The following is a 283,220-nucleotide window of genomic DNA, read 5'->3' on the forward strand; positions in this document are numbered from 1 at the left end:
GATGTGGAGCTATTTGTTGTATGTACTTTTATTCAAGTTCTTAGGGATTAAATGTGATATTATGTGTATGAAATACGAATTTATTTTGATGATATTACCTTCTTGTTGTGAATATTGGGTAGGTTATACCAAAATTTTTTAATAAATTTGGGACTTGGTATAATCGTGTGGTTTGGTAAGACTCCATTATGTTATTCTTTTTATCAAGGCAAATTTTGCTACATGACATCGCGACTTCGTGGTATTAGATATGGGACACCGCACAAAGTCACTTTTAGGGAAGACACTCTTAAAATGTGGTAATTTGCTAGCGGACACCGCACACATTAAAATAATAATTTCCGGTAGAAGGGGAGAGAGAAATCATGTGAAATGTTAGAAATACCCTGGGCCCACTTGTCATATTATTCCCCCAACTCCCTCTCACACTCCTGCATATCCTCCGGTCGCCGACGTCATGGACGGCGCCTCTTTTCCATCAAGCAGCTCAACTCGTTCGGCGCCACGGCCGTGCTCGTCTTCTCCAGCATCCAGCTCCGCGCTGCCGTCGGGGAGAAGGCGTCGTCGCCGTCACCCCATCTCCACCCCCACTGAACCGTTGCTCCGCTCGGCGCTTGCCAGAGCCGAGCCGCGCCGCTGCCTTCCCCACCGCCAGCCGCCTCCCCTCGACGGTCGCCGCGGCGGCCATGGCGGCGACGGACAGCGTCATGCCGGCACCGATGCGCTGCAGCTCGGTCAGCCCCCTCTCGTTGCCGGTGAGCCGCCGCGCCGCGGGCACTACTGCGGCGTCGTAGAGCGGCACGAGGATGAGCCTGGCGGCGGCGTAGACGGAGTTGAGCGACACCGCCGGGACGGCAAACGCGCCAGCTCCGAACCCGAGGCGGCGGCACATGGCGCGGCCCTGCACCGTGAAGAGCGGCTGCTGGACGAGCACCATGCAGTAGACAATCCCGTGAGGCAGCACGACGTTCCTCTTCCTGATGGCGTCGACGACGACCTGGCAAGCTCGCACCACAGGGCTGCCACGAGGCTGGTGCCTGGTGGTACTGTACATGGCGGAGCCGAGGAGGAAGCTGGCCATGGCGAGGACGGTGCAGAGAGCCGGGACGCCGAAGCCGACGAGCCAGCCGAAATTTTCCTGCAGCCACACCATGGCGGAGCCAGAGACGAGGGCGCCGACGAGGGAGCGAAGGCGGCGAGGAGGAGGAAGCAGGCCACGGCCAGCACCGCCGCGACGGACTTGCCGCGGCACCTGCTATGGTTGGGTGAGAGAGAAGAGATGGGAGAGCTGACAAGTGGGCCTAGGGGTATTTCTGACATTTCACATGATTTCTCTCTCCCCTTCTACCGGAAATTATTATTTTAATAGATGCGGTGTCCGCTAGCAAATTACCACATTTTGAGAGAGTGTATTCCCCAAAAGTGACTTTGTAAAGTGACTTTGTGCGGCGTTCTACAGCAAAGTCACAGTGTCCTGTAGCAAAATTTGCCTTTTATCAAACTATATGATGTGTAGCTATTTGTTGTATGTACTTTTTTTCAAGTTTTTAGGGATTGAATATGATATTATGTGTATGAAATACAAATTTATTCTAATAACATTACCTTCTTGTTGTGAATACTGGATAGGTTATGCCAAAATTATTTAATAAATTTGGGACTTGGTATAATCGTGTGATTTGGTAAGACTCCATTATGTTATTCTTTTTATCAAACTAGTTAGCGTGCACAAGGCACATCGAATTATATCTAATGGAGTACACCATGTTGGTTTTTTACACTAACAATGAAGAGGAGAAATATCAATTCAAAAAAAAAAAACACATTGCTTGAACCAATCGAGATACAATTTATGTTGTCAGTCATGTTCAAAGGACGTGCGGAAGCATTAGGAACACAGAGCCACCTAGGAGCGTCCAACCCTAGCACGTTCGGTGGTTAGTACATGGTGGTAGTACATACTCACTAAAATTAATGCAGTGGTAGTACATACGTACTCACTAAAATTAAGAAAATGTTTCTAATTTTACATGTGTCGTGGTCTGTCAAGTTGTATGTATATATGTAATACATACACACTAAAATTAATTTTACTATGTATTTTACTATCCACATTTTCTTGTGGCAAAATGTGGCACTGACCAAACAGGCCCTTATAAACAACCCCAAATGAGAGAGAAAGACACTGTGAGAGAGAAGATAACGAGAGGATAGTCTCTGATATTTTGCATGTACATGGTTGTACTATACTTTCTCCGTCAAAAAAAAATAATAAACCTTAACCTGTGACCCTTCTAGTTCAGGTTCATTAATATTATTCTAGAAGAGGTTGATTTTTTTTAACGGTGGGAGTATGTACTATCCACCACGTTTAACAATTAAAAGTATCTAGTGAGTATGCAGGTTGGTGAGAGTCTGAAAAATCTTTGTTTCTCAATTTCATTTAAAAATTAATAAATACATGTAAAATCAACTAATATCAGAGACTATCACATACTATGTTTTAAAACTAATATCAACTAATCTTTTACCGGAGTACATACTATGTTTTAAAACTAATGTAAATTAATAAATTAATAAAAATTTCATTTAAAAATCTTTGTTTCAGTGGTAGTACAAAATATCAGAGACTATCCTCTCGTTATCTTCTCTCTCACAGTGTCTTTCTCTCTCATTTGGGGTTGTTTATAAGGGCCTGTTTGGTTAGTGCCACATTTTGCCACAAGAAAATGTGGATAGTAAAATACATAGTAAAATTAATTTTAGTGAGTATGTATGTACTAAAATTAGTACATACATACAACCTGACAGACCACGACACATAGTAAAATTAGCACGTCTGAAAAATTAATGCAGTGGTAGTACATACATACAACCTGACAGACCACGACACATGTAAAATCAACTAATCAACCAGTGTACATGCATGTACTATACTCCCTCCGTCAAAAAAACTAATAATAAACCTTAACCTGTGACCCCTTCTAGTTCAGGTTCATTAATATTATTCTAGGAGAGGTTGATTTTTTTTAACGGTGGGAGTATGTACTATCCACCATGTTTAACAAATTAAAAGTATCTAGTGAGTATGCAGGTTGGTGAGAGTCTGAAAAATTTTTGTTATCCAAAAAGCTGATCAAGGAAACATGTACACTTCGGCACATTAATTAATTGAATGACAAATTAATTTCATTCGATATAATACCCAGCAACAAGCAGTTGACAAAACAAATATTTGCAAACTATAAATATATTATGATTTTACCTCGGAAAGGTTCCCAACCAACTTGTGTTCACTATTGTGTGGCGTCACAACGCTCCATATTTAAGGTTAGTGGGGGTGTGGCGTCACAACGCTCCATATTTAAATTGATAGCGTCTATTCATCTTCTAGATATAAAAAAAAAACAATTCCTAAGTATTTATTCAACTAAAAAAACACATGAAGAAAATGTGGACGATGATTGCGGCGTCCGGAGGAGTTATCTAGGCTAACAGTATCACCTAGGCTAACTGTGGTGTTGTTCAAGGCCACCAGCATCATTGAGGCCCCTGGACTGGCAGCGGCAGCGAGAGGTCTCAGCGGCCTAGGGTTGAGTGAGGATTGATGTGCATAGATGTAAATCCAAACGATATCGTTTCAATGACAATGTGAGAATAAAAAATAAAATAAATAGAATATATAGATTACTTGACAAAGCAGAGATAACCGTTCTTTCGTTTACAACTATGCCGTAGGTCGTCTTCAATATGAAATGATCATTCTAGAGCTGCGCTGTTTTAAAGCTAAACAGGTTGAATAGAGAATTGACAAGCATAGCAAGTCATAATAGTGTCAGTAGTCAGTTACAAAAATTGTCATATATCATGAACTGAACATACAGGAAGCAAACACATTCTGTCAGTTAGAAAAAAATGAAAAGTTATCACAAAAAACTTTCATTGATTTTCAGCCTACAAATCATAAGAACTCTCATTGATTTTAGCGATTCCAGTTTTCAATTGTTTCAATCAATCTCTAGATCTTGATGGTACTAACAACCCATTCAATATAACTTGATTGTTTCTAGGAAGGAATGATCATGGACGTAAGTAATACATACACTTGATTGTGAATCAATGAGAGTTTCTTTTGTTGAACGACTGAAAAATTTCTACTGCACTTTTGAGTGAAATGATGGCGAAAAGAACACAGTGAAATCAAGAACAGCCTGCTGCTCACCGAGTCAAGGAGGATATTGGATGCCTTGAAGACGCTAGATGACCGGTGTGTCGGCGTAGTGAAGGAAGGCGAGCCCCTTCACCGCACCAATGGCAGTCTACATCCTCCTCATCCATGGTACAGGACTATCGAGACCTTCACACAATTACAGTTCAGGTCAGCTTCTACAAGTCTTTCCGGAATTGACACAGAGGTGGTGGTGACAAACTGACGGTGAAGGTCGCTTTTGTAGCGTGAGGTTCAGAATGAATAAATGACATTGCAGACTATTACTTCATGAACATTAATATACTGATGGAAAACATTGCAAGATGTGTCTAGACAATGAACTCAGGAGATAACGATAAACTCCAGAGCAAAACATGGCTGTCCAAGGTTATGAAAGATTACAACGTAGCCCATATTAATTTGGTAAATGTTCAGAATTAGGATTATAAATTTAGATACGTTATATGAACTATAATCCATTGTTTTCCATAACAGAACAAAGATACAAGTCCAACGTAGCCCATATTAATTTGGTAAATGTTCAGAATTAGGATTATGAATTTAGATACATTATATGAACTATAATCCATTGTTTTCCATAACAATACAGTAATTCACAATCCAAAATGCAGATTCAAGTTTAGTTTATGGACTGAAAAAAATAATGTATGACAAGGTTCAGAATCATTTAATCAATAATAAATACTGTCAAATTTTCAAAATAATCAATTCACGTTCAGTTTCATCAAAACAGTACATGTAAAAATGCAACATTCAAATAATGCTGTACAAGCATCAATTGCATCGTTCCCTCGGCCTCTGCCAAGTGCCAAGTGACCAACATGGCTAAAGAGATCAATCATACAGCATTAATGTTTCATTGTTGGCCTGATACCGTAATGATACAACATGAAATATTCATGAAGTGAAAATTTTCTCAAAGATATAAAATAAAAAGGAATTTAGTCCATCTAAAGGCACTCTTAGTTTTATATGCAGAGCATGCTCAAAACCAGGAATGACATGGCAAGCTCGATGTTTACATAAAAATCTCTAGAAAGTTTAGAATGCGAATATACTTAAACAAACTTCAAAGTTTTAATACCAAAATATATTAAATGAAGGGATTTTGTGAATCTAAAGGAAAAGGTATCATCAAGCAGAGTAGCAAGTCATATATATGGGATTAGCATCATTTACCTCTCTCCTGAACCCCAGTTGTTCTCTTATTTGCTGCTGGACCAATGCATTCCATTCATTCCAGTTATTGCATCAACTTCTGCTACAGGATCACTAACAAATTTCACAATTCCATAAACCTATTAACACACCCTTAACTGAAAGGCAATGGACCCTAAATGCCTCTTGTAGCATGTAGTCTGCAATATCTGCAGCCAGATCCCAACTACAATGGCCCAATTCAATCGAAAGACCATCTCAACATTCAGCATCATTTGTGCAGTGTCCACTATATGTCTGATGAAGAACTTGATCAGCAGCTGCCTGCAACGCTTGTAATCTCAACAAAGTCATAACCCTGAAGTTGTCCACTTTGTTTATCCCAGATAAGCTTCACAGATTGAACCTGCAAATCAATGCAAACATCACAATATGGTCAGGCAAAAACACAAAGTTGACAGCAGTAGTTGTCGTCATTCATCCATTATCACTGGAGCAAAAAAACCAAGTCACATATAGCAGCTATGTAACTGTTATATGGTCTGCAAACTTAGCACCCATGTGGAAACATGTGGAAACAATAGATAAGTAGAAACAATCAAACAAAACCTTCCAAAGCCCATAAATTAGAGGAAGTAACCTGTTCATATTTCATGGGCACAGCTCTAGAAAAAAATAATCAGAGATCAGATTGAACAAATGTCTGCTGCTGCTAACAGGTCAACATCTATCTAGCCAAAAGCAAAAGGGTTGCAATAAAGTTAAGTGGAACCTGTATCATAAAGATTATTTATTCTTTGTTAAGCAAAATATAAAATGCAACTATTGAATTGCAGTGTGATAAGACACTGCGCATGTTATGAATAAATTAGACTTTGTACACCTTTGCAATCAGTATTATTATGATCAAATCCTTTCCAAATTGCTCTAAAAAAATTGTATCTCATCAGTATTGCTCCGATAGAAATATATTTCCAATCAGCATTGCTCCTATCAAAATTAATTGAGATACATGCCCTGAAAAAGTATATAATCACATCCAAAGTTTAATTACAACGATAATATAATCATGTGTTTGCAGAAACCTCGAAAATATGGATTATACATAAATTGAGCTGTAAGAAGCATGCATGAACTAAAAGTAAAAATATAGTTAGAATATGTATGCCTATTGCAAACTAAAATGCAATCTTAAAAATAAAATCATGTTTACCTTGAAGCCAATGTCACATGGATTGAAATTCAATCTTTAAGTTCAAAATAGGGTGGTAGGCTGAGGCGAGGAGATGATTGACCTAAATACCTACAGGCGCACAACTCAAATAACTCCCACCTTAGTACCTGATAATATCACTGGCTTATTTGGAGCAGCACACATCTGTTCTACTTCCTCCGTTTCACAATGTAAGTCATTCTAACATTTCCCACATTCATATTAATGTTAATAAATCTAGATAGATATATATGTCTAGATTCATTATCATCAATATGAATGTGAGAAATGCTAGAATGACTTACATTATGAAACGGAGGGAGTAACTTCTAAATCACCTTGCGGTGGCAGTCATTAATCAACCCAGTAATATTACCCTCCACTTTAAGTGTTTACTTCCAGAGGCTCACATGAAGTAGTCACATTCAAAAATAAATATAAACATTACTTAACTGAACCTAACAAACACGTTCACATATTTTACTGTTCACCAAAAGAAAATGCAATTATTTTGCCTGGTGATGTTACAAAGAGTGCAGAAGACAAGGAAAAATCTGAAACTAAATAAGCAAATATCTGCTACTGCTACTAACATGTGACATCAATTCACTCAAAAGGAAAAGATTAGACATTAAGTGGGATTGGAAATTTTTACTACATGTGTTTGTAGCGATTTAAATGCCAATACTGAAAATTAAACTTTGATGAAAAAACTTGAAAATTAAGTTTTAAAATTTAAATTTTGGCAGCGGCTGATTTTGTATAGAGGAAACGAGGGGAGAGTGTTCGGATCACCTTTTGGTTTTACTTTTATTGGGACTTGCATGTTGTTCTGGAACTGAATTTGGCAAGGGCACTACTTGGGTCAGATATATGAACCTGAAACAATGCACATGTGAATTTTCAAGGCTGAAAACTCTTACCTTGGTATATTTTGATTCCATGGTATAATAATATGTGAGAATGTACCAAAATTAGATAAAGCCTTTATCTCAGCATGACACGACAATGAATCAACAGCTTCGCAGTCCTGGCCGGGAGCAACTCAATGAGACCCTGCTCCTACCTACCCGCTGGCAGACTTACTGCTCCACAAGCTTCATACTGCAGGCCAAACAATTGTCCGGCTGGAACTCAACATAAATTCACCTTTGTCTTAGACAGGAGCAGCGAGGGAGACGTGATCCGGATGAGTTTGCGTAGGGGGGGCAGCGAGGAATCGCAGTGGCGGCGCAGTGGACACCGGACATCGAGGGATCGACGGCGACCGGACAGCAGGAGATCCGGTGCCGGCGCGAGGCTGATGCGGGGATCGACGATGGCCGGACTGCGTGGGATCGACGGCGAGGTGCGATGCAGACACAAGGGCGAAGCGGCTCGACGGAGACTAGATGACGATATATCGACGGCGCCCTGACAGCGGGGATCCGGCAACGGCGCGAGGCGGCGAGGGAGAGGCAGCGGGGTGGTGCTGGGAGGATCCAACACTTCGTATAAGCCGTTGGATGAATATATCTAAGTATCAGAAAATATATATAGGTGTTTGATGAACTCGTACTTTTTATATTATTACTAGCAATAGTGCCCGTGCGTTGCAACGGGAAAAACACCGTTTGATAGTGTGACACCTTGAAAACCTCAAATTTGTAAAAATCAAGTCTAATTTGATATATATTAATAAATAGGTAGAACCGAGTCTAATTTGATCAATTAGCATAGGATTTAGGATTTAGTTTTAGATTTATTTTTCGAGCCTACTTAAGAGTTTATCCGACGGACTTTAATTTGAAAAATGTGAGCCACATTGTTTGATCAAATTTGCTTTTGGCCCAGGTCTTCCTAAGCCGGCCCAAACTTGGGCTGGCCCATCTTCGGCGAGTTGAGTCAATTCGACGGCCCTTAAGCTGAGCAGCTGAGCGCGGCCCACATATGCGGGGACAGTCTGATACACTTCCGCGGCCCATTGGGCGCAGCGTAATCAACGGCGGTGACGGCCCGACGCTGGGCAAATCTGAGCCATCCAATCTAATGGACGGCTCCAATCGTCCCTGCGCCGGATGAAGCGCCGACCGGGGAGAGGGGCAAAACCCTAGCTCCCAAATCCTTCTCTCCTGATTCCATTTCTCTCCGGCGACGAGCAAGCGGAACGACGGTGGTCCGGCAAGCTGGTGCGCGCGTGCAGCGACGACCGCTGAGCGGCTCCTGCTTCACCGGCTTGGGGGTGCACCCGAGGGCGACGCAAAGCCGTGCCACGACGTCGGCGGTCCGGCTAGGTGGGCGTGCAAACGGCGACGAGCGCCGAGCGGCCTGGACCTCGTCGGCGGTAGGGGCGACGCCAAGCCCACGCTTCCCGTCTTCGGCGAAGGACGGTGGAGGGGTGCTCCAGGACAGTGCGTGCGCAGGGACACGACTGCGATGAGGTGAAGGTGCGGCGGTGCCGCTTCCCGGAAAGCTCCGGTGAGCTCAGGGGCTTCAAGTCCGGTAAGTAACCCAAACCCTCAGCTTAATTGATTTGGATTTGACTCTTATGGTTATTACCCGAAATTAGGGTTCTTCGAATTTAGAGAATTTTGTCGGGAAATTTCAATATATTTTATTCCCTCTTTTCGAGTTAGGAGAGTTTCATTATCGTTTATCCTCTTTTAATTTTGGTAACTTCAATCTAGTTTATCCCTTTGCTCAATTTTGTTTTTTTTTTTTTGCTTTGGCTGACGTTTCATTGCGCGGACGGGGACGGAGGGCGCCGCTCGTCCCCTTGGAAAGATTGAGATTAAGATAAGATTTTCATGGACAACAGAAGTAAATTGAATCGAACTTTCTTTTTTTTTTAATGTTTTTTCGCCCTTTTTTCGTTATTACGGACAACGGAGACGTTTTTATTTTTTTAAGTAGTAGAGATAGAGAAGATAGAGATATATAGTACCGTGTCAAATATAATAGGATTCGATTTTTTTTACCGTGTCACATATAATTCTTTTTTTTAATCCGACAGATTTGTTTTTTTAATTTTTTTTGCTCTTTTTTTACCACGTCCACGCGGATTCGTTTTTTTCTGGCCGATCTTTTTTTTTTCACTTGGTTTTTTTCGCCCTTTTTTAGGAATCGGACATATTCCTTTTTTATTTCTTTCGCCTTTTTTTGACCGTGGAATGGGATTCGTTTTTCTTTTCTCTTTTTTCACCCGGTTTTTTTTCGTTCGGTTTTTTCCTGTTTTGGTTTGGATCGGACAGATTTTTTTTGCCTGGTTTTGTTGACGGACGACGGAAGCACCTCTTATTTTTTAATTTATATATATATATATATATATATATATATAAGTAGTAGAGATAGAGAAGATAGAGATATATAGTACCGTGTCAAATATAATATGATTCGATTTTTTTTACCGCGTCACATATAATTCTTTTTTTTTAATCCGATAGATTTGTTTTTTTAATTTTTTTTCTCTTTTTTTACCATGTCCACGCGGATTCGTTTTTTTCTCGCCGATCTTTTTTTTCACCTGTTTTTTTTTGCGCCCGTTTTTTAGGAATCGGACAGATTCCTTTTTTATTTCTTTCGCCCTTTTTTTACCGTGGAATCGGATTCCTTTTTCTTTTCCCTTTTTTTTTGCCCGTTTTTTGATCGGACGTTCTTTTCTTTTTTTGCCCGGTTATTTTCGTTCGGTTTTTTTCCTGTTTTGTTTTGGATCGGACAGATTTTTTCGCCCGGTTTTTTTCGACGGACGAGTGAAGCAACTCTTATTTTTTTTAAGTAGTAGAGAATAGAGATTAATGTCAATATAAAAAAAAACTACATACTACATCTCATCCATTTGGTATAGACCCAAACTGATTCGATGTAAGCTGCATAAATCATCTATTCACCGATTTCACTCGTTTAACAGGTGCCAAATTCTGGTGCCTGGAACATGATGCAGAGAAGTGTGCTCACTGCTCTGTTTTATCGTCAAGGTAGGTAGCAAGTTATTAAATCTGTCAAATCCCCTTTGAACATTATATGAATATAGTATATCAAGTTATCAAATGTACATTACTTCAAAATTGTTAGTGGAGAAAAAAATACAGCAGGGCTGGTCTGCTAGCAGTAACAGGTAACTGGGTCCTCTTATTTGTCAAAAAAAAAAAAACTCCTAATATTGCCGTGTCACAGGTATAGCGGTTCTTTTCCACTGGATCTTTCATTAGAAAATCAAACAATCCTAGGACAAGTTGATTGAAAAGATTTATGGGTACCGCAAGATGCCTCTAGTAGTCTAGTAGTTAATTGGTTAGATGCGACCAACGTGCACAGGTTTCTATAACTTTCAGCTTATATGGTTTCATTTCACATGTTGTAAAGAACTACTCTCAGATTCTTTGGAGATATCGAAATACATTTATCAATAAAAATGTTACTTATGTGTATCCTCTTGAACTCCCATGGTATGATTCCTCCTCTCCACAGACCACTTTACCATTGTACACCTAACATAGTAAGTTGATTAGAAAATACACCCATGACTGTACATTGATGTGATTTGCTAAATTGTTCTCAGCAAACCTGTAGCACCTAAATAGTTTCCAGATGTGAATGTTTGATTGGATCGCTTGAACGTTCAAACTTTAGCTATTAGGGAAAAAAAGATTGCTTTAAAATTCAAACTTTAGCTATGACAAAAAAGAATAAACTGAAATAGATGGGGTTGGCAATTTTTTCTTATTAGCCAATTAAAACCTTATAATTGACAACATGCTGGCGAACAAGCCAGACTAACTAAAAGTAAAAGTAGCACAGTAGTATCAGATTCAGAAATGCTACACAATCATGTCTTGGTTGCTCCTTTGATGTGAATAAATCAAACGTTGAGAACAACAGGAAAATATTATGGTCCCCTTAATCAAGATCAACCACTCATCCCCCCTAATCAAACGCCATACACCACCAACAGCAGGTAAAAATTGGTTAGAGAAGAGGAGGAAACAGGAGGGGAACCACCACACCTGGACTCCTAGAGACGAGAAAATGGACATTTCGCCATGTTCAAAACGCGGTTTCGCTAGAATGCCATCTCAAAAACATGATTCGATAAAATGCCAATATAGAGCGTGCGTCTACCGCCACTTTGCCATTTTCGCCATTTTATTCATTTTCGAAAAGATTTTCTCTCCTCTACTAGGTGATGAGACAAAATTGCCCCTTATCAACTTAGAGAACACGGTGAAAGAGGAGACAGAATAGGCAAGGAGACAGAGAGAAGGGGCGGCGACGCCGTTGCTGCCCACAACTACTCTGCCGGCCGGTGCGCCACCTCTCCCCATTCCTCAACCTCGCCGCTCCCCGCCACACCCCACGCCGCCGCCACCTGTGCTCGCCGCCAACTGAACAGCCACCCCGCCGACAACTGCCACCAACTGTCATCGTCGTCGGTCGCGCCGGGACCTGCGGCAGCGGCGGTGAGGACCGCATCAGCAACCTCCTGGACGACCAGTTGTGTCTCGTCCTACGCTAGCTCGACACCCGCACTGCGGTCGCCACGGGGGCGCTTCTCTTTTCTTCTCCTCTTCCTCTCGGTTTCTCTTCCTGTTCCCCTTTTCTCTCTTCCTTCTTAGCTAGCGAGGAGGCGCAGCTGGTGCAGTGGCGAGGCTGGGTGCGGCGGCACGGCCGACGACCCGGCCAAGGCGATGGCGGTTGGCCCAGCGCGGGGGCAGCCTAAGGGCGGCTAGGCGGCGTCGGGTGGATGGGGAGAGAAGGCCGGTGCGGCGAGGAGGTGCCGGGGCGGCACCGGTTAGAGGAGGCAGAGGTGGAGGTGCTGGGTGGTCACGGAGGCAGAGGCGGCGTGCAAGGAGGCGGTGCTCCACACGGCGCGGCGGTGTCCCAGCGCCCATGAAGATGGCCATGGGGGCGCTCGCGTTGCTTGGCCGCCAAGCTCGGTCTTGCCCCATCTCACACCACCGTCGACGCCCTCGTCAGCAACGGTGACCACCTTGCCGTGCTCAATCTCGATCCCCTTTCAACCGACAAGGAGGGGCGATTTAGTCTCATCAAGCCGAATTCCAGTGAAAATGGATTTGAAAATGATGAAAATGGAGAAAATGGTAAAGTGGCCGTGATCGCGCGCTTCATATTGGCATTTTAGCGAAATATGTTTTCGGAATAGCATTCCAGCGAAATCGCTTTTTGAAAGTGGCCAAATGTCCATTTCTCCCTGGAGACGGCAAGGTCATCCATCGTGTAGATGAAGTCAAAGCCCTGGATCTTCTATCGGTCGGCACTGTCACCACGAGGAGAGCGGGCGGGGCCATGGGGGCGTCCAAGCAGCGCACCGCCACTGCCGCCCTTGCGTTCGCGCGAATCACCAGCACCTCCTACACCCGATGCAGCGGCGCGCACCGTGGGAGTCGAGCTCAATGGCGGTGCTTGAGGTGCCGAGGGGTGGCCCTGGTTCCTCCTCCTGATGCGACGCGCAATGTGGGGGTGGCTGCGACTGCAGCTGTGCACCGAAACCGGTCCTCTCCACCGTCGGCTCGGCTGCCTCCCTAAGCAGTCCGTCGCCACGTTTTTCCTGATGTCCGCCATCGCCAGAGCTCCATCCCTCCGTGGCTGTCAAGGAATGTGGCTGGACACGGTCACGGAGAAGGGGAACCGAAGATGGGAGGCCGCCCTGGGATGGGAGTGGTGGGAGGACGGGATTTAGGGGGTGGATGGAGACGGGAGGTGAGGCAGTGGATCGGCGGCGAGGGTGAGGTGGCATGGGAGGGCGAGGTCGGGCACGACGATTGGGGCGAACACGTGATGGACGAGGAGCGGGAGTGCGGGCACGATGGCGTTCTGGCGGGGGAGATCGTTGGCAACATGTGAAACGACGAGAGGGAGAGAGGATTAGGGTGGCGTGGAGGTGGAGGAGACGCAGGGTGGGGTGGTGGGGTTGAGATCTGAGCGAAGGGCGTGGGGCGGTGGGCGGAGGAGCGAGGCCATGAGGGGCGTGAAGGGATCGATGTGGAGCACTGGATGTCGCGATCGTATGATTAATATCACGCGTGTCTATCACGTTAGTGTCACCAATACCACTATAAATTTTTTAAGTAGTAATAACTAATATCTCTATTTCTATCTCTATCTCTATCTCTACTACTCCCTCTGTCTACTTTTGATAGGCATATTTCATCTTGGCACAATAACCAAGGATAAGTAATTCTACTTATCATCCATTTAAACATGCTACTCTCTCCGTCTACTTTTGATAGACATATTTCCAAATCTAAAAAAATTACTTTTGATAGACATATTTCAATCGAACCACTTATCATCTTAATGACTTTCTCGGATTTAATGCGTGACTTTCCATTCTTCCACACAAGATTGGCTACATGGGCATCGAGAAATATAAATATTAATGAATTATTTTTTTACGAGGAATAACTAATGACATGTTTAAATGGATGATAAGTAGAATTACTTATCCTTGTTCATTGTGCCAAGATAAAATATGTCTATCAAAAGTAGACGGAGGGGTACTAGTTATTTCTCGTAAACAAACGATTCATTAATATTTACACGATGCCCATGTAGCCAATCTTGCATGGAAGAATGGAGAGTCACACATTAAATCCGAGAAAGTCATTAAGATTATATGCGGTTGGATTCAAATATGCCTATCAAAAGTAAATTTTTTAGATTTAGAAATATGCATATCAAAAGTAAACGGGGGGAGTAGCATCTATAGGGATGGTAATGGGTCAAGATCCATGAGTTCTTTCACAATCTTATCTTATCTAATCCTAGATCAAATATATATATATAGAATAAGTATGTAATTGGCCTAAGGAAGCTGCAGTATTTTTTTAAAAAAAAGAGAGATGCTTTGAGTTGACTGGCCACGAACCCCCCGGCGTCTCCCAACCACCGCGTACGCCCTACTTCTTTGTCCCCCTACTCTTTCTCCCATCTGCAGATCTGCTTCTCTTCTTCAAGAACTCGGTATCGTCGCCGGAGACTGCAATCCTAGCGAACCGGCTGTCCGTGAAGAAGTAGTACTAACCTACAGGTACATAGGCTACTTCACTACTCTCTTCTACTACCTTGTTGTTGCAGCTTGATTTTTGATGTATTAGCAGTTTTGCATGATGACGGAAGAGCGAGATCATGTTAATTTCTTTAGAGAACTAGATCATGCTATTTTTTGCATGATGGAATGGCGCATTACAATGATTAAGATAAGATGTAGTACCACAGGCGCATGGAAATTCGCACAATCACTGCAGGTTGCCAGGGTTCGATTTCAGTTCAATTTCCCCACCATTTGGTTTTGCGAAAACACGATAGAGTACAATGTCCAATGTGGATGCGTCTGGAGCTTTAGGAAACGCTCAGTCTTGAGGTTGAACTGATTGTTGAAATTTGAAAGAGAACTGATGCTATTTCGAAGACTACATAATAAAGCCATACGAGCATTTTTACGGCCCTTGAGGAGGTAACATTTTTTCTATTGTAAATTTGTTACCTCTTGATACCTAATTTGGTACCTCATGATATCTCCTCAAGAACCATAAAATTACTCTAAATCTGAAATCCGCGCCCCAAATCTCTTTTTTTTTTTCTAAGAACTACTCCAGCACATCAAAATTGAAGGAAAAGAAAAATCTGAAATCCCTCTCTTTACATCAGAAACGTTTCTAGCATAACAATGCGAATGGATGAAAACAACTATGCACTGTCCCATTAGCATGCCCAACACTCCACCAAAAAGAACTTGTTATCAAATACTCCCTCCGTCCTAAAATATTTGACGCCATTGACTTTTTTAATCATGTTTGACCGTTCATCTTATTTAAAAAATTTAAGTATTTTTTAATTATTTTCCTATCATTTGATTCATTGTTAAATATACTTTTATGTATACATATAGTTTTATATATTTTATAAAAAAAATTTAAATAAGACGAACAGTCAAACATATTTAAAAAAATCAACGACGTCGAATATTTAGTGACGGAGGGAGTACTGTTTCCTTGCAGCTCAGCAGTATAGAGCACTAGTACGCTTGTGAGTAACTATATCCATCCTCCAAACCGTTACCCTCCAAGTATTATCTTTTGATTCAGGAGTCCAGCAGATTCAGGTTCCACTACTCTGTTTCTGTGATGATCAATCAGATTTTGCACCTCCCTTTGCGTATCCTTGTTTTTTTTCCTTCATCTTGATGTCCAGTGCTGTTTCGGGACCGTTCTCGCATGTTTTCAAAAGCAAGAAAATTTGGTTTACAAGAACATGAAAAATATATGCCATGTGCATACGTATAATTATTGGGAGAATAATGAAAAAGGGTACTACAATCCTAAAACAGAGGCCAACCGTGCGAGGAATGTTTAGGGTGAATAGCTAGTTTAGTCCTTTAACTTTTGCTCAAAGGTCGAATTAGTTCTTGATGTTTTATAATGTCCAAACAAGTCCCTAAAGATTATCATGCAGCTTAATATAGTCCTTGGACCCACTTAAAATGCCACATGGATATGCCACATCATTCATGCTTGTAAAGTTAACATTTAAATGTCCATTTTAACCTTACATTTTTTTTTAAAAAAAACAAAGGAAAAACAAGAAGAAGCAATCATAAAACAAAGGAAAATGCCAAATTTTTTTAATTACCAATGCTACATCTTTTTGCTAATGGCCAAAACCTTTTTTTTTGTTTTTTCTCAATAGTTTTTCTTTATTTCCTATGAAAATGTAAGGGTAGAATGGACATTTAAATATTGAATTTGCATGTATAGATGATGTGGCATGTACATATGGCATTTTTAGAGGGTCTAAGGACTATTTTAAATCACACAATGGACTTTAGGGACTTGTTTGGACAATACAAAATGTCAAGGACTAAATTGATCCTTAAGCGAAAGTTTAAGGATCATGTTGGTTATTCACCCGAATGTTTATGCATATAAAGTCATCATTCTTTCATATATAAGGAATTTTTTAGATGTGTACTGCCATAAATAATTTCTAACGTATATATTTTTGTGACAACATGCTAAGATTAGCTATCTTGCGACATTTGTTTCTTCAAATTAACATTGAATTGTTGTTGTTATCTTAATTTTCAGTAAAATTAAGATAAGCTGTAGATTGTACACATGACTTCCTCAGAAAAGTATTTCATGCATTTTATTGGCTTTGCACATTATAAAGTACAGACAAATAATAAATACAGTGCTTTGAATAATGCACCATCTTCACCAATTTGCAGGCACAAATATAATCACATCTTCTGTGTCACTGATATGGGAGATTGGTATGATAAACTTTCACAATCTTTTAGGGATACTGCAAAGGAAGTATTGGCAAAGACAGATATTGATCCAAATGTTAGGTGCTTCCCAAAAAGACAGATGAAGCGCATCACCAACAACTACAGCACTACCCTAGGAAGAGGAGGGTTTTCTGTGGTGTACAAGGGTAGGCTCGACGATGGTCGTTCAGTGGCAGTGAAACAATATAATTGGAGAACACAGAAGGAGTTCACAAAAGAGGTGATCATACAGTCTCAGTGTAGCCATAAGAACATTGTTAGGCTATTGGGCTGTTGTGTAGAGGCCACTGCTCCGATATTGGTCACCGAGTTTGTCCCCAACGGAAACCTTTCTGACCTTCTACACGGCAACAGTGGACTGCTTCCTGTCACGTTAGAGACACGCTTACAGATTGCGCTGGATGTAGCAGAAGCACTTGTATATATGCATTGCTCCCAAAGTTATCCAATCCTTCATGGAGATGTCAAACCGTCAAACATTCTTCTGGGTGACAAGGGTGTAGCGAAACTGTGTGACTTTGGAATATCAAGGCTGCTCTCTATGGATAGTGATGAATACACAGGATTTGTTATCGGAAGTAAAGGTTATGTGGATCCTGTTTTCTGCCAGACTGGGCGATTAAGCCAAAAATGCGATGTCTACAGCTTTGGGGTGGTTCTTTTAGAACTCTTCACCAGAAAGAAAGGAATTGATGACATGAAAGTGTGTCTTGCAGAAATTTTTGCTTGTGCCAGTAGGAAAGGTGATGAACATAAACTATTTGACATGGACATCGTAACCAATGAGAATATGGAGTTTCTTCAAGGAATTGGCAGGGTCGCACTCGAATGTATAAAGTTTGAAGTAGAGGAACGGCCAGAGATGAGGCTAGTTTTAGAGCAGCTTTTGAGTCTCAAAAGATCCCGAGATAAGAGCATTCATGAGATGCTGGTTGTACGTAAAGAGATTGAGGTATTTTTGAGAGGATGTGGTTTTGGAAGATTTATATTGAGTAAAGAGAGTGTGGATGACTTGATATGCAACTTGAAAATTGTTCTGAAGGAATGTGCGTTAGGCAAGGCTTACATAGGGAAATCTCGCGGCACACCACTGATGGCGATAAAGATGTCAACTGCAGTTACAGAGAAATGGAAAGACATGCTTGGGAATGAAATAGCTGTCCAATCTAGAATTAAGCACATGAATGTTGCCAAGCTTATCGGTTACTGCTTAGATCATTCGGATGGTACAGTGCTTATATACGAGTACGGTGCAATTAGCTTGTATGATGTTCTTTTTGGTGATGCGGGGAAGATATATCGTCCCTTCACTTGTGACCTGCGCCTGAAGATTGCGATTGGTGCTGCAGAGGGCATTGCTCACCTGCATTCACTTGGCGTCGTGCATGGCGATGTCAGCATTAACGACATACTGCTGGATCATGTCTCTTCGTCCCTGGTAAAGATTGCTGGCTATGGGACATCAGGGCTCCCTGACATCGACAAGGCTCTGGATTCGCTTGAAACCGGTCATGGGAAGAAGGAGCATGATGTGTACAGTTTTGGGCTTGTTCTCCTAACCCTCTTCACGTGGAAGAAGGTGTCACTGCCACATGATCTCAAGTCCGAGCCTGACAAACCTGTGCTACTGCACCAGGAAGCCATACGTGGGCGTAGATGCAATCATCTTGAGATGATCAAGGGCTTGGCTTCACGGTGTCTGACGTCCGAGGCGACGAAGAGACCATCCATGGTGGAAGTAGCAAAACATCTCAACTTCATACTTATTTTTCCTGAAAGGAGGAAAACTTGCCATGACCTGGCGATTTATCAATCTCGAATGCTTTCGGACTAGGCTAGGCTGCAAGAACTAGCAGTCGTACATGGGTTTTTTTTTTTTTAGTAAAGGTGCCGTATACGTTGTAGATGCTATATATAATTCAAGCAACACGTGTATTTTATATCCTTACAAAAAAAAAAAAACAATGACTCTTGCTTCTTCTCAGGTTTGGTGGCTCTTTCTTGTTTCTAATTCTTATTCAGTGCATTTGTCTTTTTTTTTTAAGATAATGGAGTATAATTCAGTGCATTTGTCTACATCTGGCCCTTTGGCCTTTCTTTCTTGTGGCCGATTTTGCTCGGTCAAATTTTTGTGTAACAGAAGAAATTAAGCCGCATCAGTTTACTTTGGATGTTGCTTGGATTGGTACTATTTCTTGTTTTCATGTTTTTTTGTGAAACTTTTTGTAGGATCGAACACAAGTAACCAAGCCTATCAGAGGGGGGTGAATGGTAGGAAAAACCAAAAATCCAAAAACTTTTAGCGGAAATAAAAGTTACCCTCAAATCGATGGAAATCTCGATGTAATCCTGTCGCCGCCGGTCGGACTGCTCGTACGCCGCTGGTCTAACCGCCGCCTTGTCGCCGGTTGAACCGTCGGTATGTCACCAGTTAGACCACCGAACCCGATGAAACACAAATCGAAGAACTCTTAAAGTAGATGAAAACTTTATTGCTTCTCTCTGTATTTACAAAGTGCAACAACAGCACTCCTTACAAAAATCTCGACTAAACTCGAAACCCTAACTAAACTATCAACTCCACGCTCTGAAAAGCGATACAGGAAACCTCACGCTCCCTCTCTATTTATACCAAAAAACCTCTACTCAAAGTAGGTGTAGAACTCCTATACACAATAGGACTCAATAGCTCAATTTCCTTTTTCTCCAAAATCCGCAGCCGCACCCTAAGTCAGACTCCTCCTTCCCTAGCTGCTGCTGCTGCTTGCCGCCTGAGCCGAGTCGGCTTGTCACCACCGAGCCCAACTCGGTCGCCCAGGCCAGACCAATTGCTGCTGCTTTTGGACCACGTGCACAGCACCTGCGCACACCCAAGCCCATATGCATGACAGCCTTCCATCCAATCGGCCACACACACGTGCCCAACCAATCTCAGCACATACACACACATGCATGTACTGATCACACATGTACAACACACGTACATGTATCCTACACGCTACAGTACATCAAGTACTGTAGCAACCATGCACTCCACCATACATGAACATCTCTATCTTCTCTCATTCCTCCTCGCGAACACCAACGCTTGCACGCACACCTCGTGAAGCCCGTTGCGAAGATCTCTCCCACACGGTGTCCATCCATCGTGTGCAATCTCGTATTCAACTTCGTCACCCGGTATCCCTGACCGTCTGGACCTCAACTCCTCCCTGAGTTTAGTCCCGATCCCCACCGTTGACTGAAATTGACCTCCAAAAATCCTGACTCTAGTCACCTTCTCACATGGTATCCCGACCGCACTAGACCTCTATTCCTCCCTGAACATAGTCCCGGTCCTCACCATTGACCAAGGCTGACCTCAAGTCACCTGCACACAATCAGATAAAACAACCGTTTCTGAGCATAGATATCACAACCTGACCCACATTAGTTACATGCACTCACACCAACATCCACACATCTTTTCAAACCAATTCATTGATTAAATCATTTGCATAGCCAATTGTTCATCACAAATATTAATCATGACAATGATTTCACACTTTCCAGTTTTTACCTCTCTTGTGGGCTTCAGGTGGATGTGTGTTTTGGCCAAAAAAAAAAAAAGATCTTCTGAAAGGTTCTGCCTTAAAAGAGTTTCCAATTTTCATTTCCAAATGTGGAGGGATGATGGTCCTGATTGTAAATTTGTTATTGGTGCACATAATTTGCTATCCGTACAATGGCACCGTTGCAACTTGCAATCTAAAGAGAATTGGCTTTCCTACGCAGATGATGTTGAAACAGCACAAAACAAGTATCACAATGCACAGAGGGGAAACAGAAATGAAAAAAGTTCAGACGCGCCAGCACAGTCTTCTTCTTCATCTTCAGATCTCCAGCCTCTTAACGTTGGGTCTCCAGCCAAACCTTGATTGATAAACTTCACTTGCAACTCGCATTATGAGCCTGGCCCCCAGTAGCAAGTTTCTTCGGCTTGTTTCCTGTTTCTGCAAAGTTGTCCAGGTTTCAACCCAATAACAAGCGAGAAAGATCAGATCAGTAGGATCATCTGGAAGTTTTTTTTTCAAAACAAGCTTTATTTCTAATCTTCCAAATAGCCCAGATCATAGCAGCAAGGCCAACCACAACCAGATTCCCAGTCAATCTGTCAATTTTGTTTAGCCATTGTCCAAACAAGTGCTGAAAATTAAGGATAGGTTTTATGTTGAGAGCACAACAAACAACATTCCGTAACAATTTAGCCACAGGACATTCAAAAAACAAATGTTGTACAGTTTCTTCCAAATGACAGAATTGGCATTTTTTATCACCCTTCCTCCAACCTTTTTTAAACAAGTTATCTTTAGTCAGAATCTTGTTCTTAGCAAACAACCAAATAAAAATCTTAATTTTCAAAGGTATTTTGAATTTCCAGACTTTCTTAAAAGGGAACACCACCTGTTTCATTTTGAGAGCTTTATAAAAAGTTCTCACACTGAACTTGCCATCTTTACTAATACTAAGTTCCCACCAAACTTTATCTCTACAATGTGCATTGATAACCAGGGAGTCCCAACCAGCCTTGATTTTGTTCCAGTCCCTAAGTTTTTCACTATGCTAATGCTATCAATCCCCTTTTGGTTAATATTTGCAATTGTCACCATTTTTTTTTCACAACTATATTATAAGAGCAATTTTATGGTCCTTGAGGAGGTACTATGAAGTACCATTTTTTCTATTATAAATTTGATACCTCATGGTATCTAAGTACGATGAGGTACCAAAATTTACACTAAAATTTTGGTACCTCATGGTACCTACTCAAGGACCGTAGAATTGCTCATATTATAAAGGTCAGGAAATTGGTCACACAAAGGTCTACTCCTATCCAGCTGTCCTCCCAGAAGAGAGTATCTTTCCCATTGCCCACAATTTTTGTAACATGTTTGTAAAACAGATCTTTAATCTCCATGATGCCCTGCCAAAAATGTGAGATACCAGGTTTCTTTTTTACTGCAGATAAAGGTTTTCCTTTCAGGTATTTCTCTCTTAGAATATCTTGCCACCACACATCCTCATTTTCAATTCTCCACACCCATTTTCCTAACATGGCTTTATTCATTATATCTAGATCCAGTACCCCCAGACCCCCCCGATCTCTAGGTGAGCAAACCAGAAGCCACTGAACAAGGTGAAAATTTCTAATACCCTAATCTTCTTGCCACGAGAGCCTCCTTTTAAAATAGTCCATCCTATCCCCAACACCCTGTGGAAGTCTGTAGAAAGAGATCATATACAAAGGGACATTGGTTAGGCTTGAATTGATTAGCACCAGTCTCCCCCCAATAGACTGGATTTTGCCTTGCCAACATCCTAAGTTGTGTTCCATTTTATTTTCAGCCATCTTCCAGTCTTTGTTCAGAATTCTTTTTTTTGTCAATGGGGATACCTAAATAGGTCATGGGAAGCTCTCGACCTTTACAGGTGAAAATCTAACTGTACAGGGATTGCTTCTCCTTAGCCTCCCCGAAACAAAACACTTCACTTTTGTTGAAATTTATTTTGAGACCAGAGAGCTGTTCAAACAGACACAGCTAGTATTTAAGATGTTTAGCTTGTTCAAGATCATCTGACAGCAAGAAAATCGTGTCATCAGTGTATTGCAAAATTGCAACCTTGTTATCATCATTTATCCCCAACCCCTCTATCAACTCATTATTCACAGCTCTCTGAACCAGCACTGTCAAAGCTTCAGCAGCTAGATTGAAAAGCAAAGGGGATAAAGGATCCCCTTGTCTCAATCCTTTATGTGTCTTGAAATAAGGCCTAATTTGATCATTAACCTTAACAGCCACTTACCCTCCTGTGATCACTTTCATGGTCCAATCACACCATTTATCATGAAATCCCTTAGCATGAAGCATTCTATAAATGAAGGTCCAATTCACCTTGTCATATGCTTTTCAAAGTCTACTTTGAATAAAATCCCAATTTGTTTGTTTTGATGCACTGAGTTAAGAATCTCATGTAAAATAACAACACCCTTCATGATGAAACGACTCTTCAAGAAGGCAGTTTGATATTTGGAGATGATGTAAGCCATAATGTCATTGATCCTATTCATCATCACTTTTGTTATGATTTTAAAACTGACATTCAAAAGGCATATTGGTCTATACTTAACGCATGTGGCTATTACGGTAGCTCCTTTATTCTGAGTATCTTACACTCGAATTGCACAAAAAAATGCCGAGATAGGAGCAATTCAAGAAATTCTAATCTGCACGCAATAAACTGGTGCGCGCTATTTAACCTTTTCTTCTGCAAGGGACACAATGGAACACTATATACTCCTCATGTATAGACATTAACACCGCAACAGCCGTGCAAAAGGGTGCTAGATCCTGACATATTGGATGCTTTACGGTTAGGATCTGTTGGTTTTCCAAGTGTACAAGCAAAGAAAGTTCAAACCGCCATGGCAGCGACCGTTAGACTCTTAGAGTCCAGGGATTGCTTCAAGATTGTACTTCTCTGATGATGTCAGTGTTAGTGATATGCCCAATCATAGAGATGATTGTATCACATACTATGTTTACATATTTATCCGACATTGTTCCTTGAAATAGATAACTCATTATTGGTTAATGAATATGTGATTCTTTCATGAGACTCTTTATGTTGTTTGTTACTATTTCTAAAGGATCCCTGATCAAATAACATATGTGGAACAAATATGTTTATATGATTAGCACATGTATTAATTGATGATCATGTCTCATGAATCATGGTATAGAGATACCAAATTAATAATGTGGACACATGTTGGTGAACATGTTGTTGGATAGACCCAACATGAGACACTGTAAGAGCCATATGTGTTGTGTCATCAGTGATCTCATTTAGTATTGGTGTTGAATCCTTAGACCTGATATTATCATGGTTCCCAACATGTGTAGTAGCTTACTTAGGGACTGCTAAACGCTACTCCGTAATTGCGTAGTTATAAAAGTAGTTTTCGGGTATGCTATGAAACATGTAGTGGGATTGCATACATATTGGATTTAGCCGATGGCAATAAAGGTTTTACTGCTTAATCTAATCTTGTGGATTTTATGACATCGGACCTCCAGCCGATGTATGCTTTAACCTTCGGATTAGTGTTTCTTTTATTATATTATATTGCTAGCCAATTGGTTTATACTGGATTATATTATTGTTATATTGATTATCATCAGCCGATCGCCTTTATATCATTATCTGCATTGGACATATAGCCGACTGATCAAAACCTTATCGACATCAGCTGGTATCGGCATCGGCTAGAATTACTCCATCAGCTTGTCAGCCGATCGGCTCATTGATCTTCAATTTGTATATCTTGTCAGTTGCATGGTCAAACTGACTAGCACGCCCGTATCTCATCAAGATTTGGACCTGCACTGAAGCTAAGCAGATCTCCTAGACCAGTGTGTGTTTTTCGCATCAACAGGGCCCACCTTAAGGACAACTTGGGCCATATACATTGCTCATGCCCTTAGAGATGCCAAATGTCAATCCGTTGTGCCTGCTCCACTGGCCACCGCCGCAGCCGCTGGCTGCCCAACGTCCGCGAGGAAGGCCATTCCTACAGTGTCCGCATCCCTGCCGACAGCGCCAACCCTTCCTACAACCTACAGTATGAGAAGCCCCCGACAAACGATAGCGCCTCCATCTCCTCCCATGGCGGGGCTGGATGCGCAAGTGCTGCCGGATGAAGGAGGAGAGCTTGTCTAGGGAGCCTGCATTGCATTGTCACGGCCCCAACATCAAAGAAGACTACCGTGTGTTCTTCCAGCATGTGTGCCCCATTGGAAATGGCGGCTTTGTGCTGGAGCATGAGGGCAAGGTGATCAGGTACTATGCTTCGGGCGCAGCAGTCAGCTGGGATGAGTCTCCCGGTGAGTCCGTGTCTCCGTAATGGGTGCTCCGGAGCCCAATCCACATCGAGTTCATTCTACTTTCCATCTTGTTTAGTGTTGTTGTGCGTGTCTCTAACATACATGTTTGCTCCTAGGCGAAAATTGTGCAGGAGGATCAGGAGGAGGAGGATATGAAGAATGAGGCATGCTGAACCTGAAGAGATATTGCGTCATAATGAAAGAGATATTGCATCATGCTGAAAGTTGTGGCCTTTATTAGTTATGGGCTTAAATACTAATGAGAAGATTACAACATACAGGCTAAGGAAGCAGCCCATGGTCGCTCTTCGTACCTATTTCATAACAAATTTGTTCGTACGTATAGAGTTTTCCACCGCAAAACCAAGCCTCATATCGCTTTTGTAAGAATTTATTATGTTATGTGTGACGCCCCGCAAATAATTAGAGGAAAAAGAAAAATAGCAAAGCAGCAGCCCGGTACTGTGCTGCACTGTAACATCGCGGTACTGTAGAAAATTTAGACCCACCTCGCTAGTTCAGCTAGAGCAGCACTAGCTTATAAATATGGGAGCCTCAGGACTATTAACTCCGGTTCGAACCTTTTTGTGAAGCGAGGATGAAAACGTGAGAGAGTTAATAGTGTAGGTGTGGTTTAACTGGATAAGTTGAACCAGTACCTTTTTGGGTCTTGGGCGTTATATTATGCTTATCGGTTTCACTAATATGCTCTGTTGGACAATAGCTAAGGATTGTATCACTACTAAAAAAAGGTTTTTTATGGCGGCCAAAACAGGTTTTCACTGGTGGTCCAAAGGCCCGCCAGAGATTAAAGGCCAATAAAGATGCAGCCTCTTCGCTTCATAGGTGTTGGTTGGCATGGAGTTGGGCTCCGGAAACAATTCTTTCAACAGGACCAATAAATTGTTAAAACTATTGTCGGACCAACCGTTTCTGGCTTTCAATCTTAGGTTCAAGCATTGTATGCAATAATGTGAAATCATTGCCACAACCCTTTGCCTCATCGTGCAAAAGTTTCTTCGCTGCCTTTTGTAATACATCGAAATTATCCAAACCACGAGCAGACCCAGCCACAACTTCAGGTTCAGCATGACGCAATATCTCTTCCATCGGCATCATCTACCGTGACATGACCATCATCGACATCATCAATTGTGTGATGACCATCGTCGCCCCAACATCATCATCCAACTCATTATCAACGGATTCTTCTACTACCACGAAATTCCAACCCTCGAACACTTCATCGTGTGTCTCTTGATTGGGAACTCGTGTGGCAGCTTGGGATCTCTCCATGGTGTGACCAATTTTTGTAGCCAACAACAAATCCACGCATCACCAAGTGTGTCTCGATTACAGAAATGCTAGTTACCAATGAACATTGCAATGTAAATCTTTTGGATGGAATGTTCTTTGGCTGTCTACTGTGTATACGATTAAGCCATGCTGCTTTTGTCCAGGCTCTCCATCCGCATAAATTCCAGGAACCTCCGAGATGCTGAGATCTAGTTAGAATGCCAGATCTTGCAGCATCTTTTAGAAAAACGATTTAAATTTACAACAAGTTCCAACCAATTGTTGGGTATTTGGTCATAATTGGGCATATTTTAATCCAAAATAAGAAGATAATAAACATGACATTCACAAATAGTAAGTGATCTAGTGGTGGTGCTTAACAGAAATATGGGCATGCTTTTTATAACATAAGCATCATCAACATTCACATAGGATTGTAATCCTAAGGATAGCATGATCAATATGTAAATAACAAGAAGAACATCAATTAGAGATAGAACCATATACCCAAAAAACGGTGCAGTGGAGGTTAAGGCATTTGTATTGCCTTCATTGTTGTTGTCTCCTGTAGCGCCGCCGTTCCCTCCTCCAGGAGTGGCACTGTTCCCTCCAGGCTCCAGCTCCTAGTGCGCCATTGCCAATGGAAGCCATCGCGATGCAGAAGAATAAAAGCAAAGCAGGCACGCTCCCCAAAAACTTGATAGTCCGCCTACCCGTGCAGGTACACAAGCGGACGGAGTTCCGGAGGCCTGCTCATCCTGTCACCTGTGCACGCAGGTGGACAGAACCGGGGAATCAATAGCTAGCATAGGAACAGAGGCACAAGGAGTTTCCAAGGAAGATCTGAGGAAGATCTGAGTGCGAGAGGAGGAGAGCAGAGGCCAGCAAGCTGTGTCTTCTGTCTGCCTTGGTGGTCGCCTTTTATAGCGTACGGGAGGGAGAATCGTTACTGCAGTAACAACGGAATCAATCCGATTTAAGTCGAGATTGATTTGTTTGTTATAGGAGTAATCACGCCCGTATTGAAATCGTATCAATTGTGCTGGATTCAATTCTCGTCCATTGCAAAATTTACGAGTTACAGGAGTAATCACACCCGTATTGAAATCGTATCAATTGCGCTGGATTCAATTCTCGTCCGTTGCAAAATTTACAAGAGTCCATTGCAAAATTTACGAGTTACAGGAGTAATCACGCATGTATTGAAATCGTATCAATTGATTGAAATAGTATCAATTGCGATGGACTCAATTCTCGTCCGTTGCAGAATTTACGAGTTACAGGAGTAATCGCACCCGTATTGATATCGTATCAATTGCTCTGGATTCAATTCTCCTCCATTGCAAAATTTATGAGAGAGAGAAGCAGCCTACCTCGGCCTAGCCAGCTCGGAGCGCGCGCGCATGCGTGTGGCTGTCCGCCCACCATCTCAACCGGTGAATAGAGACTCTCTACTAGCTCCATCTCAACCGGTCAACAGAGCCTCTCTATTACTTTAGATTTTCAAGGTGGTATTATTACCCATTGCATTAAATGTGGGCCATTGGAATTTATTAGGATTTAATTGGGCCTAGCCCATTAATCTAACACCAAATTTGTACTGCATGCGCAGTAACAAATTCTAGTTGAGATTCTGCGCAATAATACTGCAAGTTGTACTTCAGAATCTATGGCATACTCTTCCTGGCTATTTATTTAATTTATCCCTCCGGTCTATTATTTGTAGTTTCAACCGAGATGTAGATGTGCAATTGCAAATGGTTTTATTTGCATGATTTTCAATCTCACGCTCGTGCTAAGTAAATTTAGATGCACGCATGACACATCCAATCCACACGCTAACTAGCTTGCTAAACACTTTACTATGACTCGCAGTCTTATTCACCAGTTGAAAAAAGGTTGCGTAATACAACGAAAGCAAGTTAAATAACCAACTGGTACTATATATGAATTAAATTGGTGCAAGTCATGAACCGCCAAGAACACAAACATGAAATGTTATGAGCACTGGCAAGGGAACGGATTGGATATGAATGGGTCACTGGAGGGCGAGGCTTCGGCAGCCTCTTTACCCTGCCCATGACGGCGAGTGGGAAGAACAGAGGAAGAGAGCAGAGAAAATAGGATGAGAAGTGTAGATTGAATCTTGCTTAGATTAACCATAAATTCGTGGCTCTAAATAGCCTTACATTGAACTAATCTTGCTAAAACAAAGGGATAACAAAACAGCAAAACAAACTGAAACCAATCGCTAGCAATTCGCGCGGTACTATTTCTCATCCGACACGCTGCTCGTCCTTCTTCGCCGCGCGCCGTCTGCGCTCATACGTGATGCCGACCATGACATCTCTCCCCTCCTTCGCAAACAGCTCGTCCTCGAGCTGGAACGCAGGATACATGTGCCTGAATTCTGCCTCGTCTTCCCATGTCGCGTCTGCAGCCGGCTTGCCTTCCTACTGGATGAGAACCTGACGCACACCGCGTGCCAAATGAGCACGAACAGCTTTCGCCGGCATTGGCAAAACACCGCCATTGGACAATGCAAGCAGAGCAGGCGGTTGGTCCGGCGGTGTAGCCTTGAATTCCTTGAGCAGGCCAACGTGGAAGACGTCGTGGATCCGTGCGCCGGCCGGTAGCTTGAGACAATAAGCCACATCGCCTATGCGGTCGCTGACCTGGTACGGCCCGTAATATTTTAGCGCCAGCTTGCCACGACGGAACCCGGGCAGGGACGCAACCTGACGGTGAAGAAGGCGCACCCACGCCCAGTCGCCAACCTGGAACGCGAGGTCCCGATGCTTGTCGTCGTAGTATAGCTTGGAGTAGTCTTGTGCTTGGAGTAGACGCTCCCTGATTTCCCCCAAAAATTCATCACGCTCGATGAGGGCTTGGTCGACTGCACGGACGCGTGCCGAGCCTCGGTCATATTCCCGTAGCGCTGGAGGCGGCCTGCCATAGACAACCTGGAACGGCGTCGAACGCAGGGAACTCTGGAATGCCATGTTGAAGCAATATTCCGCCCAGGGCAGCCAACGTAGCCAATGCCGGGGACGATCACCGGTCAAGCACAGTAGATACATGCCGACGACGCGGTTGGCCGCCTCCGACTGGCCGTCGCTCTGGGGTGGAAGGCTGAGCTCAAGTTGAGCTTGACATTCGCCAGGCGGAAGAGCTCCATCCAGAATGAGCTGGTGAAGACCGGGTCGCGATCGCTGACGATTGAGCTTGGGATGCCATGGAGGCGGACCACCTCATCGAAGAAGGCACGCACCACAGTCGTCGCTGTGTAGGGGTGCCCGAGCGGAATGAAATGGGCGTACTTGGAGAGGCGGTCGACGACGGTGAAGATCACAGTCTTGCCGTGCACGCGAGGAAGACCTTCGATAAAATCCATGGCGATGTCTTCCCAGACATGCGTCGACACCGGAAGCGACTGGAGTAGGACCGCCGGGTGCAGGTGTTCGGTCTTGTTCCGCTGGCAAGTGGCGCACGTGCGTACGAACTCCTGGACAGCTTGCTTAGCGTGGGGCGTGAAGAAGTCCGCCCGGAATCGGTGGAGTGTGCATTCGACTCCTTCGTGGTCGGTGTGGGCATGAGCGAGCAATGCCGGCAGTGTCGGGGAAGACGCGACGTAGACGCGGTCGTCCCGGAGGATGAGGCCATCGCGGAGTGCCCAAGGTGCGCTCAGCTTGCCGCTGGTGATGTCGGCGGCGATCTTGATGAGGTCGCCGTCGGTAGCCACCTCATTCCGAAGGTCGTCGAATACCGAGAATGTTGGGCCGGAGAGCGCCAGGGCGGCGAGTTCGGCGTCTTCTGTGCGACACGATAGGGCGTCGGCCACAACGTTCATGCGCCCTGGGCGATATTCCACAGTGAAATCAAAGCCAATCAACTTGCTTACCCATCGATGTTGTGGAATTGTCGAGAGGCGCTGATCCAGGAGAAATTTCAAGCTGTAGTGGTCGGTGCGGACGAGGAACGCCCTCTCCCACAGGTACGCGCGCCAATGGCGGATCGCTTGGACGAGGCCAATCAGTTCCCGCTCGTAGGCAGCGAGTCCGGCGTGGCATGGCGCGAGTGCCCGGCTGAAGAAAGCGAGCGGACCCGCCCCCTGGTGCAGAACGGCGCCGATGCCGGACCCCGACGCGTCGCATTTGATGACGAACGACAGGGCGAAGTCCGGCAGTTGCAGTACGGGCGCGTCGATAGGGCTTGCTTGAGCTCGGTGAAGGCGCGGGCTGCATCCGGCGTCCACTGGAATGCGTCGCGCTTGAGGAGGGCCGTCAGAGGAGCCGCGATCGTGCCATAGTTACGGATGAACTTGCGGTAGTATGCGACGAGGCCGAGAAACCCGCGTATGGCGCGAACAGAACGCGGATGCGGCCAGTCGGCCACCGTGCAAACCTTCTACGCGTCCATGGCCACTCCGTCGGCAGAGACGACGTGACCCAAGTAGCTGATCTGGCGTTCACTGAAGTGGCACTTCGAGCACTTGAGGACAAGGTTGTTGGCACGGACGATGGTGAGCACTACCCGGATGTGCTGAAGGTGTTCGGCCCATGTCCTGCTGTAAATTAGAATGTCGTCGAAAAACACAAGGATGAACCTTCGTAAGAACGGCGCGAGGACAGTGTTCGTTAGGGCCTGGAACGTCGCGGGTTCGTTCGTTAGGCCGAATGGCATGACCAAGAACTCAAAGTGGCCCTGGTGACTGCGGAACACCGTCTTGTGGACATCATCGGCGTGCATGAGGACTTGATGGTACCCCGAACGAAGGTCCAACTTGGAGAAGAAGTGCGCGCCGTGGAGCTCGTTGAGTAACTCGTCGATGACCGGAATGGGAAATTTGTCCTTGGCGGTGACCGTGTTGAGCGCGCAGTAGTCCACGCAGAAGCGCCAAGAACCGTCGTGCTTGCGGACGAGTAGGACTGGCGACGAGAACGGGGATGTGTTGGGACAGATGATGCCCTGGGCCAGCATCTCAGCACATTGCTTCTCCAGCTCGTCCTTCTGTAGCTGGGGATAGCGGTATGGCCGAACCGCGACAGGGGACACACCAGTCTTGAGGTGAATGCGGTGGTCGACGGTTCGGGCCGGCGGAAAACCGGTTGGAAGCGCGAAGAGGTCGTCGAATTCCGCCAATAGGGACGGAAGGAGATCGTCGGCGTGGATCGCAGCGCAAGTGGACGCGGGGCGTTCGTCGAGGACGCCGTATAGCATGACCTCCCGGCAGCCGCGCCAAATTGCCATCCGCATGTTGATGAAGTCCCACAGTATCGGTCCAAGAGTGCGTAACCACTGTGTGCCCAGGATGATGTTTACGCATCCAAGGTGGAGCGCGTAGCAGTCGACGTCGAATACCTCGTCGGCAACACGCAGGTGCAGGCCATGCGCAATGCCGGGGCTGGTGAGGCGATCTCCGTTTGCCACCACCACACGGACACCATCGCGGACCAGCGACAGCGGAATGCCGAGGCGGAACGCAAGGTCAGCGTGGATGAAGTTGTGGGTGGAGCCGGAGTCGACGAGGGCCACCACCTGTTCATCCGCGAGGCAGGTTGCCAAGCGCATTGTGTTGGCGCCATCAACACCCGAGATCGCGTTCAGCGATATGTGTGGCTCGGTGTCCTCATCTTTGTCGGACGAGTCGTCATCGGGATCATCCGCCGTGTCGTCGTACTCGATGTAGAAGAGCCGTGCGCACCGGTTGCCGCGGACGAATTTCTCGTCACAGTTGTAACAGAGCCCTTGTTTGCGGCGCTCTGCGAGTTCCGCCGGTGTCAGACGACGAAACTGGCGAGAGTTCACGTCGGGCACGGCGGCCACTGCTGTCGGAGCCGGGGAGGCGCTAGCGGCCGGACACGACGCAGCTGTGCGCGCAAACTGCTTGCTGACGGTGCGCGATGGGCTGAAGTTGGCTTTGTGTTCATACGCACGTGCCAACCCCATGGCTTCCTGAAGATCTTCAGGCTGATGGAGCTCCACGTCGATGCAGATGTCATCACGGAGGCCCGCCGTGAACAGTTGGACTTGCTGCCGTTCGGTGAGGAGATCCGTCACACGGCTGGACAAGGCGAGGAAGCGCTGCTGGTAGGTGGCCATCGTGGTCGACTGTGAGAGGCGCTTGAGTTCACCCAGCAGGTTGTTGCGGATTGGTGGACCATATTGGGCGTAGCATAGCTCCTTGAACGTGTCCCAATCAGGCGGCCCTTTGTGTTGCTCGTAGTGGAAATACCACTCCTGAGCGGCACCGGTGAGATGGTATGTGGCCAACCAAACCCGATCCCCATCCGGCGAACGCTGTGCACGAAAGAACTGTTCACAGTGATTAAGCCAATTGAGATGATCGTCGGAGCCATCGAACTTTGGAAATTCAAGCTTGTAAATGCGAGGAACTGCGTTGCCGGAGTTGGCGTCGTGCTGTGCGCCGTGTCTAGCATGCGGCGGCGGAGGTGGTTGTGGGGGTGGTGGGGGAGGTGGTGGTGGTGGTGGTGGTGGTGGTGGTGATTTAAGGAGGCCACCGCTGGTCAGACGTGGACCAGAGGAAGTGGAGGAGGACTGCTCCAAGGCGGTGATGCGGGAGGTTGCGACAGCGACAGAACGACTGAGATCGGCGAGGTCACTTTTGGAGGCCAAAAGCGAAATGCCGCTCAACACCGTCGCCATGGATTCCTGAAGCTTTGCCAGTGCGTCGGCATCAGTGGATGGCTGCGTGGAGGAGGAGGATTGATCTGGTGATGGCTGCGTGGAGGAGGAGGATTGATCTGGTGCCATGGTCTCTGATACCAAGTTGTTATGAGCACCGGCAAGGGAACAGATTGGATATGAATGGGTCACTGGAGGGCGAGGCTTCGGCAACCTCTTTACCCTGCCCGTGACGGCGAGTGGGAAGAACAGAGGAAGGGAGCAGAGAAAATGGGATGAGAAGTGTAGATTGAATCTTGCTTAGATTAACCATAAATTCGTGGCTCTAAATAGCCTTACATTGAACTAATCTTGCTAAAACAAAGGGATAACAAAACAGCAAAACAACTGAAACCAATCTCTAGCAATTCACGCGGTACTGTTTCTCATCCGACACGCTGCTAGTCCTTCTTCGCCGCGCGCCGTCTGCGCTCATACGTGATGCCGACCATGACATCAAAAAACAAATTTAGTCCACCAATAATCATTGAATACTCTCATGTATGATTGTCGATTTATGATACTCGAGGAAAAAAATAATTTGGATAAACTAAAAATTAATGTAAGTTCGAAAGGTAGGGAAACATGATAAATTGTGTAACTACACCTCAACGAACACTGAGAGCCATCTTGTTGACGTGGTAACTTCCCATTTTAACAGTTCGATCAGTCTAAGGCTCAAAAGGTGGAACCAAATAAGCCTTGTACACTCAACATAAACCCTTGTAGAAATGATCGACAGTAGCACTAAATAAGCTATAACAGTATAATTAACCATTATATTCCTAAGACTAACTAAAATGCACTCTCTCAATCTTATTTGCTTTGTGCTGCCATATAAAATTACAGGCATGTTGAGTTACATGTAGCAAGCACTCCATGACATTTAACTAGGTGAGCATGACATATACGCCGTTCATAAAAAACATACAACAACGGAGTCGAACTAAATGAAGTGATGATAAAAAGAACCTACAATGCAACGGAGTAAGTTACTCCCTCTATTTCATATTACTAGCCAAATACTCCTGCTTTGCAATAGATTAAAACAAATTAACAGTGATATTTTTGGGATAATTTTGTACCCATGTGTGTTATATTGTACAGGTGAAATATGATAGAATCATATATTTAGAGGAATTATTTTATAACATTAAAGTACATGGATAGTTGGTAGAAAATATGATGAAGTAGGTGGTAAATAAAAAAAACAACTATACTTGGTGAGTGGTGACAGATTCACTGCTACCATCGTTGTCTTCTTCTAATATAAAAAGAGTATGATAAGTCGTTTAGTCAAAATTTTAAGTTTGACACTATACTGTGCATAAAGCTTTCATCTGCGCAAAAACCGAAATTGGGAGAGGAGAGCGGCGAGGGTAAACAAGGTTTTGCCTTTACCTCAAAGGCAGCAATGGCGGTCGTCGGGTGATTGTGGCTGCGGCGCGGGCGAGCGCCAGTTGCGGCTGTGATCCTGCCAGCACGCGCATGCCTTGGGGGATCTCTCTGAAGCAGCCGCCGGCGGCCGGCCGGGGATCGGATCAGGCGGTCTGTTGCCCATCATTACCGTAGTGGGCGAGGGATCCCTCATCAAGAAAATGGACATTTACCCATCTTCAAAACACGGTTTCGCTAGAATGCCATCTTCAAAACGTGATCCGATAAAATGCCAATATCAAGGCCACGCAACTCGCCGGATTGCCATTTTCTCATTTTCTCTTAATTCCGAAATCATTTTGCCTCTTCTTTATGGTGATTAGACAGAAATGCCCTTAGGGCCAATGGAAGGTCCATCTCTTCTCTTTCTTTCTCTCCTTCGTTTTGTGCCGCCGGTGGAGATGGTCGAGCGCAGCGAGGTGGTCATCGTCGTTGCTGATAAGGGCGTCGACCTGTCGGGGATGCAGTGGAACAAGTTGGCGACGACGGTGTGGGACAGGGCGAGGCCGAGCAAAGGCCATGGGGCTTGGTTGATGGCAGCGATCAAGAAAATGTCTCAGTGGCGGCTCCGAGCTTCGGCGAGATGACGCCAACTCATTCCATTCAATGTGAAGCCATGCATGTGCATCCATGAGGTTGGTTAGGTCCCAGGGATGGTGCATGCGCAAAGAATCAACGAGGGGGTCACCGGAGCGGAGGGAATCGAAGATTGACGCCGGTAGCCAAAGTTGGAGAAGACAATGTCGATCTCCCTCCTTGATGCTCCAATCTTCTCGGTTCTTGAGGGGTTTTAAAGAGGACCTCAAGGAGGAGCTGATGGCGCGGTGGCTTGCTCCAGGATGGGTGAGGAACCGGACATCGACGCTGCTGAAGCGGCGGCACTCCAGAGCACGCTCCAGGACGACGATGGCACGGCGGTGTTCCCGTTGCTACAATGGATCAAACGCGATGGCGTCAAAAGAAAATTTGTTCGGCAAGATGAGTTGAGTATGGAACGCAAAAGGGACAAGGACGACCGTGGCTTGGTGGTGAATATGATCATCGTCTTCATCTCGGCCAGCGATGGGATTGAGACCAAAGAGGCAGCCCATGCTTGTTCTCTCGATGTGGTCGGCAGTAGGGTGGAGAGTGAGATGGGGCGACGGAGTTGGGAGAAGACCATAGCTGCCGACGCTGCCGCCACTCAATACGCCGGCGAGGCCATGGCGTTTTGTCCCGTGCTCGCCGCGCTCATGAGGAAGGGCAATTTCATCTCATCATCCGGTGGAGGAGAGAAAATGATTTCGAAAATGCACAAAATGGCCAAAATGGCAAAGTGGTGGTGAGTGCGTGTTTCATATTGGTATTTTAGCGAAACGTATTTTCGGAATAGTATTATAGCAAAATCGTGTTTTGAAAGTGGCTAAATGTCCCTTTTCCCTCCCTCGTCCCCGCGCGCCGGAGATTGCTTGCCCCCGGGACACGTGCCGTTCGACGGCGCATCGACAAAGGCAGGAAGGTAGCACCAGCGCGACGGCCCCGAGCGGCCGCCGGCGGCCGGAGCGGCCCTGCTCCCTCCCGCCGCCGATTGCGGCTTCCTGGAAAAAAATGTACGGCCAAGCCTCAGCCCTCAGAAAGCTGCAGATGTTGATTTTTCAATATATTTTTTTAGAAAGGGAAATGCTTTGGGTTGACCTGATGGTTGACTAGTCGGCTCCCCCCAACCACCACGTGCGCCCTACTTCTTTGTCCGCCCACTCTTTCTCCCGTCATCAGATCTGCCTGGTTCTCTTCTTCAAGAACACGGTTTCTTCAATCCTGGCGAACCGACTGTCCGTGAAGTACTAAGCTACAGCTACAGGTGCACAGGCTATTTCACTCTCTTCTACCTTCTTGTTGCAGCTTGATTTTTGATTTATTTGCACATTTTGCATGACAGAAGAGCGAGATCATGTTAATTTCTTTAGGAACTAGATCATATGCTTCTTCTTCTTCTTACATAATGGAATGGCGCATTACAAGGATTTAAGATGTAGCACCATGCGCATGGAAATTCACACAGTCACTCCAGGTTGCGAGGGTTCGATTTCAGTTCAATTTCCCCACCATTTGTTTTGCAAAAACACGACAGAGTACAAATGTACAATGTCCAATGTGTGTGCGTCTGTAGCTTTAGGACACGCTTAATCTTGAAGTTGAACAGGTTGTTGAAACTTGAAAGAGAACTGATGCTATTCGAAGACTACATCTTCTCCAAACTTGTTACTACCAACAGACTAGTATCTTAATTCATTGAGGTTTGTTATGCTCCAGAAGGTGGTACCTCTAGCTACTGCCATACTGGTACCACCAAGTATGAAATGAGATCCAACCGTTCAATCAACAAGGGCACGGTTGGAAAAGATGTGAAACAATACTGGAGACTGGAGAGGGCTTACGATGAACAGCACGCTTGTCTATCAACGCCGCAATCTCTTTCCATGTAGTCAAATCCTTGATCTATTCTTTACATGAAGTTACCTTTTTAGCCTTTGTGTGGTTATACCCTCCACCTGTGACTTCCTGTTAGGAGCTGTACCGGCAAGTACCTGGGTCTTTCCATCTTAATGGACATACGAGATACTAGGTACGTACCAGGAGGTACAAAGGACCGTAAAAAAACTCTAATTCATTATTCAGAACTAGCACATTGAGGAGACTCTTGGGGTCTAGTGGCTAGCAACACGGGTGGTGTGCTAGCCCGCCCACATTCGAATCCTCCCTTGTACAAAAATATTTTGGGGCTATCTTCTCCTCAACTCTCTCTCTTTCTTTAGAATTAGCACATCAAAACTAAAGGAAGGATAGAAAAAATCTGAGATCCGCCGGTTCCACCTCATGAGTCAACTTTTCTTTTTAGAAAGAATCCAATTGCTTTTTTCTGTAAGTAGCTAAGACTAATATAGGTTGATCTTGTTCATTAATTGAAAGATTTTTTTTTGGGGGAGGGGGCACATGAAGCTACGCTAAATGGATGGCCTTATATAAAGTGGTGGACCCAATAATTTCGACCATTAGATGAAAACAAAATCCCCTGTCACCCTTCATCCTGGACCCACATCATTTCTTTTCCTTCATCTTGATGTCCAGTGCTGTATCGGAACCATTCTCACATATTTTCAAAAGTAATAAAATTTGGTTTAAGAGAACGTGAAAAATATTTGCCATGCATATACGTATAATGATTAGGAGAAGAATGAAAAAAAGGTACTATGATCTTAAAACAGAGGCCAACTGTGAGAGGAATGTTTATGCATACAAGGCCATCATTCTTTCATATATATAAGGATTTTTTTAGATCTGTACTGCCATAAATAATTTCTAACATATAGTATATTTTTGAGACAACATGCTAAGATTAGCTGTCTTGACACATTTGTATCTTCAAAATAGCATTGAATTGTTGTTGCTCCAGTAGGGCTTTCAACTACTATTTTCGATAAAATTCAGAGTAAACTGGAAATCGTACACATGATCTCCTCAGAAAAGTATTCCATGCGTTTTATTGGCTCTGCATACTATAAATTACAGAAAAACAATGAATATGTTGCTTTGACTAATCTACCATCTTCATGAATCTGCAGGCACAATATAACAACATATTCTGTGCCACTCATATGGGAGACTGGTATGAGAAACTTTCACAATCTTTTAGGGATACTGCAAATGAAGTATTGGCAAAAGCAGATATTGATCCAAATGTTAGGTGCTTCACAAGAAGGCAGATGAAGCACATCACAAACAACTACGGCACTGTCCTGGGAAAAGGAGGTTTTTCTGTGGTGTACAAGGGAAAACTTGATAATGGCCGTTCAGTGGCAGTGAAACAATATAATTGGAGAACACAGAAAAAGGAGTTCACAAAAGAAGTGATCATACAGTCCCAGTGTAGCCATAGGAACATTGTTAGGTTATTGGGTGGAGGCAGATGCTCCAATGCTGGTCACTGAGTTTGTCCCCAATGGGAACCTTTCTGAACTTCTGCATGGGAAGAGTGGCCAGCTTCCTGTCTCATTAGAGACACGCTTCCAGATTGCATTGGATGTAGCAGAAGCACTTGTATATATGCATTGCTCCCAAAATCATCCAATCCTTCATGGAGACATCAAACCATCAAACATACTTCTAGGTGACAAGCATGTGGCGAAGCTATGTGACTTTGGAATATCTAGGCTTCTCTGTATGGACAATGATGAACACACGGGCTTTGTTATAGGAAGTAAAGGATACATGGATCCAGTGTACTGTGAGACTGGACGACTAAGCCCAAAATGTGATGTCTACAGTTTTGGGGTTGTTCTTTTGGAGCTCATCACCAGAAAGAAAGGGATTGATGACCAGAGCAGAAATCTAGCGGGAATGTTTGCTCGCTCAAGTAGAGATAAAAGACATGAACTATTTGACAAGGAAATTGCAGCCGATGAGAATATAGACTTTATAGAGGAAATTGCAAATCTTGCACTTGATTGTTTAAAGTCTGAAATAGAAGATCGGCCGCAAATGAAAGAAGTTTTGAAACAGCTTTGGAGTATCAAAAGGTCAGAGATATTGAGACAGGAGAGAAGGCTTGCAGAGTTGAGAGAGAGAAGGATCATGACATTAAGGGAAATAGAGGTCATGTTGCGTGGATCTGGCTTTGAAAGATTTGTTACAAAAGCGGACATAGATTCCATCATAGGTGACCCAGAACAGGAATCAACCTCAGAGACATTTTCAGGAAAAAGTGATGTTGCCATGGGCAAGGTTTACATGGGACGTTTGAAAAACACTCCATTGATTGTGATAAAGATGTCTGTGGAAGTTGATGAGGATTGGAAACAGACATTTTTTTATGAGATGATCATGCAATCTAGAATTAAGCATTGGAATGTTGCCAAGCTTTTCGGCTGCTGCCTAGATCATGTCGATGCCCCAGTATTAGTCTATGAGTATGGTGAGATGGGCTTGCATGACGCTCTTTTTGGTAAGGCGTGGCAGAGTATTGAACATCCTTTCACTTCCTATGTACGTCTACAAATTGCTACTGATGCTGCAGAAGGCCTTGCTCACCTTCACTCATTTGACATGGTTCATGGCGATGTCAGAACTGCCAATGTAATAGTGGATGGTTTTTCTGGATCTAAGCTCGAAATGCCTTGAATTAGTACATTTCCGGCAAAGATTGCTGGTCTTGGAACAACAAAGCTCCTTTCCTTGGACAAGGCTCAGTATGCAAGATTTCTAACAGAGAACATACATTACAAGGATCCACACTTCCTAATAACTGGGCTCATGACTAAGGAACACGATGTGTATGGTTTTGGAGGGGTTCTTGTGGAGCTCTTCACAGGAAACAAGATTCAAATGCACGACATAAATACGGTAATTAAATATTTTGATAGCGTATTTGCTATATGCCATCATCTTGTGGAAATTAAGGAACTAGCTTCGTGGTGTGTTGCACCCGAGGTTACAGAAAGGCCAACCATGGCCAAGGTAGTACGATGCCTCCACGATATCTTGAAAGATCAGCGACGGCCTTGCCCTTGCCCCTGCAAGTCAATGCATTAGGCCCTTTGTTTCGGCTTAGGCTTTAGAACAGCCAAATTATTAATGAGATAAAACAAACAAAAAGGACCTTAGTTTGCAATGTAATTTCAGGCTGACAAGTGGCTCATAACTCCAGAATTGTGATATCGGAAGTCACTCCAAGTTGCCAGTAACTGTGACTTAAATGTTACAGTATATTATATGTTTGCCAGTCAACTTAGACAGTGATAATATTGTTGCTGCGGTTTTCTACTACGATTCGCGCAAGTCTTGGAGGCACAGTTCGAATGCACTATGATACTAATATAAAAGCTGTTCGAAGTGCTTTGGACGATCATCCAGCTTTTGTCCAAGATTATGTTTTGGTGTAGTACTGATATCCAGTTTTACCCCCGTGTCAAAAATAATAATATAAAAAAACAGTTTTACCCAACACAAACAACCCTCGCGACCTTGGAGAGACCTTGGTTCTTGTTTTCTGGAATGTTATCCGGTTTGGCAATTGCAACGTTTCGAGATATTGCGCCAGATGGTAACTGTGATACTGAGTTCTGATGTAGAGACCGTATTTTCGTGAACTGCACTGTCGATTGTAAATGATTTATCAATTGTACAAACTTAGACGCTGAGTATTGTCTCACATCTTTTATGCTGCTTTAGATGTCTATCGAGAGCAAATTAGCAACGAATGCCTGTGTTTATTACGATAGCTCCTTTTGTTGCGAGTATCTTACACTCAACATGCACAAAAACGCCTAGATAAGAGCAATTCAAGAACTAATCATTCCGCACCCAACAAATTGGTGCGCTCTATTTAACCTTTTCTTCTGCAAGGGACACAATAGAACACTATATACTCCTTGTGTATAGATATTAACACCACACCAGCCGTGCAAAAGGATGCTAAATCCTGACATATTGGATGCTTTACGGTTAGGATTTGTTGGTTCTCAAAGTGTACAAGCAAAGAAAGCTCAAACTGCCACGAATGCGACGTCTCTACTCAAAGTCCGGGAATTGCTTCCAGGTTGTACTTCTCTGATGATGTCAGGCCATTCTCTGGGCCCTGCTGTGTTCTTGGTTGTTCCAGCGCGTTCAGCTTCTGAAGGTAGGAGTAGGAGGCATTGGGATTCGGCGGTGGGATCGGGTTGCTTATTTTGCTTGCCAGGAACCGTCTGATGAGTCCTCTGAGGAATGGAGCCATGGTATCTGGCTCATACTCCAGGAAGTACATGATTCCCCCCATGCACATGCAGAAAAGAGCCACCTGCAATGTTTTCCGGGTAACTGTCAGCGGATCTGCAAAATATGATCATCTACTAACCAAGGGGCACACTGACTTCAAACATGATCCCTTCCAGTTATCAAGGCAATAGGCAAATTGTGTAGAATTAAGAACTTAGGACTAATGTTGGTTTACACTGCTCTTCGACACCAGATTACTTTGAAATAAGCTAGAGTATTGCAAGTAATCCTCATGTAGTTTTTGTCCAAAGTAGAAAAACAAACTGAACAATGAAGAAAAATACCTCAGCGTTTTTAATATTTGGGAGCAGATGGCGGTTGATTAATATATACCACAAAGAATCCCCTGCGCGGGGAAGTACATAGAGAGCTAGCTCAGCTCTTCTGGCTTTCTTTTCCAAAAGAATAGAAAGACCAGACATCAGACCAGCAAACCAGTACACAAGTTTGTGGTCTTTGGTTGCAACTTTACGATGCAAACAGATGGCAGCCTAGCAATGAAACCAGACGGATATTATGATCATGAAACATTTACTAGTATTTGTTAAGGACTGTCCTCGACAATTACCTGGAAGAATGTAACAAAAGCAGACAAAAAGAGCGTACCTGGAAGAATGTAACAAAAGCAGACAAAAAGGTCGTAGAGCGAACTGCACCCACAAGAGCTCGCCAACAAGTTGCAGCTGGTGATTCCAAGAACTGATATTTTTGATACAGAGATTCCATCATTAGGTAATTAACATAGAAGATGGATATGTATGAACTACAGGATAATGAAAAAGTAAGAAGATTCATTGTGCTAATCTTGTTGAGTGCTCGGGATGTTGCTCAATATTTTGTTTCACTGGCAACATATATAACTAAAAAGCAATGCATGCATTTTGCATTAAGCAAAATTAAAGTGTCTGTGCACTGTGCATGAAGAGTACAAAGATAGAGATGTGCTATAATTTGAAGGCTTGTACAATTGGCTTATACTTGAGGCATCAAATTTTATTTGAAAGAAAAATATTTCGATCAAGCAATAGCATAAGTGGGAAACAAGATTAGAAAGTTACCTTTTGAAGGCGTAGAACAACAAATGGGACAAATGTCAATGAGAAATACAGAGGGAATGTTTTCTTGAACGTTGATGAAGAGACACTGACATTATGAGCCAAGCACGATGCTCTGTCAGGATGTATCACAGAACATGGAATAATGGGTGGACTTTTTGTTAAATTTATCAAATTTGAATTCTTCTTGTTAGCTAAATAGGCTGAGAGACCAATGAGATCCACATGACCACCTCTGCAGCAATCTCTTACAGCCTTGTAAACAGGTTCTGCAACTGGTCCAGTCTTTTGGATGAAGTCTTGGTACGATTTAGGTAAGCTTTCAGGCCTCATAACGAAAGAATACATAACCTGGAAGGATATTTCATATGATTATATAGATCTTATCTCCATAACAGGATAATAATCCCAAAGCAAATCGGTCAACTTCATCTTGTTACCTGGGCAGACGCAAGTGAAAAAAGTAATGCATCTCCATGCCTCCAATGGCTTCCCCAAAAGTGAAATCTGTTCTTAGACTTTGCAGAATTATATGCACACTGTAAAAACCAAGCATCAATACATGAGGAAAAGGGCCATACATGCATCTTCACCATATAAAATGCAACAGTTTAGCAGTTGGTGACCTGGGCAAGCCTTGCCAGAAGATATAGAGAAAGGGTGCGCCTCCTACTTGAATCATCTAGCGCTACTATCGCCAAGCCTGCCACCGAACCTGCTAATATTCTGCTCCATCACGCCTTCAGTTGAGTCCATGAACATTATTCGAGGTAATCTTATAATAAAAAATTAACATGCTTTGGACCTATCTACTTTTTAGGGACCATCCCAGATTCAAGAACTGGTTAGAGGTACACATGCGTTGCAGATGTGTTGTAGTGAATCAGACAAGATAAATAGACACAAAACAGCATAAGCATAGAGTTACTTACGCATTAAATGGTGTTTCCTTTTTCCGAAATCTCCGAAGGAAACATCGAAGTGCATGATATGATCCAGTGAATCCTCCAAAAAGTAATCCTACCCGGCAAGCTTCCTCCCTCACTATTAGATCTTTCTCCGAAACCAGTTGCTGCAAATTAGAAAAGAAAGTTATATCAATGACATCTTATTTGAACTTTGTAGTATACTAGTAGTAGAACAGTAAATATTTGTCAGAAAGGGAAGTTTGGGAACTGGACCAATTATTTTATTTTTTAACCTTTTCTTAGTAATATTTTAAAAATAAACCATCCAGTATTTTGTTTTAAATGAACCTTTCGGCCATGTCACGCCTGATGGCAAGGCAAAACAGTGAAAACACATGCTACACCATATGCTATTATCTCGGTGTGGCAGAGGTTATTTTTCAAACATTATTAACAAAAGGTTCAAAACTTTTTTTAAGAAAAAAAAATCACACTGGATAGCCTCACAACAGGGATCGAACCATTTAATGCATAGCAAGAAACATCCCTCCAACAGGTTATTTGATGTGCTTCAAACACTACCAGCTGGTCCTACACAAGTACTACTAGTACCAGCTCATTACCAGTTCACCACTAACTATTCAAGTAAATGAACATAGAGCAATAGATGTAACATCACAATCAAGACCAGCATAATATGTGACCCTGTCCTTTGCTAACACATTTGCACGCCCTAATGTGCGTGTGTCCAAGCTCCAACAGTTAAGCACCAAAACCCCCAATTCCACTCCAATTAGCCAACCGAAACAAGATGAAGTAAATTCGCACAGCCGAATCCCAGTTCCCGGCCAAATTCTCCGAATAATTCCGTCCAAACTAAACTAATCTAATATGGGGCGCAGTTGAGCACTAACCGAAAGAAATTTGCAAATTCAGGTAGGAGGAGAGGAGCAAGGAGGACCTTGAGGTCGAGGAGGGAGGAGTAGGATCTGCGGCGGGCGAGCTTGAAGGCGCGGAGGAGGATGCCGATGCCGACCCGGACGCCGTAGGAGAGCAGGAAGCTCTGGCACAGGTTCCCCGCCGCGTGCGCCGCGCACGACTCCCCCTCGTGCCCGCAACCCCACCCACCACCACCACCACCACCGCCGCCCTCCTCATCTCCATCCACCCCCTTCCCGTCCCCATCCCCATCCCCTCCTCCCCCGTGCTGGTGGCGGTGGAGCTCCTGGATGGCCTCCCGCAGCCGCTCCTCCGCCTCCCGCAGCCTCCGCGCCGCCGCCTCCGACGCCGGCGCGGCCTGCTGCGGGGTCGGCGGGTGAGCGGCGTCAGGGGGAGGAGGGGGAGAGCGCGGGCCGAGGGTGGGCTCGGCGCCGGCGGAGAGGTCGAACGACGGCGTCGAGAGGAACGGCATGGCCGGCGCCGCGGCGGGGTGGGCCCCGCCTGGGATTCCTCCGCTTCGGTGGCTGGCGTCGTCGTCGTGCTTCCTCCCGCCGCTGCTGGCTCGTGTCGCGACTTCCCGCGGGGTTGGATTATTAAGCGATGATAATAATAAGATTGGAGGTGGTTACGGGTGGGCACTGGGGCGGGTGACGCGTCGTGCGTGCGACGGACGGCTTTGCACCTGCACATTTGCACGGAACGGAATGTACTACTAGGCGCCTACTACAAGTGCAAGAGATGGGATCATGGGAAAGGTATGGATAACCTCGGCCTATTTACATCCCACCCAAAATTTTACACCTTAGTCACATAGAATATTTAACACTTGCATAAAATATTAAATTTATGCTAAAAATAACTAATTACACAGATTGCGACTATTTTGTAAGACGGATCTTTTAATTCTAATTACGCCATAATTTGACAATGTGGTGCTACAATAAACATGTGCTAACAACGGATTAATTAGGTTTAATAAATTCGTGTCGTAGTTTACTGACGGATACTGTAATTAGTTTTTTTTATTAGTACCCAAACAGCCCATAAGACACACCCTATATAATACTCGATGTGATACGTCAAAAATTTACACCCTAAATCTAAACACCCCCTATATAGGAACCTCTTCTTTCTTCTAACCATACTACTCCATTAGGTTTCATCATTTTTAACGTTTTATTACATAATACCTTCTTTCTTCTAATCACGGTTCTACACGTCATTTTTTGTCTAGACTTGGCTCAGCATGATCTAATTACTTGAACTAGACGATTTGACCCTATAGACAAAAAAAAATGGTCTAGGGCACAGTTTAGGCCCTAAACGAGACGAAAACCTGCGGTCTCACATCTAGACGCGGTCTAGACAGTCTAGACCATCGTCTAGGCGAACACTGATTTATTTTGACAAATTTGCAACTCGATTCAACGGTTAGTTTAAGAGATATCGAGTTTTTACAGAAGCGTTGTCAAGTTGTTTTTGTCGGATTGTCATACCAATAATTGTACTTCGATCAGACTAGCTCTAAGTCCCGTACAGGTCCGGTCAGACTGTCAAAAGTGTGTTCCATTGGCTTTCAAGGTTGGGGTGTGTTTTGATCTATTAAAGTTCAATTTTTTTACTTTCCCTGATCGTAATTCACCCCCTTTGGTAAGTTTGGTTACTTGTGTTCAATCTTACAGAAATTTAGATTTTGGAATAATTAGACTTGACGAACTACTTGGTAAAGTAGTTAAAATTTAAAAATACTTCAAACACATCATCAAATTGTTATGCGTTCTTTTCGACAACTCCAAACTACAATTTAGGCGTTTTCCGTTAACATGCTTCCCAAACTGCTAAATGGTGTGTTTTGCGCAAAAAAAAAATTCTATATGAAAGATTCTGAAAAGGTCAAATAAATATATTTTTCAACTTTGTAATAATTAATACTCGATTAATCATACGCTAGTGAGTCACCTCGTTTTGTGTGTCGCTAATATGCTACTCCAATATGAATACTACGGTTCATACAGAACCCTTGCCTTTTCTTTAGCTTAGATTTCTATACGCATTTAAAAGAAAGCAATGGTGGTGCCCACCAACTCTATTATATTTTCTTTACCAACTACCTTTGTGTACTTCAATATTATAAAAGTCTTTCACATATTGTTAATATCTTTTTTTCATCTCTATTTAAGTTTCATGCAAAGACATATACAAGGATGAAATTGTTTCAAAAGCCATACAATTAATTGTTCCAAACAATGTTAGCACATGTATAATACATTTTTGTCCACTGCAAAACACAGTTGTTTTGCTAGTTTAACAAAATTTTACTCTATCTATATTTTACCGGTTTTCAAACGATTTTACGGAAATCAACAAAATCATTCGGGAGTGATTTTCGATCGGGTTTCGTTAATCCTGCGTTCCTAGCTTCCTACTCTAGCCTCTAGAAAAGAGCATAATACTCTCTTCATTCAAGTTTGATGGTCATATTCTGGCTACGCACCAAGACCAAACACGCTTATAATATTCCTACTAATCTAGTACTCTAGGCCAACACACCCGTGGCAACCCTTTGGCACCAACACAACCAAATTGTTGTTGCCACATCATAAAACGCTTGATCGTATGCTTCTTACCCGTAGCGCTTGTGATCACACGCGAAATTTAACTGTTTTACTATGCCTTGCAGCTATTTTTGCCTACTAAAGATGAAAATTAGTAATTAGCCATTGCCCATGCAACCTAAACCAAAACAAAATTGAAAGAGCAGATCAAATAGCCCTATTTAAATAGCACTTGGTTGAAGAAAGGACTTAAGTTTTCAATTCTTTTCCTCCCTACCTAGCTGCCTCTACCACCGAACAATGGAAGCAACAAATGATCTACTATGTAAATTATCACGGTGAGCAGACAGGAGCGATGGCAAAGAAGAGTTTGTCGTGGATGCGTTGCTACACATGGTGGATTAGAAAATGAGTGATAGAGGACTTATCGGTATGATCTATAGTGAATTGCAAATATGATTACTTTCGCATGCATGCATATGCAACGGGCTTTTGCGAAGTACTCCCTCCGTCCCTAAAAAACTTAATCATGTGTTTAAATTTGAATATATATTATGTCCATATTTAAATCTAGGATTTGGTCTAGTACTCATAAAACGTCCACATGGTGGTTAATTAATTTCGTGTGCCAACTAAAACGACTAATCCGACAAGACTCAACGGGCTATCAAATGAAAATCCAGATTCTTTTATACAAGTGTGAATGATCAATCGTGAATGGAGAGAACAGAGGTGGAGGGGGAGCCGGGCAGGTGGGCAATGGCATCCGAGTCACCAAGTGGGGCCCACCTACCAACCACCGTCCACGAGTGTGCCGCCGCCGCCGCCTCACATCCACTCCACTCTCTCTCTCCTCTCCCCCGCAAATCCCCCCCCCCAAAAAAAAAAAACCCCGCCACCGCGAGCACGCCGCGCGCCTGCTTCCTCCACCGGCGCCGGGCGAGAAGATGATGCTCCCCCGGCTCCTCCTCCTCGTCGTTGCCTCCGCGCTGCCGCTCGCTTCCGTCGCTGCGGGCGCCGTCGGCGTCGGCGAGGGGTTCTGCTCGGCGGAGCCGTCGGCGGCGTCGGGCGGCTGCTCCGGCGTGCGGCCGCCGCTCTACTGGAAGGTCACCAACCCGACTCTGGCGCCCGCGCACCTCCAGGGTGAGTGAGCGTGAGGCGGAGCGATACGTCGCGAGTTGGATGGAATCTTAAAGATTATTGCATAAATAGGTGCTCTGGATTGCGTCACTGCAGTGTTTTTTTAGAACTGCAATATCGTGATATTGGTTCTGGATTTGGAGTTACTGTTGTGGAGTATGGATGTTGATGCTGGTTGAGACGCTCGGGATAGTGTTTAGTTCGTTCAGTTTCACGATGATACCATACTCTCTAGAAGGAATTTCTCTGTGAATGGTGTGGCTTGCTGTCGAGAATTAGGCTGTGAACTAGGTAGGTAGTAGTAGGTAGTCATGTGGGACTGAAATAGAATGGCATATGATATGCACGCTCGTCAGTTACTCCTTTTCGTCGAATTGGATTGGCCGAGAAGATTATCTTGTATTCCCTTGCTAAGCACACTTTAAAGATAATTTATGTTTTATGCTTCTGTTTTACTTATTACACGGTGAATGAGGATATCTTCTGAGCTATTTTATCGTTTACTCATGTAGGCTATCTGTGTTTCAGAAGAGGATGCGTTCCTTTTCCTGTTCCTGCTAATTTTGTTCCTTTTCTGTATCTCCAGATTTACCTGGCTTCACACGTAGTGTTTACAAAAGGGATCATTCTTTGATTACACCAGAGAGCCATGTATTCAGCCCTTTGCCTGACTGGTATTGGCCACCTTCTGTTGTACTTTCTCTTTGCTTTCCACAACTATGTAATATCATTTATTTACTCTTTTTTTTTCAGGATCAACACATTAGGAGCATATTTAATTAGTCCAGCTATCGGGGCACATTTCACAATGTACCTGGCAAAAATGCATGGTATGCAATTTCTCCCACCTACAAAGCATAGGTAGAAATGTAAATGATAGCAGAATATTCAACAAGTTCTCTTTGAGGTCCGAGTTTGGTTTCTATTCTAGGAATTCAGAATATTTTGTTTGCCACAGAACCATTGGATTAGCAAGAACATTTTTTTTTTGTGTGTGTGGATTCATTTCGGCCATTGGGCCAAGAATGCCTAGCTCCCAATTAAAAGCTTGTATTCTTATTATTGTACATCGGTACATGTTGTGTTCAATCTTATCAAACTAATCTGTTGACAAGATAGAGAGTTCTTATTTTATATGTTATATTTGCAGATGGATCAAAATCAGCCCTACCACCAAAAGGTGTTGAAAGGTTCAGTGCTTCTCACTTAGTTAGAATAGCAGCCATTCACACTTGTAATCATCACTGTTTCAAAGAACAGACTGATTGGGTCACTCCTAGTCCTAGCCAATAAATGTTGACTGTGATGCACATCCAATTAAGTAGCTCATTTGTCAGCATCCTATACTTGACTCGACTTGGTTTTTCACCATCCAGTTAATGGGTTTCCACTGGTCCATGGTAAACAATTTTCAGGCTTATCTTTGTAATCCAAGGAAGCATTCTATTGTCTGAGGAGAGTGGGAATACCCATACTCTGCTGGTAAGATTCGATCAAACTTAGTATCTGCTATTTTGTGAATATCTAGTTATTTTTTCACTATACTCTATGTTCGTCGTATTATGTAAGTGTTAATCCACTTTAAACATTTCTAATTCCATGACATAACTTGATGGGATCATACGACATAGTTTTCAAAGTTTAGAGGCAGCCTAAGCCAACTGCGGTTGACAATATTTTTAATTGCATGAAGATGATTTACAAAATGTGCATGGGCTTTTTAAGATCATTTCTAATCATTACTAAGGAATACCTGAAGAACAGTATCAACCATGTTCAGAAATTCCATTGTAGTTGAATGAGATTTTGCGACATGGTGTATCCGGATTTGTCTATTCCTGCTTCTGTTGTTATATTGGCATAACATGTTTGAACATAATGCAAATTAAACTTATGGATGATCAGTTGTTAAATTTGTAGGGTGATGTTATTAAAAATTTGTCAAAAGACAATAATATAAATATTATACATGATAAAAGGGTACTAAATATGGGATACTGATGTTTGTAAATTCAACAGAATTTCCATTGTTTGTCATAACTGAATGAATGGAACTCCCACTTGTTTCTTGCATACTCCTGCAGTAAATGGCTTAATTCTTTTCATGATCCTGATACTTGATTGTTTTAACTTGATCATCTTTTACCAGCTTTAGAGAAGTAAAGGTTGCCTAGCATTAATATGGTTTACTGATTGTGTAATTGCTGAGTGCAGGTGGACTCTTATGCCTATCTTCCTGCAAACATGAAACACTCTGTGATCTCAGATGAAGTAACTACCCTTGTAATCTTTGAGAGGAGGTACAATGGTTAAACGGCACACTTTCATGTAAATTTTGTTTGTTTTTTACCACTATTTTTTTTAGGGAATGCGCATAATCCATGCGCATCATTTGTTTTAAGAATTTTTACCACTATTATTGACCTAGCTGACTAGCTGAGTGATCTTATTGAATAGCTGAAGTTCTTCCCATTTTGGTAGGCTTTTAGTCTCTAAGACTGGATTAACTTTTGCAATATAAATGGATTGGCTTAAGGCCAATTAAGTGGTTGATGAACAGTATTTTTCCTTTGTCTTCTTTTTGTTGTGAATATGATCTGCACATCTCAGACAATTATTGTTTTCCGTCAATGATTTAGTTTTCTCAGTTTACATTTCTCATTATTTAATGAATATATTTGTTTAGGTACACAACCATTGAGGGTTACCATCCTGATCTCATTGTTGGATCAACTGATAAGCAGCCCCTTCTTGAAACCCCAGGAGAGGTACATTCTGGACCTGTGTGGTGGATACCGATTATTTGCAATCTCTAGGCATCTAGATAAATTGGTTTGCCTGCCATTTGAGTGGTACGCCTTTAATTCATACTATGCATTTTCAAGGGGGTTGAAATAAACTGGTTTCAGTTTTCAATTTATATCGTTTGGCCTTGTGTTGCCAATATTGTAGAGTTTTTACTGTGACATTCATATAGATAATTGCTGTTTTTTCCCCTGCTACAGACAATATTGTAGTACTGTTTTTTGCTGATATATATTCTGCAAGCACTTACATGAAATTCTTGCCTCTTTTTTCCAATAGGTATTTGAGTTGAGGAAGCTGCTACCCACTTCTCTGCCTTATGACTTTAATATCCATGTAAGTCTGATTAATTTGGGTTTATTGTTTAACTTGGTGTGTATAACATCATTCCACTGAATGTGAGTGCCCATAAATTTCGGCAAACCAAGCATTAGATTCAAGCTATTTGTTCTCCTAGTTATTCATTGAAATAAGTGTAATAAGCTATTGTGTTGTATAAGAACTCAAACTCTGAAACACTGGCAACCTGAGCTTGCAAAAGTCATTACTTATCAGAGTCTTAAACTTATTCGTAGGTTATTTCTAGACTACAAAGGAGCTAAACTTTTTCTGATATCCTTATTTCTCACTTGCAGATAATGGATTTTCAGCCTGGGGAATATCTTAATGTGAAGGTTTGTGAATATTTTAATATTTCTTAGGAGATTTCAGACCTAATGTGCTAGTACCATGTTTTAAACCGTGTTCATATTTTAATTGTCTATTAGATTAATTACAAAGGGGCTCCCACCAGAAAATCTGCAATGTGTGAACTACATTCTTGGTCATGTCACTAGTGACTAGCCACTATGCACCCATCACATTCTGAAGCTGCTTTTTTTTTGGGGTTAATTATAAACAGGAGGTTCATTACAATCAACATGGGTTGCTGCTTTTAGAGGGACAAGGAATATACCGATTGGGAGACAGCTGGTAAGGATGTGATCTAAAACATTTCCTTTTTTGTATTATTCTTTTTTTCCTTTTAGGCTTTATTTGGTTGTGCAACGTTCAGACTTCAGAGTCCCAGGTTCCCAGCCTTGTTTCCTCCTGGGACAAGCTGTTTAAGGAAGATATCATAATCTTATTTTAATATAAGTTCTAGAAGATGTGTACTGAGTACTGTATATAGATTAACGGCTCATTATTGAGCTTGACATTTACAAAATATGGGTGCGTATGAGCCTAATCTACTTCATGGCACTATTGTCATGACTCATGTGTTTCTGCTTCCATCCACTGTCCTCAACATTTTTTTAGAGGCCGCCCTTCACATCTAAGTATATGCTTTACTGACAGTTGTAACATTATAGACTATATTAGTCTCCTACTTAGCTGATTACTGAATATTTGTTCTGTTTGCTAATACAGGTACCCGGTGCAATCAGGGGACACCATTTGGATGGCACCGTTTGTGCCTCAATGGTTAGTATCTGTCAACATAGTGTTTATCATTCATGGAATTGCCTTTTGTAGGCAGCTCATCACCGTTGCCTTGCTGTTCCAGGTACGCTGCCCTTGGAAAAACCAAGACGAGGTACTTGCTGTATAAAGATGTCAATAGGGATCCACTGATATGAGGAATGCAACATTTCCTGACCGATGGTAATAGATCAAATTGGAGAGCTATTACGCTGGTCTTGAAGAGTCCCTGTGGAAGATGATCTCAGAAAAAAATAAATCTTCTTTCTCGCTGATGAACCCTTCAAAATGATGAATCGACGCAAGAATCTCAGATCTGTACATGGAATGGTCAAGCTACCCACTTGTTCTTATTGGTCAATATGAATTCAGAAAAAAAGTTGCTGTACTATTTTCTGGACAGAACTGGGCTATGCTGTGACTCTTCGGAAATCTGTATTGGCTAACCCCTTGAAATGTCGAAATAATGCGTCGCTGTAATGAAACCAGGTACCTGATTCAAATATTAGTGCCTTTTTTTTCCCTTTTAATTGCAGAGCATCAAATATGTGGCGACATGTCGAACATCAATGTTTGGGTATCTGAAGATGCCTTTTAAAAATGGAAATGAACTGCTTTAACAATATTTGCAAGAAGAAACATGATTACTCTTTGGCTTTATGAACTCCAAACTTATGAGCTATGATTGGTTTATGCCTTTATGTTAAGCTTGATCTCCGAACTATGAAAGGGCATTATTCGTGCTGTCAAGGGAAAAAACTAAGAAGGAAATGCAAGTTGTTGAAGAATAATTACATTATGCTTACTTTTACTCTCTTGAAATGCCGTGCCAATCTTTGCCAAAAGGAGATGATAGAAAACATAATATTCTTAATCATAAGGGGATATACATGCATGATGTGTTGATAACTGTGTCCCTGCCACATACTCCCTCCATCCAACAAATCCAACCTAATAAGAATGAGACATAAATAATTTAGTACAACGAATATGAATATAAACATGAGTATATAGGTTCCAGATTCTCCCTACTAGGTTATGTTCCATATTTGCCTGGTTGGATTTTTTTTTAAGGGAGAGAGTTATCCACTCCATTAAAAAAATCAACTTAAGACGGGATGAAATATAACCTAGTACAATGAATCTGAATAAGTACTAGGTTATATTTCATCCTTGTCTAGATTGGGTTTTTTTTGAATGGAGAGAGTGGTCCAGGAGAGGCAACTATATTTTTTTATTTTGTAAACTTTTTAAATAATACTCTCCGTCTCAAAATAAGTGCACTCCTCTAGTTCAATTTTAAAGAGTAAATTACACAAGCGGTCCTTAAACTTGTAATGAAGTTTCACTTAGGTCCATAAACTTGCAAAATGTGCATCGAGATCTCTAAACTTGGTTTAATGTATCATCCCGGTCTAAAGCTGCGTTTGACCATAGTCTTGCCTACGTGGCATGCTACGTGGACGATGATATGGAATTTTTTTCTCCCTTCTTCCTTCTTTTTTTCTCTCTTCTTCTCCCTTTTTTCCTCCACTTTGCCTCCTTCCTCTCCCTTCTGCCGCTGACAGATGAGACCCACCTGTCAACGCCCCGCGAGGCTGGCGAGGGGGTGGGGAGGCCGGCAGCAGCAACGACGTCATCGACGGGAAGGAAAAGGAGGGAAAGGGGAAGGCCCCCCACTCCAGCCTGCTGCGGCAGCTGCTCAAGTTCAACGAGCTCACCTCCTCTTTCGCGGGGCTCATTGTCGGGCCCTGCCGCCCCGCTGCCGCCATCGAGCTTGCGCCCGCCCTGCTCACGCTGAGCTCACCGACGCCTACCCCTGCACGCACGGTCGCGTTCGGCGACCCCTCCCCCCGGGGCGCGGCTGGCGACACTTCCCCTCGCGCGCGCCTCGATCGCTTCCGCATGAATGACGCGCCGCCGCCCAACGAAGTGCGCCCCCCCCTCTTCGCCCCCCTCCAGTGCTGCTTGCAAGGCCGCGCCACCCCCGCTCCTCACCATCGTTCTCGTCTTGGGCAGCGGCGGGAGAGGAAATAGAGGGAGAAATCATATGTCGCCGTTGGCGGTGGCCGCCTCTCCCTCTCCTCCCCCCTGGGCCTCCGTCTGCGGCTCCTCTCCTCCTGCCAGCCGGCGCCCGAACACGCGCGCCACTCCTCTCCTCACCGGCCACCACCCGCGCACGTGCGCTGCTTCTCTCCTCCCGCCGGCCAGTGCCCAAGAACGCACACTGACCGTCGCTGGAAACCTCGTCCACCACGCAAGGTGAGGAAGGAGAGAAAAGATGGGGAGAAAAAAGGGGAAAAGAAATTTAGCCATATCATCGTCCGCGTGGCATGCCACATAGGTAAGACCACGGTTAAACCAGGCTTTGGACTTGGATGATACATTAAACCAAGTTTAGGGATCTCAATGCGTATTTTTCAAGTTCGTGGACCTAAGTGAAACTTCGTTACAAGTTTAAGGACCGCTAGTGTAATTTACTTAATTTTAAACATAATTATGAAAAAGTATATTCGGATCATCATGTCATATTCATCGGAATGACAAGAAAATACCATCACGTTGGTTACGAAGGGTGTGATAAGGATTTAATCACGTAGCATGGCTAAAGGTTTATTTTTGCAAACATTTAATAATGTTAAAAAGCACATTTGATGGGTAGTAGTGTTTAAATTTTAGGTGGATTCACTTGCAGAAGTACGAAAAACGAAACATGATCTACTCCCTCCGTTTTTTTAATAAATAACGCCGTTGATTTTTTTCTCACATGTTTGACCATTCGTCTTATTCAAAAAATTTACGTAATTATAATTTATTTTGTTATGAGTTTTTTTATCACTTATAATACTTTAAGTGTGATTTATATCTTATACATTTGTATAAAATTTTTGAATAAGACGAATGGTCAAACATGTGAGAAAAAGTCAACGGCGTCATCTATTAAAAAACGGAGGTAGTATTAAACTGTGGTGTTATTTTCTCCTGAAGATGAAGATGAAGTTTTTTTTACGCAAAACGAGGTGGTATTACCGTATGATTGATTGAGTTTTAATTATTATAAACTTGAGAAATAGATTAATATGATATTCTAGAGCAACTTTTATATAGAAAGTTTTCGTACGAAATACACCGTTTAACAGTTTGAAAAAGTGCCACTAAAATTTTAATCTTAATTCAACTCTTGTTGAAAAAAAACGAGACCTAAGTAATATAGGAAACAAGTGCTTTGTGCTAGCAGCACGCATTGAGGATAGATATCAACTGTTAACCAAAGATAGTACATGACTATGATTTTTCTTTGTATTAAGCTGAGTTCTTTTTAATAACTTGAAACGGTTTAATTTTCTCTTTTTCGTTAGCACTTTTTTAGAAATGCTAAATGGTACATTGTATGTAAAAGTTTCTATATATATATATATATATATATATATATATATTTTAAAATATCTTCTTAAGTTTAAAATAATCGATACACTATTAAGTATGAGGTAATGACTCTTCGCATTTTCGTGCCCGGAAAATCAACGACCATCGAACATAATCAAAATAGCCGTTAGGCTATGTTCTTTCCCAACTCATTTCATTCTTTTTAGGCAAACTCTTTATGTCCGCACGCTTCTCAAACTGTTAAATGTGTGTTTTTTGAAAAAAAAATTATGTAAAAAAGTTGCTTTAAAAGTCATATTAATTCATTTTTCAAGCATTTTAGATTATTACTTCCTCTGTTTAATATTATAAGACTTTTTAGCATTGCCCACATTCATATATATGTTAATGAATCTAAATATATATATATATATATATATATATATATATATATATATATATATATATATATATATATATATATGCGCGCGCGCGCTTAGATTCATTAACATTTATACGAATGTTGGCAATGCTAGAAAGTTTTATAACCTGAAGCAAAGGTAGTAATTAATTAATCATGCGTCAATGAGTAACACCCTTTTTTCGTGCGGGAAGGTGGAGTTTAGCAAACTCAGCCTTAGTCGTTGTTTGCTGTATTAACATGCACTAAAATACTGTAGGAGACATTTTCACGCAAAATGTAGCCGGAGTTGGTTCTTTTCTTGAAACTGGTCACATGGCTAGCTTTTTTTATTTTCAAGCAGAATCAACATACTATTTTTCTTCTTTTAGTTGACAAGTTCAACCAGATGGTTTGATCGGAATTTTCGAAACCATAGATGTTATATTTTTAATGTGACACCGCTTACAAGAATACTATATCAATATATTATTACCATTCAAATTAGTTCCTTACCACCGTATCATTTCCATCCCTATAATAATCTAAGGTTGCGTTCGTTTGAGGGGTTGTTAAACAAAACGGAGCTGTAAATTAGTATATAACTAATTAAATATTATAAAAAACCTAATAAATAGATTAATATAATTTTTTAAAGCATTTTCCTACATAGATTTTTCAAAAAAAAACACACAGTTTAACTGTTTAGGAAACATCCACGTGAAAACCGAGAGAGTAGAAAATAGAAACATACAATCACATACACAGCATACACTAATTCAAACAATATTTCACTCATGATAATAAAAATTCAAATCACAAACTGCACTTCCCCTCAAATAATATCGAAATTGATGCTTGACCAGTCAACACTACTTAATCACACACACCACCCAGAGCCAAACCAGATTAAATCAAGGTCGGGGGTTGCCTTGCCTAAACCAATACAAACAAGCTGCTAATCCAAAATCAATGTCCCGTCCGATCGCGAGATCGCGATCGCAAACTGGCAAAATCGCACCCGCAAAAATATCTCGGCACGAGTCGACGCGACATTCCAATAGCAGCAGCAGCAAGCAGCATTCGCATTGGCCTCCGCGCGCTTTTGCGTTTACACCCCTCGCGCCCCCTCAAAATTGCAGACGCCCCCCTCCCCTCCCCTCTCGTGCTCTCCTCTCCTCTCCTCTTCCTCCTCGCCTCGCGTCGCCTCCTCCGCGGCGAACCCTAACCCTAGCCTCGCCTTCCCCCCAATGGCGCGTCACGCGTGAGGAGCCGCCGCCGGAGCAGCAGGAGCGGGAGCGGGAGGGAGGGAGGAGGAGATGTACAAGCAGGGGGGAGGAGGGGGAGGGGGAGGCGGAGGCGGCGCGGGGCTGGACCGGAAGCGAATCAGCGACGCGCTCGACAAGCACCTCGAGAAGGCGGTCGCGGCGGCGGCGGCGGCCGCGTCGCCCTCGACGTCGAGGGGGTCGGCGGGGGGGAGGGGCGGTGGTGACCACCAGCGCCTCGTCGTGCCGTCCTCCGCGTCGTCCATGCCCAAGGGACGGTGCTCCGAAGGTGACGTCACGCGCGACGCGACGCGACCGACTCGCCTTCCCCCTCCTCTTTTTTTTTTTTTATTGGCCGTCTCGCGTGGCGCGTCGTGCCTGAGATTGAGAAATCCGTCGTTTGCGTGGTGCGCTGATGCGGTTGCGGCCATGGGAGGGGATAGATTGCGCTGCGGCAGCAGGGAACTGGTTCTGGATTGGTATTCCGTTGTGTTTGATATGATTAGTGATTGCATATATTCGTCTTTATGGGGATTCAGGCGGCTGCGGTAGAAATTTATTGTTTGATTTTAAACGTTAGGATTAGGATGTCTGCGGAGCTTTCCTAAGAGGGAACCATTCGTCACATGTGGTGTTTGATCGATGGCATGAGCTTACGAACCTGTTTGGAACTATAGAACTTAACAGGGAATAACTAATTTGACGTAGGAATGTAATTGATTGTTGATTGTGGATTTTCATTAGCGGCGAAGTTGTTGGAGCGTTGGAGGTATTGTGACTGGTTTGCAATGATCTGTTTAATGTATCCTAAATGTGTTGAAGACTATGAAAGTTGATTTATTTGTTCTATATGTGTGTAGAGATGTCAGTTTAAGTTTTTTTGGAGGTGTTTCAGGGTTGTGTTAATTGGGCTGTTATTTTGATGATGTTTGAAGATGCTGATGTAGGATCTTATTGAGGAAGTGTTTGCTTGTTGTATCCGATTTACCATCTGCTTGTTTCAGGCATAGACGCATAGTTAATGTTGTGTAAAAGCACACAAATGCCTTAAATGGCCTTACCTCCCATTGGGCTTTCCATATGTGCACCGCAAAAAAGATTAACGGCATTGTCTAACATCACTTATCTTCATGATTTTATATGCAAATACAACGCGTGGCTTAATTACGTACAAGAATAACAAAAACAACTCCAAGGACAACAAAAATAAAAACAATCCTGAAATTTTTTGCATGTGTTGTTGATTTAAAGGTTAATTGAAATTACATTCCTGGAGTGGTCTCCGTTACCAAAACCAAAAATCAAGTGGCCCATACGATCAGTAATATCTTATTTTTATGCTTCATTGATTGCTTAAATTTGGTTCCATTGCCCAGTTCTTTGCATGAATGTTGCCAGTCGGGTTGAGGAGTCCATTAGTTTAATTCATCTATGCTATTGCGGGTCTAACTGGAGTATAACTTTTAAGTTTTTTGAGGTGTTGATTAAGCATGCTATGTTTTATTTCAGATTTGATACTGTGTTTACAGGTATGCTGCATTTGCATCATTGTTTGTAAAAGCCTTTGCATTGACAAGTCCATGCTTGACATTGCAGGGGAGTCTGAATCTGATAGTGAAGCATCAGATGTTAGTGGTTCTGACGGAGAGGATCACTCATGGATTTCATGGTACTGCAGTCTAAGAGGGAATGAATTCTTCTGTGAGGTTGATGATGATTATATACAAGATGACTTCAACCTCTGTGGGCTTAGCAGTCAAGTTCCATATTATGATTATGCTCTTGATCTCATTTTAGATATCGAATCTTCTCACGGTAAATGTTCCCTGTATTTACGTATGCAAATGAAACAAATGGTGGATGTATTTGAGCAAAAAATGTTTCCTGTATTTCTTCCTTGATCTGCTTAATGGTTGAAACTGGTATCTTGTATTGATGATGTCCAAACAGAGGTCAACTTAGACTTTTTAAACAAAAGTACATACAATTCTTAGATATTTGTTCAACTCTTAAGCTAGATATTAGATATTGTGGAGTACCATGACTAATTTAAGGTACCTCTCCTAGAAAGAACACAAAACATAGATGTTCCTTTTTTTCTCCTCGAATTGATCTCTGTTATCAACTTCTATGATTATGAACAAATAACCAGTGCAGGTCAAAAGGCCTTTTCTTTTACTGTTAGTTATTGTGCTTTTGTATTCTGGATGACCGTCTCTTTTGCAACTCTGCATATGGCTGCACCATCATGCGTTACTTGTCATTTGCTCCTTGATAGTACCCATAGTACATGCTTAGAAACTTTCTGTTCTATTACATGGAAAATTAATTCTCACTATTATTAAACCTTGTGATTTTGTTTTGTTCTCAGTCACCTGTTTAGGTGCCCTAATGTTATTAAGAGTGATGTTGCTAATAGATTGCTTTAGGTTTCTGTGGCAGTAAATGGTGTGGTAGTAATTAGCAAGCATGGAGAGGATATGTGTGTTGTTTTGTCTGCTATTTTAAATGCCATAACCCATCAGTAATGTAACACAGCCTTCTTTATGGCATCATAATGCAGTAGCTCCCTTTAATCCATGTTCTCTTTTCTACTATTCTCATTCTTTTTGCTAATGTTTCTTGATTGTGTCAATATGTAGGTGACATGTTCACCGAAGAACAAAACGAGCTAGTGGAGTCAGCTGCAGAGATGTTATATGGGCTGATTCATGCACGATACATTTTGACCAGTAAAGGATTGGCTGCAATGGTACCTTTCTTTGGTATTTATATTGTTGTACTTCCGATTTATGATAAATTGACAGTTGTTAATATTTTTTGTCACAGCTGGAGAAGTACAAAAACTATGATTTTGGAAGATGCCCACGAGTTTATTGCTGTGGCCAACCCTGTTTACCAGTTGGACAATCAGATATACACCGATCTAGTACTGTGAAGATATACTGCCCCAAGTGTGAAGACATCTACTATCCACGGTCCAAGTACCAAGGCAGTATCCTAACCACTCTCTTATCATACTGTCTATATGAGCGTTCCTTTTTTGTTTTTCTCTGGAAGAAAATAGAATTCCTTTGGATTTCCAGCATTACTATATTCTAATAGTTTTGCCCTAATTCGCTGATAGGAGTGGTTGGCAAATGCTTTGACAAGTTTTAACAGGCAGACATATACAGTTGTTAGGACGACTAATATCAATACTAAGGACATAAACAATTCAGTAATCTTTAACGCATGGTCTTTTGCTTTCTTAATGTTCTCAGTGCCAATATATATTATCGCTTATTAGATGAAGTCCACACACTCTCATCTGTGTTACATTGATATCATAGTTACATAGAACTGCCATTTTGTTGTTATATTCTGCTGTTTTCTTGACCATGTTCAGACATCGACGGCGCATACTTTGGGACAACATTCCCGCACCTGTTTCTGATGACGTACGAGCACCTCAAGCCTCAGAAACCCTCGCAGCGCTACGTTCCTCGTGTATTTGGATTCAAGCTCCACAAGCCATGAGGCGGAGACTGGAGTTTTGCAGGGCTTGGAGACACCCTGGTGGACTACTGCAAGAGTGGGGGGCATTTGCCAGCGATGGTCTCTATCATGCCGCCACTGCCACCTCCACAGGCCTGCCGCATGCATGCACCTTGGCAGGCAGGCCCACTCCACATTCGAAGTGTAGCTATAAAAAGACATCAATCGATCAATGTTGTAACGTAATTCCAATTGTTCTTTAATTAGCGAATCTGTGGGATCCCGTAATTCTAAAGTACCCGATGTTGTTTGTGCCTTGATTAAAATGGTGTGCTGCCCCAGGCATTGGTTTAGTTTATCTTGTAAGTTGTAAGCAAGGTTCATGCCTGCAATTGGAAGGCGAGGGATGACAGGGGCAGGCCGGTATTCTGGTCCATATTGATCTCGTATTCTGTTGCTTGCTCGGAGTATCCACACAATTCATCATCATGGTGGATGGAAGTGATGTTCAGTGCTCGGTATTCTGGTAATTCTAGTAGAATTTTATTTTAGAATTATTGTAATGGTTTTAGGCGCCTTCCATTTTTCAATCCTCGGCCTTTTGAACTGCTAAAATAAGAGTAGAAGTGTTATAATCATTCATTTATTTACTTTGCTGCTGGTCATGAACCGTGGCTGTAAAAAGACTTCCAAATTCCAACAAGGCCTTGTTTAGTTGGGGAAAAAATTTTGGGTTTGGTTGTCACATCGGATATACGGACACATATTTGAAGTATTAAACATAGTCTAATAACAAAACAAATTACTGAAGAATTTAGGAAACTACGAGACGAATTTATTAAGCCTAATTAATCTGTTGTTAGAAAATGTTTACTGTAGCACCATATTATCAAATCATGACGCAATTAGGCTTAAAAGATTCGTCTTGCAATTTACACGTAATCTGTGTAATTGTTTTTTTCTACATTTAATATTCTATGTATGTGTTCAAACACTCGATGTCGATGTGACTGCGTAAAAATTATTTTTTGTTTTGAGGACTAGATAGGGCCTAGCGATAAGCGATTCTCCCAAGTCATCCAGGCCAAATTATTTGGTCTCATACAACTTTTCTTGATTAATAAAAATAAATTATTTGGTCTTGTACTGTACTACCAGATAGACTTTGTAAGGAGAGCCAGCCAGCAACTTTAGACTGTGACAGGGACTCGAAGACAGGGAGAATGGGAGGCTAGTGGCATGAATGGTTGCTTTCAGTCTGAGAGTCAGGTAAGCTCAAGCTGGAGGCAGTACCAGCTGGTCATAGCACAGTACAAAAAGTACCCTTTTTTTGTTTTTTTTCTCCCATCAGTTCGACTAGGCAAGCATATACTCCTACCAGGGAAACCTAGCAAACTACTCCCTCCGTCAAAAAAATAAAAAAATCTAAAACTGAATATTTATTTTTTGCGAGACGATGTTTGTTTTTTCGGGACAGAGGAAGTACTCCCTTCGCCGTAGAATTCGGTCTGCGCGTATACTTCCTGACTTGTTAAACAATGTCTTTTTTTAAAAGAGAAGTTCTACGAAAACGTTAAAAAATGCTTTTAAAAATTATATTAATCATTTTTAAGTTTGAAATACTTAATACTTAATTAATTATGTGCTAATGGCTCACATCGTTTTGTGTATCTTCTCAATCTTCTCCTTTCCCTCCTCTCAAACACTTCCTAAGGATGTGTTTAGATCCAGGGGGTAAAAAATTTTTGCCGTGTCACATCGGATATATGGACACACATTTGAAGTATTAAACATAGTCTAATAACAAAACAAATTACAAATTTCGCCTGTAAACTGCGAGACAAATTTATTAAGCTTAATCAATCTGTCATTAGCAAATATTTATTGTAGCACCACATTATCAAATCATGGAGCAATTAGGCTTAATAAATCCGTCTCACAATTTACACGCAATCTGTGTAATTAGTTTTTTTGTCTATATTTAATACTTCATGCATGTGTCCAAACATTCGATGTGATAGGATGAAAAAACTTGCCAGGGGATCTAAACAGGCTCTAAGATTTTTTTTGTCTTTCCCTATTGTCCCAAAATAAGTTATTTTTGAGCAACCATTGTACCGAAGTTTGTGAAAATAGGGGATAAATGTATTGGGAATAGATAGAGAGCAATAATTGCATTGGGGTTTGATAAAATGAGGATATTTTTGTCTTTTTTTTATATTGGTATATGTGGGATATGTGAAAAATAAACTTATTTGAGACATAACTACTACCTCCGTCTAAAATATAGTAATTTTTAGCTATATATCTGAATATGCTCTTATCCAGATAAAGATATATAGCTAGAAAGTTGTTATATTTGGGGAGTAGTACAATTTTCGACCAACAGAGACATTGGTGCATTGCTTGGACCCATATAATTAGGATGAGTCACATTGTTTACGATCGATGGGTAGCAGATAGGGATGGAAGGAGAATCAAGATCTAACAAGTCAATGGGGTAGGAGATAGGTATGGAAGGAGAATTGAGATCTAACAGCTTACAGCTAGTGGAAGGAGAGGAATGGAGACAACTCCGCTGTTAAGAGACGAGAACTAGCGACACATCCCTAATCTTACTAAAAACATGTCAAAAGTCTACTTACATGTGCATAATATTCGTATGCATGAAGATTTGAAGCTTGGTGGGTGAAGTCATGCACCCACGACTCTACCCGCCGGTGCTTCCACTTGGTGGGATAGTTTTTGCTATTCTAAGATCCTCAATACAATGTTTTTAAAAAAATCCTGAGTACAATGAACTTTAGAAAGCAAATCCTTCATATTTGCCTTAAAAAATATGATCCCTTATTCACTGCCTCAGATTTCAAGGAAGGAGACATTGAGGTAAATAATTAGATAAAATTTCAGGATATTTTTCCTTAAAATTTGTGCCAGTGAATAGACAATATCCCCTACGGTAATTTGAGACTAATGAAGAGGAGTAATTTCCTCTTACCAAAACTGAAGCTCCAAAGATGTGGGAGATGATAATACATGGAAAATATATCGAAGTCACATGAGGTTCTGGAGGTAGGATTGACTTTGCTTAATCATGCTTAACTTTAAAAAGAGCTGTTTGATGCTCTCATATCCCAAGATCAATTTACACCTTCACCTCTCGTGGGCATGCCAATTAGCATAGACTTAACCATTGTTTAGGATGAATACAAAAATACTACCTCTATTTTTATATAGATGATGCCATTGACTTTCAGTGTAACGTTTAACCATTCGTTTTATTTCAAATTTTAGTGTAAATATGAAAAAAAAAGTTATTTTAAAGTTATGTTAATGATAAAAGAAGCCACAAAAAAAATAAATGATACTTATATAGTTTTTAGTAAGAAAATGGTCAAACACTATGCCAAAAGTTAACGGCGTTATCTATTGAACAACAGAGTTAATATAAAGCTAAAACTCGTTGAGTCAAAGATAATGTTTAAGAAAGGAACTCTTAGTATTCACAAATTCAACACAGTTTATATTGCCGCAGCTTTGCTATCTGCAAATTTCCGATCCAGAAATATGTAACTCAACAGAGCAATATGTGTTTCGATCAGAGATCTGTTTGACTTACGAAAAAAGAAACTATTCCTAGCATTTAAGACGATGGGGAGACGTTTATAATGGATACCAGGTTCCAGTTTAAGCTGACATGTCAGTTCTTCAGCAGTTACTTCGGAAATAACAGAAAACAATAAACATGCAGTTCAATAGTGTCAGTGGCACAAAACAGGGCATCATTCCTCCATAGTCCTTAATATATGAGTTGAATTGATCTTTGGAGATTTTAAGGACAAAAATATTCACTAAAGAAGCATTTTACTTGGTGTCCTAAGAAGACTCCAACCAATATTGTAAGCCATGGACAGCTATGATCAGACCATGCTTTGCCATTCTTAATTCTAATTGTATACTTTTAGATCAATCTAATGAGCTGTAATGAAGGACAGCTAAGAAACTTTACATTGATACTAAGTTTCACATGTTGTTCTGAAACGAACTGCTTGATATCCATGTCCGTTGCTCTCACATTAGCATAATGTACATCAGAAGCAGAATCCTACCAGATTTTTTTTTTGTAATTCTTATCAAAATAAATTCATACTTAAGAGAGGGAGATCATGGAAAACAACGATTGCTGAATATCATTTAATCATGTATGAATTATTTCAACTAGTTATTTTTTCAAGATTATTAGTAAGTACTAACAAGGAGAAAAAGACATAATTTGCTAGACATGATTGATTAGTTTTGGAAATAGTATCATTTACGACATCAAAATGTGGAGATTATTCTAGTTCCACAAACTAATAACTAGATTGTAGATGTAAAACATGCCAAACCTTCAGTTACTACATGAAATAAACTGCATGGGCCAGATATGTAACAAGAAGCAGTCCATGTGATGTAATAATTTTAGTAACTAAATTGGCAGAAAACATTATGGAACTACTACATGCAACAGGTTTGCAAGTCCCAGCTCCCAAAGGTCAACCAAATTTACTGAAAATGAAAGCATCACAAGAGAATGATAGGGGTTGAAATCATCAGTGGGGTCAATAAGTCAAGAGGGTTGGTGTAACTTGTAAGGCTATGTATTTAGTGCTCTAGATTAGGTTAGTGAAAATACAATGCTAAGCTACTAGAGAAGAGACAGAGAAGACCAGTATTTCTTCCAGAGCTTACCATGAAATCACACTCCAGTCTCTCTCCAAGCTTCAGAACCAGACATCTCTCCTCTTCTGTGCAATGAGGTCTTCTAACTTTAGTGGTTGAATTTTGGCAGTCTCCATGCCTTCTTCACAAGATTATATATACATCAGTTTCACCGGTCAAAGTAAGCACAGCCTTCCTTGATTCTCTTTTGTGCGACTTTGTGATGCCTTCTTGCATTATATACACTACATATTAAAGTCACACATTCTTGGAGCAGAGCTATGTACCTAAATCATTCTTAGAAGTAACTAACCTTCTTCAACCCTTACTTTGTAACCATGGCTTTCTTTACTACTGAAATCTCTCTATGTAGCTCCATTGGACTTCTAGGAAAGGAGGTGGTCTTTACATCTTGAGCGTCCAGAACTGAGCTATTTGAACAGCCTTCTCTTGTTTGTTTTTCTTCTGGTGAAATATTGGCATCACCTTTCTTTGACAAAGTTGAACATTCATGAATTCTTCTTAACTTTTTTTTTATCCTCTCATTTTCCTGAGATCCTACTTCCAGCTCTTCAGTTGGTCTTGCAAGTTCATATGTTCCACTGCTTTCTTGCAAAGAATCCTTGCCTTGTTTACATGCCTAAGTTTGTTGCTAGCATCATTCTGCCTATACTTTGATTTTCTCTTGTTTTCTCTTCCTTCTTGCAATCGTGACAAGATTTACAGTTGTAATGCTCCACTCTGTTCTGAAAAAACTACCATACTTATCCAAATCATTCTAGCACAATCACAATGGGCTGCTTCTTCTACTCAAGAGAGAAGAACAAGAATAAGAACAAGAAGCAATCAAGGTCATCCCCTACACTAACCGTAGACAAAGATGACTTCAGAGATGAAATGTCCCAGAAGGCCAACAGATCATGCAGCCTGGTTGTTGCTTCATCACCACGGAGCATACTGGAGCTATACGAGGAGCGTGCGCATGAGCTCCGTGATTTTCGCCTCGCCGAGCTGAGAAGTGCTACCGGTAACTTCAGTAGAGAGCTCAAGATAGGGGAAGGAGGGTTTGGGAGTGTGTACAAGGGCTTCCTAAAAACTTCTTGCAGTCATTTGGGGCTCAGGAATGACAGTGGCAATGTGGTGGTGGCTGTCAAGAAGCTCAATCCTAATGGAATGCAGGTATTGATTGTCTTCGATAGACCTTATGAATGTTAGATGCTATAATCACGTTTCTATGTACACTGCAATTGTTAAATGGAGTTGAAGCATACCTTTTATTATGAAACAAAGGGATGCAGGGAGCCTGGGATCAAATTGCATAAGTAAATATACTGATTCTGCACATATTGGTTACTTTCGAATCGTGCCGAGTATATTATTTAATGTAGGATTCCAGGCTGTGTAACAATTTTTATACAAATCGCATTTAGTACTCTAAAAAGTTGGGCAGGATGGTTTGGTCAAAATTATTATCACTTATGGAATGGAATGTGAATGTTAGCCTCAGGATGACTGATGACAAGGATTTTAGCAAAATTATTCTCAAATGTAGACTACTGGTAAAATACATTTTTAGTTCATATTTTGCATTTCCCATGCATAATACTCAGCAAATATATAACTGTCAAATTATAGCTGCATGTTATAGAAAATTATGCCTCACGAATTTCTTGTGTCTTATATGCAAAAAAGGAAAATGAACCCCCCATGGCTTGTAAGTTTTAACATCTAGAATGCAGTAATTACAACATTTTGAGGAATCATGCACTTGGAGTAGCAATCTGAAAAAACAAATTCTTCCATTAAATTTGTTTAAATGTTATTTATACTTCTACAATTCTTCCAGTATGACCATCAATTCAAAAAGTTGATTTATTCCTCAATTACATCACTTTCAGGGTCATAAGCAGTGGCTGGCTGAAGTTCAGTTCCTTGCTGTTGTGGATCACCCAAATCTTGTCAAACTCATTGGCTACTGCGGGACTGACGACGGCGAACAAGGTCCTCAGAGACTTCTTGTGTATGAGTTCATGCCTAACAAGACCCTAGAATATCACTTGTTCAATAAAGCATACCCAACACTTCCATGGAAAACAAGGCTTAGCATAGCCTTGGGCGTTGCTAAGGGGCTGCAGTACTTGCATGAAGGGTTGGAAATTCAGGTATTGGTCTAACAACTTCGATAATCGATATATTGAGTATTGTCAGTTACAAGTTCAGAGAACAATGTAAATAGCAGTGCTCTTTTTTTCCTCCTCTTTTCTTCTGCTTTTTCTGCTGTTTTCTTTAATCCTTACTATTAGTTGTTATTAGAAGCTTAGGGCTCTAGAGCTATGTTACATTAGTAAACAAATAATACAGCTGTTTCCCATTAATGCTATCTCAAAACCCAAGTGCTCAGAGTTAAGTGACAACTCCCAGTTGTTCCAGTTTTGCAATGATAGTCTCATAGGGATATGTATCAGGAGCTATGATTCAGAAGGCTTTCTGATCTATAATTCTATACTTGTTAGCGCAAATTAACAGAGTTTTCCAGTGTTTATATTCTGAACTATTGATGCTTGTGTTCACATGTTGTAGAGTTGTAGACTTGTAGTTATGACACTCTTTATGTTACAGGTCATATATCGCGACTTAAAATCATCAAACGTGCTGTTAGATGAGGAATTCAGACCAAAACTTTCAGATTTTGGATTAGCAAGGGAGGGCCCAGTGGATGGACAAACTCACGTGTCCACAGCGGTAAGTCATTTGTCATCAGTACTAGCAAGATGGTTACCATTTACCTTAAGAACTACTTGCATTCAATCTGCACAAAAAAAAAGTAGAATTACAGTATTTTCTTGAATAATTTCATGGTTGGTTCAAATCGGGCATCAAAACGGTCTAGAAAGTTTGGTAGGCGGCCAAACCATCGTTTCAGGCATTTGTCCTGACATATAATCTGTTTTCACCTGGAGAGATGTGTTTTCACAAAAAGATTCATGCAGTTCAACGAATGCGAAACTTCCACCCTTTCAACAAAAATAAGCTAACCAATGCAACCCCTAGAAATTTAAGATCTGAGAGTTGGCGGTCCAATTTAGTTCAAAGTTCAAACTAATGGCTAAACTTTTGCAAAAAAAATAAAATAAAATTCGATCGGAGACTAATGGCTACTCCCTCCGTTTCATAATGTAAGTCATTCTAGCATTTCTCATATTCATAGTGATGTTAATGAATCTAGACATATACATCTATCTAGATTCATCAACATCAATATGAATGTGGGAAATGCTAGAATGACTTATATTGTGAAACGGAGGAAGTACAATTTTAACATTGGGTGTTATGGTTATCAAAAGATTGGTACATTAGAAATCAATTTTAGTGCGAAGTAGGACAGGAATAATAGGATTATTAAGTATTAATCTGAGCAATGCAAGCATGAACAATCAACAACAACGTGTGATGTGTATGAAACGGGCATAAAATCAAACAGGTGATGGGCACGTACGGGTACGCGGCGCCGGACTACGTGGAGACGGGCCGCCTCACGGCGAGGAGCGACGTCTGGAGCTTCGGCGTCGTGCTGCTCGAGCTCCTCACCGGCCACCGCGCCTTCGACCGGAGCCGGCCACGCCCCGACCAGAAGCTCGTCGACTGGGCGCGCCGCCACCCCGCGGGCACCCGGTGGTTCTCGAGGCTCCCCGACCCGCGACTCGCGGGGAGGTACTCGCACCGCGCCGCGCAGGACGTCGCGGCGCTCGCGTGGAGGTGCCTCACCGCGCCGGGGAGCGCCCGTCCATGGCGGAGGCGGCGCGGGCCCTGGAGCGCGCTGAGCGGCACGGCGAGCTGGATGGTCCCCCCGAGCCGCCGGAGGAGGGATCGCCCCCGCCTCCTCGCTGCCACGCCGGCTCCGGTTCCTCCTCCCCGGAGGCGAAGAAGGCAGCGACGGCGAAGCGGCGGCGAATGGCGCACCTGGCCAAGCTGGCGGCTGGCGCGAGCGCGGCGCCGGCGGCGCGGAGGCTGGTGCACATGAAGATGACGAAGGTAGCAGCTACATGCAACGCAGGCACGCAGCATGTTGAGACTTGAGACTTGAGACCTCCCTGTGTTCAAAGTTCAAACGCACTACTATTCTATCATGTAATCTACTCCTCCTATTCTATATTACTTTTTCTGTTTCACAACGTAAGTCATTCTAACATTTTTCACATTTATATTGATGTGCTAGAATTTCCCACATTCATATTGATGTGAAGCAGAGGGAGTATAAGTTATTTGATTTTCTTTTGTTAAATTTCTTTAAATTTGATCAATTTATAAAAATATATAGTAGTATTTACAAAACAAACATATTATCAAAATATATTCAATATTAGATTTAATGAAACTAATTTGATATATTAGATAAAAAATATTTCTATAACTTGGTCAAACTAAATAAAGTTTAACTAGAAAAAAATCAAACAATTTATAATACGAAATGAAATGGAAAGAGTACTAATTTTTGGGATAATTACGACCTGATTTTGTTTCGATGACTTGCTCTCGCCTGTTCTACTACCATTGCAAGCCTGTGCTGTGCATATCATTTTTTTTCAAAAAATAAGTGTTTTGGTTTCTCTTAAGTACGGCATTGGGATATTCTTCATTTGAAAAACAGCAGCAATTTCTGATTTCTTAACATCACCACATAGTTTGAACACAGGATGTGTACCGTACCAAAAGTGGATTTTAATCTTCCGACTACACTCTCCACATAAGAGAATTCATCAGAAGCTAGAAACAGAACGGCTTTTGTGTTTTGTCATTTGATCCAAGCGTAAACTCAGGATGGAAAACTGGAACCAGAAAACTTCGACTTTGTAGGCTCGGAGAAAAATATTCACTATTACAAAAATCCATGCAGGAGTCAAGTTAAAAGAAGAAACAGGGTTCTGTCTTTGAGATGGAGTATAATTTATTTAAGATCATTCCCTCCATCCCATCATCCATGAGTTTGCAAACTTCAGCTCACATTCTAAAAATGAAGATGCAAAAGAGAGAGAGGGACAGCAACTTAAAAACGTATTGATCAACCAGCCAAAGCGGCATTGAGCGCACTGTGAACATCCACTCCAATCTGAGCTTCGGCCTTCTCCAGTTCAGTTGAGGCCGATCCAAGCTTGGCGTTGAATTCCGCGAGACCCTGCTGGACCGCGGCTGGGTCGATCTGGTCCAGGGGGACAGCCTCAACAGCCACGATATCAGCGATGGAGTTTGCATGGACAAATGCAAAGCCACTGCTCACAAAGTACTTGGTGATATCGTTTCCCTCGTGTACCGAGAGAACACCAGGCTTGAGCTCTGCGATTGTGGAAACGTGGCCTGGCAAAACACCCATCTGACCAGTTGTTGCTGGTACAATTACCATGTCAACCTGAGTATAGACAAGCAAAGACATAAGCAAGGGAAAGCAACAGAAGACAATATTGATGATGGGGGAAGAATTAATTGGTACATTTAACAGTAGCATTGTTGAATCAAGCATTGACATACAAAATCTATGTGAATCAACTGATAGATGATTTGCCTATCATCTGTTGAAATGCAACAACACAAACATAGACAACCTTCGAACACCATCAACCAATTATATTTCATACACAATAGCAACAAAAGAACATGACGCTCAGCAACATACTTAAGGAAAAATTGATGATCTGAAACTTCTTAATAGTGCCATTAACCATTAAGTAAACAGTACCAAACCATCAAGGCCAACAAGCAAGCTAAAAGAAACAACATGAAACAAAGAAAATCGCCACAAAACTAAACAAGTAGTATTAGACTTGGTTATCACAGGGCAAATAACATATATCAAGGACAAAAGCTATAACTGGCGCACAGTCAAAAAAGAAGCTGCCTATGCAGCATAGTAAAATATAAGTGAATAGTAGGCTATATTAATATGCAGTTTTATTTATAGAACTTCAGAAGGAAAGATTTTCTCAACCAAAGAAATTTACATCAGGAACATTGACAGTGAATGTTCACACACAAACTCTAGTTAATGTAAACAAGAGAAACTGCAACTATACCGATAAATCCAGATAATGCATAAAGCCGCATAGCACTACAAACACTAGAGATAAACAGGTCCGAATACACTGTTGTAGTCAGAATTAAAACTTGGCCTGGCACACAGCAATCCTAGCAAGAGAAACTTGAAATCTATAAATAAGAAACACCCAAGGAGCAAACTGGAATCCTCAATCTGATTAACAAAATGTAACGGGGTTTCCAAAAGATACTTCACTAGACTACTACTACCTCTGTCCCCAAGGAGCGGACCGTGTTTATTGAAGATTTTGTTTGGTTGGTTGTATGAATCACGAATTTAGCCAGGTTCATAGCTAACTAAAAACACAGTCTTTTAAGGCGAGGAAATATCAATTTATGAATTCTCTATGCTCCTTGCAATTAAGGCACACAAGCACCCCAAACAAGAAAAAAGAAATGCAATTTGCTACCAACACTCAACAGCAATCAAATGTTGAGCAGAAATTCTATAGTCATATGACATCTAGCCACCTGGAGAATCACGCTACGTTATGTTTGTCCCATGAAAGAACAACATCTCCAACTCATAGCAACAAAACAAGGAAATACCTGGTATGATTCAACAGCCATGTACAACCGTAAACCCCCACACATTCGTGTTAATAGGATTGCAAATACGCACGCCCAACAAATGGCCACATCACAAACATTCTGGGCAAACGATAAACGGAGGATAGAAGCATTGACCATGATATATTCCTACGGATGAAGAGTCTGGATGCGAGACCTCTACCACACCAGCTCGACGAATCGGATCGCGCTGCCTTGACCCACCCAACCCCTATCCCTAATCGCACGACGCAAACCCCAGATCGCGCACATACCCGAAACCCTAGCGACGCCACACGCACAGATCTGGGGACCGAGGAGGACAGAGGAGAGGGGGAGGGGGGGGGGGGGCAAACACGGTCCGCGCGTACCTCCTTGTTGGCGATCTCGGACTTGTAGGGGAGGACGAAGTTGACGGTGAGCTTGGAGGGGATGGCCGCCGGCGTGGGGGGGCGGGGCTGCATGAGCGACATGGGCGTGGCGGGGGCCTCGATGTTGGGGGCCACCTTCTTCCACGCCTCCGCGAAGGCGGAGTCGGTGGCCGCCTCGGCCGGCACCTCCGCCGTCGAGAGCGCCCTGCTGCTGCGGCCGGCGGCGGCGGCGGCGCGGGTGGTGGCCAGGCGGCGGGCGGCGTGGCGCAGCATTTTTCTCTTTCTTCTTTTTCTCTCTCTCGTTTCTCCTCTCGTCGCTGCGGCTGCGCGTGGGTGGGTGGAATGGGGTTCCAGGGGTGTGGGCGATTTGGAGGGCGAGGTGAGGTGAGGAGTGTGGGTCAGTGGGAGTGGAGGCGAGTTTGGGCTGGGCCGTTTCTATATTTAGGCTAGGTCGCCTGCCTTCTTTTCATATCATTTAGGAATAAGTTCACTTGAGATCCCTTAACTGATCAACGAATCCGATTTTCGTCCTTCAACCAAAAAAATAGATATAACAGATCCCACAACTGTCAAAACCGGCGCAATATAGGTCCCATGGCGGTTTGGACGGTGGTTTTCGCTGCCATGTCGCTTACATGGCTAGTTTGACTCGGTCTTTATCTCACGTGGCATTGCCGTGACAATTTGATCTGGGAAATAATAAAAACCGTGGACCCATATGTCAGCTATAATAAAAATAATAATTAAAAATAGTGAGGCCCACGTGTCATTCTCACTCCCTCCTCTTCTCTCTCTTGGTCGTTCTTCTTCCTCCTCTATCATCTCTTCATCATGTGGAAAGAGAGAGAGAGAGAGGAGCGAATGAGAACTACATTCCCATAACAATTTGCCACTTAAGCGTCACGTGAATGCTATATAGGATAAAGATCAAGTCAAACTAGCCATGCCAGCTAAAACCACCGTCCAAACCGTTATGGGACCTATGTTGCACCGGGTATATGGTTTCCGGTTGAAAGGTGAAAATCAGATTCGTTAACAAGTTAAGGGATCTCAAGTGAACTTATTCATATTGTTTATTGGATTTTTTAAAATGGATTATTTACTCCGCGTTTCTAATAATATGCTTTCTAAAAAAAGAATTTTTATTGGATTGCTTAGAACACCTTGTTAAAGTTATTTATTAAAATGTTTAATTTATCCATATAATCAAGTAGATAATCCACAGCACACATAGTTCTTATATGTTAAATGGCTACTTTTTTTCATGCTTAATGGACGAAGCGTTTTGACAATTATTAGAGGATACAAACAAATGAATTATCTATTATCAACTCGAAAAATGGATTTAAAATGGTATTCTAGGAAGTTCATATATAAAAATATTTTACAAAAATTACATCGGAAAACATGCCACCGTTCCATTCTTCTCCTCTTCTAAATTTTTTTTAAAAAACTCATTTCTTCCTTAAACATTTTCTCATTTTTTTCCGGTAAAGAAATATATTTTTTTAATTTATTTATGGGTTATAATACAAAGCAGAGGTTTGCAATGAGGATGATCGCATTCTTTCTGAACCAGACTACACAAATAGCCACGTTTTGGATGGGAACAATCACAAGTTCATGGCAAAATGATAGTACACCCAGAAAGCATAGACACATCATAATTGATTATATTTAGCATAAGAGCAACCAAGCTAGGTATTTCGGAAAGACACGATCTACAGAATGCACTTGCTTACATCAACCTGGTACTAGATAAATACTGTGACATAGCCATAGTCCTGCATTTAACTAAAATTACAAAGAACCAACTGATCAATCCAACTATCCTTTGGGTTTTATAAACACAGCACCTGCAGAAATCCCCAACAATGATGTCAGCCCTAAAGTTAAGAAAGAAGCCAAACCAATTACCCGTGCTTCCAAAGAGGCACCGAATCAAATAATGAACACACCAACAGTAAAGAAATTGATATGTGGAAACTTAGCATCAGTTTTTAACGTGCAAAGTCAAATGCAATATATGCTTAAAGCCTAAAAACTATTAGAAGTAAAATATTTCTTGTAATTGAGCAGCTGATGGACAGCTATGCTCAACTAAAAGGAAAAACTTCCTAAAATTAGTATTCATAGCAATATGGCATCCTTCAACATGTGAGCGTTTTTAGGTAAAAGTTGGAATCATTAAGCACGAACATCAACTGTGTTATTGAAACATTTTTCCTGTTTTTGCTCTATTATCTGCACATATTTAGGAAATAGAGAGTTTCCAGGACTTATGTCATATGACTACATTAAAAAGAATATCACAATTAGAATATCTGCCTCAACTTCATAACTGTGTCCTCTAGAACCACAGCAACTAGTTAAGCATGCCAAGTTACTGTTCAAGTTCCTCTAAAAAAAAGTTACTGTTCAAGTAGTGTACCCCACATAGTAGTACTGGACAATTCTGGTATTAGTGATGGCAAACCTTAGTAGCCAGTAAGGTCTGGACTGCAAGTGCTCTATCAAACTCCCATCAGGCCTACAAGTTCATCAGTTTCATTAAAAACTTGAAATCGGTAATAAATGATTGTCAGAGATGTCAAAGTGTACAACTGTTTCAAAATAATAAATACCATTTGTGGTCTATGCAATTGATCTTGCTTGTGACGTAAGGTCAAGGAGTCGGTTTCCCACAAAAATAATTGCTTGACAACTTGAAGCAACAGCATGATCTTCTGTATCAGCATAGCCTCTTTGTAGAATATCACAAGAAAGAAACATTACTGTTGGTAAGACAGTAGTCTAAGATTGCCACAAGGCCAGTACTACAATAAGATTATCAATAAGATTATCAATGGTCAACATATTTAAATGTAAGAATTAGCAACCACCTGGAACCTGAAGAGGAAATATGTGCTGCTATGAGATTCATGATCCATGCCAAAACAGATGAAAGAAAAGACGGGCAATTTATAAAAAAAAAATCGATAGTTGAAGCCTTGAAAGTTGATTTAGAAGCCTTGAAAGTGGATTTAGAGGTCAAAGAAGAGAAAATCCATGCATGTAAGATGTTACAGTGAGTACTAAGGAATTAGAACTAACCATCAAGAATAAATGGAAAGACTTGAAAGGACAATACAGAATTATACAACAGATGCGGATGATGTTACATCGGAAGAATTCTGTACAGATGTGCATGCACAAGAAGAGTGTTCTCTAAATGCAAAAGGATTACAGTGCTGCAGTCATTTTACCTATTTGACGCCTGCCCAGGATCTGAAAGCTCTGACATCTTCTATTCTTTTACTCTGTTCTTCTGTTTTTTCATGCAGCAAATTCAAATTTCTATACAGATTCTTGTGTAGCTTTAGAAAAACTTGCTTGTATTTCCACTTGTCACAGTACATTTTACGGTTTGCCATGTAACTTAAAACCTCCATGACTCTTGCAAAATAGCCAGCGTTTAGGAAATTCAAAATCAAGCAGTCAAGCAAGTCTCTATCCACAGTTAGCTCTCCATATTCGAGTCTGCGCTTTATTTCTCCCCACAGCATGGCAATCTCCCTATGCATGCCTAGTGAAGAATATCCACACAGTATGTGGCAAAAGGTATGCAGACTGGGTTTTACATTCTGCTCTCTCATCCGCTTATATGTGCTCAAAGCATCGTCCATCATATTTGCCTTGCAGAAGAAAAGAATTGAATTATTGAACTCAAAAGTTAAGTGCTCTCGAGAGCTATAATGTTCTATTTCTTGAACCAAACTGGAAAGCAAAGACGAATTTCTGAGGGGCATCTCATCCTTGACTATTTTGGCAACATCCTTTATGGTAAAGGATGGATTGGTATGAAAATCAGCCATTGTATATGCTTTCTTTTGTATCTGTTGGAGAAACCTATCAACTTCTTCCGGTTTATTCTCCTTCTCATATGCTCTCAAAAGAGACATGTAAGTACAGATTAGAACAGGAATCTCAGCTGACTCTAAATCATCCAGGATATCATGAGCAGCATGCAACCATCCCATCAGAATGCATGCACTAATTACATCTGAATGAGATGGCCCCTTTAGATCTTCCTTGTGTAATGTAATAAGAAAGCTAGACAATGCACGCACTTTACTTGCTTTCAAACAGCCAACAATGAATTTAGCAAGAGCCTTCTCACTAGGACGAATATTTCCATCAATAACAGCAAGAAGGCCAAATTGACTTTCTGTATCTAAAACGAAACCTTTGTCCACTTTTATGGGGTCAAACATTATTCTGAATCCAGTTTTCAGGTTGCCAGAGCCTATCTGTATTACACCTTGTTTATGGACACTATCACCAACAAAAGCACGAGGCTTTTGTTGTCGATACAGATCAACCAAAAGCTGAGCAGCGGCATCCATGTCATTATATTTGAAATGCAGGTTCAGCAGACTTCCATAAAAATATAGATAGTGCTGAATGAACGGCAAAGATGCAAAAGAATCGATACTTCTTTTCATGTTCACCAATTCAACTCGCTGCCCAACCATCTCAAAGACAAGGCTAGCGATAGCCACTGTATTTACATCGGCCACAACCCCAACCAGCGACATAAGCTCCATTATTCTTTGGGCCTTGATCATGCATTTGAAATCGACACATGACTTCAAAACCATATTAAACAAGGTAACATTACTCTTTATTGGATCCAGTTTTTTCAGCTGCCTTCTATCTCCAATCTGCTCCAAGAAACACTCGCAGGTCTCACACAAAACATCAGCAGCAAGATAGGATCCTACTTGTGACTTCACCATATGCAAGTACACCATGGTCAGCATATCAACATCAGGAAGCTTGCCGCTCTCCAATATGATCCTCACCACTGTGGAGGCTGGAATCGGCATCTGATCTCTGGCAAGCGCCAGAGCTAGCTTCATCAGCGAGCCACAATTAAGAAGGTTGCCATTGCATTGGTAAACTGACAAGACCATGTCGAATGCCCTCTGAAGCCATCTCCTACTAGACGCATAGGACAGCGACACGATCATCCTGTCCAACACCCGTGGCTCAGGAAGGCCATGCAGGGTCTTGTAATTGGCAAATGCTTGCAGCACGTCGTCGACATTGCCGTCATCGAGAGCAGCATTGATTGTCCTCAGTAGGGTCTCACGAGACGGCGCTTCCCACGGCAGAATCTTGGCTGCAATCGTGCCCATGGGAAGGTGATGTATGGCCAGAGCGGATTGCCTCCTCCATGACCCGTAGCAATCAGCCTAATAACAAGAAACTATATGAACTAAAGGAGAACTATTTTCATTTTTTTTTACAGATTTTAGTAAAGGAAAATATATCCATTTATCTTATACTCCCTCTGTTTCATATTATAAGTTGATTTGTTTTTTTCTTAGTCAAACTTCTGTAGGTTTGACTAAGTTTATAAAAAAATTAGCAACATCTACAAAACCAAATTAGTTTCATTAAATATAACACGGAATATATTTTTATAATATATTTGTTTTATATTGGAAATGTTGTTATATTTTTCTACAAACTTGATCAAACTTAAAAGGAAAAGTTGAACTAAAAGAAACGGAGAGAGTAGATTTTAGGAAAGCAGCAAGAAGGCTGCGCCATACCTGCTTGGAGTTGGAGGGGAGGATGAAGAAGTCGACGGTGAGCTTGGAATCGGAGGTGGTGGTGGCCGGCGTGGGCGAGATGGCCATTGTCGCAGGGGCTTATGCCCATCTTCGACACCCCCCCCCCCCCCCCCCCCGCGCGCGCCTCTTCCAGCTCCACGCTCCCAAGCAGGTATGGTGCTGCCTTCCTAAAATCTACTCTCTCCGTTTCATGTTAATAAGTCACAAGCCACTTTGATTTTTCTTTAGTTACACTTAGTTTTTAAAGTTTGACCAAGTTTGTAGAAAAATATAACAACATTTCCAATATAAAACGAATATATTATCAAAATATATTCCGTGTTATATTTAATGAAACTAATTTGGTTGTCTAGATGTTACTAATTTTTTTATAAACTTGTGGATTCATTGCACTAAGATGTATCTCATCCAGTCCTAGGTTACAAGATTTTGGACCGGAGGGAGTATAACTGGTGCACGGTAAAAAAAAAAGCTTCTTATGCAGCATAGTAAAATATAAGTGAATAGTAGGCTATACTAATATGCAGTTTTATTCATAGAACTTGAGAAGGAAAGATTTTCTCAACCAAAGAAATTTACATCAGGAACATTGACACTGAATGTTCAGACACAAACTCTAGCTAATGTAGGGCAAAGGAGAGGGGGGCACACGGTCCGCGCATACCTCCTTGTTGGCGATCTCGGACTTGTAGGGGAGGACGAAGTTGACGATGAGCTTGGAGGGGATGGCCGCCGGCGTGGGGGGGCGGGGCTGCATGAGCGACATGGGCGTGGCGGGGGTCTCGATGTTGGGGGCCACCTTCTTCCACGCCTCCGCGAAGGCGGAGTCGGTGGCCGCCTCGGCCGGCACCTCCGCCGTCGAGAGCACCCTGCTGCTGCGGCCGGCGGCGGCGGCGGCGGCGGCGCGGGTGGTGGCCAGGCGGCGGGCGGCGTGGCGCAGCATTTTTCTTTTTCTTCTTTTTCTCTCTCTCTCGTTTCTCCTCTCCTCGCTGCGGCTGCGGGTGGGTGGAATGGGGTTCCAGAGGTGTGGGCGATTTGGAGGGCGAGGTGATGAGTGTGGTTCAGGTTTACGATTCCGATATGCCCTTCCGTTTCGAGCACCGGCGAAATTTGAAATTTCACGAAATCAAGTAGAAAACCGGTAACTTCCGAAGAAATTTCATAAACCAAAATTTGAATACAAATTCCCTGAGTTTAGCGATAATTTCTCGAAAACCGGTCGGTTTTGGTGAAATTTCGATCGAAATCATCGAAATTTCGATCAGTAATTGGGCCTATTTCATGCAATCTGGCTCATGTAAGTGTTTTTTTAATTTTTTATTCTATTCTTTCATGATGATAAATACACACAATACTTTATTTTTTTTGAAAATTTATATCCCAATAGGTTATATGAATATCATAGTATTTATAAGATTTTATTTGATTTTTTTTCTTTTTTATCAATTCAAATTTGAATTTGGATGAAACTCCTCGAAATCTCAGATGGTTTCTACTTTCGAGCCTTGTCGAAACGTCGAAATTTCACGAAATCCGACCGGATTTCGTCGGAATCGTAAACCCTGGTGTGGTAAGTGGGAGTGGAGGCGACTTTGGGCTGGGCCGTTTCTATATTTGGGCTAGGTCGCCTGCCTTCCTTTTGTATTATTTAGGAATAAGTTCACCGGAGGTTCCTCAACTTAACAGCGAGATTTTTTGAGGTCCCTCAACCACAAAACCAGAAATGTTCGCCCCTAAATTCATTCAAACCATTCATCATAGGTCCTTTGGCAGTATATGTGGGTGGTTTCGCTAACGTGGCATCCTAGTCAGCAAAAAAAAATTTAAAAAAAATCATGGGGCCCACATGTTAGCTGCATTTTTTTCTTCTCTTTTCTCTCCTCCTCCTCTCTTTCCTCTTCTCTCTCTTTGCCGACGGCGGGCGGCGATGGGTGAGCGCGCGGCCGGAGTAGGCGGAGGGGTAGTGTCGGCATGCGGCCAGAGCAGGCAGAGCGGCGGTGTCTCCGGGCGAGCGTGGCAGCGGCAGCGGCAAGCGGTGGGCGAGCACGGCGGCGGGCAAGTGGCGGCTCCGGGCGTGGGCAGTGCGCGGCTAGAGCAGGCGGAGCGGCGGCGTCTCCGAGCGCGGGCGGAGCAGAGGGGCGGGGGACGCGGGAGGCGCGGCGGGCGAGCGGTGGTGAGGAAAAACCATAGAAATTGTGTTGTTTGCTGCTTGGAACAACACCCCTTTGAGACTTTGCTGCAAAGCAAAGTGCTTTTTTCCCATGAGATTACAAAGTAGAATACCAAGCTGGAGAATTCAACAAGGTTCTGTTGAATATCAATATCAATAAGTAAACATTTATCTTAATCAAGTATACAATACTAAGGCTTGTGGTTTTCGTTACTGGTGATGCGACGGGAGGTATTTATTGGTGATCATTTAAATGATATTTTTATTGCAGATTGTTTGGGGGCCATTTGACATTCTATTACTGAGATAGGGGAGGCCTTTTTCACGATTAGATGTTGTAGATAGAGTTGAGTTTAGTGTATATCAAAGCTATGGCAGCATTGTACATTTCGTATCATTCTCTGCTTTGCATTTTTTTTTATAGAAAGTGTCTACGGAAGAGTTATTAAGATATTGCAATTTACACTACAATAATTCTTGAACTTTGGTTGTTTGCATGTTGAGTGTGATATATATTGTGGAAAATTTAGAATAATCTTTAGGTGATTTTACATGATTAGTGTAATATAATGTGGGAAACGTGCCTTGCACGTGTACGATTACTAGTCCGCAGAATAACCAGTAGTCACCCACAAACTTCTGACAAGGCATTGTTCCAAAATATTTTGAGGGTCTGTTTGGTTGTTGCCGTGTGCAACATGCCTCCCTGAGATTTTGATGGAATATGCCTGGTTGAGCTGTTTGGTTGGTGATGTGCCTCAGAACGGATAAAGTTGGATTATGTCTTATAAGTATTAATTGTAGGTATTGACCAAAATTTGCTAATTTTATCAACCATAACAGTAACCACTACCGTCACTTGGCTACCTGTGATTAATATAGTTTCACCTCCAACAAACGGTTCGTCATTTCGACTTCCCAATAAGGAGTAATGGACAAATCATCGAGGACTGCTCAGAAGCCAAACAGATGTGCGATTCCTCTCGGGAATTCACTTAGTATGACATTTGAGCTAGCCTATGTCCGGTAAACTTCTAAGACCTTTCATTCCCATCCAGGAGGGTTGTTCCTAGTATAAATGTCCCACATGTTTTATCATTTAGAAGACTTTTGACAATGAGAATATAAACCCCTTTTGTTTAGCTGCGTGCTAACAAATTTAGAGAGAGATCTCTACCCCTTTGTTCTTGTGGTTTCCTTGTGGGATTATAGAAGCGGCGTTCGACGCCCCCCAATTGGTGCTCCTAGTCCCTTTGAGGATTTTTCCTCGATTGATTCTAGGTTGTGTTGGTTGGTAACTTAGTGTGGTTGGGCGAATCCTCGATTTAGGTTGCCGTGTAGAGATGGTGGTTAGCTTCGAGTTCGATCGTCAGATTGCACTGTTATCTTGGCTACTTGCAGCTAGTTATCTTCGTCTCTTTGAGGCTAGTTATTGGTTCTTGATCCTACGCCGTGAAAATCGGGACATCACCCCTATTTGGGTCGTATCACTCTTCCTCTCTCTCTTACGGGTCGGCGACAGATGGTGGGTGGCGCCGCGGGACGCGCAGGTGGTGGCGGCGGCGGGGGACACGAAGGTGGCGGCGGCGCGGGACACAGAGGAGGGAGCGGCGAACTTCGGGAGGGAGCGGGAGGGAACTCTGGCGAACTCCCTCCGGCGCAGGAGGGTCTCCACCGCGCCGTGCATGCCGCCTACGTGTCCGTTGTCCACGCCCGCCCACTGCTTGCCCCCGCCTCCGTCCGTCCATCCCGCGCCGCCGCCGCCGCCTCATTCATAGTAAGAGAGAGAGATAGAGAGAGAAGGGAGAGTGGAAGAGGAGTATGATAGGTGGGCCCCATATTTTTTATCAATAAAATGTAGATTGGACTATCACGCGTACGCTATGTAGGTCAAAACTGCTCTGAATTGGGTCGAGGGGGATAATTTGTCTGATATTGAAAGTTCAGGGTGAACGATGTCTAGTTTTCGGGTTTAGGGGGGTAATTCGGTCGGCCACGATAGTTGGGGGGGTAATTCGTACTTTTTCTTATTTTATATTGTCTATATTTGATAAGCGTCTTCTATTCTTGTATATAAGATAAGATCTAAAAGTTTCATATCTATCTATACAGTCTTGCTTCACATAAATATTCCGTATGCATACATTTAGGGGAGCAAATCCTATATGTTATACAAGTATTTGATCCAAATTATTCACTTTCATTTAATTGGGATCTTTACATTTGAGCATACATTTGAGTATATGACACTTATGGTGTTGATTAATGCTCATCATTTATTCATATTCTTTTATACATGTGATGTTGGTCAACAAGTGAAGGTTGACAACCGAATCATTCGGACTAATAAATACATTGAGTTGAACAAGAAAAATAGGTCCCATGAATTGAAAAATGTGTTGATACTCGATAGAGATCATGACACCTAACGATATCAAGAATAACAAAGTGAAGTTATTGGAAAGTGGGGTACGAAGTGGCAAGACGGTGAAGGACAAGCGATGCTCGCCGTGATGAACCATGCGGTGGTGAAGGCAAGTAAGGAGCTTGGCACCGAAGGACCAAATCCAGTGGTGAAGGGCGAGTGACGACTATGTCTGATGGACCGTGCAAGGCCATTTGAAGCTACAAGGAGCACGCATCAATCTTTAAAGAATACTAGAATATACCCCACGCGATGTTGCGGGAGCACATGGTAATTTTTAGCTCAAGATGATTGTACTGCATGTGTGGCCACTACTGACATATGAAGTGAACATATGTATATACTATTATAGTATATGCACATCCATAAACATAGGCAATATTTTTCTTTTATTTTTTACATGACATAATAAGTTTTTTGTCTAGAATGTTGACCGATTTTTTATGTATAAGATAGTATTTTTCCTCTTGGAATAAAATAAGTAAGATGACACTTGTGACCGATCATAGGTGTAAGTTTTCCTTCAACATGCGGATCATTACTGGAATATTAAGTTTCAAAAGTATAAGAAGTGCCTAGCTTGCACCTAAAGTTGAAGCATGATTGGAATAGTTCGTGCCATGTATATAGTGCCCAAGAATTAAATTTGTTTAATTAAATATTGGTTTGTAAGATTAGAAACTGTACGCGTCTTGTTAGATTTTGCTTTTAACAAATGCACATCATGACCATTCTCTGTTCTATACAATGATTTTGTTTGAGGACAGTTTTTTTTGCCAGAACAAACGTGAAGAACATAATAAAATTTCAAGCAGGGGAAGGCCATTTTTAAGAAACGTGAAGAACATTCTCTATGAAGGGCATTTGAACGAACAAAGATGAATACTGCAACAATCACTTCAAGCAGGGAAAAGAATATAATAAAATTTCAATTATTTCAAGCTGTTAAATGTATTTTCCCCAGTCTTCTTGTGTCTTCACTGCAAACCTGTAACATGACAAAATTTACTGAAAGTGCTGAGGGAAAAACTTTCGTCAGTTTGATTCTAAGATGGAACATACCTGTACGATGTTTAATTCTTCCATGTTGGATTTGCAAGACCATAAGGATAAACTGTGGATGAATAACCAATTAAATCTGCAAGAACAAAGCTGATTGAATCTGAGCAAATTTGATTAGAACAAAGCTGATTGAATCTGAGCAAATCTGATTACCTGGAATCCTCGATACGGGCAGGAACACAACGGAGTTGAATACTCTGGATCCTCGAATAAACGTACAGGAATACAATGGAACTTATACAATCAGTTGTGAGGTCCGTCATGAAAAATCAACAAATTCCCTCCTCTTCAGATAGAAGATACGGATATGATACCTAACAAAACCAAGAGATGAGAGTCTAAGGCAAAATAAAATGTCATACTTACTGAGCGAGGAGGAGAACAGGGTGTGTTTAGTACAGATGGGAGATCCACCGAAAAGAAGCTGTCGTAAGACGATGAACCTTGTTAAGATTGAATCCAATTGCACCCAATAATCCTCGAGTACAGTGAAGGCTACTTATTCATGAATTTGCCAAAGAGATGATAGGTCAAATTGAAAAGGAAGCACATACGGATTGATCTTTCCTGAATGAAAATCCACAGGAGGCACAAAACAAATTCAGAAGGAAGGAGTAGGTACCACACCATCATTTCCTTCGGTAGATATGAAAGATTCAAAGGCATGAAAATAAAGCTACAAAACGATCACTGTAGTTTAAACCAATCCAATAATATGTACCTATGCAATGAAGATTCATATGAAACCAAGCAGTTCGTGGAGAACAACCAAGAACATACTTCTGCTTCTGCTTCTGTATGGACTGGAGAACTTCGTCGGTAATAAGCAAAGGCCCGCAATGATATCGCCATGGCTTTAATTAGAGGCGAATGAAATTAACGTGTTAATGGCAATCATAAGTCTGCTCTTAGTGGGCGGCGAAGGTTTCTCTTAGGATGGGGCGAGGAAGGCGATGTGGCTAGCACTGCGAGGGGGGAGGCGAAACAGACCTAGGGAGGGCCGTGCGGCATCGATGCGACGGGATTGGCAAAACGCAATGCGAGAGAGGAAGGGGATGCGGTGGGGTGCGAGAAATGCGGCGGGGAAGGTGGAGAAGTGCGATGCGGGGAGGGAGGGCATGCGATACGGCGAGAGACATGCGGTGGGGGCGGCAGTAGCGTGATGCGGGAGAGGGAGCCAATCTGGTGCAGGAGCGGCAGGCATGTGGGCTGGGCTGGGCCGAGTATTTGGGAGCCATCCATGAATAAAGAACTGAGGCAGGCTAAAAGCAATCTGATCGGTTGAAGTGGAGTGATCCAACGGATGGAAATCGATAGTGACGTGGCAAAGCGAGAGAGCAGGAACATAGAATTAGTGGGGATGACTTGTATAGGTATATAGGATACGGTGAAACGGTTTTAGCGTTGGTATCCCTTAAGACAAAGAAAGGAAGATGGCATAAAGGCATTCCTATTGGTATAGTTATTTTCCTATTTATATTTGAGTATAGGAATATCGTTGTGCTTGTGTATATCTCAGTGTTCAAAATAACCTATCCTAGTGCTACCTTGAGAGAAAGCCAAGCTTTAACCTATCCTTTGAGTGGTTTTAAACCTTGCTTCTGGTTGAGTTGGTAGTCCTCTAAGTGAGCTTTCCATAGAGTCCAAGATCATAAAAAAGGGACTCCCGAGAAAAAAGTTATGGTTGTTTTACTCTTTGGTGTTTTCGGAAATTCCAAAAATGATAGAAATTCTAGTTTTGCTCTCTCGTGTTTTTTGGATTTTGAAAAATTCCGAAAAAGACAGAAATCTCAGGTTTGCTCTCTAGTGTTTTTCGGATATTTTCGAAAATGCATTTCGAAAGTTCCGAAAAATGGAATATGTGCCTCAAACGGCTAGTTTTGATAGGCTCGGGTATATAAATGCCTCCATCCCCTCCTTGAGTGGCTGTTGTTCTCTTAGACATGAAATAGATATATCCAAAGCCAAATATCCCATCTCCAATCTCCAGCCTAAGTGGTAGATCTTTATGAGTGAGATTTGAGAAGAGAAGAGAGTTGGGAAGAGAGTTTGAGAGCTAGTGAGCTTTACTCTATACTTTGAGCATTGGAGTACATAGCAAGTAAATTTTCGATTGTGTTTGTTACTCTTGGGGACTAAGGTCGCCAATGAGCACCGAAGGTTGTGGTGTGCCACAAAAAGTTTGTGAAGGCTTCAATTTCGTCTCTGCAAGGGAAGAAATTAAGAGTGAAATCGAGGAGTGCATTTGTGCAATCTCATGTAGAAAAGGGATGAAAGAGACCCGGCCTTTGTGGCCCCTCAACGAAGACGTAATCCGTGGATCCAAACTTGGGAAACAAGTCACGCGTCTCCTCTCTTGGTTCGCTCGTTCTTGCCTTCTCTCGTGTTATGTTTGAGCTTGGTTTTACCTGATCTATTTGTATGCTTAATTGATATAGTTGGTGACCTTATATCTTGCTTGGATACCTTGTTTGTCACCTTTTGATCCATATATATTTTGTTTGTTCGAGCTATAAGTTCATAGCTAGTGTTTCATTTTGTTATTCTCCAAACTTTTTGATTGAGACCGGAACTTACAATCCCGTACCGGAAGTTTCAATTTGAACTGAAAGTTCCCATCATTCTAATATGCTATGAAGATATGATAATTTTTAGGAATGCCTATTTACCCCCCCCCCCCCCCCACTCTAGGCGACATCAAAGTCCTTTCACTTCAGGGCACCAACCAAACACCACTCAGACCAACATCAGGGATTGAGGCCTTTGTGCCTAGTGTAGTCACCTTGAGAGTTGAGACCTGTGGGAACGTGCCAAAGAGAAGATGATGTCATGCATCATCCATGGTTCTTTGCTTGGTTTAACTCTGTGGCCATGTTGTCCTATTTTTGTTTACTCAACTTTTACTTTTTGATGGCTTTTGTTTCGATTTATATAGCTTTAATATGATAGTCTAGTATTAGCTGGTCTGGTTTAACCTAACATAAATTGTAGGAAAACATTCTTTAATTTCAATATTAGTATTTTGGGTAAAGCAAGAAATAAAAAGGTAGTTTCGAGCGAAATGTAGGGCATCTCAAATGTCGATTCACTTCAAAGTGAGGAGGGGATCTACCAAAGGTAAGATTCGATTGATTTTTTTATGTCTTCTTTTGCCTCTATATTGCTTTTTCTTGTAAAGGACTCATCTTCCTCAGTTCTCCTCCTCAACTCAACCTATGGTATTATGATTCTCATTGCTATCTTATTTCTGAGATCTCCCTCACATTCGATTGTGTTGTCGTGGAGGCAATAAAAGATCTTCTTCAAGACTAGAATATAGTGGCAGGGAGCTCAGTCTCAAGGCTCAAGGCACAAAGGAGCTAAATTCATTAGCTTTGGACTTTGATGAAGTTTTCCATAGAAACCTTGATTTTCTTTCACTTTGAAAAAAATACTCTATGTTAGATTTGTTTCCCTGGACCTACTAATTACTTAGTGTGGAGTTCAGACAGTATGTTTGATATGGTTTGGAAAGTTATAAAGTGTTCCCAAACAGAGCATGGGTATTACCAATGATTTTGTTCTAATCCAAACCAATCACACTAACATTTAGCTCTCTTCTGAAATGCAGAATTGGGAAAGTAGATGGATATAAAAAAAACATGATTTTGACACGAATAAGAAGTACAACAAGCGATTGCAAAAGACAGGGATAAAAAGGAAAAACAAAAAGAGAGGAAATGACTGTTTGATTAGATCAAATGAATTTGAAGATAGATAAATATAAAGAAAACTTTACATAGGGTTAGACCTCATGTTGAATTTTCTCCAAAACAAACATAGAATGAGGCATTATATATGAATTCCATAAGATTCAACAATGTCTAGTCCTTTGAAATATCAAAGGGCCATTTGAAAAAAAAATCTATACAAATGAAATACTACAAAATTCCTATGCTTTTCATTTAAACTAGTAACCATGCACGTGCAACGCACGAAAAGGCTAAAATAAATTCAATCAAATATATTGCTCTGTAAATTTACAAACAGGATAGCATTAAACATCATTCATTTGAAGCTACGCAAATAGACAAACCATATTCTTTAATCAATCGTACAAAATGCAAATCTAGCTTATACAATGTACCTAACCAAATCAAGAAACCCACTTCGAGTGCAGATTCAGTACCAAATGTGCAAAATTTCAAGTACATGACCAATTCTTGTAGAGTATGAACATCCAATACCGAACTATAAAGTATAAGCAAATGCGGAGATAAAAAAAAAGTGGAAAAAGTGGAGACAGTCTAAACCGTCAAAAATCATGGTGGTGTCCAAGACACCATGGTCTCTATGGACCATGTGATCGTCAATGGGGGATGACCATCATTGATGGGTCAAGGTTGATTCCGCCGGCGCCTAGGATCTGAGCAGGCATTCAGATTATCACTTGGGAGCTTGATGCGTACATGGGGGACATGGTCATAGTGTTTCTTCCGTCCTGCCCTGATTCCCTTAAAGCAAAAGAAACCAGCAAAATGACATGTATACAGTCCAAACTGCTACCGTCAGAAAAAGAATTGAGATCCAAAAATTTAGAAATGATTGCAGCTTCAATACAGTAACAGGAAGATATCTGAAGTTCATCACCAAAGTTTATCAAAAAAACAAAACCCTAATTCATGTATGGCCCTAATATCACTATACCAGCAAAATGGCCAGTGGTTTCACTGGAGCACAAGCACCTTTTGATAAAATCAGAGTCTATAGATTTGGAAAGATCGAAATGTATGATGCAGCTAGAGATAAAAAATTTCACCAGAACTTACATGCTTACTGTATGACAAAAGGAACATAAGTAAGCCCGCAATCTAAGACAAGCAAATTAAACAGACCTCATCCACCATCCATTTGAAGAGAGGAGATCAAGGCTATGGCTATGGCAGGTCCCATCCTAAAGAAAACTGCCAAAGCCTGCACTCTCTGAAGTAGCCATATGCAGTATTCTTTCCAGAAAACAGACAAAAAAAAACAAACAAAAAGGCTTCCAAAAATAGACCTTTCATCGAATAGCTCAAAACTGAACATGACATGCACTGTGAATTTCAGTGGACAGATAGAGGACCATCCTGATCTTCTCAAGTACTCTTTCCAAGTGAAATTAATAACAACATTATAGCCCGCTTGCATAAGATTACTTGAAGCCACACTGAATATCTTTTTCTTGCCAAATCTGAAGGCAGAACTCCATGACTTAATATATGGCATGTGTCTCCTGTGTGTGCCTAATGTAATGCATATGCCCAGTACTGAATGGAATGGAATAGATTTAAAAGAAATAATCTATATATGAAAGAAGGTTGCTGATCTGGAAGTGATGAAGCACCTCTAAACTTGGAACAAATGAGCGAAATGCATGGGAACTGGGAGCAATTGACCATCTTACTCTAGCTCAATTTTAAAAAACATAAATATATTTATAGATGAAAGAGGGGAAAACATACATACAAGAACAAAAACTGACGAGATCTTCATGTAGTTGATATGGTTTTATCCAAGGAATTAGACAACTGGTGCTTATGTTGTGTGAACTACACAAATCAGCTACCTCTTCTTCAGGAAAGTATACTCATACATCAGCTGCAACACATGCAGTATCTGCAATCACGTTAATAAATGCATCACCGAGAAATCAGATGCCTGTAAAAAGAAATAAATGGTCAGCAAGGTCAAAATTTCTTATCAAGGCAAAACACTATAACGAACATATAGTGGGCAGACAATTGTACATGTTGGCCTACGCCTCCACACCATGCATACCGCCTCATATCAAAAAATGTATTCATTTGTAAGACAATTGTGCACTACATTTTTGGGAACATCAATAAGATATTAATATTACCCTCATTCAATTCATATCCATGCAAACAATAAATAATCTCTGCATCTCCATTTTAACAAAATGATTAGCTGCTTGCTCATCTTGTTCTTGTAAATAGATTATGAAATAGGATGAAAGCAAGACAACTGGAAGGTGATCAGACAACTGTTCTGAATTCTAATGCCAGCAATCGAATGAGATATCCTCGACCTTTGCAACCCTGCAGACACAAATGCAAGCAGATATAAGACAACTGCTGGGTGACATCTTTAGAGTTTTTACAATGGCGATAAATATAAAAGGAAATTCCTGCTGAGAATGAAACGACTTTATAGTGTAAATGAAAATGATGCTGAACAATTAATTATGCTTGTTCCTCACAGCATACTTATTTGCATGCAAAACTTGCTGACACATAAAAGTCATTGCATGATCAGTTTTTCTTGAGCTATCAGAAGGGTTCTCTGAAAACTAAGAGTACCACATACAACAGTAGTGGTGACCAATCATAATTTACAGGATCATTGACATGTAATTACAAGGGCTATAGACATGCTCTCTCATTTTCTCAAAAGCTTATGCCTGAAAGCTTTACAGATTATTCAGACCAACCATGTCCTTGCTCTGCAATGATTCTACCAGATCTGCGTGCGCAAGCATGTGTGCAAAATTTGCAGCGAATTGTAGAACCACTTAAAACTAAGCATTGACCATGAAAGAAATTCAATTTGTTCATTCAACTCATGGTGAAAGATAAAAAGAATTAAGGGTAAAGCACCCTGCTGAATAGACACTAACTGAAGCCTTGCTAAAATAATCAATCAACAGGTTTTATTGTAAAACAAAATCAAGTTTGAGAAAGAACCAAGTCTTGTGACTGACCATTTGGGAAACACGCACTGCTTCTGTGAATGCCTGGAAGAAAGAAATCCAAGAGTAGCAATATTTAATACTGAAACAGGTGGTCCTAGTAATATACAGGCAGAATAAATTAAAGAAAACCAACTACCATACATTACCTATAAGGCTTTCTTCGGATGTCCAAAATAACAGTGCAAGTTACCTAAGCAGAGCAAAGCACTCTCATACTTCCCAACTATAATATCTTGGAATGGAGAGGCGGTACGACTGAAAAGTCCTTGCATCCCTGCACTACATCATCCACATAAATTAACTATGTTAGAACATATTTACAAGAGCTTCCGTTTTCAACATAGCATAAGCAACATGTCACTATCACATATGCTTACAGGTTACTCTTGCTTGCCGACAAAAGATTCTTAAAAAATCATGGTGGGCTAGTGGTAGCATTGAGTAAATATAATAGATGTAGCAACAAGTCTAGACAGATATATCATGATTCCAAAACTTGCTGTATTATCCCATTCCAATTTTGATCCATCTTGATCATAGGGAAATAAAGACTGCAGCATTGCTGAATGCAGAAAGTAGAAACTGCTTTATAGACATCTGAAAACATGCTAGAGTATAGAGACTAACATGCCTTAATTCACAGAATACACCTACTGTATTAATTCACGGAATACCCCTACTATAATTGCCATTCATGTGTAGAGGCAATAACTAAAATACATGTGCCATCAATCATCGTAAATGGATAGAACAGGTAGTCAAAACATCAAGCTTTCTCCAGCAATACATTTGGTACTATATTACACAAACCACACAGCAGAGGGGGAGGAGGATGGCAGTGAGCTGAAGGGGAATCGTTTGGCAGTCAACAAAGAAAGACCATCAAATTGTATAATTGAATGATGAATCGAAGCTGCAAGATAGAGTCTGATTACCTAGGGTATAGGCACATTGGCCAAGTACAGCAGCATGACAGGAGATGAATGAAGAGTGGAGCTGCGGCGAGTGAGATGGGCTGAGGAGTGAGGCAGCAGAGACAACATCGACGATGGCGTCAAGAATAATTAATAAATGTTTGAATGTAAACAAACATGGTGCCTAAATTTTGTGAATCTAAAAAAATATGCAGCTGGAAAGCAAGCATAGCTTGTTTTGTTGTAAACAAACATGATGGCTAATAGAGTATATATCGAGAAATTTGTGGAAACAAACATGGTACTTATGTTGGTTCGTGGACTGGGCTGTGTGACTGTGGAAGCATCATTCTCCTTGTCAGGGGTTTCATTTTGTTGAGGATGGGCAGACTTTCCATGTGTTGATGGCGCCGGCCTCATTAGGGCGCCCAGCCTTGCAACGGCGGTCACGGCTGTTAATGGCCTAGGCGCATGTCAGTGAGGAATCATGTTGTCATACATAAATCAAACACAATATATCATTTGAATGACAGTGTGAGTATAAAAAGGCAATTAATAGAAGGTGTACAGCAAGACATGATAATGTAAATAACAGAAATTAGCAGTGAAAATATTATGTGCATATATGCGATCAAAGAAGGGAATTAGAAAGGTTAAAACATGAACTGATGAACCAGAGTGGGTGCTAATTTGTACACTGCTCATTGCCAAAACCTAACATTTGATTCAGATAACTTGACTACGCCCATGACCTTGCAATCCGAAAAAGAAAAAAAATCATGTCTAGCTGTATATACATGGAAATCAAGGAGTATTCCTGTACTGATCCAGAAGATAATTTCAGTTTGCACTATATGGAGACAACATCATTCAATCGGTTGTGCACAATACATTATGATAATACATTCAATCTGTTATACATAATACATTGTGAAGTACATTCTCAGATGGAAAAGGAATAGTCTCGTACCTGCACAGCCTCCGCCGGCGACGTCTCCGGCCCCTCAGCCTAGACGGCAGAACCGCAGAAGCGCTCCATGCTGGTCGCCGGAAGGAGGAGGAGGAGGAGGCGGGGCGGCGGAAGGCGCGCGACGGGGCGCCGGAAGGAGGAAGAGGAGGCGGGGCGGCGGAAGGCGGGGGAGGAGGCGCGGCGGGGCGCCGGAAAGAGGAAGAGGAGGCCGGGCGGCGGAAGGCGCGCGGCGGGGCGGCGGAAGGAGGAAGAGGAGACGCGGTGGCGGGGCGCCGGAAGGAGGAAGAGGAGGCGCGGCGGCAGAAGGCGGAGGCGGAGGAGGCGCGGGCGGTCTGGTGACCTTTTTTTTCGATTTTTTTTTTCCTGGCGACGGTTAAGCGCTAATTGGAGGGTTAAGCGCTAATTGCACCTGCTGTGTTAATTGCACTTAACAACTCGTGCTTTTTATATCTATATAAATATATAAATGAAATACTACAAAATTCCTATGCTTTTCATTTAAATAAAATGGGTGTTAATTTGCCAAATAATAAATAACATTTTTTTGTATCAATTGATCCAAAATGGCTCTTTCTAGCTTTCTAAAATACTAAACGGTGTTTTTAAAAAACATTATATATAGAAGTCTCTTAAGAAAATATCAAATAAATATATTTATCAATTTTTAATAGCTAATATTTAATTAATCATGTGCTATTGAGGAGTTTCAAATGGGTCCTTAGGCTGTGTTTGAGACAAGCACTAGGAAGATAAAAGTTTCTCATTTTTTGCCCACACGCTTCCCAAACCGTTAAACGGTGCATTTTCAAGTTTCTATAGAAATGTTGCTTTAAAAAAATCCTATTAATACACTTTTTAAGTTTGAAATAGTTAGTAAGGGGGTGTTTGGATGGGACTAAAACTTTTTAGTCCCTGTCACATCGGATGTTTGGACACTAATTAGAAGTATTAAACGTAAACTAATGACAAAACCCATTCCATAACTCTGGACTAATTCGCGAGAAGAATCTATTAAGCCTAATTAATACATGATTAGCCTATGTGATGCTACAGTAAATATTATCTAATTATGGATTAATTAGTCTTAAAATTTGTCTCGCGAATTAGCTCTCATTTATGTAATTAGTTTTGTAAGTAGTCTATGTTTAATACTCCAAATTAGTGTCCAAACATTCGATGTGATAGGGACTAAAGTTTAGTCTCTGAATCCAAGCACCACCTAAATCATGACTCATCTCGTTCTTTGTACCTTCTTAATCCTCTTCTTTTTCAATCTCCAAAACACATTCTTATAATTGAGAGGATAATGATAATTACTACTGTTTATTTCAGTTCTCCCTCTAAGTGGCCAACGAGCGGGCCCTATAAAAGCTACTATCAGCACGAACCCTACAATCATTCGCCTGTTTAGGGGAGTTTAAAATTATGAGAAGCAACTAGGTGATAGCTAGCTTGTGAGGATCTAGAAAACTTAGATTTTTTTAGCTTCTAATTTTTAGTTTTGTAGATTCACAGAATCTAAATAAAAATCTGAATTGATTGGGAAGTAGTAGAGACGAAAGAAGCTACTACTACTAATTTTTCAACTCCAGTTAAAATGGGAGCGGAGCTAGGTGGAGCGCTCTCTTAAAAGAACTAGCAAGGTAGAGCTAGGTTTAGGCAGTGCTCCACAGGTCCACTCCAGATCCAACTTCTAGAGCTAAATTTAGTGTCTGTTTGGTAGAGCTCAAACTCCTAAGTTTAGCTCTAGGAGCTGAGTTTAGAATAGAGTTGTGGAGCAGCCTAAACTCCGCTCCACCTCTCTAGTTAATTTTGTGAGAATGTTTCACCCAACTGCACTCTCATTTTAGATGAAACTGAATCTGTTTCGCTGAGCTCCAGCTTCAAAAAGGATGAAGTTGGAACTAGAGCTATGCCACATCTCTACTCTCTACTACTTAAAAAAATTGAAAACATTTCCGTTGTCCGTAATAACAGAGGTGAAAAAAACATTAAAACAAAAAAGGAAAGTCCGATTCAATTTGACGCAGAAAAAAATCTATAAAAAAAGCCGGTAAGAAAGGGCGATAAAAAACAAAAAAACCCCGTCAAGAGGGCGAAAAAAAAAGAAGAAGGATCGATACAAAATCCAATCGGACATAGAACGTAGAGGAAGAGAAAATGAACCGCACAAATCAGGATTTTCGTCCGTCTTAGTAGCGGACCTCCTCCCTCCGATTCATCTATCAATGCACCCACAACCAATCCCAAACCATCATAAATCTAACCCAAAAACTAAATCCCAATCCTAATCCAATCGAAATCATCCAGGATAGGAGACGATCCAATTAGAGAGAAGAGGTGGAAATCACAAAATAAATCACATCACAGAGGAGTAGAGAGGGAGGGGTGAGCGGACGCTTTTGCTGCTCCTTGCCCAACCTCCTCCTCGCCACCTCGCCGTCATGGAGGTCCCGAGCCGCCGCGCCGCCGGGGAGCCACCGAGCCGGGAGCTGTCGACCTATGCCCCTGTGCCGCTGCTAAACTAGGGAGATGCCGAGAGGGAGGGAGGAAGAAGGCGACGTCGAGGAGGCTGAGGAGGCACGGCCACGCATTGAGGTCCGGTGGCGGGAGGCAGATGTGGCAGGGGTAGGGGTGGTGGTGAGGAGGTGGGCAGCGCTGGGGTCGGGCGGGAGTCGTTCGACGGTGTGGGGTGGAGGTACCGAGGGAGGAAGAGGAGCGGGTGGTAGGTCGGTTGGGATTGTGGCGATAAGGATGGATGGCTAGGATTGTGGGGATAAGGTTGGTTGATTAGTAGGTCGGCTCTGACTAGTTTATTCTAATAGGGGTTGGTATCCGGTTTTTTAAATAGGTGTGAGTTTTTTCAAAGAACATTCATCTATAAGACTAATATAGATGATCAATATATGTGTTGGTTGTGAAAAACCGGGACCTATAAATATATTATAGGTGTTGGTTCTTTTTTTTTAAAAAAAAAACTAGCTTTTTTCTACTACTTAAAATTTTGAAAACGTTTCCGTTATCCGTCTTAAAATAAAAAAAGAGCGAACAAAAAATCTTCGCTCTGTCCGATTCCGCCACCACACGAAAATTGAATACAGACTCGATTTGGACTCAAAATCGGATGAAATTAACCCCGTAAATACAAAGGGTTCCATGACAATCCAATCGGGCTAGACTACTACTTAAAAAATTGTGAACGTTTCCGTCTTAAAATTAAAAAAGAGCGAAAATAATCTTTGCCCTGTCCGATTCCGCCACCACACGAAAATTGGATACAAACTTGATTTGGACTCAAAATCGGATGAAATTAACCCTATAAATACAAAGGATTCCACATGACAATCTAATCGGACAATCCAGCGATTGAGAAAAAGAACGGGAAGAAAAATAGAAACATCACCGTGAAGCCGCCAACGCCGTCGTCGCCACCGGATCTGTCCATGGGAAGCTGTCAGCGTCGTCTGTGAAGCCGGATCGACACGTCGCCGTTGTATCCGCTGCAGGAAGCCGCCGGCACTGAATCCGCTCGCGGGAAGCCACCGACGTCGCCGTCGCTGTCGACACCGACGTTGGGAGGGTACCGCCGGATCTTGAGGGTGGAGAGGGCGTCATCACCGACAGAAACAAAGAGGCCGAGAGGGAGGGACGGCCATTGAGGCCGACGGGGAGAGGGAGAGGGGGAGGGACAACCGTCACCGCTGTACCCCGCTGTCGCCGCACCGTGCCGGCGAGATGGGAGGGAGAGGGACAGAAGGAGCGGCGCCGCCGGAGGGAGAGGGGAGGGGAAACGGCGCCAGAGGGAAGGGGTGGGGGAGAGGCGGCGCCGGTGGGGGAGGAGGGGAGCGGTGTCGGGCGGGAGGAGGCAGCCGGCGATTGGGGGGTGGGGGAGGCGGAGAGGTGGCGTTGGGCAGCGGGAGGCAGGGAGAGGGAGGGGGAGAATGAATCTAGGGTTAGGGTTGCACCAGGGTTTTGATTGATTTGGAACTGATTTGAGCCGTCCATCGAAACGAACGGCTAACATCGATCGAGCGTCGGGCTGGCCTCCGTCACCGGACCGTGGCACTTGGCCGTACACGGGCCGGCGGTCCAACACAAACGTGGAAGTGAGACGAGGAGTATGGGGATGTTAGTTGGACTTTAGTCGCTTGCGGCCTAAGAAAAGTGGGTCGGCTCGGTTGCGGGCTGAAGAAGAAATTGGGCTGAAAATGGCCCATAGAGAAAGAATGATTTTTATTTAAATTAATGCTGAAATGATGTTTGTATTATTAAAATTAGCAATTAAGCACAGCAAATTTCAAGAAAGTTTTAAAGCTAACTACGGAGAATTTAATAAAAATTAAATCCAACCATATCATTTTACCTACCTACTTAAAAAATACCTAAATATAAAAAAATGTATTTCAATTAATTAGAATTTAATATGTTTTAGGGCTAGTATATCATAAGGCAAAATCTAAACCGAGAAGCCTCTCGGTTTAGTGTTAACCAGCGACCAATCAATTGTGAGAAGAAGTACTACTATACATGCATGCTTTATTTCTCTTAGACATGCATGTCTTTTTCTTCATTCTTATAAAGTTTTTTCTCAAATTACTTATTCGATCTACAATCCGATTACACCATTGTATTTGTTACAATTAAATTTTCACAACAAGATATTACATGATTATACTACGATGAAAAAATATTTATATTTGTAAATTACTTTTATTATATACGTAAGTTACTTTTATCATATATATAAGTTACTTTTAGATTTGACTAAATTATTTCTTAGACATATAAAAGTTAATTCAATACAATCTAAAAGTAATTTACATATATTATAAAAGTAACTTAAAACAAAACGGAAGTAATTTTGTCACGACATTAGAAGTAAATTCGTTGTAGGGTTAAAAACATGACTAGTTGTGTAGTCACGTCCAATGAAAAAAAGTCAAGCATTAAAGTTACTTTCCTTTTGTTATAAGTTACTTCTATAATATATGTAAATTACTTTTAGACTTTATTGAATTTACTTTTATATGTCTATGAGGTAATTTAGTGAAATCTAAAAGTAATTTAGATATTTGTAAAAGTAATTTATATTTTTTTCATCAAAATATATTTATGTGAGATCTTGTTATAAAGATTTAATTGTTACGAACACAATGGTGTAATCGAATCATAGATCGGATAAATAGTTTAAGAGAAAATTTTATTTAAAATATAGGTGGATAGAGTCTCTCGTATATGAAGTGATAGCGGGTTTGTCTAGTCACGTCCATATCATAAATTAGAGTTGTACCAAAGGTACGTACGTAAAAGCTCTCCAAACCTCTCCAAACCGGTCTCCACGGCTCCACCCTCCAAAAGTCCAAACTCCTCCTGCACGAGACGGCTGGACGCGAGGGGAGACGGTTTTAATCAAATCAAATCAAATCAAATCAACTTCTCCTCCACCACCTCACCTCTTCCTCTTCTCTCTCCCGTCTCTCCCCCTCCCCCGATTCGCCTCGTCTCTCCCCACTCCCCGAACCACAAAACCCTAACCCTAGGGAGGAGGTGGAGCCCTTCCCCTCGCCCCCATCCCCGTCCCGCCCGCTCCGATGGCGACGCAGACGCCCTCCTCCTCCGCCGCCGCCGACCTCTACGAGACGGCCTCGCAGCCCGACCCGCCCGCCTCGGCCGCCGGCGACGCCTACACCTTCCTCGAGTTCAACACCCAGGGCGACGACTTCGACTACCCGGACTTCCCGGAGCTCTCCCAGCCGGCCCGATCCGCGCCCCCCACGTCGGCTCCGGGGGTGCCTGGCTCCGCGGGCTCGCCGTCGCCGTCGTCCTCGTCGTGGCCGCCCCCGCCTCCCCCGCCGCCGGACGCCTCGCAGGACCCCGATCTCGCGCCGCGGGAGGCCACCACCCCGCCGGCCTCCTCGTCCTCGCCGTCGCCGCGCGCGTCGGCCAAGGCGAGGGCGTCCGCCGCGGCGGCGGACGGGCTCGCCTCCGGGGTCGCGGCGCTCAGCTTCGAGGAGCCGCTCGGCGCCGGCGCCGGGGAGGATGGGTTCGGCTACGGCAAGGGCGACTTCGTCGAGCACGCGTGCCGGTACTGCGGGATCCACAACCCCGCGTGCGTCGCGCGCTGCAACGTGCCGTCCTGCCGCAAGTGGTTCTGCAACTCGCGGGGGAACACGTCCGGCTCCCACATCGTTAACCACCTGGTGCGTGTCCCTGTCTTTTTCTCGTGCTAATTACGGTCATAACAGCTTAGGGTCATAACAGCTTAGTTTCTTTCAGTTTTAAGATCAATCCATCGATCATATGTGAATTCGGTAGGAGTTTGCCGCCAACCTAAGTAGGTGACAAGTTTGTCTCGCAGATGATGACAAGTTTGGCATTTTAGTGTAGAATACTCATGTTTAAAACTTGATAGCATGCCTTGTCCCATAAGGGCATTTATGTCATCAGGATGCCTTGTCCACTAAAATTATTTGTTCCTAATTTTGTTATCTGTGGTGCAATACAAAAATTTATGATAAATTGCAATCCTACATCTTTTCTTTTGAAATCAATTGTGCTACATGGCAATTTGCTATCATGTCTGCGGGTGGTTAGTAGAATTCAACTTTGGTTCAAAAAATCCAGGGTCTTCTATAGGGGATTTCTCAGGCGTTCCTGAATTACCTATGCTATTTTTTGCAGACCAGCTTAGGCTTTACAGACTACATAGAAATTTAATGGTAGAAATTATTGGTGTCACTTATTTTTAGCCTGTTACTGCTTTCATTCAGTTTATTTCATATTTTATGACTTAATTTTTACACCGCTGTGTATTTTACACAGGTTAGAGCAAAACATAAGGAAGTTTGCCTACACAAGGATAGTCCGTTGGGTGAAACAATTCTTGAGTGCTACAATTGTGGTTGTCGGAACGTATTCCTTCTTGGTTTTATCTCAGCAAAGGCAGAGAATGTCGTTGTTCTTCTGTGCAGAGAGCCCTGTTTGAGTGTTAATGCATTGAAGGATATGAATTGGGACCTCAGTCAGTGGTGTCCTCTTATTGATGACAGGTGTTTCTTATCATGGCTTGTCAAGGTTAATGCTTCCTCCCTTTAGTATTTTGGGTTGTGTGTGCAATTGTGCATTGAGTGTTGTCCTCTTATTTGTCTTTTCACAAATTTGCAATCTTTTGTTCTACCAGGTTCCCTCAGAACAGGAGCAGCTGAGGGCTCGTCAAATTAGTGCGCAACAAATTAACAAAGTGGAAGAGCTCTGGAAAACAAACCCTGATGCCTCTCTTGAAGATCTTGAAAAACCAGGTGTCGATGATGAGCCCCAACAAGTGGCTCTGAAGTATGAAGATGCTTACCAGGTTTGGAATGTTCATTGGTTCATTTGGGCATTTATTTCCTGAGCCTGTTTTTGATATCTTGCACCTTGATTCTATACTAACACTTTTAAAACACTCAAATCTTCCATGTTTTTCTATATTGTAACTAACACAGGTTTTCATTTTTTTTTTGCCAGTATCAAAATGTGTTTGCTCCACTGATAAAGCTTGAGGCTGATTATGACAAGGTACTATGTTCTGATAATATTTCCTGAATGTGCTGATAGTTCTTAAAACATTTTGTTCCTTGGAACCAGACTATGATATATGTATATGTACTGAAGTTTCTTGCCTCCTGTTATTTTTCTGTAGATGATGAAAGAGTCACAGAGCAAGGACAGCTTGACCGTGCGGTGGGATATTGGACTGAACAAGAAGCGCATAGCCTATTTCGTGTTTCCAAAGGTTAGCTTAAGAACTTGGAAGCACAAGATCTGATAACATAGGGCCTTGGAATCTTGTCAAAACTATTTTTCCCTTGCTCCTTGTAATTATCATGGACTTTTTATATCATTTAATACACCTACACTTTTTATCTTTCTAACATGTGGAATCAATTTTATATTTTAGGAAGACAATGAATTGAGACTTGTCCCAGGAGATGAGCTGCGGCTTCGATATTCTGGTGATTCTTCACACCCTGCATGGCAGTCTGTGGGTCATGTGGTATGTGCCCTAGAAACATGTTAATTGATAGCTCTACAATAACACCAACAGGGTCACTTCTACTTTAGTGCTAATGGTAAGGGCATTATTCCTTCAGATTAAACTTACGGCACAAGAGGAGGTAGCACTTGAACTTCGTGCTAGTCAGGTATGAGGAGTATAGCTCTCACTTGTTTTTCTTAGTAACCTTTTACTGCTCCCATTTTCCATCATAAACTTTCCTGATTTCAGGGAGTTCCTGTTGATTTGAACCATGGATTCAGTGTGGATTTTGTCTGGAAGAGTACTAGCTTTGATAGGATGCAGGGGGCAATGAAAACTTTTGCTGTGGATGAGACAAGTGTCAGTGGGTGAGTTAGACGCATCTATATCGTGTATACTTAGAATTTCTGGTCCTCTAGTCATATTTATACTGCTTTTACTATGATTACTGCTTAAGGATGAACACACATTTCTTTGCGATTGAACAAAGTGTTTAAGTAAAAAATGTATATTTTTAGCTATTTTTGAAGTTTATGGTTGTTGGTACCTTTTTTGGGGATATGGTTAAAGGTTGATAGGACCCTGATGAATTGGGAAGAACTCTCGCAAAATATCCCTAGTCTGTATTTGGATTCTTTGTTGGATAATCACAATCTTTTCAAATGTCTCATGAGGAAATTCTTACTCTTCTGTTGCTTCAACGTAGGTACATATACCATCACCTTTTGGGACATGAAGTTGAGCATCAAATAATACGTAATACACTACCGAGACGCTTTGGTGCACCAGGACTTCCAGAACTAAATGCTTCACAGGTATGTTTTTGTGCTTCTAGAAAAATGGGTCGATACATCAGTTTAGTGTTGTTTCTTATCTATTCCCTCCATCCCAAAATATAGCTACCTTTAGCATTCAAAATTTCTCCCAAAACATAGTTACTTCACCTACTCCTTCACCTCAACCAATCACAACCATCTCCCATTTAATTTCTCCATCTACATCCTCTTCTTCACCAATCATAATCTTTCCCCATTTAATTCCACCAACTTTCTTCATCTCCGTGCAAAACCTATTTTTTTTAATCTAACTTCAGGTGTTCAGCTATTATGCCATAGCTTCACTGAAGTAGAATTAAACACTATATGTTGATCTAATGTTCTATTCTGATCTTGTGGTGCATCTATTCAGGTCTTAGCAGTTAAAAGTGTTCTCCAGAAGCCAATTAGTTTGATTCAAGGTCCACCTGGCACAGGGAAAACTGTCACATCTGCTGCGATCGTGTATCACATGGCAAAACAAGGCCAAGGACAGGTATAAGAGTGCATGGCATTTGCTCTGCTGGCATAATTTGATGCTATTGTTAACCTTGTCTGATTTGAAATTTCAGGTCCTTGTATGTGCTCCAAGTAATGTAGCCGTTGATCAGTTGGCAGAGAAGATAAGCTCTACTGGTCTCAAGGTAAACAATAATTTATGGTTTATTTTAAGTATCAACTGTTTCCTGTGTTTTTGACTTGTCTGCTATCCCGTTTGACACAGTCCATTGAGTAGTAAAACCATTTTAAGATAGAAGTTTCAAATTACATGCTTGGCTTCTATCGACGTTGATATGAGCTTTTTTTGTATGCTCCTGTGGTTCGCAGGAGTAATTTTGCCATGTTGAATATATACGCGTTTTGAAACTGTTAAATTACTAGTACATCTCATACATTCTTTACTATTTACATTTCCAGTTAGTAACTGTGGTTGCATATTGCAGGTTGTCAGGCTATGTGCAAAATCTAGGGAAGCTGTTTCATCTCCTGTTGAGCATTTGACACTTCATTATCAGGTACATTCTTGATTCTTGGCTAGTTGTTTACCTAGGAAATAGCCATACGCTTGATGATGTCACTGATGTTCCTTTATGCATAAAACGTAGGTTCGGCACCTTGATACATCTGAAAAGAGTGAATTGCATAAGCTACAGCAACTCAAAGATGAACAAGGTCCTTAAACTCTCTCGGCCATTCTGTTTGGTTGAATTAGAAAATTTTCTTATATTCTATTTTTATAGGTGAATTGTCAAGCAGTGATGAGAAAAAGTACAAGGCATTAAAACGAGCTACTGAGAGAGAGATATTACAAAGTGCTGATGTGATTTGTTGCACTTGTGTTGGTGCTGGAGACCCTCGTTTAGCAAACTTCCGATTCCGTCAAGTAATACTTTCTTTCTAATAGCAGTTTAATTTTGATGTCTGCTCTTTATTGAGGTGATGGAGTTTCTTTCTTCTTTTTTTTTTATGTCAGGTTCTTATTGATGAATCTACACAGGCAACAGAGCCTGAATGTCTCATTCCATTGGTGCTTGGTGTAAAGCAGGTAACAAGTAATTAATTGGTGGTTTTTTGTTCTTTCCATTATGCTATATTTATACTCTTTCTTTAGGTTGTTCTTGTTGGAGATCATTGTCAACTGGGCCCAGTCATCATGTGCAAAAAGGCAGCTCGTGCAGGATTAGCACAATCGCTCTTTGAACGGCTTGTTATCCTTGGAGTCAAGCCTTTCAGGCTACAGGTAATTGTTGAATCTGGTGTTCTGTTTCTCCACATTATTACCATGGTGTGAGTATGCTTACCATGCCTTGTCCTGTGGCATTGATGTCAAAACTTTGGAAGCGGTGGATTTAAAGCCTAATACATTCTTTTTAAGTTATCCTGAGATTGCTCATAAATCATGTTACTTTTGTGAGGATTCTTTGAAAAATGGTTTCCCCCCGTATGTGTATGTCAGGTACAATTTAGTGCAGGCATTCTAATTTGAACAAACTGTCTTGCTTAATATTCGTTGTCATATCATTGGACAAAACTTTGAATTATTAAGAATAGTACATGTTCCAACATTACTTATCACTTTGCATTTTCTGGTTTTTCTTTAAGCTTTTTTTGGGGATGAATCATCAAATCTCTGTTGTTCATCCTGATATTGTCGTTGTTTTTACACAATCAATTCACCAAATTATACCCAAGTAACCATTGAAACGAGTTATATCCAAGTATTTTGCGTTCGAAAATTAACATTCCTTGGGAACAAAGCTAATAGTTCTAACATAATCATCTGTTATTACAGGTACAATATAGGATGCACCCTTGTCTTTCAGACTTCCCGTCCAACTGCTTCTATGAAGGCACACTGCAAAATGGAGTAACTGTAAACGAGAGACAGACACCTGGGATTGATTTTCCTTGGCCTGTTCCAAATCGGCCTATGTTCTTCTACGTGCAGGTACCTTCTTGGACCACCACCAATTGATCTTTGTTCTTCTGTACTTCCTAACTGCAAAAGCTCTTCTTGCTTATTTACACAAGAGACTCGTACTGATTTTCTGTAGATGGGACAAGAAGAGATCAGTGCCAGTGGGACATCATACCTCAATAGAACTGAAGCTGCAAATGTTGAAAAGATTGTAACTACATTTTTAAGGAGTGGTGTTGTACCAAGCCAGGTATGCAGTGATGATCCCTTTTTCATCTACTAGTAACATTTTGCAGCACTTGACTCTTTTATAAAAAAAGAAATCACATTTTGTGGAATGTATTGTAGATTGGAGTTATCACACCTTATGAAGGACAAAGGGCATATATTGTGAATTATATGTCAAGGAATGGCTCTCTTCGCCAACAACTATACAAAGAAATTGAGGTTAACCACAAATCATGTATACTGTTCCGTTAAACCTACCAAGGTGAAAGCTGCCTTGTCATATAAGATTTATACTTATTTCAGGTAGCAAGTGTTGATTCCTTCCAGGGAAGAGAAAAAGATTACATAATCCTGTCTTGTGTTAGAAGCAATGAGCACCAGGTAATCTTTGCTGTTTTACTTGGTTTGCAGCATAATATTCTTGACAGTATTTCACATTGACTTCTAGAGGGCGTTATAGATGTACTCTGACCTGGCCTTTTCTATTTAGTGAAAATTCTATTTATGTTTTCAAACTCATTGGCAATGACAGTTGAGGTTGGTAAGCCTGTCTTTGTAAATTCTTATGTTAAGCATCTAGGCAGTAGTTTAACTTGCAGACTGTTGTATATTTTGTGCAAGGATTGAACTGTGTTGTCTGTGCATATTCTAGCTTTTCCTGCTTGAAGAACAACCTTTTTGTTTCGCAAATTTGCGTTAACTGACATGATATTTTTTTTTCACCTTTCAGGGTATTGGGTTTCTTAATGATCCACGCAGGTTAAATGTCGCATTAACTCGTGCTCGGTACGGTATAGTTATTCTTGGGAACCCTAAAGTTCTAAGCAAGCAGCCACTCTGGAATAGTTTATTGACACATTATAAGGTATAAGCTTTCCTTCAGTACATAACAATGCTTTGCATACCCTGTTCAGGTTGCTTATTTTTGGGGTTTATGCCCAGATTGTTAGGTGTTTTTTGAACAGGTTATCTTTCCTGACAGTAGAATTGAATGCTTGTAGTGTTGACGGAACATGTGTATTTTCTACCTGCATGTGTTCAAGGTCTTTTACATTTGAGTATTTGACAAACGGATAAGTGGTTCCATTCCAATTGTCCTGTTTCAGTATTATTTCTTGCTTCTTTATATAACTAAAGGTGTGTTTGAGCTGGATGTTTGGCTGGGCTAATTTGTTTCATGCAAAACGAGACGGAGCATTTGCGAATGATTTTATTGATTTTTTTAAGAAACTTATACAATTTTTGCACCAAACTCAGCCTAAATTTTGTATATCTATAAGCACGTGATGCTTGGTACTATTTGAGAGATATTCCTGTTCATTGGATAAGCATATCTAATAGTAGATATTGAAAGTAAGGAGCTCTTCTGAGTTTTTGAATTTTCACTCGATAATCTCCATGTGTTTAGGAGCATGAGTGTTTGGTAGAAGGACCTTTGAACAACTTAAAGCAGAGTATGGTGCAATTTCAAAAGCCAAAAAAGGTGGGTGCCTTCTTCCACTCTTATAGATACTTGTTGGAAACATTATGGTTCCTTTTGTTTTATTAAATTAACAAAGTATATGCTTGAGTAGATCTACAATGATCGACGACTCTTCCTGGGTGGCGGTCAAGGTGTTATGCAAGGAGCTAGTTTTGGTGCTGCAGGCACAAACCCAGTGGCAGATAAGAGAAGTGGTAGGGGGAAAGGTAGATAGTTAATTTTGTTTGGTTCTGCTTCTAAGTAACTTTTGGCTAATTTTACCCTCTTTTCTCTTAACGCTCCTCTTCTTTTCTGAAATGCAGGGCATTCCTTTGTTCCATTTGGCCCACCAAATGGGGCTCATAAACCTGGTGTGCACCCATCTGGCTATCCTTTACCTCGTATGCCTTTCCCTCCATTTGCTGGGGCTCATTCTCAACCCTATGCTATTCCAACCCGGGGATCATTGCACGGACCGATTGGAGCTGTTCCACCTGTGCCTCAACCTGGAAACAGAAACTTTGGACCTCGTGGAAATACTGGTGGCCCTATTGGTGGGCACCTTGCTCACCAACAGAGTTCTCAGCAAGCTATGGGAGGCATGGGGTCAGCTTTTAACTTTCCTGGCCTGGAGAATCCGAGCAGTCAGCCTTCTGGTGGAGGTCCAATGTCCCAGACTGGATTGATGACACAGGTTTGTTTATTTCTATTAATATATGTCATACAAAAAAAAGTACCTGTCTAGTAATATTTGCCTTTTGCAATTAGATGCCTGTCCAAGGTCTCAGTCAAACATTCCGCGATGGGTTTTCCATTGGTGGGATGTCTCAGGTACTAGCAATTAATGATGCATGCATGTCATTTACTATCTTGTTCTATCCTTGATGACAAAATTTGGTTTTGTTGTTTTCTAGGACTTCTTTGGAGATGATTTCAAGAGCCAAGGATCTCATGTGGCATACAACATTGCTGATTTTTCCACTCAGGTACCCATTGTTTCAAATGTCTCTTGTATTTCTGTGCCAATTCATTTATTCAGTTAAATCTGATTTGTCAACCAATTGGAAAGTAAATTATGGCAATGCCGTAAAGTTTAAAGTTTGCGTTTACTCTGGGGAAGAGTTTTCTAATATAAGTTGTTCATATATAGGCTTCTCAAGGAGGCTATGGTGTTGACTACTCTCAAGGACCCCAATCTGGATATCCTGGGAATTATTTGAACCAAAATGCACACCCAGGGTATTCCCATATGGGTGCAGCAAATGACATTGTCTCTCAGGTCTGTTCTATCTCGGTCATAACTATTACGAAAAGTAACTGCCTTTTCAAGCCTTCTTTATGTGTATGTTCTCTGTGAGTAACCTTTTAGTGTTATCCAGGATCACATGGCCCATGGTTCACATGGAATGTTTACACAAGCGGGATACAATGACCCTTCACAAGATGAGTCATCACAGATGCATTTTGGAATGGCTGGTCCTGGTCTTCAGTCTCAGGTGGTTTATCCTTTTTCATTATCTGTTTAATTGTAACTTTATCTTTCTCAGGGAGTGTGTAGGTAACATGATATTTTGCAGCCCATGATGAACCCGCTCTACTCTCAGTCATATGCTCATTACAACACCCAACCGCAGTCTCTCCAACCTCCTCCCCAGTGATCAGGAAAGCTTGTGATATAATTGCTGAAGCCGCATTAAGTTTTGGAAGTTTGATGGGTTGTATCCTTGGCCCACAGCAGCTTGGTTGTGCCTTTCTGCACTGTAATGCAGAAACGATGGTGCATAGACATCAGTTGCAAGTATTGAGCACAAGCATATGTTGGAGCACTACATGGATATTTATTGAGGCAAGCTTGTACAAGATGGCTATGGCTGTCGACCATTGACCATTGCTGAGGAGCACAAGGATTGCAACACATCTCTTTCTTGTCATGGTAGTTCACAGTGGGGCTTGACAACAAGAGGTGGCAACTTGTGCACTGAGAGATGCTGACGACGCTACCCACATCGCTTCACCTGTATAGAAGGCAAAATGGAGCTTATAGTGGTACGATGTCAATACTTCAGGATTGGCTGGCGCTGTGAAGTCTAAGGTGCAGCCGCTATCGCCTGCCTCCATGGTACCACGAAAACGCTTGCAGATTGGCTTTGTATAGGGGTATAGATGGGGGGTGGCCAGCCCTTTCAGATCTCTCGCACATGGCCATTATATTTATCTGAACATTATGTATGCTTTCTTTATAGTTTTTGATATTTAGGTTCACAGAAATGATGTTTGGTGATCTTGCCTGAAAGAACGAATGCTAGAGCTTGTAGTCATTGATGGAGATCGCGTGATTTTCTTTTTTGGATCAGCTGTCATTTTATGGAGCTGGCTGGATGCTGGTAAACCCGTGATGGGTTTTCTGCGTGGTTGATTCCACAACCGTGAGAGCAAATGTTCTGTCACATGTTTTGATAATACTATATTTGGCCTGTGTTCTGCTGCGATTGTTTTTCATGTGTTTAGTACCAGATTGCAAGTGCCTATTTTATTTGTTCTCTGGATTGAAGGCTTAAGTTTTGTTGGGTATTTGGGTAGTCATGTAATCGTGCTCATGAATGGTGACATTTTGTTGAGGTGCAGGCTCTTGACTGAACGGTGGGAGCCGTATTGGTTACGTTTGGAAATCCTGTGAGTCACCAGCGTTTACAAAACCACGCGATCATCACATGTGGTAACCTTAGTTTTTGAATCCATGTTTAATTTTGTGGTAACCTTAAACATGTGGTAACCTTAAATTGTGGTAACCTTATGGTTTTCACGGTAGTCGTGTGGTTACCGTGGTAACCACATGGTTTATTACGCTTTATGGTGGGGGTGGTGGAAACTTCACCTAAAACGGTTTTGTGAACCCTGATTGTGGTGTGCTAGTAAGCTTTCTAAATGGTAAAATCTAAACCGAGAAGCCTCTCGGTTTAGTGTTAACCAGCGACGATCCAACTGTGAGAAGAATTACTGCTACATGTGCTGATGTGCGTGTTGTTTTTCCTAGACATGTGTGTCTTTTTCTTCCTTCTTATAAAGTTTTCTCTCAAATTACTTATCCGATTTACAATTCAATTACACCATTATGTTCGTTACAATTAAATCTTCACAACAAGATCTTACATGATTATATTACGATGAAAAAATATTTATATTTGTAAATTACTTTTATTATATACTAAGTTACTTTTATAATATATATAAGTTACTTTCAGATTTGACTAAATTACTTCTATACATTCATAATGCTCTAAATTGATTATTTTTATTATTGTTTTTAGTTAATTCTATATTTTGTGGACTTTATAAATCTTCTCTACACTTTACTTGCGAATTCACTCTACATAGTTTCTTGTTTCAGCTCACTCACAATATAATTATTTCTACTATAGAGAGTTACTCCCCCCGTTTCATAATGCAAGTCATTTTAGGATTGCCTATATTGATGTTAATGAATCTAGATATAGTTCTAAATTAAAGTTACTTTCTTTTTGTTATAAGTTACTTTTATAATATATATAAGTTACTTTCAGATTTGACTAAATTACTTCTATACATTCATAATGCTCTAAATTGATTATTTTTATTATTGTTTTTAGTTAATTCTATATTTTGTGGATTTTATAAATCTTCTCTACACTTTACTTGCGAATTCACTCTACATAGTTTCTTGTTTCAGCTCACTCACAATATAATTATTTCTACTATAGAGAGTTACTCCCCCCGTTTCATAATGCAAGTCATTTTAGTATTGCCTATATTGATGTTAATGAATCTAGATATAGTTCTAAATTAAAGTTACTTTCTTTTTGTTATAAGTTACTTTTATAATATATGTAAATTACTTTTAAGCTTTACTGAATTTACTTTTATATGTTTAATAAGTAACTTAGTGAAATCTAGAAGTAATTTAGACATATCATGAAAGTAATTGTGATTTTTCATCAAAATATAATCATGTGAGTTCTTGTTGTAAAGATTTAATTGTTACGAACACAACGGTGTAATCGGATTATAAATCGGATGAGTAATTTAAGAGAAACTTCTCTAAGAAGAAAAAAAATATATAGATATTGAGTGTACTAGTAGCTTTTTTTTTTTTTGGAAAGAATGGTGTCTCTCTTCAGCACTATCCAGCTAGCACTCTCGATGTAGGTTTGTCCTTTCTAAATGTTTGCTCCCTGTGAATAGGTCGTCTTTGAAGCACTGAAGTCACTCTAAAGTACCAATGTATTGACGCCTCAACTTTCTTACTTTGGCTAAAATAAAATGTTTCTTGGATCATTTGCAAATTTGGGGGTAAAATCTATCGATTGTCCTTCACTACACTAAGTTGGTTGGATGCCTCGGTTTACTGTCCTCAGCATGCCAATGTACTAACTTAGCTTGCTTAGGATTCACAAACAATTTGTTTTCATGCGGTTAGCAATTGGAAGATATCACACTATCTTTACGGAGCCACTCCTCTTTAACTGATGACCTTCATCTTCACTTATGTCTTGCTCATATCTAGAAGCCGTAATACTATTTGTAATACATATGTAATCGTTCTAACAAGTATGAATTCTTCTGACCTCAGACCCAATGGGCATAAGATTCGCTTTGCTTCGTGTGTCAATTTGTGGGATTTTCGTTCTCCTCTAGCAACAAGTCCTTCAACAACTCAAGAGGATTTTGTGAAATTCTTGTTTGGCCAACCATTACTTTCCTTAAGCTTCAGAGTTCCAACACAAATGATAAGTTGGTTTGCTTTGGTTTGCACCCAAGATACAAAGGTGCATCAGAATCTGCCACCAACCTACTAATTTTTTCAAAATCTCTCTTATCGTGATATGGGTCTTCAATATCACGAAATATTTCGGACAGAGTTTTAAGGTCAAAATTTATGGTATCTATACCAAATGAAGAATGAACAAACATGTCATCTCGATCTAGCTTATTCCCTACATCTACTTCATCAGCTACAACATCATGTGGCTCTTGTTCTTCATGCTTGCTCCAACAACTGTAATGCTTCATGAACCCTCTATGAATTAGATGAGAATGCACCCATGAACTATCAGAGAACATCCTCTAATATTCGCTCATCCTAATTATCCTATCATTATCTACAATTCTTAGGAATTCAGCGACCCCATCCCTATACTCTTGGGACCAACTATCAATACCGTACATCCAACTTTGGTGCATCTGCAAACAATAAGATGACAAGTATCAGACAAAATACATAATATTCGTCATCAAATAATTATCACACGTTTTCTTCCAACAAAAATTCAACCCCCCTTATTCTCTCGCCCAAAATGTGAACAGTGCGTAGGATTGGGATGAAAAACATATAGTGGTTGGGGGTATTTATAGACGACAAGACAACTCCAACGGGTTAGGGTTTAAGCCCGTTAGATATGAGTTATACTCACCTCAAACGAGACGTAATTGTGAGGCTCGTCACAGGTATTTGGTCACCTGTGACGGGCTTGCACTGGCACCTGACAGAGGTATCCTTTTGGTAGGTGTGGGTGCCGGCCCGTTACATGTGTCTAAATACCTGGGACGGGCCTCGGCCGGTGGCTTCACCTGTTACGATCTCTCAATGGATTCGTCAAAGCTGTGGACATCCTTGATGAGCACTTTGGCTCATAGTTTGTGGGCCGTCAGAGGTGGGCCCGTACTGAGAATTGTTGACATATTTCAGGCGAGTCACGCTATGTACCACAGTATCCTTCTTAGGATCTGCACGAACACGTTCATGTGCACAGCTATAGGCCTAAGTATCCGAGTTCATGCGGTGGCATCTTTTCTTTTTTGAGTCGTGGGTCTGCACGGCAAGTGCAGGACAGCAGGAGTTCAGTCGTGCGCGGCTCGCGCGCATTGCATGTAATTTCCTTTAAGTAGAGGGGATATATATAATGCATCAGAAAAGCAAGTTGTTACGCTGTAGCGTTTGTGTGAGGTTTGCAGTGGTGGCGGATGTAGAAAATCGATTTGTTAGTGTCATAACGTATCTATCGATGTCATAGTATACTAATTATGTTTAGACGGTACACTATACTGCCAGTATATACTGCTAATATAAATGATCCAATGTAGTAGATTCATTCTCCTCCCCACTTGATGAGATTCCAGTATAAAATTGTAAGGGCAAACCTGTCTTTGTCTTTATGTGTACACAGTCGGTTTTATGAACTTCCATGTTCATCTGCCGATCTGGTACTGAACGCAAGACAAGCCCAAGAGCACCAAATCAGTACCTGATTTATTTGCCTCACGTTGTCCGTACTAGCCAACAATTTTGAGTAGAATCTACATTGAACTAACAAGATCGCTCAATGTACACTATGAATCAGCTCGTCGCAGTTTCTTGCCGTGGCCGGTGAGGCTCAGCCGGAAGGCAGGCCACAGGCCACCGCGAATGCTTGGGGCCTGCGTCCAGCGTCTCCTCGGCTTCTCGCTGCTCATCAAACCATGCAGCCGCCACACGCGCCATAATCAAATCGCGCTCGCGATGCATGATGAGATCCAAGACCGATTACTCTCCATCAGGGGGCGGATATAGAAATAAAAAATTAAGAGTCAATTATACAGTTTTTTCAATCTCCAGCCATATAAGGACCTTTAATTTATCATTTATGGTGAAAAAATTGAAGGAGGTGCTCCAGATTTATTCATGGGTCTTGTGGGTGCAGGGGGGACTCGAACCCCCCTGCACCCACGTTGGATCCGCCCCTGCTCCCCATCAGATCTGACGAATTACTAAAAATCCCTTATTCAATTTTTTTTGTTAAGTTCCGAATATACCCTTTTATATATTGGTAGTATATACTGATAGTATATTGTACCGTAAAAATTCTCATAGATAAGTAATTTTGCTATAAGTTTTGTTGCCGTCGACGATTCTGCTATAAGGTCAACGATTCTTTCGTTGCTGCCGTCGACCCTTCCACAAGCTCCATTTCCACCTCGAGCCTGAGATTTCCTTCCGCCGGCAACTAGCGGAGGTAGGTAGCCTCCCCAACCTCCCTCGAATCGATCTGCAGTGGGGTGAAAAAGGTCAAGGAAATTCCCGATCGATCGAGCACCCCATTTTCATATAAAGGTTATCGTTTCCGACCGCAACATTATTGGCTATTTATATATTCTGATTTTCTAATTTCTTTCTACATCGTATTAATGGTGGTCCTGTATAGATAAATATGATTAATTATTTCCGACCGTTTTTACCCTCAGGACGGTGTGGTGCGCGCGCGCCACATAGGAGGAGCACGCGCGCTGGGCGGAATGCGGACGTCGGTGCCGCCGCCATGGTGGTCGACTGGTCGCCGTCGTTGCCGCCCCGCCCGCCGCCGGCGAACGTTGAACAGCCATGGCCGCCGCAGGACGCCAGGATCGATGATCAGCAGCTAGCACACGAGGCACTTCCCGGCCGCCTCTAGAGCACCACCGATCCATCATCCACGCAAGGACCATCTATGGCGAAACCGCTTGCCGACCGCTGATCACGGCTCGTCACGCGCACGCGTCGTCGCCGACCTGCTCGCAGCGTGCTCCGTCATCTAGCTGTTCCAGCGGCGTGCAATTGCACAGCGAAACACATCAATAAATTAAATAACTGATGAATTCGTACGATTTCTTCCCTGTATTGCATATCCCCATAATTAATTGCAAAAACCATGCTAGAAACCGTCAAAGGGGATAGTCTACACAGTATAGAAAGTTTGAGAGTGTAAAATATCATCTCCAGCAATAGCTCCTATTTTACAACCCCTAAAAGTATAATGGGGGCTTCCCCATTTTCTGAGTACCTAAAAAATACCTTTTAACTCCAACAACAGTCCCTTTTCTCACCCCTTATTTCATTTCATCTTCTATTTTAACATATACTTTAAAGTACTAATATATAGTTATATACTCTACGCTACTCCTAGTATAAAACCATAATAATCCAACCATATTTAAATTCACAATTCAAAACATCACAATTCAAATTCAATTTTTTTTAAAAAAAAATAAAATGGAAATACAAATCCTAGTAGCCTGTATTCATAGCTCGGGTGAAACGAGCTTCTGCTGCTGTCGCGCTTCCATGCAGTTTCTCACATGTGCTGATTTTTCCTGTCCTCTCATCCACCAATAGACCTGCTACTTCTCTCACGAAGCAACAACCAAGCAAAGCAACAAAAAAGCTGCATAGCACATCGCATGTATCACTTTCCCCATTCTTCTTTCGTCCCACAATCGCAGCTGCTAGTGCTACCCTGCTACTACTGTCTCAATTTCGCAGCCCGCAGCAGCACTTGGACCATCCAGTGCCTTGACGTCATCGCATGACTCGGTCACTGGGCCATGTTTTTCATCGAGTTCAGGCGGAGAGTGCAGGCTGGAGGAGACTCCAGGCACGGCAAACGCGTCGGCCGGGGAGGAGCGTCGGGCAGAGGAGGGCACCTGAAGGAGGACACGGTAGGCAGGGAGGAGCCGCACCGGCCGGGGATGAGCACTGCCGCACTGGGCAGGGGAGGTGCCGACGGACCAAGACCACATCTGGCGGCTCCCGCGCTTTTCCAACCGTGGATGGGGGCTGTGCAGTAGAGCCCCTGGGGGCTTGGAAAGGTTATTTGGGTGCCTGCCTAATTTAGGATCCTTGATTGGGGCTCTGCTGGATTGAGTTTTTTAAGCCTCAACACCCAAAATCTGTTTAGGGGCTATATTTAGGGTCCCTGCTAGAGATGCTCTGGTGTATTTTAATAGGGTTAATTGGAACCATGTCATTGCAACTTCAGCTATTTGGAAATATGCCATTACAATTAGTGAAATCGGTTGGGTGCCATCGCAATTTCTTCCAAATTGGAACCATGCCATTATGTACGTCTGAATCACCATCCATGCCATTTGTCCTCGTACGTATTTCTGTATGGACGCTTGTGCCCCTGGCTGAGACGATACAAGCCAGCCATCCTGGTCCGGCTCAACCATCTCTGCTCCCCATTCCCCATTCCCCATTCCCCATTGTCTGCAAACCCTAGCTCGCCGATAGCGATCTCGGCGGCGTTCGGTGCAGCGCCGGCGACAACGACGGGGGCTAGGGATACGGCGCCAGCGACGACGATGGGGGCTAGGGATACGGCGGCAGCTGTACCGATAGCTTCTCCCGGCACAGATAGATCAACGCGGCAATGAGGTTGGAGGCGGCGATGGAGGCGAGCTATACCAGTGGCGGTGGTCGCTCTGTTTCTATCGTGACATAAGCACCAACCCTAACCTCTACTGAAAACCAGTGCCTACCATGAAAGGAGAGAACATCAACTGAAAATCTACATGTAAATACGATGAAATACCCAATGCACTTCTACTTCAGCTATCCAAGGAGTATATTCGAGTTCAAATTACTCACGGTATCGACGAAATAGGAGGAATCGAGCCTCCCAGATCCATCCCCTCCATCGGCAATTTCGCTGCGCACGATGATGTCGTAGGGGAGCTTGCGATCTTCAGGGGAACTTCTACATCGTGGGTCGTCGTCGCCGGCGCTGCACCGGTCGCCGTCGAGATCGCCGTCGGCGAGCTAGGGTTTGCAGACAATGGGGAATGGGGAACAGAGATGGTTGAGCCGGACCGGGATGGCTGGCTTGTATCGTCTCAGCCAGGGGCACAAGTGTCCATACGGAAATATGTACGAGGACAAACGGCATGGATGGTGATTCAGACGTACATAATGGCATGGTTCCAATTTGGAAGAAATTGCGATGGCACCTAGCCAGTTTCGCTAATTATAATGGCATATTTCCAAATAGCTGAAGTTGCAATGGCATGGTTCCAATTAACCCTTTTAAGATAAAGCGAAGAGTTGAAGGGCGAAAAATGGACTTATCCCTAATTTTTATGGCCATGGCGCAATGTGTAAGTCATGTACCATGTGGCAACAAGCTGTGAAAGCATTCATTACCTTTTGCAATCAGTAAATATTCTCCAGTACCTGAGTGTATATATACACTTATTAAAATGGCACCTGAATCATGGGGTAAATCATTTTTAGTAGTTACTAATTTTGGTGAGAAACCTTAAAAACATCCAGTTTTTTTTTTACAGAAGAAGGATATGTGCTTATATTATTTTACTTGTATATTATCATGAAATATTTGTGATTGTATTATTTCACTAATATACTACTGCCAAGGTAATGGTATGGGTGAAAACGGGCGGGTTCGGTCGGATCACGATATTCCCATATCCTAACATATTTTTCTTCAAATTTGGAACCTGGTACGGACGGTGCCAGGTAACATGTCACTCATCTCGTATCTATCCCATATTATTCCTCAATCGGATTTAGGAACGGATATTTATTTGTATCTCTAATTCGTATATATTAAAAATAAGGAAACAATTAAAGTGTTAAAAGTGATACATCAAGAAAAAAAAAGTAATATTATTACGTGAGAAAATTACTCCTACAATGTCCTCGGCTTGTAAACAAGAAACCCAAACCTGATGGGTGTTTTTGACCATTCAATAGTAAGCCATCCACCAAACAGCTACTTTTAAAGCCAGGAAGAAAATAAGTCCTAACTAGAAAAGCCCAGCTAAACATAAGCCTAAACAAACAGGGCCTTAGGGTTGGCCCATCTGAGGGATTGAGATCCCGGGCAAGGGCCGCACCAGCAGATGGCGCAGCTCCTCTGGTGGTCACGACGGCGCGCGCAGCAAGCGCCCTCGATTGGAGGAAGGCGGCGAGGGGGAGGAGATCCGGAGCCGGAGCCAGAGCCAGAGCAGGAGCGAGTGCAATTTTGTGAGAATTTAGGGTCTGTTTGGTATAGCTCCAACTCCTAAATTTAGCTCCAGGAGTTGGGTCTGGAGTGGAGTTGTGGAGATGACTTAGTTTATTTTGTGAGAGAGCTCCACCCAACTCCACTCCTAGTTTTGGTGGAGTTGAAACTGTTTAACCGAGCTCCAGCTCCAGGAGGGGTGAAGCTAGAGCTGTGCCAATCAAGCCCTTAGACTTCACGTGGAACTCCTGTAAAATTTCTAGTTCTGATGTCTACTGTATGGATTGAGCTTACTTTTGGAATACATGATTACTGTAGCAAATATGAAATTTGCACAGATCCCACAAGAAGTCCTCCAAAGGAGGCCTAGAAAGCAAACATTTGAATGGTCAAAACAACCGGGATAACATATGGCTACTGCCATGTAGAGATTATTGTAAGCTTACAAAAATTCCAATATATGTTCGGTACACCATAGAAAACATTACTGAGGCTAACTGTGACAAGATGGGAGATGAAAATATATAGAGGATGAACTTAAAACAATCACTAACTTCTAAATACCCAACTCAAGAGATAGAAGTTCACAGTGCCAACCCAACTATACACTGTTGCTAGCTTTAGGCCACTGAGAAAATGGTAGAAACTCATAAAACGTTATCTTTTTCCAATGCAAATGGTTCGTTCGACCGAATCGAAGACTCGGTCGGATTCACTGGCATGAGACGACAATTTAACTCTCCTCCCCTCAGACAAGCAGTACTGATGCTTTTGGTGAAAGAGGCATGGGGGGCCTTGAGACCGCGAAGCAGTAAGTGTTAGGGGACTGAAGCTAACAACTGCATCCCCCAGCCTGTGCCTGAGACTGGGATGAGTTGGCGTTGCTTGACTTCAAGTTCACATCAACCATGTCTTCCTGCTTTGCTGATGAGAGGGTCTCCATTCCAGGAAGTGCAGCCGCAATCTTACGGAACAACGCCTGATCAGCATGAGAAAAAATGTCAGAACAAATTATCCCCATGTAACCCATAAATAATTCAGATTTCAGCATCTCCCAAATAAAAGAACACGATTTTGAACTTTCTGAAAATGTGCCAGATCTACACGCATGCTAATCTCCTGATGTAATACAAAGGATATGCAAGAAATTTATATTTTCCTAAGCACACCTTAATGTTAAAACCAGCTTTAGCACTGGTTTCAATGAACATCACACCGAGATCTTTCGCTTTGCCCTCTCCTTCCTCTATGGAGACTTGCCTGTTGCATGAGAAAGTACATGACTTAAAATTGACAGCAACACTCAACAATATATACATTTTACATAAAAATTTATGGAGATCGATGATATTTAATCTAATGAAGCTAAAGCAGGAAATGAGTCCACCAGCACAAAAGCAACAGCAAGAAATAAGTTATCACATAATATTTAAAATTAAACTGAGAGATTCAAAATGAATGTCAGCTTAAACTATCATGGAAAATAATATTAAAGAGCACAGAAGCTGCAGTCATGAAATATGAAGCTCTGGCCATACACATTTTATTCCAAAAATTCACACCAAAACAAGATTGGCTTTAAGAACTGGCACTGATGCCACAAATTGATATATCTTAATCGCCAATGCCACAACAAGTGGTGCCTAAAAAATGGAAATTGCCACGATAATTTGGAATTATAGCAAGGTCTGACTTTTTTAGGGACCTGACAGACATTTTCCTGAATCACACATGTTGTGGTTATCTGTTTAGCGATAAATGAAACAAGGAAATATCTAGAATTAAACAGACTTTTAGACACATGTGAGCCTACAGTTTGTAGTTCATAACAATGCCAATAACAAGTGGGCATAGGTCAACATTTTATCATACACTCACATTACATGGCATTGTTTTGAATCACAAACCTTGAGCTTGATCCAACTAAAATTATAAGGTAGTGAGTTTTGTGCTAAATTATCGTACTGTTCAATCATCGCGTAATAACTGCATATCAAAAGTAAATATACAGTTCTGTCTTACATAATAAGGTTGCATTGTTTGGTAAACACCATAAAATCAAAGACATCTAGAGAAATAAATTTGACATCATATAGAAATATTGGTTGGGAACCCAACTAAAAAAATTAAGGCAGCAGGTATTGCACTTAATTTTACACTACTAACCCTGGTAGAATGCATTTCTAGAAATCATAATTCAGTAATGTCTTACATGAGACAAATAAATGAAATGTTTGGTAAACACCAGTACACCACTAACAGTAACACATAAAGCATATGGTGAACAAAATCTGACATCATACAGAAACAAGGGCATTCAAATGAAACTGCTGCAAAATAAAATTCACCAAGTAAAATCCAGAAGGTAAAGAGGATCATTATTAACAGCAAAATCATCAGATAAGCAAGATAACAGGAAAGGGCTAAAGAAAACAAGAATTTTTTTGAACTCCACTCACCTCTTGTCAACAAGATCAGTTTTGTTCCCAACCAGCACAATGATAACATCACTGCCCCTCTCAGTTCTAACTTCCTCTATCCATTTTGAAGTGTTTAGGAAAGACTGTCTGCCTACAGCATGTAAAACAAATTTAAGGAAAAAGGAGGCAGGATAGGAAAGAGCTTTTATAATGCAAAACGAATTAAAAATGACATTGCTATTAAAAATCATAATTTGTTGACATGTGCCATCAAATTTGCTTGGCAATTCTCTGTTGGTCTGCTGCATTGTTGCTAGTATAAAAGCAGTTAGTGAGAACACACATGCCACCCATGTGCGCACATGGAGATGAGAGAACATACTTGCAACATCAAATACGATGACAGCAACGGAAGAGTCTCTGATATAGCTTGGAATCAAACTTCTGAATCGTTCCTGACCAGCTGTATCCCTGCAGAAAAAAAATACAAAATGCATAAGATAATGCCTGCCGATTCCCAAGTAGTAGAACAACTAACTGGAAATGCAGCAAAAGATGCCATCATACCAAAGTTGCAGTCTGACAGTCCTATCTTCAAGGTACATTGTCTTTGACAGGAAGTCAATACCGATTGTAGCCTGTTCGCAAAATAGAATAAATCATGAGAACATAACGACCAGATAAGATAAGTATTAAAACTGAAACATTTTAAGATAAGTATTAAAACTGAAACATTGCAGTGACATATAATGCTCAAAATAAGCGTGCAATAGTATAATGACAGCATCATCATTCCCACCATCATACAGAATAGAAATAGCCCTCGTGAGGAAGGACATCTTTTCGATGTATCAAAAGGCGTCCAGACACCATTCCGAATACGGAATGTCTCAATGTGGTACAATAATGTGAAAACAGATGATCCCCAATCTTGTCTACAGCATGGCATAAGTGCGCCAGTCACAAGGCATGTGCAATCTAGCAGAGAAAAATTGCAATCCCAGATCCCAAACGAATTCCACAATGCCCTGTAGCTGAAGAAAAACCACATTCACAAGGCTCATGTTCCCTGCTTTCCAATCCCAAGTTCAATATCCAAAGACCACATTCTGAATGCAGCAGCCCATTCTCGCTGAAATTGCCTACTGTTAAGCTCCCTGTAAATCTGTAAATTTGTATCATGGGGCTGCACTTGGATCCCGCCATGCCATCGATCGAGGCTTAATTGCTCGCTCTCCTCAAGGCCGCCGAGATCACGCCTTGCTTGACACCATCACATCACCCGCGCACACGAGATACTGCTGATTCAACTTCACTAGCAGAGAGGATCACGTCCAAATAATCAACAAGACCAAAACCACCACCGCCACGGGACCGAGTCAGCGGCCAACCCACGACACAGATCCAATCCCAACCGCCTCTCCTCCAGATCGGCCGGCCGGCCGGCCAGGGCGCCACCGCCGGATCTGGCCCCCGATCAGATCCAACCCCAACCCCCCCGAAGCGAGGCGAGCAGACGGCGAAACCGATAGAGAAGAAGAACGCACCTGGTAGGTGTTGTCGAACTTGTCGTACATGAAGCGGGTGATGATGCTGGTCTTGCCGACGGACTGGTCGCCGAGGAACACCAGCTTGTACTTGGCGAGCGCCGACACGGGGGCCATCTCGTGCCTCCTCTTCTTCTCCTTCTCCTTCCTCCCTTCTCCGGCCGGCGACGGCGACGGCGGCGGCGGCGAGGCGGGCTAGGTCGGATCGGATCGGGGCGGGGCGGGATCCGGCGGGGCGGATCGGGAGAGGGGGGGGCGGAGAGGGGATCTCGCGCGTTATGGGGGGGTGGTGGGTGCGTTTGTGCCCCGCGGACGGACGGAAGGAAGGAAGACCGAGCGATGCGCTCCGCTTCTCCTCTTCTCGTCTCGTCGTATGGGCGTTGTTTGGCTCCGAGATTGGTGCCTGACTGCCTGCCGGTTATTAGCACCGCCCGCCCCGCCAAGCAGAGAAGGAGGCCCCTTTTTTTTTTTAATCGGAGCGAAGCCTGCTTCGTTTGGAGTTTGGAGTTTGGACGTGGGTGGGCTGGAGGGAGCGCAAAATGTTCCAGCTGTTTCGCTTTCATTTTCAGAAAAAATAAAAATATATTTCATCTTACATAACCTTTATAAATAAAGTCATAGGCTCGCAGCCACGGTTGTGTTTGTTATGCCAGCCACAACAGTCGTAGCCACAGTAACTGTATCGGATCGCTTCCTACGAAGATGTAGTTAAACATTTCATCATAGATCATTTTTTCGGACTTGCACTTCCTACCACCAAAGCTAGCAATGCAGCTCTCTAGGCACTCTTTTAGATACAACTAGAGGTAGAAAAAGCGTATCTCGGGAGTGAGGGTTAGCAGTATTCGCGACAATAGGTGTGTCTCCAATCAAAACTGATTTGGATTTGTAACAGTGAAGGCAACTTGGTGTACCACTTATGGGTATTAGAGTTGCATGGACAGCATCGAGTATGCCTCATCTTCTCACCCATTGAGACATTGCTCCAATCAAACATCCTATATGATGACATCGTTGTCACTGCACGTCTTTCTTTAGTTGCATTTGAGGCAAGTGAGAGATGGAGCGTTGTTGGAAGTGAGAGATGGAGCGTTGTTGAAGGGATGTTAGGAAGACGATGGCTATCATAAAAATCAACAGAGGATCCCCAGGAAAGAATGGAGAATGCTGAGAAGACAATGGCATGTTGGTATATTTTGGCTTTTTAATGGCACACTTAGAAGCATAAACATCACACCGCCATATATCCAAACTACAATGTTTTATAGTGCAATGTATACTTTTTCTGTAACTGTTGCCATGAGCATGTGAAGTAAATAGTATGAGATAATACACACAAATTAATTATATGGGTTTCACATAATATAGTGATAATAATTAGGAATATGTATAGGTTTCCAAGTTGAATGGTAGAATAGATAGATATTGGTCTTGGTAGGATTCCTGCTTCCTACTAGTTTTGGTCATTGTCGTTGTGTGGCACGTGTTCCTTTTTTCTTTTTCTTGTGTTGCACCTTAATGCATCTTTCACCACTTCGCTCGATTGTTGACTGCTTAAGTTATGTAATTATTTTCCTTTTGATTCTAATGCTTTTTCATTGCATGCAGCTACCGATAGATTCGTTAAAACCTATTGTCGCTAACATGGTTCTCTTATGGTGCCTAACAAAGTGATAGATTTGAATGCATCATCAGCTATTTCTATTCTTGCTCGCTGAATGGCTTCTCAAGGATATATGCCACCCACCTCTTGTGTGTTGTGTTTCTTTGTTTGACTATACCCATGAACGTGTTGATCTCTTATTTCTTCTTTCTTCCTTTGCTGACAACCTGACACTTGGTTTTGTTATGCACGTAAGTGTTGTCTATTGGTCATGCTTTGCAGCTCGACAACACCAGTCACACACGATCACGAGTCCTTCCACCACGGCACCATTAGCCAGATTGTGGTGAACTCATTTCTCGCCACCAACAACCATGTCAGTTGTAAAAAATGCATTACCCTTATTTTATTGATATATTCATACATAAGCTTTACTTATTGTATTCTCGAGCATGGTTGCCCTAATAATTTATATACCTTTTCCCTTTAGGTGTGACTCAAACGTGCCTCTCACCATGATAACCCTTTGAAAAGACCAAGACAACTCTGGCCTATGTTGACAGCCCCTATCCAACTAGATCCATCTTTCGTAAATGTTAAGTAAAGGAAGAAAGATACTCTACAGACATAAGGGTAAAGACACTCCTATACGCAATAATAGTTAGATCTTTGAGGGAAGACACTTTCAAAATATGATAATTTGCTACCGATATTTGCAAATATTTAATTTTGGTTGACTAAGAGAGAGAAATAACACGAAAAGTCAAAACCACCATAGACCCACGCATATTCTTCCTCTTGCTCTCTATTTTTTCCTTTTCTCCTAGTGTGAACAATACTTGACTTGGGATGGGCGAGGGCTCGATTTCCACTGCTACACCAAGCTACGAGCACCTCCTCATGCCTATCAACTTCTTCCTAGTCAACAAGCTTGGCCTCGGCATCCGTGGTGTCACGCTCGGCATGGACGCACGGTCTACACTAACCTCCTCAACCGCTTGCAGCTTGCTGTTCATTTGCAGCATACGTGAGCCTCTTAGGAATGTATGGCCATGACGATGACAACAATAAAGCAAAGGGGCATTTGTGTCATCGAGGAGAAGGATGACGACGTCAAGGAGTGCTAGAACGCGTGCGCCCCATGGTGTGTGTCGTGTCGGCCTCAATACTGGCATGGTACAATAGCGCACGATCAGAGAAGGCGGCAAGGTAGTACCGATACGTGTGGTGTGGAGCAGGAACACAATGACCGAACAAGCCAAGACATGCAGAGGATTCCTCGCTGTTGTCACCTTTTGCTTTCTTTGTTGCCGCTAGCTATAGCTATGTGCACTCCACCTGTTTGTTGATTTTACTCCATGAAGAAGAGTTGCAGCCACTTGCCTCGATGCTTTACTTTATCTGCGCATCACCATTCACTGCATTTTGAAGCGGATGAAAGTCTCCGTAGTATGTTTGTCCTGAGGAGGAGGCAACCAAAATGCTAAGGGCATGAGTTTGGGCCCTGTGCATTTCTGTCTTTTGCCTTTTTTCTCTATGCTATTATATTGAAAATGAATATTAATACACGTTGTGTGGAACAAATATTCATATTTTGAAAGTGTCTTTTCTAAAGATCGACTTTTATCTTGTCCATAAAATATTGTAACAAAAGTAGCTTGTTTTCGTGATATATTTTGTTGTAAAAGTAAACTCACCTTCGATGGAATATCTTGATGATAGCCAAATTTAGCAAATATGTAATTAGGTTCTTAATTGTTGTTTTCCAAAAAAAAAGGAAAAGAAAAAAACAATGTTGTTTAGGGGGAATTTAACTATTTGCGACTATGAGGTTTGGCAAATTTCCTTATTAGGTTTGCACTTGCAAAATTTCCACTGGAGAAAGATGGTTTCTTAATTATTTACCACTTTTACCTACGTGGTGTGCCACTATGACTTGCCAGCATGGATCCCACGAGTCACCCCCTTCCTTCTCCTTCTTCTCCCCGGCCGGTGAAGGAGCCTGACTGCCTGAGCCGTCATTCGTCCTCCGATCCCGCACCGCCATCTGCGATCAATCTGTCCATCGACGATGCAGACGAAGTTGACTCAGAGCTGAACCTCATAATCGAATGAGACGGGTTGTTTTTACATAAGAATAGCTTGTCGGACTCCTTTATCCTCGCTAGGTGTGCCATCAGTAGAGTCGCCATGGGGACACAACGACGATGGAGGGAGAAGCAACTCGTGCTCCATCATTGGATGGCGGAGAAGAATAAAAAGGAAGAGGCTGACTCATGGGACCCACGCTGCTTTCTATGCGGGTAAGACACAGTGGTAAATAGTTATAAGAAATTATCTCTCACCAGTGATAATTTTATGGGTTAATTGGATCCATGCCACTGCAAATGTGGCAAATTAAAAAAATACCACTACTATTCATCATATTGGAGTACATGCCACTAGAATTTAAATAAATTAGAACCATGCCACTCCGTCACGATCTATGTCATCTCCGTCGCATCACCGTCTCCGTTCCCGTCCTCATCCCTATCCCTCAACCGTTGTCTCCCTCGTTGCTCCATTCTCCTCCCTCGCCGACGAGCTCAAGCTCACAGCAGCCGGCCTCGCTAGGGGATGCGAGCAACGAGGCGTGGCATTAGGCCCCTAGAGCTCCGCCGCCTTTCCTTGTAGCCGGTGGTGGTCTCCTTATCCCCTTCCCCTACCACCTCCTCTCTCTCTACCCCCTTCCTTGCCGACGAGCTTGAGCTCGCAGCAGCCGACCTCACAAGAGACGAGAGCACAACGAAACACGTATTATTGTATGATTAATTTAGTATTAACTAGTTCTTTTTGAAAAATAGATTAATATGTTTTTTAAACAATTTTTTATAGAATTTTTTTTAAAAAATATACTCCCTCTATCTACTTTTGATAGTCATATTTCCAAATCTAAAATTTTTATTTTTGATAGGCATATTTCAATCCAACAACTTATCCTCTTACTGACTTTCTCGGATTTAATGTGTGACTTTCTATTCTTCCACACAAGATTGGCTATATGGACATCGAAAAATGTAAATATTAATAAATCGCTTGTTTACGAGGAATGACTAGTAGCATGTTTAAATGGTTGATAAGTAGAATTACTTATCCTTGGTATGTATGCCAAGATGAAATATGATTATCAAAAGTAGATGGAGGAAGTACCGTTTAGAGCAAGTATAGTAGTAGGCTATAAGCCGGTTAAATGCTGAGGTGGAAGAGAGAAGAGAGGAGAGAAGAGAGAAGCGGGCTGGAAGCTTACAGCCAGCTTGGACACAAGAACCAAGAAATTCTGTGAGATAGACAAGTGGGCCATGTATTAATTGTGAAGAGCTAACTATTATATGGTAGGCTGAGAGAAAGCTATAAAGAATCTTATAGCCAACATGTCGGCTATATTATTAGTCTTGCTCTTATCAGCTTAAAAAACATGCGCATGAAGTACGTGAGAGGTTAGTTGGGTAAAGGAAGAACACAGTCTCAGACCGTGTCGCATATAATGGCAATGCATCGTACGGTTCGTGTCGCCCTCACCTATTTGCTGCCTCCTCCTCTCCTGCGTATGCACCACCCCCGTCTTATGGGCTAGCGAATTGCCGGCTAATGAATGCGCCATCTGAAGTGAGAAAAAAGAAGTCCACATTTGAACGAGTAATCCCGGCAGATCTCCGCCCCATCTCAGGCCACGCCTGGTCCCGGCCGCGACTGACTGACCTGGACCTGCCACCCACGCGCCGTACCAACGCAAAAGCTCAGATCAACCGAACCGGCACCGGAATAGTCGTCCGTCCCCGCGGGGAGAGTCGCACGCACGGCCCGGCCTCTCGCGTCGCGGTGTCGGCGCCTCGTCGCGCAGACCGCAACCGCGCAGCTAGAGCAGATCCCCCCGCCGCGCCGCGTCGTCTCGCTCTCATCTCCTCCCCCAAAAAGCCGGAAGAGAGAGAGAGAGAGAGAGAGAATAATTCCAACGCGGCATCGCGCTGGTGAGTGTGAGAGTGAGATCGATGGCGGCGGCGTCCATCTCGCGGAGCCTCCTCCGCCGATCCCGCTGCGGCGGCGGGGAGCACCACCTCCTCCTGCTGGCGCGCGGCTTCGTCACGGCGGAGTGCCACCGCCCCGTCGTGCTCCACAAGCGCGGCTCCGACATCCTCCACGACCCATGGTTCAACCGGGTACGCACGCTCTCCTCTCGCTCGCGTTCCGCCCTCGTGTTCTTCCCTCGCGGCGGCGCGAGAGCGTTCTGATGCGTGTGGGTGGTTTTGGCTGTGTGGCTTTCCTGCAGGGCACGGGGTTCTCGATGACGGAGAGGGACCGCCTCGGCCTCCGCGGCCTGCTCCCGCCCAACGTCGTCTCCTCCCAGCAGCAGATCGACCGATTCAGTACGCGGCACCCGCACCCCCCCCTCTCTCTCTCTCTCTCTCTCTCTCTCTTCCATCCTTAAATTTGTTTTGGATTTTTCGTTGCTGCTTGAATCGTCATGGGTCGAATCGAATTGGGATTGTTTTTTTTCTTTTTTCAGCTAGGAATTGTGCCTGATTGGCCACGTTCAAACTGTAAATTGACTAGGTGCCTAATTGAGCTTTAGAATGAGTTAGCTTACCTACCTATAATTGACAGCAGGCACTGGAGTAAGTGAGTGAGTGAATGACTGTGTGTCTGACTGTCTGTATGTGCGCATGCATCAATTGTAGAACCGTCAGATAGAATTTCTGTTTGATCTGTGCGATTGGACATGGTATAATCCAGCTTCTAGGAGAAAGTTTCAATCGTCATTTATTTAGTCACGTTTGATCTGGACTAAAAAAAGTCCCTTCACAAAAGGTGGATCGTCCTTTCTGGGCCAACCAACTTGAGTAGACAACTGCACATTTAGAATTATGCTCACAAACTTCAATCGGAAAAAGACTGCCCAAACATCCACACACTTGCACAGCACCAACTCTGAAGTATCAGTACAAGTTCCACTCAGAGATACAGCATATAGATGCAAAGGGTTTAGCACTAAATTACCTGAACATTTCACCAGCTATCTGTGAATCATCACAATACTGCGTGAATGCTGATGTGAGCGGTTCATTTACTTCTTTTTTTGTTTCACTTTTATAACAGTGCTTGACATGCAACGGCTGCAGAAATATGCGAGAGATGGCCCATCGGATACTTACCCGTTAGCAAAATGGCGTATCCTTAACAGGCTGCATGACAGAAATGAAACAATGTATTACAAGGTTTGTAACTTTACAACTCATACATTTGTGTGCAACCTTATTTCTATTGATCATGTATGCTCTCACCATTTAATACGCACAATTTGGACTGTTTACGGGACACTGTATGATTACACATGTTTGTTGCTAACTTCGTTTCTACTATAATCTCAATTGTTGTTAACTTTAGCAGGCTGAGGTGTGCCTTTTCAAAGTGGTTACCTGATTTCCATATTTTTTTCATCTTTTTAATAGGTCTTAATAGATAATATTGAGGAACATGCACCTATTGTTTACACGCCGACTGTTGGACTTGTTTGTCAAAACTATAGTGGTTTATTTAGACGGCCTCGGGGAATGTATTTTAGTGCAGAAGATCGTGGGGAAATGATGTCCATGGTGTACAACTGGCCAGCTGACCAGGTACTCATTTGTGTTCATCCAGTTACTGATTTTACATTTAGCAGCTGAGCTCTTTCATTGGTTTAATCTTTAGTGGTATAATTCAGTAACGCTATCTCAGAGCATAAGACAGTCTACCTTTTGCTTTTGATTTTTGAACATCTCTCAAGAAAAAAAATGTCATATAATCTCAAAGTAAATAAAATATGTCCGTTCCTTTGCAGGTTGACATGATAGTAGTGACTGATGGAAGCAGGATATTGGGCCTGGGTGATCTCGGGGTGCATGGTATTGGTATTGCCATTGGAAAGTTGGATCTATATGTTGCTGCTGCTGGAATAAATCCCCAGAGGGTAAAAACTTTTGGTTTATGGTACCTTAGAAGATTGTTAGACTCTTCCCTTTCTCCCTCTTCTAATTTTACATCTCCCGTGCTTTTTTGTAATGACTTTTGTTGCAGGAGTTAATCAGCTAAACTAAGAAAGTATAGTGAAGCTTGTTTGCTGAAGAGGTTAAAAAAACTATTAGTGGATGCTAAAAATACAGTTTCATATGTATCATCTATAGGGATTTCGTTTGATCAGTAATGATGGTCCTGCTACTTATGTGATAATGTGTCAGTTAGGCCCATTTTATTATAGATCGGGGAGATAAAATACCTGCTAGAGTTTTACTATCTCGACTCATTTCTGGACACAGCTAAAATGAAATATGTTACTAAAGTGTGAATTCATAGGGTCGGAAAAATAACAAAGCTTCAAATTAAGATACATTGACTTAAATTACTGTACCTTAGCAAAAGTGGTACCAATGCCTAGTGCTTAAATGTTATGGATTCTATAAGTACTCTACTGCTATTCATTTCTTGTTGTTTGCCTACTGCTCATGTGGCTAGCAGAATTTATATTTACCATTGATTTAAAACTGTCTTCACTTTTTTTCTAGGTTCTTCCGGTCATGATTGATGTGGGAACAAACAATGAGAAGCTCCTCAAGGATCCTCTGTGTAAGTTGTTCTTAAAACATTTCTGTGTTGTATAATTTGAAGTAGTTTAATTTGTAATTAAGCTTCTAATTATCACATATTTTTCATATCAAACACACAGTTAGCCTCTATTCTCTAAAGCAAATGAAGACACTTGTAATTTGTAAACATGTGTTTACTTGTAATATTTAACAGCCCGTGAGAATGGATAGCTTTTTCGCCCCTAAGAATTATTCTAGACAGTTTTTTATGTTAATCTTTTATAAACCATACAGATCTTGGGTTACAAGAACATCGTCTGGAGGGGGAAGAATATGTAGCGATTATCGATGAATTTATGGAAGCGGTTTTCGCTCGCTGGCCGAATGTTATTGTACAGGTTCTCTTCTGATTTTAGTGTTACTTTGGACTTGCCTTTGTTGTTACATGTGGCTTTAGCTAGAATATTTTTTTCTGATGCTTTTCTCTCTCTTTTTTTTTCATAGTTTGAAGATTTCCAGAGCAAGTGGGCCTTCAGGTTGTTGCAGCGTTACAGGAAGACTTATCGGATGTTTAATGATGACGTTCAGGTATTTTGTTTTTGAAAAGTTGCAGGTTTCTCATTATATTACTCTTCTACTATGATATTTATACATTTGCTTGCTATATCATATAATGACAACTCCACATGGCTCCTATTGTTCGTAGTATGTGACTTACAAATATCCATAGAAGTTCATTTGTTGGTTTTCCATGGATAACCTTTGAACGTGTATGAGATAATTTCCACATATGTCTGTTATGCATGCTGAGCACTAGTAACTTATACTGACTATGCTCACAGAAGACACATGCTGTGCCTTGCAATACCATCTCCAGTTATATTGTATTGGCAACATATCTTCATGTTTAAACACTTCCAGTGCAATACATGTCTGAGGTTTCGGCTTTTGAGCATTTACTGTGGATATAGGAAACTGTTCATCTAGGTAGTAATGTCCCCTTCATGAAATATCTATTAGCCAGAAATCTAGTTAGATGTATTGCCTTCACGAATTATATATATCATACTCCCTCCATTTCACAATTTAAGTCATTCTAGCATTTCCCACGTTCATATTGATGCTAATGAATCTAGACATATATATTTATCTAGATTCATTAGCATCAATATGAATGTGGGAAATGCTAGAATGACTTAAATTGTGAAACGGAGGAAGTAGTAAAAGTTGTCACCTTCAAAATGACCATTTTCTAATTTCTATGTACAAAGGGAACTGCTGGCGTTGCTATAGCTGGTCTCTTAGGAGCTGTAAGAGCACAAGGAAGGCCAATGTTAGATTTCCCAAAGCAAAAGATTGTTGTTGCAGGGGCTGGCAGGTTCGGAATATGTCCAATTCTTTTTAACTCAGTACAAAATTGAGTCATTATTATGTCTAGTAATGTGTGCTTCGGACTTTCAGTTCTAAAAGAATCTAGGAAGTGTGAGCAATGTCAGAATTACACTTTTGTGTACAACTGTATAGTTTGAACATGACACATGCTGAGTTATACTTTTTGAGATTTTACATCATTGCATGAACTATTCAGAACCTTTGTTGGCAGGTAGACCATTTTGTTTAATTGCTAACATTATTTTATGGGTTTGTTTTATTCTTGGTTGTTTGCTAACTCGTTGTGAAGAATTCCACGCATATCGTTCTGGTTTATTTTTTATCGGCTGTTTTGTTCCTAAAATCCTAGCAGTGTACTATCATGTACTAACCCTTGTATTACTGGAACTTGACTCTGGTCAATTACAGATCAACGCACTATCACTAGCTTTAACCAGGTCCGTTTCAAAAGCATGACTTTATTGCATTTCACATTTTGTAGTGCTGGGATTGGTGTTGTGAATGCTGCAAGCCGGACTATGGCAAGGATGCTGGGAAATAATGAGGTTGCTTTTGAGAGTGCCAGGAGTCAATTCTGGATAGTCGATGCCCATGTGAGTCATGCATCTAAGATTCTTGTGATACATTCTGGTAGTTTTTTGTAATATTTTTTGTCTTATCTTACTGTTTAACAGAGGGAGTTGGGGGCGATGGTAGAACTGTAGAATCATCTCCACTTTAGATATTTTGTGGCTGCAAATATGCATAGATATGTTTGTTATTTGTAAGATTTTTTTTTAGGTAAAATATTGCATCTTTGCATGCATACAATATATTTTGTTGGATTTGTTGCAATTTGCAGACATGATATTCTTTTTTCTTATAAAAAGTGGAACTGGGGGTGTCGGTAGGTTCTACACTTCTACAACACTCCTCACTCCGGAGGATTATCTATGGCTGTATATGCATAATCATGTATGCATCGTTTACAAGTTCTTTTTAAAAAAGAAAATGTCATTCTTTGCACATGTGGATATATAGATGTTTATTAAATGATTTCATGTGGTCATGCACAAAATAAATTGGAGGACAATATTATGATATTTTTATTATTAATCGCATAGCATGTTCTTCTTTCCTGCTTGGCCATACTCTTATCAAAACATGCTCATAATCTCGTCTGTGTTTTCGGTTCAGGGTCTAATAACAGAGGAGCGCACAAACATTGACCCAGATGCACGGCCTTTTGCTAGGAGAAAGAGTGAACTAGGTCACCAAGGCCTAAGTGAAGGGGCGAGCTTGGTTGAAGTGGTACGTGCCTGAACTTCTGTCCTTCCACAAAACATGGACTGTTATATACATGATACATTGTTGTAGTTTGTAATATGTGAAGGGACATGTCTCCGAAAAAATGTAAAATTGAGGCACCAAGTAGTTATCTTCTACAAATTACCAGGTTTAGGAAATACTTTCACATAACACCAGGTATATTGCAAATTTGTTGTGAAAAGCACTAGATTCTGCTTTTTTTATTGCACGTAACGGGGTTACTGCAAGCAGACCCCACATGTTGTGTTGGAGAGATTTGGTGGACAAATAATTGACTTTTAACTTAATCACTTATGACAAATTTCATTCTCAATTCATACAGCTAATTCTATTTATTGACATTTAATTACATTATTAATGTAAAATTCAGCTCAGGAAAGAATAAGATTAGACTTATGCTAAGCCTTTTTGTATTAAACCTTGCCTATTGACCAGGTTAAAAAGGTGAAGCCTGATGTCATACTTGGATTATCTGCTGTTGGTGGTTTGTTCTCAAAGGAGGTATGTGATCCTAAAATAACTATCCTGTATGGCAGTTTCAGTTCAGTGCTAATTCGAAACCATTTACCTTGAAGTCATCTTGTTATTGTTTTCTATATTATTTCATTCACTAGCATTGGCATTACAATTTGGTTAAATAAGGTAAATGAGCTACAGACCTACAGTACTACTAGACAGGCTCATCACAGTCACCAATTATTTATCTTTTGAAATAAGTTTCCCAGACAATCATTCCTATGGTGGTGTTACTAGTTAGTTTCAATGGGCTTTTTTGATCCTATTCTTTTCTCAAGATACCCGTGGATCATTACTAATCATGTTGCATGATTGCATCCGCCTTTTAAATTCTTGCGAAACTGTAGAAAAATGACACGTACACTAATTGTGGTTGCTCGTTTCTTCAGGTTTTAGAAGCATTAAAAGACTCATCCTCTTCAAGACCAGCAATTTTCGCGATGTCAAATCCAACTAAGAATGGTTTGTGCAGTTGTGTTTTACCACAAAGTTCATTATTTTCTGCATGCCATCTAATGGACTAATCATGTGTTGGTTCCATATTACAGCTGAATGTACACCTGAAGAAGCCTTTTCAATTCTTGGTGAAAAGATCATCTTTGCCAGTGGAAGCCCATTTAGTGATGTGGATCTTGGTATTTTGTTTACTCGTGTACAGTACAGCTGTGCATTTTTTTTTCTTTACACTTTTAAGCAGCTGAGACTTGCTTTCACTTCCTATTTCACCAGTTACTTGTGCTTGGCATCAGCTATAGAATGCAAATAATAAAATTCTGCAATAATTTACTGCAAATTTATGATTTGCAAAGTAATGAATTTGTAGAATGCTACTCAATATGCAGCTATTAATGTTTCGTTGCAGGTAATGGAAAGATTGGCCACTCAAATCAAGGGAATAACATGTATCTCTTTCCTGGGTTAGTTTTGTTACAGTTATACACTAAGCTATTGAATTTTGTTCTGAGGGCTGAGATTTTCGTTCAAATTATGATTTCATTCGACTTATTTCTCTATCGTACAGAATAGGGCTTGGAACCCTTCTATCTGGAGCACGGGTTATCTCAGACGGAATGCTTCAGGCTGCAGCTGAACGGTGTGTACCTTGACCTCTACTAACCATCATGTCTGTAAAGCACAATTGAACTATTTATTTTATCTTTAATTTATGATTTATCATGAAAATTTTTTTAGCTTGGCTTCGTATATGAAAGAAGAGGAAGTTCTCGAAGGGATAGTATACCCTCCAATCTCCAGGTTCTATTTCTAAATCAGAAGTTCAGTAGTATTTTGCTATATGTTATGCCTTCTGATATACAACTATATATGTAGAATACGTGATATCACCAAGGAGGTGGCAGCAGCAGTTGTGAAGGAAGCTGTTGCAGAGGATCTAGCTGAGGGATATCGTGACATGGATGCACGTGAACTTGCAAGACTCAGTGAGGTGGTTAATCTATTTACTATCTATAAACAAGGCTCATTGTTATGGTTTTTCTTTTGTTTGTAACTTTGAACTCTTTGTGTTACAGGAAGAAACAGTTGAGTATGTCCAGCAGAACATGTGGAGTCCAGTTTATCCAACAATAGTGTACAAGAAAGACTAGAGCTTTAATGTCCACGTATTCTATTGCTCATGCCCAATTCTCTGAAGGCTGCAGTTTGTATCTTTCAAAATACTGGCGCTTCTGTTATGAGAATCCAATATATTGTTTTCATGCAACGTCAAGTGTTAGTACACAATATTGTCTTGATTTTAAAATGGATCTAATACTGTTTGGAAGTGTATAGTAGGCTCCCTAGGTCGAATGTCGACTTTGCATTTTATATCCACAACTATTAGGTGCGCAACAATTGGGACCTGTGTGCCAATTCTACACAGATGACTATAACTTGTATTTATGTTTGAACACATCAATCAATAGAAGCCTCAGGTTTACTGGTGGCAGTCTGTTCTTGCTGCCGTCACTGTTATTTTCTTGTTGGTTAACTTATGTTTATGTTTGAACACATCATGTGATGGTTACCCCTTTATTGGCATATATTTTTCCCACGTCACTGTTATTTTTGTATTAGAACTTTACTTGCCTTTATTGTTTGTAAGATTTGAGGTACAAGTTCTAGCATATATTCACGGCCTGATCCTCACCAGCAGTTTAACCATATTCTCTCTTCAGTATTTTGCAATTTGCAGCTATGGCTACCTACTACAAGTGCCCATCCTTGTCCATGATGAATGGAGGCATAGCTTTACTTCTGATCATTGTTGCTCTCCTAATCGTGGAATTACATCTGCGCAACTGATGGCGTGAGATGCGGGTACTCCTTCCAAGTACGCTACTTTGCAGATCTTTTTCCTGTTCAAAATAGAAATCCTTCATGATATCCACTACAAGGGTGTAAGGCTCCTGGAAAGCTGAGAGTTAGTGCAATCCATGTCAGCTATGATGCGATCAACATGGAACCTTGTGGTTGTGGCCCAGTAGGTATATCTCCTTCCTGGTAGCAGCCAGCGTGGTATGTTGCCTACCTTAGTTCATAATATCAGTCTGCACATGTCAAAAATTATGATCTGGTTCAAACTTGGGTTGTTTTAGGTGAATTGAGACTCGGGGTCAAATTTTTACGCTTACGATTATCATTTCATTCATATGTAGTAGTAACCATTTACATGTTAATAATCCAGTCAAATGAATTGCCAACAGATTTAGCTGACCATCAGTTTCACATGAACTGGCAATTAGAGGAAAACTATCGTTTGTTACTGCTACATTCTGTGGCATTGAGGCTTTGGTCCCGGTTTCTTTAACATATCATTTATTCCCTTTTTTTTCTGAAAGATAAATCACACTCTAGTACTGTATAGCAGTGATAATATTCCATGTGATGGCACTGGATATTGCTTGTTAATGTCGTGACATGAACAGTGCTAGAAAAAGGTATTCCCCATTTCCCTCGTCTCTTTCAACATCTTGTTGGTAAGAAAGCACTCAGCCTTTTCAAAGGGGGCGATGGCTTGAACAATTTGCTGTTTAGTTCCTTCACTTCTCCAATCTTGGTCAATTTTCTTCCTCCATGTCTCCAGTTGAATCCTCCCTCGGTCCTCTCTTCATAATCCTTGAAATTTCTTGATTCTTCATTTTTTGTTGACAATGCCACTAATATATGTTAGGCAGCTGCAAGATGCAATTTTACGGTAGATTTACAGCATTGCAATTTTTGCTTAGCTGCTGCATTACTGATTGCAGGTACAGTGAAGTTTTTTTAGGCCCTTGTTTGGACCGCGGAAATTCTATAGGAATTAAATTGGCTAGTTGGTAGTCTTAAAAAAAATTTGGCTAGCTGGTTCACCTGTGGATTTGCAATTATGATGCTTCACAATTCGTCAATCATAGTACTCACTTTATTTATGCCACCCATCTATCTATGACTACGAGCGATCTATCCCTTTTTCTTATCCCAAAATTATCGAGGACTACAAATTCAAAATTTCATATGTATGGTCCCATGTAAAATACAACCTAACAACCGCGTACCGTGCTGAATTCTTTTGGGAATCCCTGTCAAACCAACGAGATTACAGCTATAAGCCACCCGGCTACAACTTACGGTAGCGACTGTCATTTTTTTGCCCTTTACCACGAAGGATTATGACGTTATGATCATGCGATCCAAATAAAAGATGCAGCACAAATATTAAAGCATTCCAATTTGTACGATGTATGTTTCAAAAAAACAATCAAACAAAAATACATATACATGCAGTATATTACATACATATAACACAGTCACATAACACTATCATATATACTTCCGTCCCAAAACGTAGCTACCTAGTACATGATGTGACATTATCTGTTACTATGATTCTGGACAGCAAATAATGTCACATCCTGTGCTAGGTAGCTACATTTTGTGACAAAGGAAGTACCCTATTAAGAAAATATTAGGAACGACTTATGAATGAATGTGACATGTATAACGAAAAAAAAATGTTACAAATTCATCTCAAATTATTAAGATGGTATGTGCCGAACAACTTTTGAAAGCTGGAATGAAATGGACTTTTGGAACAAATGGAGTGCCCGTCTATTTGAAGTGCGCAATTGTATGGAATCAATACATGCACAGCTGCACAAGACCAGCCTGTGTGTGTATAGGCGAAGATTCTCTCCCCAGGATGGAATCATGGAAACATGGAATGTAACGTGAATAACAAACACAAACTATTCCGGTACAGAGTTCTCGAAAAAATATATATCTATTACAGCAAGTAGCAATTTTTTTCTCAACAATTGTTAACTGCGAAATTCTAAAACTGCTACGCCTACCTTCAAATCAGTACGGCACTGTTACCAAAACAAGACGCTGAAAACTGAAATGGGAGGGAAAAGGGATATAACCAACTAGAACACAAACAGCAAGTTTCATACACACAAGTACACAACAACAATGTAAAAATGTTCTTGCAATTGAGAAAGCGAAAAAAGTGTAAACACACAACTTGGGGGAACATATTCATCAGAGAGAAGCATTGTCAACAACGGCATTGGCATTCAAAACCAAAAAATAAAAATAAAAATAAAAAATAAAAAAAATTCCAGCTCGTAAACCCATCAGCAACCTAAGGATAGCAAACAGCCAGGCAATATCAACACTATAAATACATAACAACCTCTGAGGCAAGATCAACATCAAATAGAACTACTTGGCTTGTTTCACCTCTCCTATTGCATGCACCGCATCTCTTAAGGCTTTGTACGCGTCTCCACGGTCCAAACCACCAATGGCTCAGCTGCTTCGTCGGCATCTCCCAGTCATACTTTCTCTCATCTTGTTCCTCTCTAAGGCTACTGCAGATGCAAACTTCACTGTGTCGAGAGCAGCATATTACCCCAACTCTGATATAAAAGGGACCGAAAGTAAGTACCTTTCAGATAAAATTACTTCAATTGGGTTAGCATACCTCACATGAACCCAAAAAAAGGAAGTTAAATTATACTTAAACTCGGAAATGCATAAAGTTTCTAAGCTAGCTCATAGAAATTGTACTTGTTTCTAATTGTACTTCTAGACGGTGCATGTGAGTATGGCGCATTTGGGGCAACACTCAACAATGGTGATGTTTCAGCTTCAGCAAGCCTCTACAGGGATGGGGTAGGCTGTGGTGCATGCTACCAGGTAATCCATCCGTATGACTAGGCTGTGTGAATCATTAAAAATAAACAATCCTTTCATTTTTACCAACAATGCCAATTACCAATAGGTGAGGTGCACGAATCCTTACTATTGCTCTCCAAATGGCGTCACAATTGTGATCACCGACTCTGGGGCAAGTGATGGCACTGATTTCATCCTCAGCCAGCATGCTTTCACCAGGATGGCGCAGAGTACAGATGCTGGTACAGCGCTGCTAACCCTTGGCGTGGTTGGGATCGAGTACAGGAGGTCTGCGCATATAATTAATCTGCCAAAATTCTTGATTGAACGGCATAACTATTTGTTTTCTTAGATGAAAAATAAAATGAAAACTACTATAGAAACAATATCTGCATAAGGAATTATGGACGCATGTGCTGTTACTGACATGTCATGGTTCTGGTTTCCTCTACACTACAGGGTTTCTTGTACCTACCCAAACAAGAATATCGTTTTCAAGATTACTGAGAGCAGCAATTTCCCCAACTATCTTGAATTTGAGATCTGGTACCAGCAAGGCAACCAGGACATCATTGCGGTCCAGCTTTGTGAGGTAAAGTGAAACACTATACAGTAAACAACATAAATTTGTAAATGTAGATGTACAGATCAAGCGCAAAAACATTCGTAGTACTAAATACCTGTTCATGACTTGATGCAGACTGTGAATTTGACATGCCAACTTCTGAGCCGGACTCATGGTGCAGTGTGGGCTGCTGTCTCTCCACCAAGTGGGCCTCTGTCTATAAGGATGTTATTTAGTAGCAGAGCTCCCCGTGGTGGTGACACATGGCTAGTTCCGACGAACATAGTACCCCAGAACTGGACGGCAGGGGCCACATATGATTCTGGGGTCCAAGTACAGCTGCAGTAGCTATATAAAATTAAAAGAAAAATTCTACCAATGCAAATGTATTCATAATATTTCATTATTCCCTTGTTTTCTGGTAATGTATATTCAAAGTATTTGTTGTAATTTGTGAGGCTGTGACTGCCTGCAGATATATCAATAAATTTGAACACGGAAGGATAAGTTGTCATGAGAAATTTATCATCCCTTGTCCCTTTCAATTGCAACGGTCATAAAAAAAACACTACTGCTCTTTTTTCTAATCCAGATAATTGAACAATCATAAAAGGCCATGGCAAAATGCTAAAGCACAGAGACATCAGGATTGGTTATATTTAGCAGAACAGCTACCAAAGTATAATTTGAGAAAGACAGGATCTACAGAATACACTTGCTTGCATCAACATGGTACCAGATAAATACTGTACATAGCCTAGCCATACTCCTGCATTTGACTAACACTACAAAGAACCCACTGGTCAATCCCAATTGTCTGCTGGATTTTACAAACTCATCAACCGTTGAAATCCCCAACAATGATGTCAGACCTAAAAGTTAAGAAACAAGCCAATTATCGGTACTTCCAAAGAAGTACTCATCAACAATAAGAAATTGACACATGGAAACTTAACATAAGCTCTAACATGCAAAAGTCAAGTGTAATAGCCGAAACACTCAGTAGTTTCAGAAGTGCAAACAAGCAACAATGTTAATCCGATATAACAGAAAGTACAAAAAGGAGTTAGCCAGAAAGCACAAAAATACTAAAACTAATAGAGTTAAATTTTCTTGTTGAGAAGAGTTTTTGGACAATTATGCCCAATTAAAAGGAAAAACTTCTCAAATAGTAATATAGCATCATTCCTATACGCATCAAACATCTGAGTGCCCACCATAAACCCATATATACTGGCATATATGTCAGTGGTTGGAGGCATCAGGTACAAATAGCATCTGTGTTATGCTGTTACCAAATCATTTTCCTGAAATAGAGAATTACCAAGACTTACTATTGATTGGACACATGGCATGGGAGTATGGGACTAGATCAGCAGATTAAAAAAAAAGAATTTTAATGCTTGAACCCCCAACTCCATAATTATGCCCTTCAGAACCACGAGTACTACTTAACATGTCAAGTTATGGTTCAAGTCATGTACAAATTGCTACATACCACAAAGTACAGTACATTTCTGGCATGTAAAAAGTAATCGAAAATAGCTACATCATACGTACCATAGTAGCCAGTATGGTCTGGACTGCAATTGCTCTGTCAAACCCCCATCAGGCCTACAAGGTCATCACTTCCGTTAAAAACTTGAAATCAGTAATAAATGATTTTGGCAGAAATGTTCAAATTTATACCATTTGTGGTCTGTGGAACTCCTCTAGCTTGTGATGTATGGTCAGGAAGTTGGTTTCCCACAAAAGAAATTGGTTGACTACTTGAAGCAACAACATGATTTCCTATATCAGGATAACCTGTTTGTAAAATATCATCTAGATGCTTCAGAAGAACACTTGATTGACTTTCGATATAAGACGTTGCCTCCTCAGATCTGGCAGCCCTTGAAGCTATCAAGCTAAGAAAACGGCACATAGTACTGAAGCGGACTTCTGAGGCTGAACGCATACTGCTAGATCCACCAGAAGGTTCTTCCCCTATTCTGACAGAACGAGCGTCTTTTCTCCATCTCCTCAAAATGTATTGTTCTGGGAGTTCCTTTATATTCTTGAGATCAAGTACCTTTAGTACATGACAGCACTGAATTCCAACAGATTCAAACTTCCTACAGCTGCACGTAGCTGATCCATCTAGTGCATCAAATTTCACAATGCTCTCTGATGGCTTCTCATCAAGTGTTATTTTATACTCCGAGATTGTGCCAAGTCCACCACATGGGAAGGACATGCAATTCATGTAAGCCTCAAACTCACCCTGGAACATCTTGAAAGCTTCGGGCGTGTATGCACTTGAAGCTTGCTTTAACATTCGCAAGGATGGGATTGGCAATGTCACCTGGCTTCCATCAACATCAGCCTGCAATTTCTTTGACCGATGCTCCTCAAGCATGGTCTCATAGCGCCTTAAGAACTGCAGAATATCTTCTTGCTCACTGAGCTCCCGTTTAATATCATTAATCATATTATCCTTCCTAAGAGTGGTGAGGATATCAGCAGAAAACAAGGCTCTCCAATAAGGCAAAGCCCATTTTTCTTTCTCCAGAAAAAGTTTGTTGAGCCACTCATTCTCACCTACATCATGCTTCTCAATTAGTTTTTCCCATGCTGACAAGAATTCCACCTCATCATCACATTCAAAGAGACAATGGCTTAAAGCATTGGCAAAACTCTTTGAGCCTTCAAATACCTGCTTCAAGTGCCTCTTTGAGTTATGGTAGATATGCCACACACTTGTGCAATGGCTACTTCTTGGCCAAACCTCTGCTGCTGCCATAGCACACTCAGGACGCTCATCAATCAAAACAGTGTCTGGCTGCTTACCACACATTGCATCAGCAAACGCCTTGAATACCCATTTCAATGATTCAATGCTCTCATCATAAAGCAGAGCAGCACCAAACACAAGCATCTGTTTGTGGTTGTCCACACCAACAAACAATGCAAATGGCCTTCCATACCCATTTAACTCATATGTTGTATCAAAGCAAACAACATCACCAAAGCTCCTATAGTCGATCATTGACTTTGCATCAGCCCAGAAGAAATTTGCAGCTGATTTTCCATCAGGCCCCATTCCTACCGCATAATACACTGAAGGGTTCCCTACCTGCAGCTCTTCCAAGTATTCCAGCACTGCTCCAGCATCCCCAAGTTGCACACCTTTCCCATGCTTTCTGCGATGCAGTTCCCCTGCCCCAAGCTCATGAGCTCGAGCCCTCATTTTGTGCGACCGCAGCTTGTGCACACTATCTGGATTGGCAAGTGGATGATTATGCTCCGGAACAAACTTTGCCACCCGGTACGTCCGGCATGGGGTGATCTTGATTACCATTCTTGCCTGGCACCCTGTCCGCGTCGGTGGAGGGCCTGGTCTAGGTGTGCCTGATGGCCCTGTGCTAGCATTGTTGCTGACAATGGCAATACTCTCGTGCTTGGCACGGTCACTAACTCCCTCGCGGGAACAAACAAAGATCCGGGACACGATCACCCCACGCTTTCGCTTCTTGTACGAGCGGCGGACACTGAAGCCCACATGCTCAGCGTACCGGTTGTAGAAAGCATACGCGTCGTCCTCCGTCTCAAAGTGCATATCGGTGCGTGGCCCATCCCTCGGGTCCGGCAGGCTCGCCACGGCAGCGATGGTGTGGTGGGACGAGCTCGGCGGCAGCAATGCCAGTGACACGGCGGGCGCGGCGGAGGCGAGCGGGTGGTTGTGCTCGGCGGCAAAGTCGGTGACTCGGAACGCGTTGGCCGACGGGAGGAGCTTGATGGTGAGCGACGCCAGGCACCCAGTGCGCCAGTCCGGGCACCGCGGAGGCGGGGGCGACGCCGCGGTGGCCTCGTCCTGAGGCGGCTTCTTGGGTTCTTGGCGGAATCCCTGCTTGGAGCAGACGAAGAGGCGGCGGGTGACGGTGTGGCGCGAGTTCTTGGACTTGTTGGACTTGCGGACGACGAAGCCGAGCCTGGCGGCGTACGCCTTGTAGAACTCGTACGCGTCCTCCTCCGTCTCGAAGTACATGCCAATGCGCGGCGAGGTTGGGACGGCTGCGGCGGCGTCGCCATCGCCGCCTGCACCGGAGCCCGAGGCGACGACTTGGTCGACGGGGGCGGGGTCGTCGGAGCCCCCAGCGGCGGCGGCGGAGGAGGACGGGGAGGAGGAGGATTCGGCGTCGCCGGAGGAGGTCGGGGAGGAGTCGCCGGAGAGGGAGGAGGGGTCCGCGGCGGTGGACATGAGAGCGTGAGCTAGGGTTTGGAGGAAGGGAGAAGTGGGGGGAGGGTTTGCGGGGATGGGGATCGGGTGCGGGCGCCGCGGCTGTGGGCGCGCGTGTGTGGGTTCGCAAGGGGAGGATGGTGATGAGTTGAGCAGTGATGCCATTGTTGGTGATGTGGTGATGTGATGGATGGGTGTTGCTTTGGTTGTAGCCTATCTACATCCATGTGTGTATGGTGAATTGGGGAGAGGGGAATAGAATTGGGGAGAGGGGAATAGATAGTTGAGGGTAAAATTTTTGAGGCTTTTAACTATTTGCCACTTTTAGATTTGGCAAATAACTATTTGCCACCCCTATCTCAATAACATGTGGGTCCACATGTGTCTATAACATGTGTGGCAAAAAGTTAATTGCCACATCTAAATGTGGCAAATGGTTAAATATCTAAAAATTCTGAGGTATTCTAAATTGTTTAGTTATTAAGATTTGATAACAAAGACTATGATATCCTTTATTAAATAGTGTATAGATAAAAGTGAGAGAGTGGTAGAGGGTAGAATAGAGAGAAATTTCAACAAAAAGTGATTAATGGGGTAATTAGTACTCTCATCCCAAAATATAACTTCTTCTTCACCAACATTCTCTTTTTCTCAACCAATAACAACTCTCCGGCATTTTATTTTCTCACATACCCCCATTTCTCAACCAATCACAACATTCTCCCATTTAGTTCTACCTACTTTCTTAATACCTGTGTCAAACCCTAAAAATTCTTATATTCTAGGACAGAGGGCGTACTCTATTACGATAATTATTTTGGGACACATTTGAATCCTAAAAATACAATTATTATGAGACGGAGGTAGTCGTAGATGTTCGATGGTAAAGGCTTATGGATTGTACCATGGCCGGTCTGGGTAGGCAATTTTTTAAGCCTTGTAAGGGATGGAGCTTTAGCCTATATGCGTAACAATAATATTCACCTAGTTTAATTTGATAGAAATTGGTAGTAACTAAAGAAAAAGACAAGTGGCCATGTTAGCCCATCGAACATGATGGCATCGTCTGGTGCAATCATGAAGGAGTCAGGATTAATGAGTGGAGTGTTGTTTCATCCTTTCCATCACACTCGTAGCACTTCCCATAGTGACGAATTGGCTTCCTTCGCTATTGCTAATTTGCCTTCTATTCCTTACTCATTCTCTCTTCTCTTAAGACGAGCTTTGACAACATCGTATATGCCTCCCTTTTGTTGCATGCAGAGATGAAGAGACTGATTTTATTGATCTCTAATCATCTTGACTTCAATTTGCGATGCTCTATTCAAAATCCACTAAATCTTTGTTACATCCATTGTATTTCCTTCTATTTGCTACTAAATACTTCTTCAAAGTTGAATCATCTAAGAGAATCAAGAGCTTAAGACTTAATGTAGCTTCCTTTTTGCCTCTCTTATATCTAGTTCAAGGCTTTAAATGATGGAAATTACAAGGGTGATTCTTATACACTGTAGTGTTAGTGTTGCTCATAGTTATTTCCAGAGAGAATCCATTATATGCCACTGAGTTTTTCACATGTCTACGATTTGCCACTGACTTTATCACATTCTATAATAAACCATCAACTTTTACTTAACTTCTATAATTACCATCATCATCCGGTTAGCCTTCTTTAGTACTGTATATTTTTTTGTCCAAATAACCAAAATACCATGTGTTGTCACCACCTGGCTTGCCTGCGCCAGTGCGTTAGCGGCGGCGCCTGCGCACCCCCACCAGCTCCGATGCGCAGCAGCACTGCTTGCTCCCGTGCGCTACCGCCGCCTGCTCCTGTGGGCTAGCGTCGACAGTAACCGCCCCGCCGCCAGCCGCCGCCACCGAGTGTACACAGGATAGCTAGTAGAACGATAGGGTTAGGGATTTGTGTGGCTAGGGTTTCTGAATATATATACTGATGTTGCATAAATGGGCCAAATAGGCTACTGGGCCATGAGGGGAGGCTAAACTATTGAAGGGCTAAACGATATATATGGGCTAAAATATTTTCGGGTCGAGCGCGAGTTACCGTGGATGGAATAGACAACCCGTCAACGCCCACTAAATTTGCAGGTATCGAGTCGAGCGTGCCGACGGGGAAAAGAAGGTGCCCACGCCCGCGCCCGTCTGGTATCCGTGGATACTCGAACCCACGAGCAATACTGCCATCCCTAAATTGGAGCTCTACCAAATAAGCTCTTATTTCTAAAATCTAAACCATTTGGCCACGCCAGGCGGGATGGCGTGGCAAAACAAAATTCACACATCACCTACACGTCACACCAACGAGAGCGGCGTGGTCAAATAACGTTGCCACGCCACTCGTCAGTGAAACCAGCGTAGCCAAATAACATTGTCACGCTAACAAGATCGGCATAACAATAGTTTTGCCACATCTGTTTGGCTGCGTGTGGTTAAAATGTTCAGATCTTAAAAATAAGTTTTAAAAGTGTTTATTTTTAAAATTAAAAATTGAAAAGGTTCAGAAAAAATAAAAAAAATTCCCGCACCTTGATCGCCCCTGCTTGGCAGCGACGCTTCCGTACCCCGACTCCGACTCCGAGTCCAACTCGCCTCCCCGATAAATCCAGCCCGCCTCGCCTGCCGATAAATCCAGCCCTAACCCTAACCCCAACCCAAGCCCACCCGCCGGCCCCATTCGCCTCGCACTCGCCCTCGCCTCACGCCGCCCGATCCCCCAGCGCGCACGCGCGCGCGCCGAGACGACGGCCGCGGCGGCGACGGCGACGGGGATGGCGCCGCTCGCAGATCCCGCCGCCGAGGGCTTCCGCATCCCCTTCCTCCCCAGCGACAGCGACCTCCTCGACTGCCTCCTCCGCCCCAAGATCGCCTCCGGCCGCGTCGACCCCCGCTTCGCGCCGCTCGTGCACGACGTCGCCGACGCGTTCGCCCTCCCCCCGGCCCAGCTGGCGGCCGCGCACGCGCCCGCGCCCGGCGCCGGCGGCGCCGAGGCGTGGTACTTCTTCAGCGTGCGCCCCCGCGCCCGCGCCGGATCCAAGAGGGCGGCGTCGCGCGCGGTCGGCGGCGGCGGCGGCAAGCGGTGGTGCTCGATGGGCGCCAAGAAGGCGGTGGAGGGAGGCGGGTACTGCCAGAGGTTCAGGTACAAGGAGAGGACGGCGGCGGGCGTCGTGGCGCCCCGATGGATGATGGTGGAGTACGGCGTCGCCCAGGAACACGACGGCGAGGGCGTCGCCCAGGAACACGGCGGCAAGGGCGTCGCCGAGCTCGTGCTCTGCAAGATCTTCCGCTCCCCCGAGCCTTCCCGTCGCTCGGAGTCGGGGTCGCCGTCCTCCAGCTCGTCGGCCTCCGCCTCCCCGTCCTGCTCCGGCGGCCGCAAGAGGAAGGCCGCCGAATAGCACGGCGAGTTCTGCGGCGGCCGGTGGCCGGAACGCCGCCGCCGCCGCTGCTGAAGATTTCTTGGCATTGTGATTATTAGTATATAGTGCACTAATTTAGTAATTTACTAACTATTGCAAGAAGCTAGTGTAGGAATCAAGATTATCAGACTAGGTCTCTTGTCTTCCTCTTCTTTTTTGGTCTCATGGAAGGCACCGTGATCTCTTAGATTAGATAGGATGATGAATTCTTTAACTGGAAAGAAGAACATGTAATCTATGAATTGTATAAATCATTGATTATGAATAAAAGATAACATCTTTTTTGTACTTGAGCAATCTTTTTGTCTCTGTAATCTCATGACCAAATGCCTCCATTGGTTCTGTTGAGCCAAGTGTTAAGATCACAATCAGAAATTCACAATTCTCTGTTCTGTTGCTAAAGGAAATCCAAAGTTCTGAATCTTGGTGAACTAAACAATTCTGTTTCAAGAAAGTTTCAGTTACAATTCTGTTTCTTTCAAGAAAGTTTCAGTTGCTGCAAGGCTGGGGTACACTAGGAACTGATGAACTCAACAAAACTCTTATTCTATCTGTGTGCTGCTGCATCTCAATTCTACTACTCCCTCCGTTTCACAATGTAAGTCATTCTAGCATTTCCTACATTCATATTGATGTTAATGAATCTAGATAATGTGGAAAATGCTAGAATGACTTACATTGTGAAACGGAGGAAGTATTATTTTTCAGAAATTACACATGAAAAACGTATCTTTATCAGTCATGGTACAAGGACTGCGTTCTACTACTAATTAGTGCAGAAGCTTGTAGGAACTAGGAATCATATTCTACTACTAATAAGTGCAGAAGCTTGTAGGAATCATATTCGTAGACCATATGTCAATGTCTTCCTCTGTTTTTTGGTTTCAGGGAATGATATGTGATCTCTGTTAGTACTAAATAGGATTCGAATTTCGTGTGAAAGGAAGAACATGTAATCTATATGAACTGTAGTTGTCATTGATTATGAAATGGAAGATGACACGTGTGGTGCGTTTCGAATGACTATGATGTTATCTCATGACCAAATGCTGTCGTCGGTTTTGTTGTGCCAACAAATTTGGTTTCAGGGAAATTGACCTCAACCATCAGAATTCAGAAACCCGACGATACGAGCACCAACAGGGTCAGCTCGAGGTAGACGAGAGGGATCGGGGTGGGCCCAGGCTGGCAGTGTGAAACAAAACTGCAACAGCGAAAAACAAAAAGGTAAAGGGGGCATATGGCCACAAAATCAGAGGATAACCTCTGCATAGGCATAGCTGCTTGGAGTGATCAAGATGTCAAGGTTATAATGATCAAGATGTCAAGGTTATAAGTGCACTTTCAATTGACATGGCATCTAATTGATCTTTCAAAAGCAAACTATCTTTTTTAACATTTGGGCCATAGCTTCACAATAAGCTTTTAAGGAGATATGCGTTGGCATTTAATTATATGTTTATAACATTTTATTGAGCTAAGAATATTTTCTTTGAGAACCGAGCAAAGGAAGCCCCGTTGTCAGCATGGGCGGAGCCAGAAACTCTGTAGGAGTAGGGTTCGACTTATATATACACCTTATATTTTCAAAATTCTCACCAATGCTTTAAAGATTTAAACAGGAGTCTAGGATACAAACCTAGGGCTCAAGCTCTAACTATCTCAGGCTTGTCTCCGCCATTGACTGTTAGGATATACTCCCTCCGTCCCAAAAAGAACCAATTCCTGGCTAATTGGTTATTTTTGGGATGGAGGGAGTATTTTATTAGAAACTTAAAACAATAACGGTACAATGATTCAAGAAGGAGAATAAGGTATCTTTTGATAAAAATCAACTCATTTCTCTGCTTCTAGAAGTTCCAAGTTACCGATAATAATTTTTCCATAAAGCATCCTCCTTGGTGCTGGTTATGGGCCTCGATCATCATCATTTATATTCACATAGAAGTATTCCAAGTTATTTCCATCATTGCCCAGTATTGAGATAAGAACATTAGTGGCGTATGAAACAATATCTTATTTATTCCTCTAGATAACTCACCTCTTGAGCCAACAATTAAAAAAACTTTGTCAAAGAGCCATTCCAGCGTCAGTTTTGGATACCTTTCAAGTGCACTATGATGAGGGTATTTAGAATTGGCCCATTTAAACATATTATTTAACAAATTATTGCTACGGATTATCTACTTAATTACAGCTACAAATTATTTTTTAAAAGTAACTTAAAAATTGGCTTAGAACAGGTGGTCTAATAATCTAATAGAAAAGAGTATTTTAAGAAATATATTTTTAAATAGGTGGAGTAAATAATTAGTGGCAATAATCCTATAAATGATCTAAAAATAATGGGAGCATTGTCTCTTAGATGTACAATGTAACCGAATGAAAATATGAGAAACTCATAGATACAAGTTAATTAGGACTTGATGCCAGCATGTAAAGAAACTATATACCAATTTATTAGCACGAAAGTCTTCCACTTCTTTAGCATGGACACACAATTTAGTTTGGCGTTTTTGGCACTTGAGGTGGTGTGTGTTGCCTGCCACACTTAGCCACAATGTATAACAAAAAATTGATCAAATTTCACCGCTACACCTTAGCTAAGGGGATTTTGCCATACTTTTCTAAAATCATTGATTTATGAGACTTAGTTTTTTTTTTTTGGAACCCTGCCACAAAGTGTGGCTTCAACCAAACAACTGTTAAGTTGATCAAACCTGTCTATGACAAACTATGATAAAGTGTGGCCGGTAACCAAACTGTAGCAATTGAAATTTTTTCCAGAGGTCGTCGGCTCCGCCAAGCGGGCTGGCTGCGGATGTCGGGGACGGTGGAGCTCGGCGAGGAAGCACGGTCGAGCTCTTTGACTACCAGATCCAAAATAGCCCAACCTCAGCAAAAGACAACCATCGTGCGCGAGCGAGTATGCTCCGGCTCCGGTTCAGCCTCCTCAAGCTCCGTCGCCAGCTAGCCGTGAACTCCACCGGCCTCCTCTTCTGAGAGAGAGCAGTCGTTGCATCCATTACCGTCGAGGACTACCTGGTCACCACCTACGGCCTCACCAGGGACCAAGTATGGAAGGTGACCAATAGTCTCTCCCACCTCAGCTCTCCCTGCAAGCCTGACGCCGTCGTCGCCTTCCTCTCCAGCCTCACCCGCCTCTCGCATTCCAGCATCGCCGCTGCCGTCGCTGCCAACCTGAGGTTGTTGTGCGCCGACCTGGAGAAGAACCTTGCTAAGCTAGGGTTCAATCTTTTGTTTTCGGTGTTTGTATCGAAGGGCGCCGATTTACCAAAATTTTGAACAAAATATTACCAAGTTCACAAAAATGAAAAATTTTAAAAAATCAGCCGAAATAATATCACATCGAGGGGGGGGGGGGGGGTGTTTTGACAGAACCAAAATTTCATTCCGGAATTTAAAACCCTGTGCTAAGCGCGTTGCCAAACTCGGGGAGTTGAGCATCTCGTGCTCCTAGATCGCGTTGAGTGGGGGGTGGCGGGCCAGGATTCGAAGGGGAGGTGTCGAACCCTGTCTACCACTGCCTCTCCATAGACCCTGTCACCTTCCGCCAGCCTCCATATCCATCTCCCAATGGAGCTCATCGACGGAGAAATGGCGTTGACCAATGGAAGAGAGAAGAGGGGTGAGATGAGAGAGAGAAATGAGAAGAGGAAGAACGCGAGGATAATTTGGTCCGAAAAAATTAGAAAGCATGGTGAAGGGGTAAGCAATAGTATATCTCGAAGACCTATTAAATTGTAATGGCATGTTTCTAATTTCGTAAATAGTAATGCTATTTTTCTAAAACAGCAAATTTATAATGACATGGATCTAATTAGGCTGAGTTCGACTCCACCTCCACACACGAAAATCGGTGTTGCCTATTAACGCGTGATTAATTAAGTATTAATTAAAAAAATTAAAACATAGATTGATATGATTTTTAAAGTAACTTTTAAAAATTATTGTACCAAATTATACCCACCTGACAAGTTGTTGCACCGTGGGTGCAATTTATGGGGGAGAACACTGCCTTAACCCTTATCCTGACGACCCCTCCTCTTTAGTTTGCTCTTCCCCACCGCTGCCGCCTCCGGCTCCGGCTCCGGCGATCCCCATCCATCCCGCGAGCGAGCAGGGCGCCGTCATTCATCCTGCTGCATCCTGGTGAGCACATCCTCCGCCACCGCCGATCCCCATCCAATCGCGCGTGCGAGCGAGCGAGCGAGCTGGGTCGCCGTCGCTCGTCCTGCTGCTTCCGCCGCATCCGTTACGCACATCCTCTTTCCCATCTCTCTCTCTCTACCCACGCACTTTTTTTCTCGAATTTGCGTTAACCCTAGCTTCTGCTCTAGAAATTTGCCTTAACCTTAATACTAGTAACAGTTTGATGGTTCCTAAGAAGGTTTGGGGGGTTCAACTGAACCCCCAATGTCCCATGTTAGATCCGCCACTGTCAGTAGAGTTGGAAATTTGCACTGGGTGTTGCAAAGCCTGGGAAGCTTTGTTTTATAAACTGTTTCCGCTTATCAGTTTATTTACCTTCGTATGTGATGATGACGCGCAGAGTGTTCTGTTAGTGGCCACCATTCTTTTGTCAAGGATATGTATGTACACAGGGCATGATTTATTTCCTCTATTTTCTGCCTGACTAGATTATTTGGGGCCAATGGAAGAGGAGGAGTACAATACGGAATCGTCTAATGAGGAAGACATGCAAGAAGATGATGGTGAGAAACAAGGAAATGTTGCCGAGGGTGATATCTTCAAGCCGGTTGATATAGATCCCGCGTTTGTACCAAAAGTAGGGATGGTGTTTGAGTCGGAGGAAGACGCCTTTCAGTTCTATGTGTCTTACGGCTGCCGCTCTGGTTTTGGTATCACAAGAAGATCGAACAATACCTTCGATGGTTTCCGCTATCGCTCTACATTCATATGCTCTAAAGGAGGGCAGTCTAGACTGAGGTCTGGCGCGACGAGATCCGCAAGAAAACGAGGCACAAAGACTGGATGCAAGGCTAAGATGATTGTTAAGGATGCTCATTTTCAAAACCGCTGGGAAGTCATTGTTCTAGAGTTGGAACATAACCATCCGTTGGATCCTAGCTTACTTAAATTTAAGAAGCAGCTAAAGAACTCTCCTTTCCTTCAGAATCCACCTCTTATGCTTGAAGCACCAGACAGTAGCTCAGCTGCTGCGCTTTCTAGCAGAGGCGGTGATAGCGGCATACCTTTGTCTACCCAGATTGAATTCAGGACCAAGATAGATAGAAATAGGAAACTGAAGCTTGCTGAAGGTGATCTAGATGCCTTATTGAGTTTTCTCAACAAAATGCAAGACCAAAATCCGTACTTCTTTTACAGTTTGGATATGAATGAGCAAGGACAACTAAGGAATGTATTTTGGGCTGATGCCAAATCACGTTCTTCTTACAATTACTTTGGTGATGTTGTTGCTATTAATGTCAGAAACTTTAGCGACCAATATGAAATACAGTTTGTGTCATTTGTGGGCACTAACCACCATGCTCAGCAAGTATTACTAGGGTGTGGTCTTCTTGCTGGTAGATCTCTTGGAGCTTACGTCTGGCTTTTTGATACATGGGTAAGATGTATGAACAGCACGCCACCACCTTCAGTAATTACAAACTACTGTCATGATGTTGCAATAGCTGTTAAAAAGGTTTTCCCTAATGCACGTTACCGCTTTTGCCTTCTCGACATCTTAAATGAGCTTCCTGAAAAGTTGGAGGAAACAGAAAAGAAGGATGAAATAGTTTCTGCATTTAGCTCACTAGCCTTTGATTCCATTACCATGCCTGATTTTGACAAAGATTGGCAAGAAATGGTCGAACAATTTCATCTAGAGGGAAACGAATGGTTGTCCAAACTATTTGAGGTCAGGACACAGTGGGCTCCTGTTTATGTGAAGGATTCCTTTTGGGCAGGAATGTCTATTACAGAAAGAAGTGATAGTGCATCTGACTATTTTGATGGCTGGTTGATGCCAGATACCTCTGTAAAAATGTTTGTTGAGCAGTATGAGTCTGCTGTGAAAGTTAAGTTAGAAAAGGAAAACTATGAGGATTTACGGTCATCTCAGATGAGGCCACCGGTGATGACTGGTGTATCTGTGGAGGAGCAAGCAGCAAAGATGTACACATTGGAGATATTTCAGAAGTTCTTAGATGAAATCGGGCATTCTTTTCATTGCAATTATAGTATACTTGACCGGAATGAATCAGTGGTTACATACATAGTTTCAGATCACATTGATGAAACAAAGAAGGTGGACTACAAAGTTGCTTATGATAATGTCGAAGATGACATATTGTGTCTCTGCCGATTGTTCCAATTCAAAGGTATATTATGCAGGCATGCTCTTACTGTACTGAGGCAGGAGTTTGTACCAATGATTCCACCAAAATACATCATCCATCGCTGGTGCAAGGATTGTAAACAAACTTGTTCTTCCATGTCACAGCCTGTATCATTAAGTAATCAGGAAACAGGAGGCTATGATGATCTCTACAAACTCACTCACCAATATTTCACAGAAGTAGTGGAATTTGGTTCTGTGAACTCAGAATCAAAGGGCTATGCTTTATCAATCATGAGGGAGATAAGGGATAAAGTGATTTCTTATGAGAAGTCACTAAGAGATCAGAGGGTTGATAGTCATGTTTCAACCGCAAATTTTGCATACAATCCAGTGAATGAGGATTTTAATGATGACACTTTGCCCATTTCTCTTAGTACAAAAGGATGGGATGTTGTACAAGGTCAGTCAAAACGTTCCCGCAAGAAGAAACTGGCAACCCCGAATGTTCTTGACACCTTGAAGAAGAAAACTAAAAGAGCATATAACAAGAGAAGGAATGCCATGGCAAATACCTTAAACACGGCAGTCACCACAACCGAAAGCATAACTGACGCCACAAATGTATGTATTGTAATAAGATCCGCTGAGTTAGTTGAAATTTTTTCCTTGTGGTCGTCTAATATTGAAGTTTTTCTCATTAGGTGCAGCATAATCAAGTTAATGAGGGATGGCCATTGACATCTACTGGTGCACACGAAACCTTCCCTTATGGAGTAAGATCAAATATACACATCCCATGTTTTTCTCCTTATCTGTTCTTTCTGTATTGGTGGATCTGATGTAGATAAAACCCTTCTCACTTTTTTTTTTCAAAATTGTGTTTGCTTTCTAGGTGGAGACTATTTCATTCGATTTGTCTCAATACAACAGTGCACCTAGCTTCCACTGGCCTGAAAGCAGTAGCAGGTCTCAGCTTCAGTGAGATGAGGTGAAAAATGCAATGGTCCATGCGTTGAGAATATTCTAAGTTTGACAGACTTGCAAGATGGGCAAAGTTATTAATTACCTTGTTTCATGCTGGAGGGTTCCTGAATCCTGACCATCTGAGGAATGTGAGAAAAGGCTCAACCTGGCGAAAACCAGTAATAACAACCGGCTTTTAACGGATTCGGTCTATATTGGTTGTCCCCTGATATTTTAGATATATGTAATGGCTGAGATGTACATAATCATTTCCTCTTTTTCTCATCCTCAGATAAATTGTAGCTTCCACTAGGTAATGTGTAATGTTAATCCTGATCATTCACGTGGTCACGTCTTAAATAATTAGACTGAATGTTACTCCTGTAAACCCCATAGTCATGGAATGTACATTGCTCAGAACTATGCCCTTCTGCAGACTTGAGTTTTTTCTGGCAACTCCACCAAAGATGCTGACTTGTTAATTTGCTGCAAAACTGAAGTCTTTGGATCTGGCAGAAACTGTTTTTTTTTTTAAATCTTAATCTTTTTGTTTCTTCCAGTGACATGTAATGTAAGTCCATTTAACCAGTTCTATTTCACAAGCTTCCCCAGCTAACCATGTACTGCAATATATGTATGCGATTGTCGATTTGTAATGGTATTATATATTTCTTCTATTTTCTGTCAGTTTCCTTTATAGACCACCTAGTGTTATTACATGCTACCTTCGTCCGAAAATGTAGGGATCCTGGCTATGTATTTGGTATATTTTTGGGGTGGAAGTAGTATACATCTAAAATCACCAGCATAATTTTGCAGCCTGCCCTGGTAGATTGCTGTGCGGCAAGTTTATGACGAGATGAGTACTACCATGAGTTACCTGAGTCTGGTCAAAAAACATGTATAGGGAATGGAACAAGAGGTAAACGCTATCACGATTAACCTATTGGGCCGCCGTTTCAAGGAACAGCTGGCGATGTTTGCTCCCCTCTACCGTTGACCTAAGCCGTTTCAAGGAGTTAAGAGTTTGTGGTGCTCATGTCAATGTCTTCGTGCTAGCCGTTGATGCCGCCGTTCTGGCCTTTGGATCCTCCACGGACAGATGGATCCCGGTCCGAGGGTGGAGAGATTTAGGGACCCTTTGAATCGCAGGATTGAAAAAACAGAGGAATAGGAAAAATGTAGGAATGGAATGCCATATTTATTAGATTCTTATGGGATTTTGAAGCACAGGAAAGTCTTCAAACTGTCGTTTGATTAGCACACAGAAAAAACGCAGAAATCTTAGACACATGAAGAGGAAAACATGAGGTGAGACCTCATGCTTATTTTCCTCCAAAATTGCTCTAGTAAGGTTCATTTCATAGGAATTTCAAAGGAATTGATAGGAAACAATCCTTTGTTTCAAAGGACTCTATAAGATTATTTCCCATAGGATAAAATACTCTAGAATTCCTATGGTTTTTGCTTTGATTCAAAGGGGGCCTAAAGGTTGTGTTCGTTTGAAGGAATTAGGTACCCTTCTTATCCAACACGTAAAACGGAATAATGGATTAGCACAGTATTAGCTAAAAACTTAAAAAAAATATCTTTTCTATAGACTTTTTTTTAAAAAAATCTATTAATATCAATATGTACTGTTTGTATAACGTATCGTTTATTAGTTTAGGAAGCGTATATGTGAAAAACGATAGAGTGTAAGTTGGGAAAGTGTAGTTGAGAAACCACCCTTAGACATTATCTAGGGAAATCACCAACATATCCATATTCATTTTTCACATGGTTGGCGGCTCTATAAATTACTTCTATGTGTGTTTTGTGTAACTGAAAAAAGATAGACAGAAGAATCCTATCCCATGAGTATCAGCACCATCAACATCATCAGCGCTTCAGCTATATCAGATGGGTGCCATTGCGGTTCGTCCAGCAGTCTAATTATTTTATCTTTCTCCACATTCTCTGTTGCATACTTGCAATCACTTCCGTTTCACTCTTCGGGTTCAGAAAGCAATGCAGTCTATTGTTTCAGAAAAGAAAAAAACGAGGAAGCCACTCAAGCCACGCATTGTGAGAGCAGGTACAATAGCAGGGCTATAAGCCAACTGCAAACATATTTTAAGTAAATAAATAAGGAGAGAGAAGAGCAGCGGGCTACAGATTTATAGTCAGCTGTAGCACAGACTCCAAGATGTAGTGTGTGTATGATAGGTGGGACCAGGTATTAATAGTGTAGTATGTAACTATTGTATGAATGAGCTATTAGATTGGTTATAGATGAATTAGAGCTAATAGTTGGCTATACTGTTAAACTTGCTCTGATGACTGATGATGGAGCTATGGGTGATATGCAGCCATTGGAAACTGAGACAGATTAAAAAATAGTACTACTAATGAAGTTTAGAGAATTTAAAGATGGATGGTGTTGCAGAGGTGTATAGAATGATGCAAAGGCTTTTAAACTGCAGGCTCTCACATGCCCTGCTCCTTGAGAATCACACAGAAAAAAGCACCTGTGCTTCAAACCAAATGTTCCTCTCTCTAGCAGCAGTCTACTTTCACTGTCACCACAATTAACATCCACGTACCTACCGAAAATTACTATACACCCTCTAGTGCTACTGCACATGACACATCCTAATACTATAATACTATGATTTGGACACTCAAATATGTTATATCAAGTACTCTCTCTCCCTAAATATAAGGAATTTTGGTTGGATGTGACACATCCTAGTACAATGAATCTGGACAGATTCATTGTACTAAGATAAGTCACATCCAACCAAAATCCCTTATATTTAGAGATGGAGCGAGTACTAGATTAACTTATTCTAGGACTAAGGGTGTACATATGATGATTCCTTATGATTGTTAGTACAATCAAATGCCGGCCACTCTGCGTGAAAGAGGAATTCATATTTTAGACAGTTGTTTAGAATCGTAGTGTTACGATATGTCATATATGTATTAGATTATACTTCTTTTTTCCGTCTAAAATAACCAATCATAGAGCCTGTCCAGATTTATTGTATTAGATTATGTTAAATCTAATTCTTGACGGAAGGAGTATTTATATTGTACTCTTAGTTACATCGTCTGCCGAATCATTCAAGATTGCTGAATTGGGTTTAGTTAACAGTTGTACCACAAGTCTTCAGGCTTTCCACTGGAAGCAAGCCAGCAACAAGTGACTGCCATGATGATTCCTTACCTCTGGGTGGGGCCCACACGTCATCCGCACTGCTTCTAGAACCAAGGGCCATGTTCGAGCTTCGTGCAGCCGTTGACATGTGGTCCATGCTATTCGCAAATGCACATCAAGTAGGTGGGTCCAGTCTGATTAAAAAGATCTACCAGGAAGCCTCCCCTGGTCTGGCCACATATGCCACCTAGTTTAAATCAACTTGGGCAAATTTGATCTGAAATCCACTCACAAGTCTGATTTTATAAATAGAAGAGTGTGTATATAATTCATTCCGTGGATTATACCGTTAAAGATCAGCTGATGTATTCCATTCATTTCCAAACAGATAATGTATACAGTCAAACCTTAAAATCTTAAATAATTGATAAAATAAAGATGTACTCAGTATATCATAATTAAATGTTTAAAATTATACTAGTATATTTATATTATGAAAAAATTGCAACATATCTTTTTATGTAATTTTTATATTTAGAAGTATATATAAAAAATTGTCCGTTTCGAATTGAAGCATTCGAATTGCAGCGTTTTTATAAACCCGGGTTTAAATCTTCAAATCAGATGGTGGATATTTACGCACAAACATCATGGGGCCCACCTGTCGGCCTCCCTCCCAATGCAAGTCCATCAAATTTCTTTTTTGGAAGTCACAATTTTTATCACCACATTGGTAGTACAACCAAACTTTGAAGTTAAAAAGAGTCGGAATTCAAACTCAAAAACCACCAAAAACTCCACTTCACTTCCCCCACGCTCTCACTCCTCCACTCCACTCGTCGAGAAAAATGGGGAGGCTTCCACTCCTCCTCCTCCTCGCCGCCGCCGCCGTCTCCACCGCCGGCGGCGCGCCGGTGTACCGGGCTGACTACCTGGTGGACGGCAACCAGCTGGTGGACATGCAGTACCACATGGGCCCCGTCGTGTCGGGGTCGCCGACGAACCTCTACCTCATCTGGTACGGCCGGTGGGAGGCCGCGGCGCAGGCGGTGCTCCGGGACTTCCTCGCCTCGCTCTCGGCCCCGGCGGCGCCGTCCCCGGCGGTGTCCGACTGGTGGGCGCGCGCGCCGCGGCTGTACGCGGACCAGACGGGCGCCAACGTGACGGGCGCGTTCGCCGTCGCCGGCGAGCGCTCCGACGCCGGGTACTCGCACGGCGCGTCGCTGCGGCGGATCGACATGCAGTCCGTCATCCGCTCCGCCGTGTACGCCTACCCGGACCCGCTCCCGCTCGACCCCTACAGCGGCGTCTACCTGGTGCTCACCTCGCCGGACGTCCAGGTGGAGGAGTTCTGCCGCGCCGTCTGCGGCTTCCACTACTTCACCTTCGCCTCCGTCGTCGGCGTCACCGTGCCGTACGCGTGGGTCGGGAACAGCGCCACGCAGTGCCCGGGCAAGTGCGCGTACCCGTTCGCCGCGCCGGACTACGGCGGCGGCGCCGGTGGGCAGCAGGTGCTGCGGCCGCCGAACGGCGACGTCGGGGTGGACGGGATGGTGATCGTGCTCGGGCACGAGCTGGCGGAGCTGGCGACGAACCCGCTGGTGAACGCGTGGTACGCCGGGGACACGCCCACGGCGCCGACGGAGATCGCCGACCTCTGCCTCGGCGTGTACGGCGACGGCGGCGGCGCGGGCGGGCTCGTCGGGAACGTGTCGCGCGCCGCCGACGGCGCCTCCTACAACGTCAACGGCGTCAACGGCCGGCGGTTCATGGTGCAGTGGCTCTGGAACCCCGTCCGCGGCGCGTGCTACGGCCCCAACTCCAGCAGCTGACCGCCGCCGCCATGGCCGCCGGGATTCTTGCGAGGATGGATCACTCGATGCCATTGCGCTCAATGGCTAGTAGAAACGGAAGACTCCATGGGCGGATTCAGAGCTCGACACCTGAAAACGTCGCACCAATTTGATCTGATCCCTTTCTTGATCAGAGATTCGGGGTGGGTTTTGTTCAGATCGGGAGAAATTCTTTGGGTTCTGAATTCTGATCGATCTGTAGGAGTGAGAAGCATGCAATTTTTTTCATTTCAATTTATTTTATTTGCAGCATAAATTATGATCGATTTAGGGGAATAGAATTGCATTAGTAGAATTCCAGCTTGTTTCAAGCTTCCTCTTGCTTGCTCAAGCACAGTTGCTGCTTTTTTTTTTTTCACTCCTCTCTTTTGACTCTGCTTTTTCATCATGGTAATCTCTGCAGTTTGGTCTCCTTGTCTCTCACTCTGTGACGCTGGTAAGCTTTCTGATAGCAGTTTGGTTGAATGGCTTTTGTTTCTTTTGCAGACATTTTTCTTTCTTTTTTTTTCCTGTTGCTTCTGTATCACAATTGACATTCAGGATGATCTTGAATATTGATGAGAACTTGAGTGATGATGCTAAAGAGATGCTTTGCTCTGCAGAAACAACACGAGTTTTTAGATAAATAGAAAGAACACAAGTGACGGCAGAAGCCTTTGGTAGGTTGGTGAGACGTGTAAGGATGTCTCCACCCAAGTACAAATTGGCCCATCAGAAAACTGAAATTCTGAAAGCTTGTGTAAGGGGAGATGTACCGCATACAATGGTTCGATTGTAATGAACCATTCTTTGCAGAAAAGAATACAATTGATTTGGATGTTAACCAATTCTAAAGATGTAATATCTAGCATAACAGTATCAACCATAACAACTATATATTGTATCGATCTTAATCATATACTCCAAAATCCCATGCAGTTCATGCATAACCCATGCCGCTTAGAACTGAGTACAAACCAACAAGAAAACTTAATGATGATAGCCCTTGTATGGTTATCGAGGTAGCCATGCGGTAGTCGTGATCGTTGTAGCCGAAATCGTCACGTTGAGGGAGAAAGCAATTGTTGCTGTCGAAATTAGGATCTCATGTTCACACAACAGGGAATGGGAATGGGAATGGTTAAAGCAAATATCTATGCCCTCCCCGTTGCTTGTCCGCGGCGGATTTGAAACTCTGAAATCCTACCGATCAGATTTGACGTTGCCCGACCTCGTCGTCGTCATCGTTTCTAGATGAGCAAACCGATACAAGTAACCAACTCCTTCCCTTATTCTCTCCCTCCTTTTAGCTCAGATCTAATACCCGATGAATATCGAGCTGTACCATTGGCCATTGGGTATCGACTTGGTACCGATAAGTATTAGCTAGTAACTACGAGATATGAGATGATACCTGATGAGTATCCGATCTAATTCTGATATACCTCCTTGGTATCGTATTGTCCAGACGAGATCCTATGGTAAAGCGAGAAAATGGATGGACAGTATGCCACCCTATAGATTGGGTTCGGATGAAATGCTACTTAATACAATGCACCGGATAAAATACCACTCAATACGTTGCCTACCGAATGAAATGTTACTTTGGAGATTTTTGTGCCCAAAATGTCCCTGGAGAAAGAGAAGGAGAGGGGAGTGCCGGGGAGGGCCGGGCAGGCGACGTCGGAGGTCTTGCCAGGCAGCAGCGGCGCCAACCGATAGGGATGACGGGGGAGAAGGATAGGGCGGAGGGTGAGCGGTGGCGAGGACGACGAGGCAGAGGGAGGAGGAGGCGACGGGGCGTCAAGGACACCTACCCGCGTGTTCGCCGGGAGGCGGCAACGGCGGGAGCAGGTAAAGTGGTATGTCATCCGGTAGGCAACGTATTGAGTAGCATTTTATCCGATGTGTTGTATTAAGTGGTATTTTATCCGAACCCAATATATAGAGAGGCATATCGTCTGTTTTCTCTGCTATAAAGCAGCCCCAATACACACTATACACGGTGTGAATTACAGGAAGTGTTGTGGTCCGTCGGTTTCCTATCGGACGGATGATGGCGACGGTGGTTTCGTACATTACATTGACGAGAATCCCCTTCTACAGTTCGACCGAGGCCCTCGCCGGCGCCGGCGCCGCCACGCCCATCTCCATCCCCGACCACCACTTCTTCTCCGGCGAGCTCGCCTCGGGAGACGAATCCGCAGCTCCAGAGGCAGAGAATCGCATGCTACTACCACCCGTGAAAGGTACGGTGTGTCGTGTACCGCCTTGAAATCTTAGCTGGTTCGCCGGTGATCATGCCGTGAAGCCGCCGCCGCAGGCATCTTCCCGGCGAGCGAGTTGGTAGGGGCGCTTCCACTCGCGTAGCTACGAATCTTGGCCTTTCCGGCGGCGATTGGATGGTGCCCCTGACCCTGAGGTGAATTCCAAGAAGATCCAAGAACCATCCCCTCCCCGGATGGATGACGCGGAGGCGAACATCCTCGCGTCCCTCGGCCGCGTGCGCCTCTGCGACCTCGCCGCCGCCGACGGCCTCCCGTCCGACGGCTACAAGATGTGCGTGTCGGCCCTGACGCAGTCGCTGGCGCAGTACTCGGCGGCCGTCGTCGAGCTGCCTCCGGCCGACGGCGCCCTGCTGAGGTCGGGGCTGGACTCCGCACGCCTCTTCTTCCACCAGCGCGGGTACGGCTCCGGCGAGGCCGGCGGCGGCTCGGGTGATGCCCGGGAGTGGTGCAAGACGTCTGGCTACTATGCTGATCCTCAGATGTGGCTGGAAATATATGATTTCAGGCCCGGCATCACGCCGGTAGAGCCGAATGGTGTGGCGGAATTGCCGCCGTCCGGGTTGCCTGATATGTTTTCGGTGCTCGGGAAGGTTTCCCGGGAGGTCTTGGACGCGATTAGCTTCTCGCTGAATCTGCGTAGCTCCACATTTACGGAGTTGCTTGACAACATACCCTTGAGAAGCCAGGAGGTATCATCTTCTGTTCTTTCGGCGTGTTGTCATTCGAGGCCGTCGATGGAAGGAACACAGCAGCATAGCGTCGCTTCTCAGGATGATGAACAATTGCTCATGTTTTCGGATCAGGAGAACCAGATTGACAAGACTTTGCTTACGCTGGTTAAGTCGGATAGGTCGGGCCTGTATATCAAAGATTTGCATGGGCGCTGGATTCTTGTCGATGGGGATCTTGGTCCGCTTGATATTGTTGTCTATCCTGGCCTTGCGCTTTATCGGGAAACAGCTGGCTATGTAAATCCAGCTGTGCACAAGACGGAGGTCGGAAACTTGCAGGAATGTATGTTTGGGCGGTGTTCGTTGGTGTTCAAGCTCATGCCTAGGTCAGTTGCAAGGCTGAGTGGTGAAGAGATGAGGGCTGCTGGCCATGGTGTTGATGCTCAGTTTCAGGTCCCCATACTGGTTAATGATTTCATGCAGACAGAACATTCAGCAAATCAACTTTTTCCCAAGAACAATGAACCATCACCACATGTTGAACAGGAAGGTAACTGTTGATGTACCCCATACCAAGTTGCTATTACCTTCAGGCCAACTCTACATTGGTGCATTATAATACTTTATGATACATTTTTTTCATTCAGAAGAAATACTCTACATCCTCATGTTAGCCATCGTAAAATTCCATATCTACATCCAGTACTTGCTGTATCCGGTAACATCTTGTCTTTAATATGTTCTTTGTGATCTACATTATATTATAACAAGATGTGGTTTTGCCATAACGATTCATCAAATAAGTTCGGGGTGGTGGAATGTGATGTCCACAGTTGTGAAGTCCTTTTTTTTTGTCCCCACCAACTTAGGGTGAAGATAAACTAGTTTAGAGAAAAAGAAGGCCAACAAGAAATAATAATTGTGTGTTCTTTATAGGATAATATTATTTGTCATTGACATCATTTTGTGCATTTTCATTAGCTGCAATATCTGTGTACGGATCAGGCTTATACCTCTAATACAAGAAAGCATAACATGAGGAACAGGCCAGGCTGTGTTTGCAATCCCATTTTACCATCCCCTCTCCCTCGTTTTCCGCGCGCACGCTTTTCAAACTACTAAACGGTGCATTTTTTACAAAAAGTTTCTATATGAAAGTTGTTTAAAAAAATCATATTGATCCATTTTTTTTTTAAAAAATAGCAAATACTTAATTAGTCATGCGCTAATGGATCACTCCGTTTTCTGTGCGGAGAGTTTAGTTCCCAACTCCCCATATCCGAACACAGCCCAGAAGTCTTTCTCTGCCTCTAGTTAATAATATACTGTGACATGTTGAAACAAGACTAGTTGATATTTCTCTTGGAACATTCTAATGTGGTGCTATGCTCTACGACGGACGCGTTGTCGTTGACCTCTTTTTGAAGTCTCCTAGAGTGTTATTTCTACATGTACATGCTGATACATGCCTCATTCTACCCATCCTAAGTGATTTGAGCTTATGACTTCATTAGAATACTGTGAATTGATGGCTTCTTCAATTGTCTGGTGTAGCATCGTATAACTTTGTGATGAAGAGAAAGAAGGAAGGTAGAAAAACAAAGGCACTCCCTCCTTCCAAAAGACTTCGCCTAGAGGCGCAGAGGGTGCTCAAGGAGCGTGTCCAGGATATTGCGGATAAGAAAGGCATCAAGCTGAGATTTTGCAGTCTCAGGGACTGTGAAAGCCACATAAAGTCGTTAGACCATCCATGTGAGAACATCAGAACTGAAATCGGATGGCCGCCAGGGGTTCCATTTGTCCATCCACATGACCTTCCAAACAAAGCAAAGCTCAGGTTTCTGGAAGCCTATGAACCCGGATGGACTGCCTCCCAGCAAGATTTAGAGTTAAGTTTTACTGAACCATGATAACTGTTATCTCATTTAACTTTCCACACGATGTACTGTTAAAAGACATAATAATGCCTTTAAGTTGAAGCACTAAGGAGTATTTTCAGTTTTTTTAAGGTAAAGTAGGGTCTAGGGACTGATTTGTGGTCCTCATGCAAGGCTAGGATCTGCCAACTCAAGCTTTAGTTACAATCTAGCCTAGCCTGAGAACAGCCTTGTCTGTTTTGTTGTCATGTTGCATTATGTTCTACAAAAAGCTTTAAAAATTACGGCACTTTTACATGTTACTAACACGCGCACATCTGAATTCTCTTCTGCAGGAGCAGGTCTCTGTAAATTTAGATGCATTACCAACCTTGGATATGTTTTGAATTGCAGGGTTGGATCAGTAGTTTAATGATCTCACCTACATGCTGATGAGTGAGGAGCTAGAAATGTATTGCTGACGCCAAATGGATGTAGAAATGCATACCAAGATTACTGACAGTCTGACACCAAATGCAGTTGAGAACATTGAGCCTGTAAATGTAACCTACTTACTGCTGCGATTGTGTTATTTTCAGATGTGCTGTGATCGGATCCTTTAACTTACTTCCCTCTAATATGGGTCACTGAGATGTGAGTCCTCTACTCAACGGAGTCATTTGTCAATGACTCGAAGTTAGAGAGAAGTAAAGTTAGTATCCTCATCCGCTGTGATCTAGGCACTGTACTTTGTGTTCTTTTTAAATGAACGGTCAATGGTGCATGTTGCTGTATGAATCAACTTCCAACCTGCAAGAATTATTTTTGCACACATTGATAACTTAACCTGTAACATAGACTGATGAAGGCCGAAAATAAATTTGCAGGTCCGTTTCGGGACCAGGCTTTTTTTGTTTTGTTCATGACTTCTAGGGAGTACCGTGGTAGCTTCCATCATTTAGAGCATACTCCTACTCGATTAGCCCACTGAATATGAAGCATTCTCATCCATTTTAAATCAAGTGATGGCAGCAAGGCACTATGTATCAAGGAAATAGATAATTCAAAAAACAAAAACTGAAGAACACAAGGATTAAAAAGGCAACCAGGATTTTTTTTTCCCATAGACAAACATGTAGTATTTCTAAATTGTAACCCTGGGAGTGGGGTGGTAAACGGGCTATCTAAATCATACACGCATAAATAAATGAATACTTGTCCATGTCCAAGGTACCATGTCTGAAAATATACACTTCATGTATATAGAGGCTTTCGAGAGTTTGCTCCCGCTGGACTAGAGGGCTAAACTACTAGTCCCTGGATTTTTACTCTATCTGGATTCTGGGCTAAGCATACAAACACAAAAGGCAGGTACCTGATACCTCCACACACTGGAAACCATTGGGAAAGGGAAAATCCCAGCGCTAAATGGAAGAAAAATAAGCATTTGAGCTCATTGCTCAAAAGTTCTAATGCTCATCTGTGATCATCTCGTCCACCTTATCTTCGTCAGCTGTCTGAGCTGCTGAAACTGGATTTGCCGCACCTGAATTTTCGCTCTCATCAGGGGGCGTCCGTTTCTCCTGGTCGCCGGTGCTTACGGCTTTGCCTGGTACACCCTCTTGGGTTGACTCCTCGTCGCTGGATACGGGCACTACAGCAGGTTCGCTGCTCGCCCCAGGTGCATCAACCAACGGTAATACAGAAAGTTCAGTAGGTGTATTACCTGATCCAGACAATTCGCTCTTCTGATTGTCAGGGTCAGGAGTATCCCTCACGGGTGATCTACAAGATCCAGTATCCATGTCATCTACCGCGGAGAACTCGGTTCTGTGAGTACCAGTCTCAGGAGGCTCTGACCTGGACGGGCAAGTGGCAGCATCAGAAGCAGGTTCTGAACCTTCCATGGTTCTTTCTGGTTCTTCAAAAGTGGAAGGGGTTGACGCATCCTGCCCCCGACTGCCAGCTGATGATGAAGACGGTGAGTTCAAGTTGAGCGAGGGGGTATCATTGTTTTTAATAACTGCAGGAGAGGCAGGTACGGCTTCCATGGATAGTGGTGCTGACGGAGTAGAGTTGTGGTCACCTTGCCCAACTGTAGTTTTGGAATGGTCTACCAGGGAGGAAGCTTGCTGAACTTTGTGAACTCTCCTCTTCTTTGGAGCACTCCTTGGGTCCTTGGGGAGAGAGAGACGAGGTCCTGGAATCAGGAATGGAGGTATTGCTGGTTTTTGCTCTCCAAGTAGTAGGCACACAGACTGAGCAATAGCTGAAACAGTTGCTGGTAGCTCACATTCAGGTGGCTTGGATGGAGGTGCACGCACAGCCTCCTGAAGCCAGTGCGGTAGCTTGTTTGGTTTTGAACTTTCAAAATCACCAGAGTTCTCAGCTAGAGGATCTGAGAGCTTTGTGTGATTCAGATTCATCTCAATGGGTAATTTCCCTAACTTCACACGCCGTTGCATCTCATGGAATAATTTGGCCTGTCCGTCTGAAAAACCATGAAGTATGCTCTCATGAGAACTTGATCCAACTTCATTCTGCTGAATGGAATTACTGCTGTGTCTGTTTATGGGCAGTGACCCAATGCTTTCCTTCATAAAAGGATTTGGCATAAATGGTGGGATCAACCCCATATCAGGTTTCTCCCACTTGTCAAGTGGGCCAGGAAAATCTCCACTGTGTCCTGATCTATTTTTGAAATCCTGCCACGGTGTCAGTGATGGACCACCCTCACTTAGATTCATGTAATTAGTGGGCTCAACATGAGAAAATCTGGTTGGTATATCATTGCAACCTAACTGAATGTCAGTTAGGTGGGACTGCAACTTTGGCGGCTCCATCCTCAGTTTGGAAAAGCTACTTCCATTAAGTGCCCGAGACATCATTGCATCCGATATGCCAGGAAATGATGTAGAGTTGGAGCTTCTGGTGGCTGTAGGCATTGGTTCCTCTATAATTTTCTGCTCCTCCAAAATCCATCTTGAGGCCAGCTCTTCATGAGATCGGTGGCTCAAAAACTTCAGCTTTGGATCTCTAAGCATGGCCTCCCAATTTCCTCTTCCATGCCTGCGAACCCCAATCCACAAAGCATCGAGTTCATCTTCTGACCAATAGTCTGGTTTTAAACTCTTCTTCAGGAATTTATTTGAGGCATTCTTCAAGAACTTGCTTGAGGAGTACTGAGCACGCATCATTAATTTGTCCAAGACCTTCTTATGATTTTCAGGCATGGACGAATGGATTTGTTGAACTGGGTTGATTGCCAAACCTGGAAGAAGGCCAGACATATCTGCCATGAACTTGTTCTTCTGCTTTGAAGTTCCAGCAATATCTGCCATAAAGCTTGGTAGAAATGAACTATTTGGCAATTCTGGGACACAGTTACGAAGATATTCATTGCTAGTGCCCAAAGACAAGTTGGGAAATAGATCCGGTACTGACTTCAAATGCTTAAGTGGAATACTGTCTTCCAGACTAAAATTAGGAAGACCCAGTTTCCCTTGAAATGAAGGAATGGACGATACAGGATTTTCCACATGATCACCAATCCCCTTCCCGGATATAGGAGGAATCTGCACACAAAAACCTTGTTATTCTTTTTCTTTAATGATGCTCTTAACTAGATAAAACATCATCTATGCTGTACTCAAGAATGGATTCTTCTTTTCCCAATTGTACATCCATAAAAATTATTTTAAAAACTAAAATCAGGGTAGGTTGCACCATTTCCTCCTAATAAGTATAAAGTGGACAACTATCTTATATTTTTCACTTTTGAAGAAAAAGCATGAACAACGATAAAGCAACTAGATGAAATAATATGCTACCAAAGAAAGAAGAGGACATACAGGTTGGAAGGGGAAGTAACTGTCTGGAATGATATTATTCAGCCTTCGCAAAGTCTCCTCGGAGGAACCAGGAAACATAGGCTTACAAGGAGTTGGTTGGCCATCATGTTTTTGTTCGCTACAATGATCAACAGCAGGAGTCAACAGCGGTTTGTTGGCTAGTTCACCACTAGCTCTTTTTTGCTCCTTTGTGCTTGGCCCACAAACTGACCCTTTATATGAGTTCATCTGATCAGCATTTGGAGCACAAAGGCCAAGAACAGGTAAAAGGTGATGTGGAGTTCCTGAATTGGAGATATCTGCTGCCTTTGGGTGATGTTTTGATGAAGCAGCATTGCCAGGAAGCTTGGCATAAAGCTCTTGAGGAATTTCAGGATATCTCTTGGTTTTCTTCGAGGATTGCTTCATTTCTGCAGTTGATTCACCGAGACGTTTAGCCCCTGATGGCTGCACAGGATTGGGATCTTCTACAATTCTCAAGGGATTTGCACTGGAATCATATAGTTTCATGAATTCTTCAAGTCTGTCATCAGCATAATTCTTAATCACATGGCGCTGAGCAATCCTTTCCTTTTGTCTAGCTCGGAGTTTTTCACTGTTACAATCAGAAGTAAATCAATGCCTGATGATAAGGGCACATGCGAAAGCAAGTATAGGAATCCCCAGCCTTCGCATGAGGGAGAGGGAGGGAGATAAAGGGATAGATAGCATACTATTTTTCCTTCAAAGCCAGTCCAGCTGCAGTGTATTCTCGCTTTGGTTCATCCTCCTCATCAGAGTCCTATACCAATGCCAGCAAATCATGAAACCATGACTCAAAACTATTGTGAATATAAGAGTGCAAGGCAAATAGCAAATTAAAAACTGCACTGCAGTAACATATCTGCGGAAGTCTCTGAATATTACATTTATATTGAATGCACGCAATATTACTCATGGGAGATTAAACTATTCAGGGAACTCTGGTATATATCTGAATTATCAGGGAACACATAAGCTTTCAAATATAAGCAAGTTTCAACTGTTCATTTGATTCTCCAAGACACTAAAGTAGGCATTGGTTTTACTTTTTTCAACGGAAAGCCTGATTTTGAGAACGTGAACATGAGTGGTAGACTGAACACACACACTATCTCGATTTTAAAGCTATATGATGCCCACAGCTCAGACTGTCGTTCCCATTTGCCATAACAATTCAACATTACAGCTATTAACATGCTTTGTCAAGCTCTAAAGAACAACACTACCAAAATCATATCCCCCTTGAATAGCCCTAACTAGCCGATTTTCCAAAATCGTACATAAATAAGAAAAGTGAGTCCTGCAGGGTAACAGGAATTCACATGTTATCATGTGTCTGTAGAATTACATAGGATAAATCCCACAAAATGAAATTATTTAGTAGTAATTCATCGAAGAGCCCATAATAAAGAGTAATTTATTGCAAAATTATTTTTTGAACTATGTTAACACAAACCAAAACTACAAAGAGCTCCCATAAATCATTTGAATTGTGTTTATTGTTAAGGGTTTGGTGTCCTGTGTATGTAAATGTAAAGGGGTGAGGGTATGAGGACTTAGGAAAGCATTCTCATCGTTGTTACGGTGGCAATGCAAAGCACCCACCCCTGCCTTTCAGCCTAAGTGATCAGATGTACAGATTACACAATTTTGAGAGAGAGAGAGAGAGAGAGAGAGAGAGAGGCCTAAATTACATTAAGCCACTCACAGCACACTATAGTATTGCGCAGTAAACCCCAGCACAATAGCCCATTTAAAGCACCCTCTCCCTCTCACCCTAATGCAGGTGCACTAGCAGGAAGCGAGCTGCCGCCGCCGCCTAAAGTAGTGAAGGTGGCGGCTCGGCAGCACACCAGAAAGAAGATAGGAAGGAAGCATGGAGGGAGAAGAACAAATCAGCATAAAGCAGAGGAAAGATGGGAGTAGAAGAGTACTTTGCTGGGAAACAGGGACGAGGTGGAGAAGGTGATGAAGGACAAGGAAGAGGATGCGGTGGTGCCGCAAAGGGGAGGATGGAAGCGCAGATCCGTGGTAGGATGGAAGTGCCGCCACCTAGGTTTCCAGGGCGAACTTATCCCCCTCCTCTCCCCTCTCCTCTGGTTATGCCCACAAGGAGGCGGCTTATTGCTGAGTAATTGTGATTATCTCATTATGACTCCAAGTAAAGAGAACAGTAGGTCATTTGGCAATTATTAATAGTCTATTGTGGCATCCGTTAAGTGCCACCTCAGATTTCCATCTGTGTGGTGGACGGAAAGTATTCAATAGGCATGAGTGAATAGCAGAGAGGAACAAATCAAGAAAATCAAAATGGCGCATGAAAAATTCAGTTATGTGGGGATTGTGGTACAATTTTTGACTTACAGATTCAAAATGTTGCAATATATATATATACTCAGAGAGCCTCATAAGACATACTTTGAATAGTTTATGCACTTATAGAGAAAGCAAAAGTTGCAAAGCTCAATGTTCATAGGGTTGCAGCAATTATATGCCACAATAAGTGGACCACGGTGGACAAAAATGCAAAGATAAATTTATGCTTGTTAGCTAGGAGAACAGATCCCTTACAGGATATTTAGGCAAGCATATTTTTTTATGCAGAAGGTAGTAACACAGTAAATTAACTTATGAACCAGCATTGCTAACTGATCAACAGAAAATAAATGCAGAACAAGGTCAAAATGCAGAATTACCTCGCTTAAAGCTTCATTAGGAATGGTTGCAAATGTTTCCCTGTAAGAAACAGCCTTCCTTAAACGCTTACCTCGACCAAGAGATGCTTCCTCCTCAGTTTGATACTGCTCCCATCTGAGATGAGAGAGAGAGAGAGAGAGAGAGAGTTAGCTGCAACCAGTAAAGCTACTATGATTGCATTTCGTGGCCTCACCTTCCACTCCACCTGTTCTAAATTAGATGATGTTTTAGAAGGTGTGCTGCAGTCAAACCTTGAAATCTTAACTCGCTAATAAATCCAAAAATATTAAGATTTGATATGTGACTCATATGAGTAGATTTTTCATGAAAATAATTTCATGTGGTTATATTTTCAATATCTTTTATGAATATATGATTAAAAAAGACAATGATCAAACATTTGTGTTGGAGCCAGATCGATGTCCTAAAGACCTAAACATCAGAAAAAGAATGATGGTAGTGTTTAAGTAGAAACAAGAAATGGTGGCTGTGGAAATTTTTGTAAGGTCAGATGAGGTTTTGGTGAACAGAAGGCACTTGTCCACATTTGTTTCGCATGACTCTAAGTAGTGCATCATGCGCCTCCCAAAAGTAGGGATTTGTGCTACCACAAATTTGAATCCACTGGAAAAGACGAAGAGAAATGAAATTTCATAAGCTGAGATGTGGTGTGTCTTAACTTATTCAGTTTCTTAAATTCTAGGCTTGGAGTATCTATTCGTCCATCATGTTTATTTTCTGGCATGTAAAGTTACGAAGTAAACAAGAAAAAAATTATAAATTAAGACCATCATAAGCCAAGAGGAAGAACAAGTACATGGTATAGTGCAGCACCTGACACGTAAGAGTTTATCCCATTCATTTTCTTCCACACGATTAGCTGCATCCTGCTTTGTTTCAGATGCCTGCTCGCAACCATCATTATCAATATTTGGGATGTCCTCGGTGGCACCAGGGTCATCATTCAGCTCGTCGTTCCAATCTATTGACTGATAAATGGGTTTAAAAGAGAATTAATTAAGAACCACACAGAGAAGTTATTAATTGCACAAAGTATAACATACATCAGAATATGATGGACAGTACCATACAGAAAAAAAAATGCAATGGTTAAAAGTGGTCTAAGAAATTAAAGATCTAAATTAGTGGAGAAATTTGTCTGTAACTGGACACAAACAAAAAAAGTTTAATTGAGAAAAAATGATTAGAAACTTCCTTTAAGTGAAACACTATTTTTTGGTGACACACAGACAAGATGGCATTCTAGATATCACAATTCATTGCATGAGTAGTCAATTATTTAAAAAGATGGTACACAAATTAAATTACCTTTACAGTGCCAAGCATATCATTGTCCAAGTCCCCATCAGTGCTTTCAGCTACTGTTGATGGAACGTTGGATCTGTCAAGAAGCTTTGTGATAGCATTTTCATCCCAAATAAATTTAGCAGAACCATCAGCACATCTGTCTTCATAAACATCGCCTAGTCCACCAGTTTTTCTTTTATGCTTAAACTCAACCTCTGCTACATCATTTTTAACACCAGAAGCTTCATTATTATCTTTAACTGCAACATCGCTATTCCTGAAGAGTTCCTCTGTTCCCCAGCGAATGATATCTTCCACTTCCTTCTGTGATTCTGATTTGTTAACAAAAAGTTGATCAAGCATCAATTTTTTCTTCGCAAGGTGCAAGATACGCTCCTCAACACTAGCACGCACGACAAGCCTGTAAACTAAAAGTCTGTTTGACTGTCCAATTCTGTGTGCCCTGTTCATTGCCTGTATATCAGCATGTGGATTGAAATCAGAATCATATATGATAACAGTATCTGCAGTTGCCAAATTAATTCCAAGCCCACATGACCGCGTAGATAGCAGGAATACAAAACGACTCTTGTCCTGATTAAAACGAGCAATTGCTGCCTGGCGTTCTGCCACAGATACTGAACCATCCACTCTTTCAAATGTTTTCGGACCAAACTCCCAAGTCAGGTAATCTTCAAGGATGTCAAGAAGCTTTGTCATCTGAGAAAAAATAAGAACTCGATGACCATCCTTGTGTAGGATTTTAAGCATAGAGTGCAACAAAGTTAACTTTGCTGAGGCCTTTATTCGCATTTCATGCAAGAACTCTGGTGATCCTGATTCAGGTTCAGTTCCAGGAATAAGATACGGATGATTGCAGACTTTCCGAAGTTGCATTACTATGTTCAACAATGACTGGTGAGCACCACCTTTCCCAATATTGCGCAATACTTGGTAGTTCTTTGTAAGCATAGCACGGTAGTATTCAGCCTGGATTGATGTCAATTCAACAGGCACCATTCGTTCAGTCTTTGGAGGGATATTTTGCATTGCATCCTTTTTCAGTCTTCGAAGCATATGTGGAGCTACAAGGTTCTTCAGCTCTTCCACTTTCTCTGTTGTTGTAAGGTCATTGAATTTCTCCTCAAAGGAAGCTAGAGAAGGGAAAGAAGCAGGTTGTAAGAAGTTCAATAAGTTATACATTTCACCAATGTTATTCTGTAACGGAGTTCCAGTCAGCAAAACTCTATGCTGAAATGATAATGTATTGAGTAAACTGAAAAGTTTGCTGCTAGAATTCTTCAGACGATGACCCTCATCGACTATAAGAACCTCCCATGACACAGACCGAAGATATGCAGCATCAACAAGCACCATTTCATAAGTAGTGAGCAATACATTGAACTTATGAGATTTCTTGATTTTACCCATCTGGCTTGCATCACCCTCATGCCACTCATATTGACGAATAATAGATCTTGCCCGTGCAGAACCATGATACTCCACAACATTTAAATGAGGTGCCCATGATGCAAATTCAGCCATCCAGTTGGGCATAGTAGAAAGAGGAACCAAGACAAGACATGGCAAGTTAATCTTATATTCACAACATAGGGATGATAGAAAAGCACAGGCAGACACAGTCTTTCCAAGACCCATCTCATCAGCAAGGATAACATTTTTTGACTTGTACCAGCATTTGCGTAGCCAGTTCAATGCTTCCAGTTGATGAGGGAAGAGCATACCTCCCTGGAGTTCTTTTGGCTGCTCAACCAGCATATTAAACTCTTGGTGTTCCCTTGGCTTTGCATGGCTACCTCCCTTATCCTTATCCAAAGCCTGGGATTCAAATTTTTTGAACTGGGTGACCAAATGTGCATACTTCACCATTGTAGGTTCATCTAATCTTTCCCACGTGCATTCGTCATATGGAAGGGCACACCATTTGATCAAAGCCTCTTCTATTTCATCTAAAGAAGTGCGCAGAGCAATAACTCGTTGCGGTTGGCACCATTGTTCTTTGCAGATGTTTATCAAACCTGTTCCGTACTTTGCTTTGTAGTTTTCTAGTTTCCTTTTTGCTAATGCTTTCAGTTCAGATTCAGAAATCCAGCTGTTATGGATATTCGATTTGCCAACCCATTTAACTAAAAACTCATAAGTAGTTCCGTCGTGCTCCTTTAATTCAGTTTCTTGTATTTTCCCGTGCAATTTACTATCAGGTGTATGTTCTTGTTTAGTGTGGACTTCTGTGTCAGCTTTGGAAACTGGATGTTTGGTGTCATTCTTTTCTTCTGGAATATCAGTTACTGTCTCATATTCACCATTTACTGAAGCTGTTACATTTGTCTGTACTGCTCCAGCATCCTTAACTGTGACGATTTGATCAGCGGAACATGCTGATGCTGTATTCATGATTTCTTTTGCGTTAAGTGATTCCTTGTGTCCATGGGATCTAACATTACTCTCCTTTTGAGCATCAGAACAATCCAAATTATTTTCCCCACCATCGTTTGCTAATTCATCAGCACATGCATCCTCTGTCACATTAGTATCACTATTAGAAGACTGAATTTCTTCATGAAGTCCTTTTGAAAGGGCTTGACTAGGTTCTGGTGCACTGGATGCACTAGGAGGGGCCATATCAATCTGCTCTGATGAAGCATGGGCAGGTGAAATGATTTGGCTTGTCTGAAGTCGACAGCCTAGGATGCGATCAACCTAAGCAAAGAACAATGTTTTGCAATAGTCAGATAACTCAGAAATGAGACAGAACAAAGGCAAATTAATGGGATGAAAATGCAATTTATATAGATAAGCTAGTGGCTTGATGCAACTACAGTACTCCACAGACCACCATCTACAATAAACACTAGCAGATTAGTTGTTAGAGCAAACCTGCAGATCCCCCTGAGTTGTTATTTTGTCTCCTGCACCACCATGCTCCTTTTCAGTTATATGAACAGCATTCTGAACACAAGTATGTCAGAGAATTAGGGCATTTTTCTTTTAAGAGAATTAGGACATTTGGTAGCTGTGAATACCAATAAGGTGTTCATCATGCAATAGGAATTGAAGGAGGTAAGACACTATGCACATAAAAAAGTGGTGAAGGCTGATTGTTGTAGCAACCAAAGAGAAGTGATCAGAAGAAGCTGACATGGAAAAATCTTTATACCAGATGATGAAACAAAAAAATGATCAAGCAAGTTTATCTTTGTAAAATAAAAGTATTAAAAAGCAATTCATGGCAGTGGTGATAGGTCAGACACACCAAGACAGAAAAAGGTTGCACCACTACCATAATACCCATATGGTAAGCCTGTAATGTGAAGATAAATGGTGATAAAAAAGGATAGTTTATAGGATATGTAGATTGATTGTATGTCGAAAGATATATTTTCCCTCCACAGCATACAACAGCACCAGAGTAAAACTTGAAAACAGAAAAACAACCATAAAAGGTAGTCCAATTCAAAGGCCATCAATTACATATTGTGTAATATGAGAAAGCAGTACAGAATAAGCTATAAAAAAATATTAGTATTAGAACTTTGCAAAAAGAAATGATGGTTGCATGCTATTATTCCTAAAATATAGGTAATAAACTTATGGTTGAATTGCTAAACTATGACACGCAAGATACAACAAGGTTAAAAAGAAAATATAGAAGGTGACAAATGTAGTAAAGTGTAGATCTAGTAAATGGTGATAGGATCAGGAAGAAAAAACATAGTGCAAACTTCTTGAGTTCACAAGTAACATAATAACGTGTTCACCAATGTATAACAATGGCAAAATCACTAAGTAGCATTTCTGAAAAAGTGAAAAAATAAAGAAAACAAATCCAGCTCAGCCAATGCTATTTTAGCATAACAAAGTTTTGTTTGAATACCTCAGGGTGTTTTTTATCAACAAATTTCACTTTCTTTTTTCCTTTCTTGGTACTTGATGCAGGTGTTCTTCCATCCAACGATTTTCTTTTTGGGGGCGGCGATTCACTGTGCTCAAGAGAAGTAGATGGTTCCATTGAAGAATCACTGTCCACATCTGATGCCAAATATTTGACCTTTTTTGCTTCGGATCTCTTACTGTCTCTGTGACTGTGTTGCTTCTTGTTCTTATATTTCTTTGGAGATAATTCCATGGGGTGCAGATGTTTCTTCACTTTCAAAGCACTTCCGTGTTTCTCCTGTTTCTCTTCTGAAGACTTTCCAAGTAACCCTGACTTTGATGATGTGGTATCCGTAGATAGTTCCTTGGTTGAACGCTTCTTCAAATGTAATATCAATGGTTTCCTTTTCTCAACTTCATTGTCTTTTGCACCTGGTTCATCATCCCTAAATGCAGCACCACGTGATGTGTTAAAAGAGGCTTTGTTTTGTGGAGATGGGGATGGGCTATCTGATGTGGTGCTTGTGCGCATTCTCCTTGTTCTTTCACGTTTAGAGGTGTCAGCATCAGCATTGTCTAAGAGCTTCAAGCTAACTTTTTTTGTACGACATCTTGGGCATTGCCAATTTCCAGGTGGTGCACGCTACATTGTAGATGGAAGCATGCAAACAGATAAGAAGCAATCAGTACAATCCCCAAAAAAACAGTCAAAGAAAACAAGAAACAACAGATAAGATTCAAACCTTGAGAGGAGGATTAAGACATTCCAAGTGGTATGTTCGTGGACAGCTATCACAGCACAGCAAATTGCCACCGAGATCACATTCTACACACTCGTAGAAGTACTGAAGAAAGACAAGAAATGTATATGTAAAAATATTTAGACCGCATAATGCAAAGAAAACAAATAATAATGTATCAGGCCTTAAACTTGTAAGAATTATGACTACATGTATCACTGTTCAGCTCAAATTCAATTCATTTTTTTTCCAAAACCTGCTTTTGCAATTTCCTATAATTATTCGCACACAAATGTATGATAACTACATGGGACTCCAATATTTTTTGTAGGCATGCATCTTGAATGCAGAAAAACTGCAAGAGTTTGGTCACATCCCCATCATGTGTCAAATTGCCAAAGGTAGTGGATTGATTCATTGTTGTAGACATGAGGGATTTTACATGAGTGCCATAAGAAATGCTTCCTCCAGTCAAACTTTCCAAACTTGAGTACCAAGATGTCTTTAAACAGTTAAATTAAATACATGAAAATCATATGTGTAGATTTGCCTCAGCAAGAACTTTTGTGATATGATAGTTTTATTAGGTTCTACAGATGTTTTACAATTATGGTCAAAATTGTATTTGAAACTGTTTTAATGTATCAAATGACCTGTTCTCATGACCACAAGGAGTAAATCACAAACAATATCCACAAGACAGATTAACAGCAAAGCCAGATATGGAGATTATTAGATGAGATATACAGCTAAACTACAAATGGAAAGTATCAGAGCAGATATCCACCCCATCATGTCCTCTTATCTTCTTGGTTGATGGAGAAATGTTAGTGTCATGTTTGATCTTCTTTTTGATGGAACCATTGTTCATTTGAGAATCCAGTATTGGTGAGGAAGCATCATGCTCACTTGATGGACTAACTGTTAGCTTGCTCCGTTTCCTTTTGTATTTCAAAACCCAACTTCCATCTGCCGCACTTTCACATAAAGAGCTCCGCTCCTTCATCATTAGAGTATCAACGTCACATGCTGCTAGCAACAGAAGAGAATTTCCTTAGTTGGTAGTTCAAAATCGGAAAATAGGCAACCCTTAATTGAATAGATTAATCTTCATATCAATATAGTCATATGATACAGAGTTCAATTCTAAGTTTCTAACAAGAAATCAGACAGAGTTCAATCGAGGATTAGATTGTACTGTGATATGTGTCAATAAAATTAAGCACTTCAGGTATATGAATATACTCGGAATTATTCGTATTATGTACTTACACCAAAATGATGCATTAGTTGATGAACAGTTCTACTTTAACTGAAGGTTACCATCTGTTTCCATGAGCATACAATCTGGTGATAAGCACTCTCTAACAGATAAAACAGACATGCGTGGTGCAACACGTTACACTTCGATTATTGACTGCTACCCGTTTCAATGTTGCATTTAATACTCCCTTGCACCATATATCATAGAACAGAACATGCGCACATACAACTTTACAGGCCGAAATTCAGAGAGCGGTACAAAACAAACAGAAAAGCATTTCTATTATCATGAAACCCCAGTAAAAAAGCTAAACAACAAAAAACTGGGGTAAACAGAACATAACAGACAATATCCTGTTGTCATTTTGTCACTCGTACTCAAATTAAACTTTGTCATATGAAGGAAGCATGCAAATGGACAACCCAACCGCATTATGAAAAGTAAAACAAACCCTCCCTTTGTAACCACCAACACAATTAGCCTGCACTAGATACATCCTTGCTACTTTACTTCCAACCCTAACATCATTCAAATGTTTCATTGCTTCAAAGTCCAAAAACTAGCACACCGCACACATGATTCCACTATGACATGCTGCTGTTAGTCCAAACACCCCCCAAGCTTCAGCTCGTACACCTATTGCCGCGGCAGGTCTCTGAAATTTCTTCTCGGTTTACTCTCTATATCAAACCACTGTATCTAACCTAGCTAATCATCTTGAACTACAACAGCATGCATACAGACAAGCTATACCTAGCTCGTCGTCGGATCACGCAGACACAACCATCCGTTTCTCTCGCACAAGCTCACCTGCAGCTATTAAACCCCTCCGCTCCAAACAGCCGCAGCCACCTCCCCCAAATCCGAATCTCCGCCCTAAGCACACGCTCGCGTAGCCCACCCCACCCCCGGCCAAATTCCTACCAAAACCCCCCACAAACCCGCCCCAGCAGGCCCCGAATCGCGGCTCACCTCCCCAGGTCGCCGCGGCGGCACCCCGAAATCAGTGCCGGATCGCCGGGACTTCCGCCGCGGATCGCGCGCGAGGCGCGGAGCAAACCCCCCACCCTCCTCCTCGGCGGGTACCGGACGGGGCGGAGAGCTGGAGCCGAAGCGGCGGCGGCGGCGGCGGCGGTGGCGGCGGCGGCGTGGGGGGGAGGAGATGCGGGGGGAGGGAAGGGGGCGAATCCGCGAATGGGGAACGGGAGCAGAGCGGCGCGGCTATCGAGGGGGAAGGGCACCCATCGCTCGCATCGAGAGGGGGGGGGGGGGGGGGGAGGGGGGGTAGGGGGGTGGTGGTGGTGGTGGTGTGTGAGCGCAGGCAGCGCTGCTCCCCCTTCACGCGTCGCTTTCGCCTGCCCACCAGGAGGAGGGGGGGCTGGGTGACAGGCGGGCCCCGCGGGGGCGGCAGAGGGGGACACGTGGGTTCCGCCTCCCGCGCTGGCTGGCGTCAGACGGCGGGCGTGCCTCTGGCTGGCCTCCTCTGTGTGGTGGTGGTGGACGTGGCCGCGGCTGCCGGCGCGCGCCGCGGCCGGAGGACGGTGGTGGGGGAGGGGGGATGATGGGTGGGATGGAGGCGACGATGGAATGGATCGGCGATCTTTTCGTTTTGGGTGGGAAGGTTTGAGTGAGAAAAATTTTGGGAGGTTTTTATAGGTTGACACCGCGATGGTTTGGCAAAGAAGATACGTTGGCTTGGCCCCCTCCTTTTTGTTCATGCTTTCTGTTCTTTAGGTTTTCTTTTTCTCTTTTTCTTTTCTAATGCATTTTGTTTAACTTTAATTTAACTTCCACGTGGGCTAAAAGCACGGCTATATGCCCATTTTAAACCCACGCAATTGCAGTGGATTGTACTAATTTCCTCGTAGACCCTTCGTGAAAAGAAAATTTTTGGGTGTCACATCGGATGTTTGGTCGGATGTCGGAAGGGGTTTTCGGACACGAATGAAAAAACTAATTTCATAACTCGCCTGGAAACCACCAAACGAATCTTTTGAGCCTAATTAATCCATCATTAACACATGTTGGTTACTGTAGCACTTATGGTTAATCATGGACTAATTAGACTAAAAGATTTGTCTCGCGATTTCCATGCAAACTGTACAATTAATTTTTATTTTAATCTATATTTAATGCTCCATGTATGTGTCCAAAGATTCGATGTGATTTTTTGGGAAGAACTTTTTGGAAACTAAACCGGGCCTTAGTTGATTGCTTATGCCTTGTTTAGTTAGGGAAAATTTTTAGGTTTGGTTGTCACATTGGATATACGGACATACATTTGAAGTATTAAACGTGGTCTAATAACAAAACAAATTACATATTCTACCAAATTACATATTCCACTAGAAAACTGCGAGACGAATTTATTAAGCCTAATTAATATGTCATTAGCAAATGTTTACTGTAGCACCATATTGTTAAATCATGACGCAGTTAGGCTTAAAAGATCCGTGTCGCAATTTACACGCAATCTGTGTAATTTTTTTTCCTATATTTAATACTCCATACATGTGTCGAAACATTTGATATGACAGTGTGAAAAATTTTGTTTTGGGAACTAAAGAGGGCCTTCCTATCTGAATATTGTACTACTCTGTTTGGTCAAAATTTTATGTTTAGAACGAAATTCAAACAAACTTCAAAACTTTGACCAGTAATTTAATATTACAATAAATTTATACAATCTATTAAGTTGTGATATTAATAGTCAAGGTTTTTAAAGTTAAGTTTAATATTATGCTAAACATCAATTATTTATGACCGAAGGAAGCGGACAGTAAACATTTTGTTATGAGAATAATCAATGAACATCATCAATAATAGGACTTTTTGGTGTATACAATATTATTACAAGAGATTACTGCGATGTGAGCCATGCGCCCTGTAACAAAGCAGCTAACGGAGAGACATTAGTTAGTATGGGTATACTCAAAATATATTTAAGTTATTTAGTATTACCTCCGATTTACCTCCGTTTTAGGTTATAAGACTTTCTAGCATTGTTCATATTCATATAGATGTTAATTAATCTAGACACACATATATATCTAGATTTATTAACATATATATGAATATGGGTAATACTAGACAATCTTATAGCTAAAACAGAGGAAGTACTATACATTAAGATCGAGAAGAAAATACTTTAGTGTTCCTCGTTAAGTGGATGGTTGGGTGAGATGATGGTTAGAAGTACCATGTGTTGGTATTTTTTAACGACATTATTAGAAATATAATTTCCAGTAATGGCGTAGAAATACTTCTGGTATATTATAGTTATAGAGTTCATCCGCAAGCGCACGGATATACCATTGTAGCATTTCACCCGAGAGTATTCTAAGGGTATCGTATTTATTTTATCCTGTAGGAAGATCATGTAGAGAGAACTCAACTAATAATTTATATATTACTTGTGATAATTATATTCTAAGCAGGGGTTAAGATAATCCAAGGGTAGAGTGACACACAAGCATTTCTACTCATTCTCATAATACTTTATCTAAGCTAGGTGGAAAGAAAAGAGAAAAGAAATCTATTCCTATACTTCTAATATACATAGTATACATACATTCTAGTTAACTGATATACTAGCTAATACCCTCTATCCGATGCCCTCCTGGTACTTCGAGAAGCCACCCCTGACTGCCGAGTTCCTTACGACAGCCCATCATGATCATCTAACCGGGGCTAAATACGGAGGAATACCCTCCCCAGGAAATGAACTTAGGATTATATATAGGCGCGGAGGAATACCCGTACTGAGCTGTCACCATCAGCGGCCCACCTCTCATCCGTAATATATAACCCCAAATAATGATATCTCGTAATCTAGACAAACGTCTAAACTACCAGATACTACTATAATATCATCGTCATGACATAGAGTAATTACATAAGCAAACACTATACCCGCACCAAAGCATCTCCCAGATAAGCTAGCCGTATATTCAGTATAACAAGAACATAATGTAAAGTTGGAACTCATATACTCGGAAAGTATTTCAATACCATAAATGTATATAGAAGAGTATTCTAATAAAAATACAAAGCTTACAAAAGAGGAAAGGAAAGCTACTAGAGCCATACCCGAACTCTTCCGACGGCTTCCGAACTCCTGATTCCTATTATATTTCTATTCCACCAGCTAGATACTACTAAACTAAACTTGAGAGGAATGAGAGAGCTCTTTTTTGAGGTGTGTGTGTGAAGTGAGAAGAGGAGCTCCTTTTATAGGCAAGTAATGACGGTTGTGACGGTTGGAATGGTCGGTAATACCCTCCAACCGCCATTGGGGGTCAATCCCAGTTGTCCATCCAAACCCTGCATCCATCGGCGCCACGGGAGGTTCGGCCGAACCAGGGGCCGGCCCAACCTGGCCCATATTCGGCAGGTGGCCTCCTCTGTTGTTCTCCTCCGTAGACTTGTGAATTTTGGCCCATTGTGTTGTGTCAATTCTGAGTTCTTGGCCCATTCATACATAAGTCTATCTCTCAACATCGTCCAATTGATTTATCATTAAAGTTGATGTCGATTCTCTTTCATTTTATTGTCATTCTCTGCAAAAGGTTAGTATACCTAATACTAGTGGAATATTATTGCTCTAACATATTTATGCATTGCAAGGATCACTAGTTGGTAATATTAACGGTCGAAACTGATCGATAACGACCGTCAACACTAAGATGGAAAAAAAATTGAATCGAAGATGACTGAGGCTGCGTTCGGGAGGAGAGGTTGGGAACCCCTTCTCCCTGGCATGCAAAACTAAGCACGTATTATTGCATGATTAATTAAGTATTAACAAATTATTTTTTGAAAAATGAATTAATATATTTTTAAAAAACAACTTTCGTATTGAAATTTTTTTTTAAAAAAAACACACCGTTTAGCAGTTTGAAAAGCATGCACACGGAAAAAGAGATAGATGAGTTGGGAAAACTGAGGGAAGAACCCGGCCTGAAGAGACTACTAGTAGTCTAAGAGCAAGTATAACAATGAGCTATAAGCCTACTACAAGCTTACGTGAAGGGGAGAGGTAAAAAAAAAAATCAAGGGTGTTAGCTCATATGCAAGAGTTAGCTTAACACAAACTCCAAGGCAAATACATTAAATGCATAAGTTAGAGATATAGAGAGGAGAAGAAAATAGTAGCCAACCTTATAGCTAATTTATTATATATGTTGGCTTTAAGATGAGCTAATAGTAATAAGTGAGCTCTACTATTATCATTGCTTTAAGGCTGTGTTCTTCCCTTAGTTTTCCTAACTCACTCTCTCGTTTTCCGCATGCACGTTTTTCAAACTACTAAACGGTGTGTTTTCTGCCAAAAGAATTTCTATACGAAAGTTATTTTAAAAAATCACATTAATCCATTTTTCAAAAGAAAAGTTAATACTTAATTAATTGTGCAATAATACATGCTTTGTTTTGCATGTCGGGAAGGAGGGTTCCCAACCCCTCCTCTCGAGCACAGCCTAAATAGTGCTAGAAGTCATAAAGGTTAGGTGGAACAATAAGGTTGCTCAATTAGCAAATGGTATGATTTACATAACAAGATATACTAGTTGACATCCCGTGTGTTGCTATGGGACTTACTTAAAATCAGATGGTGAATGAAATGTAATCTTAAGCATAGAGATGGCTTTCTACAATAAGAATTTGTTTTTCTTAACAACCCTACAAATTTAAAGATAATTTAAGTACCAACTTTCAGCATAAAACTGCAGAAGATGTGGCATGGTCTAAACTCGTAATTAAGCTAACAAACAATGAATTGTAAATGTTGTGGGTTGCAGTACAAATTGTACAATATAGAATGCATCAATGTGTTTGGTGAGAAACTATATAAAACGTTTAAATGGACTTTAGCCTATCCAACTATCCATACTTCGTATCTGAGATGAATGATTCAAATTCATTGTACCGTTCCACAGGTACCCAAAAGTTCAATAAATATTATGTACAAATTCAGTAAAGAAAAATAATATGAATCGTGTTAAAATAAAGAAATAAGAGAATAATTGAGGAAGACAGAAATATATAGCTTCAATAACACATATTGAGATCTGCAGAATCAAAAAAAAAAGGTGCCCTAATTAGAGAAGAAAATATATTTGTGTCTTCAGAAAAAACACCTCGGTTGGTCTGCTTTTTGTGTTAATATTCTTGTACTACTCTAAGCCTCCAACAACTCTGTGTTTAGTAATCAGTAAACCAAATCAATACAACATGTTGCTGGCTTAATGCATTCATGAAAAGAATACTGCATAAAACTTAGGTAGTTAGGTTCTACAATTTTAGAAACCTGACAACATCAGAAGCGGCAAAACTTCTTCCTAAAACTATTATGTACGCGGTATTGGCAAGGATAAAAAAAAAATGAAGAACAACATATGGAGGAATGAAGACATAAGTGCAACTTTCAATTACCTACCTGAGGAGCTAATTTTGATCTTCGCCTCAATCACTGGAACCACCAAATATAGATCGCCCATTTGCAAACTAAGGTGGTGTTTGGTTGGAGGGATTAAAGTGGGGCTAAACTTTAGCCCCTATAGGGACTTATGTTTCTGAGTTTAGCCCCTCTCTCCCAAACACCCCCTAATTCTTGAGTGACTATATTTGGGTCATGTTTGGTTCCATGGGCTAATTATTAGCCCTCACCATTTAGCCCTGAATTAGCCCCAAGAATCCAAACAGGTGGGCTCAGTTGGAGCTAAAGTGAATTAGCACCTTCAAAACATTAGCCCCTCTAAGGGGTGCTAATGGGACTAATTTTCTGTGGGGACCATATAAAAACAGCCTTATGTCCCCCTCTCTCTGCTCTCTCTCTACTCTCTCTTTACCTTTTAGCCCTAAATTAACCCATGAATCCAAACATGTCACCCTAAATATTAGAAATAGCTCTTAAAATTAGTCTTGGGCTAATCTTTCAAACAGGGCCTTGCTCCCTTAGTCCCTTAGGTAGTTAGGTCTCGAGTAACTATATTTGCTCCCTTAGGTCGCTGCCTACCCGAGTGGCGTGAAGCCGAGCGGCGGCGTCGACGGTACGTGTGTATCCAGGGGAGTTGTGGGCTAAGGGGAAGGTGGAGTGGAAGTATAACCGGGCCAAACTTCCAACTTGAGCCTTGTGTTATGTGGGGCTGTTAAACAAACATAGATCTAAGGAATAAGTTCACTTAGGGTGTGTTTGGATGGAGGGTTTTGGGTGGATAGGACATGGCGGCCCATTTTTTGTGGGTGTTTGGTTGGTGGGCGGGAGTGGGATAGGGCGGTCCGGAGGGGAATATTCTCCCCAGATGCTGGATGGATGAATCCCGCCGATTTGCTCGGATTTGGCCGCCCGAGCGAGCGGGCGAGTCGGGTGAGCGGTCACATCACCGCGTGGAGAGAGAGAGAGAGAGAGAGAGCGCTGGCTGGTGCCCGGCAACGACGACGACGATGTGCTGCGGCCGGTAGGAGGGAGCAGCGGCGAGCGCTGGCGGCGACGGCGATGCTGATGTGGGCCGACGACGACATGCTGCAGCCGAAGGGAGCAGCAGCGAGCGCGGCGGCGACGGCGATGCCGATGCGGGCCGCCCGAGCGACGACGACGACGACGTGCTGCGGCCGGGAGGAGGGAGCAGCGGCGAGCACTGGCGCGGGCGACGAGGGCGGCGGCGACGGCGATGCCAATGCGTGCCCGGCGATGACGACGACGACGACGACGTGCTGCATCGGTGGGAGGAGGGAGCAGCGGCGAGCCGGTGAGAGGAGGCGGCGGCGGAGGAGAGGGGAGGAGGCGCGAGGTCCCGGCCGGCGGGAGGAGGCGGCGATGGCGGCCGGGGGGGGGGGGAGGCACGAGGGAGGCGCCGGCGGGAGAAGGCGCCGGCGGCGGTGAGCCCTGCCCAGATCCAGTCGGCTTTTTTCCTTTTTTTTCTTTTTTTTCTATGTGTATTTATAATGAAGATAGTAGTGTAAATTGTTGGAAATTTTATGATTTGTATTGTGTATTAATTTGATGGGGTTATACTCACCAATCTCAAATAAGAGATGACCACATCTACAAATTCATCCTACTCCCTCCAACCAAACAAAAAATTGGATCACCAAATTTATCTTCATCCCTACAACCAAACAAAAGACTAGATCGCCATATTCGCTCAACCAAACAAAAAACTGGATCGCCATATCGAACAAAATATGGACCGCCATATCCCATCCAATCTTGACTGTGAACCAAACACACCCTTAGTGACCCTCAAAAGTAATCGAAATCTAATCCGTGACCCTAAACTACAAAACCGGATATCTCGACTCCCAAACTCTTAAAACCGGTGCAATTTGATTCCCTTGGCGGTTTTGGAAGGCAGTTTTACTGACGTGGCGCCTACGTGGCGGTATTGACCGGATCTCATCTACACGTGGCGTTGACGTGACGTTTAGGTGGTATTTAGAATTAAAAAAATATATATGGGACCCATTTATCATTACACCCAAAAGAAATTGTGGGACCCACGTGTCCCTTCTCTCTCCCTCCTCCCTCCAGTTCCTTCTCCTCCTCGCCGCTCCCTTTCTCTCTCTCTCGCGGTGGGCGGCGAGGGCCGGAGTGGCGGCGGGCGGAGACGGCGGCGAGCGGCGGAGGCGCGGGCGTGGCGCGGCGGCCTGCGAGCAGCAGGAGGACGGGGGGCAGCGACAGCGGAAGGCACACGCGGCGGGGTTAACGACGACAACGTCCTCCACCGTCACCGTCGCCGCCCGCCGTCACGTGACCTCCTTCTCCGCCTCCTCCGCTTCATCGCCATCCATATCAACATCAAATAGTTACTGCTAACTCGCGCATTTACAGGAAAAAAAAACTAATCTTAGCATAGTTGCATCACCCCCTCATCCAAAACCAAAATCTACTCCTCACCTTTCCATAGACAAATCATTCGCATGCATCAAAAAGAGAAAAGGAAAGAGAACAAAGGAAAGAGATCCCCAAATGCAATGCATCCACCAAAACCTTCCATTTGCAGCAAAGCAAGATTTAGTGTATTTGTAGGACAGAAAGATCTGGCAAGACGACAACTACTGGCCTATAGCTGCGTGCAGATGGCCGCCGGATCCAACGAAGTAGCAGAGCAAGCTTGGAATTGAGAAGAAAACATCCCTGCGGTCCAGCAAGGGCGACACCGTTGGGCTTGCTCACCGCCTCCTGCTCACCGCGGATCCTGCTTGTTGCGGCTTGGTCGGGTCACCGATGACGGCTGTTGCCTGCCACCGCCTGGCTGGCGCACCGATGCCACCGCCGTTGCCGCTCTAGTGCTTGCCGCCGCCACTCCCGCGCCTCTGCCGCTCGCAGGCCGCCGCGCCACGCCGGCGCCTCCGCCGCTCGCCGTTATCTCCACCCGCCGCCGCTCGAGAGAGAGACAGAGCGGCGAGGAGGAGAAGGAACTGGAGGGAGGGGAGAGAGAGAAGGGACACGTGGGTCCCACAATTTCTTTTGCGTGTCAATGACAAATGGGTCCCACACATATTTTTAATTCTAAATGCCACATAAACGCCACGTGTAAAGGAGACCCGGTCAATACCGCCACGTAGGCGCCACGTCAGCAAAACCACCCTCCAAAAACGCCAAGAAAGACAAATTGCACCGGTTTTAAGGGTTTGGGGGGTCGAGATATCCGGTTTTATAGTTTAGGTTCACGGATTAGATTTTGATCACTTTTGAGGGTCACTAAGTGAACTTATTCCTAGATCTAACGTTGCATATATGATAGACTTGTTGATCTGGCGGCTGTGGGTACTAGATGACGTGGCTTGCTCCTAGAGCTGCTTTATAGCCCTAATAGCACTTAGTGGGTTCCAATTATATAGGAAGAAAGGATAACTATATACTCCCTCCGTCCCATAATATAAGTGATTTTGAGTTTTTGTTTGTACTGTTTGACCACTCGTTTTATTCAAAAAATTTATGCAAATATAAAAAAATAAAAAGTTGTGCTTAAAGTACTTTAGATAATAAAGTAAGTCAAAAAAAATAATTCTAATTTTTTTAATAAGACGAGTGGTTAAAGAGTGCAAGTAAAAACTCAAAATCCCTTATATTATGGGACGGATGGAGTATTAGCATAAAAATGCATATTGACTTAATATGTATAATATTTTATTAGAAAACCTTTTTGGAAGGCGAGGAGTCACGTAGGTTTTGGTTTGATAAGCTGCTTTAATACTCCCTGCGTCCTAAAATATAAGTATTTTTAGCTGTGAATATGAATAACTGTGTATCCAGATTTATAGCCAAAAGTTGTTAGATTTTAGGATGGAGGTAGTAGAAATTTGGAGCAAGTTTTTTGTAATAAAAAAACAAAAATGTTCTACACAGGATCATGACGTCCAAGTCCAACTCTCGTACTACCACGACGATGGCGTATGCGCGAAGTTATCTCTTTGGACTATTTGGACTATGATCTAAATCTCCGTCTCGAGTTCCTGCTTGTCCTTTTAGTTGTATGCTGGTCATATAGTATCTTGGATGTATATAGCAGTGTAGTAGAAAAACTATGGCGGGTATTTTCCGACCCTAATTTTGTTAATCAAAGTTGGCATAATAAGTTATACTAAATCATACTCTCTCCATTTTCACTTATTTGACATTGTTAGTCCAACGTCAAAACCAAAAAACAAAAACAAACAGAGGGAACATGTATTTTGAAGATAGCACAAGAGGCTGGAACAAGTACTTTACTGTTCAACATGAAAAAAGTTTTTTCGCAGTGCATGCAGGATCCCAACTGTGTTCAAAGTTACCATAGAATTGTTGGCATTTTGAAGACAGTACAAAAGTCTAAAACAAGCATTGTTGCCCTTCAAGAGTCCAGACGAGAGAGGATCTTGTCGCACACTTCATTCACATTACCGATCCTTTTCTCAATTTGGTTCAACTTCAATTGGTGCTCTGAGTGAAGCTGATCTTGTTTCCTAGATACATTTTCCTCCAGATGGTTATGTTTCATCACAATACTTTCTTCAATGTCATTTTGTTTCTGGTGACAATTTCTAACTGCCGACAACACTTCCTCTGCTACACGTCTATGACGGTCTGCCATCTCTTCGTACTTCAGCTTAAACCCTAACAGTTCCTTCTCAATTTGTTCAATCTTTTTGTGTGGATCATCTTGGACCTCTGATATCTAGTCACTCCCTCCTGAACTCCCTCAAAATTAGCTTGCATTGCTAGCATGCCATGATCTAACCAATATTGCAAAGTATCCTGTTTGTTGAAGATGTTTGAAAGTTTTGTATCTACATCAGATAACTCTGCTTTGCATTCCTCGGCCTTTTCATTCAGCTGGTTCAGTTTCAGCATAAGTTTCTCTTCAAATGGTGTATCATCTTCCTGCTCCTCTTCAGACATTTCCTCATCGGTGAGGTCTTTGTCACCTTTCACATCAGATGCAGCAGATGTAGGGTCACTTTTCTGGTTACCATAAGTGGGCTCCTCCACATCAGATTGTTCACTTGGGTCATCACCTAAATCATCAGAGCTGCCGCTGACTGAGATAGAGGAGATTGACTCTACATCAAAATCATGTACGCACCCCGGAGGGGAATCACTGTAACCAGGGATAAAATAATTTTTTTCCTTGACGTAGTTCCTTGTGGGTTCTGGGATAACCTCACCATCGATTATTTCCCAGGCAATAACAAAACCGTCATTTCCAGCAATTGATATAACAGGATTTTCGCCAACCTGGGGGAAGGGAAGGGAGGGAGGGGTACTTTAACAGTCCAATGTTTATATGGAAAGAAACATACCAACAATAAGAAACAAACTTACTGGTGGATGGGCATGACTCCAACCAACGCAAGTGATTGGTCCTGAGATGTCAATAGAGTTGATGTTGCTCCATCGATAATAAAGAATATCAAACTGACCCATTGAAGGAGCTGGGGTCTGAAAAGATGATATCACAAGTTCATTTGTTAAGTTGTTGATAGGATCAAATATTTTGCAACATGCAAAGTATAGATTGTCAGTATCAAAAAACATATACCTCTTCATTTTGAACAGGAAGCTCATACGCTTTCCATGTATAGATACACATAGACCCCATGGATGATCCCGTAGCTAGGAAATTGGAGCTGCAAAAGTATCCATGTTATCAAATATGGCAAGATAAAATATTGATCAATAAAAATACATGAGCATGACCTACCTTCCCCAGTCCAAGGATATGACATTTTCACAATGATCCTTTAATGATACAGCACCATATTTTTTCCTGATTATGCCATCATCCTTCACATACTCCACTTCACTCAGCCTGTAAGTCGACTTGTCATATATTATATACCAATATAATTGAAAGAAATATATAATGATTAAAAAAGTGCATATGGTGTACACCTTGCTTCCCCCCCGTATTCATACGTGCATGAAAAAACCATCAAACATTCTTGCCTGTAAATAGTTAACCCATTAGTTTACATAAAATCATATTTTTGGAATATCTGCAAGAAACAAAACGTACACTATAACAGCGAGGAAGTCCCCATCTGCACTGAAACGCATATCCGTGATGCCTGTCACACAGGTGCTGCAAGACCAAAGATTATGTTCAAAATGTTACCTATAAGCCTAGTCACCTAAAAAGACAGATTTTGCAAGCTCGGCCCAATCTACCAACAAATCAAACCCAACATACCAAAAACCACTGCAGCAATAGGTTGTGTACTTACATAGTATACAGTAGCGTCCAATCGAATGATCTAGAGTCTTCAGCCCAAACTGATATTGCATCTGATGTGGTTGATGCAGAGAGTATACATTTCTGGGTTGAATGGAATGTGGCAGTGAAGGATTCTTTGTACCCACAGCTTTAATGTCCTTCAGAATGTACCTCTTTCTCATCAACGAAAGCTGCTTTAGAATAACCATGTTTTTTCCTGGGTGCCTAGCATCTGATTTAATGGTTGTCAGCAAGTATAAGCCAGAACTATCCCATGATAACGCTGAAACTCCACCTCCAACCTGTTGTGACAAATGTGATTTAAACATGACTAAGCCAAATAGCAGAGGCCAAGGTACATTCAACAGTTGCAACTGCCAACTCACTACTATCCACTATATGCGAGATATTGTTACCTTGATTTTTTTTATCATCTGAAAAGTTCTGTCGTTACATTGTAGCAAAATTACCGTACCTCCTTCTCTAGGTGCACATCCATAACCTACAGCAAGAATTTTCTCCCTCTGAGTGCTCCATCTGACAGCAACTATGTTTGATCCTTGTGAAGGTTTGCGTTTGTGCTGCACAGAAAAGAAGCAATCCTAAAAATATTAGATTGTGGTAAAAAAAAAACACACTAGCTAAAGCCTAAATGATACATAGTCATACCAACTGACTCCACTTTATTCCATCATGACCATAGATTCTCAATTGTTTCTTAGTAGAGAAAGCAATCATTTTGTGAAACTCCCCTCCAGGATTCGGGTTCCAGTCCATCGAAAGTATTTTTGGCCTTTTTTTCCTTCTTACTTGCTGCCCGAAAACGGGAAAAGAAACGAAGTTGTTTTTTCACCATGCCTGCATGCAATCAAAGGAAAGGGTATATTGAATCAACATCGACATACCAAGCTTGCACATGAGTAGAACATCACAAGAGAAAATGCCCCATTTCTAAAAGTGCAGGACACATACCTGCTGTATTTTCTTGTTAAGCAAAAAGTAGTAGCACCAATCTGTGTATTGACACCAGGAGAGAGTGATTGTCTAATAGGCAAAAGCTGAAACAAAGAAGATAAAAGAGAAAGCATTGTGCAGCTAATGAACGACTGAAGAAAAATATTGGGAAGACCAAAGGAGAAAAATAGAGAAAATTCCTTAGATGGCCACTAAAAGTCACTCCAATTCCTTATTTGCCACTGAGAAATGTTGCTTCCCTTATATGTGAGGGAATCACATTATTCAGTGGCAAATAAGAAATTGTGATTAGTAACGCTAATCTTATAAATTGTGGAGGTAAAAAAAAACTCGCGCTGAAAATTGTGTGAACCGCCCCACTACTAGCACTAGTAGATGAATATGTTGCCTTGCAATCACTGAAACTACATAGTAGATGACTAGCAACAGTAAGCCCATGATTACAGTTAATTTCACATCACTTTTCCACAACAGAGTAATGACTAGCAACAGTAAGCCCATGATTACAGTTAATTTCACATCACTTTTCCACAAGAGAGTAAATCTAAGATGAGGCCATGGGGCAGAGGGTAACTTACCTTGATGGGGAGCAAGTTTGGGCAGCAGATGTAAATGGGAAAAGAGGGTGGCGGACTGACGTCAGAAGCAAGCAGGTCAAGGCCAGCGGCGACCACGAATCCCGGCAGCTACCCTCACCAGATCTAGATCTGCAGTGCCCAATTGACCAAAATATTTGTGAATCTGGTCTACATTTGTTGGTGAATGGAGGGAGGAGGAAGATGACCTGCAGGATGCCGCCGCCGTAGTCAGGAGATGCAATGGCGGATGTCGTCGCGAGCGAGGGAGACCGGGCGCGTGCGGGCGGCGTCGCAAACAGACGACGGTGAAGCTCCCCGATCTGATGAGCCGTGCCGCAATCTGGCCCCGGGAGGAGGAGATGGCGGAGCCGAGGGGCGACGGAGCGCTACGTACGGCGTCGCGACGCGACGGCTTGCGCGAATTAAGCTGGGGAGGACGCCGGTGGCGGTGGAGCAGTAAGATTGGGCGGCGCGGAGCTACACGGTAAACGGAATGGGCTCGCGTGTATGCTCGGCGGAGCAGGAGCAGGATGGGGATTACGGCCTGTTTGATACAGTTCCAACTCTTAAATTTAGCTTCAGTAGTTGGGTCTGGAGTGAAGTCCCAGCTCCACAACTCTAGTTTATTTTGTGAGAGAGCTCCACCCAGCTCCACTCCCGGTTTTGGTGGAGCTGAAACTGTTTGGCTGAGCTCCAGCTCCAAGAGGGGTGAAGATGGAGCTGGAGCTATGCCAAACAGACCCTTAAGGGCATCTTTGGTACAGCTCCAACTCTGCAGTGGAGTTGTGAAGCTTTCTAAACCCAGCTTCACTTCCTAAATCCAGCTCCATAATTTTATGAGAGAGCTTCACTCCCAGTTTTGATGGAGCTGAAACTGTTTGGCTGAGCTCCAGCTTTAGAAGGGGTGGAGCTGAAGCCAGAGCTGTGCCAAACAGGCCAAATATTTTCAACATAATTCTTTTTAACGTTTTTTTAGTAACTATAAATAAATATATAAAATTTTTACCTATAAATTAATTTTTATTTTCTAATAAAGTGTTTTGGTTTATTAGGAAACATGCGCAACCGATGAGGTCCAAAGCTTTCCTGCCGCCACCTTGAAGCAACTGCTATAAACGTATAAGGCCCCCTCTGATTCAAAGGAAAACTATAGAAATTTTAAGGCCTCTTTGATTTAAAGGAATACTAAAGGATTTTTTGGAGGAATAGAATTCCAAAGGATTTTTTCCTTCAAGCGTTTTGATTCATAAGAAATGCAAGTATAAGTTCCATAGGATTGCATTCCTATGAGTGGATTCCAAAGGAAACTAAAAAAAGAGGTCAAACCTCTTGGAATTCTTCCTCGCGCGAAAAGGGATGTACAGATCCCTTTGTTTTCCCTATGCCTCTATCAAAGGATCTTTCTACGTTTTCCTCTGTTTTCTCTTCCCGTAGGATTTGAAAATCCTATGACTTCAAATCTTGTGTTTTTTTCTATTCCTGCGTTTTTCCTATCCTGCGAATCAAAGGGGCCTTAGAGGATTTTATTCCTATAGGAACTTTTCCTATATAGCCATATGAATCAAATGAATGGATCTTATGGAATCCTATGAAATTCATATGAAATGCCTAATGCCATGCAAGTTTTGGAGGAATTCTCTCTTCTAATTCATATGAAAACTTTCGTTTGAGTCTTTATCTCTCCTCTAATTCCTGGGGTCCAATCAAACGGCCATTCCTGTGTTTTTTCTGTATTTTACAATCCTCTGTTTTACACTTACATTTCTATCAAAATACTACATTTTTCCTATTCCTATGTTTTCTCATTCCTGCGATTCAAAGGGGCCCTAAACCTTTTAAGCACTTATTCCTACACTAGATATACACCCTCCGTCCTAGAATAAGTTCATTATGAAGGAATTTCATAGGATTGAAATTCCATAGGAAATTTTCCTATGTGGCCCTTTGATTCAAAGGATTGAAGTTTTCCAAATCCTATAAAATTCCTATGGAATGACTTATAGCATATAGGTTTTGGAGGAAATTTAGGTCCAACCTCTTGGGAAAAATAATCCTTTGTGAGTCTATCTCTCTCATTCGATTCCTATATTTTTCCTGTGGTCCAATCAAACGATCATTCCTGTGTTTTTCCTATGTTTTGCAATCCTCTGTTTTACACTTACATTCATGTCAGAATCCTATGTTTTTCCTATTCCTCCGTTTTTTCATTCCTACTATTCAAAGGGGCCCTTAGCTTCAAACGTTTATCCCAAAATAAGTTCATTTTTAAGTAATCATTGTGAAAATAGGAAATAAATGCATTAGGAATAGATAAATAGAAAAATAGTTGCATTGGGATTTGATAAAGTGGGAGTATTTTGGTCTTTTTGTTTTTGCATTGGTATGTGTGGGATGGATGAAAAATGAACTTATTTTGGGACAACGGTTGTATCAAGTAGTACCATCTAAGCTCATTTGCGCATTATTATATGTCAATGAAAATAAAATATGATACATACTAGTATTACGAATCTGAACAAGTCTCAAAATATAAGGGATTTTCGATGGATGTGACATATCCACGTACTATGAATTTAGACGGGCTCTCTGATCAAATTTGTTTATGATATTTAGACGAGCTTTCTGATCAAATTTGTAGTAATATGATATGTCAATGAAAATAAAATATGAGAGTATTAGAGTTACTGGGATTTGTATGTTACATATAACTTATTGTACTCCATGATTCGGTCCCGTTTGAATCTAAAGATGAAGAGTAAAAGCAAACACGCAAAAAGAGATAACCATTAACACATGATTAGTTAAGTTTTAATTATTATAAACTTGGAAAATGGATTTATCTAATATAAAAAGTTTTCGGATAAAATACACCGTGTAGTAGTTTGAAAAACATGCTAATATAAATCGAGAAAAAAAATATGTATCTTTATTAAGTTAGAATGGGATAAAATACACCGTTTATTAAGTACCAGTGATAGAGATAAAATTAGAGGTAGGAGCCATTTCTATTACTCACTAAAACTAACTTGCTCTTATGCTTCGCATGGATTCCGCATCAAAAGATCAAAGGTAACAACTACATCCAACTAGTAAACAACAAGCGTAACCTAATAATCCATACAACATGGTGGTATGCAATCTTGTCGTGCCCCTTGGTTAGACAGAAAACAAAACAATAATTATAATCCATACTTTTTGTTTCTCAAAAAAAAAATTATAATCCATACTTGGCCAGCTGGCCCAATGAAAAATCGTATGCATGTCACAACGAAAAATTATGCACATCTCAAAAAAGTGAGCAAAAATAACATTTAGCATGACATGAGTACACAGCAGACAATAGCTCCAAAACTCTAGCTTGGCCTACGTTAATTACTCTGCAAACAAGCAAAATCGTCTTTAAAAACTACTAAGTTTCAACTAACAAGCAAACGACTAAAGGAAATCTCGAAATCAAGATCAAGTTCCACATCTGATCACTGCCCACTGCTCCTCTCCAATCCTGCGGGGCCGTGACGTCCAAGGACCTTCAAGGCTGCCTGGCTTCAAAGATGAGGTACAAAATGCATGGAATGAGAGCACCATGCACCACGAGCCTTTCCACCGCCTCGCAGACAAATTGAGCCGATCTGCAAAGTCCCTTAAGATATGGGCAAGGAGTGTCTGTTCAGAAATAAAACTCAAGTATCACATGGCGCTTGACATAATTCAGAGACTTGACATGGCGCAGGAGCATCGGGATTTATCGCAGGCAAAATACAGGTTGAGATTGGGCCTAAAAAGAAAGCTACTCGGCTTTGCAGTCATTGAAAGGGCACGGAAGAAGCAAGCTGCGCGCTTAACCAACATTAAAGAAGGGGTGGGGGGGCGCCAATACGAAATACTTCCACCGCAGGATAAATGCAAGGAACCGCATGAGGAAGCAGAATGGTTGGGCCATCACACACACAGAAAAGGAACACACCATTGCAGAGCACTTCCGGCATGTCATGGGAAGACGAGAGCCAAGAGCTTGCGACCTCAACTGGCAGTCTCTAGGGCTCCCCCCTACCGACCTCTCTAGGTTGGACGACCCCTTCACAGAAACAGAGATCCACAAAGCGCTAAGCGAAATGCCTATCGACAAAGCGCCAGGGCCCGATGGGTTCACAGGGAAATTCTTCAAACACTGCTAGGACATCATCAAAAGTGACATGTGGTTGTCTTCAATGCTCTGCACGACATGAGACACACACACACACTCAACCTCCTAAATTCCACCAATGTAGTTCTCATCCCCAAGAAGGAGGGTGTAACACCCTGAAAATTCGACCGATGAAATCAAAACACTAAAAATACGGATTTTCAAAAACTTTTTAAATAAATTGCATCATGCCGATTTTGTTCGACTATTTTATCGGATTCGGATTTCGGAGTTCATAGATTGCAAATAAAGAACAATTGATTAGGAATAAAACCCAAAATTAAGTAAGCAAAATAAATGACTAGAATATAACTTAAAATAAGGATGAGGTGAGATTGGAAGTAAACGAAATGTTGTCGCGACCACGGTAGCAATAATTAAATTTTAGTACGATGGAATAAGGATTAACCCTAATTAAAAATTCAAATAACCTAATTAAAAATTCAAATAAATTATATAAAAATAAAAATGGGTAATATTAATTTTAAGTGAATCCATTAGTTGGAATGACACAAATGTTGAGTAAAATTCATGGATGCAAAGATTAGAAATTATAGAATCAAATTTATAGGGGAAATAAACTAAAAGTGGAATAAATAAGAAAATGCACTGTTCATTATGGCGAAGGTGTTCGATCGCGTCCCTAGCCCTAACCCCTCCCCTGCCGCACGCGCCGCTCGCCCGCGCGCCGCCCGCCCGCCGCGCCGCCGTCGCCATCGTCGCCGTCGCGTCGCCGTCGGCCTCGCGCCCCGCGCCCGCGCGTCTCATCGCTGTCGCGTCGCCACTGCTGCGCCGCGCCGGCGTCATGTCGCCGCCTCGCGCCGCACGCCGCCCCTGCCGCGCCCCCGAGCCCCGTGCCGCCCCTGCCGCGCCGCGCCCCGAGCCCCGTGCCGCCCCTGCCGCGCCGCGCCAACGTCGCCGCGCCATCGCCATCGCCGTCGCCCGTCGCGTCGCCGCGCTGCGCGCCCGTCTCGTCGCCGCACGCCGTTGCCGCTCGGCTGTCGCGTCGCCGCTGCCGCGCCGTCGCCATCGCGCGTCGCATCACCGTCTCACGCCGCGCGCTGTCCCATCGCTGTCGCCCGTCGCCTCCGCCGCTGCTGCGTCACGCCGCTGCCGCGCCTCGCGCCGCGCGCCCCCCCTCCCCTCTTCCCTTCTCTCTTCCCCTCCCCGCGCCCTATAAAGCCGGCCGCCCCTCCCCTCTCCTCTTCTCCACCCCGGCCACCCCATCTCTCCTCCCCTTCCCTCTCCCCACGCGCCGCCGTCGTCGTGACCGCCGCGCCGCCACCTTAGTGCCGCCGCGCCACCGCCACAAAACCGCCGCGCCGCGCCGCGCTTTGCGCCGCCGTCGCCATCGTCGCCGTCGCCGCCGTCGCCAGCGCCGCCGTCGGTAAGCCGCCCCCCCCCCTCGCGTCCATTACCGTCGCCGCCGGTGGAGCAAGAGCCGAGAGAGGAGGAAGGGAGGAGCCGGGAGAGAGAAGAAGAAAAGAAAAGAAAAGAGAGAGAGAAGAAGAAAAGAAAAGAAAAGAGAGAGAGAAGAAAAGAAAAGAAAAGAGAGAGAGAAGAGAAAAGAAAAGAAAAGAGAAAGAGAGAAAAGAAAGGAAAAGTTAGGGGAAATTTAGGACACTTAAAAATATTAGAATTTAAGTATAGGATTAACGAAAATATAGTATTTGCAAAATAATGCTATAATCATAAATGTATTTAAAAACTAAACAATTAGGTGAATTATATAGATTATTGTAGATTGTTTTTAATGATCTCTACAAATGATCAATTCGCGGTAGTAATTTAGATATAATTAATTAGATGAATTCTTATAGGCTATTATAAATTATATTTGGGTAATCTCTATAAGAAATCGATTCACGATAGAAATTCGGATTTAATCACTAGGAATTTTAGACGTATATTATATTTAATCATTTAGTCATAGACTAAATTAAATCGTATAATATTATAAGATAATTTTAGGATTCCGTCCGATGTTTAGCTCGCAATAGAAATTTCGAACCTAAGATATGAATATAATACTCGGGTAGATTCAATCAAAAACTTATGCTAACCAAACATTTACACCCGCAAAATAGTTTAGAATATTTAAAATCGAAATTAGGTTTGCCTTAGTTCGCAAATAGTAAAGTTAATATAAAAGAATTGACCTTCGCATTCGACTCCCATTTGGATTTATTTGGATTTTACTTGAATTCTAACCGAATTCAAAATTGATTCTTCGCACGTACTTGTAGAGCCCGAGGGAGTTGCGGATCCAAGCGAGGACCAAGACCCGCAAGACCTTGAGCAAGGCAAGTCATCACTATTCTTTGAACATGTTGATCCCAATTGCGAAATTATTTTGTTTACAAATAAATTGCATGCAATGATGGACATCCTACTTGTGATTATGCCATGCCTTGATTATTGTTTACCCCTTATGCCTTCGTAACCATGTTTACGTATGAGTCCCTAGTCAACTATGACAAATGCTTAGAAATGCTACTCTAGATTTATGCATACTCATATTTATCAAATGCTATATGCTTGGGCAATTACCTTTGGGAAGGTAATTGAGATACGGCATGTGGAGACATGAGCGCCACATTGCCATGATATTGATGACATGATTTGTGAAAGGAAAATGAAACTAAACAAATGTTTTCGACTGGGGCGGATGGAGGATTTGGGCGGTATCCGGAAAAAGGCTAGTGCCGTCCCTGGTCAATTAAGGACCGAGCCATGAAGTTAAGCATGAAACAACCCCCGTACAACCGTACTTCTCGAATGGGTATAGACCTAGCGGAGTAGATAGCTGAGCGGAGGCAGTATCCATACATAGTGGTTTCTTGATGTGTGAGGCAGGGGCTCTACGGTGGGGCAGCCATTGGTAGGACCGCGGGGCGGATGTCTACAGTGGTGTCGCCATCGGTAGGACCCGCCATGTGAGAATCTAAACATAATTATAACTTAATGCATGTGTGAGTCCTCCCTTCCCGGGTGCGCCAGAACTCCTCTCACTGCTAGAAACCGTGTACGCCTAGAGTGTATGAGGATGTAAAGTTCATGGAGCGGGTACTGCCAATGCGAGGTTATCGAAAAGCTTTGCCGTGACGCGTCTCAGGTGTTGGGACGAGGCTCATGTGTTGGGCAGTGGCGGAGTGCGGGTAAAGTGTACATCCACTGCAGTGTGAGTAAACCAAATCTATTCGAATAGCCGTGCTCGCGGTTATTGAGCACCGGGACATGTATTACACTTGGCTAGACTCTAAATTCTTAACTTGTGTGGGATGGGATATCGCATGATGATTTCTATACTGATGGAGCCACTTCCTGAAAGGCGGGAAGGTGGACGTCCTCAGAAAACCATGACGACTCAATGGCGGGAAGCTATCCTTGGGATCACAATGGATGGTGGACAGAACCGTCATTGTTTAATATGAACACTGATACTAAAATTTGATCAGTCTATGCTAGGTCTTAGGCTTGTGAAAAGAATTACAAAACTTGCTTTGCGCAAAAGAACCATAGCCATTCCTTGAAATACTCCTTTCATATGCATTGTTGCTGTGGTGGCTTGCTGAGTACGGTTGGTACTCACCCTTGCAAATATAAAATTAATCAGAAGCAGGAGATGAAGCTTCGGAGAATCCCTATGCCTACTACCAGGAGGGAGACGAAGACGATGACGCTCAGTAGGTCCTAGTACGGTCGTTGCCTGTGGCAATGGCATGCCGCTGCCTGAATTCCGCTGCCTCATCTATTTCTGCTTTTGGATGTATTCCGGACCGCTCGGTCTGATGATTTAAGACAATGCCTGCGGGCATATGATGTAATAATTAGCACTAGACTCTCGAGTATGAGCTTTCGGTATTTCAGCTATGAACTCGTGTGTACCAGACTACTTGATCCAGGGAAATGGTACTGTTTACACGAATGATTCCTGTTATAAAAACGGGGGTCTACAGAGGGCGCAGAGGGAATAGGAGACTACAGGCTAATTAGTCTGATACATGGATTTGCCAAGCTCTTCTCCAAGGTCTTAGCCATTAGGTTGCGACCTCTGATGCACTTGCTAATCTCGACAAATCAAAGTGCCTTCATTCGTGGAAGAAGTATACATGACAATTTCATGCACGTCAGAAACATGGTCAGGAAGCACCACAGGATCAGAAGGCCGTTCCTTCTCTTCAAACTTGACATCTCTAAGGCTTTTGACTCGGTCAGATGGGACTACCTCCTCACGCTCCTTCAAAATAGAGGATTTCCGCAAAGGCATTCTACCCTTGTTAAGTCGGTGCTTACTTCGCAACCTGTTTTCCTCCTGACAGGTCTCAAAGCGTCAAAAGAATCACTTGAGGCTAGGGGTGAAAACGGTACGGAAACTTTCCGGATTTCGGACCTATTTTCAGAAACGGAATCTATCGGTCGAACTTTTTTCGGAATTTTTCAGAAACGGAAACGAATTCGGAAATATTTTCTCGAAAACGGAATCAGAAATGATAAGGGCAGTTTCCGTCGGAACTCGGAATCGGTCGGAACTTTTCGGAAATTTTGTGACTGAAATACCCTGGATTATTTTTTAAGCATTGAATAGTGAATACAATGGTGTTTGGCTGTTATTTTTTTAAAAATAAATTGTTATGCAAATATGAAGTTACATAAGAATATTTTTTTCCTACATTAGGATTTATCAAGAGCATTACTCTCTTAAACATAGATAATTTATTCCATAGATTGTGTTTTGTGATGTACTATTTAGACTTAAAAATTAGACTTATGTGATTGTGTTTTATGATGAATTGTTAACCGTTGAGACTTGAGAATTGGATTTATCAGTTTGAGGGGTTTTTTTGTATTCCGATAAATTTCCGTTACCGTATTCGTGCTGGTTTGTTTTCGCTCCGTTTTCGGTTTTGATAATATTCAATTCCGTTTTCGTATCCGGAGTTTCCGATTCTGATTCCGAAAAAAAAATATGAAAACGAAAACAATAAAGGTGGTTTCCGTCCGTTTCCGTACTGTTTTCACCCATACTTGAGGCCCTTGACAAGCAGAGAAGAAAGTTTATGTGGGCGGGTGGGGAAACCTTGACGGGTGGAAAATGCAAAGTCAACTGGAAACGAAACTGCCTCCCAACTGCTTTCGGAGGCTTGGGTATCCTAAACCTTGAGAAATTCGCAAGACCTTTGCACCTCCGATGGCTATGGCATGAATGGAAGTCACCGGAGAAAGCATGGGTCAGATCTGGCACGCCGTGCGACGGCACTGACATGCTCCTCTTTGCGGAAGCGACATCTATAACAGTCAGAAACAGAGCGACGGTGAGCTTCTGGGAGTCAGCCTGGTGGCAGGGGAGAAGGATAAAAGATGTGGCACCACTAGTCTATGCGGCCTCCAAGAAAAAGAATAGAAACCTTCAACAGGCTTTGCAGTCGGGCCAATGGTTGCTTGACCTGGGACTACCACTGGACACGGGCTGGACAACGGAGCCGATCGACCAACTTGTCACGGTTTGGAGCGCCGCCCAGACAATTGAGATCTCAGAACACGAGGAGGATCAAATATCTTGGAAGCTCACTAGCCATGGTGAATATACAGCGACGTCGGCCTATAACGCTCAACTACTTGAAACAATGACCACCAATTTCAAAAACCTAATCTGGAAACCCTGGGCTCCTCGCAAATGCAAAACTTTCGCCTGGTTGATCATTCAAAATAGATTCTGGACCTCTGATAGACTATCTACCTGGGAAGGCCAAACGGATCCATCTGTTCCTTATGTTGTTGGGTCCAGGAGACGGCCCTCCACCTCCTCGCGGGTTGCCGCTACACAAAGGGAATATGGGCGGCTCTAGTAGATTGGACGATGTGCAACAACCTTCATCCTAACCAATGGCAGCAGGCATTGTCAGTGTCAGAATGTTGGGATTTAACCACAAGTGTAAAGGAGGCACCCAAGAAGGCTCTAAGCTCACTAACGCTTCTAGTCTCCTGGGAGATCTGGAACGAAAGAAACCGCAGAACATTCCAACATAAGGAGCTCCCGCCAGGTGGTCTCCTGACAAAGATAAAGGATGAGGCCAAGACATGGGCCTTAGCAGGCGCAAAGCATGTGAGAATTTGGCTTGTACCCTAGCTGACTAGGACTGTGTCCTTTTTCTTTCCTTTACACGGTACAATTTTCTCCTTCTATATATTCAATGAAATTGGCGGCTCGCCGATTCATTCAAAAAAAAAAAATCAAGTTCCAACTAACAAGCAAACAATGATAAGCTCGGCACGGTTTGGTAAGTATAGCAAGTGGTAGGAGCTGTGTGAGAGGAGAGGAGAGAGAGATAGGACAGAAGGTTGTTCCAGGTGGTGTAAAATCCTCCCCTGGCTAGTTTTTTTTGGACAATGGAGCTAAGAGTTAAGGTTTGTTTAGTTCACGAAAAGAAAATTTTTAGGTGTCATATTGGATGTTTGACCGGATGTCGGAAAAGATTTTCAGATACGAATGAAAAAACTAATTTCATAAGAGCCTAATTAAACCGTTTTTAGTACTTATGGCTAATCATGTACTAATTAGGCTCTAAAGATTCGTCTCACGATTTTCATGTAAATTGTGCAATTAATTTTTGTTTTTATCTATATTTAATGCTTCATGCATGTGTCCAAAAATTAAATGTGACGTTTTTGGAAAAAAAAATTGGGGAACTGGAACAGGCCTTAGGAGAGATGGCGGATGAAACTTTTTGATGACGAACAGAGAAAATACAGGACCTTGTTCAAGTTATTCCCTCCCCAATGGGATAGAGAGAAATTTGAAAAGGATTTACTCCACCCCTATTAAGGTGTGAAATTAATTAATTCTCCTCAGTCTTCTCCAATCCTTCCTATTGAGATTGAACGAACCAAAGCTGTCGTCACAGCGATAAACGACCTCTTCAGTTTCATCAGGCTTTGCACGTTCGTTTCACATAGGGGAAATATAGCAGTTTTCAGTACAGATCATTATAACACGGTCTGATTTTTCAAACAAAAATGGTACCAAGAGCTTTGCTTAAGCTTCTTTGCGATGGCAAGCTTGGTCCTTGCCATAGTAGATAAGGACTTGGACTTAGACACCAGCCCTCTCTGACCCATTGACTCTTACTCCAGGCTTCAACCAGCTAAAGCATCCTATCTTCCAATTCCGTGGCTGCAGCAAAATAAATCAAAATGGAACACCATGAAACGGTAACAAAAAAATAGACACATGTTTGTTGTCAGACCAAAATCAATTACGAGATGGAAAAACTATTTTATTTAACCAGGTAAGGCCGTAAGGGCACGACAACGCTCAACTCAGAGAAGAAATTCCCCAGGAAAACATAAGACTCACCAAGCTAACAAAAATTTCTGAGGATTTGCCACATTCTCATCTTCTTTTCCACTAACCTTTTTCTTTTCCAAAGGGCTTAGCAGAAGTGTTCTTTCATCATACTCATCAGTGATAATTAAGAACTCTTGCAGCTAACATAAAATTGACTGTTAGCGAGCAGTTCCATTACAAGAGCATAAAAAAGTATTCTTTGCAACATACCTTCTTTCCATGGATTGTATGGTTCACTCCATTGCCCACCTCCTTCAAACATCATCATATTCATTATAAACTGGTAGTAGCAAGAGAACCATAAAGAGTTAACACATTCAGGCAGCGCAAATTTTCTTTGAAAATTTGTACCTCTGTCTTCTGTTTCAAGCTTTCATCCAGGTTGTGTCTTTTTACACCATCCTCCTTTGAACAGTTCATATAATTATTCACGCGTATCAGTACGAGTATCCATGGAAGAAACATAAAAGAGTGAACAGATTTGAGCAAGCAGCATTTTTTTTGAAGTCTACCTTAACCTCGTGCTCCTTGCTTTCATCCAGGTTGTCTACTTTTACAACATCCTCCTTTGAACAGTTCACATTATTATTGAAGCCATATTAATAAAGATGTCCATAAAGAAACATAAAGGAGTTTCACGAGCAAAACAGAAAACTTATTTGAGCTAGCAAACCAATTTTCTCTGATATGTCTGCCTTGGTCTCTTGAATAATCTTGTGCTTCTTGCTTTCATCCAGGTTGTCTCCTTTTACAACATCCTCCTTTGAACAGTTCACATTATTATCAAACCCGTATTAGTAAAGATATCCACAAAAGAAACATAAAGGAGTTCCACGAGCAAAACAGAAAACTTATTTGAGCTAGCAAACCAATTTTCTGTGAAATGTTTACCTTGGTCTCTTGAATAATCCCTTCTGTTTCTTGCAGGATGATCCCTTGATTTATCTTTTCTATTTCCTGAAGGTTGTTGTTTTTTCCAATATCATTCTCAGAACAATGCCTGTCATCAGATTCATTGACTACTGATTCTCCAATAGTGCTGCCACTGGTTTATAGAGCATAGCAAGACATTACAACTTTCCACCAAAGAAAATTGACTCTATATAGAATACTTATCTTACAAACAGTGACAATTCAACAATATCAACACAACAAGAATAATATATAAGCATGCAGATCATACCTTCTGAGCTCTTCTTCAGTAGGGAGTTCAAGATATATTTTGTACATAGCTGACAGTCCACCATTCCGGACAGAGAAGCTCCAATCAAAAGTATCAGCTTTGCCCAGAAGATTGTTCCTCAGCAACTCAGACTCTTTCATGATGGCCTAGGAATTAATTAGCAAACACCTTGTTCGTAACCATCAACAGGTTAATTTGACAGATAAAGTAGGTTCCAGTTTGTTTTTGTGGAGGCAAGCTCGTACCATCATGGTAGCAGTGGCAGGAACATGTTCAGGCCCTTTGTAGGTCATGAATCTTAAGGCGCAGCGCCGAATGGAATTGCTGGTGACCATGGAAGAGGTTGTAGCAGCCCCACTTACCACCGATTGACACATTAGATCAGCCTCCTTGGTGATACACTTGAAACCATATATAGTTTTGCAATTAGAACAAGAGAGTTAATAAACTTGAATGAATAATATCTCCAATTAAGAAGACTGAAATCTGGCTTGGCATGTTAATTATAGTATTATATGCAAGGAAGTGCACACCTTCAAGGCAACAGTGGCGGCAGGGAACTCAGAACATTCCATGCTAACCATTTGATATGCGCAGTTGGTGATCTTTTTACTGAGGGTGATCTCGTCAGCTTTGAAGATTTGAGGGCGACGATTCAGCAGGTACATAAGCTCATTCTCCCCCTTGATGCACTGGAAACCACAATTCATGCAAGTATAAATAAATAATCTAGAAGAGAAAATCATGCAACAGATAGTACTTATAGTAGAAGCTAAGCAGAACAAGGAAGATACCAGGTCTGCTAGGGCTGCCAGATCATTGTCATCATCTCCATTGCGGCGGTAATACTCGTGGAGGTATGCCTTGTATTGGGGCCAAGAACGACTTCCAGGATAATATGGCAGTATCCTATCCCATCCCCATGCTCTCTCCAAAAGATCTACAATACATGTACAGGACATCAGCAGCGAGGAATAACTCAACAATACATACATAGATTGAAGAAATTGGCAGTTAATAAAGTAAAAAACTGTGAAGTCGAAGCTGCTATGTCACCTGGATGGTAAGCTCGGCAACGATAACATGTATGGGCTGCTGTATCGCCTCTATGATAAGCTTGGTGCCGATGCCTTGTATTGGGCTCGTCTTGGTAGCTTAGGTTAGGTTAGCTTTTGGTGTGGTGTTGTAGTTGTGGTTTTCGCTCAATTTTCCCTAATAACTGAGCAATGTAAGGCTTGGTCCCATTTACCCCTTAAAATGGGACACCTTCATTTTTATATAAAACTTCGGCAATGGCACGACCGTTCGACAGAAAAAAAAAAAAAGGAGTGCAATCAGCCGTCCTCCTGCCTCCGACTCCAGCGCCGGCGTCCTCCTCACTCCATCCACTCCCCCGCCTCCGCCTCGCCTCGGCTGCCCCGCCGCACAGCCAGTACCCCTTCATCCAGCCCGCTGGTGACCGGAGAACCCCATAAACCCTAAACACATCCGGCGGGCGGCGGCGGGATATCGCGCGGGAGCTCTAAAATTGACCATAGATAGAGAGACAAAACCCTAGCGGATGGACCTAAAATTTTACCTGGGAGGTGGGTGATCTCAAAAGGAGGTAGCATCGGATGAGCACCATGCTTCTTGTACGCTTCCCCGCGTTCAGCGAACACAAGCATCCTCTCCCTAGAAGTTCTTCGCTCCTCCTCCCAAAACTCCTTCAAAGCCAATCGCTTCCGCTCCTCGGCGGCGGACATCGCGGCGGCCTCCGATGTTGTCTCATCCTCGGGAATGGAGACGGCCGGGTGTTGGCGGCGTGGATCGTCGGGAGCCGATTCAATCCCCATTTCTCGATTTCTCTCTCTCTCGATGAGGGACGGTACGGGACGGGGAGGGTTTTGAACTTTCGCATCATCTTCTCTTTTAATTTATTGTTGGCTAATGGGCCTACTCAATTCATAAGGCCCAATTAGTTTTGGGCTTGAGTACAGCCCAGCATATAATCTCTCTCCTATACCGAATTCTGTGCAAATTAATGGCGGGAGAGATAAGCCACGTGGCACATCTCTATTCACGGAATCAGCCTCCACGCAAAATGAGAAACGCCCAGGGTTTTCTAGCCAGCTCCACAAGGTGGTGGGCTAGACAACCTGGGTTTGAAGTCTCATCCCTTCTAATTATTTGATATTAGGTAATTCTCTACTATTCGCGTCTTTTTTTAAGGAAAAGTAGTAAGTTCATTTGAGGCCCCTTAAATTTACACCAAATCAAATTTTCATCGTAGAACAAAACCAGATAAAAAAAGTAATAAGTTCATTTGAGGTTCCTCAAATTTACATCGAATCCGATTTTCATCCTTGAATCCAAAAACCAGATACGTTCATTTGAGGCCCCTTAAATTTACACCAAATCAAAATTTCATCCTAGAACCCAAAAACCAGATAAAAAAGTAATAAGTTCATTGGAGGTCCCTCAAATTTACACCGAATCTGATTTTTATCCTTGAACCCAAAAACCAGATACGTTCATTTCAGGCCCCTTAAATTTACACCGAATCCAATTTTCATCCTTGAACCTAAAAAACTTAATAAAAAAAAGTAATAAGTTCATTTGTGGTCCCTTAAATTTACACCGAATCCGATTTCCATCCTTGAACCCAAAAACTGGATACAACCGGTTCAAGGCCCCTTAAATTTACACTGAATCCGATTTTCATCCTTGAACTCAAACCATATATAAAAAAGTAATAAGTTCATTTGAGGTCCCTTAAATTTACACCGAATCTGATTTCATCCTTGAACCCAAAACCCAGATACAACCGGTCCCTTGGCATTTTGGAAGGCAGTTTTGGCTGATGTAAGTTCATTTGAGGTCTCTTAAATTTACACCGAATCTGATTTTCATCCTTGAACCCAACAACCAGATAAAACCGATCCCTTGGCAGTTTGAAAGGCAGTTTTGGCTGATGTGGCGCCACGTGGTTGGTTTGACTAAGTCTTCATCCCACGTGGCACTGATTTCATCCTTGAACCCAAAAATCATATACAACCGGTCCCTCGGCAGTTTGGAAGGCAGTTTTGGCTGATGTAAGTTCATTTGAGGTCCCTTAAATTTACACCGAATCAGATTTTCATCCTTGAACTCAACAACCAGATACAACTGTCCCCTCGGCAGTTTGGAAGGCAGTTTTGGCTGATGTGGCGCCTATGTGGTTGGTTTGACTAAGTCTTCGTCCCACATTACATTGATGTGGTGCTTACGTGGCATTTATGTGGCGATCCCGGAAAAATAATAAAAACTGTGGCCCCACATGTCAGCTACACACAAAATAATAATAAAATGGTGGGGCCCATGTGGAGCCCACATGTCATCCTCACTCCCCTCTCTCTTTTCTTCCTCATCCCACCTGTCAAGCAGAGTATAAAACATCCCTCAACTTTACATCGAGTCTTTATTACATCTCTCATCCCCAATACCATAAGTCTCTACCTCTCAATTATTAGAAATGAAAGAGTACGAATTGCCCACCCGAACTATCATGGTCGACCGAATTACCCCAAACAATAAAACCGGACATTCTTCACCCCCAACTATGCAAACCGGACGAATTACCGCCTCGACCCAATCTGCGGTGGTTTTGGTCTACTTGGCGTACGCGTGGCAGTCTAGTCAACATTCTATTTATAAAAAAATGTGGGACCCACCTGTCATACACTCTTCCTCTCTCTTCTCTCTCTCACTCTTCCTCTCTCTCTTCTCTCTCTCACTCTTTCTCTCTCTCTCACGGGTCAGCGGCGGCGGGGGACATGGAGCGGCGGCGACGGCGGCAGCGGGGGATGAGGAGGCGGCCGCTCGGTGCGGCTTCCCCCCTCCCTCTCGGCGGAGTGCGGGTGGACGGAGCTTGGGACGGACGGAGCTCGGCGCGGCTTCCCCCTCCCTCTCGGTGGTGTGCGAGTGGGGAGGACGAGGGCGGCGGGCGGCAGCGGAGGCCGCTTGGGGCGTCGAGGAGCGAGGGCCGGTCGCGGCCTTGTTCTTCCGGATGGAGGCTGCCGACCGCCTAGCCCCCGCAGCCCTCCGACGTCCGGTCCTGTCCCGGCCCCATGGCCATCCGCTGCCGGTACCTCCGACGGCAATCGTCGGTGCATGGATCTCCGTCGTCAGGCCCTCTCTGCCATGCCGCTCCTCCATCGCTTGGGGGAATCGTTCGTCGCCGCCGCCGCTAAAGGAAACGACCGTCTCTTCACCGCAATGAGGTGCACGGCCGGCGTTGTCGGGCCCCCTCCGCTCGCCGCTTCGACGGCGCCCCCACCTCCACCGCCGGCCAGCTCCTCCGTGGTTGCTGCCTCCCGCCCACCCAGATCCCGCGCCGACGATGGGAGAGAGAGTGAGAGAGAAGAGAGAGTATGAGTGTATGACAGGTGGGTCCCACATTTTTTTTATAAGTAGAATGTTGACTAGACTGCCACGCGTATGCCACGTAGACCAAAACCATCGTGGATTGGGTCGAGGGGGGTAATTCGTCCGGTTTGCATAGTTGGGGTGAAGAATGTCTGGTTTTACGGTTACCGGGGGGGGGGGTAATTCGGTCATCCGCGGTAGTTCGGTGGAGGGGGGGGGGTAATTCGTACTTTTTCCTAATAGAAAACGTGCATAGTAAGTCCCTTGGTAGTATGGACCAAATTTTCTTCTGGTTTTGTTGATGTGGCATACAGCGGGGCCACTTATCGGTGACCCTTACCTCTCTTCATGGCTTCACCTATCTCTCTCCCTCCCTGGCTTGTGTGATGGCCTGACCGCGTGGTGGAGCGACAACGTGGCCTCGAGCGGAGCATTGGCTGATGGCTGGTGCCTCCGACGTGTAGTGGTGGACAACCCTCAAGGCGGAGCGGCAGCGGTGGCCCTAGAAACCGGCGGTGGACGGTAAGTAGGAGGAAAAAGTACACCGAAGGTCCCTCAACTTGTCAACGAGTTACAAAATCGTCCCCCAACCGCAAAACCAGATATCGAACGTCCCTCAACTAAGAAAACCGTTTACTTGAGGTCCTTCGGTGGTTTTGACCCTGGTTTTGTCCGACGTGGCGGCTGAGTCAGCGCGTAGGCCCTACATGTAAGATGCCATGTCATCATCTCTCTCTTATTTCCCATCTCCTATCTCTCTTCTCAGGGCAAGCGGCAGGACGGTCGACGGGTGGGGACGAAGCCACCGCACGGCGCCGGGGGACGGGAGGGGGGGTCCCGGCAAATGGCGGAGGCAACACCGCAGTCCTCGTTGCCGCCTTCTTCTTCTTCACAGAGCGGGCATACCGTGGCGTGCTCGTCGGAGGCGAGCTGGACCAGCCGCTCTGGGCTGCTCTCCGGCCACGCCTAGTCCGCCGCATCGGCGGCTACTACTTAGCTCCAGATGGATGGTGCCATTGGCGTCGCTGCCGCCGCCACCGCAAGCGCTCACCGCGGCAAGAAGACCGGCTTCGGTTCAGGTCGTGAGCTCCGGCGGCTTCACGTTTCCGGTGGCTGTCGGCGCGGCTAAGGTGGTGAGCACCATTGGCGACGAACTGCCGCGCGAGTCGCTCAAGGTGTTCCGGCCCATCGACGAATGAGAGACCTTGTGATAAAATTGTACATGCTTTCCTCTATTCTGGCCTTCTTCATTACATGCTTTCCACTATTCATTACCTTCAGAGCTCAAATTGCAAATATATGTTCAAAATTGCTGACAGTTTTGTGATGGTTATTTTGTGATCAAAGGAATACACTATTTTGGTTCACTTCGAATAATCCGAGTTAACGAAATTTCTAGTTTTGTTTACATATCACCATCATTATATTACTCGGTTTATAAAACCGTAGCTCAACCAATAACTTTGCAAATGAAAGGATAAACCACATGAGACAGTAATAGAAATGAAGTCTCCTAGTTCCATTTGCAGGTTTCAACACTCCAGTAGCAGTGTACACTCTCGAAATCAAATAATGTTTCCTCGCAAAAATGAAAAAGAATTGAATAATGCATGATTGCCTTCTAGCCTAGAAGAGAGAATAAAAAGCGGGGAATATACCCAATAGTTAGTACACGAAAAAATGATCGCAGATCAATAACGGATTAATAACTCCCGTAAATTTTTGTACAAGAGCAAAAACACCATTCAAAATCATGTTTACAAGTTGTTACAAGGGCACCAGCTCTGTGGGCATCTTGATAGTGGCAGATCATTGACGCCTTCGCTTGATCCTCTCAAGGGCGCCAAGCTGCTCATTCTCCTGGGCACTAGAGCTTTCCTCCTCCCTGTTCTCTGCAGTTCTCTTGCCAAGCTCTCCAAACACCGCAGCAGGAACACTCTTCTCCGCAATTTGATCATCGTCTTCCTCCTCGTCGCTCTCATCAGGCAGCTCGATGTCCTCATTGTTAGCAGCAGCAGCCCGTTGTTGCCTGCTGCTGCTCTCAGCCTGTGCCTGCACTCCAGCACTGACAAAGTTCATCATCCGGTTAGCAGGAGCAGTAGCAGTGCTTGGAGCTGGTGGAGCTGTGGAAGGTCCTGGCGCTAGTTGCCTTTCTAGGTTAGCCATCTCATCCTCAGGAACATCGGCTCGTTTCAGAGCGGCGGCGGCGGGGGTGGGGATGGGAGCGGCGGTCGGCGGGGGAAGGGGAGGGGAGAGAATCGAGGGCGGCGGGGTAGACCGGGATGGGAAGGGGAGCGCCGCGTTGGCGGCGGTGGCGGGGACGGACGGGCCGCCCAACTCCACTCCGTCGGGCGCCGCTCCTCTCCCCTGGACTCGTGAGCGGCGGCCGGCGGGGGAGCCCGTGCGCCGCTCCTCCCCCCACCGCCCGCGTGCCGCCCCTCCCTGCCGCCCGCACGCAGCTCCTCCCCCCACCGCCGCCGCGTCTGGCCGCCGACGCCCTCCTCCTCCCATCTCCCACCGGCTGAGTGAGAGAAGGGAGAGAGGAGGGGAAAAGAGAGAAAGAATTGGCTGATGTGGCAGCATGACATGTGGGTCCCACGCTGACTCAGCCACCACGTAGGACAGAACCGGAGTCAAAACCACTGAAGGACCTATTGTGACCAGTTATCGTTAGTTGAGGGACGTCCGGTATCTGGTTTTGCGGTTGGGGGACGATTTTGTAACTCGATGACAAGTTGAGGGACCTTCGGTGTACTTTTTCCTAAGTAGGATGGAACCCGTCTACGCATGCTCCTCCAACCCGGCAACCAGGCACCACTCTGCTCTTCCATCTGTCTGTTGTGCCGCAGCCGCCGTCATTGGAGAGGCTAATGGTTTTGGAGAAGTTGGTTGGCCAGATGATGTCGCACTCGGCGTTGTCAAGCAGCTGCGGCGCGATGAGAAAGGTCAGGCACCGCCGTTGTCTTGCGGCGGAGCGGCGAAGGTGTGCTGTCTACATTACCTGGATACGGCTCATGGGCCACGTATCCGTATCGGATACGCCATCGGATACGGATACGTATCGGACACTCATCCCGTACGTATCCCTAATAACAGCGATTTTAGAAAAAAGGAAAATAATTCCGATACTTCCCAGATACGTGTTCGTCCCGAACGGCCAAATCCGCATCACATGGAAGCGCCGAGCCCCCGATCCAATCCACCTGTAGCGCCGCCTCCGCCTGCTATCCCGAGGCATAGGGCCTCCACCAGCCGGCCGTCGGGTTTCGCCGCCGCTCGCCATCCAAGGCGCAGGGTCTCCACCGGCAGCCGAATGCTGCGTCGCCGCCCTGGGCGCAGGGTCTCCGCCAGCCGACAGTCGCTGGCTCGCTGAATCTTCGCCACCAGGTGCAGCGTTTCCACCGGCCACCAAGCCCAACTCCTTCAGTCCGTCACCATCTGCCGCTTGGTTCTTCCCTTAAGTCTCAATCTGCAATGAATTTTGTTATGTGTTTTCCCTTCACATTTCTTAGTGCAAGTGCTATCTCTTCTCTTAGAGAACTGAAATTTGGAATTGGAAGCTTAACTGCTTCGGATGCAGACTCATCAGGAGCACTAGTGATTTTATCCATGGGAGTTACATGGTGAGCCTAATCTGCTGAGATAGTGCTATTAGATTTTGGTGCATTGGACATGTACGATGACGTAGGACTTTCAGCCACATCGCTGAGAATGAAAGCAAACAGCAATTAAACTTATCTTAGCTACTGATTTTAACTTGATGTCCTAAACACGTTTATTCTAATTATCTCTACTTGATGCCATGTAATCCTCTCTCTCTCTCTCTCTCTCTCTCTCTATATATATATATATATATATATCATAATGAAATATATCAAGTGCTATTTTGTTATACTAAAATCCCATCATATATCTTTATCTATCTATTACGCACCCTAGGCGCGGTTTAGCGCATCCCATATATATATATATATATATATATATATGATGGGATTTTAGTATAACAAAATAGCACTTGATATATTTCATTATGACTTATTTCACACGTGCGGTGTGCATGGGATCGAGGAACTAGTTATCAATTCATAATTAACGAGATAACGACTTTGAAATTAAATAACTTGTATTATTCGTAGACACATGTCCGGGAGATAGCGAAATTAATCATGGTACTGATCAGCAAAAGAAACCCTTATATTTGAGTAAAGCCTGTGGCTTAGGCTTAGGTAGGAATACTCCATGAAATTTCCACCTTGGTGTCGGTAAAAGTGAATCAAGAATAATTTTTGACCCAACATTGAATATATTTTGATAGTATGCTTATTTTGTGTTGAAAATGTTGCTATAATTTTCATATAAACTTTGGCCAAGCTTTAAAAAAGTTTGACTCGAAAAAAATTTAAAATATCTTATAATATTAAACATAGAGAGTAGCTATTGTAGAGGACTATAGTGAGTAGAATTAGGATCAATCTTCGCAAGTTGTTCAACAACAAACATTTTCACATGGTTTTCTTATGTAATAGAGCGCATAATTTGTAGCCTCGTGGCATTTTGCTTGGTTACTCCCAAGATACGTTTTCACACGGTTTTCCCCTCTGTAATAGAGCACAAGCTAATCAAAATCTATAGCCTCGCTTGAAGCATTTTCGCTTGGTACTCCGGAAAAATATATAGTACAAACAATATATCTAGTGAAAACATAGAAACTATTGTTGAATCTAAAAATAGACGTATGAGATTTGTTCACGTTATCAAGAGTAAAGTTTTACTTTCATATTCAATCACGAGTTAAATTTTACTCTAAGTGACATGGACCAATATCAAGCGTCAATTTTTTATCCAACGGTAGTTTCCATGTTTCTACTATATATACGGTTTGCACTACATATTTTCTCCGGTACTCCCCTACTCAGTAGTATACTCCCTTAGTTTCAAAGTATTTGTCCATAGTTCACCGTGAGATCCAAGAGGCTCCCCGTTCAATCTCCATAACTAGAGAAAAAGTTTTATGGCACGTAAAATGAGAAACCTTCTTAGCACATGATTAATTAAGTATTAACTATTATAAATTTGAAAATGGATTTATTTGCTTTTCTAAAACAACTTATATATAGAAACTTTTTTAAAATAATGCAACATTTAACAGTTTGAAAAGCGTGCTAACGGAAAACGAGAAAGTTGAAATTTGGATTTGAAGTTGAACACACATGGTTAAGGAGTAGAAAGTTTTGCAATAACTATGTCTTAATCTACACAGTTGTACAACGAAAGGGCTTAGTTGAGAACAAGAAGAAAAGCCAGACATGTATATAAAAAAGCATATTATTGGCAGAAAAGCTATATTTTTACTTCTTTCCCCAACAATCGATACATCAAATTGGTCTTGATGTACATACAAATGCTATCAACATACAAGAAAACCATATATACAACACGTTAAAAATGTAACCCTTCTACTAACAACGTATGATGATCTGTCCTGCAAATGACCCTTCACACCAAACCTGATTCTTTATAAGTTGTGACTGGATCACAGAACCAGTATCTGCAAAGTTACATAGAGCAAAACAGCAGAATGATCTGGAGTGTACTTAAATATATACATCCAAGCTTTTGGACATCGCATTGAAATTTCACCAAAGATCAAGAAACCGCAGCGCAATCAACAACGCAGACAAGACAGGTGATTCAACGCAGAGATTTCAGATCAGTAGACCGTAGAGGAGCGCAGGGATCTTAGAAAGCCCGGGTCGTGATGGGGCGCTGGATTCGCGAGATCGTCGCAGTGAACTCGGAGAGGAAGGGAAGGGAGAGAAGTGCCTCGTGGGGTTTATTGGGAAATCCATGAAAATATTTATATGGAACTGAAAGGGGGAAGACGGTCTCGGTGGCCCAACCGGCTAGCAGCGTTGCCCTTGAAAAAAAATTATTATCCGTCTATCCGTAACCATGTTATTACAATATGTAAAACGTTGGTTCCATTCAACGTCATACATCGCAAGCCCATTTTAACTTGTTTTCTTTCTATTGTATTTTCGTACAGTCAAAATTATCCCTACCTGTCAAAATTTCTGACATCGGTGACCCCCTCCTACGGTGAATCAACGACCTCATGCGTCTCGATCGGTTGAGGAGTGCCCAAGCTGCTCTTCACCGACATCACCGAGATTCGGTTTGGGAGCTAATCAGCAACCTCACCGGCATCATCGAGCTCTAGTTGGGGACGAAGCTACTGGCGAGATCAATCTCCCCAAGTCCTCCCCACCACCTCCTCCCCCCCCCCCCGATTTTTTTAAAATTTTAAGACCTTTTTATGTTTTAGTTTTATTAATAGACTATTCCAAAAAAAAATATTTCCAAATATGAACCTTTTGGCCACGCCAGCCCTAGCGTGGCAGTGCTGGCCTGCCACTCAGCTGGCATGGCCAAAAGGTTCAATTCATGAAAATATTTTTTGGAATGGTCTATTAATAAAATTAAAACATAAAAAGGTCTAAAAATAAAAAAATTCCCCCTCCCCCTAAACTAGTGAGCCCAAGCTGCTCCTTGCCAACCTTATGAGCGTCGCTGAGCTCCTTGTCGGTAGCCTCGTAGGTGTCACGGATGAGGATGAACCTGATCTAGCAGAAGAGCTTTTAGACGACGAGGGGAGAGATGCCATGGCCACCTTGTCCCCTTGTTGCTGCCTCGCCCCCTCGCTTCCCACGCACAGCCATGTCCCGTCACCCGCCATCGCCTCGCCCTCTCACCGCCCGTGCATAGCCATGGTCTATCGCCACTGCCTCGCCCTCTCACTGTCCGCGCCACACACAACTGATGGCCTAGAGTGGAGGAGGGTAGAAGAGAGGTGGAGAAAGATGGAGATGAGAGAAGAGATGAGGAGGGTGGATGAAGAAGATAGAACTACCGGGTTGGTTTCATGTGTAGATTGGTATTTTGATCCATCCAATATATGTATAAGAACATATATAAAATGGCATTGATACAATTTGAGAGTTATTGTAATGGCAAAGTTTTAAACAGGTGAATAGTAATTGTTTTTCCAATACAACAAATTTGTAATAGCATGAATCAAATTTACAAAAAAAAAAAGTAACAGCCGTTGGGTGGTGACTGGTGCAACTTATGATTCAATGTAGCACTAGTTCACACTAGTGATATACAAGGTGTCAAACAAAAGAACCTTGGAGAAATGATAGAGGATTCTAATTCCTCGAGGATGTCCCCTTGTCTATTTTTCTCTCAAATCAATGTAAATGGTTGTAAAAATTCTAAAAATAATTTAGCAATGTAGAGTATTGCAACATCAATGCAAATGGTTGTAAAAATTCTAAAAATAATTCAGCCTCAAGTTGTTGATTCTATCATTGACATGTGTAAAGAGTTTGATCTAGCCCTAAGTTCTTAGATGAGTCTTCAGCGCACTCTTCTGCTTGTTGTTGTTCATTTCCTAAAGCTCTTGTGCCCTCCGTTTCTTTGATTGGCTAGGGGTCTCTTTGGGACACCTTAGCCCTGTGGGCTCCTGTTGTAAGAAGAACTATGTATTTCTCTTCTCCTCAATTGCAATTGGCAGAGCTTCTGCCTTTCTCCTCGAAAAAAAAAATATAGTAACATCTACCACTACACCAAAAATCATATTCAAATTTGCTCTACATATTTTTTTTTGAGGAAACCGACGGCAGGAGCTATGCCGGAATTTGATTAGAGATAGAAAAACAAGTGCAATACAGACCAGAGCAAACGAAAATAAAACACAAATCAAGGTGGCCTAAAAGCCGATCTACGAAGGTCTATTTCCTGCTTGACAATGTATGCCACGTCCCTCTCCGATCTAACAGAACTGTTGAAAATCCTATTATTCCTTTCCAACCAAATATTCCACCATGTTGTGAGGAGAGCTCCTCTTGTTTTCAGCTTTTGTTCTTTGGAGCCTTGACGATCGATTTCAGTCCACCAATTGGATGTTCCAACTGAGGGTTGGGCATTTCCTCCTGCCAAGTTTAGCCATGAGCAAACAAAGCTCCACACTTGCCTGACGAATGGGCATTCACTGAACAAGTGATTTGTATCCTTAAAAGCACATGTGCAAAGACAATATATCTAGTTGCATGGCCAATGCCTCCTGAGTAAGTTCTGCATAGTGAGAGTTTTCTGATGGAGAACTAGCCATCCAAAAAACCTAGATTTTGGTTCAGCCGGCGCCTTCCAGAGCGAGGAGAAATTTATGGAAGCAAAAGATCCTTCGAATTGGAAAAGTTATGCACTCTTACTTGTGTAAATCCCAGATTCATTCCACTTCCATGAGATATCATCAGGAATAGTGGAGAGATTAACATCCTGTATCAAGCTTCCCAATCGGACTAACTTGTGTATTTCCTCCACCGTGGTGATTTGCCGAAAAGAGGCAATCCATTTATTACCAAGCAGCTCAACTTGGACCTTTCATATTGAGAAACGAAAAAGGAAAATTCACACATAATAGTACCAACACTATTCATATGTTAGATTTGTTTTTTTTTATTTCTCAATGTGTTAGATTTGATTTTTTTAATTTTTAGCTAGTGTATGTGTAAGTTGAGTGTTGACTTTATTTTCTGGAGTAGAGTATAAAACACTTTCCCTGGAGAAACAACTCAAAACATAGCTCATTGTGTGGGTTGTACATGTCAAATCTGTTGTCTTTTGCTGACATGAACAACGCCAAAGGCAATAATATTCTTATCCTTCCTAAATGACCTAATAATGACAAACAAATCTTTAGCCGCCTCATGCTTTTGATCCAATTTAAGCTAGAAATCAGTCAGACTCCAACGTCTAAAACATTGGGTGGATATACATCAAGTAAACTATGGACTCACTCGACTCATATAATACTTCGTTTTGGTTTTCTTTATCAAATTTATTTATGTCCGATTAAGTTTATGGAACAATTTAGCAACGTCCAAAACATCAAATCAGTTTCATTAAATGTAATATTGAATATATTTTGACAACATGTCTGTTTTGTGTCGTAAATACTATATATTATACTTTCTATTATTTCTATAAGCTTGTTCAAACTAAAAGAAGTTTGATTAAGAAAAAAAAAGTTAAAGTGATTTACAATATAATATGAAGCGGATGGAGAATCTAAAAGGAGGGCTATATAATATATGAATCTCATGTATTTCAGTTATGTTAATTTGTGTTGAGTGTGTCTCATATGAGACGTGTGCCGTGCATGATAAAGAGCGTGCACCTTTATTAAATTTGCTCAAGACAAAACTGCAGATGTGTAGGGCCAGGGATTTGCATGCTTGCAACAAGAAAGGACATTTTTAATGACGGTGGGAGAGGAAGAAAGGCCGTTTAGGCAGCTTAAGCCACAAGACTAATTTTGGTTTAACTAGCTAATTAAGCTAGCTGCTAGCTATAGATGGCAGAAAGATTGGGCTGCTGGTACATGAAGGGGTGTTTCGTGTGATGAGACACAGTACTGTTAATTGGAGGACGATCTTGGGTAAGAAGAGAACAAATGGAAAGGTGTGGGAAAAGGTGAAGAGAAATAGACCAGCTGGTTTAATGAAGGACAAGAGCTACTTGCCAAGGACAGATAATGGAATTGGAAGATGTCAAGCTAATATATCATTTGAAAATTGGGACAAAAATTCTCGGTCTGTCGTATAATCAACTGTTTCATATATATATAATGACCAGCAGAGGGAACATCTCAGAACATTGAAATTTGAGGCCCCTTTTGGTGTAAAAAAAATTGAGGCCCGATGTAAAACACATATTGAGGCCTTAAATTTATAAAATACCAAGAGCAAAAGAATAAATCAGCGGTGGCTGGTGGTGCTCTACCTAAGTTGAATGAAGATTTTTTTTTAATGAAGATATGTTATCATGTAATTGATTTTTTTATTAAACAAAAAATATAGAATCTTTAATACCAGGAATGCAAGTTCATATCATCGTCGCTCTTTGACGTTGTCATCATTACTATCGAGCACCTATCGGAACCAAAGAAAACAAACCCGTAGTAGACAAATCAATAAATTAAGGAGTAAAGGGTAAATCTTTTAAAAAATAGAGCATAATGCCTTTAAACATATTGGAATGCATTGATATGGATCAAAATAAAAAGGTTTGAGGTCATGTTCGGTAGTCCATTTCGCACTCTTTGTTGACGGCCCTGTAAGCAGGGTCACTAGTTATTTTAGATTTAAATCGACTCCTAATCGATCCAGTGTTAATGTAGCATTAGATTATTAATTATATACTGCTCTTAACAAGGACACTCGTATCATGATGAATGGTAAGTTCTCGTTGCTCTTAACAAATCCTTGATGATTTCAACAAAACCTGACAATACTTGCGGATTTTGATTAACATATGCTTTTAAAATAGCACTTAGTTCAAAAATTAAAAAATGCATACGTGTTGAAAGTACTGCCGGTTTCTCATAAACTTATTCTGATATAAATTAAAATTATGATCAAAATCACAGCTTAAAACCACGAAAAAAAAACCAAACGTCAAATAATTCTTTTTCTTTTTACCAGGTGAAGTACCTTGCTAGAATCAGCTCCTGGTGCAAGGAGAAGATGGCGGTGTGTGCTAACGCATGATTAATATGCATACGTAATGGCAATATGACGAGGAAACTAGAAACCGATCTTCTGACCAAGTATTGATAACTCTTGGTTTGGTGAAAACTTAGACACACGATCCAGCTTCGAATTAACACGATCCAAACACTGTAATCGTAGCACCACGTATCTTCTAGTTATCAACCGTGTATTATCCGCTTGACCTCACCGAGAAGGCTAATCTCTGCATGCGCAATCGAAGAACACAAGTGAGAACAAGATATATTGCAACTCAATTACATATGAATGATTAAGCACTCGAATTTGGGGTTCCACAAAACGAACTAGTGACAAAACTGCAATGGCAGAAATAATCTAAACAAAACCCCACTCTAAACTATGACGGCTACTTAATAAATATGATTAGGACATTCTAAGTTTGCCCTAGGGCGCACACCCCCTTGGGCTTACACAATTACAAGGCACAAGGCCCAAATTAAATGCGGACTGGAAGAAGTACGTGGCTTGTTTTGAAGATTCCCGACAGCTCGGTAGGAATTTTTACGTGGGACCAAAACCATCTGAAAGAACAATGTGCCTTGTTTTGCAGATTCCCGATAGCTCGGTAGGAATTTTTTACGTGTGACCAAAACCATCTGAAAGAGCTATGTGGCTTGTTCTGCAGATTCCCGATAGCTCGGTAGAAGATTTTTAATGGGACCAAAACCATATGAAAGTAAACTCCATAAGCTTTCCAACAAGTACTCTTAGACCCCTAAATTCCTTCTAGATAAGCGGCTAGACCCGTTTGAAGTTGATGCTGTTAGGAGGTCTGAATTCGAACCCAAAACATGTAGAACTTCATTTCTTGTCTTGTATGGACCAAAAATGACACGGTAACATGGGATCGAGTAGGCTTGGAGAAGGTTTTGTACTGGTTCCCAATCAACTTCATTGATCATCCAAGTACTTTGTGAGTCTATCTGCCTTTCTTCAAGCACAATAATGTTTGTTCAAATATATAACATGTAAATCTTACGTAGAAAACATGCACCTTGAGTTGGTGGATATAAGGTAGCCATGATCCGAGCTAGTGATGTCCTCATCACAATATATACTTACAGAAACAACTTCTGCAATGTTCTCTACTTAGAGATATTTTATCTTTTCTTGTATCTATTTATACTTATCAAGTCAATTCTCAGTATTTGAACTAATTAAAACAGAATATATAATTATATATCTGCACATAAATAAATGGTTATAACGTCTCTACTTGTTATACATTCTATTGAGAGTAGAATGCTCCCAACAAACCAAACCATATCAAAAATAGTCCCACAGGATGCAGGAAATTAATGTTACTTAATTACTACTCCCTCCGTATTTTACTGTATGATGCCGTTGACTTTTCGACCAACGTTTAACCATTCGTTTTATTTAAAATTTTTATGTAAATATGAAAATATTTATGTCATGCTTAAAGAACATTTGATGACGAATCAAGTCATAATAAAATAAATGATAATTACATAATTTTTTTAATAAAACGAATGGTCAAATATTAGAAAAAAAACAACGGTGTCATAAGTGGTAGTATATATCACGTACACGCTAAATTGTTAAGCCACGTCATTGGATAATTAATTGTTCGTCTTATCCTGCCATTAGCGTGCGTTTGATCACATACACGACAAAACAGAATCATGTGCGAATATAAAATGGTGTGACTGCACTTTATAGTTAACTTTTCTTTCATCGCCGGATCACCAATTAGGAAAAATCATACTACTCCATATGATATCCAACTGTGCTCGATCTCCAATGCATAAATACAAAGGACTGCCGTAAATTAACCACAAATTGAGCCATAACGTCGGTAATTACTGGCCTTCCGGAAACATGATTAGTTTGGAACGAGTCACAGTCCAGCTAGCAAGGTTAGTTGCCACACGAAAAGGAGTAATCCGGTGACTAATATGTGTAGCCATCAAAGTTGACCCCGGTCAATCATAACTTAAATGTTTATTTCAACTATTAATGATGAATATAAGCAATTAATGTAGTCTTAATTATCGTATCTCAGTTCTGCTTCATCATACATATATAGTAGGTGATATCTCCTACTCCTTAATTATTTCAGCTAAATATGTATATATCGCCTTCAATTCATATCATTGACTCGCACATGTTAGACCCGTACATATGTATATTTAGGGCAAATTCCACAATATATACTAGTTTAATCTCATATGTATAGTACAACAAAAACATGATGTAGAGGCACTTCAACAATTCGATATAAGTAAGCTTGTAATGACAAAAAGGTTGAATTGGTTAATTAGTGAATTGAAGACAAAAATGAATGCTACAAGAAAAATGCTTGAGATATTTTTTTAATTAAATAGAGGTACTTTTAAAGTGTGTTTGCAATACTATAGTGATATTTTCAAAATTAAGTGCTTTATGATGAATTATCTCTATAAACGAAGAGGTATTTTATGAAATGTCTCTTTCTCTTGTCGTATTTTAATAGAGGCAAATTTTATGTCTATAAAATGGTAGAGGTATTTTTTAGAAAAAAAAATTATATTCCCTTACTATTGACTATCCTTAAACTAAAGATCTCTTGGCAAATCATTTTTATTTTTAATGCACTAAACAACTCAACTTCGTGTTATTACTTATATGTTTGTGCATGTGTTACTTATATTTTGTCTATTAGTATGCATTATCAATTTATCATTATAAGAAGTGTCTTTATAGAGTTTCAAATGGCTTAAGAAAATACCATATCATACACATTTTAAAATGCCAAAAATACCTCTACAAGATAAAGATAAAATTTAACAAAATATTATTAAAATGTCTCTAAAGTGTCTCTAGATTTAAAGTTTTCTAGGTAACTTTTAAAGTGCCTCTCAAAAGTCTCTACGCTATAAAATTTCTAATTTAGAGGTAGTTTACAAAACATCTCTATAAAAATGTCTCTGCATGATGTTTTTGTTGTAGCCATGATTTCAAGTCTTCAAGCATTGGCAATAGCAAGGAAAAATATTTGTTTTTATCTTTTTTTACATTGGTTTTATATGGTTGTGGTGCAATTTAATGCCTCTAGAAAATGCCTCTAATCTTTTATAGACATAAAAAATCCCTCAATTAAAATGCCAAAGACATTTTATAAAATGACTCTTTATTTATAGAGACAATTCACCATAAGGCAATTATGAGGCATTTCTAAAAATGCCTCTTCACTATTGTAAAAGCATTTGAAAAGTGTGTCTCTATAGTAAAAGCATTTGAAAAGTGTGTCTCTATAGTATTATTAACTGACTAGTGTCTCTACCAGGCATTTCTGCTATACTGATAGTTTATTACATCAGGAAAAAGTTCAACACGGTTAAGTCTTAACTTGATTCAAACTCCTTAAGTTCTTCATATAAGAGATTGATTTACAAATATGTTCTACAACAGTTGACTCCTTAGTGGGTTGTAGCCATTATATTGCTCAATATCAAAATTTTTTATTCCCCCTTCTAATTTACTCGAGTTAATGTGCCTATTAAAGAAAGAGTTAACCCTTCTCTTTCATTTATTTTCTTTCACATGGGTCATCAAATAAAATACGTCATACAATTAACTCTAGTAAATTAACCAATTCCTCACTTTTTCTCATATAACCCCCTTACCCTCCCCTCCTTCCCCGTGTTCACCCCCTCTCTCATATTAATATCAGCATCAACCCTATTTATTATAGGCCAATTTATTTATTATTATTGTACACGTCCTTCGAAGATATGAACTCATATTTCAACTCATGCTTCGATATGCATATGCTACATACTGATATATAACACACATGAAAACTCTCGCGTCGCCCTACACCAGGGACGGCTCGGGAGGCGACGACCCGGCCGTCCCCTCTCCCTTATCCTTCCTCCTCCGCCTCGTTGCCGCCCGAGCGGCCGCAAGGACGGCAGCAGCAGCGACCGCCAGATCCGTGCCACTCCTGTCGGATCTGGCAGGGTGGCGGCTGGCGTCGGCAACGGCGGTGGGGATGGCGACAACGATGGTAGAGTCTTGGTGGTAGGGACGGTAACGGTGACGACAGAGTCTCGACAGCGGCAGGAGCCTTGATGGCGGCGGGGATGGCGACGGTGCGACAGCAGCGGTGGCAGAGACCACGGATCCGGCGGCGGGATGCCCGAATCTGGCACCCGTCGTTGGATCCGGTGCCCTCACGCCGGATCTGGCTGGAGACGGCGCACCAGAGGCGCTGGCAGGGAGGTCGACGGCTGGGTAAACCAGTGATGGCGCAGTGTGCAGGCACGATGTCGACGGCGACGGAGGGTAGCACGGTGCGCGTGTGGAGGCGCGACTGGTGGCGAAGGAGACCAGTGAGGCGCGAGGAGGCGTAGCTGGTATGGAGGCCGACGAGGCGCGGCTGGCTCGTAGTCACGGCGCAAGGAGGTGTAGGGAGGCTCGGCCACGGGCAGCGAAGGCCGGTGCGACGCGAGGAGATGCGGCCGGCGAGGCACATGCCGGTGCGGCATGATGAGCCATGACCGGTGGCAACACGCGGAGGCTGGCCAGCGAGGGGCACCGGTGCAGTGGTGCCCACGTGCTGGCAGAGGTTTAGATGGTGGTGGAGCAATGGTGCGTTAGCTGTGGATAGACAGGTGGTGGACGGCAGGTGAAAACCCAGCCTAGCCTTGGTCAGGCCGGCAATGGTGGCGTTTTGAGAGTCACTCCTCCTCCTGAGGGTGTTGTCATGCCGTCTCATCCCCTCTAACGGGTCGGCGACCAGGTGAAAGCCTAGTCTCAGTTCTCTTTGAGACCTTGATGGCTCCTTGGAGACGTTGTCTAGGTGGGGAAGTATCCGGTGCAATCTCCCCATTCAGTGCAATCATGCAATCTCCATCTTCCACCGTTGGATCGAGAAATGGACGTCCGAGATTCGTCCACGTCACTATGAGTTAAAATTTAACTCTCAGTAAATTTTAACTCATGGGTGAATCTGCGAGTTAAATTTTAACTCATAGTGACGTGGACGAATCTCGGACGTCCATTTCTCGATCCAACGGTGGAAGATGGAGATTGCATGATTGCACTGAATAGGGACATTGCACCGGATACTTCCCCTTGTCTAGGCAGCCCCTTACTGAAACCTCCCAAACAACTAGCGCAAGCTCGATCTAGATTAACGCCCAGTTGTGTCGGCGCTCTAGCTTCTGCAAGTTGACCACATCGAAGGGCCTAAGGGGGGAAGCAGTTCCATTCTTCTCTCTCACCCTCTCTCCCTCAATCCCGAAGATGTGGATAGAGCGGGATTTCATGTCGGTTGTAAGGGTTGGGTTTTGGGCGATCTAGGCTGTAGTTCCTTTGTTGGTCTAGCGGCGGTCGGTCACGCTTAGAGATAGACGGTCCGGTGGTAGCCTCCTCCAGGGTCTGTGTGTTGGAGCTGTCGGTGTTTGGGTGGTGATATATTTCTTTTATTTTCCTGGTTATGACCTCTTAGGGCTGTAATCTTGTAATTTTTTTTATGCTCTATCATATGAACTTCGTATAACACACACTCCCTCACAAGAATATACCGCTCCGAGGTGTACTTGTATACATTACATAGCTTGACACAAGTTTAGGTTTATTGAAAAGGTTAATTAAACACCATTGGAAATGAGAATGTTGGAGCATGATATTAGAGCTGGTACAATAGCAGGCTATTAGCCAGCTATAAACATATTTTAATGAGATAGACGATGAGAGAGAAGAGCAGCGGGCTACAGATTTGTAGCCAGCTACAGCACGGACTCCAAGACGCAATGTGTGTATGACAGGTGGGACCATATATTAATAGTATAATAAGCTACTATTGTATGAATTGGCTATTAGATCAGCTATAGATGAATTGGAGCTAGTAGTGGGCTATACTATTGAACTTGGTCTTATGATAGTACAGCAAGAGGATGCATCACCGACAGCGTAGTTTAAGAGAGACATATGTATATCAATCGATCGATCAATCTCTTGTGCTTCAAGAATCCCTGCACAGCTAGCTTCCCTGAAACGCTACTCCCTCACACAAGTTTTAGCAAAGCTCTGGCTAGCTAGCTGATGCGTGATTAATTAGTGTGTAGATTTTACAATTAACAGTGATCGTTTGGTACTATCTCCAGCCAGCTAGCTAGCTAAAGTATGTCAAAGATTCAAGAAAAACTAAGATCCCCTGGCTGAGTGCAAACGACGCCATCATCAATATGATAACCCTTTTATATAGCTAATGAATATATTATTCTCTACCTGATCTCGCTGTTAATTTTATCATCCCGGTAATTATATATTCTGCTTAACTATTTGTTGTCGAAAGTACCCCTCCGTAAAAAAATAATACTCTCTCCATCCCAAAATATAATGCGCCTATACATTTCAAGATTTCACCTTCAAAGCATTTTGACCAACATTTAGTACATTATGAATTTAATTTTACTTGCTAAAAATTATATCATTGGATTGGCATTTGAATTTCCTTTCATATGATTATAATTTTGTTATTACAAACCTTATAATATATGAGAAATTATAAGATAATACTCCCTCCATCTACTTTTGATAGTCATATTTCATCTTGGCACATAGACCAAGGATAAGTAATTTTACTTATCATCCATTTAAACATGCTACTAGTCATTCCTCGTAAACAAGCGATTTATTAATATTTACATTTCTCAATGCCCATGTAGCCAATCATGTGTGGAAGAATAGAGAGTCACGCATTAAATCCAAGAAAGTCATTAAGATGATATGTTGTTATATTGAAATATGCCTATCAAAAATAAATTTTTCAGATTTAGAAATATTACTATCAAAAATAGATGGAGGGAGTAGTAAAGATTAGTTTTGGAGACTGTGTCAAGTTTGACCATGCCTTATATTATGGGATAGATGGAGTAACTATTATAGTATCCAGAAGATAAATTAGTATGGAAAAAACTCCGATGCCGCTTATTAAATGAGTGGTCGTTGGGAGCGACAAGGTGATTTATGGTAAGATGAGGAAAACTTAAATTTAATTTCAGTGACGGGTGGTTGGAGAAAAAAAATAGTACCATAAACTTAAATGCAACAATTGTATTTTATAAGGTCGAGATCGTAATCGATTTCATTATTTCTCTGCTCACAGAATTACTAGTCATCAGAGTCTAAAAATAAAATAGTAACCGCGTGATAACCATGGTCACCAGCATATTGAGTCTTCACGAATCGAGAAATAAAAAAAAAGCGAGATCCAAATTTTTCAACAAAAAGTTGTTTGAATTTCACCCATTTTCATCAGTTATCAAGATTGAACGGTAAATTTGACAAATCTAAACGATTTGTCAAACCCCTGCTGGTACTTACCGTCCTAGTAAATCAAATCAAATTAACCGCGCCCTTTTTGGCAGTATAGGACAAGGAACTTTATTTGGAGTATATTGGTCGTTTCTTCCTTTCACCCACACACAGACACGGTGACGACGGGGGCATAGTCGTCATTGTCAATGTCAAATGGTGCAACGCAGAGGCAAGCAGCGTGTGTGCGCCTCTTGCCCTTTGTGTGGGTGAGTGACTCAGCCAGCCGAGCCACCGGAGGCTTTACATACACACTGTTGGGGTTAGAGAGGAGAGGAGAGGTGGGGAAAGAGAGAGAGAGGGGAGACTCGTCGGCTAGGTCAGGAGAAGGCGGTGGAGCGGCGGCGCGGAGGCGGCCGGCGACCATGGGGCACCACTGCTGCAGCAAGCAGAAGGTGAAGCGAGGGCTGTGGTCGCCGGAGGAGGACGAGAAGCTCGTCCGGTACATCTCCGAGCACGGCCACAGCTGCTGGAGCTCCGTCCCCAAGCACGCCGGTACGTCCGTCGTGTCCCCCTCGCCGTCGCCGAATACTCCGGCGATCTATCCATTTCTCTCCGGCCATCTGATTGATTCTTGGTTCTTGGATTGATGGGATCGATCGATCACAGGGTTGCAGCGCTGCGGCAAGAGCTGCCGGCTCCGGTGGATCAACTACCTCCGGCCCGACCTCAAGCGCGGCACCTTCTCCGAGCAGGAGGAGCGCACCATCATCGACGTCCACCGCATCCTCGGCAACCGGTAGGTCCTCCCCGGCAGCCGTCCGGGCTCCATCGCTGCCGTCTCCACTATTAATAGCTGTCGATACCTACAAAAATTAGTCGATCATCGAAAAACGTTATTAGTCGTTTGGCTTGACGACACCGCTGGCTCCGTCACTCTTCTTGGGCCATGCGTATGGCGCATGGCTGCTTTGCTTTGCTTTTTTGGGTTGAACTGGTTGGTGCATGGAACCATGGAGCTCAGAACGATTCCCATGTGTCTCAGGTGGGCTCAGATCGCCAAGCATCTGCCGGGGCGCACGGATAACGAGGTGAAGAATTTTTGGAACTCGTGCATCAAGAAGAAGCTCATCGCGCAGGGGCTCGACCCCAAGACGCACAACCTCCTGCCGGCGTCGAAGACGCTCCTCCATGGCGGTGGCGGTGGCGGCGGCGGCGCCGCAAACCCTAGCGGCAACGGCCTCGCGCAGTTCCAGTCTAACAACGGCGCGGCGGCGGCGGGCACCACGCCGTTCACCATCAGCTCTCCGGCCAAGGCGGCCGCCTACGATGTCGCGCCGCCGGCGATCCCGCCGGCGTTGTACGACGTCGTCCTCCCTGCTAACCCCGCCGGTGGCATGTTGATGGCGCATGATCATCACCAGGCCGCCGTGGCGGCGCCGGTGGGATACCCCTACGCCGACCACGGCGGCAACGGCGGAGGCGTGTTGATGAGCTTCAGGGATCAGAACGCCGGCGTCCACGGCGCCGCCTCCATGGACTTCATGAACGGCTCCTCCTCGTCCTCTTCCATGGAGCAGCTCGGCGGCGGCGGCGGCATGTCGTCGAACGGCAACGGCGGCTTCAACGCGAGCATGGCGGCGTTCATGGACGAGGAGGCGGCAATGTGGGCCACCGCCGTCGAGCCACCGGGCAGCATGGGCGGTCTCGCGGTGATGGATCAGGTGGCGCAGCAGCAGCAGCAGCAAGTGCTGGTGCAGGATGCGGCCGTGGGCGTTGCGCCGACGACGCTGATGATGCACGGCGGCGGCGCCGCCACCGCCGGTGCAATGGTGGTGGACAAGAGCGTGGAGATGGTGGACGTCTCGTCGGCTGTGTACGGCGGCGCGACGGCGACGGCGTTCGACCTGGACCTGATGGTGGAGTCGTGCGGGATGTTCTGCGGCGGCGGCGGCGCCGGCAACGCCATGGAGCAGCTGCAGTGGGACTGCTAAGCCCATTTATCCTCTCACCCCTAATTAGTTCCTTAATTTCCCATGCTTAAATTCGATGCGTTTTTTATCCCCTTAGTTTCCATTTTGATGTTCAATTCCATGTGTTCTTGATTCAGAATGTTTCAGAGATCGTCCTTTCAGGCAAGAAATGCAATGCTAAGATGAGTGATAAGACAAACTTATCTAATTTAGACATCTCAAAAAAGTTGTGTCAAATTTCTTTTTTTGCATGTCATAAAGCATTTGTGGATATACATACATGACATTAATTTCTTGTAGTCTAGCTCCCAACATATTAATCAAGATGATGGTCATTCTTGAATCTTTTTGATATATAGATATATGATCAACCTTTCTTGATTACATCTTAATTAACTCTGTTGCATCATTTTCATGCATATAATCCAGTCAACTCGTTTAGTCATGAGATGAGAGCAACAAGTCAGTTATTGTTTTCTTGCTAGTGTGTGTGATGTGAGAGCAACAGGTCAGTTATTGCTTCTTGCTTAGCTACAGAACTGGCATTACATACGTTTTCAACCCTTTTAGTGCAAGAAAAGTTTGTTTCAGTTTTGTCAATTTATGCATAAGCATACAAGTTTCTCCAACAAACACTGCACCTATGCATGCATGCTTGAGTGAACCTTTAATTCATCTCCAACATGTACATATCTTCCAAAGGATAACCATCGCACTGCACAAGAAAAATAAAAGGTTATCAACCATTCTCTCCAACAAACACACACTACTGCATGATCTTGCAACGTCTTCAATTTGTCTCTGTCCATACATTTTGGAAACTGAAGGGAAAACAAATTAAAGCTAGCTCTCATAGTTCCATGTACACGTGTACATATATCTACTGGCAAGGTATAACTCATCTGAGTCATATATATACTTCATGATGATTGATGAAGATTGTTTCCAATTTGTCAGCTATACTATCTAATAGTAATAATTAATGTGCACATAATGTGAAACATTGGTATATGTTAGACGTAAATAACGTATCAATTAGCCTACAACTCAACGACACAAGCATAGTAATTGCATGCTAATGCTACTCTCCTTTTTTAGTATTTTTGTTTAGATTTTGTCTTGAAATACCTAGATATATCAAGACATAAATACTGTGGCATGCCGCATGCATGCATTTCCTATTAATATATAAACTACATGAACACTTCTGTGTTTTTAAATACATATATAGCACACATCAATTAATTAATTGTGATCTTGAATAAACAGGTCGATGCTACAATATATAACTAGCAAGTGCATTTTACATATCACACTAATTTGGGCATATATAGAAAGATATATGATTCTGTAGCCAAAAGAAAGTTGTTTATAAACATAAAATTATATACTTTTTTAAAAATATATATGTATCATGCATGAATACACATTAATAATAGCTACTGGATTGTTTCCACTCACCTGGGATGAGATGTCTTGGGCAAATTTTTGTGCAAATAGACATGTGTTCGATTATACATATATAGAAAACTACTATATATAGTTAACATAGTCATGCTGCTGGAATATATTAATATAGTAACTAAGTTGCATCTGTCTTCCTAAATATGAATAGCTAGCTAGATGCTTAATCGACCTGGCCGACCCAGAGATTGGATATATATGATTTAGTGCATGTCAGTATACTTATATTTGAATGGCTATATATTAATTAATGGTGTAATTCTAAGTGCAATATGGTTATGTGTCAGCTGACCCAACATCTATTTTGTCCTGAATCGCTTGGTGAATTTTAATACATTTATAGAGACCAAACACATGGAAGTTTTCTTATTTAATTTGCATGCAAGCTATTATTAAATTATCAACCTAGTCAACTTTGTGAAAACAGGATATATTTTGTTGCATTGCATACATATATATTATAGTTACTGTAAAATTTTATGTGAATATAATATATAGGTCACTTAGAGAGTAGCTAGTATGTTTGCCCACATAGGCGTGTGCAATGTCTGGTTAGTTCTTGCTAATACATGCCAAGCTATTTCTGTTAAGAACTTCAAAAGCTATGAGGATCTTTAATCCAAAGAAAATAAGGTATAACCAGACTTATATAGATTCTTTCACGCTACTAAAAAGAATGTATCATGTCAAAAGGATTTTCCTAATTAGCTAGTGTTCTCAAGTCCATGTGATTGAACTTGATGTTCAAAAGGAAAAAAAGAAATGTGAAAGATCTTATAAGCAAAATTACAAGTAGCATATATCTAGAGAGGACAGCAATTTAATGCATGCAACCGTTATTTTTGTCAATTCATTTATCACAAGTCAATGTGCTTTCTAGCCTTTTATTATCATTCATTTTTTGTTGTGTTATGTTAATTAATTGTTGAAATTATATACTCACATTAGCCACATAAATTGTGCTATGAGTAAAAAACTTGCCATGTGGATGCATTTAAGTACAACAACTTCAAAAGTTGAGCATTTGCGTACGACAACTTGAGATGTGTATTTGAAGGTCACAACTTGATAATTGAGCATTTCGGTGTTGTGACTTGGCTAGGTGGGTGCGTTCTTAAAGGAGTTGACGTATGTGGTTTTTTTGCCACATCACTCATGCCTCCATGGGAAAAATATCATGTGTGGCGACTCCTTTGACCAAAAACGTATCTACCTAGGCAAGTTATTGCACTTATATGCTTAATTTTTAAGTTGTTGCACTCACCCACCTGCTACGTTATTGTACTTAAATGCTCTACTTTCATGTTGTTGTACTCACTTATCTAGTTCTGGTACCGGTTTAGCAATTTAATTACTTTATGTTAGAGTATATGAATAGGACTCTAGTATCCGTTTGTGACACTGGAAATGATTTGTTTCCATCTATATCTCTAGTCTTACTTGAGATTGAAGTCATGTACTTCTATATATACCATTCTCCAAGGATCAGTACAACGTGTCCAATATTCACAATAATCTTCTCTTTCTATACTATTCAACACTCTAGGAATTGATATATACCTATATAATGGATTACTTTCCTAGCCTATACTAGTAACTAAATTTCTCGTAAACATGATATTGTACCTCTTAAGATCGATATGATCCAAAATTTGAAGGTCAATCATATGTGGGTTTTCCAAAAAGTATTGGCATTATATTGCCAGTTTCTGAGAGAAGCAGAGTATTATTTTGTGATTATCAAGTTCAGTTCCATGGTTCCAAACGTACGCAGCTCTCGTGAGCAATGCCTCATATATAGGCCCCGTCAGGGACAACTATAATTTTTTTACATTACACATTTACAATCTTCAATTCGAGCAAGAGAGATCAATGCTCAATACATCCGGAGAACCAATCAGCTTGCCAAACAGCATATATATATCATGCTGAGCTACGTACCTAATTACAATCTCTCTTTTACTGTTTCGACACAAACGACGTCACCCAATAAACTCATCGATTATCTCTTTAGCATATACAGCCTGCATTATGAGACCAATGCATATATACTTGGTGTAGGAAGTCCTTCCACGCATGCTGCACAATCGGGGTCTCTAAGATTATTCGGATTTGGAATCAATTATATGTTCCAACACAAGCCTGTAAATTCAACACTTTCCTTCATGCGTTGAGTAATTAACCCTTAAGATAATCCCAATGTGCCTAGCAGCTGATAGCTGAGAAGGGAATTAAACGAATATTGTTTGGCGATGTGCGAAATGCGCTGAAAGGGATCGGATAGAAGGGTGTGGGAGATTTCTCATGACCAATAAGGTGGCTCAATTTGAGAGAGGAGATTTTTACTGAATAAATAAAAGTAACTAGCCTGTCATTTGCCTCTAGTTATATATATTCTATTAGCAACAAAACAGCCGCTGGACATTTTCGCAGCGAAGGGTAGGTATCCAAGCAACTTTTGTTTAGTTTACTATAAAAAGCATGAGAAGTTACTCAGCATTTTCCAGTCAATCAAATCAGCCATTCCAATCCTTAAGGGGAGATTAAAAAAAGTACTACATTTAGAAATTAAGGAACCTAGAGAAAACAGCAGACAAAATAACACTGCTGTACCCCCACTTTATTTGTTTAACCATGGCTATATGAGGCACAAAGAAAGAGATGGAAATAAGAGGGATAAAAAATATCCACGGAAAGAATTAATATACTCCCTCCGTTTCATATTAAAAGTCATTCGATTTTTTTTGTCAAAATTATTTAGGTTTGACTAAATCTATAGAAAAGATTAGCAACATCTATAACACCAAATTAGTTTCATTAAATTTAACAATGAATATATTTTGCTAATATATTTATTTTGTATTAAAAATATTAGTATATTTTTCTATAAATTTAATTAAACTTAAAAAAAATTGTCTAAGAAAAAAGTCGAACGACTTCTAATATGAATAGAATGGAGTAGCCATGAAGCTCTGCAAGAAACCTCCTGCAATAGGCAACTAGTTGGATGGAGGAAACTAAGCGGTACACTTCAATTAATCGCCAGCTAAATAATTCTTTAATCCCCTCCTTTTAGGTGAGAAACTTTTGTGCAGACAAGTCGATTTGTTTACTAAACCCTAAACCGGAATTGTCTCTCGCCATGATTGGGGCTGAGAGCGACGCATGCAGAGAACAGAAATAGCCATTCATTCGAAGAACATATGGAGTATTGTCGAACACTGCACAGTGCCATATGGGTTGGGATATCTCGATCAATCAATTTTCAATCCAGAGTGCACGTCCATGCATGCAAAGGTGAAAACGTGTAGGTTTTTTGTGATCAATTCATGTCTGAAAAGTGAAAAGTTCCAGTGACTTGGAGAAGGCAACCAATTAGGACATGTTAACAACCTTGAAGTGAATTGCAGCGAGCTAGCTGCTCGTCGTTAATTACCGAGTACCGACCGATCGATGGCGATGCAAATCTACGTTGATTAGGAATTATGGGAAGTGAAAAGGAGGAGAGGACCGATCGATCGACCAAGGTGCTCCACCGACAGTTTAAATTCTTACTAGATCTCAACTCTGGTAATTAAGAATCTTCATTAAAAAAAAAGATAAATTAGTCACAACCTTACCTTACTGTTGCCTGAACTTTAACCTCCAACAGTAATTCTGGTACCAGTATTATTTCTACGTCAGAGAATCCGTTTCCTCTTATCCACTTTGTTATCATTTTTAACTCTACCAAATTTTAACATTATCAAATTTTGGTAGGACAATAAACAGTTTCCTCATGTTCACTTTGTTACCATTTTTTAACCGTACCAAACTTTAAATTATCAAATTTTGGTATGACAACAAACCATACACATTCCCACTATTGCTATCACACCAAACTTTGAAAAATCCGAAAGCTTCCACTCTCAAAAACACTAAGGCTTTAAATTAAACACTAAGATACTGGTACAAACTGACATATGCAGGTCTATATATCACACAACACTTATAGCTCCTCTGTGCTTCCTTATTCTGCAGTACTGTTGAGTTGTAGGAAACAACTAGAGACTTAAGGCAATGGGGGCATATAAAGAGTCTTCTCAAGAATTGAAGGGATAATCACTCCTTCCATAGTTGAATTTCACATTTTACAATCTACCAATAAATAATGCAACTGCGTTGGTTGCAAATAATAGCCATGGTCACAGCCACGTATAGTTTAGCTTCGAGAAGGTTTAAAAGGCTTTCTATTCGAGGTAACACACTTTCAAGAAAGCTCATGTGCTTTTCCCGTAGAGATCAATTGAACCTATCTGAAACCTTGGATTGCCATTAGATTCTCTCACTCGTAAAAACCGAAACCTGGCAAACACATATAAAACATTGTTAGCCAAAAGGGAGAAAATTCAGCAATCACTACCAGCAGATAGATATTGAACATACCGAAAAGCATTTGCTTTATATCTCTTATCCACAGTAAATGTTTTCCTATAGAAACGACTGTCGAAAATTACAGAACTCCGGGCGTCTATTGTATTCCAGGTGGAGCCTCCATCAGTGCTCCCTTCAAGAACCCTGTGACACAATTGCTTGTGGCTCATGGAATATCATCGCTTTAAAGAAGACTCAAAGAAAGCAAAGATAGTGCCATATCTATCATCAACTTCAATTGATGTTTGCCAAAAACTTGTGTCTCGTAAGTTTTAACAGCTTATGTATTTTAAAATCTTAGAACTAATCATAAGTCGTAGCACTTTATTCCTTAGAACTTCTCAAAATTTTGTTAACGATTAACACCATTTTACAGTATTAAAAACGAAAACTATAGAGTGCAAGGAAATATGTCAAAACAGAAAGATTTCCAAACTTTTCCTGGAGGAGCATAAGAGAAGGCCAAACTTTTGTACAGGTTCTCTACAGTTGCTGGTATAAGAGTTGGGTCCTGCGATAAGTATGTCTGCTTGAGTGTATCAAAAGATAATGGTCTAGCCTAAAAAAGTAGCGCCATGTCAAAACACCAGCATTGCAAAAGCCCAACAGCTAATCTAACATTTTGTATTGCAACAAACAATGGTAACCAAGACATTTGCAGGTCCCACTAGAGCCGACTACCCACCAAAACAAAGTTCAATTGCCAAATAACAACAATTTAGCTTGTAATCCAGATTTATTTTAATATTATATTTTGTCGCCCATAATTCTCTTAAATTGACATATCTTGTTGCATACTTCATGTTACTAGGATTTTGGCACTGTAATGGTTGCTTATCAACGGTATTGTGTGTGTAAAAAGGTATGTAAGTAAACAAAGTTGCTATACCAGTCCATTGGATCCCTCTCTGGAACATCATTAGCTGACATCAAATCATATGAATCCAACTCGCAAGTTTGGCCATCAAGCATCCTGTAAATTATCCAACATCCTGAAAAATGACTATGTTAGATAATATAATGGGAACAGTGAAAATTTATGTTTATAACTATTTGAAACACATGTTCTTTTAAACAGCATGAAAATACTGACTGGACACTAATACCTTTTTTTTCCTTTAGAGAATACTCAGGAGAACTCTATTACTTGTATTAAGACAGAAAAAGGAGAAAAGCTCCACTCAACGACAGATGTTTACAGGGGAGTGCTCATGAAAGACTTCATGACCTAGAGAGCACGAAATTCTAACCCACGCCAAAAATTGGTGAACAACTTAAATTTCAATGTGCATATTGGCAATCAGACAGGATCAGAAGCATATGAACTACTCATATAGAAAATGAAATTCTGCAGCAATTATAGAATAAACCCTGCAATTCTAACTGGATCATCATAAACTCAAAAATTTTAGTTCCAATCTAGCAAACCAAAGGTAGATAGATTCATCTGGAGAAGAAATGAGATGAAAGTAATATCAAATGACATTTATTCACAACTATTACACCAACAGCCAAATAAAAGGATTAAACTATATGCTAAAGCATGGGCACCATCATTTTCATCAAAGTTGGGATATCGAAATGGCACAAACTAATCATTTCAAAGCTTAAAATTCCGAGATAGTTTTTGTACTTGAAACAGTACAGTTTAAATTTATATAAATTTAGCATACTCAAGGTATATGTTAGAATTAATCAATAAGCGTAGAGTCACTAGTACAGATGAGAAATAACAAAGAAATGTTTAAAAGATCATATTAGTAATACTACAACCGGATCACCTTTGGCTCCATCAGGCTCTTCCCATTTGGATGAGCGAATGCCATCAAATGCTGCCGTTGCCTGAAACAATTTGAAAATCAATATTGTAGGTCTAATGATGATGAATGAACATAAGAGAATGCACAGGTTGCAGCTCATACAATTCCAATTGGGAGTTGTTCACCACTTGCAAGGACAGAACCTGAACAGAGTCTATTGCCTCTTGGGAATTGGTGACCTTTTGTGCAAACCGCATTACTCTTGTAATTACTCAGTATCTCATCAACCGCATCCATTGCCACTGGTAATGCTAAGGATGTATGTACTGCATTTCCGACTGTTGTCACAGAGCATTTTCCATCAGTACCCAACTCTGCTTTCAAGGACATAGCACAAAGCAATCTTTCGACAGAAGGAAAAATCTCCTCAAAAACCAGTTGTGTTTTTTTGTCCAATGTAGTTCTCCTGCTTTTAAACTTTGCATCTTTAAGATTTTGCATCAAGCACTTCAGCGAGTCAAAAACTTCAATAACTCTTTCTTTAGGGATGTCTCCATCACAAAAATGTGAAAGAAGAGCAGAAAGAGCATCATATATTTTTGAAACATGAGCATCCACACATTTTCGAGCAGGGCAAGATGAGCATGCGAGTGATTCAACTTGGCTCAGTTCTGACCTTGCTTTTCTCCACTCCACAGAACCACTTTGCCTTCCAGGTAAAGATATGCTGGTGTCAACTTCAAGATAAGCAGCTTTACTAAGTTCCTCGGACTCTTTCTTGTCACGATTTTCTATGGCTGTGAGTCCATCAATTGACAATCCACTGCGATATTTCCCTGTTATCGATGACAAGATAGCTGAAACGGTATCTTCCGAGGTAATTATTCGCCTGGAAAGAACCTGCAATTGACAAGCAGTATGCATGAAATAAAAATCAAAACATTCTAAACACACCTATCCTACTCAGCCTCAACACAGGTCTTAACCAAGCCAAGATTTTCTACCTCATGCCACTTTCTGGTGTAGCGTTTTGTTACATCACGTACTCCATCTTTTGAAATAGCAATTACATAATCTAGTTTCTTGTTCCACCTGGAAAGTCCACAGAGTTGTATCACTAAATGCAGATAAATTAGATAAACTATGCACTTTACGACAAGGCAGTATGCAGAAACCAGTTGGCTAAGAATATATTTTACCCTTTCTCATACAATAGGGGATTATCATAGACTCCTTCACATGGATCTAGATGCATCCACCTAAACATTCCAGAACTCTGTCAGATTGTCAGTAGGAATAAGCGTGACAGAATACCAAATTAGAAGCATTGGGTATATTCACTAACCTCCCATACAAGTTTGAAAAACACTCTGTCCACACATGATCAGTGAAATCCAGAATCTATAAATTAAATTACTCAGGTAAGCAAAGTTACAGTATATTGACAATGCTAGAATAAACTTTAGTGCACTCATTCTTCTTCCAAATGGAACTGTTTGTGAACATTGAAATAGAAAAGGAGTGTTATATTGCATTACACAAGAGCAAAGACCAGTCACCAGTGATTAGTGGCAACATAAATTTAGGCATACTAAGGCTCTGTTTGCTATTAGAGTAGATCATGGTAACCTTGTTTGGTATAACTGCTTTAAGATGTTTTGGTATGAATCATGTGAATAACAATCAGCATATGAATCAAATTTCTGCATAATTCAGCTGACATCGAACATACAGATAATTGTGCAATAGTTAAACAATCGCATCCACATATTTTTATAGGATCCAATTGTGAATTCAAGTATCACAGAAACAAGTTTTGCATGGGAAAAACCTAATTCATGTTTGCGCCCAATGAAATTCGATAATCAGACAATGCAGATAATGCATAATTCTTTATCAGTTTTGGGTTTGACCACTAAATTGGGCATTAAGGGTGAAGGTAACAGGCAAGGAAAGAGACTTCCAAGATGTTAAGGGTGAAAGTAACAGACGGTCAGACAGGAAAACCAAAAGTATACTGACAAGTGGACGAATGGAGAGCCGCTTACAATTATAAGCAAATTGTATATCATTGTGGATAAAACAAATTTATGAATATTATGGAACTAACCAGACGAGCTTCATATCCAAAACTTCGACAGTAGAATGTAAAGCAATTGGCCCATTCTCCACAGCGTCCTTTCCTAGTTTCTAGAAGCTTCCAAAGCAATAAATATTGGAACAGACAATTTGACCATCAATTTCAGTTTGGTTGAAAAATAACACCTTATCTCACACAATAACAGGACTTATTCATACCTTATATGGATCATTATATCTTGGAAAACGGGTGGTACTAGTACAATAGTTGCACCTAAACATAGACATACTCAGTATATGCAAATAAGAAAATGAAAATGATCATAAAGCATCAGGCATAAGGGCTGAGCCCTGACGGGTAAAAGATTAAGAAGTGCATTTGGTCTCTGTTCCAATGTCATCAACTTATTGGTGAGACAACTTAGAACAGAGGGATACCTTAGAATATTATGACCCTGGTGTTGTATTTCACCTATCTCTAACTGGCATAGCATAGATGTAATAGCTAGGAAATGAGCATGGCCCGATTCAGCAGTTATACACAATGCTGCTAGGACTAACCAGTAACCAGTACTACAAAATACCATGATACGACACAATACCATGAATCATTCAAATTCCAATGCTCAGTGGGGTCTATTTCAGGTAACACCATAGAATTTATGACTTTGTTTACTTTCCTTACTTCATGAAAAGTGTGCAAATATTTGCACATTCCCTAAAAAAATCTTCAGAGTCATGACTTTCTAACTAAAATCTATCATCACTGTATTATCCTGATCTTGTTGACAAACACACAAAAAAAATCCTGCCTAGACCATGATAGTGACAGCATTTGCTGCTCAGACAGAGATGTCACAAAGAAGTGCACCTTAGATTTGCCTTAAACTGGAGGTACAGTTGCAGGGTAAAGAACAGATTAGAATGATAGTTGACAACTGTTGCATTTGAAGCATATGGAAACAAACCTTATTGACACCTTAACATCATGTATGTGGGAGTTCAAAATTAAAATAGTGCTCCCTCCATCGCTAAATATAAGCCATATTAGCTTTTACATGATCTCCACGTTTTACTTTGATCATTCATAATATATTATCAACAACTACGAAATTAACAATGAAGGTACTTTCAAATACAAATCTAATGATATCACATGTGTGACACCAAACATATATATAGTTAGCTTAACTATTAGTCAAAAATTACAAATGTTGATTTTTCCTCAAAATATGGACACCATGTATTTTGGATAAAGGGAGTACATGCAACTAAGCTTCAGGTACAAATGATTCTTCTATTTAGAATTGATGTAAAAGATGAAGATGTAAGAACAATTGATTGACATCTAGAGACTGCTACCTATAGATCTCGACGCGATTGGCACCAAATTTAATTTCTGAGGGAAGTGCGGTGCCCATTCCAACATTGAATGTTTCACGACCACAGCTGTCGCAGGGTGGTGCATTGACCCATCTGCAAAGAAAAGCATCATCATCACAAGATGAGCACATATGAGTTCCATCGTAGGTCTTTCTGTGAAAAGTACAGAGTGTTCTGTAAGCATCATGAAAGTATATCAACCCAAAACGTAAACCACCAGTAAATCACAGGCAATCCCATAATTTGAGCTCAAAGTTATCACTAGAATTGACACCTTTGTTCCAAATCAATGAACTTGAAAAAGAAAAAGAAACATTACTCTCATTTTTCTATGTGCCATAAAGCAAAGAGATGCAAATATCACACATTCACACAAGTCATTTATCATTCATGCTCTGCTTTGTTTGACTCCAATGTTTCAAATAGAGCTAATTTTCAGAAACTAGATTCAAGACTATATATATATATCAAAGTGGTCTTTTCCAGTCCGAATAGAACAAATGTGTTTGTACTTAGTTTATACGGTTTGACATATCTGCAAGATCATTGGTATTTCATGTCCATCAGTAGTCTGTGAACAACCTCACTATACCACTATTACATAAATGGTGAAAAATATGCCAATTAAAACATACGCACAAAAGAAGTATCTTAACTGAAAACAGTACTTTGGTTATAAATATAAATGGTTAGGTAGAGTACTGATGTAACAGAAATATAGGTACTAGGTGGTAGCGCGCGCACACACATGACATGCAGAAAATAAAAACTGAGAAATAAGGCACAGAAGTGTTTCAATGACCTGAATGATTGCTTAAACCAGAAAAGCAATTGCAAGAGAAAGGCATGATCCTCTTCATCTTTTGAAGGACTGAAGTTCCCTTCCTACTAAAGAATCTTTTATAAGAATATATTGATCACGCATCTCTTTAAATGCAAAATGTAATATAGCAATTTTTTCCCCCAAAAACCATATCATTAGAAAAAGGACACAGCCATGGTGGTAGAATGATAAGAGAAATCATAAAGTACAGCATCTTTCCTTGGAGAGCCATGTTGACAATAATCAAAAGAAACATTATCAATAAATGCAAGACAACACAACCATGTTGAATATTACTCCCTCCATCCCAAAATGTAAGCATTTCTAGAGGTTTTCACGGGAATTATATAAGTAGGTGAAATTGAATGGTGGAAGGTTGTGATTTGTTGAGAAGAGAAAGTAGGTGAAAAAATTAAATGGGAGATGGTTGTGATGGGGGGTAGGTGGAGAATATCTACATTTTGGGACAAATTTGAACTCTAGAAACTTGTTTTGAGAAAGAGAGGCATTGCTCCCCCATTTCATTATCAAAATGACAGAAGTTGTATGATTACATTCAGGCTTACCACTGTAAAAGAAAGGAAAGCAACAAGTTCAGGATCACTCCCACTCACCATGGTGCAATTCCACCATGATGGTGTAGGAGCATATTTGAACTCTAGAAATAGCTAACGGAGGGAGTAAGATGATGGAGAGGAAAAAGAAGAAACAAACAGAGCTGGAAATTTAAATAGAGAACGGAAACCTTAGCTAGTGAAACCAGCGCCTTCTCCTGAAGTTCATCCATTGGAACAGTCTTCCGTGCTGCCTCTTGACGCATTGGATCCTCGTACTGCATTCAAAAGGTGTCAACAAACAAGGATTATATATTAAATGTAAATGCAATCATCACAAATATAGCTTTATATATGAAATACATTCTAAGACCATACCATCAGAACCTGGTGCATGTATGGCTCAACTCTTTCTCTGAATTCCTCCCCTCCATCATTGCGTATGCTGTACTGTTGTAGAAGAAGTGCCTCTTCTTCCGCCTAAGATTTGTTCAGGAAATAAGCATAGTTCTGATGAGAATGATAATTTGGAGGCCCTACTTTTTCCCTGGATAGAATATTTAAACTAATGATTTACTTCATTTCATTGTTATGCTAGGTTATGCTTTGTGGACACTGTTTAGTCCATACTTATAATCCATGGTTGTGAGATGAGACAATTCTGAGCAACACCTATGACATTTTTACTAAGTAACATACTATACAGATATGAATTTTCAGTCAACTCCAGTTACTCCACTAAACAATAAGAAGCATATTCAAATACCCCTCATGTATATTGCAATTGCAAACAGAGCATGAACAGACTGAATAAACAGTTCATGTGTAGTCTAATCACAAAATGCATATAGAAAAAAAAATAGTGGAAGTAGCTGTCTAGCCGACTCATGCAGTTGCATGACTTGATGATGACCAGTTCCATCTAATATTCTAATTAGATAATTCATGTACTCTCACCTCAGCTAACAAGGCCATCAAAATAAATGAATAGGATCTACAATGAGCTTGGGTCCTAGATTCAGACACAGAATATGTTGCATAGTATACATGTCTAGCTGAAGAACTGAAATCAACCTGATCAGCCAACTGAGATAAGTCATAAAGATTCACCGAAACAGATGAGAACCAAACTATATTGACAGGGTATTTTTACACAACATTTGCCTGCCTCCCAGAACATTGAAGCAAAGACTGGAACCAAGAATACTAAACTCCATTCTATTGCAAGCTAAAATTCAGATAACACATAGTATCCCCTCAATGACAGGTAAAATGAGTTCAATGTGGTATTCAGCTATCCACCAACTAAAATATCTGGACAAGAAACTGCATTGTATGCTGTATTGCAGCTCAGTTTACATTTGTTCCAATTTGATACCAAATAAACCGAATCAAACCCATGAAACATGAGCCACCTCAAACTAAGGAAAGGCCTAAAAATCGAACAAAATGAAGTTAGACTGCACCTGAACTGAACTAACCCCTGCTCATAAAAAGTTCCCATTCAAACCAAGACAATGTCCAACCAGTGGTAACAGCATAAACTATCCAAACTGTAATGTGGAATGCTTCATGAAATTGACATGTAGATCATTCAACTCACTTCTCAATCAAATAACAAAGCTCAAAGGTTCCATTGAAGAACCTATAGAACGCAAGTTATTCAGGCACCTTAATTGAATTCAGATATTTCCCACCTGCTTCAAACCTCAGCTGATGAACTAAACTGGAACCAAAGGGAACTTTGATGTATAAATCATGTGAAGCGATTCTGAATACCATTAATAACTGTGAAACCCAAGCAACAGCGAAGCCCTAATTATGATCAATTTCAAGCTAAATACCCTACTAGCCCAACAAAAGTAAGTAACCCCAACAGTCACTAGCAAATCCAACATCATCACATAGTATGTCCAACTTAACCAAGCAAAATAAAAGGATGTCTAAGCTATCTACTTGATTCCAAATGCACAAAGCTCAGCTCTCAGTTATTTCTCTGCCGCAGCGATGTCCTCCCCATCCCCCTCACTGATGGCCACAACGCGGAGACCCTCACAGATGGACTCCATGTCGGTTCCACCATCCACCCTCGATCCATCCGCCTCCACCACGATCTGCACACGCCAGCATTGCATCACACCAGATGATGAGCAATGCAAAGCAGCGCACTTGGTGCTTAGATCAAAGCAAAGTGGTTGAGGCTGCAATCTGAACCTCAGGCAAACCGAAACCAAATAGAATCATGATGTCTAAATCACACTAAGCAGTTATAAATACCGACGTAGCCGTATCATTCCGGCCACAATGCAGCCAAACGGCAACCCGTTTTGATCAAAATGCAGCTTGATTTAACATCCACTTCCTCCAATCCCCAACCATAAACTTATCAAACCAAACAAAATCAAGTGACAGCTACAGTCACACACTACAACGAGAAACGCCTAGGGGTCTTCTGGCTAGCTCCACAAGGTGGTGGGCTAGACGACATGGGTTCGAAGTCTCACCCCTTCTAATTATTTGTTATTAGGTCATTCCCTAATATTCGCGTCTTTTTTAGTCACACACTACAACATCGTAAATCCATCCAACTTAAAATCAATTTCCACGCTGTCCCGGACCAACTACCACACGTCTACACAAGTTCCGAATCGCAGACACAGAGCCATCAGCTAGCGGGGATATCAATTTAACATCAGCGCACCTGAATCATCCGCGCGAGCTCCTCATCCGACTTCTCCTGCGCCCTTGCCGCCTCCGCCGCAGCCGCAGCCTCCCCCTCCTCCTCCTCCCCGGTGATGACCACGAGGCGGAGGCCCTCGGAGATGGCCTCCAGGTCGGTGCCGTCGCCCACCACGGACCCGTCCGCCTCCACCACGATCTGCACACACATACACGCCGAAATCGATCAGAGTAGAGGCCAACCAACCAACCGGAGAACCCGCGGGGACGGTGGTCGGTGGAGGCTGTCCCGTGCAGGGCGCGGCGCGGCGGAGGGGAAACGAAGTCAGTCAGTCGCGGACCTTCTGGAGCTCGGGTGGGATGGAGGTGAGGGAGAAGATCTGGAGGCGGAGGATGTCGAGGCCGTGCTCCGTGTCGTACTCCACCTCGTGCTCCTCCTCCGCCTCGCCGCCTCCGCCGCCGCTGCCCTGCCGCACGACGAACCGGCGGGACACCATCGCGCGCGCGCGCGCGGGGGCTCTCTCCCTCCCCTCCACTCCGCGGCGCGTAGCGGATACTTGGTCGCGCGAATGAGTCCACCACCACCCCTCTCTGTTAGTTGGAGGGGGGAGGAGGAATCGCGTGGCGATGATGAAATTGGGGGGGGGGGGGGGGGGGGGGGGGTTGGCCATGTTCAAAAAGCGGTTTCGCTGGAATGCCATCTTAAAAACGTGTTTCGCTAAAATGCCAATATGAAGCGAAGCGTGTGATCACAGCTACTTTGCCATTTTCTCTATTTTCGCCATTTTCAATTCTATTTTCACTAGAACGCGGCTTGATGAGACCAAATTGCCCCTGACTCGCCGGCTGAAAGGGGATCGAGATCCATCTCCTCTGTCACCTCCTCCTTCCATGAACTCCTCGACGCGGGCGGCGACCTGCTCGCGGCAGAGCTCCTCGTCGAGGCACAGCCCGATGCCCCACTCTCCGTGCACGTACCGGGAGTTGATGTACTGGTCGGCAGATCATCGCCACGCCATGTACGCCGTGTCCTCGTCCCACAGGCTCAGCCCGGCTGCCGCGCCGCCGACTTGGCCATTCGTTGGCTGGCCCTCCGCTGCTGACAAGAGCACCTTCACCTGTATATATGCACAAGCTAAAAAACTGGTCGTTTTCTCCTCGGGCGGCGGCGGCGGCGGCCGCCGCCGCGAGCAGTTGCCTTCCGCCAAGCAGTAGCTCACACCCTGGAAGAACATTTCGCATTTCGTAGACTCGGCCGGTCTAGTTGGTTTGGATTTGACAAATTTGCAGACGGTGAGCTTTGATGGTTTTACAGTTCTTTTGATGATTTTCGATGAGGAGAAGCTCCTCGAGGTCCATCATCTCAGCTTCGACCGGCAAGAGAAGCTTGACGACGCGGCAGCAAGCGCCATGGCGGTCATCCCCTGCCTGACGAGCACGGTGAGGGACAACCTTGTGCATTACTATGGCGGCAGGGCGCAGAGGATGTTTGCCAAGTCGTTGCTGTGCAGTGCGGCGGCGGTCGCCGAGCTGTGCTGTTCGTTCGCCGGGCCGACGAGTAGGGGCAATTTAGTCTCATCGAGCCTCATTTCAGTGAAAATGGAACTGAAAATGGTGATAATGGAGATAATGGCAAAGTGGCTGTAATCACGCGCTTTATATTGGCATTTTAGCGAAACGCGTTTTCCTTCAGAGTTGTTGCAGTGCTCACGCCAACGTGCAGCAGTGGAGAGATGACTTGCGAGCAGGGTTGACCTGACTTGTGCCCTCTTGTGTGGGATTGGGATCCTCTGCCTTCAGCCCAGTGCCATGTCTTCGGGCTATTTTCAGCCATTTGATCTGTAACGAACGGACGAGATCGACTGCTACACACGCTACAGTACATCATGAACACTACCTTGCTACCCTACAATTTTCTGTTTTACAATGTTTCTACAGTAAATAGTTTCACTGTTTTACACCGTAGCAGTAGACTCGGTTTACTGTTTACCTCTGTCTTTGGCCCCTAAAGGCAGAGGAGCCGGATCCTCTTGTGTGGTGCTAGTCTTCTAGGAAAATCGGTGACATAACAAAGAGCGCGTTGTAACTGAACGAAACGAATAGATTATAGAGTAGAAAAAAGAAAATAATTACTTATGTGGATATATTAAATTAAATAATATAAAGCTAATAATATAAAGGGAAAAATGTTATCCAGCAATATTATTACATACAGTTTTTAAATAAAGCATGATTCCAACAGCGTGGCGCATAAATCAATCATACCTTCGTTAACTGTTTAGAATGTTCTAATGACAGGGAAGAACAAAAGGTTCTTTTTGAGAATTTTACGGGGTATATGCATTGTCTATCGTTGAAATGTTGCACATAAAAGTATGACATTAGTTTTGTATAGTGTACACTTAGAACAAATCATCTACATAAGAAAACCGATCTATTGTGGATTATGATAGTAGCAATCACCATGATAAATACTAAGAAATAGTGTAAGTCCATAAAATATATGTACCTTCAAACTTGTGCCTAAGAAAAAGTTAGACGTTATCACCGATAGCACGATTATAGTCATGCTAAAGTCATAAAGTTGCCTCGGTGAAGAAAATTATAAGGAGCCACAGGTATTTGTGCATAGGTTTAGAGAGGCCAACCTTGGATAACTAATTATCAGATATGTTTATGACTATATTGTAAAACATTTAGAAATATTACAATATTAAGACTTATTGATATGAAGATGAGCAGCCCATATAGAAAATTATAATATTATGTACTATATCTCTTTTTCTTCAAACTTGTAAAAAATCCTGTTATGTGGTCCAACTAAGGTTTCGGTGCTGCCAATGTTAGTGCATCGGATAGTTTGGAGATAGATTCCCTACAATATGTACTAGCTCAGACTTGATTGCTTCTATTTCCTTTTTTCTCACAAAGATATATTCACATATAACCTATAACTTATTATACCAACTTTGGTTGACAAAGGTTAAGACTCGAAAATACCTGTCATTTGTTTTGACAGCGCGGCTATACATCCGATGTAGTAGTCCGATCAGCATACAACAAAATCAGCAAGCATGGAACTCATGACGGAGATTTAGATCATAGTCCAAAGAGATCACATCGTGCATATGGCATCGCCGTGGTTGTACGAGGGTCGAATGTCATGGTTGTGTGTATACCGCTTTATTTTTTTAAAAAAAATGCTCCAAATTTCTATTAAAGCAGCTTAACAAACCAAAAATTCCTTGTCTTCCAAAAAGGTTTTCTAATAAAATGTTATATATTTTAAGTTGATGTGCATTTTTATGCTAATATATAGTTCAAAATATATCTTGTTATGTAAATCATGCCATTTGATAATTGAGCGTCTTATTATTCTTAACTATGCACCACAGTTTTTAAAAATATTTAGGGTGTGTTTAAGAGGAAAAGAAAGGAGAAAATTGAGAAGATACGCAAAACGAGGTGAGATATTAGTGTATGATTGATCGAGTATTAATTTTTTTCAAACTTGAAAATAGATTAATATGATTTTTAAAGCAAATTTTCTATTGAAAACTTTTTTACAAAAAAAACCTCACCTTTTAGCAATTCGGGAAACATGTGCTAAGAGAAATAGAGAATGTGGGTGTTTTTCTCCCAATCCTCATCTACTGAACGCGGCCTTAAGCACTTCTAGCACTATTTGGAGTTTCAGACTACTACTACTACTCTCTTCAGTCAGGTTCTATTCAAAATTCTTCCTATCTTACTTCTAACCATCATCTCACCCAACCATCCCTTACTTAACAAGGAACATTAAAGTATTTTCTTCTTGATCTTAATATATACTACCTCCGTATTTTAATGATAACGCCATTGACTTTTTGTCCAACGTTTGACCATTCGTCTAATTCAAAAAATTTATTTATGTAATTATCATTTATTTTACTGTGACTTGATTCGTTATCAAATATTCTTTAAGCATGACATAAATATTTTTATATTTGCATAAAAAATTTGAATAAAACGAATGGTCAAACGTTGGTTAAAAAGTCAACGGCGTCATATATTAAAATACGGAGGAAGTACTAATATACTACTAGTAAATAACCTAAAAATACTTATATTAAGTACACCCATACTAACTAATGTCTCTCCTTTAGCTGTTTTGTTACATAGTGAATGGCTCACATAGCATCCGTAACCTCTTGTAATATTGCATACACCAAAAAGTCATATTATTCATCATGTTGATTGATTATTCTCATAACAAGAAAAGTTTACTATTTGCTTCCTCCGGTCATAAATGATTGATGTTTAGCACAATATTATTAAATTTTTTAAATTTAGTTTAATATTAAATTAATGGTTAAAGTTTTAATGTTTGACTGAATTTTATTATGACTTATAAGAGTATAACATTCCACCCAAAGAGTTTAACGTAGAAATGAGTACAATCCAGTATACTTTCTTTTTTTTATTCGCAATCCACTCTACTTGCGTGCGTTTAAAACGGGCATGTAGCCGTGCTTTTAGCCCCCGTGGAAGTTAAATTAAAGTTAAACAAATGCATTAGAAAAGAAAAAGAGAAAAAAAAAGAAACCCTATAGAACAGAAAGCATGAACAAACAGCTTGTTTGGCAACTTGAGGGAAGGGGATTGGGAGTTTACATGAGGGAATTGATGGTGAGATTAAGATGGGAATTTGATTTTTCATCCCAGTCTCTTGTTTGGTAGAGGGGGTGGAAATTGATAGGGAGTTTAATTGGAGATTAGATCATTAATGAAAACGGATGACTGAGATTTGTTTAGGCGAAGTAAAGGAGGAATTCCCTCCCAATTACCTGTCCCTACCCAGGTATTGAAAAGGAGGGAGTCCATTCCTCAATTCCCCATCCCACCAAAATTCCCATGTCCCCCAACCAAACAAAACAGTTAATAGCATCATCCCTCTAAACTCCCAATCCCTCCTAAAAACTCCCTCCAACCAAACAGACCGAAAAAGGAGGGGGCCAAGCCAACGCATCTTCTTTGCCAAACCATCGCGGTGTCAACCTATAAAAACCTCCCAAAATTTTTCTCACTCAAACTTTCCCACCCAAAACGAAAAGATCGCCGATCCATTCCATCGTCGCCTCCATCCACCCATCCCCCCTCCCCCACAACCGTCCTCCGGCCGCGGCACGCGCCGGCAGCCGCGGCCGCGTCCACCACCACCACCACACAGAGGAGGCCAGCCAAAGGCACGCCCGCCGTCTGACGCCAGCCAGCGCGGGAGGCGGAGCCCACGTGTCCCCCTCTACCGCCCCCGTGGGCCTGCCTGTCACCCACCCCCCTCCTCATGGTGGGCAGGCGAAAGCGACGCGTGAAGGGGGAGCAGCGCTGCCTGCGCTCACGCACCACCAGCACCACCCTGTTGACGACCAAATTTGATAAGTTGTGAACCAGGTTCAATATTGGGATCGAAGCGGATTCGATAAAGAGATGGATTCAAAGAACAAAGTGTGCATCGGCTGCGAAGGCATCGGCTGGAGTATGCATCGGCTGAGATGGATCGGACAGACGACAGCCGATACAGCCGATAGAGGTGATGCAGCCGATTCTGATAACGATGGTTTCAGAGATGCTTCTAGAATAGTTTAATGTGCTTCATGAGGATTGCCATGATGGAGATAAAGCTCTCGGATAGGCAATTGTATCTATTAATTAAGATATTTTGTATAGTTTTCTTAGAGATATGTTTAGACAAAAGTCTGTCACAAAGACTTATGATATCTTAGAGTTTGTTAGAGACAAGTGTCGTGTCTGGCAAGGACATACTACCTCTGTCCCACAAAGGTGGACATTCTAGTAATTATGAGATAAATTAGCTCACAGTTAAAGTTACCAATGTGCCCTCCAGTTCTCAATGTGTCTAAGTGCTTGAGAAATAAAAAAGAATTAATGTGTATGCACTCAGTTCAAATGAATGGACCAGAATCACCCGGGAGAGGTAGTAATGGCAGCACGGAACTGCAGCGACAGTCTTTCCGGGACATTTAGCAAGGGGTAAAACGACTACTTTTATGGGATGGAGAGAGTATCTTGTATCTCGGGTATAAATAGAGCCCGAACACCATGTAATAAATTAACAACGGTTCAATACAATCTCGGCGCATCGCCATCCTTTTTACTTTCGTTCTATTTCGACGAGTTCTTACTTTCTGGTTGAGCTGCATCCATTCGATCGTCGGCTAGAGGTAAAACTTGTTATGTCGGCTTGCGTTCTCGGGGTTAATGCTTCCATCTTTATGACACTTTAACCCTGTTTATGTAATTCGTCGAGTTATCATATACATGTTGCAATCTCTATTAGTTGTGCTATATAACTTCTTATCGGCTGGTTCTTATTGTTAGGAAACAACCGATAGAGTTATGCTCTGTTATTAATCTAGATTGTATCATGTACCTACCATCTCTTAGAGGTTTTCATCATCTTGCCTAGATTTTATATTTGTCTTTATGCTTAATGATGCATCGGTTGAGTTCGATCTATTAAGTAATATTTACAATAATGATATCTGGCTTGTTTTATGATTATTGAGAGAGATAGTATCAGGGTTTCAGCTGATCTTACCTGATTTAGCTTTATATCTTATATGCTTAACTGACATGCTAGATCTGCCCTTTATATTAAGATCTTATCGTAATAAAGTATATTAGGCTTTTGTTTGATATATTCTATGTGCTTTAATATCTTGATGTAGAGTAGTATTGGAGTATTAGCCGATACATGCTAGATCTATCTGATCGGCTATGCTATAAACGTTTAATGTATACTTCGACCTAAGTGATTTATACTGTCTCAGCATGGTGACCGATCTATCCCAATCACTTGATTTAAATATACATCGACAGAAGGGTTATATATCATAAATATCTACAGCCGATCGAGTAGATTTAGTTCTGTCTTGCTTATTTATAACTGCCGATCGATTCTAATATGACATCGACTCAAAGATAAATGATATGTCATCGGCAACTAGCCCATCGGCTATCGTTTATGGATTTAACCGCGGTTTTTCTTGTCTTTGTTTCTTGTTGATTACAGGATCAAATTAACTGGCACGCTCATGAACCTCAAGGCAAGATTTTGGACCTGCACTGAAGTTAAGTAGATCTTCCAGGCCAGTGTATGTTTTTCGCATTAACACGCTTTTGGCGCGCCCGGTGGGACCGAGTTTTAACGACTTTTTTCTCTATGGCTGAGATACCACCACAGTCACCGGGGACAGGGCTCAAGCCTCCCGCGACTAAAAACACGGGAGCTAAGCATCCATCACCTGAGGTAGAAACTGCTAACATTGTTCCGATCACGCAGGACAAACTGACGTCCGAATAGAGGCAGGAGTTTGAACAGATGATGAGTAGCATGAAGGACAAATTTATGAACTTGTTCAAGGAAACCCGCCAAGGGACAATCATTCAGAAATACAAGCTTAAAGTGGTTGCTACTGATGAAGTTGGCTCAAGCTCATCTCAAGGTGGTAAAGGTGTTGCGGATTGCTCGGGCAATAAAGGTGATGGGCTTCAAGACGGTGTGGTTGAAGATCTTGGTGAGAACGGTATTGAAGAGCGAGAAGAACCTCCTAGGTGCACCAATTTCCAAGACCAAGTTGATTATGCCGTACAACATGCCTTGATGAACCAGTCTGGAGTGCTTGTCAACACATTAACAAATATGATCAAATCTGTGATTGATGACACAACAGCTGAACATCAGACCACGGGGCCAGTCTACTTACCAGGTGGTGTCTTCCCAAACTATAGAAAATTGGTGACAGGCAACCAACAGAGTGCTTCCAATGCACCACCAGTACAACTGACGGCGGCAGTTCCAACTCCAGCACCAGCTGCGCCTTTGTCGCCACAGAGGTAAGCGGTAAATCCTCGTGTCTTGGTCAGGGAGCAGCCACAACATGTTGGGCAGAACATCAATCGGCTAACCCAGGAGCAGGTTGCTGCAATGTTTCTACCAACTCCGCCAACTGTCGAGCCAGTACAGTCAACGTCGATTCAGCAGACGCCACCAAGACAACAAGTGGTTCAGCCGATTCGGCAGCAGACGGTTCAGCCGATTCAACACTAGACGGTTCAGCCGATTCAGCAGCAGACAATGCAACAGATACCGGCTGGGATGGGAACACCTGATAATCGGCAGAGGCAGCACGCTATGACTCAGGTTATTCCTGAGCACTTAGTCCATAATGTGCAACCGGATCAATCGGTTGTAGCCCAAGTTATTCCTGAGCATTTGGTACATAATATACAACCGAATTTCCAGAATTATCAAGGGGGTAATTTGAATCATCAATACCAGCCTCCGTCACCTCACATCCAGTACCAACAAGGAGGATCACCTCAACCCCAATTTGCTCCTTAGCTTAATCAATTCGAGCCGATACAGCAGCAGTACAAGGAGTACCTCAGCAGAGACCATGGGCCGATTTGATTGCAGACGTGATGAGGGAACAGTTTGGGCTTAAGCCAAAGGAATCCGGAAATTTGTATCGACACCCTTATCCTGAGTGGTTTGAGAGAGTTCCACTGCCCAGCCGATACAAAGTCCCAGATTTTTCAAAGTTGTCAGGACAGAACAATGTTTCGACATATGAGCACGTCAGCCAATTCTTGGCTTAGTGTGGAGAAGCATCGGCTGTCGACGCTTTGAGGGTTCGGTTATTTCCTTTGTCTTTGTCTGGGTCAGCATTCACATGGTTTTCTTCATTGCCTTACAATTCTGTTCAAAGTTGGGTCGATTTGGAGAAACAATTCCATAGCTACTTCTACAGTGGGACTCATGAGATGAAGCTTTCTGATCTGACAGCAGTTAGGCAGAGGCATGATGAGATTGTACAAGACTACATCCAGAGGTTCAGAGATATGAGGAACAAGTGTTATAGTTTGTCTTTGACAGATTCCCAATTAGCCGATCTTGCATTCCAGGGTTTGATAGCTCCGATCAAGGAGAAGTTTTCATCGCAGGAGTTTGAAAGCTTGTCTCATCTCGCACAGAAGGTGACCCTGCATGAGCAAAGGTTTACGAAGGCTAAGAAGAATTTCAAAAAGATCAATCACGTGTATCCTTATATGTGTGACTCCGATGAAGAGGATGATTCCGAGGTAGCAGCAGCTGAATGGGTTAGAAGCAAAAAGGTTGTACAATGCCAATGGGTGAAGAATTCTAGAAAGGAAGAAAGGTATGACTTTGATATTACTAAAGCTGATAAAATTTTTGACTTGCTACTTCGGGAGAAATAGATACAACTTCCTGCTGGTCATACAATACCATCAGTTGAGGAGCTAGGGAAAAGCAAGTATTGCAAGTGGCTCAATTCTGGTTCCCACTCTACAAATGATTGCAAAGTCTTCAGGCAGCAGATTCAAGCAGCTATTGAGGAAGGGAGGATCAAGTTTGATGATTCTAAGAAGCCGATGAAGGTGGATGGACATCCTTTCCCCGTCAACATGGTGCACACAGCTGGAAGATCAGCCGATGGAGGGAAGGCTCGAAGTTCTCGGTTGAATTCAGCCAGGATTATCAATAAATATCAGAAGAGGCATGATAAACAACAAGAGAAATACTACGAGCAAGATGATGGTGGTTTCGATCCTCATTGGGATTGTGAGTTCTTCAGGTTTTGCTGGAATGAGGGAATGAGGCTACCATTGATTGAAGATTGCCCTGGATGCAGTGATAATGCAGGGAGTTCGAGCCGATCTTACAGCAGAAGTAATCGGCCGGGTCAAAAGAGACTGCCCATTCATCAAAGGTTGGGCCCGATCAATCAAGATCGTCATCAAGATGAGGACAAGGAAATGAAGACACAGTGGTGCCCTTCTGGTATTTTTACAAAAAATCAGAAGAGAAGGGTTCAACGGATGAGGAACAGGGAGCGGTTTCAAGAAGTAGAGCAAGAGATTGATCATCGGTTGAGGAAGACAAAGCCCAGGCAAGAGTGGCGTGTCAAGAGCAAGGTTACAACAGCCGATGAAGATGAAGCCGACAAGGCAATGAGGTTGGCTAAAGGAAAGAGCGTTGCATCTGCATCGGTGAATATGGTATTCGTGTTACCTGCAGAATATGAAGCCAGACAAGCCGATGTTGATGATGTTGAAGAGGCCTCTGCTAGGTTGGTTTTGTCGCTAGAACAACCATTTTTTGAGAAACCAGAGGGGACAGAAAATCGGCATCTCAAACCTTTGTATGTCAATGGATACGTCAATGGGAAGCCGATGTCCAAGATGATGGTCGATGGTGGGGCTGCTGTGAATTTGATGCCGTATGCTACATTCAGGAAGCTGGGTAGAAATTCAGATGATCTCATCAAGACAAACATGGTTCTCACAGATTTTGGCGGCAATCCATCGGAGACCAAGGGAGTTTTGAATGTGGAGCTGACAGTCGGCAGCAAAACCATTCCTACAACGTTTTTTGTCATCGACGGGAAGGGTTCCTATAGCATGTTGCTAGGAAGAGATTGGATTCATGCTAATTGTTGTATTCCTTCAACCATGCACCAGTGCTTGATTCAATGGTACAGCCAATACAGCCGATAGAGGTGATGCAGCCGATTCTGATAACGATGGTTTCAGAGATGCTTCTAGAATCATTTAATGTGCTTCATGAGGATTGCCACAATGGAGATAAAGCTCTCGGATAGGTAATTGTATCTATTAATTAGGATATTTTGTATAATTTCCTTAGAGATATGTTTGGGCAAAAGTCTGCCGCAAAGACTTATGGTATCTTAGAGCTTGTTAGAGATAAGTGTCGTGTCCGCCAAGGCCATATCTTGTATCTTGGGTATAAATAGATCCCGAACCCCATGTAATAAATTAACAACAGATCAATACAATCTCAACGCATCGCCACCCTTTTTACTTTCGTTCTATTTCGACGAGTTCTTACTTTCGGGTTGAGCTGCATCGATTCGATCTTCAGCTAGAGGTAAAACTTGTTATGGCGGCTTGCGTTCTCGGGGTTAATGCTTCCATCTTTATGATACTTTAACTCTGTTTATGTAATTCGTCAAGTTATCATACACATGTTGCAATCTCTATTAGTTGTGCTCTATAACTTCTTATCGGTTGGTTCTTATTGTTAGGAAACAACCGATAGAGTTATGCTCTGTTATTAATCTAGATTGTATCGTGTATCTACCATCTCTTAGAGGTTTTCATCATCTTGCCTATATTTTATATTTGTCTTTATGCTTAATGATGCATCGGTTATAATATTTGCCTAGATTTAGTTCTGTCTTGCTTATTTATAACTGCCGATCGGTTATAATATGACATCGGCTCAAAGATAAATGATATGTCATCGGCAACTAGCCGATCGGCTATCGTTTATGGATTTAACAGCGGTTTTTCTTATCATTGTTTCTTGTTGATTACAGGATCAAATCAACTCGCACGCTCATGAACCTTAAGGCAAGATTTTGGACCTGCACTGAAGTTAAGCAGATCTTCCAGATGAAGCATCTAGGCCCCCGTTGTTAATTTTGGTAATTAATGACAAGCACTAATTGTGGACTAACCGTTGTCTTTGAGCTATATATTTTAAGTTAGGTCCAATCCACATGTGCGCATGGATTATTATCGATGGATTAAAATTGACGGCGCAAAGCGAAGGGAAAGAAGACGGTAAAACTAGTGCTTTAGTTTTGAATTGATCGAGGTGTAGGGCGATCAAATTTGCTAGTTTATTTTTAGTTTCGCCGTACTATTAAGAGGGGTAATGACCTAGCAAAGAGATGATTTTAATTGCCACATTAGGTCATAATGAATTTAGACTTGTGCTCACACCTCACCACACACACACACATTTTTCACATCACACACAGTTTCACTGTGTTTTCGGCCTGACCAGGGGCAGTCAGACCGGCCGCATAGTGGCGGTCTGACCGGCCACAATACGGCGGTCTGACCGGCTCATAAGGCCGGTATGACCGGCGGCACATGCGCGGTCAAACCGGCCCTCTGGTGGCCGGGATGGTACTGCTCGGGGTGGCCGATACAGAGCCGACGGAGCCATATTCGGTCAGACCGAGCTGATGGCGGTCTGACCGAGCCGAGGCCGGTCTGACCGACCACCCCATGTCGGTCTGACCGGCCAGGCCGATGGGGCCCTCTGATAGGGCTACAACGGCTAGTTTTCTAGCCGTTGCAGAGTAGCATGGTCTGACCGGCCACATACCTCCGGTTAGACCGGCAATACACAGAGTTGGGGTATTTCGCCCCCAACGACTAGTTTTGGTTGATGGGAGTATAAATACTCCCCCTCCAGCAGCAAGGGGGCTCTCTTGGCACCCAATTCAATTGTATACACCCCTTGCACCTCTCCCACACTCATTTGAGCTTGTGTTCATCCATTGTAGTGGTTGAGGGTTGATTTAGCCAAGAGTCAAGTGCATTTGCTTCCATTGTAGAGCTAGTGTGGCACTTGATCATCTCCACGCCGGGTCATCGCTTGTTACTCTTGTAGGTTGCCGCCTCCTAGACGGCTTGTGGAGGAGTTGCCCGGTGACCTCTCCGAGAAGATTGTGGAGGAGGACGGTGCCGGTTTGTGAGTGGTTTGGAGTTCACCACCTTCGGAGTGAAGAAGGAACTACCCCGAGCGATCGAGGCTTGGGTAGTCCTCTCCATAGGCCAGCTCCTGCCTTGCCCACCACTTGACGAAGGGGGCGTGCAGTGGCTTCGTGGTTGAGCGATGGAGTTGGGCTCGCCTCAACAGGGAGTAGGAAACCGACGAGTTTCCGAACCTCGGTGAAAAATCTCTTGTCTCATTGTCTCATTTGATTGTCGCATTTACATTTGTGCAATTTACATTTCTAGAGACATACTTGAGATCATATCACCCTAGGATTGCTAAACATTGACATAGGAGCGTGATTTACTTTCGTAGTGATATACTTGAGCCACTTTCACCCTAGGATTGCAAAACATAACTTAGTTGCTTAGTTAGTCTTGTCCCTCACCAAGCCTAGCAACTTAGGTTAGTTTTGATTAGGTGTCATTTAATTTTAAATCGCCTATTCACCCCCCCCCCCTCTAGTGGACATCTCGATCCTACAAGTGGTATCAGAGCTTGGTCTCTCTTGATTGGGCTTCACCGCCTAGAGAGAAGATGTTGAACGAGGTGAACCATGTAGGGAAAGCTCTCATGTTTAATGGCACAAACTACTCCACTTGGAAAATTAAAATGTCTACTCACCTCAAAGCTATGAGCTTCCATATTTGGAGTATTGTGGATGTAGGCTTTGCTATCACCGGCACACCCTTGACGGAGATTGATCACCGCAACCTCCAACTCAATGCCCAAGCCATGAATGCTTTGTTCAACTCTTTGAGCCAAGAGGAGTTCAATAGAGTGAACAACCTTGAGACCGCATATGAGATTTGGAACAAGTTGGCGGAGATCCATGAGGGTACAAGTGAGTACAAGGTGGCCAAACTTCATTTCCTCAAGATCCAATATGAGACATTCTCCATGTTGCCTCATGAGAGTGTGAATGACATGTATGGAAGGCTCAATGTCATTGTGAATGATCTCAAGGGGCTTGGGGCAACATACACTGATCTTGAGGTTGCCCAAAAGATGCTTAGGGCTCTACCGGAGAAGTATGAGACCCTTGTCACCATGCTCATCAACTCCGACATGTCAAGGATGACACCCGTAAGCCTTTTGGGGAAGATCAACACCAATGACATGTACAAGTTGAAGAAGAAGGAGATGGAGGAAGCCTCACCTTCCAAGAAGTGCATTGCTCTCCAAGCCGAAGTTGAAGACAAGGACAAGGGCAAGGTGAATGAAGTCAATGAGGACTTGGAGGAAGAGATTGCCCTTCTTGCTAGAAGGTTCAATGATCTCTTGGGAAGGAGAAAGGAGAGAGGAAGGGGGTCCAACTCCAATAGGCGAAGAAATAGAAGACCCAACAAAACTATCTCCAACTTGAGATGCTTTGAGTGTGGTGAGAAGGGACACTTTGCTTCCAAGTGCCTTTCCAAGGATGATGATGGAGACAAGTCATCCAAGAAGAAGAGTGGAGGCTACAAGCTCATGGAGAAGCTCAAGAAGGAAGGGAAGAAGATTGAGACCTTCATCGGGGAATGGGACTCAAATGAGGAGAGCTCAGCCTCATCCGGGTCTGAGGAAGAAGGTGGTGATGATGCAAGCTCCAAGAAGAAGAAGATGGCCGTTGTTGCCATCAAGGAGGCTCCATCACTCTTCGCTCCACTTTGTCTTATGGCAAAGGGCTCCTCTAAGGTAACATCTCTTAGTGATAATGAGAGTGATGATGATTGTGATGCTGTTTCCTATGATGAGATTGTGAGTATGTTTGAGGAGCTCCAAGCTTATAGTGAGAAAGATATCGTCAAGTTCAAGGCCCTAAAGATGGATCATGCTTTTTTGGAGGTCTTGTATGAGGAGCTAAAGACCTCTCATGAGAGACTCACCATTTCTCATGAGAAGCTTAAGGAAGCTCATGACAACCTCCTTTCCACTACTCAACATGGAGCTCACATTGATGTTGGCATATCTTGTGATTTGCTTGATGATAGTGCTACTTGTCATATTGCTCATGTTGCATCATCTAGCATTTCTACTTCTTGTGATGATCTTGTGGATATGCCTAGCTCTAGCTCAAGCTCTTGTGTTTCTATTTGTGATGCCTCACTTGTTGTTGAGAACAATGAGCTTAAGGAGCAAGTGGCTAAGCTCAGCAAGAGTTTGGAGAGATGCTTCAAGGGTAAGAACACTCTTGACAAGACTTTGAGTGAGCAACGGTGTATCCTTAACAAGGAGGGACTTTGATTCATTCCAAAGAAGGGTAAGAAACCTTCTCACCGTGCCACTCGTTTTGTCAAGAGCAATGGTAAGGATTGCTCCAAGTGTCGTGAGGTTGGGCATTTGGTGAGTGATTGCCCCGGTGGTAAGCCTTCTAAGACATGCATGTTTGATTCTCATTATATGCTTAGGAAGGCTTATGATGGTAGTATTGTTGTTAGATATGTGGGTTCCCCTATACTTGGTGGTAAAAAGAATGCCATTTGAGTGCCCAAAGCTTTGGTCTCTAACCTCCAAGGACCCAAACAAGTTTGGGTACCTAAAAGAGCTTGATCTTCTTTTGTAGGTGAACTACCGCACCGGTGGGAGCCATTGGGTGCTTGATAGTGGATGCACTCAACACATGACCGGTGATAGGGCTATGTTCACCACATTTGAAGTAGGAGGGAAAGAACAAGAGAAAGTGACATTTGGAGACAATAGCAAAGGAAAGTTAATTGGGTTAGGTAAAATTGCTATCTCCAAAGTGACATTTGGAGACAATAGCAAAGGAAAGGATCACCCGATTGACCAATTGTTAGGTGACATTAGTAAGGGTGTTCAAACTCGATCTCGTGTCGTTTCGATTTGTGAACATTACTCGTTTGTTTCTTGTCTTGAGCCAAAACATGTAGATGAAGCTCTTTGTGATCCGGACTGGATGAATGCTATGCATGAAGAGCTCAACAACTTTGCAAGAAACAAGGTGTGGACTTTGGTTGAAAGACCTAGAGACCACAATGTCATAGGGACAAAGTGGGTCTTTAGGAACAAACAAGATGAGAACGGGTTGGTGGTGAGAAACAAGGCAAGATTGGTGGCACAAGGTTTCACACAAGTTGAAGGTTTGGACTTTGGTGAAACTTTTGCTCCCGTGGCAAGACTTGAGGCTATTCGCATCCTTCTTGCATTTGCATCATGCTTTGATACAAAACTATTTCAAATGGATGTGAAAAGTGCTTGTTTAAATGGTGAAATTGCTGAACTTGTCTTTGTTGAACAACCTCCCGGTTTTGAAGATTCTAAAAATCCTAACCATGTTTACAAACTCTCAAAAGCTCTTTATGGTTTAAAACAAGCTCCTAGAGCTTGGTATGAAAGATTGAGGGATTTTCTTTTATCAAAGGATTTCAAAATTGGAAAAGTTGACACCACTTTTTTCACAAAAATCATTGGTGATGATTTCTTTGTGTGTCAAAATTTATGTTGATGATATCATATTCGGTTCTACTAATAAGGTATTTTGCAAGGAATTTGGTGATATGATGTCTAGGGAATTTGAGATATCCATGATTGGAGAGTTGAGCTTCTTCCTTGGATTTCAAATCAAGCAACTCAAGGATGGGATGTTCATGAGCCAAACCAAGTACATCAGGGATCTACTCAAGAGGTTTGGCTTAGAGGATGCGAAGCCCATCAAGACACCTATGGCAACCAATGGGCATCTCGACCTTGATGAGGGAGGTAAACCGGTAGATTTAAAGCTTTATCGTTCTATGATTGGTAGCTTGCTTTACCTTACCGAATCTAGGCCGAATATCATGTTTAGTGTTTGCATGTGTGCACGGTTTCAAGCCGCTCCTAAGGAGTGTCACTTAGTGGCCGTGAAAAGGATTCTAAGATATTTAAAAGCATTCCTCAACTATGGGCTTGTGGTACCCAAAAGGTGCTAAGTTTAAGCTAGTTGGCTATTCCGATTTGGATTATGCCGGTTGCAAAGTGGATAGAAAGAGCACATCCGGTAGTTTCCAAATGCTTGGTAGATCCCTTGTGTCATGGTCATCCAAGAAACAAAACTCCGTAACCCTCTCTACCGCCGAGGCGGAATATGTTTCGGCGGGTAGTTGTTGTGCCCAGTTGCTTTGGATGAAACAAACCTTGTTGGACTATGGCATATCCTTCACAAAAACCCCACTACTATGTGACAATGATAGTGCCATAAAGATAGCCAATAACCCGGTTCAACATTCTAAAACCAAGCATATTGACATTCGACATCACTTCCTAAGAGACCATGTTGCCAAGTGTGACATAGTCATTAGCCACATAAGAACCGAGGATCAACTAGCCGACATCTTTACCAAGCCTCTTGATGAAACCCGCACCTACCTCTCTCCTCATCCCCTCTCTTCCCCAACTAGATTTTCTTCCTCTCTCTCACCTCCCCTCAAACCCTAACACTCCCCTCCACCAAATCCTCTCGGTTTGACCGTGGATTTCACTCCGGTTACATCGTAAGTGATTCTCCTCTGCTTCCTCTCACTATTCCATGGATTTATTTGTGTTTTGATTGAGTTTTTGATCCATGGCATGGAACCCTAGGTGAATCACGAAGTGTTCTTCGATTTGCACCAATAGAGGGTAGTTTCTTGGTGTGATTGAACTCCTTCAACCGGTAAATCACTTTCCCTCTTGTGCATTACTCTCAAATCGGTCTATTTCAATCTCTAGGGTTTAGGGTAGTTTCCCCCATTATTCCAATCTTGATGAAATAGGCCATACCCTTTGATGTTAATGTTCCAATCTTGTGCCACATTGTTCTAGCATGTTTTAGACCCAAATTTGTAGTTGTGAAAATTTTTTGGTTGCTTGAGCTTGTGGGTGGTGGCCTGCCCGGAGCCACAGGCGGTCTGACTATGGGTCAGCCACCGGTCTGACTAGCGTGTACGCCCGGTCTGACCACCCCCCACCAGAATATAGGCATATTTTCACCTCACCAAATTGTTTTTAGAATTGTTGCTAATATCCTATCATCCTTTGCTCTTTGACAGTGATGCCTCCCCGCACTCGCCATGGTCGTCGTGCGCCCACTCCGGATCCCGTGAGTGAATCTGAGGAGTCGAGCGGAGAGGAGATTATGCTCAGAGTGATGAAGAGGTTGAGGCAAATGTTGAGGGGGCTAGTGAGGAGGAAAGTGGAGATGATGTCAGTGGTAGTGGGGAGGATGAGGATGAAGAAAGTGATGAGATGCCAATTGATCCCTCCATCCAGTTTATTGTGAACATGAGGAATCCAGCGCAGTATACCACCTTGAGGCATCATGATCAGTTCTTGAGGCCTTGGGACACCCCGGATCCCCGGTTTCACACCGATTTCCAAAAGATTGTGTATGAGCAGGTTTATGCAGGGAAAGCATTTGCAGAGCATAAGTGGATTTCTTGGAGAGATATCAATGAGACTCCAGAGTTTGAGAGCTTGCAGGATCTCTTCAAGACTGTTGGCAGTGACCGGATTGTGACCCTCAAGCAAGACTACAATGAAGATTTGATCCGGTAGTTCTATGCTACAGTGTGGGCGGCTGGAGACTATAGTGAGATGAAGTGGATGTCTGACACCCTCCAGTGTTCTATCTCTCGGAGGCAGTTCCGGCGGCTCCTCAATATTCGCTTGGATTTTGGAGATGATTTGCATGAGGAGCACACTCACAATCCGCTCTCCATAGACTATGTCTCTCGGTTCTATGAAGATGGAGCGCAGTACACACATGGGAAGGTTGCCGGCTTGAGGACTATCCCCAGTGTGGTTAACAGGATTGTGAGAGCCACTATCCTCCCTCGCCTTGGCAACAATGATGACATTAGGGGGGTGGCTTGGCACGTCATCGATGCAATCATTCAGGGTCGTCAGTTCGACATTGTGCCCCTCATGATGCAAGAGATTGCTATTTCCAAGGGGACATTCACTCGGGGAATCTATTATGCCCCTTACATCATGAGGTTGATTCAAGACAAGCTTGGGGTTGCAGGGCAAAATTTGAAAAAGCACAAGCAGTACAAGCCCCCCTTCAGCTTGGAGCTCCCCGTGCACCTAGGACGGTGCCCTCTTCTCACCCTGGAGCTAGCTCAAGCTCAGCACCTCCTCCTCCTCATGGGTATGATCCAAATGCTTTCTTCCATCCACATTGTGCTTACTTTGGAATGCAACCCAATGAATACTGCAACCCGGTACTTGGGGCTATTAATACCCTAAGTGAGATCATTCAACGCTTGTCTACCGGGCATGAAGCTATGCATGAGAATGTTCGTGGCTTGCGCACCGATGTTGGCAACTTGAATGCTTCCGTGGGAAGATTGCACACTAGAGTGGGTGTATTGGATTCCCGGGTCCAAGCGTTGGAGAGCTCTCAAGCCTTTGTGTATCATCGCCGCCATGATGCTCCTCACCCTTCATCCTCAACTCGTCATCCTTCTCCACAAGAATGAAGCCTTTTTGGTTCTTGATGCCAAAAGGGGGAGAAGAATTCTAGGTGCATTTTATTTGTGTGGGATGGGACTAGGAGTAGTGAGGTTAGCACCTCCTATCTAATAGGTTAAGGTGGTTTGGGCTATATTATGTATGGGTATGGGCTATTACCTTATCTTGTGTGTTATTTTTCGTTTTGATAAACTCTATGTCATTTGGACCCTTTGTGGTCTTGTAATAGCCTATATTTATTTGTGAGCCCTTTTAGGATGATTTGTGACTTATGTGATTTGAATGGTCTTAATGTGAACTTGTGCTATGATGGATGGTTGGTGTGACATTGATATATTTGTGACCATCTTATGCATTTGGTTGATTCATATGTGAAGTTTACATTATAATTTGCATATGTGCTTGTGCCATGTTGAAATGTGAATGAGAGTGCATTGGCTCCATATTTGTTGTTTGTGATTGATATGCACATGTTTAGGGGGAGCTTTTGATTGTCATAGCAATATATGTCCATGTGTTCTATGTTTGATTATATATATTTGTGGTGTTTGTCATCAATTACCAAAAAGGGGGAGATTGAAGCATCTAGGCCCCCGTTGTTAATTTTGGTAATTAATGACAAGCACTAATTGTGGACTAACCGTTGTCTTTGAGCTATATATTTTAAGTTAGGTCCACATCACATGTGCGCATGGATGATTATCGATGGATTAAAATTGACGGCGCAAAGCAAAGGGAAAGAAGACGGTAAAACTAGTGCTTTAGTTTTGAATTGATCAAGGTGTAGGGCAATCAAATTTGCTAGTTTATTTTTAATTTCGCCCTACTATTAAGAGGGGTAATGACCTAGCAAAGAGATTATTTTAATTGCCACATTAGGTCATTATGCATTTAAACTTGTGCTCACACCTCACCACACACACACACTTTTCACATCACACACAGTTTCACTGTGTTCGGCCTGACCAGGGGCGGTCAGACCGGCCGCATAGTGGCAGTCTGACCGGCTCATAAGGCCGGTCTGACCAGCGGCACATGCGCGGTCAGACCGGCCCTCTGGTGGCCGGGATGGTGCTGCTCGGGGTGGCCGATACAGAGCCTACGGAGCCGTATTCGGACATACCGAGTTGATGTCGGTTTAACCGAGCCGAGGACGGTCTGACCGGCTACCCCATGTCGGTCTAACCGGCCAGGCCGATGGGGCCCTCTAACAAGGCTACAACGGCTAGTTTTCTAGCCGTTGCAGAGTAGCACAGTCTGACCGGCCACATACCTCCGGTCAGACCAGCAATACACAGAGTTGGGGTATTTCGCCCCCAACGGCTAGTTTTGGTTGGTGGGAGTATAAATTCTCCCACTCCAGCAGCAAGGGGGCTCTCTTGGCACCCAATTTAATTGCATACACCCCTTGCACCTCTCCCACACTTATTTGAGTTTGTGTTCATCCATTGTAGTGGTTGAGGGTTGATTTAGCCAAGAGTCAAGTGCATTTGCTTCCATTGTAGAGCTAGTGTGGCACTTGATCATCTCCACGTCGGGTCATCGCATGTTACTCTTGGAGGATGCCGCTTCCTAGACGGCTTGTGGAGGAGTTGCCCGGTGACCTCTCCGAGAAGATTGTGGAGGAGGACCGGTGCCGGTTTGTGAGTGGTTTGGAGTTCACCACCTTCAGAGTGAAGGAGGAACTACCCCGAGTGATCGACGCTTGGGTAGTCCTCTCCGTGGGCCGGCTCCCGCCTTGCCCACCCCTTGACGAAGGGGGCGTGCGGTGGCTTCGTGGTTGAGCGGTGGAGTTGGGCTCGCCTCAACAGGGAGTAGGAAACCGGCGAGTTTCCGAACCTTGGTGAAAAATCTCTTGTCTCATTGTCTCATTTGATTGTCGCATTTACATTTGTGCAATTTACATTTCTAGAGACATACTTGAGATCATATCACCCTAGGATTGCTAAACATTGACATAGGAGTGTGATTTACTTTCCTAGTAATATACTTGAGCCACTTTCACCCTAGGATTGCAAAACATAACTTAGTTGCTTAGTTAGTCTTGTCCCTCACCAAGCCTAGCAACTTAGGTTAGTTTTGATTAGGTGTCATTTAATTTTAAATCGCCTATTCACCCCCCCCCCCCTCTAGTGGACATCTCGATCCTACACCAGGCCAGTGTATATTTTTCGCATCAACACCCTCTACCCCCCTCTCTATCTCTCTCTCTCGATGCGAGCGATGGGTGCCCTTCCCCCTCGATGGCCGCGCCGCTCTGCTCCCGTTCCCCATTCGCGGATTCGCCTCCTTCCCTCCCCCCGCATCTCCTCCCCCCACGCTGCCGCCGCCGCCGCCGCTTTGGCTCTAGCTCTCCGCCCCGTCCTGGTACCCGCAGCTGAGGAGGAGGAGCAGGGTGGGGGGGTTTGCTCCGCGCCTCGCGCACGACCTGTGATGGAAGTCCAGCGATCCGGCACTGATTTCGGGGTGCCGCCGCGGCGACCTGAGGAGGTGAGCCGTGATTCGGGGCCTACTGGGGCGGGTTTGCAGGGGTTTTGGTAGGGATTTGGCCCGGGGTGGGGTGGGGTGGGCTACGGAGGGAGTGTGCCTAGGGTGGAGATTCGGATTTGGAGGGAGGTGGCTGCGGCTGTTTGGAGCGGAGGGGTTTAATAGCTGCAGGTGAGCTTGTGCGAGAGAAACGGATGGTTGTGTCTTCGTGATCCGACGACGAGCTAGGTATAGCTTGTCTGTATGCCTAGGAATTAAATTTAAAAATATACTATTTATTCAATTTATTTTTAAAAATATTTAGGATGTAAATTTTATTACAGAAATATACCATCGATCTCGCTCTACTGTTGAGCGAAAATGACACAGGGGTAACATCGAGGACGGTATCGTGCGGAGAAAGCGCGAGACCCGCGGACTCACGCTGCAAGGACGTGAGACCGCGCGCGCGGGAAGGACGAGCGGTCTCGCTCAAGCAGAGAGCAACACCGTCCTAAACTGCATTAGGTTAGTGACTAATGACCTAATTAATTATTTAACTAATAATAATTAGGGATTAATTAATAACTAATTAATCACTAATTAACATTTTGAAATCGGTATCGCTAATTGGTTAAGCGAGACCGCGCGGTCTCACGTTTTCCCCGTGCGATACCACCCGCGATGTCACGTCCATGTCACTTTAGCGCAATGGTTGTGCGAGATCGACGGTATATTTTTATAAAAAGTTTTGAATCCCGAATATTTCTAAAAGTAAAAATGAATGAACAGTATATTTCTAAATTTAATTCGTATGCCTAGTTGTAGCTGCTGTTGTAGTTCAAGATGATTAGCTAGGTTAGATACAGTGGTTTGATATAGAGAGTAAACCGATAGGAAATTTCAGAGACCCGCCGCGGCAATAGGTGTACGAGCTGAAGCTTGGAGGGTGTTTGTAGGGGTGGAAAGAAAGCTCGGGCTCGTGAGCTTAGCTCGGGCTTGACTTGAGTTTGGTTGGCTTGGCTCGACTCGTAAGCTAAATGAGCCAAGCCCAAGCCTCCCTTTCAGTTCGTTGCTGAAATAAGCCGAACCGAGCTAGCTCACGAGCCGCCTGTTTTGGCTCGCGAGCCTAGGCCATTGTGTGTTTATATCGATTATTTTATTTTATATGGCATTACTATTTGTCAACTTGAAATTTATCATTAAGATTTTAAAGTATTGAATATATAAACTTATTTAAATTTTACATGTTGATGATTTATTCTTGCTTTTTTTTAATAATTACAAAATACATATGAAGATGCTTTTCAACAAGAAGGCTTGCAAGCAGGGGCAGATCCAGGAAAAAAATTGAGGGGGCTCAATTACACAGTTTATTCAACCTTCAGCAATCTAGAAATCTTTAGTTTATCATTCATGGTGAAAAAATCAAAGGGGTGCTCCAGGGGATATCCATGGGTCTTGTGGGTGTAGGGCGGACTTGAGTCCCCCTGCACCCACGTTGGATCAGCTTGCAAGCCAGCTCGAGCTGGCTCGAGCCAGGAAACGAGCCGAGCCGAACTCAAGTTTTAGCTTGTTTAAGCCAAACCTAGTTTGTTGTGAGCCACTGCAAGCCGAGCCGAGCAGGCTTGTTTCCACCCCTAGGTGTTTGGACTAACAGCAGCATGTCATAGTGGAATCATGTGTGCGGTGTGCTAGTTTTTGGACTTTGAAGCAATGGAACATTTGAATGATGTTAGGGTTGGAAGTAAAGTAGCAAGGATGTATGTAGTGCAGGCTAATTGTGTTGGTGGTTACAAAGGAAGGGTTTGTTTTACTTTTCATAATGCGGTTGGGTTGTCCATTTGCATGCTTCCTTCTTATGACAAAGTTTAATTTGAGCATGAGTGACAAAATGACAACAGGATATTGTCTGTATTGCTCTGTTTACCCCAGTTTTTTGTTGTTTAGCTTCTTTACTGGGGTTTCATGATAATAGAATGGTTTTCTGTTTGTTTTGTACCGTTCTCTTAATTTCGGCCTGTAGAGTTGTATGTACCGTTCTCTTAATTTCGGCCTGTAGAGTTGTATGTGCGCATGTGCTGTTCTATGATACATGGTGCAAGGGAGTATTAAATGCAACCTTGAAACAGGTAGCGTTCAATAATCGAAGTGTAACGTGTTGCACCACGCATGTCTGTTTTATCTGCTAGAGAGTGCTTATCACCAGATTGTATATACTAGAGGGTGGGGCGCGCCACCGCCTGCATGTACATCGTGTGAACACCAATAATGTGGTAGTTATACTTGCACACTCAAAAAGAAGCAGGCGATCATGTTAAGCTACTTAGTTGTTCATAGATAAGTACGTTGCCTATTTGGTTCTTCTAACAGTGGCTAAATATGTAGGTGGCATAGTAGATTTACAAGTGCAGCCTGCACAATGGCCTTATAAGGCGCTAGGCTAATTAACATCATACTGGTATCATAATAAGATATTAGGATGGCATTTGATAGAGAGCGCGAATTCTGATGGCACCAAAAGGGTTGCATGGTAGGGCCAGTACGGTCTTCACAAGATATCTATGGTTACTTGGAGATTCTCTTTCTTGTAGAAATGGAAAATGCATATCGTGTGCAACCTTATGTTGTTGTCCACTGCAAAGCATGTCCATCCATCTTTTAAGTTGCAACGATGATCCGTTGATGTGTGGAGAACCATTGTTGTTGATTGCCTTCTAACGCTTGCACTTGTATATCGACTGTTCCGTTGTCCATGAGAGGTTCTATGTGATCTATGGAATACCTCTTTGAAAAGTACTGCAATGAAAATTGTCAGTTGTTGATTGAAGGCATAAAAGAATTTAAGGAGATGTTCAGAACTTCAGATTTCGGAATGCATGCAGGTTTCAAGATTCACAGAAATGTTCAGAAGATATACTACATTGCAGGCAGCCACAATCGCTTATTCATAAATTGTTCGACCCACAATATGCCACATATATATCATAATAATACTTCCACATCTTCCTGCCAAGACAATAAGTATCCACTTGGCCATCACTATCATTACCTCTTTAGTCTTTTTAGCCAAGAAGAAATTTTACCTGTAGCCTACAAAGTACATAATGCTGTAAAGTTCTTTTGGAGAAGCATATACATTAAAGTTGCCCGAAAGAATCCACTCACTAAACTCTAGCAAGCTCACACTGATTATCACGCCGCGATGAACAACATTCCAGTCACACGTTAATTGATAAGTGCAACACCCATATATGCCTCCGTAACACTTAGATTCCAGTTACACCTTTACTTCTGATACTTGAGCTAATGCAATCATGTAGGAGAAACCCTGCTTTTTATGGTTCATGCTTGTGTAAATTACCTGCCATATCCCAAATGCTTCCCAAACTGCCAAAATCTTGTCCATCAGATTTAGGCCACACCTCTGCTCCTCCTCATCCCCAACATACTTAGCCTGAAGATCAATTACGAAGATTGAGTTTTCTATCTGCACAAACTATTGGTGACGACGACGGGCAGCTTGGAGAACGCCTCACACACCTTGTGCCGCCGGCGCTAGTCATGGCACCTGCTCAGCTTCTTCGAGCGTGGTGGGGATGACGACGGTGGTGCCGAGCATGACGAGGTAGTGCTGGAATCCGGGCAGGATGGCCTCCGCTGCAAAAAAAAAAAAACGAAAGCTCTGTCAAGCAGCCAACCATGGAGATCGATCCATCGATCCACTCCTGGAATGTAGCAGAGAGAGAGAGGGAGAGAGGGAATGGGCACTGACGCCATGGGGGAGGGCTGGTAAGGCAGTAGGAGATGGCCGACAGCTGATCCTTCACCGCGTGCGGCAGCAGCTCCTCCTGTTTTGGCGCCGGCGCCGTCATTGCCTACCACTACCACCACTGCTGTCAGTGAGGGAGAGTGAGGCGGAGCAGCCGAGCTGGGTGGGTTGGCCGCCTTCTCGAGATGTGCGAGTTAGGAGCGGTCGCCGCGGGTGTAGAGGAACGCGCTGCACGCAGCCACGAACTCGCCGCCACCAGATCCGGCGGCCTTGAGGGCTTGGCCATCGGATCCGTCTTCTCCAACGGCGGCGAACAGTTAGACAGCGGCAGCGGCAGAGGTGGAGGCGGCAGCGCGAGGCGACGAGGACGATGATGGAGACGAGCGAGGATGAGGCGGCGTGAGGCGACGGCGGCCGGAGAGGGAGAGGGAGAGGGATAAGGGGACACGGGCAGCGGCGACGGCAGTGGCGGAGGGGGTGAAGGCGGCGGCGCCAGGGGAGGCGGATAGCGATGGCGACGCCGCGATGCAGATGTTGTAGCAGAGGGAGAGGGAGAGAGAGCAGCGAGCGCAAGCGACGAGAGAGAAGGAAGTGGACGCGGCGGCGGCAGAGCTGGACGTGGCCGCCGCGGCGGAGGCGAACTCGGACGCGGCGACGGCGGTTGACGCGGAGGACCAAGGGCGAGATGGGAGGGAGAGAGAAGGAGGTGGATGCGGCAGCCGCGGCGGCGCGAGGGGAGGCGGACGCGGCGGGGCGAGGGGAGGCGGACGGCGCAGGACGAGAGGGAGGAGGAGGTGGGCGGAGGTGGCTAGGGTTGGGGGATTAGTGCGCGGAACTTTGCGAAAAAGCCTCTCGATTCTCTACTTTTACAGCGCAGTCCTATTTCGCGCTTTTACCCTTCTCCACATGTAATACTCGGATTTAAGAAGGGCCCTTACGTAGAATACCGCCTCAGGGAAACTGTTCGAAAGGGACCTATTTGGAATTACGAATAAAACGGAGGGCTTTTTCGAAAAAATCCACCGCGCTCGCTGTAGATACTGTAGAAAAATCCCTACGTGGCACGCCTCCTCGCCCGCCCAACCTGCGCCCCTTAGGTAATGTTTGGTTCTAAGACTAGGTGGGATCATAGTGCAAAAAACCGACCAGTGAGTGACCCGGACGACACCTCGGTTCACCGGTCCGACGGTCTGACCGGCGGACCGCCGGTTGAACCGCGGCTCAATAGGTTAATATATACAACATGTATTTCTCTAACACACAACGAAGCAAAGGTGGGATGGTTAAGAGCTACGTGCTCTCAGTGCACAGACCCAGGTTTGAATCCCCTTTACACAACCCTTTTCTATGCATTTTGTAAAAAAAACAGCCACGTGGGCCTATAGGCCATGCGTGGAGACCTCTGGTTCCGGTTTATTCCGGTCGAACCGTCGGCCCGGTCTGGTTTTTTTCACTATGCCCTCATCGCTTCAACCAAACAAAAAACTGGGATCGTCCTATCCTATAAACCAAACACACAAGTGGAATCATCCCAACCTCAAAATCATGGATGGTTTCATCCCATCCCAGCCATAGTGGAAAAAATCCCAGCCATAGTGGAAAAAACCAGACCAAACTGGGATCGTCCTGTTCTATAAACCAAACACACAAGTGGAATCATCCTAACCTCAAAATCATCATGGATGGTTTCATCCCATCCCACCCATAGTGGAAAAAAACCGGACCGGGCCGACGGTTCGACCGGAATCAGAGGTCTCCACAGTGGAAAAAAACCGGACCGGGCCGACGGTTCGACCGGAATCAGAGGTCTCCACGCATGGCCTATAGGCCCACGTGGCTGTTTTTTTTTACAAAATGCATAGAAAAGGGTTGTGTAAAGGGGATTCGAACCTGGGTCTATGCACTGAGAGCACGTAGCTCTTAACCATCCCACCTTTGCTTCGTTGTGTGTTAGAGAAATACATGTTGTATATATTAACCTATTGAGCCGCGGTTCAACCGGCGGTCCGCCGGTCAAACCGTCGGACCGGTGAACCGAGCTGTCGTCCGGATCACTCACCGGTCCGGTTTTTTGCACTATGGATGAGGGAGGGATGGGATGGACGCCGTTTGCCACACATGACGACGCCGTTTGCAACAACCATGGCCGCCGCCGCCTCTGCCCTCACCTCCATCTCCACCACTGAGCTGCGGTCGCGAAGGGACGCGATGCGGCGGGTGATGGCATCGACCTTCGCGCGGAGCAGCCGTGGCTCGGCGACGATGACGGCGGCGAGGTCCGCACGGGAGAGCCGGAGAGGGAGAGGGACAGGCCAGCGATGGACGACGACGACGCCGAGAGCTTCGGGGACGACGACGAACGGTCGGGCCTCCGCCGGATCCGTCGGCGCAGCCCTCCCCATCGTCGGATCCTCCGCCGCCGCCTTCCCCACCACATGATCCGGTGCCGCCGAGCCCCTCGACGCCGCCGCTGCCGAGCTTGTCGCCACCGTCACCGCCGAGCCTGCCACCGTCGCCCGAGCTGTCTTCCGTTGGCGCAACCCTCCCCATCGTCGGATCCGCCGCCGCGGAGCCTTCCGCCGTCGCCCGAGCCATCTTCCGCCGCCCGATCCCTCCCCATCGTCAGATCCGGCGCCGCCGCCTTCCCCACCACAAGATCCGGCGCCGTCGAGCCCCCGGACGCCGCCGCTGCCGAGCCTGTCGCCTACCGCCGCCGTGGATCCTGCCGCCGTCGCCCGAGCCTGTCGCCACCGCCGCTGCCGAGCCTGTCGCCGCCGCCGTCTCTTGAGGGCGAGCAGGGCAAGCACGTGAGCAGCTTCGTCACGCCGTTCGCTCGTCCCAGGTGGGACGAGTTTGTCCGCCAGTTTTGGTCGAATGAGTTGGTCCCGGATCTGAGAGGAATATTCCTCTCTAGGGACCAACCCATCCCACTTACCCCTAAACCAAACACCCCTAAAAGTGGGTTCATCCCATCCCATCCCACCTCATCCCAGCAACCAAACACTACCTTAATGTATTCTGATGCTCATGGAAACAGATAGTAACCTTCAGTTCAGTTAAAGTAGAACTGTTCATCAACTATTGCATCATTTTGGTGTAAGTACATAATACGAATAATTCCGAGTATATTCATATACCTGAAGTGCCTAATTTTATTGACACATATCACAATACAATCTAATCCTTGATTGAGTTCTGTCTGATTTCATGTTAGAAACTTAGAATTGAACTCTGTATCATATGACTATCCAACATCCAGGTTGTTGGCCCACAAAGTCTATGCTACCATTTGGTCCTAAGGAGGATTAATTCATCTATGTCGGAGTTTTAAGTGGAGTTGATGTAGGATCGAACAACAAGAACTAAGCCAACCAGAGGGGGGTGAATGGTTGGTATACCCAAAAATCGAAAACTTTTAACAGAAATAAAAGTTACCCTCAAATTCGACGGATCGCGGTCTGACCGAAGTTGCCCTGCCGGTCTGACCGCCTGGTTGCCGTCGGTCTTACTGAGATTGAATCTCCGGTCTGACCGCCAAGATCAGCTCCTGCCGCCTGTCGTCGACGCCAGTCTGACCGCCCTTACGCCGCCGGTCTGACTGCCGGTGAGTCGTCGATTAGACCGCCGAAACCCGGTGAAACACAAATCAAAGAACTCTTAAAGTAGATGACAACTTTATTGATTCTCTCTGTGTTTACAAAGTGCACCAACAGCACTCCTTACAAAAAATTTCGACTAAACTCGAAATCCTAACTCAAAACTCAACTCAATTGCTCTCAAAAGCGATACCAGGAAGCCTCACGCTCCCCCTCTATTTATACCCGAGGTAGGCAGCCTAAAGCTACAAACCAAACTCATACTAGAAGTCCTAAACACCTTAGAAAACCCTCTAGTACAAGACACAAACTTTACATAACCAATCATACCAATTTTGGACTCCTTCCAAATTCGACTCCGCATCCCATACGCACACAATAACTCCATCGTATGCCATATGGAATCTCCATCAACCACGTGCATCAACTCTAGCCTAAGTATCCCGCATGATCCCTGACCACCACGGACGTCGTCTTATCCCCAAGCCGACTCCCGGTCCATCACCGCAAATACTCTCCCGAGACATCGAGTCACCTACACATGAAATAAACAAAGAAACCATATTCCGAGACCAAGCTATCTCCAACTTGACTCATTAGTAGCAAACAACAGTATTACATACGTATAGTATCTATCTAGAAGCCATAATCATGAAATAATCACGGATATCCAAACAAACAACCCGAAACCGAAACCGACACAGCGTCGGCCGGTCAGACCACAGGCTGCGCCGGTCTGACCGCGCATATACCACCGGTCTGACCGGCAACCACTGCCCGGTCTGACCGAACCCAATTCCAGCAGTACCTGTAGATTCACCTGTGAAATCCAATCATCTCCAAAACCACTTCGTGAATAAATTCCAAATAACAAAACCAATAATCTCCAATGCCAATTATTCATCACAGAATCAAAAACACCTTTGATTTTACAGTTGATCCAGCTTGCTTCTCAGTTCAATGGTGACCATGTACTCAACACCTGCCCAGCTGTTGGTAGGACTGTAAATGTGGGTGAAGCAAATTGCTACGCAGAGGATGCTGTTGCTAGATTTTTGGAAGCTGGCAGGGTTGCTCTAAGAGGCGGTGCAAAGGAATCTGCTTTGGTCACCATGAGGTGATTAATCATCTGAACTCTGATGGATTGTTCTTAGATTTATCCACAATTCTGCATCATGATTTGCACCGCATCAGCTTTTGGTTGATGAGAACTCGTATAATGTGCTAAGAAAACATAGGTAGGTTGGTGTACTGCAAGAGTGCAAAGTGTGGTAGCATTATGTAATTGATAGATCTTAAACATGGCTTTGTACATAGACATCATGGTACTTCATATCTCAAGCTTTTACTTCAGTTGTCCTCTGATAACGCTGAGATATCAGGTCAGATACTTATCTGATAAGACCTTCATCGCAGCACACTATTTTACCCTGGTACGAGGATACGTGATACGGCGATACGAGGATACAGCATTTTTCTATATATATATAGACACTAGCAAAATGCCCGTGCTTCGCTACGGTGACTAAAACTAAAAATATTTGTTTTTAACCAAAGTTATTTTCACACTATTTTGGTACTTTTGCTCGCTAGAAAAAGTCTTAAATATAGTAGCTCATAATAAATTATTTTTCAAAAAAAATTCGAAGAAAGGAAGATAAAAAAGACAAAGCCGGCTTGATTTCTACCTTTACACGGTGCAAGTTAACATGGACTCTGAAGATATGGGTAGATCTACGGAGTCGCTCAGCAGCACGACTGACCAGCGAGCAACCTCAGACCAATCAATGACCGTAGCACCGTAGGTAGCAGCCGTGTCTGGCCTTCCGCGACAGCAGTGACCATGAGTCTGTGCTATTATTATTTCAATATTTCTTATTTTTAATTATAGCCTTCGTCCGTCTTGTGACGAACGGAAAGTTACGAATTTTTAATTTAGTTAAGATAAAGATATAGAATTAAACTTCTTTTCTTTGGTCGAGGGACCTAGAACAGACTTTTTTTCTCGCCTGGCCGGTCGGCCCACGGCCTCTTATACGCATGTGCGGGCGCTCCCCCCCACCCCGGGCCGCAACCTGGGCCTGGGCCGGGGAAGCCACCCTGTGCGTGCCTCCACTTGGGCCGGTGTCGGTTGTCCGATCATAGGGTTTCGATCGGACAGCCGGGCGCTGACGTCAGATGGACAAAACCCCATCCCTCCCGGCTGTCGGCGAAAACCCTAGTTTTTCCTCCTCTCCCTCTCGCCTCCCTCCCGCGGTGGATACGGTGGCGGTGGTAGAGGGTTGGAGGTGGTCGCGGGCGAATCCAGGGTGGCGGCGGTGGCTCCCTCCACCCTCTCTTGCCTCCCTCCCGCGCCAGATTCGGCGCGGTGGCGGCGGCCGCGGGCAGATCCGGCAGCAGCGGCTCCCTTTGCCCCCTCTTGTCTCCCTCCCGCGGCAGATCAGCGGAAGCCGCGAGTGGATCCGACGGCGGTGGTGGCGTCGGCGACGGCCGCGGGTGGATTTGGCAACGGTGGCGGCAGCCGAGGGCGGATCCGGCGGCAGTCGGCGGTGGTGGTTTCAACAACGGCCACGGGTGGATCCGGTGGCGGCCGAGGGCGGATCCGACGGCAGTTGGTTGTGGTGGCGTCGACGACGGCCACGGGTAGATTCGGCGGCGGCCGATGGCAGATCCGGCGGCAGTCCGCGGTAGGGGAGTGAAAGTTATGTGATTATGTTGTTGTTGTTCTTGGATATGAATGTGAATAATGTGATGTTTGATGTTCTTGGATGATTATTATGTCATTTTGTGTTGATTGTGGTTGATTTTGGGGGCAGAGTGGTTGATTTTTTTTGGGGCAAAGCGGGAAAATCATGTGGGCAAAGAAAAATCGGGCGGACGGACTAAATCGGACTGTGAAAAAATCGTGCGGACGGACAAAATAAACTGTGACGAAAGAAAAAACGAATATTTTAATTAGTTAAGATTGGATGGTTAGATGACAAATCCGACCTCACCTTCTGCCATCGATCGCTATGCAAGTAGCTAAGCTAGCTACGCTTGTTTGAAGTAAACCGAAGGGCATGTTATTTTTTTTTAAATAAGGGCATGTCATACGCGCTGGTTTTGTTAAAAAAAAACCGAAACCAACAAAATGTGCTGGTCTTTGGAGCGCCGAACAGCAGAGAAAAAAAATCCAGCGTGGACCCCACCTCTCGAACATTATCTCCTCGTGATTCTCCTTCTCTGAATCCTCCGTCTCCCCGTCTCTCGTTCGCTTTCTCCACGCCTTCTCGACTTCTTGTCTCGCCACTCCCAGCGACGGCGGCGCACCTTCTCCCTCTCCCCGGCTCGCCACTCCCCAGCGACGGCGGCACGCCTTCTCAACTCCCCACGACGGCGGCACGCCTTCTCTCCACGCGACGGCGGCACACCTTCTCCACTCCCTGGCTCGTCACTCCTCAGCGACGACGGCTCGCCTTCTCTACTCCCCGACTCGTCTCTTCCCTGCGGTGAAGCCAACGGCTCACCACTCCCCGGCAACATGATGGTGGCGGCCACCACCAGATCTGGAGCCGCCTCTTTCTTGTCTCCATCACAACACCAGGCATGCTTCATCCCCGACACCGATGCCAAAGGTCAGTTTCTCCCTCATCTTCTCCCTTCCCCCATCCTTTATCCCTCTGATGTCGTCGGAAGCGGTTGTCTGCAGGGCAGGGAGTGGCCGGAATACTCCACGGTGAGCAACGGCCGCAAGTGGTCTTGAATTTCCAAATCCATGTGATAAATTTTGTAATATTGATTATGTGATGTGTGATCGATTATTTAATGTGTATATTATGTGATTTGTTTTGTTGGAATCATCCACTTGATTTATGAACTTTGTGATTCTTTTTTCTCTCGCATTTCGATTTATTTTCTATGGATTTGGACCATTCGAGCCGAGCCTGCTTTTTTTTTTCTTTTGCAAATTATATCACCACCAAAGGCCGGTTCCCAACCGGCAATAATGTCTATTTTTTAGTAGGGTAGTGATTGGGTTTTGATTTGGATTTTGTTTCCGATTTCCGATTGAGCGATTTTGTTCTTTCTTCGTCGTGTGATACATGCGAGGATGGAGGGCGTCACTTGGGGACGAAAGCGTAAAAAATAGGCGCGGCGAAAATGGATTGGCGGACCGAAAAATTTTGGTGACGACCGGAAAAATCCATATATATATATATATATATATATATATACATATATTTATATATATATATATACATAGTAAATTTGTTTGGTGCTCCATGGTGCCCGGGCACCATTGTTGAAATTGAGTATATACCCAATTCAAATGAGTATGAATCTTTTTTAATTACTTAGGTATTAACATTAACCACTTTACTAACTAGTTCAAAGCAAGTTTGAACTGAATTTGAACTTGTTTTTGTTAGATTTTGATTCTAGATATATAGCATCCATACATATAATTAGTTAGGTATGTAATCATGGATTGTGAAATAAAGTTAAATTTGAGTTGTTTTGTTGATAGGTATAGGTATGAATCGAATTATTATAACTAGGTATATACTCACAATTTGAAAATTTTAAAAATTTTGAGTGATTTTGTGCATTAGATACCATGGTGCCCGGGCACCATGGTGCCCCATATGAGTGTCCTATATACATATATATATATATATACGTATATATGTGTATATATGTATGTACGTATACATACATACATATATATACATATACATACATATATATATATATACACACATACATATGCATACACACATATATATATGTGTATATATATACACACACATATATATATATATAGACACATATATGTGTATATATATATATATATATATATGACACTCATATGGGGGCACCATGGTGCCCGGGCACCATGGTATGAAATACACAAATTCGTCCAATTTTTTCAAAATTTTCAAAGTATGAGTATATACCTAGTTATAAGTATTCGATTCATACCCATACCTAGCAACAAAACAACTGAAATTTAACTTTATTTCACAATCCAATATTACATACCTAACTAATTATATGTTTGGATGTTATATACTTAGAATCAAATTCTAATAAAAACATGTTTAAATTCAGTTCGAACTTATTTTGAACTAGTTAGTAAAGTAGTTAATGTTAATACCTAAACATTTAAAAAAATTTCAAACTCATTTGAATTGAGTATATACTCAATTTGAATCATGGAGCCCGGACACCATGGAGCACCAAACAAATTTACTATATATATATATATATATATATATATATATATATATATATATATATATATATATAGACACGCTACGTGACGCCACACACAAGCGGTGCGCGCAAGTTAAACCGTGGCGCGACTCACAGCGCTTCCTATCCCGGTTTTTCTTATCCACCACCGAGTTTTCCGTTTTTCTCCCGTCATCCATCATCCTGCTCCGTGTTTCCCACCCATCCTATCCGGAGTAAAAAAGTTACTGACTAAAGTAATCAGTAAAAAAATTACTGAGAAAAGAAATCATTACCTTTTGTATGCCGAGTAAAAAAATCACTCACGTCTCTGCCCTAATTTTCTTGCCCACCTCATATGCTCGCCCTACGGAGCACGCAGTAAAAAGATTACTGGCCTGATCTGTGTTTAATTCTAATTTGATTGCTCGGTTAAAAAATTACTATGCGTCTTTACCCATCAAAAAATACTGTATAATCTACGGTGCATTCTAATTTGAGTGCCAGTAAAAAAATTACTCTACCCTCTACTCGTGATGAGGTTTATATTAGTGAAATTTTTACTTTGACTTATGAATAAAAGAGAGTAAAAAATTACTCTACCCTTTACTCGTGATGAGGTTTATATTAGTGATATTTTTTTACTTTAACTTAAGAATAAAAGAGAGTGTTGGTAATTTATTTACGCCTTTTCTCAGGAAAGGTAATATCAGTAAACTTTCTCCAAGTTATACATCGATAGATGAAAAATTTTAAAAATGATTATTACACTAAAATGCACATTAAATCACAACAAAGCTGCACAGAAGTGATAATTTTACAGACACATCACCACAACAATTCAAGAATAAAAAAAATTAACACACATTCCAGCATTCAGTAAGCAGCGACTGTGGCGGCAGAGAAATGGGGATGTGGCGACCGGCGGTGTTCGGTGAGCGACGGTGTCCATATGGTCCTGCAGAAAAAATGATTCCGTTTTTAGGCATGGATTTTGATAATGGGTGGTAGTCAGATGTCCTTTAGAAAAGTAGTACTCTGATAGTATCAGAATCACCATCAGCTATTCCGTTCAGATAACAGCCCTGAAAAATTGAAGAACAATTCACAATCTATCACATAGATAACACCAGAAATTTACTAATGAAAATGAGGAATGAAACACAATGTACTATTAAGTGTCGTGCAAAAAAGGATGCTTACTGTGATATTACCACCAATTGACTCTCTTCACAAGTGCCATAGCAGCTATAAATTTATCTGGAAATATGTATAGTCAGAGAGCAAAGGAGACTAAGGAATACCTTGATGTTTAAGCAACAACAATACGTTCAGCCATCGCCATCGCCGAGACTGCCCCTGGGCTCTCCTCCGCAGCCCCTAGTGGATCTGTGCGGGGCGGGGCAAGGGACGGCCGCTGCCGCCGGATCCGGGTAGTGGATGGCCCCGCCGAGCCCGACGCACGCCGCTAAAACAGGCAGTCACTGTCGCCCGCAATCAGAGGAAGCTGGAGGGACCCCGCCGCCTGCGCCCGACGCGCTGAGGAAGACCAAGCCGGCGGCCGCACGCCGCCGACCTGCGATCGCCACTTGACCGCCCGTCGCTGACCTGCGATCCGGAAAAAAAGGGGTGTAACTGTGAGAAAAATTGTGCACAAAGAAACAAATTTTAAAATTTAAGGTATGCGAAGCTAAAAAATAACTCAGTAATGTGGAGAGGGAGAGTAAATAGTGGGTGGACGGTTTATACGACGAGAATCCCTAATATACAAACCAGATAAAGTTAGTATGTTGAGTTAAAAAAATAACTCAATGTGCAAACACCGTTGGATCACAAGACACACAATGGCTATCTCGCAACCAGTTAAAAAATATCTGGCTTCGTATTTAACAATTCATTGTATTGTTGAGTTAAGAAATAACTCAATGTGCAAACACCAGTGAATCACAAGGCACACAAATGGATAACATCCTGTAAAAAATTTACTCGGATTATGGGAGTTGGGGAGTAGGTGTAAGGGTGGGATCGAGATTGGTCGTCGGTGAGTTAAATTTTAACTGCATGCTATATCAGGTGATGTTTAATACGGTGGCGCTACGAAGGAAGTAGCGCGCCTCTCAGCGCTCGCCTTCCTGGTTTTTAGTTTTTTCTGAGTCCATCTCCGGATTTCTCGCTTTTCTCATGTAGCGCATCCTCCTGGACCACTTTTACTGCTACCACCGTGTGCAAAGGCTTTTCCCATCCCATTTGTCCCAAGTTAAAAAATTACTCGTCTGGTCATGTGAACGCTTAATGAGTAAAAAAATTGTACGGCAAGTAAAAAATCACTGGATCATCTCTCCTCTAATTTGCCTGTACACCACTTCTAGTGAAGGCTGAGTAAAATAATTACTGCCTTATGTTATAAGTTAAAATATTACTCTGGGCCTTACTTATCATGAGGTTGATAATTTTACTTTCATTTAATAATAAAATAGAGTTTCTGAACATGTACAATTAAAAATTAACTTGTACGGTGCATGAGAATTGTTTTGATCGTCGGATTTAATAGGTAAAAAATAACTTATGGGTTGGAAACATCTTTCGTGCTGTGTGAAATAAATAGTTAAATTTTGACTGTTATTTGAAAAACTAAGTGCGGATCTAGCGGTTCCAACCCCAGATGATTTTGTAGTTATAAAAATACTCGGCATGTGTAGTTAAAAAATGACTTTTGTTTTGAAGCAGATAAAAACGTGATCGCAGGGAGAATTGAATCGGAGTTAAAGTGCCGGAAAGAAAGGAATTATTCCATCCGGTAATATCTCTTGACACGATAACTGATGGCAGATCGGAAAAAATGGGGGTGAACGTTTTTTTCGTCGTGGTTTAAAGAAAAAGGGCAGATGGTTGCGTAGTTTTAGCGTCGTACGTAGTAGTGAGTACCAATCCTCGCTTGCCAGTGATTTCTTCGTGCTGTTCGACATGGCCTAGCCAGAGCTCACCACGTGCAATCATGGCAACGACGTAGACGAAAATGTGTGCATCAAGCGAGATCGCTGCTGGTATATAGTAAAAAAAGGTACATTAATTTTTTATGACAACATAAATGTGCTACTAGTAGTAAAAAATTTACAGGGCAGCTGTTGGTCCATCTATATAGTGCATAAAAAAAAACTAAACGGCAGCTATTGCTAGCATTTTGACTACTGCCGATGTCTTGCTTGTCGCTGCTATGAGGCAGCCAGGCAGGAGGTATCGACGACGGCGCGAAGTTCAGTGAAGGCCAAATGTTAGTCTCAAGGTCGACGGCGATGAGCCGCTGCACACAGTTGCGACTTGCGGCACCATGACTCTATGAGCTTCCCCGAGGACGGGAACAGTGCCGGCCGGCCGAACCTGGCACACGTACGTAATGAATCACACGGAAGAAATCCAGCAATTCCAGGAATAAGCATCACTGCATCAGTACAAATTTGGAACTCAACGCCTAGGAACCGATTGGAGCTACATCTAGCGCCATTACATGGACGAAGGGGATGTTGCAGCTGTGTCGAAGGCCTCCATCCCCATCAATGGCGACCTGAGAGGCGCGGCCCGTGCCGGTCGCCGGGCCTGCAGTCCGTCGTTGCCGCCCGCCGAACGCGGTCGATCGTGACCTTCCCCACCCCGGAGGAAGGGACACTGCAGCATTGTTTGCAGCAGTGCACAACCTACTAACCTATCAAACCAAATATCATCAGGAGTGCTGCCTTACATGACGAATTGAGAGCTAAAAATTCAAGAACTAAAAATAGATCAAATACAGCCAAAAAAAAATAAAGATTTGCTCTAAAGACCAAAGAACAACACAAATGCACCAGAGAAGACCGTGTTCCAGCTGCAGATCCCATATGGTCTAGTCTGTCTTCCTTGCATGAGGCGCTACAAATCCTTCCGATCCGGTAGCCATGCATCTCTTCGACATCTTCATCGTCGTCGGTGGCCACTGCCATCAAGCTCTCGCTGGCAAGCACGCGGTGAAGGGGGCGTCATCCTTTCCTCTGCTGGAATCACCATTGAGATTGCCGTGCTATAGATCCGAAAAAAATAGAGTGATTGATGCTGGAAGGAATGGTTGGATAGAATTTCCTATGGTATAAATACTCATACTTTAATAAAGTAAAAATATTACTGAACATCTCGAGATGCAAGAGGGTGGCTGCACAGGGCTCGTGAGTAAAAATATTACTACGCACCTTCCTATCGCTCTTATCCAATAAGGTAGCTCTCTATATTTTTGTTTGCGAGTTAAAAAATTACTGAACATCTTGGTGTGGTGGGGGAGGATGGTGTGGTGTGGGACGTGAGTTCTGTATCACGCTTCGTTTAATACGTAGCACCTTAAGGTGTTGTATAGTAGTTATATATATATATAGTAAATTTGTTTGGTGCTCCATGGTGCCCAGGCACCATTGTTGAAATTGAGTATATACCCAATTCAAATGAGTATGAAACTTTTTTAATTACTTAGGTATTAACATTAACTACTTTACTAACTAGTTCAAAGCAAGTTTGAACTGAATTTGAACTTGTTTTTGTTAGATTTTGATTCTAGGTATATAGCATCCATACATATAATTAGTTAGGTATGTAATCATGGATTGTGAAATAAAGTTAAATTTGAGTTGTTTTGTTGATAGATATAGGTATGAATCAAATTATTATAACTAGGTATATACTCACAATTTAAAAATTTTAAAAAATTTGAGTGATTTTGTGCATTTGATACCATGGTGCCCGGGCACTACTAGATATGTATATATATATACATATATATATATATATATAGGGATGCGCTAAACCACGCCTGGAGTGCGTAATAACTAAAACGCTCCCCTCACATACACCCCCTCCCCCAACCTGCGCCCCCCACCCTCCAACCCCTGCCCGCACTCCTACTCCCCTCCCCCTAGAGAACCCTGCAAAATTCATCCCGCACCTTTTTGTTGATCATTACGTAAAACAATTACTATCAACGATACCTGATCTCTGTAATGAATCTTAGTGTAGTAAAACATTTACTTATGGGTGAAATTGATTTTGTGCAACACTACTAGTAAAAAAATTATTCCTCTCATTTCCCAACTTCATTATTTCCCATATAAACAGGTGTCAGCATTTTTTTGAAATGCATATCTAGTAGTACTTATTTTAACATGCGTGTTAATCCGCTAGTAACATTTTTACTCAGTTTTTAATCTAGTAGTAACAAATTTAATATGCGTGTTAATCCACTTGTAACGTTTTTACTATCAGTTTTTTTTAATCTAGTAGTAATCTTTTTACTATCAGTTTATTAACCTAGTAGTAACTTTTTAACTATCAGTTTATTTTTTAGTAATATATTTACTGCTACCTTATTGGATAAAAAGATTGCAGTAAAAAAATTCCTAACACGTAGATGTTTTTTAAGAGGCTACGAATTTCTGTGCGCGAGGATTGGAGTTGCTGGGATAAAGAAATGGGAGTTTTTTTTATACTGCATGTATAGCAGCATGTGTACAAATACTTGTCCATACATGATAAAAATATATATATAGGTCTCTATCACACAGAATAAAAACATCATAGGTTAAATGGGTACGTGCAGATGCAGTCATCGATGAGCCGCCCCCGTATGCTTCACTGTCGCACCGTGAGGGGATGAAAGCGGCGCAGTGTCCACGACGACCTGGGGTCACCTGTGTAGGAAGAACACTTTATAGGCTATAGCAGCGGATCGGCGTATGGCGTGGTCGACGCAGCCGACAGCTCCTCCCCGCATCCTCCTCACAAGATCCCGCCGGTGCCGTCGCCGATTCAGGGCGGGGTGGGAAGGGAGCAATAGATCGAGCGAGGAAGATGACGGGAACCACCTCACCTCTCAACGCCAGTCGATGGGAGCCCTTCCCCGAGCCGCCTCCAGTGATGGATGGGAGCGCCGCCGGCTCGCCGGCTCCCGCAACCACCAGCATTTGGAAGGTGCGCCTATCAGCTTCCACATTCGACGGCGAGGCCACCGCAAGAGTTGCTCCTCACCGCCGCCGTCTGGGCCGAGCACGAACATCCGCTTCGTTGCCTCTCACTCCAGAAGTCCAGGTCCTAAAAATTCGGAGAAACTGTGGGGCGGTTATAAATATGTGAGGTGGTGGATAGTAAAAAAATTACTCCCACAGGTGGAAAGGGTGTGGATAGTAACAAAATTACTCTCGCAGATGGACTGGAAAGGGTACCCCTGTGCGTGGGGGGTGGGGGTGGGTTGTGTTTTAATACAACGCAACCCCATGTGTAGTATAGTATATCCCTATATATATATATATACATATATATATATATACACACACACGTAATTTGCAACTGGCTATCCATTATCCAGTGCATATAGTGAACGTTTAATTAATTAACACCTTGCTTGATTATAGTTAAGCTCCCGACACGGCGACACTGCGCATACATGTGCGGATTTGAATTCTTCGTGGGCGATGGTAGAAATATAGTAGTATACCTTATCAAACTTTATAGAAAAAAATGAAACATGTAGTACACCACTTAAAACGAGAGAAATTAAATCCAGTCGTCTAGCTAACAACCCGTACGTGTATCAGCCCGTTTGGACTAGGGTTTAATTTCTCCACTCCACGTCGACCGCTTCGTCTTGTTAGCAGTAGCGGCGGCCGGCGATCGATCGATCGAGCCGTCGCCGTCGGAAGCATGCGGTCTCCACCGCCGCCGCCGTCGGTCCGCCGCACCTTCCGGTTCGTGGAGACGCCGGTGGGACGTGCGTTAGGAATGGGAGGCTCGTGCGTCCCTCCGCTGCCTTCTACGCGCGTCTTAGCAGGATGCGCTGTCCACCACCGCCACCACCTCCTCCACCTCCTCCGGCCATGCCCGACTGGGGACTGGGCGAGGCTGCCTCCAGCTGGTCTCGCGTACCTTTTACCCGTCGCTGGCTACGGCTCCACGGCCACCCACTACTAGAAAAAGTATATTTCCAGGCGGCAAAAAGTGATTTTTGCAGACGGAGGGTTGGACCGCCTGTAGGTCAACGACTGCGAAAATCATCCATTTTTGCAGATGATTTTCGCAGTCGGCTTGCGAAAATACATTCAAAAAAACAAAAAAATATCACGGGCGGCGGGTCGTCGCCGCCGCCCTTCTCTGGCGTCGCCGCGCCGGGCAAGAGGGGAGGGGAGGGGAGCCGCGCCGGGCGTCGTTGTCGCCGCCGCCCCGCGCCGTCATCGTCGCCGCCCCGCGCCGTAGTCGCCGCCGCCGGCCTCCCCCCTCCCTCCTCTGGCCAGATCTGGGAGGGAGGGGGGAAGGGGAGCCGCCGCTGCCCCCCCCCCCCCCGCACCGCTGGACGCCGCGCGCCGCCCCGCGCTGTAGCCGTCGTGGGAGAGG

General features: G+C 42.7%; 20 protein-coding genes, 6 long non-coding RNA genes and 3 pseudogenes across 51 annotated transcripts; 14 read left to right on the plus strand and 15 right to left on the minus strand.

Annotated features, from left to right (window-relative positions):
• Nucleotides 1–4,019: 4,019 nt before the first annotated feature.
• On the minus strand, nt 4,020–8,094 carry LOC127778328 (uncharacterized). Of its 4 annotated transcripts, none has more exons than XR_008018491.1 (3): nt 7,572–8,094; nt 5,411–7,481; nt 4,020–4,357 (listed from the first exon to the last, which is right to left on the minus strand). It is a non-coding gene; the product is annotated as an uncharacterized LOC127778328 (long non-coding RNA). The 4 variants fall into 4 exon arrangements; XR_008018492.1 differs by having other exon boundaries at nt 5,411–6,406; nt 6,603–8,094; XR_008018490.1 differs by having other exon boundaries at nt 5,411–5,795; nt 6,273–8,094.
• Nucleotides 8,095–14,495: 6,401 nt separating this feature from the next.
• Nucleotides 14,496–18,952, plus strand: LOC127779960 (putative U-box domain-containing protein 53). The gene is made up of 2 exons (XM_052306892.1): nt 14,496–14,628; nt 16,828–18,952. The coding sequence occupies exon 2, from the start codon at nt 16,862–16,864 to the stop codon at nt 18,722–18,724; it is 1,863 nt and encodes a 620-aa protein (XP_052162852.1). The 5' UTR covers nt 14,496–14,628; nt 16,828–16,861; the 3' UTR covers nt 18,725–18,952.
• Nucleotides 18,953–35,838: 16,886 nt separating this feature from the next.
• Nucleotides 35,839–40,438, plus strand: LOC127779792 (wall-associated receptor kinase-like 10; annotated as a pseudogene).
• A 108-nt stretch (nt 40,439–40,546) lies between these two features.
• Nucleotides 40,547–44,520, minus strand: LOC127779791 (uncharacterized). 2 transcript variants are annotated; one of them, XM_052306693.1, is made up of 8 exons: nt 43,949–44,517; nt 43,012–43,151; nt 42,706–42,805; nt 42,520–42,618; nt 42,083–42,430; nt 41,631–41,723; nt 41,309–41,515; nt 40,547–41,046 (listed from the first exon to the last, which is right to left on the minus strand). In XM_052306693.1, the coding sequence occupies exons 1-8, from the start codon at nt 44,396–44,398 to the stop codon at nt 40,783–40,785; spliced, it is 1,701 nt and encodes a 566-aa protein (XP_052162653.1). In that variant the 5' UTR covers nt 44,399–44,517; the 3' UTR covers nt 40,547–40,782. The 2 variants fall into 2 exon arrangements, with proteins under 2 accessions (XP_052162653.1, XP_052162654.1); XM_052306694.1 differs by lacking the exon at nt 41,309–41,515 and having other exon boundaries at nt 43,949–44,520.
• Nucleotides 44,521–47,340: 2,820 nt separating this feature from the next.
• On the plus strand, nt 47,341–52,510 carry LOC127780816 (probable (S)-ureidoglycine aminohydrolase). Its single transcript, XM_052307790.1, has 12 exons — nt 47,341–47,624; nt 48,208–48,295; nt 48,375–48,451; nt 48,772–48,811; nt 49,037–49,103; nt 49,836–49,921; nt 50,308–50,389; nt 50,706–50,762; nt 51,062–51,100; nt 51,328–51,398; nt 51,837–51,890; nt 51,973–52,510. Exons 1-12 carry the CDS (start codon nt 47,429–47,431, stop codon nt 52,043–52,045), a joined length of 930 nt encoding a protein of 309 aa, XP_052163750.1. The 5' UTR covers nt 47,341–47,428; the 3' UTR covers nt 52,046–52,510.
• A 4,274-nt stretch (nt 52,511–56,784) lies between these two features.
• LOC127779606 (putative casein kinase II subunit beta-4) lies at nt 56,785–60,585 on the plus strand. Of its 2 annotated transcripts, none has more exons than XM_052306430.1 (5): nt 56,785–57,207; nt 58,515–58,733; nt 59,561–59,670; nt 59,748–59,910; nt 60,307–60,585. In XM_052306430.1, the coding sequence occupies exons 1-5, from the start codon at nt 56,973–56,975 to the stop codon at nt 60,435–60,437; spliced, it is 858 nt and encodes a 285-aa protein (XP_052162390.1). In that variant the 5' UTR covers nt 56,785–56,972; the 3' UTR covers nt 60,438–60,585. The 2 variants fall into 2 exon arrangements, with proteins under 2 accessions (XP_052162390.1, XP_052162389.1); XM_052306429.1 differs by having other exon boundaries at nt 56,786–57,207; nt 59,748–59,913.
• A 4,413-nt stretch (nt 60,586–64,998) lies between these two features.
• LOC127779943 (probable serine/threonine-protein kinase PBL19) lies at nt 64,999–69,313 on the plus strand (annotated as a pseudogene).
• Nucleotides 69,314–69,917: 604 nt separating this feature from the next.
• Nucleotides 69,918–72,456, minus strand: LOC127779383 (ATP synthase subunit delta', mitochondrial). Its single transcript, XM_052306121.1, has 2 exons — nt 72,104–72,456; nt 69,918–70,500 (listed from the first exon to the last, which is right to left on the minus strand). Exons 1-2 carry the CDS (start codon nt 72,374–72,376, stop codon nt 70,156–70,158), a joined length of 618 nt encoding a protein of 205 aa, XP_052162081.1. The 5' UTR covers nt 72,377–72,456; the 3' UTR covers nt 69,918–70,155.
• Nucleotides 72,457–73,759: 1,303 nt separating this feature from the next.
• On the minus strand, nt 73,760–78,753 carry LOC127779382 (pentatricopeptide repeat-containing protein At4g17616). 4 transcript variants are annotated; one of them, XM_052306117.1, is made up of 5 exons: nt 78,389–78,753; nt 75,349–77,340; nt 74,728–74,846; nt 74,580–74,633; nt 73,760–73,959 (listed from the first exon to the last, which is right to left on the minus strand). In XM_052306117.1, the coding sequence occupies exons 1-2, from the start codon at nt 78,665–78,667 to the stop codon at nt 75,349–75,351; spliced, it is 2,271 nt and encodes a 756-aa protein (XP_052162077.1). In that variant the 5' UTR covers nt 78,668–78,753; the 3' UTR covers nt 73,760–73,959; nt 74,580–74,633; nt 74,728–74,846. The 4 variants fall into 4 exon arrangements, with proteins under 4 accessions (XP_052162077.1, XP_052162079.1, XP_052162078.1 ...); XM_052306119.1 differs by having other exon boundaries at nt 74,535–74,633; XM_052306118.1 differs by having other exon boundaries at nt 74,728–74,919.
• A 4,417-nt stretch (nt 78,754–83,170) lies between these two features.
• LOC127778299 (uncharacterized) lies at nt 83,171–83,994 on the minus strand. Its single transcript, XR_008018481.1, has 3 exons — nt 83,535–83,994; nt 83,382–83,457; nt 83,171–83,307 (listed from the first exon to the last, which is right to left on the minus strand). It is a non-coding gene; the product is annotated as an uncharacterized LOC127778299 (long non-coding RNA).
• A 2,772-nt stretch (nt 83,995–86,766) lies between these two features.
• Nucleotides 86,767–92,364, minus strand: LOC127778235 (uncharacterized). 7 transcript variants are annotated; one of them, XR_008018476.1, is made up of 6 exons: nt 91,999–92,364; nt 91,334–91,491; nt 91,050–91,129; nt 90,261–90,393; nt 90,124–90,156; nt 86,767–89,461 (listed from the first exon to the last, which is right to left on the minus strand). It is a non-coding gene; the product is annotated as an uncharacterized LOC127778235 (long non-coding RNA). The 7 variants fall into 7 exon arrangements; XR_008018473.1 differs by having other exon boundaries at nt 91,327–91,491; XR_008018471.1 differs by having other exon boundaries at nt 86,767–89,060; nt 89,263–89,461; nt 91,050–91,491.
• Nucleotides 92,365–97,427: 5,063 nt separating this feature from the next.
• LOC127779086 (regulator of nonsense transcripts 1 homolog) lies at nt 97,428–107,428 on the plus strand. 3 transcript variants are annotated; one of them, XM_052305776.1, is made up of 29 exons: nt 97,428–98,198; nt 98,821–99,072; nt 99,179–99,349; nt 99,505–99,555; nt 99,680–99,772; nt 99,938–100,033; nt 100,131–100,181; nt 100,265–100,383; nt 100,722–100,830; nt 101,204–101,326; nt 101,403–101,474; nt 101,775–101,846; nt 101,937–102,003; nt 102,072–102,214; nt 102,305–102,376; nt 102,443–102,571; nt 103,124–103,279; nt 103,386–103,499; nt 103,598–103,696; nt 103,781–103,858; nt 104,208–104,342; nt 104,886–104,960; nt 105,052–105,166; nt 105,263–105,633; nt 105,708–105,770; nt 105,854–105,925; nt 106,090–106,218; nt 106,319–106,435; nt 106,517–107,428. In XM_052305776.1, the coding sequence occupies exons 1-29, from the start codon at nt 97,590–97,592 to the stop codon at nt 106,595–106,597; spliced, it is 3,834 nt and encodes a 1,277-aa protein (XP_052161736.1). In that variant the 5' UTR covers nt 97,428–97,589; the 3' UTR covers nt 106,598–107,428. The 3 variants fall into 3 exon arrangements, with proteins under 3 accessions (XP_052161736.1, XP_052161737.1, XP_052161738.1); XM_052305777.1 differs by having other exon boundaries at nt 105,052–105,154; XM_052305778.1 differs by lacking the exon at nt 105,708–105,770.
• Nucleotides 107,429–116,112: 8,684 nt separating this feature from the next.
• LOC127780082 (ras-related protein RABH1b) lies at nt 116,113–120,091 on the minus strand. The gene is made up of 6 exons (XM_052307035.1): nt 119,694–120,091; nt 118,714–118,784; nt 118,529–118,617; nt 118,186–118,297; nt 116,896–116,986; nt 116,113–116,705 (listed from the first exon to the last, which is right to left on the minus strand). The coding sequence occupies exons 1-6, from the start codon at nt 119,808–119,810 to the stop codon at nt 116,559–116,561; spliced, it is 627 nt and encodes a 208-aa protein (XP_052162995.1). The 5' UTR covers nt 119,811–120,091; the 3' UTR covers nt 116,113–116,558.
• Nucleotides 120,092–124,970: 4,879 nt separating this feature from the next.
• Nucleotides 124,971–133,076, plus strand: LOC127779981 (NAD-dependent malic enzyme 62 kDa isoform, mitochondrial). Its single transcript, XM_052306925.1, has 19 exons — nt 124,971–125,492; nt 125,603–125,699; nt 126,430–126,548; nt 126,783–126,950; nt 127,154–127,282; nt 127,875–127,935; nt 128,190–128,293; nt 128,400–128,483; nt 129,167–129,273; nt 129,769–129,880; nt 130,464–130,577; nt 131,031–131,096; nt 131,501–131,573; nt 131,660–131,746; nt 131,974–132,028; nt 132,133–132,204; nt 132,303–132,365; nt 132,441–132,555; nt 132,641–133,076. The coding sequence occupies exons 1-19, from the start codon at nt 125,325–125,327 to the stop codon at nt 132,713–132,715; spliced, it is 1,869 nt and encodes a 622-aa protein (XP_052162885.1). The 5' UTR covers nt 124,971–125,324; the 3' UTR covers nt 132,716–133,076.
• A 2,811-nt stretch (nt 133,077–135,887) lies between these two features.
• LOC127779982 (expansin-like B1) lies at nt 135,888–137,184 on the plus strand. Its single transcript, XM_052306926.1, has 5 exons — nt 135,888–136,030; nt 136,183–136,289; nt 136,375–136,556; nt 136,728–136,860; nt 136,969–137,184. The coding sequence occupies exons 1-5, from the start codon at nt 135,895–135,897 to the stop codon at nt 137,179–137,181; spliced, it is 771 nt and encodes a 256-aa protein (XP_052162886.1). The 5' UTR covers nt 135,888–135,894; the 3' UTR covers nt 137,182–137,184.
• On the minus strand, nt 137,025–141,192 carry LOC127779980 (protein FAR1-RELATED SEQUENCE 5-like). Of its 4 annotated transcripts, none has more exons than XM_052306920.1 (3): nt 138,523–141,192; nt 138,394–138,447; nt 137,025–137,172 (listed from the first exon to the last, which is right to left on the minus strand). In XM_052306920.1, exons 1-2 carry the CDS (start codon nt 141,071–141,073, stop codon nt 138,431–138,433), a joined length of 2,568 nt encoding a protein of 855 aa, XP_052162880.1. In that variant the 5' UTR covers nt 141,074–141,192; the 3' UTR covers nt 137,025–137,172; nt 138,394–138,430. The 4 variants fall into 4 exon arrangements, with proteins under 4 accessions (XP_052162880.1, XP_052162883.1, XP_052162881.1 ...); XM_052306923.1 differs by having other exon boundaries at nt 137,042–137,181; XM_052306921.1 differs by lacking the exon at nt 137,025–137,172 and adding an exon at nt 137,229–137,705.
• Nucleotides 141,193–143,841: 2,649 nt separating this feature from the next.
• Nucleotides 143,842–144,465, plus strand: LOC127780240 (NAC domain-containing protein 71-like). Its single transcript, XM_052307169.1, has one exon. It carries the CDS (start codon nt 143,842–143,844, stop codon nt 144,463–144,465), a length of 624 nt encoding a protein of 207 aa, XP_052163129.1.
• Nucleotides 144,466–148,548: 4,083 nt separating this feature from the next.
• LOC127779711 (protein FAR1-RELATED SEQUENCE 6-like) lies at nt 148,549–152,200 on the plus strand. Of its 2 annotated transcripts, none has more exons than XM_052306594.1 (4): nt 148,549–148,659; nt 149,148–151,435; nt 151,516–151,587; nt 151,707–152,200. In XM_052306594.1, exons 2-4 carry the CDS (start codon nt 149,162–149,164, stop codon nt 151,794–151,796), a joined length of 2,436 nt encoding a protein of 811 aa, XP_052162554.1. In that variant the 5' UTR covers nt 148,549–148,659; nt 149,148–149,161; the 3' UTR covers nt 151,797–152,200. The 2 variants fall into 2 exon arrangements, with proteins under 2 accessions (XP_052162554.1, XP_052162555.1); XM_052306595.1 differs by having other exon boundaries at nt 151,522–151,587.
• Nucleotides 152,201–155,636: 3,436 nt separating this feature from the next.
• On the plus strand, nt 155,637–157,629 carry LOC127778868 (protein EXORDIUM-like 5). Its single transcript, XM_052305510.1, has one exon. It carries the CDS (start codon nt 155,768–155,770, stop codon nt 156,749–156,751), a length of 984 nt encoding a protein of 327 aa, XP_052161470.1. The 5' UTR covers nt 155,637–155,767; the 3' UTR covers nt 156,752–157,629.
• Nucleotides 157,630–158,758: 1,129 nt separating this feature from the next.
• LOC127779203 (uncharacterized) lies at nt 158,759–162,487 on the plus strand. 2 transcript variants are annotated; one of them, XM_052305933.1, is made up of 4 exons: nt 158,772–159,000; nt 159,075–160,260; nt 161,265–161,598; nt 161,923–162,487. In XM_052305933.1, exons 2-4 carry the CDS (start codon nt 159,213–159,215, stop codon nt 161,936–161,938), a joined length of 1,398 nt encoding a protein of 465 aa, XP_052161893.1. In that variant the 5' UTR covers nt 158,772–159,000; nt 159,075–159,212; the 3' UTR covers nt 161,939–162,487. The 2 variants fall into 2 exon arrangements, with proteins under 2 accessions (XP_052161894.1, XP_052161893.1); XM_052305934.1 differs by lacking the exons at nt 161,265–161,598; nt 161,923–162,487 and adding an exon at nt 160,358–161,253 and having other exon boundaries at nt 158,759–160,260.
• Nucleotides 162,488–162,747: 260 nt separating this feature from the next.
• On the minus strand, nt 162,748–176,543 carry LOC127779202 (protein CHROMATIN REMODELING 4). Of its 3 annotated transcripts, none has more exons than XM_052305932.1 (11): nt 176,314–176,543; nt 174,865–175,109; nt 174,081–174,182; nt 173,339–173,980; nt 172,342–172,413; nt 169,465–172,164; nt 168,970–169,124; nt 168,135–168,249; nt 166,131–166,198; nt 165,418–166,012; nt 162,748–165,141 (listed from the first exon to the last, which is right to left on the minus strand). In XM_052305932.1, the coding sequence occupies exons 2-11, from the start codon at nt 175,084–175,086 to the stop codon at nt 163,036–163,038; spliced, it is 6,777 nt and encodes a 2,258-aa protein (XP_052161892.1). In that variant the 5' UTR covers nt 175,087–175,109; nt 176,314–176,543; the 3' UTR covers nt 162,748–163,035. The 3 variants fall into 3 exon arrangements, with proteins under 3 accessions (XP_052161892.1, XP_052161889.1, XP_052161891.1); XM_052305929.1 differs by having other exon boundaries at nt 174,865–175,106; nt 176,314–176,542; XM_052305931.1 differs by lacking the exon at nt 176,314–176,543 and adding an exon at nt 176,152–176,251 and having other exon boundaries at nt 174,865–175,106.
• A 9,223-nt stretch (nt 176,544–185,766) lies between these two features.
• LOC127780593 (uncharacterized) lies at nt 185,767–188,187 on the minus strand. Its single transcript, XM_052307514.1, has 7 exons — nt 188,050–188,187; nt 187,842–187,907; nt 187,718–187,771; nt 187,527–187,634; nt 187,365–187,452; nt 187,148–187,264; nt 185,767–187,060 (listed from the first exon to the last, which is right to left on the minus strand). The coding sequence occupies exons 2-7, from the start codon at nt 187,880–187,882 to the stop codon at nt 186,440–186,442; spliced, it is 1,029 nt and encodes a 342-aa protein (XP_052163474.1). The 5' UTR covers nt 187,883–187,907; nt 188,050–188,187; the 3' UTR covers nt 185,767–186,439.
• A 12,466-nt stretch (nt 188,188–200,653) lies between these two features.
• On the minus strand, nt 200,654–204,178 carry LOC127778411 (uncharacterized). 2 transcript variants are annotated; one of them, XM_052305006.1, is made up of 11 exons: nt 203,886–204,178; nt 203,101–203,246; nt 202,840–202,998; nt 202,552–202,707; nt 202,307–202,452; nt 202,015–202,168; nt 201,636–201,689; nt 201,475–201,528; nt 201,334–201,375; nt 201,189–201,263; nt 200,654–200,949 (listed from the first exon to the last, which is right to left on the minus strand). In XM_052305006.1, exons 1-11 carry the CDS (start codon nt 204,139–204,141, stop codon nt 200,869–200,871), a joined length of 1,323 nt encoding a protein of 440 aa, XP_052160966.1. In that variant the 5' UTR covers nt 204,142–204,178; the 3' UTR covers nt 200,654–200,868. The 2 variants fall into 2 exon arrangements, with proteins under 2 accessions (XP_052160966.1, XP_052160968.1); XM_052305008.1 differs by having other exon boundaries at nt 201,133–201,263.
• A 20,769-nt stretch (nt 204,179–224,947) lies between these two features.
• On the plus strand, nt 224,948–226,758 carry LOC127779993 (myb-related protein Hv33-like). Its single transcript, XM_052306936.1, has 3 exons — nt 224,948–225,150; nt 225,265–225,394; nt 225,641–226,758. The coding sequence occupies exons 1-3, from the start codon at nt 225,021–225,023 to the stop codon at nt 226,587–226,589; spliced, it is 1,209 nt and encodes a 402-aa protein (XP_052162896.1). The 5' UTR covers nt 224,948–225,020; the 3' UTR covers nt 226,590–226,758.
• A 5,174-nt stretch (nt 226,759–231,932) lies between these two features.
• Nucleotides 231,933–242,326, minus strand: LOC127779376 (peptide-N(4)-(N-acetyl-beta-glucosaminyl)asparagine amidase). Its single transcript, XM_052306110.1, has 16 exons — nt 242,065–242,326; nt 241,746–241,922; nt 239,423–239,524; nt 239,236–239,322; nt 238,470–238,552; nt 237,647–237,760; nt 236,504–236,558; nt 236,316–236,402; nt 235,551–235,606; nt 235,405–235,464; nt 235,210–235,297; nt 234,368–235,105; nt 234,227–234,287; nt 233,335–233,437; nt 232,458–232,589; nt 231,933–232,376 (listed from the first exon to the last, which is right to left on the minus strand). The coding sequence occupies exons 1-16, from the start codon at nt 242,218–242,220 to the stop codon at nt 232,292–232,294; spliced, it is 2,184 nt and encodes a 727-aa protein (XP_052162070.1). The 5' UTR covers nt 242,221–242,326; the 3' UTR covers nt 231,933–232,291.
• Nucleotides 242,327–265,342: 23,016 nt separating this feature from the next.
• Nucleotides 265,343–267,818, minus strand: LOC127778376 (uncharacterized). 2 transcript variants are annotated; one of them, XR_008018500.1, is made up of 3 exons: nt 267,013–267,818; nt 266,602–266,897; nt 265,343–266,036 (listed from the first exon to the last, which is right to left on the minus strand). It is a non-coding gene; the product is annotated as an uncharacterized LOC127778376 (long non-coding RNA). The 2 variants fall into 2 exon arrangements; XR_008018499.1 differs by lacking the exon at nt 265,343–266,036 and having other exon boundaries at nt 266,059–266,694; nt 266,781–266,897; nt 267,013–267,814.
• A 5,916-nt stretch (nt 267,819–273,734) lies between these two features.
• On the plus strand, nt 273,735–274,489 carry LOC127779990 (uncharacterized). The gene is made up of 2 exons (XR_008018759.1): nt 273,735–274,222; nt 274,297–274,489. It is a non-coding gene; the product is annotated as an uncharacterized LOC127779990 (long non-coding RNA).
• Nucleotides 274,490–276,503: 2,014 nt separating this feature from the next.
• LOC127780915 (uncharacterized) lies at nt 276,504–277,431 on the minus strand. The gene is made up of 3 exons (XR_008018845.1): nt 277,127–277,431; nt 276,860–276,907; nt 276,504–276,780 (listed from the first exon to the last, which is right to left on the minus strand). It is a non-coding gene; the product is annotated as an uncharacterized LOC127780915 (long non-coding RNA).
• A 1,465-nt stretch (nt 277,432–278,896) lies between these two features.
• Nucleotides 278,897–279,494, minus strand: LOC127780241 (uncharacterized; annotated as a pseudogene).
• Between the last annotated feature and the right edge of the window lie 3,726 nt (nt 279,495–283,220).

This window comes from Oryza glaberrima, chromosome 7 (assembly GCF_000147395.1).
Source record: "Oryza glaberrima chromosome 7, OglaRS2, whole genome shotgun sequence".
Classification (NCBI taxonomy): domain Eukaryota; kingdom Viridiplantae; phylum Streptophyta; class Magnoliopsida; order Poales; family Poaceae; genus Oryza; species Oryza glaberrima.

Excerpts from the sequence above, each read along its gene's own strand:
- LOC127779960 (XM_052306892.1), top strand. The coding sequence starts at position 16,862 with ATGGGAGATTGGTATGATAAACTTTCACAATCTTTTAGGGATACTGCA.
- LOC127779791 (XM_052306693.1), bottom strand. The coding sequence starts at position 44,398 with ATGCCGTTCCTCTCGACGCCGTCGTTCGACCTCTCCGCCGGCGCCGAG. Across the intron at positions 42,619-42,705 it reads TTCTGGCAAGGCTTGCCCAG|TGTGCATATAATTCTGCAAA; the intron begins GTCACCAACTGC and ends TGGTTTTTACAG. Across the intron at positions 41,516-41,630 it reads CTTTTGTTACATTCTTCCAG|GCTGCCATCTGTTTGCATCG; the intron begins GTACGCTCTTTT and ends TTTCATTGCTAG.
- LOC127780816 (XM_052307790.1), top strand. The coding sequence starts at position 47,429 with ATGATGCTCCCCCGGCTCCTCCTCCTCGTCGTTGCCTCCGCGCTGCCG. Across the intron at positions 48,452-48,771 it reads GTACCTGGCAAAAATGCATG|ATGGATCAAAATCAGCCCTA; the intron begins GTATGCAATTTC and ends TTATATTTGCAG. Across the intron at positions 51,101-51,327 it reads GGGAATATCTTAATGTGAAG|GAGGTTCATTACAATCAACA; the intron begins GTTTGTGAATAT and ends AATTATAAACAG.
- LOC127779606 (XM_052306429.1), top strand. The coding sequence starts at position 56,973 with ATGTACAAGCAGGGGGGAGGAGGGGGAGGGGGAGGCGGAGGCGGCGCG. Across the intron at positions 57,208-58,514 it reads CAAGGGACGGTGCTCCGAAG|GGGAGTCTGAATCTGATAGT; the intron begins GTGACGTCACGC and ends TTGACATTGCAG. Across the intron at positions 59,671-59,747 it reads GTAAAGGATTGGCTGCAATG|CTGGAGAAGTACAAAAACTA; the intron begins GTACCTTTCTTT and ends TTTTTGTCACAG.
- LOC127779383 (XM_052306121.1), bottom strand. The coding sequence starts at position 72,376 with ATGCTGCGCCACGCCGCCCGCCGCCTGGCCACCACCCGCGCCGCCGCC. Across the intron at positions 70,501-72,103 it reads CCGAGATCGCCAACAAGGAG|GTTGACATGGTAATTGTACC; the intron begins GTACGCGCGGAC and ends GTCTATACTCAG.
- LOC127779382 (XM_052306117.1), bottom strand. The coding sequence starts at position 78,667 with ATGCTGCGCCACGCCGCCCGCCGCCTGGCCACCACCCGCGCCGCCGCC. Across the intron at positions 77,341-78,388 it reads CCGAGATCGCCAACAAGGAG|GCTGATTGCTACGGGTCATG; the intron begins GTATGCGCGGAC and ends TCTTGTTATTAG.
- LOC127779086 (XM_052305776.1), top strand. The coding sequence starts at position 97,590 with ATGGCGACGCAGACGCCCTCCTCCTCCGCCGCCGCCGACCTCTACGAG. Across the intron at positions 99,556-99,679 it reads TTGAGGCTGATTATGACAAG|ATGATGAAAGAGTCACAGAG; the intron begins GTACTATGTTCT and ends ATTTTTCTGTAG. Across the intron at positions 105,771-105,853 it reads CCATTGGTGGGATGTCTCAG|GACTTCTTTGGAGATGATTT; the intron begins GTACTAGCAATT and ends GTTGTTTTCTAG.
- LOC127780082 (XM_052307035.1), bottom strand. The coding sequence starts at position 119,810 with ATGGCCCCCGTGTCGGCGCTCGCCAAGTACAAGCTGGTGTTCCTCGGC. Across the intron at positions 118,785-119,693 it reads AGTTCGACAACACCTACCAG|GCTACAATCGGTATTGACTT; the intron begins GTGCGTTCTTCT and ends TTTTGCGAACAG. Across the intron at positions 116,706-116,895 it reads AAGCTGGTTTTAACATTAAG|GCGTTGTTCCGTAAGATTGC; the intron begins GTGTGCTTAGGA and ends CATGCTGATCAG.
- LOC127779981 (XM_052306925.1), top strand. The coding sequence starts at position 125,325 with ATGGCGGCGGCGTCCATCTCGCGGAGCCTCCTCCGCCGATCCCGCTGC. Across the intron at positions 126,549-126,782 it reads ATGAAACAATGTATTACAAG|GTCTTAATAGATAATATTGA; the intron begins GTTTGTAACTTT and ends TCTTTTTAATAG. Across the intron at positions 127,936-128,189 it reads GCTCCTCAAGGATCCTCTGT|ATCTTGGGTTACAAGAACAT; the intron begins GTAAGTTGTTCT and ends TAAACCATACAG.
- LOC127779982 (XM_052306926.1), top strand. The coding sequence starts at position 135,895 with ATGGCTCAGCTGCTTCGTCGGCATCTCCCAGTCATACTTTCTCTCATC. Across the intron at positions 136,031-136,182 it reads TGATATAAAAGGGACCGAAA|ACGGTGCATGTGAGTATGGC; the intron begins GTAAGTACCTTT and ends TTGTACTTCTAG. Across the intron at positions 136,861-136,968 it reads TTGCGGTCCAGCTTTGTGAG|ACTGTGAATTTGACATGCCA; the intron begins GTAAAGTGAAAC and ends GACTTGATGCAG.
- LOC127779980 (XM_052306920.1), bottom strand. The coding sequence starts at position 141,073 with ATGTCCACCGCCGCGGACCCCTCCTCCCTCTCCGGCGACTCCTCCCCG.
- LOC127780240 (XM_052307169.1), top strand. The coding sequence starts at position 143,842 with ATGGCGCCGCTCGCAGATCCCGCCGCCGAGGGCTTCCGCATCCCCTTC.
- LOC127779711 (XM_052306594.1), top strand. The coding sequence starts at position 149,162 with ATGGAAGAGGAGGAGTACAATACGGAATCGTCTAATGAGGAAGACATG. Across the intron at positions 151,436-151,515 it reads GCATAACTGACGCCACAAAT|GTGCAGCATAATCAAGTTAA; the intron begins GTATGTATTGTA and ends TTTTCTCATTAG. Across the intron at positions 151,588-151,706 it reads ACGAAACCTTCCCTTATGGA|GTGGAGACTATTTCATTCGA; the intron begins GTAAGATCAAAT and ends TTTGCTTTCTAG.
- LOC127778868 (XM_052305510.1), top strand. The coding sequence starts at position 155,768 with ATGGGGAGGCTTCCACTCCTCCTCCTCCTCGCCGCCGCCGCCGTCTCC.
- LOC127779203 (XM_052305933.1), top strand. The coding sequence starts at position 159,213 with ATGGATGACGCGGAGGCGAACATCCTCGCGTCCCTCGGCCGCGTGCGC. Across the intron at positions 160,261-161,264 it reads ACCACATGTTGAACAGGAAG|CATCGTATAACTTTGTGATG; the intron begins GTAACTGTTGAT and ends TGTCTGGTGTAG.
- LOC127779202 (XM_052305932.1), bottom strand. The coding sequence starts at position 175,086 with ATGATGAAGGAGCGGAGCTCTTTATGTGAAAGTGCGGCAGATGGAAGT. Across the intron at positions 174,183-174,864 it reads AGATAAGAGGACATGATGGG|TACTTCTACGAGTGTGTAGA; the intron begins GTGGATATCTGC and ends GTCTTTCTTCAG. Across the intron at positions 166,013-166,130 it reads CTGGCTTTGAAGGAAAAATA|TGAAAAACTCCGAGCTAGAC; the intron begins GTATGCTATCTA and ends TGATTGTAACAG.
- LOC127780593 (XM_052307514.1), bottom strand. The coding sequence starts at position 187,882 with ATGCGTTTCAGTGCAGATGGGGACTTCCTCGCTGTTATAGT. Across the intron at positions 187,635-187,717 it reads GAATACGGGGGGGAAGCAAG|GCTGAGTGAAGTGGAGTATG; the intron begins GTGTACACCATA and ends GTCGACTTACAG. Across the intron at positions 187,453-187,526 it reads ATATCCTTGGACTGGGGAAG|CTCCAATTTCCTAGCTACGG; the intron begins GTAGGTCATGCT and ends ATACTTTTGCAG.
- LOC127778411 (XM_052305006.1), bottom strand. The coding sequence starts at position 204,141 with ATGGGGATTGAATCGGCTCCCGACGATCCACGCCGCCAACACCCGGCC. Across the intron at positions 202,453-202,551 it reads CTGCCACTGCTACCATGATG|GCCATCATGAAAGAGTCTGA; the intron begins GTACGAGCTTGC and ends ATTAATTCCTAG. Across the intron at positions 201,376-201,474 it reads GCTTGAAACAGAAGACAGAG|GAGGTGGGCAATGGAGTGAA; the intron begins GTACAAATTTTC and ends TGATGTTTGAAG.
- LOC127779993 (XM_052306936.1), top strand. The coding sequence starts at position 225,021 with ATGGGGCACCACTGCTGCAGCAAGCAGAAGGTGAAGCGAGGGCTGTGG. Across the intron at positions 225,151-225,264 it reads CTCCGTCCCCAAGCACGCCG|GGTTGCAGCGCTGCGGCAAG; the intron begins GTACGTCCGTCG and ends GATCGATCACAG. Across the intron at positions 225,395-225,640 it reads CACCGCATCCTCGGCAACCG|GTGGGCTCAGATCGCCAAGC; the intron begins GTAGGTCCTCCC and ends CATGTGTCTCAG.
- LOC127779376 (XM_052306110.1), bottom strand. The coding sequence starts at position 242,220 with ATGGTGTCCCGCCGGTTCGTCGTGCGGCAGGGCAGCGGCGGCGGAGGC. Across the intron at positions 235,607-236,315 it reads TTGGATATGAAGCTCGTCTG|ATTCTGGATTTCACTGATCA; the intron begins GTTAGTTCCATA and ends TTTAATTTATAG. Across the intron at positions 232,377-232,457 it reads TATAAAGCAAATGCTTTTCG|GTTTCGGTTTTTACGAGTGA; the intron begins GTATGTTCAATA and ends TGTGTTTGCCAG.